Consider the following 288,358-nt stretch of genomic DNA (forward strand, 5'->3'; position numbering starts at 1 on the left):
ACCCTCCTCCCCCATTCCGCTTCATGTTTCAATACTTTTGAGGAAAAAGGAGGGGGCTCCTCAAGTCAGTTAGTTGTTTTTTGTCAGAGTCACAAACATGCATGCTTCTGACCAGCAAAAGGACCTCAGACAACAGACAGTAACAGTTTCATAAGGATGATCTTTCTTTACCGTTGTCTGGATTGGAGGCTGAATGACCCATTTTAGGTCTAGACAGCTGGTAGCATGTATTTGGTTCTCCATATGTACTGCATAAGCCTAGCTCTCAGGACAGAGGCTACCTGCAACTAAGCAACTAATCTGAAGTTTACTGGGCACATTTCTGTGGCTGTACCTAGAGAATAGCACCAAGCACCAAGCCGCACCCTAAGCTTCTGAGCAAGCCAATACAAAGTGTTTCTCTGTAGTGACAGGACAGGGAACACACCACAGAGGTTCTGTTAATGCCAGGGAGATCATACTGCCAATCTTGTCACATTCTCCCTAGCAAGCTCAGTTCTTGCCCTTAGGACAGAGTTCTCAAGGAATGGGTTTGCCTCTTCCTTTTGTTCTTGCTCTCCATGGGAGAGGACAGAAATGCCATTTTTCTGCATACTGGCATGTACTGGTAAAGTACAGACTGAGCCTGTTTCTGAGCTCTGAGCTGGCTGCTAAGGTGAAGGAGCAGTAGAATTTTGGCTCAGGTTAGCAGTTTAGTCCCATAACATATCCCTGAGAAAGATGGTATGCAAGAGCTAATTATTTTTGTACGCTGCTGCCTGAGTTACTTGAGTCTGCCAGGTGCCAACTGCCTCTGGAAAACTCCCAGTTCTATGGGGACTGAAAGGTTCAGCTTGTTCCTGACTCTTTTATGGAGTCAGACCCTAGGAAATTGCAAACTTTTAGCACAAAGTCTCCTTATCTGCTGCGGGGAGAGTGAATCCTGCCCTTGAGAAACAAGAATTAGAACGAAGGACTTCAAATTTTCAGCGACAAGTGATTCTGTAAGAACATGATGCATGTTGCCCTAAAAAACTATCCCAGAGGTGAATCAATGCCACCGTACCTTGCACCATTTCCTTACATTGCTGTTTGTCTGCTTTCCTGCATGAGTCACTTGGGTTGTGATTCCTGGTTTACATGCTTCTAAAATCTTGTGCAATGTTGTCATGACAGTTGAGCAGTGGTTAGATGTGGTTAGCTTTATGTGTTTTCTGCATTAGGTTTACATAAAATATCTGTAGTATGGATAAACAAATGACTTGAACTCCAGGATGACTGGTCTAACAGAGTAGGTTTGTAAAAGGTGGTGGCATGAGGAAAGGTAGGTTGAACCCTGGCTTTGGTGTGGTAGCCAGTCATTTATTAGTTTTTAATTGGCCTTTTTTCACTTCACTCTCTGACTTGTCTACCAGTGAATGATAAAGAAAGAGACGACACTGTCATTGTACACATGAACTGATGTGGTTTTACTGCATTTGACCACACACTTATAAGAAATATGCTGGTACAGAGTAGACACAGGTCTTCTCTCTGCTGCCACTCCTTTCATAAAAGAATTATCTTTACATCAACAGCTTTCCATCCTTTTCTTGGTAATGTTGCAGTCCTGCCTTTTGCTCTTGGTCCAAATGCAGAGACTAAAAACACTCAGTTGATGCAAACGGTGGGTTGATACAACACACAGAATGGGGTGTAGATGTGCTTCACACAACAGAGAGCAGAATTGAAGGGGAAAATGTTGCTTGGAGGCAAGACGCCTCTTTAATTGACTATGGCAAGGGAAATCAAATACCATATCTGCTTTTTCCTGGAGTATATCAAGACTGATCATAACTAACATCGTTCATGTTAAGCAAATACTTGTCATGATTTAAACTTCTGTTTGCATACAACTCTGAGTAGTGCATCTTAAGTCATACATATTCATATAGAATGAAGAATGCATAATGTTTGCATAAAAAGATAAGCTGTATGACTGTATGTGAAGACAACAAGTACAATTCTCACAGCACTGTCATTGGTTAATTTTAAAATATCCAAGCATCATTTTAAAAAAACAGTAAGCTGAACTTTACACTACGAAAAAATTGTATAACTGAGCCAATGCTGACTTGTTTTCCTCAATACTAATCGATTTTAAAGTTTCCCTTTTTTCTCTAACACTTTTTGCTAATTAGTTGTTATTTTGACCTCCAGTAACATGATCAGACTTCTTCTGCCTCTGGGCAATTGAGTTATGCTCTGATCTTGAGTTCTAAGGGAAATGTTCAATTTTATTTTCTTCCACAGTTGAATAAACAGTACCATGTATACTATCTCTTGTGTTAGAATAGTCTTGTCTTCACATAAGACTCAAATAATGGCATTAGTCATTCATTTCCTTGTACACATACACCCTATTGCGTGTTGACAGGTTTATAAGGATGCAGTGGCAGCCGTGGGTGCTGGGAAGCTCCTAGATGACAGCCTTTGAATCCTTGCAGTCCTGAGCAATGGTGCCTGAGTTAGTCTGTTTATTGTCTGCTTTCTCTCCCAGATGCTTGACTTGTCTGAAAGATTAATACATTAACAAGAGTGGTAAGGTCCAGGGTTGCACATCTTTAAGACATGTTTATTACCAGATGGCACATGAGATTCAGAGGTCACTGTGGAAGGTAACATTTTAAAGTGAAACTACAATATTTATGTTCAAATACTATGCTGATGAGATCATATGGAAAAATGTTTCTGATTAAATTAGTTTATAAATAGCCACAATATATCTATTGAAAATTCCAAATGCCACTTTTAGTCTTCTTTCTTTTATTCTATTACTTCTTAATTTATTTAGTAACACATGACTACCTTCTTACATAAACAGGTAGCAACTGGCAAAAAAGTCCATACTGTACAGACAATCTCACTTTCTTAAATAATTGAAAAGCCAGTGTGAAACCTGGTTCTATTGTCTACTACTTAAAGCTAATATTCCTCATTTTTTTAAGACCTGAAAGTAATTTTAACTTTTAAATTCTCTGGGCTAAAGCTCATCTTGCAGCCATAAGGACTTACTTGCAGATAGCTACCCCTATTTACAGGCAATATGATGTGATAAAACACATTTGACAAAAATCATGTTATGCTGATTACTCAAAATCCTTACAATGAAAAGAAAATCCTTTTCTTTCAGATTTCCATAGGAGGATGGACTGTCTCACAGCTCATTAGTAAACATCAGTAACGCTAAACCTGAAATCTTGTTTATCCTCTCAAATTGTCATAAACTACATAAATTCCAGAGGACATAGTTCTGAACAGGTTTAAAAGGTCAGCTAAGCTCTTAATTAGCATTCTTTATCTACCATGCCACACAGGCATTAAAATGCAGAGAATTAAATGGTACTTACTTTTCATGCGATCCATTTTCAACTTTCATAGCCCCTTCCACTGGATCCAGTCCTTGTTCTGAAAACTGTTTCAAGGCACTTAACGCTGCCTAAAATAAAAATGAGTTGTCAAAACCCCCACTGACACAACTGTATTAACGCCAAGTGAAGGTGTGTGTTTTGATATCCTGTATTTAAATAATTTCCTGTATATTGAAGCCAGTTAGGTTACAGAGCTAGTGGGGTGGGTACTTAATATAAATCTGTGTTCATGCATGACTTTGAGGATATCTTCTTTTTCCTGGGTATATGAGTAACTCACATTTGTGTTAATGCAAGCTTCATCACCTGCATAAAGTATAAGATATGCTTTTAGGATTCTTGCCTCTCTGGCCTGTCAAGACTCTCCAGCTTCTGCATGTGCTTTCCTAGGGCTCACGCTTTCCAGAGCTCCTATGGACAAACTCTTGTCTTCTAGATGGTTGCAGAAGGTGTGAGCAATGGGAAGAGGGTCAGCAGGAAACTACTGGCACTCCAAGACTGGATCTCGAATGCAGCAGACTGATGTCTTATGCATAGGTAGTGAAGTGTGCTAAACAGAATAAGCTAACATGGGATGATTATGGAGTATCAGCAATAGAAGAATGATCAATTTTCAGCTGACATTTTTCTTCAAAAGTGCATTCCTTATTGATCAGATTCTCTCTCATCTTTGTGAGTCCTGCTTTAGGACTCAAAATAGTTCTTCTCTCACTCCCAACCACTTTGACAAAAGAAAAAAAAATCTTTTTTTTTGTAATTAATTTAGCAAAAGTTGAGTATGAAAGTCTCAGACACCATGTGTCTGACTTTGAAAACACACCCAGCACAATAAAACAGTTAAGGTCAGTTCTATCTTGAAGGTGAAATGTCAAGCAGAACTGAAAAGAGGATTTTTCTCTTTAATCATTCTCACCTAGATGCATTCAGTATTAACCTGGGGGAAAAGAGGTAACTTTTCACTGACACTGTTACCTCAAGGAACATCTCATATACTGGAACAGACTGCAGGCCCTATGGCACTGGTCTTGACACAGAGGCAACAGCTGCTGTTTAGAAAATTGGAAGTTGCTTTCTTCTTCATTGTTGGGACAGAAAGAATGCATGTCTCTATCTTCACTTCCCTTACCTCTTGGAGAGCAGGGAATCTGTCCAGAACAGGAGCTGCCATTGTAACGAAGTACAAGATTTGCTTTTATACTAATTCTTTGTCTGGCTTCTTTCAACAGCTCCTTCCCTTGAAAGGTGTGTTTATACAACTTAAATATTATTAGACAATGTGTATTTTGGTGAGATGAATAACTGCAAAAATTGCTAGGCTGCCCTGAAATAAAAGACCAATTGTCCTAGATTTCTTTATAGTAATAACTAGCTGCTAAGACTGCAAAAGGTATTCTCACTGTTAACGTGTGAAGGTGGAATCATTCTAGTTCTTGAAGTTATTTTTTTTTTCTCTATCAAGCAAATCAAAAGCTAAACCTTTTATAAAGTGTCTTGGTAAACATCAGATTATCAGTGTTACTTGCCCATCTACTCTATCTTTACCATGTGTTTTGGGCTCCCTGTATTTGACAGCTAACCTGCTCCATACTTGCTTGTTTTTCCCATCTGTTGACATAATTTTCCCCTTCATCTTAAAATCTCTGCTGCCCACATCTTTCTTTTTATTCTTTTATTATGTTATGGATAAGGACTGAGTCTCAAATTCACCTCAATAACAGCTTCTCCTATCTTTCACTTTTATCACCTGTTCAGTACCCTAGTGAATGAATCCTCCCTTTCCTCATTTCTTCTGGTTTTCTTGGCATTTTGATATTTTGCATTTTTTATGAGACAGGTCTTTCTCTACCACCTCATATTGTCTCTTGTAGCTTTAGACATGCATTCTCAGCTCTCTTATAAGCTCTAACCACCCTCTCCCTTTCCATCCTTGATCTTGACTGCACAGCAAAATCACTGTTTGTTAAAACCAAATAATTTCTCCCAGTGGCAACAAGCATTTTCATCCACTCTCAACTTCTCTGTTTGTTCCAGTAACCTGGCACATTTCTTCATCCCAACTTCTCTCTTCTCTGTTTCTCCCTGGGGTCCTTTTCATCACAATGCCAGTGCTACTTATGTGAGGAAGGGGAGTGATTTGGGCTCCTATGCTTCCTTGCACAGGACTGCTTCTCTATTGTACTTTGGTTGGTTATGGGTTGGCAACCATGAGAGCAACACAATTCAATGGATAGGGACTGGCACACAAGAATCTTCTGTCTTCTTATGTGTATTTTTCCTGGTGCACATTAGCAAAACAATCAGGATCTCTTTTCTTGTTATGTATGGTAATCCAAAACCCATTACCAGGTAGCACTGCAAGGAAGCTGAGACATGTGCTTCTCCCACATAGTTTAACTACAATCTCATCTGTTTTTTAACACACCTTGTTTACTTTTTTCTATCCATTCTTAGCTTCCGGGTGTGATGTGTGAATTGTAAACTTGTTGTGGGAGAACTATTTGTTCAGGTTATTTGTTTGTACAGTGGCTTGGACAAAAAGGCCGTGATCATAGTTCGTAGGAAATAGAGCCAAGAAATATTTAATTCAATATTAGATCACAGGTTGATCATATGATATACAGAACAGCCTGATCTTGACCAGTGGTCACTGAAAATCCCACATTATCAAGAGATTAATTAGACCAACCCAAACTTCCTAATTCCCTTATAGAATTGCTCTGAATATGAGTTCACCTGTTATTTAGTCCTATTTTACTCATAGAACTGGCTATCACAAGGCATACCACATAAATTACAGAGAAGTTTTCAGTGTTGCTTTCCAGGAAAACTGCTTTGGAACTCCCTGGAGGACTATTAGCCACTATCCCAATAGAAACAGAGGGCATATCTTTTCTTCTAACAGGACGGGAAGTACCACTGTATAAAATAACAAACTCTGCCTATGGAACAATTAGAGGAAACATATAAAACAAAGGTATGATTCAAGGTGTTTAATAATAAGCATGTTTAATACCAACACAACATCCAAATCCTAAGCTTGTAACATGGCACAGTCTCGTTTCTCCATGTCACCCTTTTTTAAGCCATGCCCTTCCCAAACAAAAATGTGATACAAAAATAAGATCTCAGATGTATTGCATTTCTGAAATCACAGATCAGTGGAGTGAAGCTGCGGGAAAGCAGTCCTGTACCTGTATCCTTACTCTCTCAAACAGAGGTGTCAGGGTGTTTGTGTGAGCACTGTTGTAAAGTCAACCCTCTACAACATCCCTCACTGCCAGGTTTCTCACCTTTGATGCTCTGGAAGCTGATGGGATCTTCAAAAGCTTATGCTTCTCGCTACCAAGTCCCACTCCCCACATCTTCTGCTTCAGTCTCACATCTTTCCCAAGCCACTCCAGTGCACCCGTTTTTCCCCTCCCTACTATCCATCCCATAGCTCTGACTCCTTTTACAGCAGAGATGGTCACCTTTACTTCTTCATTTCAACTTCTCCCCCTATCCAGGCCCCTACATTTTTTTTTTCTGTTCTCCCACCCAGGACCCCCAGCTGCTCCCAGATCTAAACTTCCCTTCCCAAAGTCCTCCCAACTTCCTACATCCCACAGTCCCTCTTTATCTTCCAGTTTCCTAATGTGTTCCAGATCTATATGAAATCTAATTTCTTTTTCATGGAGCCATGTCTTTCTCTCCGTAAGATATCTGTGGGGGAAGCCTAAGTACTTATATCCCAACTTTTTCAACAACATTTGACTTCTGGGAAAGTTTCTTTCCTTTTTAAAATGTTCATTTGTGAGATGTAACTGAAGCAAAGTAGAAAAATGGTAGACAGAGCCTTGCACTGTTTTAAAAACTCCCCCTTTTCTTTCTCAATAGCCTGCTTATGTCTGGAAGGACCAGCAAAGCTGAGAGAAGCTGGTAAATTAGCGATACTTTGGACTTTATTAGGTGTCCTGAATGTTTCTCCTCTCCCCGTTGTGCCCCTAGACAGACATGAAGATGCTGGATACAGGAAGGAAGCTGGTAGCTGGGAGGCTGTGACCTGAATAGTCAGCAGAGTGTCACAGAGCCCAAGTAATCTGCAGTGAAGAAGAGTTACAAGCAGACATCGGGCTAATTTAATCCATGATTCAATTCTATTAGTCCCAACAGATTTACACCACTTGGCTTAAATATAACTTGAGAATGGAAGATAACTTAGGTTAAATGAAAAGGAAAGAATGGAACATTTGACAGTGAATCTGGTGAACAATTTCCTCTTTTAAAGGCTCAACACTTCCTTCCGTTGATATTTTTCTTACAATAGAGCATCTGCACAGATACAGAGAAATTTTTCTCTCCCCCAGAAGATTTTACAACTGTTTTGTGAGTGAAGCCCCATAGGTTACAGAACAGATGTCCTTACACATTTCTTGTATCAGTTGTTTTCTGTGTAGCTACAGCAGTGCCAAAAATACGATGCCAACAGGATGCACCTCACTGCTAGCTGTTTGTCTTGGCTGCCATTTCCATTATTAGTACATGTGTGTGTCAGGATGGGGATGGATGTTTCCAGTCATTTTTTTAGCTTTCCTTAAGTCAATTGGCAATTAGTAAATAGCATTGAAACTTGTGAATATTCTTCCTGTTTCTCACTCTGGGGATTAAGCGTCTTGCAATGACAATCTAGTAACATTAGATCATTCTTTTAGCAAGAACAGCATACAGGCACTACACTAGTCCATGTGCATTTAAGACCACATCCTCATGATAAAATGTTCGCATGTTTATTTTAGCACAGTATGTGGTTTGTGATTTTCCTCTTAAATCTATATTACGTTTCACATTATTCCATGAAGCTGAAAATCGTAAAAGTTTGTTGTTCTCTATGGCCCTTCCAGTTGACTTTACCAAGGAGGTCTGAGACAATCTTAATAAACACACTGCTTGATACTGTTAGTTTATTGGTGATACGTTTCCTAACACTGGTTTTCTAAGTACATAAAAAAGCATATTCAGCTTGACCTTAATCTGTGTTTTCTGAAGATGTACAACTATGTGCAGAAATAGTTCCTCTGCAAAACTGAATTAAGTCAGGGTCCAGAGTAGGTCATGAAGGAGAAGATTTTACTGTCTGTAGTAGCTGGGTCTTAGTTCAAGGTTGAGTTTGCAAAGTCAAGCAGCTCATTTTGGCCACATGCCATATACATGACCAAGTCTCAGTCTGTGCCTGAGAAAATGCTCGTATGTGAGGTTACAATGATAGACAGGTATAACTCTAGTCCTCAATAGCCAGCATTACAGTAAAGTTAATGCATGAACAAAACTGTTAACAAGTTAGCAATTGATACTCATTTGTTTTCTAAGCCAAGAGAAAAATGAACTCTTAATAAGGGAGGTTCTTCCCCTTTCCCTGACACTTGAGGCCTCAAAGACCAGTGTCATCTGTGCAATAACATTGCAGCAATGCAGTCTGCATCAGTAATAAGATGCACTTCATGATTTTTTAATATGTGGACTTAAATTTCACATATAAAGGCTACTGAAAAATCCCCAACAATGTCACAGCTGTAGAGGTGAGACTGAGGACTTAACTGTCTCAAAGCTGAGCAACTATTTAAACTTCTATGTCTTCAAAATTACCGTTCTTGGTGATTGTTTTTGCTTTCTTTTAATGAAGAATTTTTTGACCCAGCTTCCACCTGGCTTTCTTTCACTTGTCCACACCCAAAACTGCATGCGTACAGAAATACATAAAGGGAAGAGATATACAATTGTATAGACTTACATATATAAACACACACAAAGTAGCTCAAAGTTGACTCCTTACCATGTCCATTTAATTCTCTTGGAATTACCAGGTTGGATACGTACAAGTTAAACAAAACCCCACAGCTTCTATTGCAAAATAATGCACTGTATTGCAAGCAATAACTTTTGCTAGTTTTCACCACTTTCCTCACAATGTGCCATTCTCCCCAGTTGATTAGATTTTATGTGAACCAATGTTAACATCTATTTAAAAATAAAATTCAGAAAGGCTTTTCACACTGTACAATGTAAACCTTAATTAAATGACTTTAAGCCCTTTCCTCACACGGTTTATGATACGCTTGAAAAACACAGGGTTATAATCTGATTAATTTATGTAGTTTACATGGAAATAGCATTAATAGATTAATCTCTGCACAAAGGCATAGTCACCTGGTAGGGACTACAATTAAGGCTCCTGATTGCACCTGTCAAGAGAAGAGCTTGGAGGATAGAAGGACTCCACTATCTTCAAACAAAGAATGATGATTCACAGATGCAGTTTAGAACATGTCCCACGTAGTAGTTAATGCTACCCTCAGGCAACTCATGCAGCCAGAATTTAAATGACACACAATCCATGTACAGCCTGACCTTGCCAGCTTTCTAGGGGTAATCTTACAGTAAGGATTAACTGTTCTTGAACAATTTTTCCAATATATTAAGCAGAGCTTCTATCAACAACAGCATGCATGTTACCTTCTTCCACCTAGCTTTAGCAGACCTGTGTCCTCATTCCTGCATGCCTCTCAATAATCTAAGTGAATGGAGTGAAAGACACTATTCAACATAGAATTTTATTTCTGTAGGTTTTCATCTTCAACAATCTACTTAAGAGACTGTTTGATTAACAGTCGAAAGAGTCAAGTAGGCATAGCTTATTTTCACATGTGAACCAACACACTAGAATCTGACTGCCGTTCTTAGTATTACACAACAATTCTGCAATCCCAGTGATGTGGGGACTGAGGTGAGGTAGTATCTGCAAGCTTTTGGAAGTGTAGAGTCTAGGCAGATGGGTATTTGACTCCAGTGAAATGTTTGTGAAGCAGAGTTAAAGCCTTTCGCCCTCCTCTCTTTGGAGACACTGTAATTATGTTGTTTCAGTGGATCAGATGGGGTTTTAAGCAACCCTGGTCTATGGGGGGTTAGAACTAGATGTTCTTTAAGGTCCTTTTCAACCCAAACCATTCTATGACTGGCAGATTGTTCCTCAAAGCTCAAGACAGATTTGCATGATCAGATGGGGTGAGCCAGTTCTATTGCTTTAATGGTGATACAAGAATTTTTAGTCGTAAAGAGAGAAAACCATGCTGAAAAGCACCTAATTTTCAAAATAATTAAAAGGTATGGTTTTGTATGAAGAGTATTTCATAAATAATACTGGTTGTCAAACTGAATGAACTTAACGCTAATGCAAGAGATGGAGAGGTTAGTCTAGTTGCCACGTTTAGGTTCAGTTCTTATTTGTGGGTGGAATAAGAGGCGGAAGCATTGATAAAAGACTTGCACGGGGCTCTGACTGTACAGGACTGTTCTTAAACCTGTTACCTCCTCAGAATCCTCTCACTTCATGTATTCTCGACTCTGAGGAGCAACATTTTCAAGTGCTACCAAAATGCTGACTTTTGCCTCCATGACTATCTATGCTGTAAACCAGTAAATTGACACTTCTTCATCAACATCTCAAAAAAGCTTTCAGGTTCGGTGCCAATACCTATTGAGGTGTGTCTGCATCCTTTAATGGTGATGTGAGGTGTGGAAGTTTGGCTCCAGTATCAGCAGACAGCATTTAAGCTTAAATTAATCTTGCTTCTAATTTTACATCCTCAGACAAAAGCTGCTTAAACACTGACTTTCAGAAGGAGGTAGACATCTACATAGTATAGGTTCTTCCAATAAATAGAGATTTCCAAATGAGGTAATTTAGACAGCCAATTATTGCATGGGTTTAAGTCACACAAGAGGTTTAAGTCACACAATTGCGACAACACTCAAGCATGGTTGAGAAGCTGCAGCCAAACATTATAGGAGAATTTAAGAAACATGGCTTTAGACCTAAAACTGAAAACAGCAGAATGTATATCCTCAGGCAAAATCCTACACCAGCATGGAAGAAAGGCCGTGAATCACTGTCTCTTTCATCACTGATGGCTGGAAAATATCCTTGTCAGCTGTGTTCTCAGAACAATATAGGTTTTTTAATTATTTATTTATACGCATTTCTACACATCACTGCCATAGATTTGCAAGTCCATTGTCATTAACCATATTGCAGAAGACTTTGACCTCTGGAATTTTAATAAAAGGATTGAGGTTCTTGGCTATGTAAGAGTTCATGTTGACTTTAAAAATGCTGCAATAGACAATCCTCTCCATCTGTCTGACCTCCACAGTTCCATTCTGTTTTTAAAATCACTACTACAGCCATCACTTTATAGCTAGCAGTACATAAATGAGTTGAAGACCATATCATTCCCCACCAGGGAATGGGCTCTGACCAATATTAGCAGTGTAGATGTAGCCAGAACTCTTTTAACAAAACGCATGAGCCCTAGACTGAGTTGTATTTAAATAAGATACAAGCATTTTTTCTTCTTTCTTAGATAACTGCTCATGTAGAGTGGTTCAAAAAATTGTTATGAATTCTCAAAGATCCACACCAAATTAGTATACAACAAAGTTCAAACTATCAAGCACTACTCAATGCTTACTTCAACATGACTACGCTTCCACTTAGTGAACTGAACTTTTAAAACACGCTTACAAGTTTGGGGGCTTTTTTTTGCAAATACCTTTTTCTCCATGAGGCAAAATGGCACTAAAGACCAGAGGTTGTTTTATTATTCCTGCTTTTAAAGAGAAGGAAACTGAAGTGAAGAAGAGAGTGCATAAGCACATAAAGGGCTAGCCCAAGGTCAAGCAATAAAAGTAAGAATCAGTTTTACTAGCCTGTATGCATTTTATCATAGCCCAAGATAGAGTCTAAAACAAAAAAAGCTAAGCACTTTCTGTGACACAGTGGGGAAAAAGACTCCCTTTTAGGAAAAGAGGACAAGTATTTTTCTCCCCCAATGTTTTACAAAAATGCTTTTCTTTTTTTCTTTACAGCTCGACATGTTTCTGTTTCTAACGACCATACACTTTGCTTTAGACATGGGACTAATTTGTGAAATATCAGATTCCTTGGTTTTAGCAATTTTAAAATGAATGTTTGTTCTCTCATACCAAGACCATTAGCTTAGATTTTAAGTGCGTATCAGTCTAAACATGACTAGAAAGACAAAAAAAGTAAGATTACCCCTAATGTAAACGACTGCCCATTGGCTTCTTCAAGGAGCACATTATATAGCTGGAACAATGGGGAAGCTTTAGGCTGTAGATTCCTTCATTACAGCATCTGTAATGAAGCCCATGTACTAAATTGTATTGCATCTCTGCTCCTGTGTAACTCTACTCCTGTGGCCTGTATATCGGCATTCAGAGGAGGATACTTCCACCCCCAGAGCCCTAAAACCAATCCCCCCTCTTCATCTACCAAGTCTCATTTTACAAGCATGCATGTACATCCAACAAAGTTCCAAATCTAGATTGACAGCTAAAAGTGTTATATTTAGCATATATGGTATGTAATTAGTAATTTGAGTGTTTCCAAAAGGCAAAAGTTTTGATTCTGATCTCAGGGTATTTTTACACTGCATTAACTGGTATTTTTCTCCTAATTGAAGTTGATTTAAGTGAGATCAGAGTCAGGCCCAAGAGCTACAGGCTGAACTTCTCATCTGAAGTAGTTCGTAATGTAATTTTGCCCTTGCTAGCTGTTGATGGCTTGTCCTCATCCTATTTTAACCTACAACCATCAGCTCCTTTAATGGAAGTGTCTATAAAGATCTTCTCTAAAATATGCTTTTCCAGCACACTTAATGTCTTTTAATGTCTTTCCAATTAAATCCAGATGTGAAAAGCTTAAGGAACAGTTCTCAGGACTGAAAAAGATGACATAAATCTTGCAGCTGACAGAGATCCCACTGAGCTCAGTTGGGGAAACTCACAGAGGACTTCTTGTGGGCCAGAAAAGCTGCTGGGTATAAAGACAGATGTGTATACTCCTATTAAAAAAATTTAAATAAAAACTGACTCCTACAATGAGGTATCCACAGCTATCAGGGACATTACTAACTCAATCCCTCAATGTGCTGAGCACATCCTCTGTGGTACAGATTTCCCTCATCTTTTCGGGAAGTTTATCAGAGTTGAAGGGGGTCACATCTGTTCAGGAAAGAGCCCTTCACCTTTCAGAATTGCATCTTTTAAACCAGTGCAGGGGCTGATTCTGGAAAACACTGTCTGTCTTGGTCTCATACTGCTATCAACAGGCAGATAATGTACTCAGTAAAGCGAGGCACTGAATTTCTGCCCTCTCTCCTTTGCCTCCTCTGTAATCAGGTTAGCAGATTCAATTGTGGTTTCATTACAGAAAAGTCCCCAAATGTGCTATTAATTATAAATTCTTACCAATCTGATGGGAAACTGGGCATTCCTAGTGGCTGACTACCACTGCTGGGCAAGCACTGTTTGTGCAGCTGTCAATTCGGGGCTTATTTTGCTGTAATCACTTGTATATTCTCAGGATTTTTTTATTTTTTATTTTAACAACAGGAGATCATCTTATTTTGCCCCTCCCATACTGTAAATGTGGGCTCAGCTCAAGCCACGTCTTTCAGAGGGACAGAAAATAACCTACGCATAGCTTGTATTAAAGAAAGTATCTAAAGTGCCCCATGCACACAGCTTTAATACTTTCCTACCCTCCTGCTACTTACTCAATTATTTTCAAACTGGTAAATTTTCCAGACAGATCAATTACTTTAAAAAGCTAAATCCTTATGAGACACCAGAAAGAAAAAAAAGGGAACATGTTCCAAGACAGAAGAAAACCTCATTTCTAACTGAAGATTAAGTTGAGTCCATGTTCATCAGTGACAGGGACTTCAGTAGAGACAGTCTGGATAGTATTACTTAATTGCATTGCATTTTTCTAATTCCCAGAGAAAGGTTTTAGCACAGTTTGGTGTCGTGTCTGTATGGAAACTTGAAACTAGGTACCTGAATTAAAGGGCAATCTTACATACTCCAGTACAATAAGTGATCAAATAGGGGATCTGGACAATAGTGCAGTTGTAACACTGAAAGTGGTAGGCTCTTAAACACACACACAAGAGCTCCTGAAGATAAAATTCCTCCAGTTCTCAATTTGCTTTATTTTCCACAATGGCTAGCACTTTTCAAATTATTACTCCTGCAGGGCTGAAGGCTGCATCTGACTCCCACCAAAATCAGTGCTTCATGACCATCACTCAGGAGACACGAGGAATGCCCTTCCCTTGGAATGAGCCGCTGCCTCCACGAGGATCCCACTCTTGGCTAGCTCAGGGAATGAGCTCAAATCTCCTGTGCTTTGCTGCCAGGGACCACCAGGCCAGTTCTGATTTATAGCTTTTTCTTTGCAGTTTTATGATACAAGAATGTTCACTTGTAATTACAACAGCATTTTGTTGGCTCGCTGCCTTCACTTGGGTATTCACAACACCATATCCTTCATTCCAGCCTTTTTATGTCAAGGCCCAAAATTTGAGAAGAAAAGTACATCAGAAGTATTATGGAGATACTGCAGATCTTGCTACTCCTCAAAGAGGGGACGTGTTCATATTTGCTGGGGGGACATGTGACCAGCTGGGTAGGGCGCTGAACTAGGAATCAGGAAGAGAGCTAATCAAAATTCTTTCTCAGAACACTAAATCAGGAAACAAACCTTTTTATGAGAATATGTCAGTTTTGAGGAAAGGTTTTCTAGGTCTAGGATAGGTTCTCCAGTCAAAATATCACAGACTGGGCTTGACTATGTTTGGCGTGGCACATTCGTGTACTTGTTGGTTTTTCAGTATGAAAAAAAATTCAAGAGGTTAGACCCTAGTTCATTTCAAAGTGAATAAAAATACTTGAACATGATGGGGATTTGTGGGATAAAAAATCTGTTTCATTCATAAGACAGTGACTCTGCCACTAATCTGCTATGTGACCTTGGAGAACCATTTAGCTCATCATTTTCCAGGCATATATTTAGGTCATATGATATCAGGCAGTACATTTCCATCACTTCTGGTGTAAATTTGATTTTCTAACTTTTGGTCGAAGCGTATACTTCTTTGGAGGAAATCCCAGGTATTTTAGATACCATTTAACAGTTAACTGCCAAAAAAATTCCAAGTCTTTTAAACACAGAATAGTTCTGTGCTAGCTTAATTTATAGAGCCATATATGTCCCATTTAAAGTGGCTGTGATTAAGAAGAAACAATAAGCTTAGATTTTTCTACTAAATGAGAAAAGTTTAAAGCCGATAAAGTATCTAGGATTTTAGCTGGGAGATTAAATAAAGGGCACATTTGTTCCTGGTCACTGAATTTTCAACCTGGGTCTGTTGCTCCTGCTGTTAATCTTCTATACATTCTTTATTAGCTTATAGCATTCAGCAACCCCAGCTCTGAGTGTATGGAATTAGAGGTGAACTGCAAGAAAACATTATTTTTTGGGGAGAGCTAGTGTATGCCAACTGCCACATATTTTGACAGGATGTGGCAGCCAAAGAAGTTGATTTTTAAGAGGACTTCTTCCACAGACCTATTATAATTTTAGATTGGATGTATAAATTCCAACTTAGAGTTGGGATCTGAGGATACTGACAATATCTGAGAAACCTGGAAGATGCTGCTGAATCTGGTGGATAAAATGCAAGCTGTACTTTGTCTAGTCCCTTAGTACAGGAAAGACATCGAGCCTTATGCTTGGACTCAGCTTCTTATCTCAGGTATGAGAATACCTTCCAAGTGCCCCAAAGTTTGCCTTTATTATGCAACAAGAAGAAAAAAAGTCCTGGTTTTCTAGCAACAAATGGAAGCTATACTACCTCTGTCCCCCCATTCCTTTCCATGTTTATATGCATATTGTTAATAAAATATATTTTTCAAATAGAGTATTTTAACCTGCCTTTCTGTAATACAGGAGCAGTATCATGACCTCATTGTTTCTCCTTTTACCTCAAAATCCTGTAAGAGTATTTTGGTATTTCCTAAAGGTATCACCTAAAGGTGAAATAAAAACTAATCTGCGTTCAGTGACTCATCACTCTAGTGATTGAGTTAAACGACAGCATTGCAGAAAACTCTTGTAAAGCATATTTTCCCCCTGCCTAGTCCAGTGCTGCTATTTCACATACAATTTCAACAATTTCTTTAGCAAATGCATCTTGAGGTGAAGGATTAGCCTTCACCTAAAATCAGTACCAGCTGCCTTCCCGTTAATTGGTAGATACACTTTTTATTGGATGATTTTATATTTTACACTGCTTGCAGCTCCCCTTTTCAATGGAAAGGCCAAATCTACCCCCAGATTCAGCCTCTACTGCCATTTGCTTGTTGATTTAAGTAGGAACTGGCTGTGCGCACCTGGATTTGCTCTACAGCCATTAACTCCCACTTCTGGCTGCTACTGCAACACAGGTAGAAAGATAAAAAGAGTACTAACAATGTGGGATGGATCAGGCACTTTCAGTCATCTCCATGAATGGTGTCATACAGGCTTCTGTGGTAAGAACACTGAGTAGTATGTAGCTCAAAAAGTGCTTCAAGAGAGACATTAACAAGCAGGAACCAGATTTCCTTAAGAACTCTGACTTCTTAAATTCAGGAACCTCTCCAACTGGCAGCTCAGCAACGCAGATGAGACACTCCTTGACTCTGATTAACTGAGCTCTGTAACTATGGACCTGCTTTTCCTCCATTTACAGTTACAGTCAAAAATATAGATATATGTCCAACAGCTTTACTGAACAGCTGGCTTTTAGTCTGGAAGATCTGCTCACAGCTATTTTATCATTTCATCCTAGCCTCTAATATTAAAATCCATTAACCACAGCTGTCAAAAAGAGCTTATTCAAAATCTTGCTAGTGACAAAACAACCTGTCAGGGTTAGACTCAATAAAGAATTCAGGTGCTTACAAATTAGGCACTGTAAAATAGAAAATAGCATATCCCTGGAATAAAATCAAAAAGGTCTAAAGTTAAGCATTCAGTTTCTTTATTCCATGTTAAGAGAAGAGCCAGGTTTCTCTGAAGAACAACCCAAGAAAGCTACATGCTGAGTATGCATCTACCTGTAGGCAATGAGGTACTCCAAGCCCAGAGATGAACTCCTGCTCCACTTGAGTTCAGCTGCAAAGCCAGGATCGCACGCAGAGGACATGGCAGCTTGGTCAGCTAGTGTCTACAGATGCACAGACCTCTCCCCAAGACAGCTGGCTCTTACAGCTCTTTGACAGGCCTGAGCAGAGCTCCCTGTTTTCACTGAGAAGGTGAACACTGGTAAAGTGGATGGAGGTGAGATTTCCCTTTTTGTCAGTGGCACAGATGTGGGAACACTTGCCCAGCACACAAATGATACAAATTTTACATTTCTTAGCTTAAGGTCAACAAATCACACATCCTACATCCCAGGTGATGGTCTAACCTTCAGGTCAGTGACAGGGAAGATTCAGATACTGCAGAAGAAATAACATTCATGGGTGAAAGAAGAGTCCAAGGAAGAACCTGACTGCATAGGCTAATGATCACAACAGATACTGAGCTATCCCAAGGATCACCCCTATGCTCCCTAGATAATTTCTGTTGTTTATCTAATCGATACTTTAACGTTAAATTCAAAACCACAGAATCATAGAATAGTTAGGGTTGGAAAGGACCTTAAGATCACCTACTTCCAACCCCCTGCTGTGGGCAGGGACACTTCACACTAAACCATGTCATCCAAAAGTGACATAAAATGTCACTTTTATGATGAAGTGATGAAAGCAGGATCTGCAATCCAGTACTCTGCTTTTTGGTGGCTACTTCAGCTGGTAGGATGCAGTAATACTCCTCATGATTTCTCTATGTAATCCTGAGTATATTGAGTATATTAAGTTTTTGTTACACAGTGGCTCTGGTTATCTGGAAAGGTAGATAAATAGCTGTATTTGTATTTAGACAGTCTCCTGTGACAGGACATTACAAATACCTTAAGGCTGTGGAAGGAACAGAGTCTGACTTCGTGTTTCCTGAGTAGGTCTATGTTACTGTGTAAAACACAGAAACCAGTAGCAACTGCTCCAACCACAGCTAAGAATAAATAATTCAGGATGCTGTTATAGCTAATATTTTTCCATATGAGGCACGGTAATCAATATACATTTCTACCTTAATAAAAGATTTTATTAAGATAAATAATAATAATCCTTAACTACTCAAGCTCTCTTTATGCAAATGATTCCAATAAGCCTGATCATGTATGCAAACCCTATGTGAGAGTTTCCAGGATCATGCTACAAACAATTTTACTGTGCCATTATAGAGTAAATTTAAGTTTCCTAGAATCAGCACACTCAGAAATACTTAAATGGCAGTAGAGACTAAAAGATTATGCCCAGTCTGTTATCTCTAAGAATTTAATACTTTTAGCTGTCACATAAACAATACAATCATAGCATAAAGGAAATACTAGCTTTTTAAGGCTGCTACAAGAAGCAGAGAAAATACATTCATAACCATGAGTATTATACAGTAATATGCTTCAAGTACAAATAAGACCATGCTTGAGATAACTGTCATGCTATCAAGTTACAATAAAGAAAAGGAGAGGAGATCAGGCTTATTCTTTCCTTCACAATGAAATCAGTATAAACAAATCATATAATGTTTGGACAGCAAACTCCTGAAACAAAGAAACCTAGAAAATCTCTTAAAACCACCCACAGACTCCACATGCTGGTCTGTGATTATACAACTGGAGAAGATCATCCAAACTGCGATGTAAACCAACGTCAGTCTGCAAATGATAGTACTACAATGGTTCTAACAAAAAATAAAGCAAGTCCCTGGAACAGCCATCAGTAAAGGAATACTTTCATGTTCATCTAACCATTTTCCCCATAAATGAGAAATACTTTTTTAAAAACCTTAGAAAAAGAAGACAATCCCCATAGTGAGGATAGTAACTCTCTTGTGTGTCTTTACTAAACTGCAACACACATCCAGCTAAACAAAAATGACCCTGGCACCAACAAAAAAAGAGGCTTTCTAAGTCACCCCAGTGCCTATTGCATTTTAACATGCTCCTCTATGAAACCCATTTTGTCCTCGTTCTTTTATACATGGGAATATTCACTCTCATTTTTGGCAAGATAGCTGCCAAACAGCATATCCCTTTCTCCTGCGGACTACACTCAAAAAGCGAACATCAAATGCTGAAAACTTTTCAGTTCTTTCAGGAAAATGCAGTGTTTCTGTAGACCACATATCTACCTCAGAACTGAAGTTTTCCTCCTTGCCTGGCAGCCAAAAGCAAATTATTCTAAATCTCAACTCCCCCCCCAAACAAACAAATAAAGTGCCTGTCTAGAAGAGGTGTGAAAGAGCATGGTCAGTTCTCTGTCTTACAGATATCACCTTGATAGAATAAAGCTCTGTGTACTTCTTAGGTGAGGCTTCATGAGACACAAGACACATATATTATGGATGCTAAAGCAGTGGACTAACCCAGTTGCCCTGAAGGTGGAGTCTATGATCTACCAATTTTTGGCCTGTTTCTACTCAATTTATGATCCTAAATGGCTGAAAAATACTTTACTCAAATAAGAAGTTAGCATGCTCCCTATTGCCAATGCTGTGAAAAGCAATGGTGTTTCTTTCTTTCTAGCTATAAAGGAATTTGATCATTTGAACATGTATTTAGTGAGAAACTCACTTCATTAAAATCAACCACCCCTGCAAATTGGTTAATAATTTATATTTCCCTAACATTACTCTCATTTGCGTATTTAAGCCACAATTGACTGAACTGTAACTTGTTATCAACAATGGGTATTAATCATAGAAAAGAAAACAAAAGAAGCACTAGTGAACTGACAAAGCTGGTTAGTTTGCTCCAGTAAGAGTGCAACAATTAACAATACAGTGAATGAATATCAATCATTTGAATGCAGTAAAAAACCCTCTATATATAAGCAAAAGAAATGAAGAATGGTAGCTGACAAAAACTCAACAATCTTGGAGAAAACATCTAATCACTATTACACTTAACAGACTGTGTGAAAGAACACTTTATTAAGAAGATGGCCCAATAAAATTGTACTAAAATGAGTAAACTGTAATTCCTAACAAAATATCTTCTTCGGTATTCACACAAAGTTTGTTCCCTCATTAGCCATATATACTTCTTATATTTCTATATTGCCAAAATTTGATCTTTTCTAGGTCTTATTTATAGTACTGTGCCTGGCTAAAGCTGTGCTGCCAACATCAGTTTTACCAGCAGCTGAGCACTGAGTTAATAATGCAGTTTTCATGAACAGTACTTTTCAGGAAACATAAGAAAAAAGGTTTCTAGCTGCTTTTTGTGATCACTGGCTCTCGTGTTTTAACTCTTTCCATGGTTTCATGAAAGCTGGTCATATATGAAGAGCTGAAATAACGTCATTTTGCCTAATATTTTGATATTATTTTAAACATGCAATTTCAACTTATGTTTATAGCTGAATATAAATTATTATGAATTCTAAAAGAAAAACTGAAAATTAAAAAAAATTAAAAAAGAATTTAAAATTGCATGTTCAAAATGTAATTCCCACTCATCACTGGGGTAGGGTATGGGCAGGAAGGAGTTTTTAATAAATGGCTCAGAATTGTGCTCTGGTATTTTTGTATTGCAGTTACAAGTTCACAATATACATATACACTACATATTCTGATAAACAGCATGCTTACTTTGCTAATAATTTCTAAAAAGAGCAAACCCCTCCTTATAACAGCTGAGGTGGCCCAGATGTCACAAAAGCAGAATGCCTTTGCTATGCCAGGGAGGGGCAATCCTTCCCTTTGTGCAGGCACATGGATGTCTGATCCAGCACCAGCCCTTCACAAGCACACCGTGCCCAATGAGGTTTGGCAATGGGAGAGGGCAGGAGCACGTGCAGAACTGGTTCAATGAACAAAAGATGGAATTAATTTATTTGTTGTTGTACAGATTGCAAAGGAGTTTCAGACATCAGCTCCAGCCCCATGCCTCAGTCTCCTTGTAGCACCACAGTTCAGCTGCCCAGTTTCTCTGATTTGCCAACAGGATCAAGCACTAGCCTTGAGAAATTGACTCCATAAAGAATATGATGTGTACATGCCAACTAACAACTTACCAAGTAGTCAGAGTTGATTGTTTCTGTTGAACAGCAAAGTTTGGCAGGCAGAAGAGCTGCTGGCACTGTTTGGCTTGTGGGAAGATAACATTTTTTATTGTTGTCTCTGCAACAGCTCTTAATACACTGTTAGACTGTTAGAGTAAAAAGAGCAAGCTATAAAAAGCACTGATTTCTCCTAGAAAATAATGAAGCTTCTTCCTTATAAAGCGCTGTGGAAGGTCCCACCTGGTGGTGCTAGAAACTCCAGCCCTCTACTTTCCCAGCGAAGTGACAGCACAGAGCTCCTCAGTTCCTCACAACATTATTACTCTCTGTCCTTCATTCACGTTTCTCACCAGCTCCCCTCAGCAGTGAAAAATCAGTCATCACATCCATTTCATTGTTGCGTTGTTTCAGTCTGAGGTTGCATTGGCTATCTCTGGGCACCAAAGAGCTAAGCATGAGGTCTAACTGAAATGGAAGAAACAGGTTTTTGCCTCTAATATCCCATAACAGAAAAAAAAAAGGGTAAGCAAAGGGTGAGGTGATGTTTGAGATCAGACAGAAACTGATCTATGATCCTCATCGTGCAAATGAAGGACTCAGTCATGCAGTTTTCTCTTTGGAGAATGCTACCAGGCAGAAGTAACTTGACAGCTGTGCTCTCATAATAGCCAGTTTGGATTCCTGTAGTCTTTTCGGTCCTGTGCATTGTTTTATTACTTTGTATTTAGATGGCGAAAACTCCATGACCTGCGCTACACATCATTAAATCTACTAAATCTACCAACACACCTGTATCTACTAAATCTGCCAACAGAGAAGCTTACTCAGCCAGTGGAATTATTTGATGTGATCACTCACTACAAGGTGGGTTGAAAGCACAAACTTCTCTCAAGCCCACCACTGCAGAAACAACTGTAGCATTTTACTGATGTGGGCAGGACCCAAGTGAGTAAAGGCAATTTGCAGCTCACTTGAAAAATAAGTTATTTTTGAACAAAGTTCCTTTGTTCAGTTTTAACACATTTCTTGACTTGTATTACCCACTTCTTCCTTTCCCATTCCCAAGGAAGTTTCCATTAATCATCCCTCTAATGGAAACACTTGTGTCTGATCACTGAGGAGTGGACACAGGCATAGACTTGGGCATGCACTGAATAAGAAGCCCAAGGGAAGCTTAGCTGAAACGTTTGGGAAAGCAAGGATGCCTTTTTAAAATAAACTTTGTAGAGGTCAGCAGGACAGCAAGGGGTCAGCACCAGGCAGCCATTGGGTGGATGGCACAGGAGAAAGACAACAACACTTGTCATTAATTATATCTGTTGGAATGCTACACATTTCCCCCCCCAAGTGGTAGTACTCCAGACATCCAAGCACAATCTCTCCCACGTCCTACTCGACCCCAGGCAGGGCACATGCCAAGAAGCTTTCATACACGAGAAGCCAAGAAGTAGCTCATACGAGTGGAGGTTAAAGAATTTAAATTGTCCCTCCACTTGAAACATTTTCTCGCTAGCTTAAAGCCATCATGTCACAATTGTCTCTTCTACCAGAGAAATACATATTCTCTTTGAGCTAAATATGGCTAGATTTCTGCGCCCAGCCTCAAGCTAACAGAACTCTGTCTTTGGAGTGGAATAACTACTGGGAACTGGGCTGAATGGAACAAGAACTCCACTCCTAAAACTAGTCCTGCATGATTCTAATACCACATACCACTTTACCTGGGTCTAGACGTATCCTTCTCCTATAAATATTTATTTTCAAAATGCCTGCAAATGTCAGACGGCATCACTACAGAGAATGCTCTTGTATAACTTTGAACTATTCATATTTATAAAGGTAATTGTTCCATAACCAGTAGTATCCTTTACTTCAGTAAAATCCCCAAGAAATTGTTAATTGGAGAAGAAATGGCAGGCTAGTAATTCATGGATGGATTCATTCTCACTTAACCCTGAACTTGCCAAGGACATAATCAAAATTAATTGTCTGTTGTGAGCAGCCAGGAGACAGGTATCTTTGGAGCATAATTTATCCTATCCTAAATAAATAGGGGAGAGAAATAAACTTCTGAAAATGCTTCTTTTTTGTGCTTTCATTATAGAGCACCCCATAAAACTAGCCCAATCTAAAAGTGTTGTAGGTGTCTGAAAGGTACGAAAAATGTTTTAGTGACTACATAGTTTATGAGGAAACTTTGGATATTAGAATTCCAACATAGTAGTTACAATGCATAGTAGTTGTAAATCATGGAACAATATTAACTGGCCATGATGTGAAAATTCCTGCCCATTTCTGCAAAGTTACCTGAGATGTCTTAAAATCAGCTTCTGGCATTCTTTAGTGTATATGGAACAAAACAGCAGAATCAGCTGGGCAGGGGTTTCATAGTGGAGGAGAGTGGGGTGTCCCCTGTACGCTGCAGAACCTTGTCTTGCACTAATGGCACTAGACAAAACTTAGCAAAATTGATTTGGATATACTAAGCCTTGTTAATGGGTTCTAATTGTTAAGTGGGAAAGAAAAGAAAAGCCTAGGCTGGGGTCACTGAAGTACACTTCACGACTCTGTGGTTTAAGGAGAAATTCCTCTATGATGCAGGGGAACCCCCTACCCTAAATCCACCTCTTTTAGATTGCAGTAGAAAATAATATATCTTTTTGTGGAAAAGAAGGAGATCTGTAGAAAGACAGAATTCCACCAGTAGATAAAACAACAGACCGTGCCTGTGTTTTCATTTTTATGTTTCATCCAACAGGTAATATTCAAACTGAGCGTTACTGTCTGCCAGTTAGAGATCCAAGATGGGCTTTGAACTTAGAGCTTCAGAGCACAAGTTAAATCACCAAATTTTTTTGAGAGCTTTTATTTAACTTCTCTTTAGTTTTCAAGCTTTCATACAGTCATAAAACATGGGCAAAAATATGCTCACTCTACAAACAGAAAAATACTGTGGAAGGAACATATGCTGTGGTAAGACACAGTATCCACAGGAAAGTATTAATCATTTTATCACTGAAAAAAGGGAAAGCTACCCAATGCTGAAAAAGTAGTAGCAGTGTAAAAGTAACTTGTTAGGTGGATAAAGAACTCCAGAGTCACCCCATGATGTTTGTCACTCAGAGGTCTGTTCTTCAATTCCAGCCTTGAACAAGAGAGCTATGAATGGAGACCAAGTTACACATAAGAATTTTAAAAGCAACCCTTCCTGCCTTCCCCTCAGAAAACAACAGCAAACAAGAACAGTAATGGGCCTGGCTGTGTTGATTTAAACCATTTGCAAAATCGCAGTTCTCAGTTGTGCTTGTATTAACCAGAGACCGGATGCTAGGCTTCCTCTCTTATTTTGAGAAATTCATCATAGCTAGAAATTGCTTCTACAGGAGGTGGAGAGAAAGGCTTAAAACACAAGAATCCATTATTCAAAACTGCAAACAAAAGTGAAAGGAAGACCTCACCATATCATCAGATTCAGAAAGAACCACCCCAAATTCATTTTTCAGCTTTCATCTGAGACCTCATTATGAAAGCAAGTTGGTACCATCCCTGGGTACAATTTTTTCAGTTTAGCTGCTCTCCCTCTCTGGTAATGTGCATTGATTTTCCTGCTCTGTGCTGCTTGGACCAGCAATGAATGTTACAGGTTAGTGAGACTTCTGTTCCATAATTATAAACCACATATATTAATCAATTCATAAGCCAGAAGGGAATCTGATTTGGTCTAGTCTGTCCTCCCTTATGTCCTATTATAATAGTGCTGTCCTTGTGTGTTGACCAAAGAAATCCTATCCTGCTCCACAAAGTGTTAGAGACATTTAGGAGTCACTTTCCAAGAATAAACATTTTTCTGCTTAGAACTTTGTCGTCTGAATTTGCGTCCCTTCAAAATTTTGCTATTGGTTCTTATTATATCCTGCTCAGATAAAGAGTCCCTTAGGCAACAATAATTGCTATTTTGTAAGTATTTTGACAGACTCAAGTCAGCTCCCAGTTTTTTTCCTTTAGACATTACACCAAATGAACTTTCAAGTCTCCCAACAGAAGGGATTTTTCCCCACTTCCTCCAGAAAATACTTCTTTTGTGGCTGTTTTCTGAACTTACCTCAGTGTTTCCATATCCCTTTAAAAATGCTGTCATCAGGACTAGATGAATTCTTCCAGCATCAGCTTGACCAATGCCATATACAAGGATACGCCTTGTAACTCATAAATACTGTTACCCGTGATATTCGTGGTCAAGTAGTCTTATGGGAACTCTTATGTAGATGCTCATCTTATATGACCCCTGATCAGTTACTTACTTTTTGGCTAAAATTCTTTGTTCCATCAGTATGTTTTTGATCCCTTGCTCCTTGATGAATAATCGTGCAGTTAGCTGTGCCAGGATGTACTTTGTTGAATCAGCTGGGCTTACTATATTGTATTCTAGAATTTACCACCATGGAACACTCTGCTGGCCTTTATGCTACCAGCAAACATTACTAAGAGATGACTTTATGCTTACTTCCAGAACTTTGATGAACATACTGCATATAACCCAAGGCTGAAAACCGAAATTGTGTTTTATATATACAAATAAAGTGTTTATTTCTGTATAGTGTAGAGGAAGAGCAATAGAGTTTATCATATACTGGAACAGATTTCTCAGGATAACTCAGGAAATGCTGAATATATAATAAAAATAAAAGAGCAGGTCACATTTTTTGCCCTAGTCTGCAGTTTCCTGTAAACCAATGATAGGCTTGAAATGGAAATATATATATATGTGTGTGTGTGTGTGTGCCAAGAAGACACTGCAGGTCAAGCTATCTGATTTCTGTGCAGATTAGGTACATGAACCCTCATTTTTGAGTCTAGTACATGGCATGCTCAAAATCGATGGCCACCTCACACTTTGCAGATTAGGCTTAAGGATACATATGAGATCAAAGCCTTGAACTGTGTGTATTAACAGAGTTAATAAAGAAGAAACAAAAAAGAGATACCTAACTTTTGTTATGATGTGAGAATAAAGTTGAATATTGCCAGCAATATAAACTATCAAACATGAAGTCTGGAGCTTTCAGTACTATGCACCTTCTTAATGCAGAATACCCTATTCTGCTAAACTTGAAATGTTTGAAGGCATCCAAAGAGATCTTGCTTACTTGCACTGGGTTGGCTCTGGGTGTCAGCTAAGCCCCCATCCAGCTCCTCGCTCATTCTCTCCCCCGCCCCCAGCAAGATGGGGGAGAGAACTGGAATGGCAAAAATGAGAAAACTCACGGGTTGATAAAGCCATTTTAATAAGTGAAGAAAAAAGAGGTAAACCCAATTGATACAAAGGTGCTCACCACTTCCCACCAGCACATCAATGCTCAGTCACTTTGCAAGTGATGGCTACCTTGGAAAAACTCTTACCCCTCCCTCCCCCCCTTCTCCCCCCTGCCTTATTGCTGAACATGTTATACGGCATGGAATATCTCCTTGGCCAGTTAGGGTCAGCTGCCTCAGCTGTGTCCCCTCCCAACCTCCTGCCCACCCCAGCCTGTTTGCACTGGGGTAGAGTGAGAAACAGAGAACACCTTGATCCTGTGCTTGCACTATTCATCAGCAGCTTAAAGAGTGGTGTGTTATCAACACTGGTTTTGTCACAAATCTAAATTGCAGCATCATACAGACTGCTATGACGTAAATTAGTCCATCCCAGCCAGATCCAGTATACTACTGGGCAACAATGGAGTGGTACTGAATTCAGTGGGTACTGAATCCAGATTATGAAAGCAGGTGGTCAGAATACTAACATCAGCTCTGTTCTAACCTAAAACTGGGTGTTTACCTCATTTGGCTATACAATATATAGAATTTTAAACAGCTGTATATCCTGAAGTCAACAGCCTGAGACCGTAGATTGTTATAACTGAGCTATGAATGCCCACCTCCCCTAAACAATACTGTGTTTCTTTCAAGAATATAAAATAAATCTGTATAAGAAATGGTAGGACTCTTTCCACGCAAGACAAACAAAGGCTTTCTTAAAACATGAGCTATGCTTCACTGAACTTGTACTGCTTTTTAAAAAAAATAGGTTTTTATATTAAACCAATTTGTCTTTATTGCTTTTCAGTATTAAACTTCATGGTCTGCTTGCTTCAGTATTTGAAAATCAATTATTTCAAAGTATTAATGTTATGAAGAGTTAGTTGGACAGATTACCCTAAAAAAGACTATTCTAAACATTCAAACTGCTTGAAATCATTTAGTGTGGCCTTACTTAGATGTAAAAACAATGACTGTCTTTACATCTTACTCTTTTATTAGCTTACTAGCTCATTTTAATTCTCAAAACTCATGTACTTAAATACTACTCACTGTAGAGGAGCAGCCTGCACTGTCTCAGTGACAGGATATTAAATACCCTGCACTCTGTTTCCATTTAGTGTAGAAAGAATCTAGGTCTGTTGCATCCAGAAATGGAATTAAGTTATCAGAGAATATTGATTTCAACCTTGAGAAATGCTGTGGCTTTGATGAAAACTTTAATTGTGAAATAGAGTTAAAATAAAACTGAGGTAGGATGTCACCTATTAATTCCAAACGGAGTATTAACAACACAAGACAAAAATGAGTTCTGAAAATTCAGGTTTCTGCATCATCCTTATTCAACTGTGATGTTATTACTGGCCAAAACCACTTGGGTTTGTTCCCATAGCTTAGCTAAAAGTTTATTTGTTGATATATGATCCCATAAAAACCATTCCCTGAGTCGGGATGGGAAAACATCTTAGACATCCAGCCCTTCCTCTGGAAAGGCTTTCTAAAAGCTCCACTGCTTTGGTCAGACTTTTGTGTCTGGGCTCATAATCTGGAAAGAGCAAAGCCATGAATCCCCCAAAGTTATTATTTTATATAAAGTGACCTGTTCTTAGGCTGTTATTCCAGCCAGGGAGGCCGGCAAGAGAGATCAGGGTTATACCTACCTACAGAATAATAGGCTCTTACCACTGAGCTCCTGGAAGCTGAAATACTGTGGATTTTCTATGTATCTTATAAATATCCAGTTTAAGAAGAAAAAAGGCTCGGGTAATCCATGAATTTAAGTGATACTGGGATCCCATTACAAGCAGAAACCTTTGGACCTTTCTAAGTTTTACATTCCATTGAATTTCTTGCTGAGTTCATCATGCTAAACAGTGGGATTTGAAGTTTGGAAGAGGAAGATTCGGACACACGGAATTCCTTAAGATGTGAACATCATGCAAGAGAACAGCCGTGGCCCACAGACTTTCTGTGCTCTTCAGGGCCAGACCCAGCATATTTCATTCACCTCAGTGATGACTCCCTGGGTGTGCATCAGAGCAGTTCCCGAGGTACAGCAGGTACCCTTTGCCTGCTCCAGCCTTCTTGCTGCAATGCCTCCTGCAACCCATGCACTTGGATTATGTCTGGGGAAAAGTCAAGCTGGAGAGAAGTCAGCAAGGAGGCCTTCTGGGCACCTGCTTCTTGTCCCTGCGTGAGGCTGGGAGATAGCCAGAGTACGTACCAGCCTCAGGGGCTTGGAAGCTCAGAAGTGATTTTTGAAATAGTGAGCCCAAATATTTTTGGTAGTAGTTATATCAAATGAATCAGAAAACTGGAACAAGTAGGTGATAAGGCATCTTATTAAACTGACAATAAGACTGAAAACTACATTATTCGGAATTTTGTTCTTTTCTAGACCTGAGAAACAGGATATCCTGAATCCAAGGTTTTCACACATGAAAAAAACACCAAGTCACATTACAGGTATTCAGGCAAAGGAGCTCTGTCTTATGACAAGTCATATTCAATTCTCATTATTACTTGTCAATCTCAAAATGAGTGTCCATCCTCAGTGAGGAATTTTAAATTCCTTGGTAAGTTTGAAGGAAGAGCACAGGATGGATTTGAAAAGTCGTATTGTGTTCTTCCTTTTAATATTAAATATGTTTTCTTTTCTGGTTGTCTGGGGGGGGGGGGGTCCCTGAGGAAAGAAGCACCACGTCTTTACGTTCTCTTGAAATATTTTTTCTCACTAGTTCTGATGAAACTTCACTACTTCTGATGAAGAAGGAAGTGGAGATGCCAATGTTTGCTGCTGATTCAGAGGCACATACCAAGAGTTGTAAAAGCGGCTGCCTAAAAGGGATTATGTGTTCCTTGAGCTGTTATACACTTAAGGAGATATGAATAAATTTACAAATTCCAAAATGATTAAAAAGATAGAAATATTCCCACAGAAAGAAAAAAAAAAAAAAAGAACCAAAAAGAACGTTGGTGAAATGGAACCTATTCATGCCAAATATTGCCAACACATTTTATATGAATAGGATGTCAGATGTCCTGGAGTTATTTATACAACTAGTCTACAAACAAGAACTGGCAGTACTAGAAAAAAAAAAAAGGGTTTTATCTGCTTATTTTTCAGTTCCAGAACACTTACAAACCTGTATCAAAGAATAATCCACAGACTGTTGTGTTCAGTAGATTACACAACAAAGAATCAGAAGACTGGTTTGTTCTGCTATAATTTAAGCCTGATTAAGTCATGGTAGGGACTGTACAGACCATACATGATGTGCAGTCGTCTTTGACCTCATCCTCTAGATCCTAGTTCAAAGAGTGGAAAACATCTGAAATGAGACTAACTTTTCATAGCTTTCTTAGTCAAATATGGGCTACAGCATAGGCATGATGGTCACTTTTCATGACAGCTAGTTTCATTGTCACTATTCTCAATCATTTATTTGAAATACATATAACAGCTTCGTATCACTATTAATTTTTTATGTGTAAATTATTATCTCTCTCTTCCTTCTAAAGGTTCAGACAGAAGGAAAAGTTAGACACTTCTCTAGTCCTTGGTATTTATCAGAGGATTTTTTAATCAACAAAGAATCACAGTGGCTGAAAATCTGAATGTAACAATTCGGGAATTACTGAACTACTGAAGTACAGTGCAGTTCAGTTTCAGTATAACCCTAAGCTTTATTGCATTTTTCTCTTTAGAAGCAAATCTGCCTTAGGCAACCTATTTTTGACAGACTAGAGTACATCCTCCATAAGCCTAAATTCATATGATAAGCTCTTATTCATAAATCCAATTTTATCTTTATTTTGGAGGGAAAAACTAAAGATAAGATCACTTTCTACACTTGCCCTTAGCTGCTTCAGAAGAAGGAATGCAAGCTGACAAAGCTTCTTTATTTCTACTTATTATTCTAATTACTTATCCACAGTTTGGATCATGATTGCTTCTATTTATAATGGGAGCCTACACATAGCACTATTTCTGCATGACTGCTTGTCAAACAAACACCTCAAACAATGATAAACAGCTCCCTTTCATAGTCAGAAATTCAGAATTTTTCAGAGGAAACAAGCGAAACATATTTTTAAGATAGAGGGTGGCTGACCTGCAAATTGGAGATGTATACCTCAAATTTATTAATAGAGACAGCTTGAAGTAAAGCAAAGTCCTAAAATAAAGATTAGGGCTCACAGTGCATAAAGTAAACTTTCAGTAATAAAGCATATTTACACATGTGAAATATTTAAAGCTCTTAACATGTTATGCAGTATGCAGCTATACTTTGTAGGCATACTTTAAATGTACTTCAAATGATCCTGTTCTAACTAAAAGGCTACCCACGATTAGCATTAAATGAATGGGGTTTTTAACAAGGGAGAAAAACAAAAGCTCTGCCTCTGATATGAAGGGTCATAAGAAAGAACAAGCATGAAATACCAGCTTTCATTTACAAACAAACCAACATTTTAAGTCTGGTTCTAAAGTCTTTACACATGGTACATTTAGGGAAACAAAACCGGCTCATCGTTGTATGATAGGAAATAACACAGTTAAGTTGAAGTGACAGTCAAGTTTCCATCTGAAAATCAGGGCGGCTAATGGGAAGCATGGACACAAACTGTTTTTAGCCTCTGTGTAAGAACCTGACTTGCCAGTGATGTGCCCTACAGCTCTGACTTGCAGGCGGCTCTGCGTGACAAACTTCCTCCACGCGCTACAGAGCAAAGTAGCACTAAGGAATTACTTGAGAGGAAGTTTGTCAAGCTATACAAATTTGGGCAGAAAGAAAGGGGCAAACAATTTTAAGAGAGTAGTACTTGATTTCCTTCCAAGGAGCTAACACAATGCGGTCCACTTGTCAAGATCCTGCTGTGGCGAGGTGTTGAGAGCACCCTAGTTCAATGGGCTGCGGTCAGCGTGGGATGCTGAGCAAATTTCAAGTTGCACCCTGAATCGTGCAAGCATTCAATATGCTCACAACAGTTCTAGCAATCATCCTGAAGGTTTGCACATAACCCACGGCCACACAAAAAGAAGGTTAGAGCATATGGCAAGATTTCTAAGTGCTCTGAAAGACATCAGAGAACTTTACATGCAGCAACAAAATATTACATGTCCAAATGCTTCAAAGCTGTTTGCAAGTATCACTATCATGCTGTAGGACTGATCCTGCTGTCACTCTCCTTTCATTTCAGCAACCCCCTGCTGAGAATCTGAGATTATATTGGCTCCACAACTCTTCATGCAATGACATTTACTGAAGAATACCAGCAGAGACAACACGGAACTGTTATTCGAAGATGCTGATGTAAGCGTAACTCCTTCAGATGCTAACAAAGGTATACGTATACAATTACAATATTTTGCAGGTTCAGATCTGTTCTGTCGTCTACACAGTGTGTCTGCTCTAGCCTAACAGTTTCAGTAAGGTGAGCATGCTTCCAAACAGGTGATCTGATACCTGAGAAATTCCCCTCTTGTCCCCAGCTCCTTCCTTCACCATTCATCTTGTGTGAACAACCAGCCTGGAATACGCTAGCTAATCCTAGAAGCTCCTTTTAGGACTAACTTATTGCCAGTTTTGGGCAGACAGCTGCTTTATCTTACCCTGTACTCAGGGCTCAGATTTTCACCCACTTTGACTGACACCAAGAAGCAAATTGCATTACCCTGTTAACCTTTGAGATTGTCACAAGGATCCACAGTGTGGCATGTTGGCAGTATGGTTTAACTCACACCATCTGCTTCAAAAGTGAATGTCCTTTACACTTTAGATAAAAGAAAAGCCTTTGCTAAACCTATACTACAGCAGTGGTTATTCAGGTATTCTTTTTTTTTGTGCCAAAATCTGCTTAAGCAGTTCTTCTCCCCTCTTCTCCACTCCCCCATCATCATTACAGCCCTTGTGAATGCTCCATTGATTATGCTGCTGCAATTGTCTATCAGGACATACCAGTGACTGGCCTACAATTAATTTGCCAGGAAAAATGAAGTTATATTTAATGCTGGTCAGTTTTCATATCTATCTCATTCATCCCACAGGCCTGAAGAGATGTACCAAGAGAAGGGGTGGCATGACAGATGTACACGCTAGTGTCACCACTAACAGATGATCTGTGCAACCATGCCAAATGAACTACACTAGAAACATGATTCACTGGGAAAGTCAATTCAGTTATACAGGCTGACTCACAACAGGAACCACAGGTTCATTGTGGAATAGTGCAATTATGCTGTTCTCTAGAGAATACCTACACTAGTTTGCCAGGACAGCTAGGCTGATCTAACGCTCTGCCACTTCTAAAATTAGCTGTCCAATCTATCCCCTCCCATGCCAGGAACATGCTCCTGCCTCCAGTCTTCCACCACCATGTGCATCTGCTGATGCCCAAGGAGAGCCATAAATCTATTCCCATGTTTTCACAGGGTTCATTTCTCTGAACCGGGTCCCTGGAGGGGCAGGTGATGGTGCAAAGGAGCCAGCTACCACGAAGTTGGGAATAACGTGGCAGGAAAGGGATGAGACCACCTCTTTTGGCAGCAGGTAGCAATTAAGTTGATTTAGTTTTAGTGTCAAACTACATAATGACCGACAACATACAAAGAAGTACTTACTACCTGTCCGTCAGTCAATCCTCGAGTGAGCATAAAAGGGTAAGAAGGTTCATTTTCCTGACTTAATGTGGTGGCATGTGTTAGAACTGGGCAAAGAAAGTAGATTAAGTTCTGCTGAGCTGAGAGTTTTGGGAGGAGAAGGGGCATGGCTCATTAGCTCTACTAGTCATAGGGGAGGGGAAGGTGGCTTTTCACATAGGGGCTTAGGTAAACACGAGAATTTTACAGGAAAGTGCTTGAGGAAGTCAAGCTTGAGAGGAAACAGACTGAAGTTTGCATCTTAGCTGTCTCTTTAATTAACAATGGGGATACATTCTGTGGAAATTACACATACGGTATTAATTCTGTTTAGTCTCTATCCTGTGTAGTTTGTAAACTTTTATAGCCTTTTATCAATTCTTTGGTAAAAGGTTTCTGAAATGCAGTTTCTCTCAGTTGATGGTTCAACAATACAGAGACTTTGGTAGTAATACCAGCTACAGAGGAAGAAGGGCTGATTCAGCATCCCTCCTAGCCTGAGATTTTCCACTTCTTATAAAAGCCTACGACAGATGAAAGAAGCAGGGCTGTAGAGATAAATGAAGTCTGGTAATAAAATAGTGTGGTGCTTAGAAACATGCTCGCTACTCTGAATACCTGGGTCTAGTGGAAGGTGTCCCTGCCCATGGCAGGAGGTTGGAACTAGATGATCTTTAAGGTCCCTTCCAACACAAACCATTTTACCATTCTATGATGATTCTACCATTGTATGAATATAGACACAGGAAAAACAACAGCAACGAATTAGAGTAATTTGAGGGGAAAAAAATATTTTATCCCCTCAGATTATTTCTCTCTCTCACCTTGCCTGCATCACAGCCTCATCTGTGGGTATGCTCTGCTCTTCCTGCTAAGGATGCAGCACTGTTCAGGCAACAGCATAAAATTCCCATTGAGAGAGGATACAGATATCTAACTCTATAGGTGGTCATCTGGGAGACGAAAGACCTGGCTTTCATTTTCTACTCTTAAGTTTGTTGTCTATTTTAATCTAAAATTTAATTTTCTAAACATATTAACACTTTTAGGTAATTTTAAGATACAACCATAATCTGTATTTGAAATTAAGCTACCATTAATATGATAGGGGCCTGATTGTTTATAGGCTGAGGTACAGACCTATAGGTCTTGCATCATGTTCCAATCAGAACACTGTATGCTTTATTAGCAACTTTTTTAAAGTAGTTAACTCTTTGACTTGCTATAACTCTGAAGTCCTGTTTGAAGTCAAAAGATGAAGTGAATTTAGTCCAGTCTTTGATGATTCCACAGAATGTGTCAGGAACTTTGGCCACTACATAGACAGTGCTACCTCCATGGACATACAGCAACAAGCTTGAAGGGCATAATCTGAAAGGTCATTAGGAGACTGAGCAGACCTCAGTGTGGCAGGGGGAGCAATTTGTTTAGCTTTTGTAGCCTGCACGTATGTTTAGGAATACAGTGAGCACCCCAGTTATCAGCTTACAGCACTGCTCAAAGTGGACTTGAAGCTTCGTGCTTCTTCACTGGTGACAAGTTTTCTCCCAAACAAGATCTGCCAAGCCAGTTTTCTTTTTAATTTTTCTAATAAAAGATTTGGGGCTAAACTACTGCCATTATAAATGAGATGAAACCATGACTTCTCTGTTGTGGAATCCAGCCCTTCAAAGTTTAGGCGGTAATTCCAGGTTGTTTCCTTCCCAGTATTGCTTATTCACCTGTTACCAGCACCACCACAATGTTTTCATTCAACAGAGAAAAATTTGCTTGATTCCTACCTCTCAACAAACAGAAATTAACTAGCTTGCTTGCAACCATGCATGAAGACATTAGAACCAGCTGCTGTATATCTACAGCAGGACTCAAGATTAAAGCAGTGTACAGTGCCAAGTAAATTGGCCTATCCAGCAGTTTTCTCTGGAAAGAATACTGAACAGAACTGTAATATACCTCTTCTAATTTTCTTGCGTCAGCACTAAAGGTAGATAGTATTAGATATTTGCTTCACATCATTTACAAGGGAAAAAAAGCTTTCATGGGAAAGTGCAGCAAGGAGCTGAAGTGGTAAAAGACTGGTGAAATGCAGGTTGTGAGAAGGAATCTGGGGCAGAAATACTGAAGAGCATTAAACTCCTTCCTTTAGCATTCACTTTCTCCAAGACTACACTGCACTCTAATGCTCATGGTTAAAAAGAATAGCCTGCACAAAACGGTTCAGAACAGGCTCCTGCTTCACTTGCATGACCTTACCCCAGGAGAGAGCTGGCATGGGGTACAAAAGCCCCCATGTCCCACCAAGGTCCTCACCCACCACCCTGAGGCTGGTTTCCTCCAGCAGTCAGTCCCTGCTCCAGTACTGCCAGCAGAGATTACTAATTATGGCAGTGTGGGTCTGTAGCACTGACACCTGCCTCCCCAGACCTAAACGTGCAGCTTCCTTCACAGGGGCCTCCTAGAGACATCACATTTGAAGAGCTGTCATTCACAGATGCCCTGGGCCAGATTCTTGTAGGTGACCTGCAAGTGAAATATTTCCCCTTACTAATCCCCAGTAGCCATCAAGGGCTCTCTTTAACAATGTGAGATGTCACTATGTCAAACAAAAATGGTACTAATTTCTGCTTCTGAGCTGAAAGTTAAATTCTGATTCCTAATAATTATTTATATCAAAGAAGAAGACTGAATCAGTGACCTGTCCTCTGCCTTTAGTTTTCTTAGAGCCCTCTGTTCTTTGAGACAACAATAGCCATGGGAATCACAGCTCTCTAAGGCCTGGCAGCTCCACAGCCTGGCAAATGTGCTGTCTCACTTTGCCTGCAGTTATGCTCTAGTGAACAAAGAGCAGCAAGAAAGCTGAGCACTGAACAGCCAAAGGAACCAGGGACCAAAGGACATTCCATCTCCTGGCTTTGGAGGAGTGATAATGGGACAGGTAAAATCTATCTGCAAAACATGGTCTGGAGATGGCATCATCAGTAGGGACTTCTTAGCCAATACTGAAGTAGAAACCCAAATCAAAACATGAGCTTGGAGGTGTGTTACCATTCATAGTCCAGCTGATATGTCAAACCATATACTTGCTCCTTCTGCCAATAAAATTATAAGGATTTAGATACTTGGAATTACATATGAGAGAGAAATCTTAATGAATTCAATATGGCACTTTTATGTTGCTTATTTTATATGACTACTCAAACACATATATTTAAAAAACATAAATGTATTCCTTCTGTGGGGAGACAAAAATATGGCTATTGGCTCTCTCGAAAAAACAGCTTATGTAGCAATTTTTAGCTAAAGTAGGTTTAAAAATGAACTATGCACAAAGAAAAAATACATCTTTTTCTAAAGAAAGACTTTCAAAGAACCTTATGAAGATTAGCAATGCATTGAAGCCAAATATTTCACAGAAAGAACTTGGAAACAAAATACTGGTATTCTTTCTTGGATTACTCTCAAACAGAGGCTTCTGACTATAATAGTATGCAGTACTTGTGTGATATGGACAATTGCCTTGGGACTGAGAAATCAGTTCTGCAAAGCACTAAAAATGTTGAAGATCAGCACTTTGCAGGATACTGCCAATATTCTTTCTGGGACCAGTTACTTGCTGAGACACCCAAACTGATTTAGTGTTAGTGATGCATTTCAAATGCTAAACATGCCCTGCAGATCTGAATACTACTTTAGTAAATGATTTTTCCTTCAAGCATTGACAGATAAATCCCTTTAAGTCTCTTCTGCAACAGGCCAGTGTTTATAAGCATACAAAAATTCTTCAAGAAAAACTGTGGATTAACTTTAAAGTGGAAGGTATATGCACCATGCACAAGTGAGTTTTACTGGAGACAGTTAAATCTACTGACAGCAAATGAATGAATGAATTAATCTCATAGAGAAAATATTTAGGAAAAAATAACAAGGTAGATATTGGTGGCTTAAGAAGATCTAATGGTGAATAAAGAACCTATTTCATAAAGCATGTATGAAATAGGTGCATGTATGTCATTTTACAATGTCTTAGATTGTTTAATTATTCAGAACAACTTAAGCACCAGTGTTTCCTATTCAGCTGCAATAAGTCTGAAGCAAGCTAATACTTGAAGATTTGTTCCAAATGAGCAACTAGATTCCAAAAACTTTATGGTGAAGATTTAGGAGAGGATTAGCATGAATAGCTGTGTCAGTGCTGGCTGACTTTCAAACACCTGCCCATGGCTTGATTTTTCAGAAAATATTTGCTCAGTTCTGAAAAATCAGTTTCTCTGATGACTTTTAAAAAACCGAATCATCTACAATCACAGGACATTTGAAAATCTATTTTCCTCCTAATGCTTTTGGATAACTACACTTTTTACAGTTCTAACCATCAATAGTGAAACAGAAAAGAGATTCTAAAAGTGAATCTTGTCACCAAATAAACCATTGGTATGCCACTTAAATAGCTTCACTCTTGGCATGCTAAATTTTCATGCTCCGATAAGATTTTGGCATGATCCTTTAATTATTCTTGCAAAGAACACAAATAACTGAATCATGAAGCACTCTGTTATCTTGGTGTCGCTCCCAATCAAAGGCAATATGATTATATGAAAACATCACTATTGCTATTACAATGTAAATAAGGCAGTAAAACCCTAATAAAGAGATAAAAAGTAAATCACCACAGTGTATTAACTCTGCAAAAAGTAAATGCTCAGCTTTGTCATCCCCCTAAAATAGAGAATAACAAAATCTGCTTTAAAATGCCTATATAAAGGCTGAAGAAGTAAGCCACTTTCCTTATGGAGTTTCTCAAACTCTTCTGCAGCACAACTGTCTCTGTGTTTGTTGGGGGAAAAGGGGTCCAAAAGCTTCATGAATTATTCAAGAAATCTAGAATCATTACAAACGATGTCCCACAACACTTCAGCCCTGGCTCCAACCCTCTGGTTAGCACACAGCCTAAAGGAAAGCATAGTCAAAGGCCCTGTAGTTGGTGCCACTGGTGATTATTTTCTTTGCACAGATCCCGTAAATGCCAGTGTAGGTGCAAAAGAACAGTCTTCTTCATGCTCCTTCTCTTTTGCCATGCCTTCTATTTCCATTCTGATCTCTCTGGACACATGGATTAGGGAGAAAAGTCAAGTGCTCCAGGCCATAAACTGTTTTGTTCGTGTTCATAAAAGGGATGCACACAAGGAAAATCCTGGGTTATAAGCGGAAGTCACCACCTATCTGATGCTTTGATACCATTGTATAAATTCTGAACAGGGACTATGGTACAAAACCAGATATAAATACTCTGAGTCCTCAAAGCCAGTTCTGGGCAGCTCCTTTTTCAGGTACAAACTTATCCAAATTACATGACTGAGATAACTATCTGCTGCCAATACAGCCACATCCTGAGGAAAGGAACTGAGAACTGAGGTAAGCTCTATTTCACAGAACTTCAAGCACCTGATTAGACATAATCCTTAAAACTGTAAAACCAAAGACTGAAAAACACGTAGGCACTGGCAACCCCAGTGATTGCCTATGCAACCCTAGTATGGTCCTTTACGTATGTGCAACATAGTACAATCTTTAAATACATGCTCATTCTATTCCTGTCTAATGCCACTCACAAAATGGGCATTTTCAAAAGACCATCTCTTTTCCAAACCTGTCCCATCGTAAATCCAATGTTTCATGACAAAGAAAGTGGCGAATTATAAGGATGCCCTGGAAAGCAGCAGAGCCCACTAAGCAGAGCACTGGACCAGCACCTATACTTCCAGTTTTGCTGCTGGCATGGTGGCTGATTTTTAGGAAAATGCTGATCATCCTTATCCCTCATTTCCCTATTTGTAACATAAACACAGCGGTATCAGCTTTCTTGGTAAAGTATTTGAGATAGATATACCAGTAAAAAGAGATAATAAGCAGTTTTGAGAGACAGGAGTTACACACCTCATACAACACTCCCTTGTCGGTGGAAAGACTGAAAAAAACTCCACACCTTTCAGCTTAAACAAATCTAAACATTCCTAATCCTTGGATCACACCTGGAACTATTTATTACCAAGATCTGATCCTGTGATGGGATTAGTTCAGCCTCAGTGTTACAGTAACTCCAGTGTGGTTTCACTCCTGTAACAGGGAATAAAAATACATACTTCTGGAGTTATGTTTCATATTAGATGGTGAACATATTTGTAGGAGCCCTCATTTACCCATTCAGATTCAGAGGATCCCATTACAGAGTTTTGTATGGTTATTTTCTACTTATTCATTGGGTCAGGCTTTCCCCAGGGTACACTTCTAATTCATAGTCTTCTACATTATTATTACCCTTTTGACCTAACTGATTAACCAAAGTTTTAGGCCCTGAGGGCTGTTTCTATTAAGAGGAGAAAATTATAAAGTCGAGCATCTTGTAGGCATATCTAGTTAAAAAAACACCTCCAAAGTCACCTGCCCTCAACTTCATTCCTGTTTCCTTGAATGCAAGAGATTCACACAACAGCAAAATATCTCTGCCATCCCTCTTGGAGTCTTTTCAGCCAGAACTCAATCCTTTGTGGGACTGTTCCAGTGCTCATCTAATTCTTTTAATTTCACTTTCTTTTCTTCCTGTGGGTCTTTTGCAATACTTTTCCTCCTGCTTCGTCCACTTTTCTTTCATTTGCTTTTGTTCTTCTCTTCCAGGTATATCCAACTTCCATAAAGATTAATATCCAGTCATACCCTTCTTCCACCTAGTTCAAGTGCCTGAGTATCCCCACATATGTTTTTGTTTCAGGAGGTAAAATGTGTCTGGGATTAGGTTGGAGGCTGCTGGTGTTTGAACAGCTACTAGCATAAGCATATAAATGGATGTAGCAAGGATGCAGCATTCCCCAAGTTCCATGTTATTTCACCTGAAGATGGGTGATTGCCTATTTTTGCAATGCTATGGAGAGCCTTCTGATTCACCTATATATCCCATCTGGCTGGCTCCACAATCTGCAGCCAAACCCGCACTTCTGCTGTTTGTGCCAGTGGTACGTATATGTGAAGGAAGCAGCCATGTCTTTCCCCAGCCTTGTCTCCCTTGCTGCTTGCAGGATAAACAGCTGCAATAGCTCAAAGGAAAGCATCAAGAACGAGAAGCCAGGAGTGTCGGAAAGTCAGAACGATGCTTTCTGCATTGGTGTCAGCACACCTGGCTTGAAGTATTCATCAAAACAGCCTCATCCATGGCAATCTCCCTGAGCTTTGTGGAAGCAGAAATGCTTGTATAGTTGACACCAGTAGCTGCCAGCTCTAATCTGAGAATTTGGGTAAGAATGGAATGGAAAAGCTGTGAATTTTTAAATTACATCAGTTACATAGAGTAGCATAAAGGGTCTCAATGCTTTCTAGCTGCCATATTTAAATAGCTATCCAAATGAATTAGAGAACACAACAGGAAATATGCTCATGATGAACTCTACCTTGATCCTGCACTGACACAAGGGAGTTTTGGTATTTCATAGCCTTAGCAGCTGGAACCCTTAAAAATTTTAAGAATGTAGGAACCTCCAAAGGACTGTTGTGAAAGAAAAGCCAAATTTATGGTGACTTGCCCAATGCTAAGGGTGGCATCTCTGGAACAGCACCCTTTTGCCCATATCCCCATCTCCTAGCCCATCTGATTACAGTGCTTTCCTCACAATGGGAGTCCAACTATTACCTTCAAAGGTGAAAACCCTGTGTAAAAAGTAAGCTGTAAAAATAGCTAGAGAAGCACACCAGAGAATGCCCTGCTATTATTTCTTCTTGCAGATACACATTTACAAATAAATTTCCAGCATCAGTTCTTGTGGCAATACATGCAGCATTCTCTAAACTACTGCAGCAGTTGTGCTATACCTATAACCCCAATCTATAACACAAATATTAAAGCAGAAAAAAGGTGCATAAAATCTATATTACCACATTAATCTCAAAAGGACACTTGGCTAATATAAAATTCAGCATCATCTTCACTGATGGTTCAGGGAAATAAAGTTGTAATAAATCGCTGCAAGGCAAAGTACTAATGATGGAATGAGGCTATGCAATTAAGATGTAACTTTTTAAATCGCCTTTGAGGTTAAACGTAGAAGAATTATGAGTAAAAGGGCAATTAAGTGCCAGACTTTTCAATCTAAGGTCTCCTCATCAAAGATTCAGTTACTTAAATTGTTTTTCACTATTTCAGAGGAAGAGCTGGGTGTAACAATATTTCATCCCCCACAAGAGGAAGTAAAGAATACTCTTTCAAACAAAAGCATTACCAGGCTATCAAAATCTTTACAAAGAAAAATAAACTAATCAAGATTGATCTACTAGGGCTCTCAAGTTCCCGAATTCCTAAGTGTTAACATTGGGTTATAAAAGGGAAAAGAAGTGTAAAATGTAGCCATTATCATCTTCATAGCACAACCTTAAGTAATATATATCTTAATGAAACATGAGCTGCACAAACAGTGTACCTGATATTTCTATAATCTGCAACTTTTTATATAATTTTACATGCTGTGTTTAAAAATAATTTCCTACTGAAATCTTTTGAGATTTATTTTTGAGAAGTATGGAGTCACTTATGCTTTGATCCTGCAGATCTTAAATGACTTCAGTGTATGTAATGTCTCTATTGATTAAAGCTATCCAAATCTAAGTGCATTCAAGATTGTGCAGCCAATTCAAGTTTACCTCAAGGGATACATGAAAAATCTAATACCTACTGACTGAAAAATTAAACCAGCTGCAAACAACAGTTGTGCATAAAACTTACAAAAAGACGCTTTGCATAGTATTTAAAATAGCAATCTTTTTTCTACATTTCCTTCTCTTTCCAAGTGACAATGTGCTAGTGCATTGGTATAAATTAGACAATTTTGTATTGTCTTATCATATTCCATCCAAGGTTTCCAAGGCATGTTAAGATGAAGCAATTGGTTAACCAGACTCATTTTGTGAGGTTTCATGTCTACATTTCTAGCAGAAAAGAGTGGGGGGAAAGGAATATAAGATGCTTCTCACCCAAGATCAGTAACATTTCTGTTACTGTGCTGTAGATTTCACTACTATATCTGCATGACATAAACAAATAAAGACCACATGCAATTTTCCCTTGGGCAGACTGAAAAGGGGAGAAAAGAAAGAAAAGAAAGAAGCATAACTGACGGATGCTAGTCACATCACTTTCTGCATGTCTGGAAAGCCCTCAGAAGGCATATGTATTCCAAAATAACTAAAGAAATTCAAAATTCACACCAGTTTGTTGCAAGAGCTCACAGTTTTTATTTTGAACTAGGAATGTGCTATTTTGCTCTAGCTTAAAATAGCCATGCACAACCCTCCTTCAGGAAAACACCACACTGAAAAATGTTCCCTTAAGACGCACAAGACAAAACTGATTTTCTTACTGATTGAAGTTAAACCAAAGTATCACTAATTAAAAACTTACTTCCAGAGCAGGTAAAAGAAGAGTTCAGGAAGACAGGAGAAAAAGAACTATATTAAACGTGGTGCTTTTTACCTTGTGCAAAATGGGCATCTTTATCTTCAATTGCACCGTTAACCTTGTAGCAACTGTTGCTACTGTACTGTCCAAGTTTCACTGTGCATCAATTTAAACAAGAAATGTCATTTATTGCTATCACTTTCATTAGAGTAGAAAAACAGATCTCTGAGTTTCAAAAGAGAGCTGTTTACAATGGCCTTTCCAGCTTAACGTTTCTGAGATACATAGGCAGCTTTCCTGACACAAGAAAAAAAGTGTAAATTACTCGAGTATTCAGCATCATAAAACACAGCCACTGATATAAAAGCTGAAAATGTGCATACCAGCTTTTTATTGTGTGTTTACAACCCAATTCAAGTTTATGAAAAAAGTTTCATTAAAAGTTGAATTATTGCGTATCGGGCACGCTGGCATTACATTGACACTAAAGTAAAACACGGAGTTAACTGCATTGCTGCTTGCTGGATGCAATTGAGCTTCCCTACATACATCTGTAATTTTTAAAAATTCCTCCTGCTTCTACAACAACCCTCTGCTAATTTTCTTCAATTTTCTGCTCCACTAACTTAAAAGTCATTTCCTTAAGAAAACAGATGACAGACAACCTGAGTGACTGATTATATTGTGCCATCACTTTGTTTTTTCTCTGAGGCCTTGGTTTAAGAGGATGGATGTTAGTGTAAATGACAGAAAGGGGAGCTTCGCATAGGATTTCACTTCTGTTCAAAGACAAGCTAATGCAACCTCGCTGAGGTGCAATCAACTTGACAAATGGATGCTGTGCAGCCCTGTGCCTCCCACTGAAACCCGAGAGTCTGATTTACACAATATTCCCCCTGTAAACGGAGGGAAGCCCAAATTCCAATCAGACTTAACGCTGCTCGGCTGTATAATGGGTTGATCTGATAATTCCTCCCATATAATGAAATCTGATAATAGTGGGAAAAAATACATCAGAGAGAATGGAATACATTAATGAACTTGTAAAAATACACTTAAGTCTTAACAGATTTAATAAACAGAGGAGGGATGGCTCAAACCGGGAGTCTTCCTATGTGGTCAGCAGTTCTCAGGTTTAACAATGAAGCTGACTGAAAATACAGTTTCTATTTACAATTGACTACATTCACCACACCTTTTTTCAGATGGCCAGGAAAAGAAAAAAAAAAGGCATTTAAATATCAAAGTAAGCTTTGTCATATGTTTACATGTCTTGCCTTGTTCTGTTTCCCCTTCAAACTAAACTAATTCTATGATACAAGCTGTTTTCTCAGGGAAATGTGAGTCAGATAGAAATGTTTTCCTACCCGAGAAACAGCGTTTCATTTACTAACTGGAAAAAATAGGAAACATTTGCTTCTAGACTTTTATGATATTTTTTGAATTGAAAAACAATCAATTCAATTTAAAAACGCTTTTCACACAAGTTCAACAGCTGGCACAAAACTTAACTGAATGTTTACACTGGAAAAATGTCACAAAAATGTCTATTAAAATCAGTATTTTTTTGTGTATCATAATAAACTACTCTGACTGTCACTGCTCTCTACAAATAAACATTTTGCCTTAGCACCTACAATTGCAACCAGAAGCTGTTCTCACACATATACAAGTTGACTAGTGCAGGATTTTTAGGGTTTTATTTACTTTGCTGTTGTCACAAATAAAAGAAAAAAAGAAAAAAACTTATGCAAACATTTCATGCTGAAGTGAATGGATTTCAACAGCTGCTGATTTGGTGACATCGAGAACCCCAGTGGAGATGTCCTGCTGAATTAACGTCTTGGAAATGTTAAAAAGAAACTTCAAACAGCCCTTGTTTAGCAGGCGGTCGAGGCTCGCTCTCGGTGGGGATCATGTGAAGACTAGCAGAGCAGTCACTCAGTCATGAATCAGACTTGTCAATAGTTGCCTATTTTCCCAACAGGTGTCTCAATCACATGCCATCATCCTTCCCCCCATAGACCTCTGTTTAAAAGAAATCACTATTGTACAGGGCACTGTTTTTTCTTATATAAGACATGTATTGCTTTCTTAACCAGCTCCCTCCTACAGTCCCTGCTGAACTTTATACTTGGTATAAACACGTCTCTCTTGCCTATGTGAGCTAGCAGGGAAAGTACGAGAACTGCAACACAGGAGCAAGGAAGCATTTAATCCTTTGTTATTGCTGCAGATAAGCACAGCAAACACCAAACCATCATCTGCTGTTTTGTCAGATAATTATGAAATGCTATTATATCAAGGTACCCTTTGTGAGTCACTATGCAGTAATCACTTGGTACTCAGACAGAAAAAAGCATCACTAACATAAAAGACCTTACTGTAAATAAAAATGTAGGGAAATGTTTCATATTAACTAAATAAAAAATAAAAGGTTTAAATTCAAAGCACAGGAAACCATTTTCCAAAAGATTTTTTCTTATACCTATTTTTCAATCATCAGTTTTTACAGCATTTTTTGTAATTAAATTATTTTTTCTAAGTTTTGGTATCCTCATTTCTTTTATATGACTCATACATACATCTAACTATAAAAGTAAATTAAGTCCTATGGGTCACAGGTGTCAGAATCCTGAAGAATTACAGGTATTCACAGAAAATTTTAAATTACATAGTTTTTACCTTAGAAAGAAGTGTTTATCTCTACTCTTACAGCTCCATTCTTTGAGCCACAGCAGTATTAAACAGCACAACAAAAAAGATTAGGGATTTTTTTGCCTTGCCTTTTGTGTCAAAAAGCAACAAACCAGTAAATATTCTACAACACTTACTAAGGCTTGTACAATTAGAACCTGCTTCGTATCAGCGAACGACTCTGGGCTTACTGTTGTTACCTTTGTTTTCCAATTTCATCTACTATAGATACACAAAATACTGATGATCTGAAGTAATCTTTAGTATTTTCAGGCCAGACTCTTCCTGCATCAGCGGAAGAAGTACGTTTGTAAAATAATGTAGGCAGGTTAGTAGCAGCGTACTTAACTTTTATAGTAACAGCTCCTGTAGAAACTACAGCTTCTGCCTGACTCACAAATTAAACATAAAAGGAAATTTACCAAAAAATATGTCAGCTTTATGCAGTGTTTTGAGATCATAGCCCCCCTTGTATCGGGCTTTATAACAAAGTTCTCTAAAGAAGGCAAACTCTTCAAATGTAGCATACAACTTAGTAATTTTCAAATACCTTTGAAATTCATGTCAAATGAAGTTAAGACGGCAAAACTGGTGCAGTTTGATCATTCCAGCTGTATGTCAAAATTCTTCCACATTGTTGGATAACATGAAAGTGCAGCACCAGTTCCTGTCACCCTCAATTTAAAAACTTTTGATATACTACCTCTGAGCATGGAGTTGTTTAAATACTATCTCTAACATCAGCAAACTGCATGTACCACCTGCACTGTGACTTGAATTACTGAAACACAACACTACACAATTAAAGAGATCATCTCAGATTTCCACAGAAAAAACATTGTACCGAAGAAATTTATAACAAAAGAAAATATTTTAAATATATTTCAAATGTAAAATATAATTTGATTGTGTTTGTGATGTATACACAGATAGTTAATTTATACAGGATACACCATAATGACAAGTTGTTTTAAGTATGCTGATGGATGAATATAATCTGGACCAGATCTTGAAAGTGCCTTGTAACTGAGTGACCTTACCTACACGCAATCCCTGTGAATTAATTTTTGCAACTTGGCATATAGATTTTTGTAATTTCTGTAAGCAACATATAATATACACGTTACTTCTTATGTGCACTGACAGTATGTCAGTACTACTTCTTTCACTCTGAGATAATTTCTAAGGATTTTGTTCCTACTCATAGCCTTAATTTATCCAACATTGTATAAGACTTTTGACATAAGATTCAATTAATCAATTAGCTTCAACAGAACTGCTCAGATGTATGCTGAGATGTTCTCAGAGGTACATCCTGTGCATCTGTACACAGAAAAGTTATACCTTTTGAGATTTACTTTCTCTGCAATTTTTGACATTATATAAGGATATTATGCACAGAATATGCCAGGTGATTATTTAGAGAATACAAATTCATCCTCAGCAAATTCAGAACCTTTAATGACATTTACCTATTGACTGATTGAGTTTGAACAGGAGCCCAGCCCTATACAGACCACATTCATCAAAAGCTTCGTAATCATACTAGCATATTAACATCTTGAACTTTACTCCCAGCACTCAAGGAATGCAACTCATGGAATAATGAAATTTAGGAGAAATTATACCTTTTCTTAAATGTAAAGACTTGCTTTTGACACAGAAAATGCACTTTTGCTGCACTCTCTGCTTTATCCCCAGCAAAGAGCAAGAACTGCAAAAAAAAACCCAGCTATTTTGGAGCAAACCACTCATGTTGACATGTAATATTGTAAAAATTGAACTTTCAGCAGGTAATCTGCAATGATGCAAGTTCCACTTCATGGACATACATAGTCAGAATCATATTAAGAAAGAGGAAAGTGTTTTTACCTGCGGAGATAACTCTGATATTCTAAAACTTGAGCATGCTTAGCTATAAACTCCAAAGATTAAAAGATATCTTAACAAATCAGATGGTTCTCAAAAAGAGTTAGAAGAGTAAGGTACGCAAAATCTTCTATGTATTTCAAGACTAAAGAAGCTTAAATTATTCTGCTTATGGGAGAAGGTGTGGGCAACCTAAGTGGACCTGCAGTACCTACAGTAAGAGAGATCTGTAGGGAGATGTCTCAAAAGTAACAAAGACAAAACCAAGATCTTTCAAAAGGTAAAGGAAGGTCAGACAAGAAGCGCACACAACTTCTCTCAGACTCAGTGATATTCAGCTTTTTTTTTTTCTTCTGCCAGTCAAGGAATTTAAAGGAAACTTCAGCTGCAAACTCTGTAACACTGCCTTTACCAAATTTCCTCAGCCAACACACTACATCAATGTACTCGCAGTATCCATTCTGAGACCGAAAAAGACTTTCTGACTTCTTTGTATAACAGAAACCAATCCACATCACCTGGTTATACCATTGGAAAAGAAAAGAGGGAAAAAGGGAGCTCAAAAACCAAAGTATCTATTCTACTATAAACTATGCAATATAGCTGGAAACTGCAATTTTCATGCAGTTTTACATTAAAAATTAAATGTAGGAATATCAGTTCTTAGTTTGACTGTATTCAGAGAAGCCCTGTTTTACTGTTATGCACTTAGAGAAGATCCCAGACAAAATGAAGATGTGATACTAAAACCAGGGAATGTTGCTGTATTTTGTATTTCACCTCAGATCAACCTTCATTCACATCGGTTGAACTTGCATTTCTGACTGTCTGTACATTTGTACGTATTGATCATTAGGTGATCTAAAGGAACAACTCATATGCAGACCTACATTAAGTATGAAAATGTTTACAGGATCAGGACATTTGGTCAGAATTTCTTAATGGAAGTGGTTTGGAAACTCATCTGATATCATAAATTGAACAAGTAAAGTTCTGGCAAAAAATAAAGCATGCATCTGTTTAAAAGCTGTGCATGTTTTTTTGTTTCTGAATACCATAGTCTAAGGTATCTAAATCATAAGTCCTGACTTAGAGGATATATTTAAAATGTAGCCTTTATTTTTTCTCATGAGGCTTGAATTTGTATTTTAGACTTTGGACCATAGTCCATATTAATTTTGAAGCTTCATGATTAACCTTCAATAAAGCTGTTCAGGTATCTTGTTACACAGCAGTGTCTTATGCTGCTGATGGAACACAACTTGCCTAAATATCTCATCAAGTGATTACCTCTGAAACAACTTCTGGTGGGCTGTTACATCAGACTGTTTCATACCTTCTTATACTTTCTTTCATTAAAAAAATCTTTCAAGCAAATAATATATCCTTTTATTTTTCAATCCAACACTTTAAAATGCTACACTTACTTAATCTTCAGTACCTTTTAATCACTTAGCCTTTTTGTCTAAAGATGGTACATTGAAAACAGTCAGTTTACCCCTTATCACTTTTGTCACTGTTTAGTCACGACTAGAAACAAGATGTTCCTTAAGATATTTCATAGTTTCATCAAATTCTATTCTTCCTCGTTTTTTGCAACTGGTTTTAGTACTGTTCTCTTCATTCCACTGCTTATTTTGTCACATTTCCCAAGTTTTACTGTAACTCAGTGCCTGTTATATCGCTGTAAGTTCTAGAGGTTATTTAGATATGATCTTGACTTGTTATCCTACAAGGCCTATCTTTTACATAGAAAATAATCTTCTGCAGTTAACACTTAGCTCACTACTCTTCCTTTCAGTGACACTCATTGACAGAAAGTAGAATGGTGACAATTTTATCTGGCCATTTGCTTAACGCAGTTATTTTGGGGTTTGACAGGTAAATGAAACCCTGCTCTTTTCTCATGACTTGCCAACACTGTTGAGATAGAAAGGTGTATGTCTAAACATATTAAAACACATGTTCGCAAGGCAGATGCAGAATGACCTATAAAGTGTATTAAAGCAGTCATTTCTCCAGCTGAAGAACTAAGACAATTGCATTTAAAAGGAGTGTGTTGAGGGGAAAGTGTGAGGACTCATTGTTACACTGCTCAACTGACTCTTCAAGAAGCTCCTTTGCTGCAAAAAATGAGTTCCCCTTAATAATAAAAGTTACTTTCACAAAACAACTCCAGCCATATTAAAGCTGTCAGCTTTCGCTTTTATTTTTCATATTTCATTAGGTCTCTGTTATAACATTGTTTAAAGAGCAAAATTGAGAGTTCAAATTGTGCATTTCTTTAAAATCCCAAATACTGTTCTCTGCTGAATGTTGGTATCACTTTGACCTGAAGAGTAATACAAAGCCATCAGAAATAGGAAGGATGCAGCCAAAATTTCTATTTTCCAGTACATTTTACATACTTCTTTTACTCCAACTAAAAGTCACAGCAAAACAGTCTTTAAGAATAGAAGATGAATTTTAACACTTTCCATCTACATTTGCCCCAGGTATTACCTTTTGTAAATGCAAAATGATTAACTGAAAAATATTACTTTCCTTTTTAAATTAAAATATATGTTGCCCCAAATACAATCTCTTTACACTCTACTAAACACAGACAGGGATGGCTAGAGGCTACAGATCTTTAGGTTCTCCACTGATGCATAAACTAAACAAAAAAGACAACCTAACTTGTTTCAGAAAGCTTTATTAGAATAGGAATCTTTGAAGACAAACACAAAAGATTCTAATATGTTTAGATTTTATAATGTAAACAACTAATTTAATGCATCACTAGCAACAGACAATAGTCGCCATCTTGCAACACGGATGCAAGTAAGAAACTGATGTAATCTGTGAGATATTTCAAAATAATTAATTTGAGAATGAAAAAAGGACTTTTATTGTGTAAACTTTCACTGTTTGCATTTTTTAAAAGGATCAGAAAATTGCAGCAGTTGAACCTTTGCTAAATGAAGGTAACAAGTAATCTTTTGAACTGGCCTCTAAATTAAGAAGATGTAATTGCCTGAGAATGGGTATTTGATCAAAAGGGATTTAAGTGTTACTTATCAGGGGAGTTCCAGAAATCTCCACAAGATCCAGTTTATTTAAATGAGGGCCAAAAAACTTTAAACTTCTTGCAAATTTTCTCAAAGTACTTTGACATGTGCAAATCTATTCGCCAGCACGTCAGACTACTTCTGTGCTGATATTTTTGTTTATAAGGGCAACTGGGGTTTAAACCATTTTCTGGTCAAGCCAGTGTTTGATGTCTCCTTTTAATTTCCTTAATTCCCTCCCAAACCCGTATCTTCTTGCTTAGCTATTTCACAGCTTAGAAAGTTATAGCAAACATTCCTTTCCTATTTTTTGCTTTTGTACTACTTTCCTCACATGCATGGACAGATGCATGATGACAAAAGAAGGTCTACACACTGATCCCTGTTTATTTTTTATTTAATTTGAAAGGATGTTCCTGTTTTCTGGCATACTCAAAAACCAAGCCCCTGGTCCTGCAGTATTAGCTGCATTGATGAACTGCGGCACCCTGGGAAGCCTCACTCACAAGAACAAAGCTTCATGCACACCCAGCTGTCCCCTAAATGACTGACAGTGGATTATTGTACCACTTCACATAAATGACAACCGGTACTGAATCAAATATGACAACATAAAAATTTTCTCAATTCGTAATTCCCTAGAGCCTGCTGTGCTAGAAAAAATGACCCCAACTATTCAAAACAGCATTAAAATATGAAATATTTAGGGAGTAGTCGGAAATAGGTCTGACTTGCTGAACAGCCTGACGGCTTGAAGCAATGACTAAACAGGCGTTCTGTGATCTCACAAACCAGCTAAAATCTTTACGTTACTGGGATGAGAGCCCTGTAGCCAGTATCAGCAAAAGGTGTGCTTTTTATGTAAATAGCTTAGGCCTGATGGGTACAGGAACTGCTCAGAGCCCCACTGCTATCAGCACATAGAGAATTGAGTCTTCAGCACTTACTGTATCAAGCTGCCAGTAGAAGAGATTTAGCAACAGCAGAGATATAAACAAATTCCAAGGTGTCCTTTATGAATTCCTACCATATATCCAAGTTTCAATAATCCTGAAGCAAATGCAAAGCTTTTTTATAGACAGCTGAAGAGCTGAATGCTGAGGAAGAGAAGCTCTCATTTTGTCTGCAGGTTATGCTTAGAAGAATTATGAGATCAAGGAAGAAGACTTTCTGGGGACTGCTGGGGAACACAGTGACTCCAGCAGAACATGTCTTATTACCTTAAACTGCTGTTGTAGCCTGATCTAGCAGTCCCTCCTTGGGGTCCATGTGGCAATCTCCAACCATGAGGAGCACATGGTTTGCAGGTTTAATCAATGCCGCCACCACCTGGATATGTACTGGTGGCAGGGATGGGGTGGGCTGTAGAGCAAGGTAAGCATATTCTTCCTGAAAATAGATATGCACTGGAAAAAGCAGCTTTGTGTTGGGTAAATTCACTTCCAGAGTTGGGACAGGTATTCTGCAATTTAACTGTAAATAACTTCAGAAACTTACAAGTTATTTGTTAGTTTGGTTAGCTTTGGCCATTTGTAGTGAAAACAAAAGGGCAAGATTCACTTGACAGTCAATACCGAACTGTGGAAAATCATAGCTCATGGCTCTTTGACTCCCAGGAGGAATCAAATCCTTCTTTTCACCTTTCAGAACAGCCCCCTAACTGACATCTTGTGGGGTATTACAAAACAAGAATTCCCCCAAACCCTTCTGCTCACACAGCTCTACTGAGCACACTTGTTTTAGTGCACCAAAGAAGATGACTGCTCTGTGCTTTTCACTTTGTGTTCCTGTGGCCACCCAGCTGTGCTGCTCTGCAGCATGAGGAGGGCTCCTACAGAGGATTCATGCTCCTGCAAAGAGATGTAGAATAAAATTGACATCTTCTGCATCTTGTGTGAGCACACAAGCTGCTGAGCTTGTAGGTAAAGTAATGCATCATTTTTCCCACCAGCTTTGTGAATCTCAGCTATTTTCCTACTTTCACTACAAATGCCCAAGTACAAAATTAATTATTTTTTTTGGCTAGACACACTTTTTTCTTTATTTTGGGTTAATCTGAATTGTTTTTTTTTGAGGGGATGCAGAATGAGAGAGAAGATTTTGGACTGTAAAATCAATTATTTGTACAGCCGTAAGGATCTGTGGAAAACTAGGTCTCACAGTCTCCCTAATGATGGGAAAGAGAAAGAATGAATATGAAGAAATACTTATAAAATTTAAAGTTTAACTTAAGAGTTCACTGTTTTGGTTTTGCTTGATACCTCCATTTTAGTGTTTATTATCTCAAGTCCCAGATCCTTGAGACAGTGAATTACTTGGAAGCAGTCTTACATTCAGCATATGTGAAGGATCTTACTGGAATTAAGCATTAGTACTGGGACACAGACCATCTGTAAGGGCTTTGAAATGAAGGACACAAGTACATAAGGAGCTTCTGGGGATGCAAAAACTCCCATCAAGTGAGGATATTGCACATTAAATGCCTTGAAGAGAAGGCTGGCTGGTGACTCCTTTCTGTCTCAAACAGTGGGATGTTCTGACATGATGATCTGAGAAACTCAGCGAGACTACAAAAAACTATATATGAAATGAGTTTGACAGACAAGAGAGGGACTCAGATTCTACGTTAAATGAGTAATAGGAAGGAATATAAGCACTTCTTTTCACTGGAGATGTCTGACACTTTTCCATCAAGGTACCAATAGCCATCATGTAAAAAAAGGAAAGTGAAGGAATTTCCATGGTCAAGCTATGACAAGTCTTCATCTCTTTCTTGATGGGGTATTTAAAAAAACATCCAATGAAGAAAGCAGGATGTTGTTGCACCATGAATATCTAGGAACTGAGTTTAATCTTAGTGCTTCTAAACACAGCTCCACAACTTCCTCACGTTCAGCAGAGATCTAAAGCTTCAATACTGATCCATATTACAGGTAGCATAGCTTAGAGAGCAATTTTAGAACTGAACTTTAAATCCGTCAGTAACTTGCCACAATCTGCACTGAGTGTGCATGCATGACTACTTTGACACTCTTCCCATTACTTGACAAAACTATTCCTATGTTCCTCCAGTAATGCTACTTCTGCCCAGAATGGACACAAGTTTGCCTACAACAGACTGAGAAACGTGCTTCAGCACCAGAAACATCACCCAAACGACATACAGATGAGTGCATAAGTTATGTAGACACAACAGATGACTGGAGTTTGCTGTGGGAACGGTGCGGTCCATGTTTATAGAAGACTTCAGAGTAGCCCAGTAACCAGAGGGCTGGTTATGTTGTGTAGGACCTATCTCAAAAAGAAGGCAAAGTTGTTGAAACTATGAGGAAAATTGTACCAATTTGATAAAAATAAAGTGGTGACAGAAAGGAGCACTGTTTTGTTATACCACTGTATTTCATGGGACATAAGCTTGGTTATTCCCCTGTAATTACTCATAAAATTACTAATTACTTATTATTAATTACCTATAAAACCCAACTTCCTTCATTTTCCTTTAAGGCTATTGTCGGGATATTTATTATGAGATCCTGGCTTCTTGCTATGAATCCTTGAAATGAAGGGGTGTAGGATGTACTATGTAGATTCAAGGGAGTTGCATGACAATTATGCAAACAAAAAAACTATGAAACTTCGCTTGTACTAGGTAAATGCATAATGCCAGCTATGTGATATTATTTCAAGAGAAATGGAAAAATTAGGCGGCAAACACAATTTTGGCAAATGCACATTTCTTCAGATGCAACATGTGCAGATCATTATTTTGTCTTGCAGAGTGGTTAAGGCAATATATTTTGCAATGGCAATTATATCATTAGTGTGTTAAACGACTTCACTAAATGACAAGTGATTAAACACACATCAACAAACAGACACAGCATTACTTTGATTAGTGTGTGGAAAACGCCACAGAATAACTCTGGCAAGTACAGGGTAGGCGACAAAGTTGAGTCATGTACACTGTAACTTTCTTTGCCTAAATTGGAGGTGCCTACAGAAAAGGCAGCTGGGTTTTGACTAAGTGCTAGTTTTCAATCATAAGGTTTGAAAGGTTTTACCAGTCCTAGAAATTAAAATGAACATAGCTATTAAAATGAAATATGTCCTCTCAGGGTTAAGATGAAAAATCCAGATTCTTGATAATCCCAACTGCAACATAAACTACTAGGAGGCTCTCCTTCCACTTTGATTTTGGCTCCATCTCTGTCACCAACTTTTGTCTAGTAGGTGTATGCCTATCCAATTTTAACTGTTGAGTACAAAAACCCACCTCTGTTGTCTTCCCTCTGTTTATTCCTGTCAGGGAAAAAAGATGGTAGATTTCTTGATACTGCAAGAAGGCTCAGTCTCCTGCTGCAGTGTGACAAGGAAGAAACCGACACTTTCAGCTTCTCCAAACTTCTCCAATATCTTTCCCTTTTAAGCTTCTCCCCTAACACCAGCAAGAAGATTCAAGATTTTTATATTTCCCCATTGGCCAGCTGAGCCTAAAGTAACAGCAAAACAAACCAACCCAGAAACAGATTTTCAGACTAAGGATAGCAAAGAGCTGGCCTGTAGTCTGTAGAAGGTCGGCTCGCTGCATGTTGTTACTGCCTTTCTTTTCACTTCCACACGCTATGCTGCACTGAAAGCCTGCTAATGCAAGCAACTAAGGGTGCAGTTCAAAACATCTAAACTTCTCCAGCTCAGGGCTGATATGATCCTGCTCTTCCTCCCTCCTTATGTGTGCATTCCTGTTATTTTCTTATGCCAGGTCATGCTACTGTACAGTGAACAGGTTTAAGAGTACCAAACAAGACAAAACTTTCTACAAAAAAATAAGTTTTCTGTACGGTTAATTTTTGCCTCATCTTCTTCAAGGGACATTTTACAAGGTGGGTAACCTGATCTAACAGCTTGCTGCTGTGGAAGGGGGTGGCTCCCCCTCCTTTTCTCTTGGCTGGGCAGTCCCGATGTCTCCCTTGTTTCAGCTCTGGTACTCCTGTAAGCCACAGTAGATCAGTTCAATTCACTTAACTGAATAAAAACTTGAGTTAGTTTCTGCCAGCTCAGTGGTTTAGGAAGCAGCCAGGATTGGAGATGAACGCGGTGAGAAGGAACGACCAAGACAGAGTCTCCCACTATGGAGTTAATCCTGCGACATGGTCCTGGGCAGCCTGCTCTAGGTAGCCACGCTTGGGCACAGGGGTCGGACCAGATAACCTTCAGAGGTCCCTTCCCACCTCAACCATTCTGTGATTCTGTGAATCTCACCACTCTTGTGAAACCTCACCAGTAGTTGTCACCACCAGAAGAGAAAACAGTCCCCAAAAAATACATGGTCTTTCTTTGTCATCATTTACATGTCAAGCAAGGTGAGACACCCTGAGACTGCAACAGCAGCATTTCATACCCTGCTCACACTACTGTGTAAACAAACATACATACACAGAGCCATGGAACATCATATTTGGCATCTTCAGCAAGTAGTCACGTTGGGAAGCTGCTCAGGAAGCCCTGAATGAGAGCACCGAAGAGGTCTGGCAGGAGATAGCCGGGCCTTGGTTTACATTCTGTTCCCATTCGGCAGTTAATTAATAACTCACTTTTTGAAAATGAAAGATTATGCACCCTGAACCAAATGTTTGATCTCAGGCTCATCAAGGAAAGCTTCAGCTGCCTGGGAAAAGCAAATGTCCTGCTACACACATCTAGACTGAGATAATGCAAAACAGAAGATGAAGAATACAGAGAGAATGTACCAACATTCCACACACAGTCATGGGGAGCACAGCAGACGAAGAAAAAGTTCCAAATAGCAGACAACAACTTGGTGATTCTAACGAAAACCTGGTGGGATGACTCCTGACTGAAACTTCCCCGACACAATAAGAGAAGAGTGAAACATGGTGCTATATATCGAAAGCATGAATGTGGTCTTCTGGAGCGCCAGGCACTCAGCTGTGGCCATGCCTGACTCACTCTGAAGATTATGTCAAGGAGAAGGCAGCAGTCAGCCGCATCACACCGGCATGAGAAGGAGATGCTTTTACAAGGTCAGGTAGGAGTCCTGATGCTGAAATGGCTGTGATGGAATTGCCAGGCTTTGGGGAAAATACAAAAAGATTTTCACTGAGTCAAACTAAAGTTTTCTCATTTTATTAAAGAAGGCGCCCCAAAGAAATGAGAACTGCATTTATAGTAAATTAGGTGGAAATAAGCTGCAAAATGAAGCACATCATAACACCAGCCAAAAAAAGTAATGCATGTATCTTAAAAAAAAATATCCTAAAATTTTCTTATTTTTTGGTTATGTCCAGGACAAAACCACCCCATAAAGTAAATCTGAACGTCTAGAAAACAGGAATTTCACCTTAGAACAAAAATGATTTTAAGCAGGAATTAGTGTCATGGCCACTAAATAATCTTTCTTTTATAATGTGGAAAGGTAACTTAACAAAAAACCTAATCCCATTAATCTTTTTCAGTTACAGCACTGGACAAAACTCTCATCCTCTGCATACTCACTGACTACAGCATTAGGTTTTTTGGCTTTTGCTTTTCTTACAGATAAGACAGTGGTGCCGGCTGGCATAAATCCCTAGACTATAATTCTCAGACCATAACAAACCCAGAGATGTGAAACTTCGTATGTATTATGTATTTGCTGTTACAGGTAAAGTTCTTCTTAAACCTTAAGTTTCAATGCTTCAGACACCTTCCCCTGAGCCTGCCACCCATCTCTGAGGTCTTTTATCCCTAGAGAACTACTTCCACCTTTGCTGTATTCAAGTGCATTGGGAGTTGTTCACCTCTGGGCATTACCACAATCCGTTCGCCCTGCCCAGAAATGCCTGTTTGCAGGCCTACATTGATGGTTTGCCTCATACCACATTTCTGTTTGCTTGTCACTGCTGTTTGTCAAGCTTTCTGTCAGCAATTTCTGAAACTGGTGAGCATGGCATCTTCCCTTTCAGCACATCTCCTCCCTGTTGGACTCTCTTATCAAGTTTCTCTGTCTCATCAGTAGCTCTCTACTTCTACAATTTCTGCCCCTGCTTATTCCCTTTCCAGCTATTTTTATACTTGAAAATAAAAGTGATAATAGTGGTAGATTATACATAGCATCACACAATTGTTATCTGCCCTAGAAAATAAAAGTATTTTATTTTAGGCATTATAAAGTGTAGGAGAATTCTAAAAACATGGTCTAACATACTACACAAACAGAATGGATTGGATTAGATAGCATGAACTAAAAATACAAGCAGAAAAGGTTTGCTTTTAAAGAAGTTGTCACTTTAACAGCACATCACATTGGGACTATAGGGTGAAGTAACAGCAGAAGTCAGTAATAAGCAAATGAACAATACTGCCAACTCCAAAAACTGCACATATATTAAAACCTCCAAAGTCACCAAAAATATTAATAAGACTTTAAGAAAATTCACTGTTCTTTGATCTCTCTCCTGAAATTTAAGGAACTGGTCACTCCCCAATGAACATCAAGCTCAAAAAAAATTCAGGTTTACAAATTCAGTTGTACAGGCTGAGTATTCCATGGCAAGCATTCAAAAAAATCTCAAAATGGGCCCAAATAGGAAAGGAAATCATGCAGGAAAAAAGTATTCTAAAAACCATTACATTTCTACCAAAGATGGTGGCACAGCTAAACACAAAACCCAACAAAAATGTGGCAGGCTAGACTGCAGCGGTACTTCAGGGATGTTTCCCTTTTTTACTGTTTGCCAAAGGAAAATGAAAGAGCAGCAACTGCTTCCATAATACTGCTTCATGATCAAATGAGATATGCCTTGTCAATCAGTCATTTGAAATACACACTAATTAGTGTACAAGTATGAAATGTTTATTTTAATCTGAAAGAGCTCAAATGAAATATATGGGGAAAAAATGTAAACTCATTAAAATCACAAGTTAAATGAATCTAAGGAATGAAAACTTCCTACAGAGTATAGGAAAAGAGCAAGTGACTTGAAAAACTGCTGTGTCAAGTCCTGGAATATTTGAAAAAGCAAGATAATGTACGTATGTAGGATTGTACCCATCTGGTATCTGCTGGAAGCAAATCCACCACTGGATGTGAGTAGAGAGATATATTACAGAAGACAAATCCAATGCAGAAGGCAGACTGTAGTGCTGGAGATGCCATTGGGAAGCTGGTTTTCTTTTTCTTTTTTTTTTTAATTTCTCTTTGTTTTTTTGATCAAGGTATGTGGTCAGCTGTGGTTCTGCTGCTGCAATATAGGGACAAATCTAGTATACAGCTCCCACCACTTTCCCACGAACTATTCCAGAGTCTCATTTAGACAGTTTTGCTTTTAAGAAACATAGAAATTCTAAAATCTACATTTTAGAATGAACACGAGAAAAATTATATCCATGAGCATAGAGGTGGACAGATCCTGACGTCAAACTATGTCAGGCCTCATAGGCATCAACCTGCCTCTATTGAAACCACAGGCTTTCAGGTGACTAGTCCTAATTACCATACAATGCAAAAGAGATGATTTAAAAGTAATAGACTACTTAAGATAAAGAAAAGTTTCTGGAATTCAAGTTTTATAGGATACAGCTATCTTGCACTTACTGCATTTGCAACTTTAAAATGTGGTTAATTCAGCTTAACAAAGGTACAGCAGTTCTGTCTCCTATTTTTGTAAGAATAATAACGGTATCAAGTTAACCTGCTTTGAGGAAAATGGGAGAAAACCAAGCAAAATCATACCAATTACACAGGAACAAGAAACAAAAGTTGGTTGCTCTGGGTTTTTTTTAGTTAGCCCATTAAGCCTGTAATTTTGTCAGTAATTAACGTCAGTGGCTGACAGACACTTGATGAGCTTTCTGTTTGTTTGCTAATTATTTGTTATTCTCTATTTATTCAGGTGAAGGCAAATAATGCTTCAATTCAGTCCTGCCACCCTGCTTATCAAACACAACCAGTCAATAGCATCCCTTTTCTCAGATACTGGAACTTTTTTGATACTTAGGAAGGGGACAAGCAGAAATTTGTGAATCCTGTCCAGTATGTGGATCTCTTTTGTGACCCAGTGGTTGGCAGTTGGCTTTGTTTTGCTCTCAGCTCAGACGAAATCTTTGCACAAGTGATGTGGGTTCAATAATGCAACCACACCATCATGCAACGACAAAACATTTTTCTTTGCTTTTGAAGAACACTGTTGAAAACTACATAACTAAAACCAACAAACCAACAATGAACATTTTTTAAACTTCAAGTTGAAGCAAGATTAGGAAATTGTAGCTACATTATGTTTCAAGCAAACCTATTTATGCACCTCCTATGATAAAATCTTTATCTATGTGATTTTATGGGGGTTTCTTTTCCTCCCAGAAGAATGTCCTGTTTGGAGCACTGAATGGGTATGCTTGGGATCAAACTAATGCTGCATGTAATCTAGAATTTCCTCATTTCTAGGTGCTTGACTTTAGACAAGTTAAGACTTAAGACATTTAGATGTCTTAAATATATAATTATTCAGATGGCTTAAATGTGCTTTTTGCTTACAAAGTCTTTTTTCTGTTTACATATCATACTCTAGCCTAAATAAATGCTAAGACAAAGGCCAAGCTGGCTGGTAGCCCAGAATGTAGTTGTTATCAAATTGACAGGGACCACCTTAAATTCATTGAAATGTCTAAATATTGTATTTGAGTTATAATTAAATTTTAAAAGACAATCTTTACCGAAAGAAAAACAGAGTGACTTTAGAACAGCATAAACAAGTTGCTGTATGAAATCAGAACTGAACGTCGAAGTATGGTCTGACTTACCACAGCTCTCCGTTATTATAAAACACCAAACACTCGAACACTTAAGGACAGGAAGTATCCTCATGTTACCATGTAAATAACCAATGGGCTTAGTTTATATTAACAACTAACTTATAAACTTCCAATAAAATAAAAAAAAAAACAACCCACCAATCAAAAATAGGGCTAAAAGTGTCTGAAACTTTTCCCCAAAAGTAACTAATTCTGATAATTATTAAGAATTATTCCTCTTTCCCTCTTTCCTTAGAGAATTTGTCACAGAGCCTAATAAAATGTATGGTAAATGTGAACACAGTACAATTTAAAGATGGCCTGCAAAGGCAGATAAAACTGGTACTGTTTCTAATCTACTGAAGATCTAAAAGGTACGAGGTTTGGTTTCATCTACTTTTTTCCTTTTTGCTGTTAAAACTTTTGGAGTAACCAAGTGTTGCCCTGCTTTTATACTTGAGTGTTGGAGGACAAGAATATTAAAATGGAAGCCCCCCTAAGTTTCCATCTGAAGGAGCAGGGCACTGAGTGATTAACATTGAGGGTTTTTTTCTTCCTGGCTTTTTGCCAGAAGCTTGAATTAAATATTTTAAGAACAGCCAAACAAAATAGGAGTTTTACGGTCTGATTAAAAATTCCTTTCCCCTCTCAAATGCCAGTTTCTTGTGACAGATGATGGCAGGAGATGATGGCTTCATCTCCCTGCTTTTCCATCTACCCCTAATCTATTACAAATAGGATAGACAAGACCTGACACATGCATAAAATCAAACACAACCTTTGCAGAAACCTTACATCTGACTTCAAACTAAAGCAAGCTCTTCAGGCTGCCTAACATGTCTTAAAAATACATAAAAGGCAATATAGTTTTGTCCCCTTTTTGGATCACTCTTTAGGATTTCAATCAGGATTTTACCATGGCAAGATAGGCAAATCCCAGTGACAAGAACATGCCATATGAAAAGCACAAGATGCGTTGAAATTTAAAATCTACTAATGCTGATATTCTGGCCTTACTGGACATTAATAAAATTACAAGAGTGTGGGGTGAAGGTATTATACCTGGTCATGGCTGGCTTCAATGGAGCTTCCGATACCTTGGAAAGTCATCTGCACAGGAGACAGTGTCAAACAGGTCATACACTCTTTGCCATTTTGTCTATCACTGTAGTGTACCTATAACAGAATAACATACGTAATCTGCTAAACACCAGGTTTGTACAAGGGAATCATGCTAAAATACTGTCCCTTTTCAACAAGTTTGTAAGAAGAATTCCAAACATTTACATTGAATTCATCTTCAGTATAAAACAAGAAGTGTGTAAAATAATCCTGAACTGGGGCCAAAATTTGTCTGTTTGGTTTGTCTGTTGGATAGTTTTTCTAGTGTTGTATTCTTCAGTTCCTGAGACCTGTGAGACTGAATCCAAGATGTTGTATCTATATAAGGACCTAGTTTCAGGTTTTCTTTTCCAGCCTAGATATAATTTTTAACAGCATTGTGCAGCTTAGTTATGAAACATACATGTAAATCATTATACTTCCAAAAACTTAGCAATAATAATTTAAATTTTTCAACAGTAATCCCATTTCTACTAAAATCCACTAACTCTTTTGACATGGCTAATGTACATTTGAATTTGATTTTTAATTAAATCCAAATGACAGATAAAATGGAGAAGAACTCACATTCTTCTTGAGATGTCAAGGCTATCCTTTTCCAAGAGTAACTCACTCCCTACTAATGTCAAGATGTGCATACTGAACCTGAATCTTGCATGAAATACAGAGGAAGATAGTGCTTCTATTTGAATTATTCTCCTTGTCTTCAGGCTCCCTTCCAATAGTTCCCAAACCCCCTAAAGAAAGCATGGATTTTAATATATTGAGACAAAATGAAATTAAATGTTGCCAGTGCTTCGTTATTAAGAACAGGTTGCCACTCATGCTGAATTGTTGAAATATTACAGTTCTGTGTGTAGCTCCTGGCTTCTAGACAGGCAGATCAAGCACTTTGTTCTACAGGAGAGGTGGAATTTAGTTTATGGTGGTAATTTACATTGGCTATGTGACCCCTGTCAGAAATGGAAAGAGAGATCAGCTCTGCTGGAGACAGACCTTTTATGTTAGTATCTATTTACAGCTGTACAGCTCTCAGGCAAAAGTTACATGATAAAGCCTCATCTTGACATTTAGGCTACAAAATTATACTTTATTATTTCTGAAGACAACTAGGAACAATATTAAAGTTATTCCCGTGGAAATGATTTAGTGACATAAGTATATATGATACCTAATTGTACACTGTGTGAATGAAATCCCCTATGCCTAGCTCTTCTCTGCCACAGGTGCAAATTGGGAATAATTCAGCTGAAGCAAAATCAGTGCAAAACTGGCTGAGAGGAAAACCAAGTTGATGCTATAGAATTATTTTACCGACAACACATCAAAACAGTTTTACTGTGGCCAAAAGTAAGGTACAGAATGCAAAATTCTTGTACTGTGTATAAAAATATTAATTTCACTCAGCCCTTCCTAAAGTTTTCTGGATTATCCCTGCCTCTCTTCTCTCTCAACCCCCACAATATGTGCCTACTAAATTGCTTGTGGCTTTCTGCCAGAAAAGCCATACTACTTACTTAGAAACCACAAGAGGCCCCTTCGCATATACAATGGTTTAATTTTGATTAATCAAAAGAGGTATGAAGGTGTGAAATCTGGCTTGCAAATATAAACTGAAGTTCTTTAAATGTCAGGGACTACTGTTATGACAAGGACTTAAGAAGCTTCCACAACTGTGGTATCTGGTTGCAAGCTCCGTATTCTGCTGAGTATGTGTTGCGGGGATGCAATGTGGAGAAATGGGGCAAAAAAACCTCAAGAGGATGATTCTGTACTGCAAATATGACATAGCAAAATGCACAAAATCTGGTGACAGAGAAAAGTACATGTCTTAGATCACATATGGAGAAACGGAAAAATAGCACTTTCTGAGCTGTATAGCATGCCTGTAGGCTTATTTGTAATGAGAATAATATAAATAACATTACACTTCACAAATGTCCACTGGAATAAAGCAAAGATAACAAGCTGAAAGAACAGGAGATATCCAGAGGAAAAATTATAATTAGTATTATGTGACATTATTATCTGCAATAGCAGATTTGATCCATAACCCCTGTAGAGTCCCACATTGAAATTGCAATACATTCAGAATTTTGGTTTCTTTCTAGGCTTAACTTTCCTGGAGGAATTTCACGATGCATTTTTGGCTTCATCTGAATGTATCAAGGCCATTACTTTGTAATTTCTCAGACAACAGTTCTCTAATTATCTCTTGCCCTGTTGAAGCTCTTCAGTTGAACCAACCCGAACACTTTCTATGTTAATAATATGAAAAGTAATATAAAAACCAAAAGACTGCACTTTGAATGGGGGACAGAATATAACTGTGTCCTTCCATCAAACCTCTCTAGTCTACAGATTTGTGCAGTCACAGAAACATTCAGATTTCTTCTACAATTGGCATGGTATGCGCAATTTCCCAGTAATCACATTTTGTTATTTATCAATCTAGCTGCTACATTCTCAAGCACTCTATTTTATTTCTTTCTTCTTCAAATCTGATCTATGCTTGTGTTTTTTTGCCAACCAAGAGTGTGAAGTATTTACCTATTTGAGCAGAATGCCCAAAATAGGCACTCCAACAGTGGTACTGGTTGAATAGTTATCTAATAGTCTAAATAGGAGCAGATGCTTCTAGGTTTTTGGACAGCAGTATTGCATTTTATATGTCCTAGCTATTACAACTAAGTATGGGAGGAACCTGAATGTCTCTAAATCTGTTTGAAGAATATTGTACCATCCAAGGCAGGAAACAAATCAAGTGAATACTTGATTCAGTATTTGCTATCAAGGAGAGGTGACTGAAGGCTGGCCAAATTACTCACAGATTAGCTTAGTGCATTTTAATGATTAAACAGCAATGAAAATTCACTCACTAAAATTCAGAATGTTTTATTTGGATAACATATAAGCAGAGATCACCTTATAGAACAGCATTAGGAGCCTGGTTAGAAAATAAAGGCCAGCATACAGATGTCTGTACTAAGGGCTGTGCAAGTTTCTGTGTCAAATGCAAGACTCCAGCCTCAGACTATTATGAGTGATTGACACATAATTCTCCTCCAAGGTATGTCCACACAGCACAAAGCAGCACCACAATAACAAGATCCTGGCAATAAGTCTACATGAGCCTGCTCATTTATTGGAAAAAGCACACAGCACTGCTAGCTTTTCTCCTGGGTAACTACATACGTGGCGTATCTGAGATAAATCATGTATAACCAGCTCAGAAATCCCAAACACAGCGCTCCATGGGTACAGCACAAAACCTCTGTGTTTAAAATGCAAAGTGCATCCTGGGCATCAAAGCAATGACATATGTTCTAGGATTCATTTTTTCCACAAGCACATGCCATGCATTTACTCATAAATGTATGCTGTCATGTTTGATATCCACATGAGATGCAACTGTATATCTTTTTCACAGATTGTTTCAGTCAGGAACAAGCTGCATGGCATGAGTATGTATAGAGGGGTAGTACAAACTGGTGTATGTATATAGAAATGTATGTGAAGGTCTGAAACCATTTGACAACTATGTTGAAATTTGGCCCTTGTTTGTAATACTTTAAATTACTGAAGAGATGCAAATATTTTGACGGACATTTATAGCTTCCCATAAAGGAAGATATAAGATGAATGTTTACAATGTTACAACTGAATGTGGAATGGCATAGCCAAAATTCTCAACCTTTTATGTTGTTTTATAAAGGAAAAACTAAATTACACTGCATAAAACTGCGCAAGAGAATACATTTAAGGTTACTTCTATCCTAAACCTTCTCTAAAAGCAGGAAATTTCACATTTTGTATTTCTGTAAAGGCACCTCTTGAATCTACCTTTGCTATGATACCTTCCTATGTGCAAGCATCCTGATAGAAACTGTAAAAATACTGCAGGATTTGTCTTGAAATAAGCTACTAGAATCCACTGGATCAATACGCAATTTCAGATAATGGCCATTGTTAATCTGCCTAAGTTACTGTGTAAATAGAACAGGATAGTCTGCTGGTCTTCAGCTGGCACTTCTGGATTTGGACATCTGTCCTTGCAGGAACAAGGGCTATGATTTACTGATTCACAGCTGAGGAAGGTGAGAGACCTGTTATATACAGTAGTTAAGCTTAACTATAATACACCGAACTACTGTTAGAAACAAGCTAACTGTTCATTAACAAGAGACCAAGAGGAGCAAAAGTAAAGACTGCTATTTTCACACACTGCTGCTTAGGTTTTCACAGTTTGAAACACAACTTCTGTCTGGCCAAACACTTTCTTTCTTGACCATTTAATAACTTAAAAGAAATAATATGCACTACGAAAAGAAAGAATTTATCTGTGACACTGGAGTTCATGTTTCCAAACCAAAAACTACTCTGAATCAACGCACCAGCAGGAGTCTTAGAATGCTAGACAGAAATAAACTAGGTAATAAAATGCCATTATGTTCAGCAATGCACAAATCTTCTGGATTGACAAGCCTGAACTATTTTGTTAGAACAAAGGATGGTATTCCTTTAAATCTGCCCCTTAAAGGGAAAGCCCCCAATTTAGTCCAAAATTTACAGAATAATTTCCAAGACTCTATATGGGTTGCTCTGGATTTACAGGGACAAGCAAAGCAGAATGGGCTCAAAAATCACAAGAGTCTCAAGAATAATTTTTCTTTCTTTAGCTTCCCAGTGAAATTCTTGTTTTTCTATACTGGTCATTTATCTTTCCCTTTCTGTTGCTCTTCTACTTATAGTTATGTCATCTGCTATAAAGAAACTGAAACAATTCTGTTTGTTTGAGCTCAAACTGTTTCATGCATATTTACTGGCAAAGGAACACTCCTGGTGTGAAAATAAATGAAATATACTTTCATTCATAAAATAATTAAATAAATTAAATATACTTTACTATAATAAATTAAATATACTTGCTCACTTCAACCACCTTCTCAATGCCAATTACAGGAGCTATCACAGTATAGTATTTTATTGTATTATCCACAGACTTTTCCTAGCAAATAACATATCGGTCTCCTCAGGCGTGGAGTAGCAAATATCAGTTTGCATTCTTACTACCTGCTTTACAATTCCAGTACAGTTAAAAGGAAAAAAAATTAAATTGGGGAAAAAATCCTGTTGCATGAACAAAGACTTTTATGAGAAGTTAAAGCATAGATAAAAAACAAGACCAGGATGAAAAAAAAAATTGTCCCAGATGAAAAAATAAAACGTACAATAAAAAAAAATATTAAAAAATCAGAAAAGAAGTGTTGAATCAAACTGTTTCCTGCAATGCTGGAGTTCCTTGATGTAGTGCGATTACTAAATATAGTATTTTACTAATCTCAGCAGGGAGCTGGCTAACTGCATGCCCGTCAGATGTTTTTAACGGTCACCCCCTGTGGAACAAATCTAAGGAGTGCATGAAAAACACCCACATTTAAAAAAGCCCCCTTGCTAGATCATTAAGGAAAGATAAAGGCCTGTACATTCGGATGTGATATATAACACAATCATTGTGTCAAGAAAACATATGTTTGATTAGCGCGCCTCAGGTTCATTAATCGCTGTGTCTGCTTCACAGCAGTGGGCAAAGTTTGCACCGCAGCTACTGCACAGAAGGATAAAGACACTCGGTAGCTTAAAGACCGACAGTTCAGCAGTAAATCTTGAGCTGTTCCAACATGCTCCTCTCTTACAGAGTTTGAATAGCAGCTGTATCATAGTCTTAAATCTTCATTAAAATATGGTCCTAGGGTTTAGACTAAGAAATAAAACATTACTGTACCATAAATAGCTAACAGCAAGCAGACTAAAGGCATTGTCACAGGTTACTGCAATAGTATTTTATGTTCCTCACTTTAGTAACGCAGATAGCTGACATCTACAAAAAAATGTGAAACACAAATAAGAGTGAAAAAAACCTTACTTGATACAGTTCCAAAAAAGAATATATAAAATGTCTGCTAAATGCAAGACTAGTTTATTGTCTAAGCCAAAGAAGCTTATACATCTGGAATTTTCTCATGCTGTTTAGATACTCCCTGAATTTGGAGCTCCTGTTCCAGTGATGCACGAGATCTGGAAAATTTGGCCACATATGATGCTCAGTCGAGCAAGGGAGACTCAGCTCCATCCTGCCTCTGGATGTGACATTTAGTTCTAATTAAGAGAAAATTAGACAACATCACGGTGTGCAGCACAATCAGTACAGTAAGGTGCTTACTGTTTACCTTCCCTGTGTCAGTCTTAACCTAGGTATGTATTTATAAAGACAGTGCTCCTGTGGAGCACAAGCACAGTGAGCATCTGAGTAACCGTATTTTCAATGGCTGGCATTAAAGTGTGAAAAGGGACCTGTTTGTCTGACAGAGAAGCTAAAATCCAGAGATAAAATCAGGACATGGCTTTCTATTAAAACCACACTTACATTGAAAAGTAATGTAAGTGTAAAAATCACACATTGCTACCTATTCATTTCCTATATTCTAATAACTAAGATATGTATTTTTTTGTAGACATCGTAGACAGTGGTTGAACCACAGTGAGTTAAACCACTGAATACAATCTTCCACCCCCCCAAAAAAAGAGTAAGAAAAACATGATTAAAAACACATATTCAGAAATTAAAACTGTGCAAAGCACTACAAAATAATGTAAGCTATAGCTGACATGGTTTTTGCAGAAACAACTTGTTTGCCTCTGATCCATTCACCCATAATTATTCAGGTAAATACTGTACTTTCAAGGAGAAGAGTTGAAAATAATTTTATAATTCACAGTCAAAGCAAATATGAAAAACTGGCAAATGTGGGATCTTCTGTTGTCATATGGGATAAAAAAATGAAGGGAGGTGAAAAAGCTTGTGTCCTGCTAATAACATACACAGCGGATGAGCATGGTACGGAGCACTTGTGTTGGAGCCCCTGTCTTGGGTATCATCCTGAAAAACTGACTGACATGAGAGAGGAACTTGGTTAGTTTGGAGGGAGAAAATTATCTGGGGTTAAAATAACTTTCTAGCAAAAGCATGAATGGAAATATGTTCTCATGAACACTCTTTAATTACGAAGGTTGTGAAGCATTGTCTATTCTCCATTTACAAACTGTACATGAAAGCCCCAGATGCTGCATTACTGAAGAGGGAAGAAGATCACTATGAAATTGTGAGTACAAAACCAGCTGCTCAAGTTTGCTGAAGTCTGATGCTGGTACAGACACTGGATTTGTGCACTAACCTAGGTACAGGGCAGTACGCAGAAAAGAACCACCCTTCTTTAAGTAGAACAAGAAACAACCATTTCACTTCTGTCAATTATCCTGCTTCATTGTGCTCCCAATTCTGAACAAGGCTGAAAGAAACCACTGCCAAAAAACCCTTTCCTGAAAGCCTCAGCTTAACTCACAGAGGGGGCATAAACTGTTACTTGTCTCTTTTCTCCTTCTTCACCTTTTCTTCTTGCCTCTCTTGTCAATGGTTTCTGCTTGAGAGTTGAACTCCCTTATAATTAAAATGAAAACCCAGTCTGCTATGAATTCACCACCTCACCTTCACATTTTTGCCAGCTGAAACTTCCAGTCTTTCAAAGTTTTGGCTGTATTCCAAGCCAAGGTCTGTAGCTAAGTTATCAAGTCACATTAGGATTTACTTAGAAAGATTTTGGCAGGGAACACAGCCTGGTGCATTTAGTTCTGGCTCTGGTATCTTCAGAGACCCTGATAGCTTTTATATTTTCTCACACATAAACCCCCTAAATTCTAAAATTGGTTATGAAAATATAATCCACATTTTTTCCATGGACCAAGTTAAGCACAGGGATATGTAGGAGGATTTCAAATTGCTATTTGCAAGATGAGAAGAGAAAAGCTAAAATGTTACCGAGGTGACATCCACACCTCACCTGGGGATGCAGGCACTGCCATTAGCCAGCTATTCTCCATTTATCCTTCTTTCCTTTTAGAAACTGAAACAAAAAAGAAGCACCTGGCTGTTTATGGAGGTAAGAACAACGAAACTTCAGCAGCATTTGAATAAGGGGCTTTCTTCCTTGTAAGAGGGAGAGAGGTAACGATGGCCAGAAGAGAAGAAAGCTAGTTCAGACAGATTTCTGGCCAGAAGCCAGGTAGTTGGAGACCTCATGTTAGAAAATTTACTGTCCCTCGTAGCTAGATTTGCATTTGTTTTCCTAATTCTGCATACTGGTGAACTAATTCAGAAACATTCTTCCTACAGCAAATATTACCTCTTGCAGCACGCTCTTGTGAATGAATATGCTAGGTTTCCAAAGTTGCACACCTTTCCTTACAGCAACTAGTAGGAGGATGATTCTTATGGTTATTTTTATGCAGAACTACTACTGCTATTTTGACTTCCTTTGAAATCAAAAATAAGATAATGTGGACTAGATGGTCTATAGTCCAAAGAAACATTTCTGAAGTAAACGGAAACTAATAAAACCATTCCTTGTAGGTCTGCCCCGGGTCACTGCCATCAACTGTGGTACTGTCTACCTTCCCTCCGAAGTTAGCTGATTAAAAAAAACCCTATAAACCAGAATGCAATGAAGTCCAGGTGCTTTGATTTTTGCATGAAGCTCTGTCTTTCACGAACAATTCTTCCTATCAGTTTGTTCTGGTTTATCTCTCCCTCTATTTCACATTCCCAGCATGTTTTCTTACTTCTGAGTAGTCAGGTATGAATTAGGGCTGGAGACCCTGAAGCCCTTTCCTACATAACATAGCCATTCGATGTCAAGTTGATTTTCAGTGTAGCAGCACACCTGCAAGTTTCTGAGACTGAGGCAAGGACTCTCTATTAACAGATAGTAACCTGATGTTGTGCAAATCAGAGATACCAGTAAAATTATCAATAAAATCCTGACTAATATGCTACCTTTCCTTAGAAGAAACTACATTCCCTATTAATACAGCAAAAATTGTAGTTTTATTCCATTGTCGTCTGGAATAAATGGGGGAGTTTTGTAGCAAATAACCTGGTAAAAGGGTGTAGATTTTCCTCACAGCACAACAACTATGTTCATGCGCAAATTCACATGGATAAAAAGAGCTCTCCTATTTCCCGACTTATGCCCAGTGGCACAAAACTGTAAAGATGCCAGCAAAGTATAAAAGGCTGTAGTAGTTTTGACTGGGATGGAGCTCATTTTCTTCACAGGAGCTTGTATAGTGCTACATTTGTGAGAGTATGCTCTGCTACAAAACACAGTGGATAACACTAATGCTTCCCTTACTGTTGAACAGTTCTTACACAGAGTTCTTATGCCTCTGCTCCTCTCACTACTCCACCAGCATAGTAGTGCACAAGGATTTGAGAGGGGACACAGCCGGGACAGCTGACCACAAATGACCAAGGGAATATTCCACATGTTATGACTTTAGGGTCAGCATAAAAGCTGGGGAAGAAGGAGGAAGGGGAAGGTTTGGAGTCACAGCATTTGCCTTCCCAGGTAACCCCTGCACATGACGAAGCCCTGTTTTCAGGAAATGGCTGGATACCTGCCTGCCAATGGGAAGCTGTGAATTAATTCCTTGTTCTGCTTTGCTTTACCTATTAAACTGTCTTTATCTCAGCCCACAAGTTTTCATACTTTTACCCTTCCAATTCTCTCCCCCATCCCACAGAGGTGAGCGAGTGAGCAGCTGCGTGGAGCTGAGATGCCCACCAGGGTTAACCTGTAAGAGTCCCTTCTAGCACCCAGTGTAGGGCATGATGGGTTTGAGGTAGCAACAGATTTGATCAGAGAATGGCAGATCAAATTTATAGCTGGTTAGCTACTGTTTGGCAAGCTCCTGTGCTTGCCATGGGGCTTGCTTGCTTCACTGTAGAGTCTACTGCTTGTTAGCGGCTGCTTTTTTGCTTCTGCCGTTTCCTGTTCTCCTTATCATCCTATTCTGCCTGGGAATGTACTGATAACAGCAATGGGCTGACAAATGGCCAGGGCATTGCTGCTGTTCCTGAGGTGCTGTACTGGACAGGCTAGAACTCAAGTCCTGGGGACTGTGACTGGATAAGCGCATGCTAGAGCAGGCACATCCAGAAGTGTACGAGACCATGGAGTAGTCCATGCCAGAGCAGGTACTCCCCTGAAGGAACTATTGGCAAGGTGAGATAAGGTCATGCTGGAGCAGGTACGCTCCTAAAGGATGGTGGTCTTCTGTGGACAAGGCCACACAGGAGCAGAAGGGCCTTTGGGCCTGTGGATAAGCCCATGCTGGAGAAGGCGAGGAGTTCATTGCAATGTTAAACACAATGGCCTTATACAAAGGGACAACAGAGGAAGATTGTAATGGATATGCTTTTAAACTGTAACCCAAGATTTGAGTTGTATGCTATAAAGTACTATAGCAGGTACCAGCTGAACCAGCAGAGGACAAGCCTCACAAAAAGCCATGAAAGTGCAGCAGTGGTCCAACTGATCTGACTTTGGTGTCCAATGACACCATAAAACACACCACTTCTCTTGTCCTGAGTATTTACCCAAACAGATAAACATGGACTAAATGGAGTGAATAGACATTTTGTGGACTTTTTAAAGGGATGGCCCATAGACTAAGGGAATGCTATCTGTGTATAAAGCAAAGGATGGGAAGCGGGGGGGGGGGGGGGGGTAGGGATGTTGGGGGGGGGGAGGGAAGTGATGCTTAATGAGGATCTATTGCACAGTATGGGATCAGAGCATATCGTAAATGGTATGGAATAAGGTTTGGTTTTGGCTAGGATGGAGCTAATTTTCTTCACAGAAGCTTGTATAGTGCTAAGTTTTGGATTTGTGCTGAAAACAGTGTTAACAACACAGGGATGTGTTCGTTGCTGCTGAGCAGTGCTAGCACAGAGCCAAGGCTTTTTCTGCTCCTCACGCCACCACAGCAGCAAGCAGGTGGGGGGTGCACAAGGAGCTGGCGGGGGGCATCCCAGAGACAGCTGACACAACTGACCCAAGGGATATCCCACACCTATGACATTCTGTTTGACAATTAAAGCTGGGGAAGGAAGGAGAAAGGAAGGACATTCGATGTGATGGCATTTGTGTTCCCAAACCGTTACACATGATGGAGCCCTGCTTTCCTGGAGATGGCTGAACACCTGCCTGCCCACAGAAGCAGTGAATGAGTCCCTTCTTTTGCTTTGCTTGTACACAAAGCTTTTGTCTTGCTCTCAACTCACAAGTTTTCTCACTCATGCCCTTCTGATTCTTTCTCTCATCTCACCAGGGGGGGAATGAGTGAGCAGCTGTGTGGGGCTTAAGCTGCCCACTGGGGTTAACCCACAACAAAAGTCTATAGTAATTTGCACATCAGGCAATAGTTTGCTAATTGGTGAAAGTGCAAGAAAAAGTAACCAGCGCGACAGAAACTGAGATAATGAGGACTTTGTACACCATTTCTAAAAGTGTTTATACTCCCTGTGGGTAAGGGACCAACATTGCTGTTGAGATTATTGTACTGGTCATTGAGCATGGCATAGTACAAACACACAGTAAGATAATACCCTTCTGCAAAAGGCCAGATTTCAATACTTCCAGTGATGATAGAGCACAGCATCATCCCACACATCATTTTATAGACCAATCTGACCATTGAGCAGGTGCAGTGCTAGTAAACTTCACTAAGACTCAAAGCACTGGGAAAGGAACCAAAAGCCCTATTCCACTGCTTGTTTTGCAGAAGCAGGTATTGATAATACATGGCAGCACAGTCACTCCCGAGCTACTTCAAGGGGTTTCATGAGTAGTTATTTTTAAATACAAATGTCACTAATTCCCACTGCCCTTTGAGTGCTCACATGAAGGCAAATCAGCTGACTACAGCTGCCCCTGGGCCCGACCACATACTACTATTTTAGAACAATTTCACTAATATTTGCAGTTTGGTTAATCCTGCTGGGAAAGAAGTCTCCAATGACTTGAGGGGGGAGCTAGTTGCACAGTTATATACTTAGAATTATAGGGGGGCTAACCCCAAACGTGGATGAAGTAGTAATTTGCTTTAAAAGCCTTATTTCAAAAGTATTCCCTAACATTATTCCACAAACACGATCATGTTTTTAATACCCTAATTTTTTCCTGATTTCTGGAGATAAGATCTTCTTCAAAGAAGCATTTATATAAAATCAGTTCGCTGACATAGCATTCAAATCCATTTTACATTAATGATGCCAGGAAATCTGCTGTTGTAATTTCAAAAGCTCTCTTTAATTATTGATCGTTTTTTCTAATTTGAATGAGTGATGAGACTTGCACTCCACAGAACTAGCCCATTTGCTGGCATTCCAGTCCCAAGCTGACAGTGGCCACAAACCTTTTTGCAGCTGACAAGTTCAAGGACAGAACAGTATGACCTGGGTTTATATTCTAGTTTTTAGCACTTGCTACGCTTTCTCTCACTGGCTTTTCCTGAAGACTTGCTAAAACATACCTTTTGGTTCATTCATCTGCAAGGAACTTTGAAAATATACTCTGACAACACCATAATTACAACTATATTCATTGTAACAGATTCAGTACATAGATCCCCAAAACCACAGTAAAAATTTACATTTATTTTTCCTTAAAAGCAATTTGAGGAAATCTGAGGAAAATCACATTAGTAATTCATGACTCAAAAGAGATGGTTTGAGTTTTGTTCAATTTACCATAGCTCACCTCAACTTCACCACTAAATAAAGCATAGAAACATAGAATGCAGAATGGTTGAGGTTGGAAGGGACCTTAAAGCTCATCCAGTTCCAACCCCCCTGCCATGGGCAGGGACACTTTCCACAAGACCAGGTTGCTCAAAGCCCGATCCAATATTGTCTTGAATACTTCCAGGGATCCTGCAACCACAGCTTCTCTGATCACTTGAATACAATCACCACAAAATGATTAAACTTCTAAGTAAAACTTTTGTAGTGTAGAAAGACTTAAGGTGAATGACCTAATGTTGGCTCACATTACACAAGGCAGTGAGCCACCAAAGGCTGAAAGAAGCAGAGAGAAGTTGCTGCTTTCTCTCCTCAAAGAGTAATGGAAATGGAAACAACAAAAACAAAATAGAAGAATGTCTGTTATAAAAATGAGACAGAACATTTGGGATGGGAAGGCAATCTATAGCCCATCAGACACTCAGAGACAGGAAATACCCACTGATTTTCTGGGAAACCATGGAAGCTTCATTTTAATGTGTTGCTTCAAAGCCCTTCATTGAAGCTTCTACCTCCTTCAAGGCATTCTTGTTAGTCTGTCTTCATTTCTTCCCATTGGCCTCCTCACCAGGGAGATTCTGCAATACTGAGCATTTCTCAGAATGCTTTCACCTTACTCCTACTCACCGGAACAGAAAATATCTCTTAAGTCCCTTTACTATAGCTATTTGAATCTGGAGTCTACGTGAAATGCTTGGGGTTTTTTCCTGCTTATTTTTCTCCCTAACCAGCAATTTGTACCAATGAATTCTTGCTATTTTCAAAGCCAATTCAGAGATCTATGTTCTTCAAGAGCTCAAGAGACTGGTAAACGTTCTGCTGTAAGCCTTCTTATCTATCATGGGTTTTTTCTGTGCAGTGCTCTTTGTTACCCGAATCCACAACCGGTGTGTCAATCTGTTGCCTTCAGACATGCAACAACTTGTACAAATAAACAATCTGGCCTTAGTTTTCCAGTCCTAAGTTATACTGAAGGTCAATAAAAAAAAAAAAAAGAAATATCCTGGTGTGCTGGCAAAGACCAATGAAACTTAAGTTGAACAAAATTCCGCTTGCTGTGGGAAGAGAAAAAGAGACTGAAAAGGGATAAGATGTTGCGCTTACTAAGGTAAAAAACAGCTTCTGAGGTAAGAGAGACATAGCTAACATCAAGACTGCCAGGGAGCTCTTTCAAATTAAGTATGCATATTTTGCTGCATTATATAATGAGCAAGAGCTAATGAAAGGCAAGCTGCTTCCATCTAGTGAAGTCCAATGAATTTTAATTTAATGAAGCAAGCAACATTTCTTAATCATGACCTGCTTTGTAAAAGAACTTTTGAATTGAAATTGTTATTTTGGTCAACATCAATGAGTCAACACACTTGGCACAAAATGTTAATGAAGGAAGATAAAGACAAATGCACCAAATTTCAAGATACGAAAGTTGCAATGTGATGATAGTAATTTATATCCTGATTATTTCCTTCAGGCTTAACCCTTAATCTCTTGCTCATTCCTTTTGTATTAAAAATTCCCCATAAACTCAAATCTGATTTTCATGAATGCATCTAGGTTTGCTTCAGAAAGAGTTTCAGGCCGAAATTCTTCACCATTAAGAAGACTACAAACTATTAAACTGTGATGAACACCGTCAACAGGTTCTAACAGTGAATTTAATATTGGTCAGAAAAAGAGAACCCTGGGTAAAACCAGGGTTGGGATTCACAAACTTATTCAAATTCAGGCAGATCAGATGCAAAGCTCACCCACCATCCTTTACTTGGGAAGCCAGATGCCAGTTCTGTGGTACTGCACTTGTTAGTAACCACAGCTAACTGAGAGACCACAAAATGGTCACAGCATGGCCCAAGCTACAACCAATGGTTGCTTCACATACCATGCTGAGTCTGAAGAAGCCAGATTTGCCCGATTGATTGTTCTGTGACTACATCCTTCAATGAAAGCAGAGAGCAGACACCGAGGAAAGTACCATTATCAATCACACTAGAACAACTGACAGCACATGAGGACGTGTCTGCATCAGGCAACACAGCACAGGGCAGAAGTCTCAAAGGTACGACTGACTTCACAGTGTGAGGCAACAGCACAAACTTGCAAAACACTATGTAGGGTGCCCAGGCTTACAAGTGAACTGAAAGTTAGGTATCTAATTTGCACAGATGTTTATGAAAATTCAAGGCAGCATCTACCTTTTCAGATGATTTTGCAGCTTTAAATGACTTGCCATTAGCATCCACAGTCCCTGTGTCAATTTTGAAAATGGCATTTCAGTGCTCCTTAAAATTTAACCTGCTCCAGGAAATTTGCAATTACATTCAAATCAGACCAAAACTATACATTTTTCCTTAAAATTCACTGAGGGTTGGATTTCCCTGAAATTTTCCTCACATGTGTATCTCAGTAGTGAGATTCAAGCACTCCTAGACTTCATCAAAGCAAAATGAGGACTTGTTTTGTTTAAAGCCATGGTAGGGAAACACTTGAGCTCAGTGTCAACCCTAACACAACTGTGGAAATTTAGTTTAGACCCACCTCTGGTGACAATTCAAAACCACACACTGAAATGTATGTGCCACAAGTAAACCTGCCTCTAGAGCATCCAGCAGGATTTCTCCTGTGCATGTGGCCTCTCAGAAACATGCCTTCGGTACTGGCTGGGGGAATTAAAAGCATTTAGAAATGCCCAACAATAAAACATTCAAATCTATCAATGTATAAAGTGGAACATTCAAGCCTCTAAACAAATGCTAAGGAGGTGGGAGGGGGTGTAAGATATAAACTGTGTAACCATTGCAATCAAAGGAATGCATCATGTAGAAACTATATACTGTGTGAGGTTTTACTATATAGCCACTACAGAGAAAATGTTAAGAATCTTAAATCCTGCCAATGCAGCAAGCCAAGTATGTCTGCCAGCCACACATCAGGCCTGACTGTGGGCACGCAATTGTGGCTTTTTAAATTTTACAGCCTTTCCTTCATGGAAACTCCTAGGGGAATTTCCTACTGGACTACCTGCAACTTGGGTTTTGCCTCAGTAAAAACTGGAAGCTCAAGTTATTCATGCGTAAACAGCTTCTCTAAATGTTTCCATTTAAACAAACTCCCTTAATAATTCACTGCACTTCAACAGTCAGCAAAAATAACTGTAACTTTCCTAATCTAGTTACAAAACAATGGCCAAAATACCACATAGTCCCTTAAAAACAACATCTTTACTAAAGCTGAATTTTCCTTTAAACAATCTCTGGGCAAAGTCTGCAAAACAATTAACTGGTAGATCGTATTCATAGAAGCAAGCACTAAAATGCTTTATTCAGAGTTTGTAAAGGCCTGCTTGAAGTATTTGTGTTTAATTATCACAGGTAATTTGAAGCCCGAGCCTTGAAAGTATCCAAGCTAAACACCTGTTTTTCAGTGACACTGAGCTGGCTGCTTATTGATTACAAATATACTTAGACTACTAAGCCATAAAACATAAAAATGTAATTTTTTTTAGTACTTTTCCATACATTGGTCCCAGTAACTGTTAATACTAGGGGCTTACAATAGAACATGGCTGAGATCATATACAAACACTTTAGAAGAATTTAAACATCCACATTTTAAAGACGTGTCCCCTGAGGCTAAAGAAGTCAAAAACCCCCATTCAAATAAGCAAGTAACAGTTTTTACATTTACAAATGAAACATCATATGAGTATTTATTGATTTTTTTAAAAATTCAAAAATACATTGTAACAGAACAGAATGCATATGTTCTTCAATGAAAGACAGAACTATGGTTATCATCCGGACCAGAATACAAATACATGCTAACAATTTAAAAATCATTTTGGGTCATTCAGGAAACATGAAACAAGCTAGCTGTTTGCAAATGCAGTAGTTTTCTACTTTGTAAATATGCCTGAGAAAGTTAACCTGCAAAGAAATTGGCTTTTAAACTCTTAAACACAAAGAGCTTTCTAGGCTGAAATGGTGAAGAGACCTGTGATATGCACCTGACAGGCCACCGAGCCATTTCCCACAGAGATTCTGTTCACTGTTCCACCTCAGCTCAGCCACCCAGCAGCGGCAGAGTTTCATATCAATACCAGGCTTACTCAAGCAAGGTGTTAAAAACCATGCAAAAATGGTGTAAAACCATCAGTTACATACACAGCAGACAGATGTTAATAATTGAGATTCTCTACCAAACTCCTTGGTTTGTATCAGGGCCAAGTAAAAAGTAGTAGTCTAGTTTACGGATGAAACAGATTATATTTTTTGGCTCAAGGTAAGACCTTTTATAAACAATTTCTACAGAAGCATCTAGAATCAAAGCATGAGAAAAAAACAGGACAAACACAACTAATCATTTTACAGTAACCACATACTGTAGGCAAGTAGGAATCAAAACAGTAACATAAATTGTGCATTGGTTCTATGAAAATAAAGTGTTACTAGAAGACACAAGCAATCTGACAAGATGTGAAAGCGAGCAGTGAAAACTTCACGGATTGAATTTCTTTTGATCAGAATTCATCTGTTTCTACTGCAGGCAGGTAACAAATGGAACTCAGGAAAACTGAATTCCTATTAGCAGCTTAACTCTACTACAGTGAGGCTTAGGCTTTTACCGTTTCTTGTATTAAAAGACATTCAAACTAATAAATCAAAAATGGTACTTTAAAAATGAAGACCAAAAGAAAGCTGAATGTACATTTTAGACAGAAACAGCATTAGATCAAATCCACAACTAGTGATATCTGATGTATGCAAATGTAACTGAACTATGCTGCTTATGCCAACAGAACATCTGACGCTGCATCTTGAATTCTAGCAGCCTCTTTTAAACCACTTCCAACAGCTGCATACTTTGTAAATTACATGGGCTTTGATGAAAACAAATCATTGTCAGGCATGCAAAATTCTAACAGAAACCTCCCATTTCCAGAATTTGGTTACATGATTAAATTACATATGCTAGAACATGTGAAACCAACTTTTCAAATGAAACAAATTCACAACTCTGAAAAACAAAAACTAAACCACCCATATAAAAAACCTAAGACAGGAAAAATAGTATTTGTACGTAGCTCATTCTATCCTCTGGTGGTGCAATACAGCAAAAAGAGCTACTGTCCTTATAGTGTGTAATTTTGCATGTAATGGTGATTGGGAAGAGGCTTCCTTTTCACATCTTCCACACTGCAGAAATGACTGGATGTACTATAGAGGCTGCCACACCTATTCTATGAAATGCATGGTATTTGCCATTGATGGATACAGGCTATCAGCGCTGAAGGACTCATGCACTGACCCAGTGTGGTTCATCTTACATTCTCTAGTACTGACTGTGATGTCAAAAACATTCTGCATTGCTCTGACATCAGTTCTGCTCCTAGGCTGCACCTTCGGATGAAAACATTGTTCTACAGGATACAAGCGAGGGGTGCAGGGTGGGAGGCAGAGTTACGGCTTTAACGACCTGGCCCAGAAGGCGAAGTTAAGGTGGTGTGTCACTACCTTCTGGCTCAGAGTCGAAGAGAGAAACTAATGCCAGAAGTATGCAAAGCTTCTAATACCAAGAAGTGAAGACTTTTAAAGAAGTGCAAGTAAAAAGCACAATTTAAGCCCGTAATTATTCAAGGAGAATAAACAAAGGAAAGAAAGATGGTCTGCAGTAAGGTGAATGGAAGGAAGGAACAAACAAGAGAAAGAGGGACATGTATATTGGTGCAGGGGTTGTATCTCCTGGACCCAGCAACTGCCTTGGACACCATCTAATTTTACAAGATAAGTTACATGCATGCCCACATTCAAGAGGGCAAGAGTGAAACCTTGATGGCAATGCTATGATTCTGGCTGAAGACCTTCATTTTCCCCCTCCCATACCTGAAAGCCTTGAATCCTTGCCAAATACTCCAGCTGTTTTGAAGGCTGCACTGCAGAACATGGGGAGGCAGGAGATATTCCTTTTAGACCTATGGCTTCGGCAGTTGGGGATGTTCCATTCATGAGAAGTTCCCTGGCAATCGTAGCTGTGCTATTTGTTGTAGGAGATATGCTGAAGAAAGAGCTAGAAGTCTGGCTCATTTCTTTGGATGACAAATAGCTTACAGTAGTACCAGGGGCTGATTTGTTGCGGCTTGCTTCCATCTCTTGATAAACATCAGGAGAGAGATGGAGTATTCCCTTTGGTGCTGAAAACAAAGACAAAGACCATTCTCATTACTCCAGAATGGGTTTGGCATGAAGACAATTTCATTAACATATTTTGCAGTTGAAAACAAAGTAAGCATTTAGAAGCAGTATCTTTTTTTTTCCACAGTATCTGCAAATGAAATTGCATGATTTATTTAGAAACAAAGCAGATTTGAAGTACCCATCTTCCTACTCTTCCTCCGCTCTTTTTAAGGGTTTACAATCCTGGATTTTAAAACAGTGGCTAGCACAGAATACACAACATGAACAAATAAGTTTTGGAGGTCTGAAAACCATGAGGAACAGCTGCTACTTCAAAATACTAGCACAATCATTATTTCACTACGATCTTCTACCTCCTATCTTATGCGATAATTTAGACTGTTATTTTACAAATAATTTAAACTAGCCTATGTCAGCACTGTTGCCACCAGAAGTAGCTCTTTTCTCTCCTGCCTACAGCTGCTGTTTGTACTCTCCAGCTGCTCTATTGCTTGTGCCAGGACCAGCACCTGTAGGACCATGCAGTGATACTCATGAGAATGAGCTGCTGGATGCAAAGGAAGGACAGCTTCTGGCAGTAGCAGCACTGCTTCAAGTGCTGGTTTAAAGTGTTTGCCAGCAGCCTGTGCTTAAATAACCTTAAATTGCCATGCAGCCACATCATTATGGTGCTAGTCACTCTAATGTCTTCAATTAAGAAGAAATTATTTATTTATGTATTTATTTAGCTGCATGTATGGCATCCTATGGTTTGCAAATAGCTATGTGCCTTGGATGACATTTATATTGAACAAAAAAGCATGCATCATCATTAATATCAATAGGAGTTAGGGTAAACATTAAAAAGATCTACATTCATTTATGTGAATTACTTTTAAATGTTTCAGTGACGTGTAAATTAGGGATAATTTGTCCACATTTCAAAATATCGACTATATTTTTAGAAAGCATCTCAACCGTAAAACTGCTTGGAAATAGGAGCACATACTTGGATCAGTTTCGCAGATATTCTTCTGCATGGAAAGGTGCAGGATTAAGTCTCAAATTTGCTAGTTTTCATATACAGTGAAGCATCTGTTGAAAACATGAGTCCCTAGTTTGCTGATATAAGAGGAAAACTGTTCCTATTATTAATAAATAGAAAAATTAAATGTGCAGTTTCATATTAATAGCATAATTTAATCTTCCAGCATATATCTGAAAATAAGATGGGTGTACCTGAGCCATATGGCATTTCATTTTAGGGATGATAAACCTATTTGTTAACTGATTTAGTAATCCCAAGAGAAATCAAAGTGTTCAATGCTTAATTCATCTGCAGTACACATTAAATTAATCTCAGAATGTAGAAAGAATTCGAAGAGGATAAGAACATTAATTTCCAGTTACCTAGAAAAGATTCTTCTACTCCTAGTAGTGAAAGTAGTATTTTTAAACAAAACGACTAACACAAGGAGAAGACTCAAAAAATATTACTAGTAATTAATATCCTCATTTTCTAGTACATGGTGAAAATCGAACTTTCTCATTGCTGACTCAGGAAACTGCTTACAGGTGAATCTTTTAATTGAATTACTTACACATTTGGCTTTTAAATTAATACTGCTTTCAGGAAGCTGGAGTATCACCTTGTACCGTTCACAAAGACCTACCTGTTATTCACTTGATTGCTATCCCTAACTACCTTTGTGGGGCTGGGGAGCTTGGCTGGACCCCAAACTCTACAAATGTTTTACCCAGTCTTAACAACTGGCTCCAAAGCTAGTGGACCCTGTGCTGAACTCTAGAGCTAAGCACAAGTTCAAGACTAGTGGGGAAGAGAGAGGACAGGGTCCCTAAATTTTGTTTTCTCTGTTTGGGACAATTTAGATTATAACCTCATAGATAACAACTATGTAAACATGCAGCACTATTTAATAGCACATAGTCACTGTACTATAGTGATTTTTATACCCTTTTTCTAAGGCTATAACATCCAATGCCTATCACTGCTCATATTTTTAAACAGTCTTATACAAGACATAACATGAATGAAAATTAAAATAGATAACACAGACACTGATAGTTGATGTTAGGATACAACATCAAACAGCAACAATAATATTGAGTGGCAGGTGTTCATTACCTTCTAAGACCGGCCCCCTGTAAATCTGATTTCCCAAAAACATTTGAGAAATAGAAATAAAGACTGAATAAAAGACAAAGCAGCATATTTGTTTAGAAACAATGTTTTTCATATAAATAATCCATTTTAGAAAAGCACAGTACAATGTTAGCTTAAAAAAAAAGTTTTAAAAAAGTTTAAAATCAAGTCCAGTGCTGCAGATGTCTGTTCCATTGATGTAATATTATTTAAAACAAACACTTCACATGCTTTCTCAGCCATTTCACTGTTTTTACATGATCCACCCAAATATCTAACTGCAGTCTGGAACAATGGTTTGGAATACTTCCAGATTACTAACCTTTCTAAATGTTAGAATAATTAATATGCAGCATATGATGAATAAAACTATATCGAACAGAGTATGGCAAATGCTCCTAAAGTACTGACTTTACTCTAATGGTGATGTTAAATTAATAATAGTACTTTTAAACTTATGCAACACCTTTCTGCTAAAGACTTCAAAGTGCTTTATAAGCAATAATTAATTTAAATCATACATTGGCTCTGAGAGACAGATATTATATTACCATCATTGATTATCTCTGGAAACAAAGTAATGTAATATTCTAGACATTACATTAATATAGTTGCAAGCTATTAACTTTTTATATTCAGGGCCTATGCTTCATGCAGCTTCTTTCCTACAGACTAGTTTTAAAAAGACAATAAAACCTGGACTCTGAAAACTTCTATAAAGCATATATTAATTGTAATTCATTATCTATTTGCAATATATTATTGAGGATTATTTTAATACCATTCCGCACTATCGTTTGCTTACTTCAACTCTGTTAAATTGTAAAGTGTATGTATGCAACAGTTTAATTACGGTAGTAAAGTTGTATCACAAGACAAGGCGTATGACATCAACAGAGAAGTTAAGTCTAAGAATAAAAGAACTCTTCAGAAATTATCTGAATTAGTCTTTAAACAAGCAGTTTAATAAAAAATACAGGAGGAAGAAATGCTGTCCTCTAACACCTTTATGCACTGCAGGAGAACCTCTCTAGGTAAATATTTTCATATTTTCATTAGTCTTTCAGCTGAAAGCACTTTGGATTTTTGTGTCCACTAAATATTGATGCCATGCTAAGTTCACCATACTCTAAGGGTTATCAGGGTTATCATCACAATTATTAGTCATTACCATTTAAACCAACAACTTTGCATCTTCTGCTAATATAAATGGAAATGGAAATTATTTTAATGTTTCATGAATGCACCTCTAATGTACGGGTACATTAAAATAATTTCCATATATATTATTTAAACCTGTGGGCAAACGTGCTATGAAAATATGCAGGCTAGTAATGCAATGTAATCACTAACATTTGAAAACCATGTCTTAGTCATCCTTGGTGGTAATTGTTAGCAGTCTCTCACAATCTTCTGAAGTCTCTGAAAACTCCACACCAAATGGCTCTCTTACCTATACATACATTTCTTGGTCTTCCATTGTCTACTTTTGCTGCCATGTACTGGACAACTGCCAAACAGTTTAGACTCCAAGGCAAATGTACAATTAAGGTATAAAATGGTCTGTCTTTCACAAGCCTTCCCCTTCCATGCTCTGATTACACTTATTTTCACAGCAGCAGTAGCAGAGGCAATCTCCAAACAATCTGTTGGAGCGGTGTTATTTTTATCCCTAACCCTTTCTCTGGATGGTCCCCTTGGCTGGGAAGACAAGGGGACCTTCCTACAAAAGGGTTCCCCACTGTCTGGACCTTTACTCCTTTTGGAGTTCATGGAAAACAAAATTAACCACAAGAGGGACTTTCTGCATAGGGAATAGGGTGAGCAATGTGAATGACCACCAATATCATCAAATGAGCCTTAATGCAGTAAGACTCTGCAAAAAATGGAATTTGTTGATACAGGGGCAGTGACAAGTTCCCCCACAGCAGTGGGCTACTAAGTTAGGAAAAGTTCAGAGCGATGAGAGCGTTGCCTGCACACTCTCAGAGTCCACACTGGTACCACTGCTGTCCCATTTTCAATTTTCTATTTCTGCCAGGAAGATTACGAAAAAATGAAAAGCTGAAATTCCACTTTTACAATTCAACTCCAAAAGAAGACCTACAGCATGAGGCTTGTACTGTCAATTCGCATATACATATCAGTGCTAATTTTTTCTCTTTTCTACTTGATCAACACTGTAGGGATACTCTTCCTCTGCCTTCACTTACTGACTTCTTGGGGCTCAAGGTCACTCATTGACTTTTCATGTTTATGGACACTCAGTATAACTGATTTAAAACCACAATTTAATTCTTCCTTAGAGAACTACATTTTTCTCCCTAGGCTTTCACCTGTCCTACAGAAAAGCTATACTTGGTGTGCACAAGCAGTGTAAGCTGGTGTATGACTTCCCCCAACATCCCTAAAGAGCATACGCTCTTCCCTGCACTACAACCAGTGAGGCACCAGCCAGGAGGAGTGTTTTCATGTCTTGTGTAATGATGCACAGCAAACCATGATATAATTCTGTATATGACATGCTCATAAATGAACACCCGGATATTTGAAGCAATCCATCACTGGATGAGGAAAAGATTGTTCATAAAAAGATAATAAGCATTTTTGGAACTGAATAAAATAACCAGTAATCATCAAGAAGCTTTCTTTCAGATTATGCTGCCTGTATTCATATTGAATAAGGTCTTTTTATATTGTGCTGCTTAACATACATGGCACAATCTTCCAGTAAGGTGTTAAGCAGGAAATGTTAGACCCAGATCTAATCCTGACTTCACTATTATGTAAATTAAAATAGACAAAACCTTAAAAGGAACAAAGGGCTTTCACGTGCAATGATTCCTCCATAGAACTGGCAGGTTCTCAACATGCCCTAGAATATGGTCCATTAAAAATCCACTGAGAGAAAGAAAAGAGAATTTACAAAGCCAATTAACTATTTCAATAGCAAGACTGGAAAATGTAAATGTCAACATAAAAAGAAATTACAGTTTTAAAATCCACTCCCTATAAAAACCTATTTATATACTAGAATATTTTCAAATTTTGTTTTATTACCTCAGTAGGAACTCAGAAAATGTCAAACAACTGAATAGGCAAATAATATGGCCATTATGTTCACAGTCTACAAGCAATCTTGGCTTGAAATACTAAGATGCAATCATTACCTACTTAACACAGCTATCTGCTGTATTTCTAAGTCACCAGCTACTGCAATATTCAGACATGAAAAAATGTTTTCTCATTACGCAATGTCCTTAAATCAAAAGATCTCGTCTACATGACCTTAAACAAACAGATGTTATGTAAAGCCACTCACTAAAATACTGGGTTTTTTTTAACCTCAAAATAACCATGACACTGAAGTAAATGCTATTTAGTTCTTTGCGAAGTCAGTTCTGATATCTTTAATTTCACTGGAATATTTTCTATACAGCCAAAAAGGAAACTGCAGTATTACAGGAGACAAATTGTATTCATTTCCATAACATTTGATGCTTAACTCCTGTGAGGCAAATCCTTTGAAATCTCCCACAGCTTTACTCCTGCTTGGGAACATAAGATTCTTTGTAAAAATAAGACTTACTGTTTTCAGTGGGGAATTTTTAGAGGAGAATCTATGAAATAATCCTACAGAGAGACAAAACACCTACACCATTATTTGACATGGTAACTTCTGCATCATAAGTTTCCAAAAAAACATCAGTGTACCAAATAACCTAAAATTAAGACAAAGCAGGTTCTGAAAAGAACTGATCTAAATGCAGAAGAAAAGGCAGAATTGTTATCAGTAAAGAGCAAATTTAGAGCAGGAGCAAATCAAGCTAGTGAACTGGCAGAGCAAGGTTCTTGTAAAAGCTGCAAGAATGTGATTTTGAGAGAGTAAAGCAATTAGGAAGTGCCTAAGTGCAACTGGAGGTGACCTGTGCAGGCAAGACTTTTCATTAGCAGATTAAAAGGGGAATGAGAACCGTGATGATGAAAACAAAGGCACAACCCACAGGTAGAATAGATGAAAGAATGAGCAAGTCTACTAGACAATGATGGAAAGGTTGCTGCGCTTAAGAAGGTCAAGGGGGACATCAACAAGCACAGCATAGGTATGAGTGAAGATGAAATCACAGGAAGCAAAAGCAGTGGAAGTCATAGGGATAAGGAGATTGACATAACAGAAAGGGGATGGAGGAGAGAATGGAGAACTAAGTCTTGATTATGGCAGCAATAAAGCCTCAGATCCAGAGATTCAGTTCTTCAAGGACATTATTATCCTAGACTATGGGTGATGAAGATGGTGGGTTCCAGGCTGGGGGACAGTAGGAAAAGGAGAAATTACTTCAGAAAAGTGACAGTATTTAGAGAAGCACAGTGTTGAGGTTAAATGTGTGATACTGGTCTGTTTGCCTCACTAAGGACAGAAATCCAAATGCTGATAATTTATAGAATTACATTATCAAATCTGAATTTACACATTAATATAAAAAAATGAGCTCTGTTTTGGTATTTCACATGCAGGTTTTTTCAAAGGAACACACCAGCAACCCTGAACAAATGTAATTCATATAGGAATTTGGGGGAACTAGAAAAAGCAAAAGAATAATTTCTCTAAAATTATCTCTACCCATAGAGCTGGCTATCTACTGTGATGGTGGCTGTTTCCTCTTTATATATTCTAGATACATCAAGAGCTTAATGGCTAAGCAGTCTCCTAGAAGGCTGTCTTAGGTTCCTCCTCAGCCTGATGGCATCCAAACCACAAGCCTTACAGCCCAAGTGTATTTTTCCTGCATACACACAATCCATACCACTAAAGAATCAAGCAAGAAATTGCTTGTAGAATATAATACTTATATATTTTTATATATATAATATATATAATATACATTTTTATACATATATAAAATATCCCAGCCAGGGAACAACAGAATACATATCTGCACCTTCACTTACAAATGCTTTAATCAACAGATAGACTACAAAGTCATGATTCCTTTAGATCATTCCTTCTATGTGCATTTCTTGCATTTTGACAGCATGTGACTTCCTATTTTCTGTCTGCAAATCATAATGATATTAGATACATATCTCCAAAAGGCAGCTGCTGTTACCCAGATTACTCCACCCCATAAGTACTCTCCTTCTAGTGAAGAAGGAAACTAAATCTGTCTCCCAACTTTCTGGACACATACTTAAAATACTAGGTACTTTAGGAATATGCATTGTCCTTTAAACTCACCAAAGAAAGTATCACATCCGAAGATGTGAAGCTTGCAGTACTTTAAGCACCCAACTCTGCATCTCAATAGGGGAAATGTGGGCAAAGGAGAAGGACCAATTGCAGCTGTGATCTTACACATGTGAATTGTGCCCAAATCCCACTCAGACACAAACATGCTAATTTGGATCTTGCCACTAATTCTCAAAACAACAAATAATAAAGAAAAATGACCACACTCCCTTGTTTTATTAAGATGAGGTGTTTTTTAGTATTACATGGTTTAGAAGGTTTTAGGTTCTTTTAACTATTTCAAAATATATATGCAAGAGTTATTTCATTGGTATTATTCTGGATAAATTATTACTTCATTCTGATTGCTAGATGAAATAGAAAAATAATACATTTAGTTATTGATAATGCCAAATACAGCACAGATTTCCTAGCTTCAGTAACTCAGGGAAGAAAAAAAATTGGACAAATCTCCTCTGTTTCTAAATTTATTTTTCCTATGTCTTCAAGTGAGAAAGAAATTCTAGTTATCTCATATTCTCGTTAGGAGATGGGATGAATCCAGAGAGGCAAGGTGCTACCAACTGCTATAAGAAGGTTATACAGAATGTAGACAAGAAGCTCAGCTGATGGAACCCTGAACACACAGTCATGGTATAATGTTCACCTGATAGTATGTTTGCTAAAAAAAACCCCAACCCACCAATCAAACCAAAAATACCCCAAACCAAACAGTTTGAAAACTACTGTTCTGTGGCCTTCTGTGGCTTCATCAAGTAAGTAGTGTTGTCAAACCCTGTTATTGTGGTTTCTATTCAGAGTGATGTATAAATCTAACTCCTAGTAATAGTATATTATAACTGACAAAGTTTAGTAAGTTTGGAAGCCATTCAAAAGTGAAATCCAAAGAAACAGCAGTACTTAATCAGAAAAAATGTATACAATCCACTGCAAACCACCTTTGAAAAATGCCCCAAAGAATTCGATATTACTGCAAAACATAACACACAAATGCCAATTAAAAATGTCTGAAATGCAAACAAAAGGCTTTATTCCCAAACTGCAGACTTCAGTTACCGTTCTTGGAAACACAGGAGTATCAAATTATCTACTGTAAGTCTTCACCAAATTCCCCAGTTGAAAATAAACATGCAGACAACTATTAAAAAAAGTCTTTTTAAAACTAGTGAGGGCCAGAACTAGAAAGTTCACATACATTTTTCTTCCTCCGGAGGATGTATTAGTATGCAAAAATTCATAAATACACTCTTTATTTTGGGTTTATTTTCTCTTATCAACTCACATCTCCCAATATCTAAGTAAGAAGTTGAATGTAACCATACAGTTAAGGCTTATAACAACACTGCATATCTCCTTTTTCTCTTTTTTTTTTTTAATTTCTTAATCTATTATTTAAGTAGATTTTAAACAAATATTAAAATAAACGTTATTTATAGAAAAAAGTTTAGATTTCCTCATCACAGATTTAAGAAACTCTTCTGAGTACCTGTTTGTTTTTTTCTTCCTGCCTTTTTTTTTTTTTTTTTACTGTGAACAATTGCATAAGATCAAATGTCTCTGTTCCTTAGGAGATCATCTGCTCCTGCTGCTCATTTACCATCTGAAATCATAATCATCTGCTGGTGACAATCTAATCATCTTCACAGTAACTAATTGTGATGTCACAAACAAATGATTATGATTTCAGGTGGTGAACAAACAGCAGGAGCAGATGTAATCTGAAGAACAAAGACTGTAAAGTCATGCATGAATCTCTAGTAATAAAATGTTAGGGAAGAAAAACAAAGAGCCTGTCCTTTACAGAGAGGTAGGACCGCTCTGACTGTATTTTATTTTATTCTTATTAGTTTTTCAACTTTGTGACTACCCAAATTGCAGGAAACAGATAAAAGAAAACTATACTAGGGAAATTTAAGGGTGGGGAGTATATAAAACCAGTTAGGGTCATTTTTTCCTTCTAAGAATTCTAATATATAAAACCACTGTTACTTTTTCCTTTTATTTTTATGTATTTTTGTTTCTCATAGCTCATCTACAGCTTCTCCTAGAAGACATACTGTATGTTTGTCTTGTCCCATCCAGAAATATAAAACCAAAGTAAGTTCCCAACAAAATGCACTTTGCATTAGGATTGTTTATTTGTTTCCTGTTTGTTTTTTTTTTGTTGATAACTCCCTAAATTAAACCCAGACTGATAAATGAGCATTCTGTTCACAGTAAACATCTCCTGTATGGGCTGCAAATGCTTGTGGTCTGCACACAGTGTCTCCATGTCTTCTCCAGAAGCATCAGGGAGAAAACCCCCCACTCAATGTTATTGCTATTTCACATGTGAAAAAAGTCTAAGATATCCCAAACCAAGAAATAAATAGCTTCTTGCTTCATCTTTAAGATTGTGAAATGAAGAGGAAAGGTAAAGAAGTAAACCTGTCAGAAGGAGCTTTGCCAGTGAGTAGGAGGAACAGAAGTGAAGTTTGCTGCTAAAGTATCTTCAAAAGTAACACAATAGAGGTGAGCAAGAGGAGTTGATTTTCAAGGATATTTAATAGGGAATACTAAAAATGCATCGACTGTAGGGTATTTCTCAGCAAAACCGAACCACATGAGGCTACAAGGAAATCTGTTCTACTGTACTAAAATATGATTGTTATGATTTTTGTTTTACTGTATTAAAGTATACAACTTCACTTTACTATTCCAGTTTTATTTCACACAGTTTCAGATGGAAACTGTATTATGCACACAAAGAAAGAGTATCTGCCTGCAAAGGGAAACTCTAATAGAGTGCCAATTGATACAGCAGATTCACACTTCTATCAGAAAGGCCATTTTAGTTTAGAAATACCTAGAGAGGTTTCAATGAGAAACTAAAAAGGAAGACCTATTAGCAATTTATTCAGGAAGAAATGATACCACATTCAGAGAAGAAAAATGTTTTTCTAGGTCTTCCATGAATCATGGATGAAATTGCAAGGTGAAGAAAGACTGGTCTGGTCTTTACATAACTGTTACATATTCATCCTCCTCTTATGACTTTATCACAGAAAAATCACAGTTAAGCTGTAAGTTTTAAAGAAAATACCCTAAAAGAAAAAGGCTCTTTAGAGGTGAAGAGTTAAAAAAATCAGTAAAAAAATATATGCCTGTTGGTAACATTTTGGATTCAAACCCTCCCTGTTTTGCAAAAAGATAGCACAGTCCCTATGAAATTAAAAATGATACCCTTTTATCAGCTGTTTATTATTAATGCTGCCTCTAGATTGGAACCCTCAAAAAGGAGTTAGGGGATTAAGCACAGTGGTGTCTGAACAGGACTATGAGAAATAAATGCTGTGTCTATCAATATGATAGCCACATCTTCTTTGATTTCCAATTTACCTGGAGATCAGAAGAATGTAAATGAAAGCATCTAGAAATATCTTTCATGCATTAGAAAAGCACCCCAGAATGAAAACCTGTTTCTGTATCATCGCCTGTGGTGGCTGCAAAAAACATCTGTGAGCAGGTCAATCTGTGAAAAACAAGTTCTTTGGTCAGCACAGGTTTAAGATTATTTTTGTGTTGATCTTGTCTCCTGTTGAGTGAGTTTGCCTTTGTGTTTTCCTTCTGGATTTGGAGTCACATGTATAACTGCCAAAGTTTTCTTGCCAGATGAAGCCTGGGAAAAGGATTGTTTTTTCTTGTTGGTGTAGTAGATTGTTGTGATGTCATCTATAAATATATCTGCTACAGGACACTGCAGTGATAGGAGAGAAAAGCTAGATGCCTTATTCTGCTGTTCCAAACTCCCGTATGTTAATGTTTAAAAATGTCAGCATTTGAAGATGTTTCAGAGGCCATATCCTTAGAGATTTTGACAACACAAACAGAAATCACTTAGAATGGGATTGATGGGGATTGACGGTAGGGCTGGAAGGAAGCAATTAATAAGAAGGTCTTAGAACCCGTAGAAACCTTCTTTTCAGGGAAGCACAATGACATGTGCTGAATCCATGAGTAATTGAATACTAGCAAACTTTTCTGTAAGTTGAAGCAGAAATTATTTCCCAGATCTGACTGGAAATTCTGCATGTATACTGGAACAATACTGAATCCCCTTAAAATCTGTTCTTAGGACCATGTCCTTCAGACATATATAGACAAAAAATGGAAGGCAGCTTATGTGTGTGTCCATCTCTAGTACAATCCGTAGTTAAGGGAGATGATGTTTAGGGCTCTCTAAGAAGTCCAAAACTAAACACAGTTCAAGAGAAGAATTCAGTGCTCATGGAAAAGTGAAGGAAGTACTATTGAAACATTATCTTTACCACCCTAACCAGCAAAACCATAGCTATAAGGTCACAAAGGTTTGTCCTATTCATTACCTGTTGCAATAAAACTGAATTTGGTCTTCACCAACAAGGTCACTTGGTCCTTTGTGTCTTCAGACATGGCTCAAGGAAGAAAGGAATTACCAGTAGCAGAACCTGATCAGCGTCAGGGATGTCTTGAGAAATTTTCATCCCATACAAGTCTATTGGACCAAATGGGATATATCTTAGTGTGCTGAGACAACGAGCTTATGTCATTGCAAGGCCACTCTATTATCTTCCAAAATGTCATGGAGATCAAGAGAGGTCTCCAACGCCTGGAGAAAGGCATCATCATCAAAAAAAAGGCAGGCTGGTCAGCCCCACTTTGTCCCTGGGAAAATCATGCAGTAATTCCTCTTAAAGCCATTGGTGGGCACACAAACAGAAAAAAAAAAAAAAAAGCCATTGGGAACAATGGGCATGAATTTATCCAGGATAAAAAATAGCCTAAACAGCCTGATAACCTTTGTGATAAGATGACTGGATTTATGAACGGAGGACAGTGGATGTTATTTACCTTGGCTTTAGCAATGTTTTTGACATTGTGCCTCCCTCAGCACCCTTGTATCCAAGCAATGATGTTAGAATCTAGATAGATGAATTACTAGATGATGAAAATCTGTTTGGATGATCAGGCTTAGAGGACAGTGATATGCTGTGAGGGACCCAACAGCAGCCTTCCAATACCAAAAAGAGGTTGCCGAACAGATGGAGCCAGGCACATTACTAAGGTATGTAGAAGAAGAACAGGAGATGACAGTCATAAACAAACAGAAGACGTTATGATTTGGATAAAAGGAAAACAAATCAAAGTGAAGATAATTAAGCACTGGAACAGGCTGCCGAGAGAAGCAATGGAATCTCTGTCCTTGGAGAACTGGAAAAAAAAAGACATAAGCAACCCTGTCTGAACTCTGTACTGACCCTGCTTTGAGTGGGCAGTTTAGATGACCTCCAAAAACTCCTTACAACCTGAAGGATTTTATGATTCAATGACTAAATAAAAATCTCCTTGTTCCTGCACTCATTCATACCTACACTCACAGGGAGGACACTCAGGACTTAATTCACCTAATTGCAATAAAAGCCCTAAAATATTTACAAAAAGCATTTCAATTGTCTCTAATAATCCAATTCCTACACAGACAAAGAAAACTAAGTATAAATATAAATTTAGAAAGCAATACTTACTGTTACTTGTTGGCTCAGGAAACCCAACATTCTGGCCGTTCCAACTCTTGTTTTCTCCAAGCTGAAACAGGTAGAAAAAAGACAAATAAGTAAAGAGCAAACTACTCCTTATACAGAACATTCATGTTTATAAATTAGTTGAAAGATCCTAAAAAGGATGACTTGGAATTGCCACATCTGCTCACAAAATTTTGTTAAGACATCTTAATTTTTGTCTAAAAGAGGTTCTTTGAGAAATGTACCCTTCATGAATAAACATTAACAACTATTGCCTAACACTGAAATATAAATGTTTCCCCAAGGATTAGGCTCAACTCAATGTTACCAAATCAGACTTAAAATCAAATGTTTTATGCAGCTCTCAAGTGAAAACATAGACATACAAGAGAGAAATTATATTCTAAAATGAGAAGATCCTAATATCTGTCTATGAAAGAATGCATAAACACTACAAAGTATTTTGGGTATAATTTTAAAATATTTACTTGCTAGGAATACTTTTAGTTACTGAAGTGGACGCAAAAAAAAAAAAAAGATTACAATTTTCCATTTGATTTTAATACACAGACTTTTTTGAGGAAGCTAATTGCCTTCAAATTAATTACATTATGTTTAACACCGGGAATTACTCTGACACAGAAAGGGAGCAATTAACACAGATGTTAAAAATGGAGCCATTCCTGAAGTCTCCACAGTAATTAAGATGGCAGTGTTCTAGAGTTGTGTCAATGCGGACAAAACCATCCAAGCTTTCTCATGAAATAGGAGCTATTGACAGTCAGCTCTATGAATGCGAAGCGAATGACCCTTTTCAGATTTCACTGGGGTTACCCCTTGTCCTACCCTTATATGACCCTGTAAAAAGTCCCTGTCCCTACAAGCTTTCTTGTAGGCCCCCTTTAGGTACTGCGAGGCTGCTCTATGGACATGGAGACTCCTGGAGACTTCTCCATGCTGAACAAGCCCAACTCTATCAGCCTGTCTTCGTAGGAGAGGTGCTTCAGTCCTCTGAAGGACTGAAAGGTCCTATGAAGCACCTTTGTGGTCCTTCTCTGGAGTCTCTGGACTCACTCCAACAGGTCCGTGCCTTTCTTATCTTGAGGACACCAGAACTGCACACAGCACTCCAGTATAGGGGGAGAATCACCTCCCTCGACCTGCTGGTCACACTCCTTTTGATGCAGCACAGGATACGGTTGGCTTTCTGGGCTGCAAGCACACACTGATGGCTCATGTTGAGCTTCCCACTGACCAACACCTCCAAGTTCTTCTCCTCTGGACTGCTCTAAATCCATTCTCTGCCCGGCCTGTATTTGTGTTTCTGGTTCCCCACACTCACATGCAGGACCTTGCACTTGGCCTTGTTGAACATCATGAAGTTCACCCACCTCTCATGGGTGTCAAAGTCCCTCTGGATGGCATTCCTTCCCTCCAGCATGTCAACCGAACCTCACAGCTTAGTGTCATTATCAAGATTGCTGAGGATGCACTGAATCGTACTGTCCATGTCACTAACAAAGATGTCAAATGTTCCAGTACCAACCCCTGATGAACGCCACTTGTCACTGGTCTCCACTTGGACATTGAGACACTAACTGCAACTTTGAGTGCAGCCATCCAGCCAACTCCTTATCCACTGAGTGGTCCATCTGCCAAATCCATGTCTCCAGTTTAGAGACAATGATGTCATGCAAGACAGTGTCAAATGCTTTGGCAAGCCCAGGTAAATGATGTCAGTCACTCTCCTCTTATCCACCAACACTGTAACCCCATTGTAGAAGGCCACTAAATTTGTCAGGCACAATTTACCATTAGTGAAGACATGTGGGCTTCACCAGTCACTCCTTTTTCCCATATGCCTTATCATAATTTCCAGGAGGATCTGCTCCACAATATTCCCAGGCACAGAGATGAGACTGACTGGCCTGTAGTTCCCCATATCTTCCTTTTTTATTTCTTAAAAAATGATGTTATATTTCCCCTTTTCTGGTCGGAAAAGAGACTAGGCTGCTATGACTTCCCAAATATGATGGACAGTGGCTTGGCCATTTGAACTGCCAGTTCCCTCAGGACCTGCAGATGCGTTTCATCAGGTCCCATGGGCTTGTGCACCTTCAGGTTTCTTCAATGGACTAGAACCTGATCTTCACCTACTGCAGGCAGTTCTTCATTCTCCCTGTCCCATCTTTGCCTTCTGCAACTTAGGCAGTGTGGCTGGAGCACTCGCCAGTGAAGACTGAAGCAAAAAAGTTGTTGAGTAACTTGGCCTTCTCCATGCCTCTGGTAATCACATCTGCTTCCTTCTGGAGGGGCCCCACATTTTCCCTAATCTTCCTTTTATCACCGATATACCTGTAGCAGATTTCCTTGTTGCCCTTGATCTCCCTGGCCAGATTTAATTCTTTAGCTTTCCTAACTTGATCTCTGGCTGCTTGGACAATTTCTCTTCATTTTTTCCAGGCTACTTGTGCTTGCTTCCACTCTCTGTAGGCCTCCTTTTTATGCTGGAGTTTGTCCAGGAGCTCCTTGCTCATCTGTGCAGGCCTCTGGCATTTCTGCCTGACTTTCACTTTGTCTGGATGCATCACTCCTGAGCTTGTAGGAGGTATTCCTTGAATATTAAGCATCTTTCTTGAGCCCCTCTTTCTTCCTGATCTTTATTTCATAGTACTCTACCAAAGAGATCCCTGAAGAGGCCAAAGTCTGCTCTCCTGAAGTTCAGGGTAGTGAGCTTACTGTGAGCCCTCCTCACTGCCCTGAGGATCTTGAACTCCACATGGTCACTACAGCCAAGGCTGCCCTTGAGCTTCACAATCCCCACCAGTTCTTCCTTGTTGGTGAAAACAAGGTCCAGCATGGCACCTCTTCTTTTTGGCTTCTCCATTACTTGGAGAAGGAAGTTATCATCAATGCATTCCAAGAACCTCCTGGATAGCTTACACCTTGCTGTGTATCCAACAGATATCAGGGTGGTTGAAGTAACCCACGAGGACCAGGGCTTGTGAACATGAGGCTTCCCTTACCTGTATATAGAGTGCCTTATCTGCTCAGTTTTCCTTGTCAGGTGGACTGTAGCCGACCCCCACTGTAATGTCACTTGCCCCTGCCCTCCCTTTAATCCTGACCCTTGGTTGGCCCCTCGTCCATCCCCAGGCAGAGCTCTGTGCACTCCAGCTGGTCACTAATATAGAGGGGGCATCCCCTCCTCATCTCCCCAGCCTGTCCTTCCTGAAGAGCCTGTATTATTCCATTCCAACACTCCAGTCAAGGTGACCAACCAGTCTCTGTGATGCCAACAGGATCACAGGCCTGAAGGTGTATGCACACCTCTATCTCCTCTTGTTTATCCCCATGCTATGTTTGTTTCCATAGAGGCGTTTAAGTTGGCACCCCAGTGAGGCTGACTTACTGGATGGAGTTAGTGGAATTCTTTTGTTCTTCTCTTTAGATGCTCTCCTCCTGACCTGCAATCCCTCTCCAGGCTATGGGCAACTCTTCTGGTACTGGCATAAAACTGGTAGGAGCTGGATGGATTGAGGTTTCACTCCCCTGGCAACTTCAGTTTAAAGCTCTCTTCACCACCTTGGCAAGCCTATGACCAAAGATGCTTTTCCCTTTCTCTAACAGATGAACTCCATCAGCCCACAATAGACCACATTTCTCAAAGTGAGTCCAATGGTCCAAGTAGCTGAACCCCTGCCTGTGGTACCCGTCCTGTAACCATATATTGATTTGCCAGATCGAACTGGCCCTTTGAAACTCCCTCCTTTTGACTGGGAGGATTGATGGAAAAACTACCTACGCTCCAGAGTCCCTTAAATATAATTGTATTTACCACTGTCTGTTACAACAGCATGTTTTTGTCATGAATCCATATTGTGCATCCATAACATGATAGGAAAATTAGCACAAGTATGCTGCTACAATAGGAGAAGAACATTTTCAGCTCTCCTTATTCATCTTTTAGTGTTTATTAACTTGAGTGTGGTGGGGAATTTAAGAAGAATTCACTTAGTTATCCTTAGTGTTGCTGTCTCAAATGAATGCAATCTATTTTGGTCTTCCTCTGCCTAAGAGAATTAAAGTGACAAGAAGAAATTAAAAGATAGAAGCATGAAAAAGTAAAGACATCACAACTCTCAATTTTCACACATAGAACTGAAGTCCTGATAGCTGCAAAAAGTCTCTTAGGGCACTATCAAACTTCTCTCCGCAGGGCTTCACACAACCATTACAGATTTCTTCCAGCCATCTGATTACCCCAGAAAAGAGCAGAGCTTTTACATTTTACATTATCTGGATTACCAATCTACCTGTGCTGCCATTAGCACCGTGCATGGCTGTTGTAAAACTCTTAAGTCTTCCTTAAAACAATTAATACAGTCCCATTTTACGCACTGAGGTTAGGGAAAAAACTCTGACTTTGGTTCTGCTTTTCTTGAAGGGAGAAGGAAGGGGGTGAAAGAATATGGGGGGCGCAGGGGATAGAGAAGTTGCCTTTTTCAAAAGCATCAAAAATAACACAAGTGAAAATTGTCCATTTAGATGCCAACCTGATACGTCAGCTAATCTATGTTTGGCCCCATTTTGGAGTCAAAGAGAGAAACAAGTATCTTTTAATGGTACATCTTTATTGTGCAACATATATGGAAGGAATTTTGCAGTGCTCAAATTAGTAGACATCTAAGGCTATTTTCTCTCTTCTCCAGCACAGTATCTGCAAATATGTTTAGTCTATTATATACAGAAGATAAAGCCAGATGTTCTAGATATTTTATGTCCTTAACCCCAGCAAAGCTATAAAAATTTGTTCTATGATCTTGAATACCACCACTACATAAAATTTGAGTAGTTCACATTTTTTGGATACTGCATCATGTTTGCTCATAGTGTTCAGAGTAACAGCAGGCCATTGTATGCTTTCCTATCAATTCTAAGATATCTATGTCTGCAAGCATGTAATTAAACCTTTTTTTTTTAAGATAATGCACTTGTAGGCAATAGTTTAATAAATGCAGGGAAACAAAGCAGCTACTCTATTTTTTTAAAATAATCACAAGTTTCCACTGCATAGAGCTCTCCAAAGCAACTAGGTTGTGGGCTGAAATTTTTCAGGCTTTATCTCTGAAAATTAGTGAGTAAAAATAGTTCAACCACTCTGAAACCCAGGAATGAAAACCTGTGTTTCTCTCTTTTGATTTGTTTTTTAAAAAGCTCTTTGGCCAAATTGGCATTGAAGAAAAACTGATAGAAAGTATCTTCTAGAGCAGAAAAGTCTCAGCATTCTGGTGAAAATGAATTATCATTTGACTCTGTCATAAGCCTTTTTTAAAACAGCTATGAATGTAGTATCTTCTTGCTAGGAACAACATCTAGCTTCCAAGTACCTCGGCTTAGAGTATGGCACACTTGTTGAAGACTAAGTATAGTTAAGAACAGTGAAGAGCATAGTGACAGTGAGTATGACTAGCATACATCGAGCAGCTCCTCTTAAAGAAGAGAGAAACAGGAAATGCAACACTAAGACAAACATTGACTACCATGGCTGCTTCACGTAGGAAAATTACTAACATCATTCCTCTCAATGCTCTCTGGATGTCCAAAATAGATTAAAAGCAAGATGCACATTCATCCTGATTGGTAAGTAGAAATAGGCACACGTCACATGTACGCTTTTGCATACAGACTATCCTATGGAACTACATTTCTGTTTGTAATTACTCTTAGAATAGTACACTACTAAGTGTAGCTATAGAGTTGTAGCTAAACAAAGGTTGATCTCTGACAAGCAATCTCCTAAAAGAGAGGGTGCACATGGTCAAGCTTCTATTCTTACTAAGTGTCTAGCTGAGACAGCTAAAACTCGAGACAAGGGTAAAATGGGGGCATTGCAACAACTGATCCTTACCTTCTCTGACTGGTCTTGAAGAGGAGTAGAGGCTTTGTAACCCAGCTGTAGCAACATTGCTTCTGCTGCATTTCTTTTAGCTATTTTCTTGTTTGGGCCTGTTCCAGTAGTAATATCATTGCCTACTTTCACCTTAAAAAGAAAACATTGATCATAATCACAACAAATGTAAGACTTCTTAATATCAGATGTAATAATCTTGCTGATCTACCAACAACTGTCAGCCTCTTTTGATGAAAATGCAATTTTGAAAAGTAAGAACAGTGCAAAAGGGGACTACAATACTGCTTCACACAGAGGAGGTGGATGAGATTTTTCTGAAGGTCCCCAAACTCATACCTCAAAGAGTTACATTTTTCTGTCTCTCAATGTACACACAGTTGTCTCTCTCTTCCACCAGCCTCTGTCAACCCCATTCTCCCTGCTGAACAACTCCCCCACTCTTTCTTAATGCAGGAAGGAAGCACTGTAGGATCTGTGCTTCCCCTTTCTTGTAGAAGCACTGCCTTCCTGTAGAAGCTCCCCCGCATCATTGGGACAGTGTCCAGAACAACGGAGAGGAAAACAATGACCTGGAGATTTAAATTAGAGTGGTTTCTAAAGAAAGATGAGTACCATGCTCATATTCCTCCCACTTTGTTGCATGCACTGCAAGGAACATGGGGGCTGGGTCTGCTTTCTTCAGCACTTACACCTGACAAGCTTTTATCAAAATTGTCTTTGGAAAGAAGTCTCCTCATTGGACCTGTGGCCTGTACTGCACAAAAGGGTTTTGACAAACAGGATACCTTTCATAAACCTGGGAGAAATTAAAATCTCAAAATAAAGGCAAATTATAGACAATGGATATCCACAAAGAGTGAAACTCTAGCTTATTCATAGAATCATGGAATGGTTTGGGTTGGAAGGGACCTTAAACATCATCCAGTTATAATCCCCTGACATGGGCAGGGACACCTTCCACTAGACCAGGTTGCTCCAAGCCCTATCCAACCTGGCCTTGAACACTGCCAGGGATGGGGCAACCACAGCTTCTCAAGGCAACCTGTGCCAGGGCCTCACCACCCTCACAGTAAAAAACTTCTCCCTAATATGTAATTCCTTGGCTTTTAATTTCTTGAAGCTGCATGAGTCTGTTTTGTGATATTAGTGCTGTCATTGCTATTCACTTATGCAATATTTATATTTCACTCTTCTTTTCATTAAGCCATTTTATTTGCCAATTTTTTTCTTAAGATAGTGTATTACCTCAAGGTATGTTAAAAAAAGGAAACCAAAATAAAATAAGAATAATAAAATAGCCAAGGTAATTTGAATGAAAGAAACCTCAGAGGTTAAAGACCTAAAACAGTCTGGAAGGAGCTTTAAAAATATTGTAAAAGTAGTCATGCACTTGTTAAATAAATAATAGCAATAAATTTAGGAATTGATGTTTTATAGTAACTATTTACTTTCCTAAAATTGCCATTTATGTATTTTCCTCACAGTTTTCAGTTTTCTTTACTCAAATACTTATTAATTCTAAACACAGAGGATGTAAATAAATAATAGTGATCACAAATATCCCTTCTAAATACATATAGAATTATACAAAAAAGCTTTGTCTACCTAAACTAGAAACATTAATAATCTCAAAATATATACCTTATCTTCGGTGCAGTTCCACAATCGCAATTACAAAATAGCCTTATAAGTTTATATGCAATAAAATTGAGGGACTTTAATGGGACAGGACAAAATGATAATTTATAACATAGCTCACAATAAATCAATACACTGCTATTTCTCAGACCTGTAAAACTGGTTTAGCTATTATTAAAACCTCTATCAAGGATTAAAGGCCTAACTACAAAGAGAAAGAGCTTTCTGAAATTAACTTTGGGAACAGAACACCAACTAATGTCATCAGAGGTTTTCTTGTGTTTATCTAGTAGTCAGGACAAGTAATTGGATCCATTTCATCACATCTAAACTTGCTCTTTGTGTGACAGATAAAAATGAACATATTATCTCTGGATATTTTACTTCCACATTCAATTAAATTAAATGAAAACATTGTTTAAGTAGTTTATACAAAGGCTTTTTATCCTGATAAGGTTCTTTGCATGCCATAATGAATTCACTGAGACTTCCTGAAGGTGGGAGAAACAGCAGTATGATTTGAGTGTGAAAATATTACAAAAGGGGAAAAAAAGGAGCTAAAGTGTTTAAAAGTATTCATAACAAAGCAACTGTTGTATGGAATTTCTTTGACTTTCCTAAGTCTTCTTAGATAGGGGAGACTTCTGCATGTTCACTGCTTTTAAGATCCCTTTTTTATTCAAACCAAGGATTTTGCCACTATTGAGACTCCTCCAACGGAAAAAAAATCTCAGCCCATCTTTCTAATACTGGACTGTGTTGCACAGTCATCTTTTGATGCCTCAAGCAACCATCTCTAACTGTGCACGCTCCCATGGGAGTGTAAGCATGGAAAAAGGGACTGTCTATGATAGAATTACTCTTTTTTCAAGTACTTTCAGGTAGCGTAAAAAGTTGGAAATCCAAGTTTATATTCATAAATCAGTTTCTGCAACAAAAGGATCCCAATATCTTCTTTTGCTTCAGAGACAAACATATAATCAAGAAAGACCACTGAGATCCAAGGAAATTAAGATTGCTAGCCTATCTTGACAAACATGAAGGAGGGACTCAAAAGATTTAAGTAAAAATATAATTAATTTCCTGGGAAAGGAGATGCAGGAACATCATAAATTCTGCTTGTGATCACAAGTGACATTTTGGTGTGGTTTGTAGGCAACAACTTAAAATATGTTGAGGTATGCTGTTCTGAATTGTTCTGGCACAAAACTACCCATGAGTGAAAACACAAGAGTAAAGAATTCTTTCCTCTTCCTAATCTTTCTCAACCTGCTCTTGTGCTATCTAACAAAATATCAAGGCTATATCAAATCTTTGTGCATATTCTTCATTTAAAAATTAAAGAAGCATCTACTGTTTCTGTATTAGGTCCAGAGCCTTTAACTGGACGGGCTAAACCACTTGATGTAAGGCTGGAACAAAGCCACAAAGAAACTGAAAATCTGAAAAGATCTATAACACTATTTTTAAAACTGTAATGCTTGGCAATAGGGAGATATTCATATCCATATTTCAGAATACTTGACTGTACTGCAATCCTCTGATTAGCAAAACCCCAATTTTTTCAAAAATACAAGTAAAAGTAAATAAATTCTGAACCATCAGAGATAAAGACAAGTGATAAGACCATCAGGTGTAATAAAAATAAGGAGTATAAAAAATGCAAAACCACTACAACAAAAGCATCTAAAAGGCACATAACCTAATTGCCATTTGTTTCAGAAAAAGTTTAAACAGGCTTTCTGATACTGTATTTCTTGCATAACTGACCATAAAGCAAAGAAAGAGCTAAACACAGAGGGATCCATTTCATGTTATGCCACCATTTTGGTTGAGTTTGAACATAACATAGCAAGAGCATTATCTGTAATGTGATGGCAGATGATACCTGCATAACAAACTCTCGACGGCGAGGCATTCCTCTCTCTGACAAAAGAACATACTCTGGCTCCTTCTCCTTTTTGGCCTGCTGGATCTGAGCCAGACGACTGATGGGATTCATTCCTTGACCATATTCTGGTCCTGTCTAAAACAGATTTAAAAGAAAGAACTGTTATTTCAGCATATATCCATACAACTATTATGCTGCTGCAATAAGTCATTTATGAGGGTTACCTCTTCTTTAATACTGCCTTGGAGAAAATAAGAATTAAACTTCCCATCATCTGATCTGTTCTCAGACAGAAGGTAAGAATCCTCAAGCACAAAACTGTTGCAAAAATTATACCTCTATTGTCTGCCACTGTTGCAGGCAGCGTGGATAATTAGTATCTGTAAGCTAATACCCTCATGTACCTATGGAGGTCCTATGGGGACGGATGAAAATTAGTGGGTTCATCAGTCAATTGCATCTTATTGCGTTATTTCTACGACCTTTCCCCTTAACACCTTAAAATAGGTTGCTGCATTGCTAGAGTATGCCATATGCTGAGGTGGGATTTACAAGGGGACTTAAACAGATTTGCCATTTAACAAGGAAGCTGCCTCTCTCAGCCTTCCTGCCTTCTTTCTCAGCACTCTTGCCTTCCATTCTACAATGCAACTAAAGGTGTAGAAGGTTTGCTCTGTTTGTGTTATAGCAATTCACCCTCACAAAACTGTTATGTAGTGAAGCTAGAGAGGAGTAACTCCAATGGTTAGAAATGTTGCATAGTGTGAGCCACCCACAAAGTATTTCAAATGCTTTACAGATGAATCCTTACAATAACATGTCAAAATGTATGCGTGTTGGAGGATTTAAACTGATGGAGGGAAAACAAAAGGACTGAGAGACTGATCTGTCCAAGATTTCAGAGAGGTGAAAAACTGCAGTCCTTACAAAACATTTAGTTTTGAAGTCCTTTAAATATGTTATTAATCACATAGCAAATGCTCTCTGAATGCAAATAGCTATGAAAATATTTGTTTGTAGCTCTTACAAAGAAGTAATTAAGATCCAAAACATTATCTGAAGTCATATTTAACTAATTTATATATTATAACACAAAGAATGAACTTGCAAATGTAAAGGCATTTGAATGTAGAATTGGTTTTATGTTACTAAGTTACTTCCTCTTCATGAAGCCATTTGCAGGATAACATCAGCATTCATGCTTGTTTGAGCTTCTCAAATAAGAACAAACAAGTGGTCCAGACCCTAAAGAGATGATCAGCAACTGAAGGCAAAAACCAGAGAGGGATATTACATTAAGAAAGCTGTGCAGCAAATCCTACATAGTGTAACTGCTGAAATTGTTAAGAGAAGATGTAGGTGAAAGAACTGAGACAATGTCATGCACAAGGGTAGCTGTGTGGGCAAGAAGCCAGGCAGAGACAAAATGCAGAGCAGGCTAAATAAAGTGCAGGCAATAAGATATAGCCTCATAAATATATATACAAATAAAAATAAGTTAGTGTTGTCATTTTTTTTAATGCTCAAAACTTATGCAGGTTAATTTAAAAGGAAATGGACATAGTGAAAGGATTTCAGAAGTTTAGCTATTCAAAAAATAAAAACCACCTACATATCCAGGTTATTCTGACTATTAACATCTCTTTTAACGTGGCAAACTTCAGATGATTCAAAGTAAAATTGTAACGGTAAATGGTACTTGGTAATGTGAGGTATTTTTTACATTATTATATCCTTAGCATCTTTCTTGAGAAAATCTTTCCAAAATGAGACTGCCAGAGCCAACAGCCTTTTCAGATCGTGCAGCTGCATTAATGCTGATGGTTTTCCATTGAATAATTTTTTATGTTAACTTTTTCCTGGACGTGTTTGAGAATTAGATCCTCAGAATTAGAGTAGGAGACAGGTATTTAATTAACCAAGCTTGTTTTGACAAATCACTCATTCTGTTTCAAAGGCAAAAAGGAAGATGATGAAGGAAGTCTTTGTGTTGGTTTTCCCAACCCATTTTTGTACTCTCCAAAGCATTTGCTTATTTTAAATGGCTTTTATGTTGGCTGCTCCTACACTCCTCTGCACTCTGTGTATCAAGTATACACATTTCCAATGGTCATACGTCTAGTAAAGTAAGTATTTATTTACTTCTTTTTACAGTCTATCTATGTAACATTCGATGAGGACTGAGTTCAAGCCATACTGGTGTAATACTGTCCATATGTCCATATTATGCAAGCCATGGATATAATTCAGAAAAATTGAAGATTTTTATTTTTTTTTTAACTACCAAGAGGCGAATACAGAAAAAGATAAAATTTGGGTCCTGAAACTATATTCTCAAGTACAGATTTTGGACATGAAGGTTTCCTGGGTTTTCCTGCAATTCTAGTCTCAAGGTTCCTGATCTGCACAGTATGGGGCAAAAGTGATTCTAAAACCAGAGAGAAAGTGAGTATCTCTCCACTGCTATTTACATTGACCTAAAATGAGTATTAAAGTCTACTAATGTGCCCTGACGTATACCAAACTGGCTAACCAACATGCCAGACAATAGAAATTCATGTGCAGAGAGTTTAACTACTTCCTCACAAAATGGTGCTTCCTAAATTAAATGAAATGGAGCAGATTTCAGCCATTTCTAAAGCCTTGTCTTCTACATTGAGAAAATGACAAGTTAATCTAATTAGCTGTTCAGTGCTGAAACCAGGTAGCGATGATTCACAAATACATGGACACTGTGTGGCTGCTTTCGTTAGATCATTTGGAAGACTTATTACTCCAGATGACCCTTTGGTTTTGTATGAATTTTAGGATGAGTAGAGAAATCACGGCTAGTCACCGCAGACTGACTGAATTGTAGAAGTAGCAGTAAATTACTGGCACCAAAAATAAAAGCACCACTTATAAGGCTTGAGCTCTCAAAAATCAAGAGCCTCTAAAGGAAGCCTCATGAGTGCAGCAGGAAGCATATTAATAGCCTCTGAGACAGGGTATGTTTTAATAGAGAGATGGTGCAAAGTCTGCAGGTTCTCCATGGGCTGGTCTCCCATTTTCAGCATTTTCTATCTGTATTTAAGTGCTAGAGAGCATTTTCAAACACACACTAACCTTAACACAGACACCTGAAACAAAAAAAGTGTTGTCCTTTGGCACTTGGCAAGTGGCACAGCAGGCTGAGGTGCCAAAATACTCCTTCAAAACTTTCAAAAATTAAATTGAAGCTGAAGCCACAAAACTCACAAATCCAGCTCCATAAGGGGAGGAAGCTGGACTGTGCACTGTTTCTCTGTATATCTAGTATTTAATGTATCTTTCTCCCTCTTTAAACTGGGGATGGGGAAAAGACCAGGAAGAGAACCACCACATATGCTTAGTGGCGTCTCCCAAAGGAGATGATGCTAAAACTTCACATGGCTGTACAGAGCTGCTTGAAGGGTTTGATCCTCCACTAGACTTGGACCAAACCCCTGAAGACTTCAGTGATGTGAGCTCAGTTCTTAAGCTGAGCACTTTACAAGCTATATTATGTGTGAGAATTTCACAGCATTCTCAGAATTTAAAAAAAGCACAGGCATATTGGCACAGGCAAACAACAATATTGACAGAAAACGAGAAACAAACCCTTATTGATTTTAAATCTGAGTAACTGTTACCGTCTGAGCAAACATTCTTAATTCTGTCAAAGATGGACACATACCTTCAATATTGTTTTTGGACGCTTTTTAAAGTAAAGTTTTGGCTTTTCAATCACAGGAAGCGGAGGAAGTTTCTTAAGTTCTTGTAGGACAGCTATTGCAGCACGTTTCTTTGAGAGTTTCTTACTGTTGCCTTCTCCTTCTGCAGTGAATTCTCCTACTGTAACTCGTGTAACAAAACTCTTCATATGAGGAGGTCCACTTTCTTTAATCACCTTTAAGTGAAAGTAACATTGACTCAAATCACTCTACAAGAGTATAACTTGGTGTTTGTATCTCCACAATGTACTTACTACTAATGCAGTTTTCCTACTAATTGAAGGCATTAGATGAATTTCTGTAAAATGTGGACAAATATTAATTACAGTATCACACTTGAGGACAGAAAATTAATGCTAATTAGATAAAGCAAATCTAACGATCATGTTCAATGTTTCCCAGAAAGTACAGCACACTTATGTTTTCAACAAGATTTATACAATAACACAATACACAACAGTAAGGCATATTTAGACCAAGGCTGCTGTTTTTTACCTTGCAATGTGTTTCGTATACTAAAGAAATTCAATTCATGAAGATCCACTGCACTTTGGCTATTTCTTTACATAAAACATGTTCAATACCAGATTTATATGGTATCTTGTATGGTAATCACTTCAACCCATTCATCATTTTTTTCTATTATCATTGAAACTTAGGATGCTCATGCACAGTCCGAAACTTCAGTATGAAAGGTGTGTATTTTTATGCTGTCCTGGCTGCCAGAGAACACAACTCAGAGCAATATCCTATACATTTGAAAGCCTGCCACATTCTCACCTCCATGACTCTCAGCTGTCCCTCCCAACAGTACCAAAAGGAAACATCAAAAGAGCCACCAAAACTCACACAAAAGCCATCAGTCCTGGAAAGACTCATTTACTCATTCCCTTCCAAACACCTCAGAATGACACTGAATAAAAACATTTGACGTAATTCTCCAACATTAAAAGTTACAATAATCTGGAAAAAAAAAAAAGTTCTGAATGTACCTTCCTTTAGCTCTTTTTCTGTTTTCATTTTTACATACACACACAATCTCCTTTTAGAAGGCTGTACTGTTAGGATGCATTCACCAACAAATCACAGCACTGCAAGTGGTAAGGTAGCCATCTCTTAATGTATGCACCCTATACTGGTCTGGACAATGTCTATCAGGAATTAGAGACCTCACTTGGGAAAAGGTTCAGTTATTTTGTTTGATAGGCGGAAGCTGCTACCTAATTTAATCTTTGTTACATGTAATGTGCATAAGGAGACATTAGAGCATCTGACAGGCGTCTCTTTGTATCATCTTCAAAATCAATACAAATACATATGTTTCCAGTAGGCAGAATTACATCAAACTATTTGTTGAAGTGTAATGCTTGAGTGCAAGGGAATTGAGGTAAACGTGCTACGGCCTTCTTGGTGTAATAACTACATTTTTAACAGGCTGAAACCTTCAACCTTAATATTATTACAACATGTTTTGTATTAAAGTTCTTTTTATCAAGGTCATGTCCCTTGCATTATTTAGTTTTGCTATTACACTGTAATGAGGTCTCCTTAGGCTTGTATTTCTTTTTTAAGCTCTCTTTTGTGGCAACTTCACCCAGCATATACAATTACCACAGCATTTATCACTAAAAAGACACAAAATGAAAATTAACAGACAACTTTTGTCTGCATTTTCCCAGAATAAGACAACATCTGTGCCAGCATGGGATTTTGCTGTTGCAGTCCAGCAGTGTTCCCACACTTAAGATTTCAGGTAATAATTTCAGAAATGTTTTCAAGGTTGCCTCACTTGAAAGGTGCCCACTAATGTTCACCATGTGAGAAGGTAGCAGTGCTTTTGAGATCCAAGCTGAGCCTCAGGAAGCTGCGCTGCCTGCATCAGAGCTGGGACAAGCCCAGCACCAGGATTTCCTGCTCTCAGGAACAGTTGGGCTTCATATCAGTGCTGAACATCCTCATCACACTGCAGTGTTTCCCTCTCTGTTTTAAAGGCATATCTAAATCCATCCCTGGACATTGCCCTCCAGATATTACAACATGTTGGCTAGAAAACATGGCTAAATTAACCTTACTAAGGTCCTTAATCTTTTTGTGGTCTTACTAATACCGTTATATATGTGTTTCTACTTACATGCAATGTAACGTATTAATAAAACATATAAGAATGTCTACAATGATCAGATTAAAAAGGACAAAATAATGTGTTTAAAAAATACAATTGCTGAGTTCCTAAAATATAACTTTCATATAAATTTTCTCATATTTGTATAAACGCACACAAGTATATATGTATATGAAGAGGAATGTTAATACAAAACCTGATCATATTTTCATATACGTGAAAATGTATTTCTCAATATAAAACTAATGTATTCCGGTGTGTTTTTCATCTTTTAAACTTTTTAGTATGTGACACAAGGTAAATAATTGCCTGGAAAACATTCAAAACTGTTTCTTTGTTAGTGTGTAAATGAAAAAATGTCTGTGTTGTCAGCAGAATGAACCCCATAGGATTTAGATGGGATCTGGATCAAGCGAACCATCCAAATTTGGTAATTTAGCAAAAATAATATTTACCTAACAGCATTTTTGGTTAGCCCCAGGTTTTAGATCTTTTTACTCCACATGATTTCAAACAGTTGTTCTGTAAGCCCTGGGACAGAAAACACTGAAAAGAAACTCAGCCTTTGCTGTCCAAGAACACTATATGCATTAGTACATTAAACTATTTCCTCAGTTGAAAGATACGACCCGTGGACCAAATCATGGCTAATTTAAAGCTGAGAATTTGATTAAAGGTGACAGTTCAATACACTTTTCTTTTTGTATTCCACAGATTTAAAGAATAACTCTAGCAAGAGAAAACACATGGGGCCAAAACACATCTAAGGTCAAGTTACATCAAAAGTGAATTTGGCTCAATTTAATGAATCATGCTGACAAATGAAAAACAGCAGTACAACTACAACGAAAGAGCAATGCTGGTTCCACTATTAATGAAACTCCAGGTAGGAAATTCAAAAGATTATGACAAGATTAAATGGACATAAAAAAGAACCAATAATGGAGTAGTCAAAAAGCAGGTCAACAAAAACATGTCACCTATATCCAGTGATTATTAAGAAGTTTCAAAATACCAATATATTAATATATTTCCATATGCTGTGCAGGCATACCAGATTTCCCCACTTAAAAAAGAAAAAATAAACCTGCATGTTTTATTAAAACTAGAGTAAGGAATGGTGACTGACCGTCATGCAAAACCTGAACAAGAGCTATTCAGTATGTTCATCATCCAATCTAAAAACCTTAATCCCCAGGAGAGAAGGAGCTTGATGGGTGTGAGACTGCCTGCTGAGAACTTGCTTAGTCTCCCAGCATCAGCAAATTGGTCAGTTCCTGTTTCAAAATACAGAATCTCTGCCTCACTGTGATAAGACTGGGACACAAGGAACTGCAACTCTTTTTCTCCCAGAACATTGGAAGCGGATGGAGGAGCAGAAAATCTACCTGTTCAGGCACTCCATCCCCTCACTACTGATACTGAGAATAAAAAAAAAAATTAAGAGTAAAATTACTGTATTTGCTATTCTAAAGAAAGAGCACTCTAATCCAAAGTCATTCTCTCTTTGTTTACTGAAAGTAAAATGACAACCTAAACCAATCCAACATGTTCTAATAATTGAAGCCGTTGACTTCAGTGATATCTTTTGAGCTCTCCCAACTCCTTACTCACAAATCAGAAATAAAAACCATGTATGTTGCAAAAGAACTGAAAAAAAAGCAAGGTTTTAGCCTACTGCCAAGGACAGAATAAGAAGCAAAATGACCATTTTTCAGCTATTCTAACAACTCCTACAGAAATCAGTTTTGTACTCCTCAAAAATTGTTCACTGAGAGTCACAGAATCATAGAATGATTTGGGTTAGAAGTGACCTTCAAAGGTCACCTAGTCCAACCCTCCTGCCATGATCAGGGACGTCTTCAATTAGATCAGTTGCTCAGAACCATATCCAGCCTGGTCTTGAATGTCTCCACAAATGCCTTAGAAGAATGATGAAAGGTTAGCTAAGGATGCAGCAGTGATAAGTATGCGGTAAAGCTTGTTCTTTGTCAAAATTGAATGCTTTTATTTTAGTTAATAATTTAATAGATAAAAATCCCTTAAAACTCATCCTAAAGTTCTTAGTCAATTAAAACTAGACATATTACATGAAACAGGGTAGACAGAAGAAACCCACAAGGTTCTGCATGCTCTTGCTATTTTCCACTTCTTGTGCAGTTCTGAGGATATGTTTACATAGAACTTTACATATGTTTATGGTCACTGCTTCGTTGCATAACATTTGCTGAAGCTTTGTCAGATGAAGAAAAGGCAGATCATTTTATAGCTATCACACAAACACACACACACACACACACAAAATGTCAGAGAAATATCAGAGAACGCTTTGATGCTTGCCTGGAATAACACAAGACCATTTGTAAATAAAACCTTATCAGAAACATCAGATCCTGGGGATTACCCACAACTGCTTAGCATTTTTATTGAAATATAAGCCACTACCAAGTTCAACCAAAACTATTAAGAATGTCACCTGTATTAGATATAAGGGCAGGAAATAACACAAAACCTGTCAGAAGAACAAGAAACTGCCTTTTATCAATTTTGGTAACATTTTTTTGGCAAGTGACACATCAGACTTTTATACCAAGTTATCTCTGCTTTCATTGTCTATTTGCCAAATGCTCTCCCTCAAATAAGCTGGAAAAAAAAGGAATAAAATTAAGACAACATCCGAAGCACTATCCCTCTCTACTTTCTAATCTCCAAGGTATTCTCTGACCCATGCTCATATACCTCCTTGCAATTTAGTGTAATTATTTGTATGGAACTATTCAAAATACTTTCTAAATGCTCAAGAAAGAAAATGATGTGTGAAAACCGAAACAGTACTTATGAGCTTCCTTTTTGAAACACAGGCATGTGTTTCCATTATGCCTGATCTTATAGAAGCGTTATGTTCTTTATGTGTAGTTGCAAATTGAGATCAACACCCCCAGACACCCCAGTTTTATCCTCCAGATTTTACATTCTCTTAACTTTCTAATTACTCTATATCACATAGACCATACATATGAAGCATATAGCATTTGTTATACTAAGGAATTCCTTAGTCAAAACCAATGTTCCTTGTCTCTCTTACCTTCCGAGGGATTTCTCAGATCTCTAAGGTCTAAATATCTCATTTGACATTAGCCAATACTCAGTTTAAATGTAAAACAAACCCCAGAAATACAAAACCTTAAAGTGCCACTTACATCTGCATTTTCTGCATTACAGAGAAAAACAAAAAGGGGAAAAAAACCGAGCTTGAAGTGTGGTGGCTCCTACAACAACAACGTTGGATTTTTACAACCAGTTTGTGTAAGAACTCTCTCAACAGAAAAAATCTTCCCGCTGCCATTCTCCCGTAGTTAGTTCATTGATAGAATTGGAGCTATTCCAAATATACTTTATTACTTAAGGTAAACAAAGGCGTCAGAAGCAGGTTCTTGGATAAAATCATGTTAAATGAGAAAAAAAATAATCATGAAGTCATAAGAAATAGATAAGGAGTCAAACAGACAAAAAGATACTCATGGCTTTCTGAAACCAGTACATCGGATGAAAAATGTCTCAGTGGGAACTTTCAAAGCGTATGAATGCCAACAGTTAAAACTAAGATTTTGGCTGACTGTTTTGAAGATTATTTCCAATCAGACTGAGTGTGGCTACTGATGTGGCTACTGATTCTAATCCCACAGCAGATCCTTGAACTGTCTTTCTGCCATGCACCCATTTGCAATCAAATATCAGGTCTCTCATATCCTGAGAGAACATCTAATTTAATAGTAAAAACTCAGTGTCTTAGACTTTGATACACTAACATCTTTTTTATTTATAGTTTGCATTAATTCAAATGTAATATTCATAATGTATTGTTAACTGCGTTGAGTTGTAGAGGCACTTTTTTAATTCTTTCTCAGCAAACACACAAGTAAGTAACACATACCTCAAAACTGACGGGTATATTGCGCTTCAAAGCAATTTCAAACACTACACTGATTTCAGACTTGTTTGCATCTTTATCTTCTTCAGATTCTTTTCCTGTTTCTCCATTCTGCAAATGAAGAATACATTATCATACTACAATTCTTAGAAGATGGAAAAATACAGTATGCTTCTTTCCTGATTTCTCAGACTTTTGAGACCTCCTGTCATGCTGTATATCAGCCTTTTGTACATCCATCTCAGCACCCCATTATCAGACACTCACTAACTGTGAAGCCATATATAATGCACTTATGCTTCATAATAAACACATACACATTAACTGATAAATTAATGATAGGTGGCAAAATACCTTCTATGGGTTTTAGTGTTATTAATGACATGGATAATAACCATGTGACACACACTTCTTCTGTCAAACATGAGGATCAAACAGACTCTCTGTGGATAACCCTTTCAAGCAAGGAAGAAGTACAGAGGACTGTATTCCTCCAGAAGAAATTCAGTGAATCACCCTCGTGCTTTGACTAGGTCACCAGGTTACAGGTGTCCTCAGCAGGTCCAGCTGGTTAATGGCCCCTCTATCAACTTCCCTGTGGGAGTTACGACCAGTGTGAAAAGGTAGTGACAGAGAACAGCTTGCTCAACACAGAACATTATTTATTTATCCATAGGAACATAACAAACAGAGAGGCTAAGGAATAAAACAACAAAAGGCACACGCAAACATTACCCTGCCTATAATTCAGCTTTACACTTTAGGTAAGTCTTATTTTTCTCAGAGAAACACTAGCATGGGCATCAGTGAAAGAATTACTGCCTTCTACAACCACTGCCTTTAGGTGTTTGCTCCCCAGGCCACATCTTCCTTAGCTCTCAAAGGTTTCACTTTCAGCTACTTTGAGACTGCAAAGCTCTGAATGTCTCAAACTGAGATCTTTCAACACCCATGTAACCTTGGCCAGGTTCCTAATTTTTTATTAGTGGAGGTAAACATCAAAGAAACTTGCCCTAAATTAGGTGGATTCCTGCAGAGTTCCCATCTTACATAACAAAGTCTGATCTAAATCTTCAGCCGCCAACATAGCTGCACAATGCAGATACCAAAGTTATAAAATAACATTTAAAAGCATTGGGTTCTTCACATTAACAATGGAATTTATCAACCTTTCATCTACCATTAATTAACTCTTTATATATTAATCTGTAAAATAATGCAGATCCAAAAATCCAGCAGTCAGCTACAGCATGCAGACTGGGAGAACTTTTTCTCTCACTAAATGACTGCAAAATCCTGAGTCTGAAAGAGCAATTTCAACCCATAACATTAATCTGGAGCTATATACAAAACTAAAACCCCAGGACACACCTCCTGAAAAAATAGGGTACAGAGCAAAGCAATAACAAGGGTAGTTAGAATTAAATTATGTAGGACCTCTACTCATTTCATATAATGAAAAGCAAAGTACCACTTAAATCAAGAATGCAGGTCATTATCGACAGGACAGGCAAAGCATTGATTAGGTTCACTGAAGAAAGATGATCTAAACAGAGTTAAAGGGACAATACTTAAAAGTAAAAATATTTGGGGGGGGATATAAAGAGTATCAAATGTAAAGAGTGGGCTACTATTAGTCTGGAAGAACCTAAGTGAGAATCTTACCCAGTATAAGCTTGTATTTTATAATGGACACTGATAAACTGAAAATCTGATAAAAAAAGCTACAAGGATGAACTACTGCTAAAAAAACCCAACTTTACCCTGAGACAGTGTGGAAACAATCTCTTCTGTAAAAAAGCTTCAAAATTGCTCAAGCAAAATTTGTAAATGTATATGGGGGAGAGATTTTTGATGTCTGCTTGTTACATTTAGCAAAGACAAGAAAATACCAAATAGATAGAAAATGAGGCTAAGTGAATTTAGAAGAAATACTTTGCAAATTATCTTTGAAATGGGGAATACTCAATCACTGGTGTAATTTACATAAAATAGTACAAATCCCACTGGACTGTCACCAAGACTGTAACTCAAGAATGTTTAGGCTTTCTAGCTATATTCATGCTTAACCGGATATGTAGAGTCTAATGTAGAAGTTACAGTTTAAAATTTCATGATTAATACAAACACATCAGTCCATAAAACCCCATACTGTCCCTTCTGCCCTTAAATTTATACCATCTTTGAATATTTTTCCACCAAACTCAGTGAGAGAGTTTAAACATGGGTGAAGAATAGGCAGAACCATAGATTTTAAGTTTTAGACGTTAGTACTGAGCAATAATCTTTCAAGCCACAGTCATGTGACTTCCCCAAGGAAGACAAAATACGTTCAGGAGCGTCTCAAGCATTCTGGATTTAAATTTGATCCTCATTCCACAACTGACATTTTAATTGTAAGGCCTTTCTTAGCCTTACATCTACAAAACAATAGAGGTGCTTTGGCAGACACACAATACCTCTTTTATGAAAGCAGGTTCATATTCACCTGTAATCCTGCCCTGTTTGCTGATTGCTTCTTGCTTCTGCTCACCTTATGCTCTTCTGCATGTTTGCGCAATGAAGTATTCAGATGGCAAGACTCCTCTTTAGTGGTTTAATATGGATAAAAGATTTTAGCCTTAACTAAGTTTTTTTATTTTAAAAAGGAGGGAAAATGGCATATCAAAATCAAAGAATACATAGAAGGCTGTATCTTAAACAAACATAGTTATGAAGGCTAAAAGGTAAACTCATATATTTACTGTGTTATATTCCGTGGATCCCATTCCAGTGAAATTTACTGACTTACTAATGGGATGCAGGTCTAGATTGTACCAGGTCTGTTCTTGATGTACTCTCTGCTGTCCCTGGAAGCACAGTGGCAGTGACTGAAGAAGAAATAAACTAAATCTAATCACGTAATTGAGGCCAGCCAGACTCTAATGTGCACTGGCCCTTATCTGTACATGCTGTTTGAGGAACGGTGAATCAATAATCTCCCATGGCTGACCAAGCAGGTCAATTCTGCTTAAGGAAGCAGGGTGTTACTGAGCTTGCTCATGTCCCATGGCAAAGGCCTATCCCACCACCATGTAGCAGCCCTGAGCAAACTTCACATGACCAGAAGCAGGGAGGAGGCTGAACCTTGGCACCATGAAACACTTAAGCTCTACTTTAACCAATCTCCAGTTCTCTGAAGAGCTATGCTCAACTCCACATGTTGCAGCAATTTGTACTCCACCATGACCTAGGCATAGAGATGCCTCCAGCCTTCTCCAGTCACCTACACCTCTAACCCATGAAGTAACAGTGCAGTTTTTTCGTTATTAGCTCCCTCTACTCTCAGCATAACCAAGCCACTGAGGAGTTGACAGTCTCCTACTTACACACAGCTGCTACTGAGATCCTACCGTATCCCAAGTGATCTTCAACTGCTGTACCAGAAACTCACAGTGCTCCCACAGGTTTTACAAGTACAACGTGAATGTCTCAGCTAATCTACAGTATTGTCTCCTGACAACTCTACCTTATTTTTCTCATAGCTAACTGTGGATTTGAATCAGTTTACATACACAAGTTATGGTGCTGAAGAGAAGAATGAAGTTACTTCATGAGCTCACAAGACAGGCAACACTACAGCAGGCTATAAGAGTTTAGGAGACTCAATTTTCCATGACTACATTTTCTAAAAGCTTGCACTTCTTAACAGACACTGATGTAAATAGACACTAAACAGAACCAATTAGGCAAGAATGTTAATTAGAGATTTGATTACCTTTTCTAGGTAAATTGCATAAGTACATGGGCTGTGAAAATCGAGTATATAAAGGAGGTCCTTATTGATGTTACATATTTACTTCTGTCTACTACTTAACATCCTAAGCACTCAGTGGTTTCATTTACATTCTGATTAATGGATATCTTGAACTCAAAGATTATTTTGATAAAATATATTATTAATCATACAATTTTTTAAAACTAAGCATATGCTGAGCTAAAAATTTGTTTCAATAACATGAAATTCCCAGCCAGGCTTGTGCTATGGCTTCATTATCAACCAATACGTTTGACTAGAAACCAAAAGAGAAATGAAGGGAATTAACAGTGAGAAAGGAAACAGGGATTCCTCCTAAGACTTTACATATTCTTTTTTAATAGTTTTCCTGTTTTAAAATAAAATCAATATTAATTCTAGTAAATGATTTTGAAGAGAATTTCCTGATCCTAAAAAATAATGCAGCAAAACAAAGGAGTGAGGCAGAAACAACGAGGATTTTTTTCATTATAGAAAATTATTTCCATTCTTATAACACAGCTCAAAACTCTACACTCTCACTACTCACACAAGACACTGAAGGCACCATTAGTAATGTTTTGTGTGGTGCACAGGAGTTCAACAGGCGTCATCAGAAAAAGTGTACAAAATAAGAAGATTGTCTCCTTATGCATTCATTTTGACTGAGAAATTTTATTATATTTGTCCTTTCAATTTGCAAAGATTATTTTGATAATAATTTTGTGATACATATTTTTTAAAGTATGATGCAACATTTTCATTAAGTGGCAATATACACCCCTTAAAACACAGCAGTGAGAAAGCCAGCTATTTAGAAAGGTACTAAATGGCTAAAGCCTAAAACTATCAGACGGATGACCAGTAGCTGCCAGTAAGCTCCGTCAAGTTCTTTGGTACATTGGTTACAAGTAATTTCAACTGTAAAGATCATATTCACAGCACAACATGTATTTAAGATTACTAATTAATTCTCCATGAAGCCATTGATTAAATGGACATTTTCGTCACTTCTGGTATGATCTCAAAAATTTTATTTCAGTTTTATTTTATTCTTTACTTAACCACTGCTGACAATCCCAGCTTTAAAATCCCTACTTATGTTTGTTATTTAAGTCTAGCTCCATTTTAGATGTGCTGTTATGAAGAAAAAAACAGTAACAATTTGTCAGTATCATTTTTCTCATTACATAGGCTAGTAAGAAAAAAAAAATCAAAAATTAAACATTGAGAAAATGGCAATTAAATTGTTTGACTTGGTGTCTTAATGTGAAGATTCTGACACAAACCTGAGGTAATTTTTCTGGAATAGGCTCATTCTGGAGAGCTTGAAGGGCCTTCATTGCAGCATTATGCCTAGCAGCTTGACGAGTCTTTCCTTCACCAAAAAACTCACTGTTGCCAACAGTTAACTGGACATAGAAAATTTTAGGCACTGGGCAGTGATACCTAGAAAGAAGTCATTAAAAGAAAACAATACAAGTTATGAATTTTAACCATCAACCTTGTGTAACGTAGAGCAGTGGTTAGGAATAAAATGTTATCTTTTCTCACAGAGTAAGACCTAACACTCAAATATATGGACTGTTCCTCAGCAGGGCTATCAGTAACTCTGACAACATCTCCTACATGATAACCAGCTCTTCACCCACATTTGCAGGGCTCTGCAATGAGCTCTACTATACTTCAGCCGAGCTGCCCAGCTCTGCTCTCTTCTTGGTTTGAGTCTTGAGAAGATTAAACCTTAGGAGAACTGAAAGTTCCAGTGTAAGCCACGCCTGGGAGACAATTCCTGTCCCACAGGAAAGGCACGGAGAAAGAAGCACTGCAAGGTCTCTCATTTGAAACCTGTTGGCATATCTCACCTCACCCACATTGTTTTTCTTTTTTCTTTTTTTTTTTTTTTCAGTCCTATAGAAAGATTTCCAAATATAATGGCAAGGTTTGATTTTCTGAGTACGTCTGAAAGGCACCGAAAGATAAAGCAAAAAACCCCATTTTTCTATGAACCAGCACAGACAGTATTTCTTGAAGGAAACAGTATCATCAACAGTATCATTGTATCATCAGTTCCACATCTCTATTTTCAATAATAATAATAGCTAACCCAACCCATACTCACTGCCCTGAAACCTGTCTCTCACTAGCAGCAAATGAAGAAGGCGATGTAATGCCATTCTTGGGTTTGGAAGGTCCTGTCACAGCACTCTGACAACTACAAACATAAAAACTTGTCTACATAAGCAATAGCTACAGAAAAGAAGTATTCCACCACCAGCCCCAGACTCATTAAAAGCAATTCAGAACAATTAGTTCTAATCACTGTTAAAATTATAATCTTTTAAGAGAACATTTCCAAAAAAGTTCTCTAATTATATTCTACATAGATGAGGGAATCTTCTTCATCCTTTTTGCTCTGTAGTCTAGTCTGCCTGTGCTCCTTCCTCAAACAAAGGCTTTTCTTACACACTGGAGATTTAGTCCTTGGAAAAATATATGCCTATCAGAAATGGTATTTCATTTCTGACAAATAACTTATATATATTTTATGGCATTGTAAAAAAGCCCAGGATTCCAGAAGCATGAGCAAAAGCTAGGTCCATCACAACAAAACTAGAATCATTTGAAGACAGAACAAAGTATTACATTTTTCTCCTTCCTCTTAAAGGATCCTTATTAAAGCTTCCTCCCTCTATTTTCATCTGTTGACACAGACGGTGATTTTTTCATATGAAAACTTTCTGACTTTTCATTAATAATCGTAACTGATTTACTTCAATTACCAGACAAAAAGGTATTAGCAGCACACTCCAAACCCAGATAAGCACTCCAGTCTCAGTGTCCCTGAACTTTGTCCCTAATTCTAAAAATACAATTATTTGGAAAGGGCAAAAGCATAATACTAGCTCCAAGAAGCCTCTGGCTATAGGGCCTTGGAGGGGTGAGCTAAGTTGCCTTTACGACAGGCTGAAAGTGGGTATTTGCTTTCCTGTTTACAGTTTTAACACAGTTACATGGAATTATTAAGACCTGGAAATGCATTTGCTTATGTCACATTTTCATAGAATTATGGAATAACTCAGGTTGGAAAGGCTCGTGGAGGTTCTCTGGTCCAACACAGCACTCAAAGCAGGGTCAGCCTCTGAGGTTACATTTGTCTTGCCCTTCATGAAAACAGATGTGAAATTTGCTTTCTTCCAGTCCTCAGAAACCTCCCTAATGACAGCAGTCTTTCAAAGATAATCAGAAGTGGCATCACTATGACATCATTCAGCTCCCTCAGTACTCATGGATACATCCCATCAGGCCTCATGGACCTGTTCAATTTGTTGAAATGTTCCCCAACCCAATCCTCCTCCATCAAGAGCAAGTCCTACCTGCTCCAGACTTTCCCATGATCTCAGGGACATGGGACTCCTGAAGGCCAGTCTTATCAGTAAAGACTAAGATGAAGGCACTTCGAGTACCACTAACTTTTCCATGATCAGGTTCCCTATCCCACTTAACAGTGGTCCCTAGTCTTCCTTCTGCTGCTGTAGAAGACCATCGTGTTGCCCTTAATATCCCTTTTGAGGCTCAACTTCTGATGGACTTCAGTTTTCCTAATCCCATTACTGCACACTTGTACAGTGTCTCTACATTCACTGTCAGTCACCTCACCTGGGTCACAAACGTTGTTTGAGTTTAGACAGAAATTCCTTGTTCATCCATGCAAGCTTCCTGCTGCCTTTACTTGACTACCTGCATGCTGGGATGGACACTTAAACCACTCTTGACCTTGGAGGAGGTAAACCTTGACAAGTTTCCCTGGACTCCTCTCTTCAGGAGCATATCCCCTGAGATTCGTCCAAGCAGGTCTCTGAAGAGACCTAAGTCTACTATCCTGAGGTTCAGTTTGTGATCTGTGATGTTTGCCTTGTTCTCTCTTCTCAATATTCTGCCACTATCTCATGGTCACTGCACTCACTCCAGCCTTCATGTCTCTGACCAGTTCTTTGAAAGTGTGAGCTCCAGCAGCAGTGCCCATGCTGATTCCTCAACCACCTATCTCAGAATGTCGTCATTGGTGCACTACAGAAACCTCCTGGATTGCTCATGCCCTGCTGTGAGGCTGTTTCCTCCTGTCATATCACTTGTTATTTGGGAGAACAGCTCCTCACTCCATCCTCCTTCCAGGTAGCTGTAAAGACCAATAAGGTCCCCCCTGAGCCTTCTCTTCTCCAGATAAACAACCCCAGATCTCTCAGCCGTTCCCTGTAAGACTTATTCTCCAGACCTTTCACCAGCTTCTTTGTTCTTCTCTAGACCTGCTCCAGCACCTCAATGTCTCTCTTGCAGTGAGGGGCCCAGAACTGAACACAGTATTCGAGGTGCAGCCTCACAAATGCCGAATACAGGGGGATGATCACCTCCTTGATCCTGCTGGTTATGCTATTTCTGACATAGGCCAAGATGCCATTGGCCTTCTTGTTCACCTGGCCACAAGCTGGCTCATGTTCAGCAGCCATCAGTCAGCACCCTGAAAGGGAGATTGACCCTCTCTGAAACAAAAGCTCAGCACAACTTTTGATCAGGACTAGCTGACAGAGCTGGTTGGCTGCTGCTGCAGCTTTCTAGAAGCCACAGCCTCCTGCAGTTATCCTTTCCCTGCACCAACAGGCACCTTCAAGTTCCTCAAAGAGTTCCCAGGAACCCTCCCACTATCCCAAGAGTTCTCAGATCTACAGCTACAGCTTGAAACTGCTGTTAGCTGCACCTTAGCACAGGATAAGCTCTGTCACACAAAAGCAGTAGGCACCTTGATAGCACATCACACCTCATTACTTCACAATCCTCTTTAAATAAAAAGTAGTACTGCTTTTAGCAACTACCTAGGCTTAGGGAAAATACAATATCCATCAGAAGTTCTTGTTTCTTATTGCGTTATTAGACCTACCTTTCTCTCCATTACAGGCAAAGGAGGAAAGCACATGAACCTTAATTCACTTCATAAACTCAGATCCTACAACAGGCCCTCACTTTTTGCCTCCCCCCTCTCCACCTTTTGTTTTAAAGAGTGTTTAGGGAGCTATTTATGTGATAATATGGAAAAATGATATTCAGCCTGTGGCTCTTGAGCCTCATGCAGCTCTTTGGCCCTGGCAGAATGATTAGGCTTTTACATGGTTTTGATTAAACTTTTCTTGCTCTGCTTGGCCTCAAGCAGATTTAGAAGAGCACTGATGATACAAACATTGCCAGGAAAGTGCAAAGGAGCACCTGAAATGCTCAGAAAATTAACTAAATCTGTGAGGATACTGGCTTTTCTACAACATGGAGCATGTCAAATAGAACATCCTCCTCGTCTCAAGGATGAAACCAGTCAGTATTAACAAAATCCTTAAAAGTGATAATAATATTACAGTCTGAAAGTACAGTGTGATGATTAAACTGAGTTTTAATACAGAATGATTCTGCATCCTTAAGACGGACGCTCATGTAAGGAACAACTCCATGCAAATTTAAGATTATCTATCTGCCACTGATCATTAACAAACCTTCCCAATTTACTAAAAAGGACTGAAAACATTAACAATCTTGGAAAGGTTTATACAGAATTTGCTGTTATGCAATAACATATTAGCACATTTTCCATCACAAGAACTCCTACACATCAGTCCTATGCTCCTTTACCCCTCTGACACTGTTCAGCCACAGAACTGAAACAGTCAGAATTTCCAACAGCAACACTTCGCAGACTCTTTAGGTTTCTGAAAGTTTTTAACCTACCTACATTTAAAGAATACACATCTCTCTGCATTCTACATGGCAGCTACACAGGCTAAGACTTTCCTTTGGATAAAATTCCTATGTAAAAAGTATTCTCAGGTGATACTGGCACACACTTTGGACAGACACAACCAAATGACAGACTACAAGACCAGAAGACAATGAAAGGACGTATGAAACAGTAGATTAAATTGGAATGAAAAAAAAAATGGTAAAGGATAATACTGTAACAACCAGTTACATATAACCTATTAAAACAAGATAATTTCTATCTGGCTCTTCTGGACATTTGAGATTCTTAAGAAGACCCCTCAGAAAAGAGGTCTGGAAAACAGGTCCTCTTCATTCCCTCTGAGTTTCATAGCATCAGAAATCAACTTTTTAGCTAATGTTGTTGGTATCACTTTAGAATAGTCAACCTGAAAAAGGATATTTGCTCTATGACTGTGACCTGGAATGCCAAGTTTCAGCAATGAGCAAATATTTACAACTAGTTATAAACCACTAAAAATAGGGGTGCATAACAGAAATGCTGACAGACCTTAACTAAGTTGGTGTGAGTGGGCGCCACTATAATTAAATAAATCACTAAAGTCTGTTGACAATTAGAAACCTCATTTTGGTTTGCCACAGAGACAAACAAAAATTCTGTTCATTATAACTTTACTGGAATATGATGTCATAACATGTAAGCATACTGAAACAATCTGCTGCTTTTCTAGCCAAAATATTAATTGCATACTAAGGAGCCCTTGGGGCCTCTTCCTTTTTGGCCATCAAATCCACACACACAAAGACAAATAAAGTATTAGTACATACGTTGTGTTCATATTGCATTTCCTGCATTTCTCTGGATTCCTCAATGGCAAAAATGTTTTTGATAAATATTGTTACTATATCCTTAGAAGGGGGCAAAAAAAAAAAAAACCACAAGTGCAAGCTGCAGCTCATGGGAACCAGGAGATTTATTTAGATTTAGCCTCCTTTTCACTGTTAAAAACTCCAGCGAGACTTCATCTAAATTCTAATGGCCAATGTATTCTCCACCTATGTAAAAAAATAACCAAATAAACCCAATTACTTCCCCACTACACAAGTGTTATAGGAAGCATTACCCCATTCCCATTTCTTAATGCAAAGTGAAGAGGCATAGGGACCATTCTGGCTAAGGTGAAGGCTGCTAAAACACAACATGGAATGGGAAAGTCATTCTTCAGATGCCAGCTCTGTGCTGAAAGGGTCATTTTCTGTGCTTTTTACCCCTGGCTCCTTTTCCATACCAACTGAATAAAGCTGGCAGCCCTGCTGAGACTGCTTAACCAGGAGAATGCTGTGAGCTTCACAAGTGGAGGCATAAAGAGCCACAGACTGCACAGGGGAGTATGAAATGGCATTTGCTGTGAACAACTTTTTCTCCTTAACATTTGGAATTCCTCTAGGGGAGCAAGTTGCTTAGTGCAGCTGTTCCCTCGCCATGTTCGGTTTTTCTAAGCAGTCCATTAGCCACGTGCATTTCTTACAGATGTGAGTTCTGTTTTGAAGAAGGAAACATCCAGTTCAGCCACTTTTGTCTTCATACAGTCCACCTCCTGGTTCTTTCAGCAGGTCCACAACAACACCTGGGAACAAAGAGGCTCTCTTTTCCAAGTACTCCTTTTGAGAACCACAGTCCATTATCCCTGAATCAGTCTGGCTGTCCTCTTCTAGATTACCCTCACACCCTCCAAAAGCATTCTTAATGTAAAGACAGCAAGACAAGGAACTATGCAGCTTTTTTGCCACAGACATCTGTTATTAGATGGAAAGATAATCTGAAATTTCTGTTCAGCTGATTTATTTAAATAGCCTATGACTGTTTTCACCTTTCTAATATTGACCTCTCCTCAAGGCAAGATTTAAAAAAATGAAAAATCACCTATACTTGTCCCAGATCATCCTTCATTAGAAAGATGGTTTAAAACTACAATCTGACTCTTTAGAAGTTTAAAATTAATTATTTCTGAATTATTCAATATTTTTTCTCTATGTAATATTTGCTATGATCAGTTTATGAAACCAGTTTTGACCTGGTTGTAGAAAACGACTAAGCAATGGAATATTTAATTGACCATGTAAGAACTGTAAAGAATAACCATGTGATGGAAACGTATTGACAGAGAGAGATTCAAAAGCATCTGTATTTTTTTTTAAATAATGAAAAAACATAACAAAGATGCTTCCTATTTTAAGACACATAAACCCCAAGCCCTTTCTATTTCAAATGTAAGAATGCAAGCAAATCCTGCATTAAACACTCAACATCCACGATTTGCAGGCAACTGCATAATGCAGTCTTCTTTATCCATTAAGGTCTATTAGAAAACAGTGCTTCTGCTGGGAATATGATCTAGACACTGAGTTGATACTTTGGAATCTCCTAATACTCAGGTTGGTTATATTTTTGTTTTTGTGTCAATACTATCCTTTAACTTATGTAGCTCACTTACTTTTTATATTTACCTTCTAAGGTGAGCTTTCCCATTCCCTCTCAGCCTTCTTTTTTGCAAGCAAACAAGTCAAGTTAGCTTAGAAGTCTTTTGTACAAAAGGCTACCCACTATCCTGATAATCCTTCATAGCCCTTCCCTATGCTTGCTCCTGTTCTTAAATATGAGAGTCAAGAATGGTAGAAAATATGCTGTCTGAAAGGCTAACAGTGTTCTGTGTATTAGCAATATCTACAGAACTTTACTAAAAGTATCTTACTCAACCCATCTTAAAAATCACATTTGCCTCTCCTCTGGTTCAATCATATCAACTGTTCTTCATTTATCTTGCAAATAATTAATAGTATTAGATAAAAATCCAGTTCTGTGATTTCCAACTGAATTAACTCTCAGGTGACAACTGAGCTACTGCTACTAGTACCTACAGTCTTAATCTTACATTTTATACTGGAAAGTCTAGTCTCACCCCGTTTCTAATGTCAGTCCTCATGATCATCCAACTCTTCCTGGCATATCTTGATCTTCCTGTGTAGCAACTGAGCCTTCAACAGCACATGAACTTTTTCCTACTTTTTGTGCAAACACCTTTAACAAAAAAATTAAAAAGTTTGATTCTAAAACTGAAAGATCTATATTTAATACATCTTCCTTCAAGTTTGACTTTCAATACTGATTATTTGTCTTCTCCTTTTCCACCTTGCATTTCTTATATAAATCCTTCCATTTCGTTCACTTTAATGAAAACAGTATCCTTATCTAATGCTATAAAATGCTGAACCGAATCTCACAAATATAACACTTGCTTTACTCTCTTTACCTAAAAAATAAATTAACATATAACACGCAAAGTTAACACACGAGCCAGACATAATCTACCTTTAGAATACAGTAACTTTGTAGTGAGTTTTATCCTTTTTTACTTGCATGTCTTTATTTATAATTTCTTTTAAACTTATGCTGAGTTGGGAGTATTTCATGAAGTTAATAATGATTCCCCTTTTTTTCTTCTTTTCCTAGGCTAGAGACTATGCAGTTCCTTCAAGCAGTATGACTATCTTAATCAAAAAAACTGACTCATGATTTCAGGATCACAATACTTAAGCATTCCTGAGTAAAAAAACAAAAGGGAGGGGGATTCAGTTTAACATAACATTATCTAATGTGGACTCTTTCCAGGCGAATTTGTGATGACAAGATGATAACATTGCCACATCACTCTATCTCTGAATTCCAAGTTGCTCAGTACAGACATTTGACTGTAATAAGTATTTCAATATTTACTCTCTACACGCACCACTACTTTGTTTACCATTTGCAGCAAATATGTACCTCAACAAGTAAAAACACTTGCTCCTCAAAATTAGGAAAAAAAAAAAAAAGAACAGAAAACTACAGACATTTTAAGGTAAGTATTTTAAGTCATGGATTAATCTAACAAGTAATACAGCAAACATATTGCAGCACTAGCTAGAGAGAGACGTTTCCATGCACAGCAGGTTCAGATCTCTCCTTCCACTTTTTTTGCTCTCTCTCCCTCAGTGTAAAGCCTTAAAGTTTAGAAGTTAACACTTTTCAAAGTGCCAGAAGGGTCTCAAAACCAGCCCAAATACCTTTAAAAAAAAAAAAAACAAACCCAAAGAAGTATTAATGCAAGAGAATATGAGGAAAAGAAGGAAAGGTTAAGAAGAATAAAAGGGAAAACAAAAAAACCCTAGGGAAAAAAAGATCATGAGATGAACTTTCCAAAGTACCCTACACTGCAGACTAAAAGAAAAAACAAATGAAAAACAACAATCAAAATCAAGAAGAGAGCACAGAACGTTATGTGCCTCTGAAGAAGTATTTTTATCTGTCAACTGAATAACTAAGTAACGAAAATGGTCAGCACAACTTCAACTTATTCCTGACTGAAAAAATAGCATGAATAATACAAGAACATAACAAGAATACTGCCTCCAGAGTTTAAGGCATTGGATAATGTCAAGATAGCATGAATAATATAAGAACATAACAAGAATACTGCCTCCAGAGTTTAAGGCATTGGATAATGTCAAGTGGACAATGTTGTAATGAAGATAGTGGATGGCAGGGAGAAAAAGATAAATACAAGGAAAAAGAAAATGTTCTTTTCTATGCCATAAAAACAAGTATAATAAGAATAAAAGGGAAAACATAATGAAGCTATGATGTACACTGTATACTTAGAGGTTAAAGCAGACATTCAGAAGACAAACATCTCAAACTCTTATCTACTTCAGCTCATAAAATTTCCCATGAACTGTATTACTCACTAATCTATACAAGCATGCAGAGTGATTACTAAGAATGCTGTCCAAATACCCATTACAGTAAAAGAACATAAACAGTGTTGCATATCTGACTACAATGTCATGTTCTTTCTACATAAGAAACTCATGTAAAAAACAAAAATCATGTCACTTGTCACCTAGAGACCAAGCAAATGAAAGAATGAAGTACCTCATTTAATTTTATCATATACTGGTAATATAATGCTAATAAAAATGTTAGTAACAAAATCATCTCAGGCCAAGGACTTCATAAGAATTAATTAACCTAAAATTCCACAGAGGAAGAAGGCCCATGAAAGCTCACAGTGTGATTCTTACCATTCTAATTAACTTAAATTCAAATAACTAGTGTATATTGGGCTATATTCTGTTCCCACTTGGAGGAATGTAAACACAGGCATTTCATTGCATTATCCAGAGTAAAAATATTAACTTGTAATTTTAAACTTGGCAATTAAACAATTAAAAGTAAGAACAAACTCTAAAACCACATTTAATTCCAGCTTAAAGAGCCATCTCTCAGCAGCTCAGTGCAGTTAACTGAGGATGCACTCTCCTACATTGCTAGTTATCATCTCTGCATCCTATGAAAAGCTACTATCACGGCCAGCTACAGCTTCTGTCCAGAAAACTTCCCAGCTGTGTCATCAGACTTGCAAAGAAATAAAATGTGAGACAGAGAGAGCTTGGTCAATTGGAAAGAGATTCTGTGTTGCCCTACACCGATCCTATCAGGGACGCTGAAAATAACATGGATGGTCTTATGAAGGAAGTTTTATGTACACCTGTGAAGGGAAGGCAAGGGAAAGGAGCTGTTAATCCATCACAGTGAAGTTTGGAAGGGGCAAAAAGATCAGGAACTAAAAAGATGAGTGGAGAAGTCTTTCATGCTTTAATTCCTTTCTATTTAAGAGCATAAAAAGAGCAGACTTCCTAGGGAAACTTGTTCATGAGTAGCAGATACAATACTCTTTCAATATTCAAACTTTAATGGACATAATGGATTTACACCAATGTAAATACTGTAAGACACCTAAATATAAATAAATTGCTAATTAAAACATAAAAGTGATGCAATGAGGGTGCAGTAGTAGCAGTCATCAATGCACAGTGACTCACCTTGGTCTGCTGAGTACAATTAGGTACTGAATATTAATGGAGGAAAAAAGTTAAATCATGTTGGATCGATACATTACAATATAAGTTGCAGACTTGGTAGAAAATGTATACAGGATAGAGTATAACTGTATTCTAGAAAGCAGGGACTCCAAAAAAGACATGGAGGACAAAGACAGCAAGGACTGTTAGAATAGAATCATAGAATCATTTAGGTTGGAAAACACCTTTAAGATCCATCAAGTTCAGCTCCTTCAGTACCCCCTGGGTGGATCCCACCTGGCTCTATAGACTTGTGTATGTCTAAGTGGTGTAGCAGGTCACTGACCATTTCCCCTTGGATGATAGGGCCTTCATTCTGCTCCCAGTCCCTGTCTTCCAGCTCAGGGGGCTGGGCACAGTGAGAAAAAAAAGTCTTACTATTCAGACAGAGGCAAAGAAGGCATTAAGTACCTCAGTTTTTTTTTCATCCATTGTCACTGTTTCGCCCCACATCCAATAAAGGGTGAGATTCTCCTTAGTCCTCGTTTTGTTGCTAATGTATTTACAGAAACATTTTAAATTCTATTTTATGGCAGGAGCCAGACTAAGTTCTAGTTGGGCTTTTGCCCTTCTAATTTTCTCCCTGCATAACCCCATGACATCCTTGTAGCCCTCCTGAGTTGCCCGCCCTTTCTTCCAAAGGTCAGAAATTCTAATCTTTTCCTGAGTTCAGTCAGAGCTCTCTGTTCCACCAGGCCAGTCTTCTTTCCCATCAGCATGTCTTTTGGCACATGGGGATGGCCTGCTCTGGTGCCTTTAAGATTTCCTTCTTGAAGTATGGCCAGCTTTCCTTTGCTCTTTAGGACTGCCTTCCAGTGTCAACCAGGCTCCTAAACATGCCACAGTCTGCTCTCCAGAAGTCCAAAGTAGCAGTTCTGCAGAACCCCCTGCCTGCCTTTACTTCTCCAAGAATCAAAACCTCTCTCGTTCATAATCTCTACGCTCAAGATGGCCTCCAACCATCACATCACACACAAGTCCTTCTCTGTTCATGAACAATAGGTCCAGCGGGGCACCCTCCCTAGCTGGCTTACTCACCAGCTGTGTCAGGAAGTTATCTTCCACACGCTCCAGGAACCTCCAAGACTGTTTCCTCTCTGCTGTATTGTATTTCCAGCAGACATCTGGTAAGCTGAAGTCCCCCATGAGAACAAGGGCTAGCAATTATGAGACTTCTCCCAGCTGCTTATAGAGTATTTTGTCTGCCTCTTCATCCTGGTTGGATGATCTATACAGGCTACTACTATCTGCCTTGTGGGCCTTCCTGCTGAGTCTTACCCATAAACACTCAAACCCTATAGTCACCAGCATTAAGCTCCAGACTGTCAAAACATACAGGTCTACCCCACTGCCTCTCCCTCCTTCCCTATCCCTTCTGAAGAGTTTAATCTCCTTCTGTTGTGTATCCAAAATGGTTATTATGATTTCTGACTTGGTAAACAAGGTCAGTACAGAGATTACCTTTACTGAATGGAACTAAGGTTCAGCTGCTGATGTCCACCTCCTTAAGAATTCCTGTTTCTGTTTCACTGACACTAATGTCAGACTTGAATCTAAATCAGTGAGGTGATTAGCCTCCATTTTCCCCCTCTCTTGTCCAAAAGCTAAGAGAGTTTTGGTTTAGATTTTTTGCAGAGATGATTTCCCTTTTGATCACAATACTGGGGGATTCAGCCCCATATCAGTGAAACAAATCATCCAAACAAATCACGGTGCCAAAGTATCTAATGCTGTGAATGCAGCTATCCTTAGTGTGGCAATAACCAACTTAAACAGGCATTCCTCTAAGATATCCTAAAAAGGTAAGCAGATCTTCAAACAATCCTGGTAATTAGCATTTCAGAAGAGATGTTAAGTTCAGAAGCAGCCACCAAAATCATGACTGTAGACAAGACCTGAAGAGAACTGTAACACAGTGGTTGCTGGTGAGAAATTCTGCATTCAGACTCCATGTAGGTTGTCATAAAAGAATCCTGAAAACCTTTCTTGAAAAAACGCAATACTTCCTCAAACCTGTGGTAAAGCTTCTAGTTCAAAAGAGACAAAGACCTTGGACTAGGAGAGAGTACAATTCCAATCAGATCTTGCTCAGTTATAATCTGTTAAAAATTAGCCACTAAGCTTCTTTCTGCTTGCTTGCTTCAGGAAACTCACAAGAGCCTCTCAGACTAATGTTTGAGCTCTAACAGCAGTTCACCTGTGCAAGTACCAAAAAGAGCAGGCAAAGAAAGAGAATGTATTTACTGGTAACCACTGCTCAGGTTCTGGAAGAACATATTCACTGGTAACCAATGTTCAGGCTCTGGACAGAGCAGAAAGACCGTACCAAGAAAGGGAGGCCACCCAGGCTTGCTCCCACTGAACACACTATGTCACGTGTCTCTTGACTGAAATACCCACAGCTCAGCAGAAGTACAGGAAAGAAATAGAAGTGAATAAAAAGCTAACTGTGGAAAGAAAGAAACACACCCAAAATGTTCCTGCTTCTAGAGGAGCATTCTGAATCAGTGCTTACATTTATACACACCAGCAATGCCAGTCTTCTGCCCAATCCTGAAGGTTAAGGTGCCTTAAAAAAAACAGACCTAGAGAAAGGACACCCAGTGAGCTGCAAAGCCAAGAGACTGAAGATATTCACAAAGTGCTGGGGCAGGCTGTTGGCTCTGAAAATCTTTCAATCAAAATGTTTACAGGAACTCTCCCAAGTTGATGAACAGTACTGAAAGACAGACATTAAGAAACCAAAGACGAAGAGGATCTATATTTCACTTCTTCACATTTTCAGCCTAAGCGAGAACAAGACAAGTCATGGTTGAAACTTGGAGAGATCTGGAGCCAGATGTACCTTCTCCAGAGCAAAGAAAGATCTGAGAAAGTTGACGATCAAAAGAAAAGAACCCTGTCCACTGAAAGAAGCTTCAGGAAAAACAATCCAAATGTGAGTGAAGGACCACAAAAGGACAGGGCAGTTCTCTTAGAGTAAGAAAGCAATTAATTTGGGGAGGTCACTATATCCTGAAGGAAAATGAAGACAAATATTAAGAGAAGATTAAAGTATTAGGGCTTAGGAGCTCCTGTATAAATAGGGTCAAGAGCTCATTGACAAAATTATTTAATCTTAGAATCATAGAATCATAGAATGGTTAGGGTTGGAAAGGACCTTAAGATCATCTATTTCCAACCCCCCCTGTCATGGGCAGGGACACCTCGCTCTAAACCATATCACCCAAGGCCTCGTCCAACCTGGCCTTGAACACTGCCAGGGATGGAGCATTCACAATCTTAAGTGAAAACGGTTTAGAACACTGCAACAGCGTAAAACCCCATGCCTTGCATATCACATTTTAGGCAAGAAAAGCGTTAAGCATCTAAGACGCTCTTCAGCTAAGGCTGAGATTTTAATGATACCAGGTAAGTGCACTGACTTGGAGAACGAAGAAACACTGTACTGCGAATACTACTCAGAAAGTTTGCTCTTTGTTCTGTCAGCTTGATTTTTAGTCTACATGGCATTATTTTAACAGCTGTCAATGTAATATTGTAAATACATAACTTGAGTATGTATTTTATTGATACCTCATAGGTTAAATGCACCCATTAATGTAGTGAATAGGTTTGTCAGAAGGATTACAAGCAACTTGTGCCAGGACACATCACGTAACACCATCTTGTGAGCACTGCTGAAATATCCCATAATAGGGTGAGGGGACTGCAGAAAAAGCGCTTTGGGACAGCATTTAAGGAGCCTATAGGTTCCACAGCAGAATCTGGGGTTTCTGATCCCAGATACTCCATGTATTTTTATGATTTAAAACACTGGAAATTAAACATTAGCTGTCAAAAATTTTATTGCAGGAATAAATATCCTCTGTTGTTTAAGGAATTTTTATACTGTTTTTAAGCCAACCATACTAATCACCATTGTCTAAACTGATAGCTACTGGCAATGGCAAAGCTCATCACCTGCAAGCTCCCTTGCCACTGTTCTTTTGGGAAAACTATTGTAAGACAAACAGATGTTTCTGCTGTTTTAAACCAACAGGAAATGGACTGACTTTCTCCCTTTTCCTTTCCTAGAAACAAATACTAGCAAAGAAAAACCTAGCACAGCTGTACTCAACACTTTCCTTATAACAATATGTCTGTGTGGGAGGCAGGCAACGAGTGGGAACAAGCAGGCCAGGGGAAGAGAAATGCAGCATGCAGAAGACAAACACAAAGAATTCATTTGAAAGTCTGTGAGTGGATGATTACACTGGCAGGCTGATACACTAGCTGGGTAGTAGCAGTGTGATGTACAAGAGTTTAAGCTACAATCTGAATCCTGCCTCAACTGATAATGTACAAAACTGAATCAACTATCAGCTAACGATCTCAGTCCCTTCCAAGTAAATACATATTCAAATAATCTGAAAGCTTCATTGTATGAACAGACTGCAGGTTTGGTGGCCGAGTTGCAGCCTTATCTTTAGGGAAATATCTTTAGGTCAAGGCTAAGAAATTAAATAATATGTTGAAACGCAGAATTCTCACTATCTTTCTGCGGATAAACCAAACACTTCAATTTTCACTGCTCATAAATTGGCACCTTTTACTCGCACTAGATTTACATAAAAAGCAGATAATGTCATTGAAGTTACTGCATTTCAGCCTCAATCATAAGGAAAGAAAACCTGACAGATGAAAGCAAACTTTGTAGCAAACCCAGTTTTAATTTATTTTTGCTGGATTTAAGTCATTTTAAAGTAATGAAAAGCTTCAGAACAGGAAAAGGCAACTTTTGAAAGTGCTTCTGCTGTGAGACATGAATTAATGCTGCCATCTAATGGTCTAAACCAGACCTTTCCAGCTGAACAATCAAATTGCTAATCTGAATGATCACTTGCATTATTCTTAGAACTTCTTTCCTTAGATTTTAACTATCTGAGATCTGTACCTGTTGTTCAGAATGAAATTACAGTGTATTTAGGGAGATACAACCTATGCTAACCAAACTCTTAATTTCTATTTCCAAGTAGTTTTTAAAAACCCCTTCTTCCAAAAGCGTTTTTAGCCATTTGTCCAAAAGGCTGTGAGGAGGGCAAGGAACGCAGAAAGGAGTTTTCTCAAAATCAGTCAGTAAACATCCTTACCATCACACCTCTTAATCCATAAAATTCAAATTTTAAGGACAAAATTTTGCAACAATTGACTGGAAATGCAGGCAAAGCATCTGTGACTCTTCCTGGCCTTTTTTAGAGGAGGGATGTTGTACCCTGTGGCTGAAGTCTGACGCTGACAACTGCAGCAAGGTAAAAATCCTGGTGCCATCCCACACCACTCCTAACCAAGCGGGTTCTTCTCTTATGACTAACTCAGCTAAACACAGCAGGCTTCCGAACTGGGGGTTCACTCAACCTGGAGAGCAAGGGCACTGGTGTCCACAGCCTAACAGCTTTTTTGAGCAAAACACTATTTTGTTCAACCAAAAGCATTTCCATATTGCATGCCTGCCTCTCCTTAGTACTATTATTACCCAGATATGCCCCTAAAGAGTTTGTTGTTCTGAAGCTTTCCACTCCCTCCTCCCTGGGAAGAGATTTTTATCTTTTTCCAGTCCTTCCACTGCAGTAGTAAGATGACTCCCACTATAGCATTCATCACATTATTACAAATCAACATCCTTAGGATTATTTCTCGAGTATGACTCAGCTCAAGATCAGATGCCTGAAGGTATTTAGTTAAAGTACAGAAGCTAAGTTGCTGTTATAGTGAAGCTTTGGAGAGTTCCATACAAACAGTAGACATCCTTGTTTGTGGCATGACAAAGAGCATTCTAGACATGCAACTGCTCTGCTAGACCTTCTACTGGTTAGAATGGGAAACTGGGTTTCTTGTGACCAGGCAGAGACTATTTGAGAGGCATCTGAGCTTAGATCCAAATCCAAACAGCACTGTGATGAACAGCACCTATCTGCCCAACCATAAGCCCACAGTACCAGTTGAGATGTAGTCATGTACCTAGGACATCTGCATTATGTGACACGGGACTGATTAATGAAAAGCAGAAGTTTCCCATGGATAGTCGGAGTCCTGGTGGATTACATGAAATGGTATGATGGCTTAACGCTACTTTTAGAGATTCCCTCAATTGTCTAAATTTAGCTACATGGGCCATTTGAAATGCTCTAGGGTATCTTGCCTGGCCTTTGGCTGCCACTCTAGCAAAGGTGTCCTCTAGGTCTGTTGCCATATTGATGTCTCAAACACCCCACAATGTCTCAAGCGGCACTAGAGGCCCATATTTAGGCAACTTAAGTGTCCTCACATCTGCCACAGTACATATACTTGGGAAAAAAAATCTGCTTTGTACACAGCTGCACATAAAATCCTCCTCTGTTGCAGAAAGCCTCAGCAGAACGCCTCAAATAACTGGAATTCTGCAAAAGACAACAGGCTAATCATGTGCCTAAAGTCATGAAAGGACTTCATGGAGTAATCTGGACTTTACCTTGTCCAGGCTACTGGGTGATCTAATCAATACTAGATCAAAGTCTTTCACATCCAACAACACTTTCCATTATGCACTGGACTACTTGTGTCTCAGATGAATAAGGCTCTCCATGCAGAGAGAAGTCTCCTCCTAGAAGGTAAGCAGGGTGCTCAGGCAGTGCAGAAGGACTTCTAAAGGCCAGGAGAATTTCAGACTTCATTCTCTTTCTGTAAATAAGATAACTGGGTTGTATAATTGTAGGTGTATTTCTGGAGACAGACTCAACAGATTTTACATTGTCTCCCTCAGTGCAACCCACTTGCTTCAAAATCTGGCTTCTAGCAGCTGTTCTTCTGGCTAGATTTTCCTTCCTTCCCCATGGGACTATGTAATTTCTGTGAAACAAATGAAGCTGGGTGAGGATTTAGATTGCATTGCTAAGCACTCATGTTAAATAACCCTAGCCTCAAATTTGTTCCCTTTGATACGTATAATTAATCTTTAACTCAGCATTCACAGAAGAAACAAAGTTCTCATTTTATTCTGTTCTTTCACCATAAAAATCTCTTATTAATCTGATGTAACAAGTTCAGTAATTTATACCATAAACACACAGTCTATTCCCTTTTTGATCATTAGTGTGGGCAACATATTGATCCACTATGAAGACAGCAGTTGCAGATGTAGCTGGCCAAAGACCAGTCCTCAAACTTCCTTTTACTATACCTCATTTTTAAAGTGGTGAGTCAGTATTCAGGGCACTGGTCCACAGGGCTTGATATACATAATTTCAGGAGCAACTAAGCCTAATCAAACAGTTCCATGCATCAACTCAGTACCCAGAAGGGGAGCTGCCCGCCCAGCAGGTGGGAACTACATGTCCACAAACGGTGCCACCCTGTGCTCCTTGGCCAGGCAGCTTGGATGGCTCCAGCAGAGGCAAGGATGTGCTGTTCTCTATTTCTCCAAGTTTGACCTTGCAAACAGCGCTGTAAATAAGCTAACATAAAAAAAAATATGTGCTTAGAATGACAGGGCTATGAAGAAAAAGAAAAGGAGGAATGGTCTGTGCACTCTCACCCACGCGCTAAGGGTAAAGGTGACAGTCTTAGTCTGCAGTTATTCAATATACATGCAGGCACAAGCAGTCACATACATGAAAGGCTGAGTGCAGCAGAAGCTGCCAAAGTGCACAGAAGCTGTAGTTTATCCCAGGGACCCCACCACTTTGCGTGACATTGCTTAAAGAACTATCACACTATCCAAATTCCTCAAAACCAAGCAAGAAACTGCTTTAATTACTTTATGTCTGTTGTTTAGCTTGTCATTGTTTTGCATTTTCTTTGTTCTTGTACTTCACAAGTGGTTTTAATTTTGAAAGTCCTTTTTTTTTTTTTAATTTTAGTGAAAGTTTTTCAAGCTTTCTCGATTGCAGTGAGACACAATCTGAGGAATTTTGTACCATAAGCAAATAGCTTCTGAATTCTCGAAGAAACAAAGGGTTGAATTTTGTGATGTCTTTAACACTATTTTCCATACTAAAACACCAAAAGCTGCTGTTTAGTTTCTATCAGTTTTATTCATTGGCTTAAAACACTTACTTTAGGTAAATCTACAATATATAATTTCTGTTCTGTCACCTACAGACATCCTATAATTGACAATACTGTAGGACAATTTAACTTCAGGAATGACTCTCTTCAATTTTAATTGAAGAAAAAAATAGCTTAAAATAAAACAAACGAGCATTCAATGGTGACAAGGCAAGCTGGATGACCCTGTAGTCAGACTCAACATCTTATTTTATTAATTGCTCTAATTTGAACAACCATGAACAAGCCAACTGCATACTCAGGGATGTGAGGGAATACAGGTTCTAGCACTGGCTGCAAGATGAGTAGTATGCACATTTCATCCTCAGCTCTGCCAATATTTCTCAAACCTGAGCTGCTGTTTCCAGCCTTGGCCTCTTCTGAGTAGAGTGCCAGTTCTACTGAACTGTGCCAAATGCTGTGCTGACAAACACGAAACCTAATCAGCTAGTAAACAGACCCTGAAAGCATCAGCACCTCCTTTCCCACAGTTGGTTTGTAAAGCTCTTAGATAAAAGAAGCCATGCAAAATGCAATGTTAACCATTTTTAGCTTTTCTGTAATGTATATTGTTTGAACTGAAAGGTCCTTACGTGCCTTTGTTGCAAAATTGCTCAAAACTCCAACTTGTGAGGCTTTAAATTGGTATAAACCAGTATAAGACTGGTAAATTTTGAGTGGCAAAACAGAGGGTTTTTTCCTTTATTATAATCTCTGTTAGTAATACAGCAATTCTGACTGGCAGATGAGCAGGCTCCAGTGTCCCACGCTGCAGCTAGCCTGAACCTGAGTGGGCTGCGCTGTGCTGCAGGGCCCATGCCCAGCATGGTGCATAGGATGAGACTGCTTCACAAATCACTCAGCCACAGGACAGACTTGCTGCAAGAGGGGGGCCTCCAGGCAGCTCCCCCTCAGTACCACCTGCATGGCCTTGACTTTATCTAACAGTACAGCAAGTTCTCATGTGAACACCGTTCCTGGTTTGCCTATAGAAATTACAGGGTTGTCTCCTTGTAAGAAAATCCTGTAAGAGTGCAAATGATCAAGAAGGGGAGAATCCCTGCTGAGGCCAAGGTCTGCATCGGACATTCTATGTGTGTCTCAGTCTTGTTCAATGCTACACCACTCAGGGCTCTCAGTATCTGAAGGGGTGGAAGATTATCTTTGCTGTTCTCTTCTTATAATGGCAGCTTATACATACAACTTATACTGTATACTCCTTATACATCTTCTTAATGACGCCTTACAGAGTCTAAGTGTCTTTCTTACTGGGATCATAGTGGACCAGCACCTCCAAATGAAAAACAAGGAAATGAACAATTATGTTCAGCACAAGAGTAGTCCCAAAACCCCAAAACAGTATTACATGGCATCGTTGCTCTGTTTCATTTTTACTGTGGTATATATGTGTAAGCTGGTATATGGACAGGGGCTTCTGTATGTGTTTATACAGGTAGACATGCATATCTAATTTTTTTCCTACTTTTTTTTATCAATTTACTAGCTACTGTATTTTAGTCACCCTGCATGGTGCAACTACACTCAAACAAGCACAATGAAGCAGGCAAGTTCAGATTCAGGCCTTCTGCCCCACCCCACTTTTTTTCTATCTGTACTAAACTGTACAAATAGTGAAGACAAAGATGCTTCAAAAGTTCAGAACACGCTGAAGAACAGAATATTTGACTAGCCAGTTAAAAAACTGCTCCACCCACTAAGAGTTTCAAATTTTTTAATCTTTAAGAATTTGATACTTTAAAAACGTAATTTTAAATACCATCTTCTCAACAATTACTCAACTTACTACAGTAATTACTACATTGAGGAAGGGCTCCGAATATAGATTTCTAACCTGTGAAATAAAGGATTTTTCCTCACTAAACACTGGGGATTAAAGAACCGAGAGAGCTGGACAATCAAAATGGTTGAAAAATAGAAATCTGAGAATGGTTTCAAGTTAATATTCAAAATGCAGCCCCCTTAATTTTGTATCAAATTTCTAAGAAAAGAGCACTTCATTTTTAATGATACAGATTCTAATCACATGTCACTACAGCAAAGAAAAGCAAAACCTCTCTCTAAAGTTAACGTTCTGCGTCCTCTTTGCCACAGCTGTAGACTGTAACTCCAGCATGCACATCAAAAAACAGGAACAATTGTTTTACATGTCTTTATTCCTTGTGACATGCTTAGGGCACCTCTCTTCTTTTAGAAGGGATTATGCATGTTTCAAAGTAACACTGCAGAGACTCTTCCTCATAGAAATTTTAGTTTCATTTTACTCTGAATTAACTTAGGAACTTCACAAAGATTTACAGCAGATTTATAAGCAATGAATAAAAACAATGAAATAATAGGAAAAGTACAAACCTCTGATTGTACATGCCCCGGAAATTGTAATTTGCTCTATAGTTGGGAATTGGCTTTGGATCTAATGGCCTGTAGATGGCAGGCTCTCCTCTTTTCATAGCCAGACCATTCAGCTCCACTGTTGGAGTTATACTGCCTGCAAAAAACCCCAAAGAATACATGTAAGGCACTTAAACCACAAATATTGCAAGAGAAACAAGCAAAACTGGGATGAGCAGCAAAGAGAGAGCTGCGTGATATTCTTCTGCTCTTAAATTGAAAAAGAAGCAACTACCATGACATTTCAGCTTCTCTAAAAGATTGGAATGTAGATGCTAACCTAAGCACAAGCAATAAAAAAGAACATTTAAGCATTTATCTCAGTGCATTCTCTATGCAATTTCAGTAGATTAACCTTCATATATGAATGAGAAAGTCAGTGTTATAATCAAGATGGTTATTCATCTTTCCAAAGTGCTTATAATATGACACTTCCTTAAACTATAAAAAGAATAATGTCTCTTCCCACTGAATACCATTAAATAAAACCACAAAGAGAGCAATGAGGCACTGAAACAAACAAACAGCAACAGGCATTACTGCAGTCATTTGGTAATCTTACAGGTTAGAAAAAATGTTTTATTTGCAAGACTTGAAAATTTAAGACTATAATTAAAAGCTAATGAGCTAACAGTAATGACCTAACAAACTGAAAAACAATACTGGAAATCAGTGTCACTACAGCCATCTACTGGTCACAGAATACAAAAATAGCTTGGGAGTTCTATCCTGGGCATTAGCCATTAAGGATTATTTCGAAGTGGTGTGATAGCACTCTCTTGCTCCTTTAGAGATCAATACATGGCTTCTCCAGGCCCAGGACAATGTTTTTGCCCTGTGTCCTTCAAAATGACTGTGACTTTAAAAAGCTCAGACCTCTATAAAAAGGAATCCTGGGTTTGATTCTTGACATTGCAGAGTATTACACAAGCTTCTAGATTTTTTTGGCTTTGAGCATATTTTTAAAGGGAAAAGCTGATAACAAAAGAAGTAGGCTTTAAGAGAACTCATTTAGAAGTCCTATCACTTTACACTATTTTGTCCTGTATGTCAGTCATCTACAATCACTTTGTAAATAGTGTAAATAACATATTCACATACAGTTCTACTATTATTTACATTAAAAATTCTCCTGTCCAAATTCCCTAGAAGTTCTTCATTACACTATCATACCTGTAAGACAGCTATGTTGATTCTCATCCTCCAACTCATCTTATATCTTATTAAATGTATTTACTGGTAGTATAATATTCCAACACTTCAACAATATTTAACACAGAGAGGAAAATGACATACCTGGATTATTGTTAACATTATTTTTGGGTGGTCTAGGTGTTGGTTTGGGAAGGGTAGTTTCATTCAATGCTTTGCTAGCAGCAGCATGTTGGGCCTTTTTAATACTGCTTCCTTCAGCTTCCCATGTCTGTTCTCCGAGAGTCAGCTGCACTGTGAACATCTTCAAAGACAAAGAACAGGTAAACACTGGCAAGATTATCACTATGGACTAGACCAATCTGTATAAAAGCTTTAAAGGCTGAAGAGAAACTGTGCTCTCTTTTCATCAAGTTCAATTCCCAGAAAACTCAACTGATTCTGAGAGAGATCAGCGAGTCCTTAGCAGTGGGCAACACTAAGCCTTTCAAACGACAAAGCAAAATAGCATAATGTTAATGTCAATCATGAAAGAACAGAATAACATTTAAACCAAGTAATAATAACATAAAACATACGATCTAATCCTGAAAGACTATATATAGGTCAGTTAAGACCATGATTCTACACACATTTGAATGTATTTAGTCACTCTACTAGTAGGAAAATGTAAACAATGCTACTAAAAAAAGTAATTTTTTAATAATTCTGAATGGATATAAATGACTGATCCTCTTCAAGGCAGCAGAGAATGTGGCGCAAACACCTGTATCCAGTGAAATCATTTTTCACACAATCTGGTTTCTGAAAACAGTTTTAGGGCAGAGTCACAACCCAAATATGTTTGAAAATATGAAGTAAGAAAGAAAAGAAGTATTATCTTTCTGAATAAAACTGCAGTTCTTTAATGTGGACTCTGTAGCAAAGAAAGGAACTGTAAAACTTCAGAGTTCAGAAATGGACTAACTAATAAAAAAAAACATATTTCAAATCTGGAATAAAGGATTATTTCAAGCAGTATCTATGCTGTGCAAATCATGAAGATAAAACTCAATGCATATTTAAAACATTAGATAGACTCTTATCTTCTGTGTGATACATCCATGTTCTGTTCAACTTGAGCATATAAGAGGAGAAAGGATAAGAACTCAGTCTTTATTATATCAATTCCGTACACATAAAGCAGGATTTAAAAGACAGATACATATGGTAAACTAAGATATACCTACCTCAGAGAACATGCTAACTTACTTGAGGCAACATAAAGAAATCTACATGTTAGTGTGAGGAGTATATAAAATAAAATTTTTATTTTGATAGGTGTTTATTCTGTAATTTTTAAAGTTATTTAAACTTGCTGGATCCAGGACCGAGTATCTAGAGATGGGCAACCTTTAAGTTTGCCTTTACATATATTTTCATTTAGCATGTACTTGCAAACAAGCATTTGCACACAAGTATGTGTCTACCTCCCAACTCAACCCTATACATGTACACACCATGCATATGAACTGAATGCTATAAGTATATACTTGTGTCTTAATTACAGGCTTGAGCTTTGGCCTACTGTAATTTTCAGAAGCACAGTGCCAGTCCCCCCATCACAGTTCCTATTGCCATGTCCTTTTTTTCCACAACAGTCATGACATTTCCTCACAGACAAGGAGGAAGAAAGAGTATCTTAATTTTGTCCTCTGTCAAATGCTATCCACCCCCCTCCCCCAAAAGCTAAGCTGGGTATTAGAGCTAAATACCTGTAATCACATAAATTATCTATCAACATACATCCTTATGACTAAAAGAATTGAAATCTGATTTCTGGATGTGGAGTTTATATCTTTTTTATTTTGCAAGAAAGTATCAGTCTAGTATTTTTATAAGAGGCGAATAATATTGAATTCAAATAAAAATATGATTAATAATGGCTACTTACCTACCTATAACTCTCCTCTTAATCCTTAGAGCAATAAGCAGAAAATCAATACAATAAAGGACTTGCTCCATTGACTTCTATGGCCAGAGCTCCAACCTTCTCAACTTAGCACATCTGATAAAATCCTACAAACCCTCCCCACACACAGTAACAAGTGGGAATTCAATTAAAGGAATAGAACTGCCTAAGCCAAGATCTGGAGTAGTCAATGAAGTACTCAAGTTCTACAAGACTGGAACTGACAATTCTGCTATGAGTTAAGAAGTATTTCCCACCAATTTTTTGAGGAAGTTTGTATTCCTTACTTCCTCCCTAATTTACCTGATGGCAAAAGAGTGGAAATGCATAGGCCACAGAGCTTACTCTCATTTATGCTAACAAACACTTCTAGATTTTTCTCATGATGAAGAATCCACCTGGAGGGCAAACTCCTAGAAACTTTAACTGCACTGACAGGAAGCATCACTTATATCTCCACTGTTTCTAGTTTCCCATTTCACCCCAAGTGTCAGAACTTACTTTCCAGAGATAACTAGAAAAAAAGGATACAAAAATTTACTAGCATTTGTGGTCACAATGCAGAGAGCTGTCTCACAGAGCATGCCTCTGGAAATAATGAAAACCACTAGTGAAGAACAGAGTATGTGTAGGAGGAAAGCAATATGAGATGTTCTTTCAATGGCAAACAGCCACAGCAGCATTACATGCTTCAGATCATGCTTTCTAGGATAAACCCAGCTCTGTTTCACATATTCTATCAGGTATATCAACCTATTACTAGCAAGACATTATACTAAACTGCTAACACAGTCATAATAACGTCTATGTCTCTGCTTTTCGTATGTCAAAGGTACACAAGTCCGCATAATCTTATCAATATCACCCTTGTTCTTCCACCCCCTCGCCTCCTTTGTTTTTTGCATTTGCTGCACAGGTCAGAATCAGACTTAATACTGTTCTGAGCCTACAGAGCTTATGTTTGGGATTTTTTTTATTTCCTATCCTGCTAAAATGTGAAGTATAACATGAATGTAACGTAACTCAAATCTCTTTACTGCTGAAGGAGTATGAACAGCCAAAACAACACCTTTTGGTACCCTGAAAGTACTTATTTCACAGTAATGGATAAAAGGTAAAAAAATAAATATACAACACAACAGCGAAAAGCACAACAGATTTAACATGCCACAACCTAAAACCAACCACCCAGTGTCTCCTGTAGTGCCAAATGCCTTCAGGAAACTGAAGAGCACTTTAATTTCCATTTGCAATGAGGAATCCTAAAAGCTATCTGACTCTCATTAGCCCTGCACCTGCTGACTTTTCTACCAGTATAAAGTATACGTGAACGAGGTCAAACGAGGTCAGTGATTCACATCAACTCTGCACTAGCTGACAATATAACATGCAACGGAGAAACCAGGGGCACTGGCAGAGGGGCAGCCCACACCTAGCTGAAACTGTTGTGACTGAAATAGGCAGTGTGACCCCACTGCCTTACACAGCTCTGCCACTCTAGAAATATTGAGTTCCAAGCAGCTATTAATTACACCATAGTTTCTCTTTCTGAGTTTTTCAGGCTTTTTTCTGCTCCTCCAGATTGCTCTTAACTAGTGGGGAAATTCAAAATTATGCCTGAAAATTATTATAATGAGACTATAACCCCTGTATTCCACATCACCTGAAAGCATCCTAATTTGTACTTCTAAAACAAAGTTGGATATGCGAACTGGTATGAGAACTGCCCAAAGCTGTTCACTAGAAACTTTAATGCTATAATCATATCAGGAGCCTTAATATCACCAGAAATGTTAAAGTTGCACAGAGTTTAACAGAAAGAATAGTAATAATGTCTGTGCACTATAATGCTAGATCCAATGATACAGCATCAATACAATCAACTTTATGGCTACAGAATCATAAAAAATAAGCACTTAAATGACACAAAACTAGCTTTGTTGTCATCTGCACTACTATGAAACAAACCCTGAGGTAGTTATCAGAGGCACACCAACTGGGGAGAAAGATTCAGGCAGCTTAAAAAGCAAATGCTCCACAATGATTAAGAAAGGGTAGTCCTACCCTGGAAAGACCTTCACAAGGCTTTTTACAGAGACCAACAAATACAAAATCAAAGGTGGAAGTGAAAGTCACGTTTAAAATGATGTACAGAGCTTCCACAGAAATACAGACATACTTTCTGAAATCAGTAAATGACAAAAAGAAACCAAATAAATAACAATAAGAAACCCCTCAGACAAGCAGCATGGCTGTGTTTGACAAGCACAGTTTTCCAGACCATGACATTATCTATTCAGCATTTAAGGTATGTCTCATCACCTGGAACTGTGACCTTACCTTGGAATGAGCAGGCCCTCTTTCATTCAGAAGCTTATACTGGGGTTGAATCCTATTGAAACGGGCTAACTCATTTACCAGACACATTGGAGTTTTCTCTTTGGGGTTTGCCATGTTATCTTGGAGAGGAGCTGCAAATAAAGAGTCTGTAAAGTTTTTGTGGAGAAATGTGTTCTTCACAACTTTGTAAAGCTTTGCAGAAGCAGCATCAGGCTTAGAAAAGAAAATACTTTGGCTAAAAAATAATTTTGCACATATGCTAAATACAATGTTTAAATGATATTTACATACTAATCATATGAGAATATATATTTTACAATAACCATTTTGATTACATGCCATTTAAAAAAATACTAAAAATACAACTATTTCTTTCCAAAATGTCTCTATAAATCATGACAGTGTAGGAGGACATAAACATATGCTACATTTTCCACATCACCAAAGTTTACTGTCAGGAGCACACTGGTTCCAGGAACTGGCTACTCTTTACGAATGGTTTCTTGACACTTTGAAGCAGGAGTAAGAGTTGCAAGATAAATATAGCAGATGAAACCCTGTGGTGCCCACCCACTTCTCCCTGCTTCTTCCGGGTGTTCAGACTTTTCTCACAATAATGAAGTCACTCTCAGAGCACTCCCAAAAAACACCTGTTCTCCCCCTTTAAGGATTTTGTTCTGCTTTTCTTAAATGACTTACTTCATGTGTACTGCCTTACTATTTTTTAACTTTCTGTTGCTTTTCAACTGATCCCTAACACACAGTGTCTTTTGCTTAGTTTTTTAGGATAACATTTCTGCATTTTATACCCAGTTCAGCATAGGAACTACAGCATTTATTAGGCTACAAAAGAAACACTGAATACTGCCAAGCAGCCTGAAGACATTCTGTTCTAGGGAAGAGAAATACACTTGGAGACCTTCCTGCACCACTAAAACTTCTGTATAAAAGATACACTCAGAATTTGATAAAATAGACATGTCCTTTTTTTCTGAGCTTTTATGTCATTGGTCAACTCTTCACAGCAAGTCTGAGCTCAGTTACATGAATTTAACTTAATAAACAATCTATTTAGCCAAACATTTTTCTATAGGATTTTTTTCTTTAGTCATCTTTAAGACCTAATTTATTTATTTATTTTTCAAATCAACAAGTCATCAAAAAAATTCATTTGAACACCAAAGAAAATACACCTGAACCAACTTACCTGGTGAGTTGCTAGAAGGAGCAGGATCCACAAGGCCAGCAGTAGGACTGCTACAGCTGGCAGCTGATTCTGAAATGGATCCATTCATTGAGGACGGCAGACCCAGTGTATTTGTAGTGGCAACTGGCAGGGGTAGCACCATAGGAGACATGGTGGGCCCAGACAGGTTTGCTGTAGTCTGCATCTTAACTTGTGCCATTGCCTATCACTGCAATAAACAAATTATTATAAGCGGGGCACTTTGAATTTTGATTGTCAAATAATGGTAGTGATATTAGCAACACTTCTTTTTTGCACCTAGATCTGAGTCACAAAACTAACCACAGAAGTAAATGCCTCTGCAAACATTGTTTCCAAACTGAAGCGCTGAGAAAGAGAGCTCACAGCCCAAGAACATCACTAGAGCAGAAGCCACACGCCCTGACTATTCTGTTGCTCAGCTATGGACAGACCCTGCCTGAAATACAGGAGGAAGAACTATTATTCTAGAATAAAAATCCATGTAATTATTTTGTTGATGAGATTAGCACCTGCCAGTTTCTTCAAGAAAGAATGTCATTACAACAAACTTCCATAGCCATCTTTTGCCATAGTTTTTCCAGTATATTGCACACAAAATACCAAATGAAGCAAAAAGAGAAAATCCCTGGGGTTTTCTGCCTGTTACCACACTACAAAAGGGGGGGGGGGGAGAAGAGCGAAAACAAACACCAAACAAAATACCAAAGCAGCATGTTCTAAAAAATAACTGCGTCTTCAGTCAACAGGTGGAGCACTTCAATACTTGCATAAACTACTAGCACAGGCACCGTGATTTCCTGAACTAGCCTTTAACCCACTGCCTAAAGCATTTACCAGGAGCACGCCAGGTACTAATTACCTCCCTCCCTCTACCCAAAATGAGCCTCTTCATTACTAATACCTGTTCTCTGGCTAAGTCTACACTCGTAAACAAATCAGGGCACGGCTCCTTCACACTATTCACTGAGAGTATGCTCGCCGGCAAAACTTTGGCTGCTGACAAAAAACTCTTGAAAAAACCACATGGGAGCAGTTCAGAGGCCAGGAGGCATCCCAGTCAATCAACATAAATAAGAGAGGAGGCAGACATTCTCAGTCCTCCAGGGAAAGTCTTGAACTTCTCCTTTTGGCACCAGCAGCAAACGGGATGATACATTCTATGCAGCAGCATGGGCACAGACTTTACTTTTTAGGGCTCATGCCCATGATATGATCTGTACGGAGTGGATAGAGAGACAACCCCCAAAACAGCCAACAAGCAGCCTGGGGACCTGGGACTTTCTCAGCAGCAGCTCTGCTCCCTCTGACAAAAGCAGAAGATGACAGGAACCCAGGTCTCCTCCATCACAAGCAGACCCTCACCACTAAGCTGTTTGCTACTTCTGTTGAGGAATTCTCTCTTCCTAAGCAAAAATCCCATCCTATCCCATCTACGATCTTACTGAAATTAGTAGAACTATATAAAAAATTTCTGATTACATCATTATTTTTGCCCCTCCCCCCCCCGATCTGTTAAACATCCAAGTATCTCTACTCAGAGGGCCACTATTGTTGGATTAAGATCCTAAATCATTCAATACACCATAAAGTGCAACAGCTGCACTATTATAATGAAAATAATAAATCCTATTACTATTGACTGTGCTTTGGAGAAGAAGTTCATACTGGAATGCCAGTTTTATTACTGAGGAAAGACAGGCTGATTTGAATCTCTGGAAAGGCAAAAGTAAAAAACTGAAAATGAAGCTAAGATGCACTCACTTGGCCTTCTCATAAATACCTTAAGTAAAATGCTAATAGTGACAAAAAAATATAAAAAACATATGCAGCCAACTGAGATATATTCATATGTTCAAAAATGATGTCAGAATCAGGCCGTATTTATTAAAATGAAACAAGCATAATATGAAATATCATCACAGTAATTAAAGTTTAAGAAACTCCTTATAATTTGTAGTGTTTTAGCTTTATAAACATGACTATGAGAAAGCCATTACTCACATAGTACTCTCATAGTAATATAGGAGATATACTGAAGACTTATTCTTGGGCCCTACCAGCTGTGAATTACCCTTTCATCTTCCAGTACTTTATATGTTTATTCTTCTTTTCAAGTAAGCAGAACTTACTAATGACAAAATAATGTGGTTTATGGTATTGCTGTTCTAAAGGCAGAAATTGTAGGTTTGATCCTTTGCTAATAAGGATAAAAAAAACCATGGTTTGATAACATTAGGGAAGTGTGAAAACAAGTAAGATAAAGTTGAGGAGAAAAAAAAAAACCACACTCTGTCCTACAATAAAATGCATAGGAAATTAAATTATGAAATCAGAATAAAATCATAACATATAGGTGCTTGGGTTTTCTTATATACCTCGAGCTGCAGAACTCCTATGAGAAATGACGAGTATTTTGTAAACTAATCTGTATAAACAAGTGTCCAGGACGTAAATGTAATTGTAGGGACTAACTCCTTAAGTACATGACATATGGTGATAATAAATTTGTAATCAGTTCTAAAAATCCACTAGCAGAGGCCACACAGAGAACACAGTTGATACAATGCTGTCATGTCATTGTCACACTACCAACCAATTAGTCTTTGATGTCATGACAAAAAGGGGACAAAACCTGCATGTTCCATCTTTTCTTTACATTTCTTACATATATACCAGTGCTGTACTATTCTATAAACAGCAAAGTAAACATTTTGAGACAATCCAGCCAGCAGTACAGACTCGTTTGTTACTACACAACAAATTGTATGACCTGGGGGAGAGAGATTTCACTAAGCTGGTCAGAGAGGAAATGCAGTTATACAATCAAAATGTTGTTAAATCTTCTATGTGGATGTTTTTGAAAAATCTGGCATATACAAAAGGAGGAGTCTATTTATATATTATGAATAGAGTTAGAGAAGCCCCCACATCTCATTTCAGGTGGCTAACCCAACTTTCATCTAGGAAACCACTCCACCCATGTGTCTCCAGAGGAGTTGCCCTCGATACTAGGCAATGCTCTCAGACGCTTGGCTCTCAATAGGAAAGCAGGACTGCGCAGCTGTGACTGCCAGTGTTGTCTTTATTGAGCCACCAGCTGCCATGCTAACACACCACAGCAATGGTATTTCTTGCAGTCCTAATCACATATATCTCTACCCACTCAAAATCTGCATGTCACAGTGCTGACATTTTTGTAAAGTTATATTCTAGACCTTATGGTGCCTTCTGCAGCATAACACCACAGTGTTTTTAATGCTCTAACCTGCACAGCTGCATTAGAAACGCTTTGTGGGCATTTAAAGGGATGTAAATATACTATATTTGCATTTTACTTCCCTTCCACTTTGAAAGCACTTTGCACACAGGCAGCTACACAGGTTCCATTACCAGTTGGTATTAACTTTCTTGTTAAACTATATATAAACTGTCAATTTTACTCTCACACTAAAAATACCCAAACCAAAACAAACTCACAATAAAAGAACAAAACAAACAAAAAAAAAAAGAAACAACACTTCACATTTTAAAGCTAAAATATTGCTGTCAGACATTCCATTCATTTTTCTTCTAAGTTTGGAAACACAACATTGTGGTGGGCTGATCCTGGCTGGACACCAGGTGCCCACCAAAGCCACTCTATCACTCCCCTCCTCAGCTGGACAGGGGAGAGAAAATATAACTAGAAGGTCAAGATAAGGAGAGAGAGAGAGAGAGAACACTAACTACTGTCAAAGGCGAAAAAAAGAGTAGAGTTCAGGAAATTATCTTAAATTATTACCAATCAAATCAGAGTAGGATAATGAGAAATAAAGCAAACCTCAAAAACACCTTCCCCTCACCTCTCCCTTCTTCCTTGGATCAGTTTCACTTCAAATTCCTCTACCCGCTCCCCCATAGCAGTGCAGGAGATGGGGAATGTGGGTTGTGGTCAGTTCATCACACGTTGCCTCTGCTGCTCCTCCCTCCTCAGAGGAGTACTCCTCACACTCTTCCCCTGCTCCAGACTGGGCCCCCTTCCAAGGGGTTCAGTCCTTCAGGAGCAGACTGCTCCAATGCGGGTTCACAAGTCCTGCAGCAAACCTGCTCCAGGGTGGGCTCCTCTCTCCATGGGGCCACAGGTCCTGCCAGGAGCCTGCTCCAGTGCGGGCTTCCCACAGGGTCCCAACCTCCTTCAGACATCCCCTGCTCCAGCGTGGGGACCTCAATGGGCTGCAGAGGCACAGCCTATCTCACCACATACTGCAGGGGAACCTCTGTTCCAGTGCCTGGCGCACCTCCTGCCCTCCTGCCCTGACCTTGGTGTCTGCAGAGCTGTTTTGCTAACAGATTCTCACTCTCCTCTCCAGCTACAATTGCTCCTGCGCAGTAATTTTCCCCCTTCTTACTTAGCTATGTTACCCTAGAGGCACTACCATCATCACTGATGAACTTGGCCTTGTCCAGCAATGTGTCCATCTCGAAGCCACTGGCACTGGCTCCATCTGACATGGGGGAAGCTTCTGGTGTCTTTTCACATAAGTCCCTCCAGTAGCTCCCCCCTACCAAAACTTTGCCTTGGAAAATCAATATGAGCATTAATTTAGTTATATTCACGGATGCAGAATATTTTTAATTGTGAATATACTTGTGTCATGCTAAAAAACACCACACAACATAAAAAATTACTTGCATTTTTTTCTGATGATTATAATTCCCTGTATTTATGGAACATGAATCAATTTATATCTTTAGATATGAAATAAATGTTCAGGTGAAAATGATACTTAGAATATGTCACAGAAATTGAGTAAATAAAGACAGATAAGTGGATAAGACAGCACAGAAAGTGGAAAACATAAACAATGACTTCAAGTTAAACACTTTCACAACATGGAAAAATGAAAAAGCAGTACTTGACTTGAAACACAAGTTGTTACATGAAAAACCAATAGTTGGAGAAACTAATGATCTGAACAGCTGAACCAGAAGACTGGACTTCATCTGCACAGAAAGTGAAAATGCACATATGCAGTAGGGTGTTACCACACCTTCACACTGCTCTGCCATACAACCCAATGTACCAGTTCTAATCTGTGTACAAGTTATGTTGCAAGTCACACATGGTACATACTCGTGAAGTGCTTTATAAAGGTTAACAACTGAGGGCCAGTCACTGCTGAGCTTGTCTCTCACATATCCAATACTTTCACTTACACATTTGAATGTTATTTTTCATAACAGTGTCACGTTAATGATCCCAGATCCCTTTCTGAAGAACTGCTACACAGCAAGTTCTAGCCTGTGGTCTGCTTGTGAATCTCTTCTGCAGCTAATGAGGTTTGTTCTGGTCTTCCTTGAATTCCGTTACACACACACACACACAAAAACGGCGAAAAGAAGAAGATAATTTCAATTTTTCAAGATCACACTGAATTCTAGGTAAGAAATGTTTGCAGCCTCCTCTAAGCCCACCTTATAACCTTTACAAATTTAATAAGTGCACTGTTTCATCCACATAATTAATGCAAATATGGACAGGCATAGGAACAGCAAGCATTACAACTGAAGGCAGTGTTTAAGTGAGCAGCATCTCAAGAGTTTTTCCATATCAATCCCTGCTTTGAATAGCAGCTTTTAATGGGATTCTTCTGTAAAAGTTCCAAGTCACAGAACACTAATAGTTAACAGCTTCCTAACTAAGGAGGGTTTGCTTTTAATTTTAGACTTAATATTAACATTGAATTCCCAATTCTCCTCCTGTTCTCTTGATATTCCTTCACTCATTCAGTTACACAAAAGCATACAAAACTGCCAAAAGGTAAAATTTATTTCTTGTGTGCCACTTCTCACCTTCACAGTAAATATTTGTACATGTACATGTATGTGCATTAATACAAAGAGCACTACAAAAGTCCTAAGCTTTATATAATTTCTTTTCACTGGGTTATATCTAGCAGCTTATTTGGGAATGACAGAAAACACACAGCTTTGCATTACTTTCAGAACAGCCATTAATTCAATCTTTTTTATTCTATAAAATCAAATAACAAGATAGCCACACAGTAGCAGTTTAGCAAGAGCACTACTTAAAGTAACAGTCAGCAGACGGGTATCTAGAATTATTAATAAAATTTATCTTATTTCATACATTTTAAATAGGAAAAACTGACAAAGTATGCATGAAATCACCTAGGGTCTATATATATATATATGTCTATTTATATATTTATATTCTATATTAATGTTGGTCCTCACTGTTTGTCCCTCCCCGCTTACTCCTCCATCAATTTGTTGCTTTTTGCCTTAGTATGGATGCTTTGCCAATAGCCAAACTGATCTAATGGCTTGCTGCCAATGTCCTCCCTCCCCTACAGCAAAAAAGCTAATACCTTCTGTCCATTTAGCTCACTGAACTAGCTCACGAGCAGCTCAGGAGGAAGATCAGAGGAGCACCTGTGTCTGTAGAGGGAGAGCCATAAACTCCTGACCTGGAGTGGGTGCAAGGAATTAGCCCTTTCAGCTCCCCCTAATCAGCTTAGCTTCGCTGTCAAATCACAGACACCAAGTTAAAGCTCCTTACACTGTTCCACACAAAACCCATGATCTTATTCCCAATGATTTCACCCTCAGAAACCTGTGGCCTGTATTTTATTTATTTTTTTTTTTTTTACAGTACATTACATTAGAGAATCTTGATTTCAGTGAAAACTGGACATAGCTACTGGCTAATTAACAACTAGATAATCCATGACAGCAAGTAAACTTACGCCTTAAAAGCATTTTACTTTCCTGAAGGGGAGGGTAGGGAGAGAGAGGAATCGCTAACTTTTATTTTGCTTATTTTGATAAATAAATTTACAACCAAAGACAAAAATGCACACAAGAAGGATGGTGAATTGACACAGAATACTGTGGACTAATACTCAAAATCCAAGGAACTGCAAGCTTTTCTGTAAAGTTCCCCTACCTGCCCAGTGATAAAGCCCAGTCCCTGAGGACTAACTAAATACTTCCTTACAAGCAGCTTCCTCTGCTCTTGGACTGGAGAGGAACAGCATTGCAGATAAACCCGTGAGAAGCCAAGGCAGGGCCAGGAAGTTGCAGTGAATGCCAGGTCAGAATATCAAATCCCATCACTCTTACAGAAAACACACAAGTTGTTTTTGTAAAGATATTATCATCCACAGAAGGACTATCCTTTGCAAACTCCTACATAGGGTCAGTAAGAAGCCTTCTGAGGAGAGGCAGGAAGGCATTCTTGAAAAAGAAAATAAAAATCAAGTAGGAAATTGAACAGATTAAAAATCTGCACTCATAATACTTTTCAGCTACTTCTTCGAACAGCAGTCAGCTCAACTTCCCTTTCAAATTACTGAGCAAGCACATTAAAACAATCAGAACAAAAAGGACTTAGGACTCAGAAGACTGAGGTACAAACTGCTTCATTTTACAGACTTCTTTTGATACTACACTGGTTTCCTGATTTCCAATACCATGCTTATCCAAGATGCTGCATGAAGCATGAGTCCCTAAATCAATGACCAAATTACCACTGTCTGAGAATACAAATTATTTACATCTGTCACCAATTCAATCCTTATCAAACAACTCTCTTTACAATAGCTTTGTGTAATTTTGAAAAGAAAGGAAAATTTCCAAACAAAACCAAACAAAACAAATAAGGTAACTAATTACAGAACTAAAGACTAAAACCTAAGATTTCCTCAATCACCAAAATGGCCAAAGGTAAGAATATTTGTTGCCATTTAATTATGATGTGATAGCAAGGGGGCTAGAAAAGGCTTACTCTGCAATCAAGATAGAATCATAGAATAGTTAGGGTTGGAAAGGACCTTAAGATCATCTAGTTCCAAACACTCTGCCATGGGCAGGGACACCTCACACTAAACCATGCCAACTAGCCTTGAGCACCAACAGGGATGGAGCATTCACAGCTTCCCTGGGCAACCCATTCCAGTGCCTCACCACCCTTAATAGTAAAGAATTTCCTCCTTATATCCAATCTAAACTTCCCCTGTTTAAGTTTTAACCTGTTACCCCTTGTTCTGTCACTATAGTCACTAATGAACAGTCCCTCCCCAGCATCCCTATAGGCCCCCTTCAGATACTGGAAGGCTGCTATGAGGTCTCCATGCAGCCTTCTCCAGGCTGAACAGCCCCAACTTTCTCAACCTGTCTTCATACGGAAGGTGCTACAGTTCCCTGATCATCCTCGTTGCCCTCCTCTGGACTTGTTCCAACAGTTCCATGTCCTTTTTATGTTTAAGATAGGATTTATACAACTTGAAATACACAATATATGTTACACGGGAAATATAATAAGCAAGCATTTTGGATGTAGTAGATTGCTTAAGCCACTACAGCAAAAGACAAGTAACTAGTATGAAAAATATGAGCTCTACAATGCCATTACATGTACAGTGTACCTCACATGAGAACACTTACCCATTCCATATGGCACTGCTGTACAGTGAGATATGAGGATTCAGGTAAGGGTTAGATATACATAAGTTATGTATGTTTATGTTGCTTGTTTCCAAATATAAGCAAAGTGTCTAAACTCCCACTGGAGTCAAAGAAAATGCAGTTATGGAACTCAGTAGTCTACTCATGGCTTCCAGTGCCATTTAAGATATCCTAAGATATTACATCTGGATACCTGCATATTCCATCAGCTGCAGCTTTAACAAGCTGAGAGAGGACTTCTGAAGACCCATGCCACATCTGACACCGCATGTGGCAGATGGTTCAGACAAGCCCCAACATGAAAAGGCAATGAAAAGGCAATAATGCATGTATTTAAACAAATGTGTTACACCACTAGTCAACACAGCCAGCAGACTCAGGGAGTTATTCAAGGTGATCAACAAGTAGGCTTCTAATTTTGGATTAGCTAAACCACACAGCTGAATGGCAACTGAAGACTAGACAGGTTAACTTAGTGTCACAAACTGCACTAGATGCCAAAATACAGGCAAATGAAGCCTACCCAAAGTCTACTGCCAAACCTGCCCTCAACAAATAAGCAATCGTGGACCTTACTAAAACTAACAGACAAAATTACAAAAGCAAATTAATTCCCTTGCAGAGAGGTTTCCCATGTAATATATTTGCCTAAGACAGGCCTTTTGTAAGGAATGATGGAAAATGCAGGGGTTAGGGCACTGACTGTAACTCTGCACATTTGTATGTGCAAAAGCCTAAAATTTGCTCACTCTCCCCTGTCTTCCCTCCCACTCCCAGAGGGATGGGAAGAAGAATCAAAAGAATGCAAATCCCACAGGTTGAGATAAGAAAAGTCCAGTAACTAAGGTATAACACAAAACCATGACTACTACCACCAATAATAATAATAATGATAAGGGCAATAACAAGGGGAGAGAATATAAAACTAAAACAGACGAGGATAAGAAAACAATATGCACAAGTGATGCACGATCCAACTGCTCACCAACCCAGCGCAACCTGAGCAGTGATCTGGCCTTCCGGCTAACTCCCCCCAGTTTCTATACTGGCTATGATGTGCTGTGGTATGGAATACCTGGTTGGTTAGTTTGGGTCAGGTGTTCTGTCTCTGCTTCCTCCTGGCTTCTTGCGCCCCTCCTCACTGGCAGAACATGACACTGAAAAGTCCTTGATCCCGGTAAGCACTACTGAGCAACAACTAAAAACATCGGTGTTATCAGCATTATTCTCAGACTGAAGTCAAAGTACAGCATTGCACCAACTACTAAGGAGAAAAATAGCTGTTACAGTTGAACCCAGGACAGAAGAGAAACTTACCAGAAAGTGGAGCATACTGACAGGCAGGAATGCAACTCTTCCCTTGCTTTCCTGGCAACAAACCTGACATGAAAAAGCTGAGAAAGGAGCAACCCAGGCCACGTAGTATCTTACCACGTACAGCAAAACTCAATGACCCCAGCCTGTATACATGGCTTATTTTCTCTTCCAAGAATGAAACTATAGTCAGGTCCTGTGTGTACCAGACAGCCTCTTGAAGTCTCAAGTGGAGACTTCACAGGAAGACATGAGACAGAGCTCCTAAGTAGAAAAACTTTATTAATATATATCTTAAACCATAATGGAAAGAAAGATTGCTGTTCGCTGTTGAAATGACCAAGGAGATCAATCAGATTATCAACTCAAAGATTTAAATGCCAGAAGAAAACTAAAAGATAAGGAAAGACAATCTGTTACATTAGAAACTGAGCCAATCAAGTATCTCAACGCTTTTCAACCAATTTACAACCCAAAGTCCAAGGGGGAAAACTTAGGCTGTTTCATATAAATGTTTGCTACCTTACAATAATAAACTCATCAGAAAGTTTGTCCCAGTTTGCTGCTGCTATGCAGAAAATAAAGATGATGATTAAAAACCCATAGAAATTTCCAGCAGCCAACAGGAGCTAACCCAATTCTCATGCTGCCATAAGTTTTATGCCCAGAAAATTCTCCAAACCAGCCAGCCAGAACACTGGTTCAGGAACAGCATCAGTTTGGCCCACCCAGGATACCCTGAATTATCACAGAGAAGAAACTGTGAAACTCCTCCATGAAACAGCAAGGTGATCATCAGAGCTTTCTTTGTGGAAGGCCTTCCACATCCAAAACCCATCATGGTTTGAGGTATATACAAAAGAGATAGCTTATATATGCCTACACAGTCTTACAGATGACAGACACATCACACTCCCCAACACTAGAGTAATGTTCTTCTTTGTATTCATCTACTGCAGCTGGGTGTAACCACTAATCCAAAAGACAAAAGCTGGCTGTCCAGTATTGTAACTCTTTAGATCTCCTCCTTCCCATTACTGTAACCTATGACTTCTGGAAAACTGAAAACTTGTATCTCCCCAGACATTCTGTGATACAGTCACATCTGTAACATTTCTGTAAAACTGACCTCACCTGGTTCCACAACCCTTGGAGAAGGGAGAGGAGGACAATCCAAAGAAACTCAAGGCAACACTGACACAAATTGAACTGAATTTCCAGCTCAAAATTTACCCCCACAAAACATATCAGAAAGGTTCAAGAAGATAACTAATTAATTGAGTGGCTCCAGAAGTTGTGAACAAGGAAGCTGAGATTAGAAATATATGGAATGAATTATTGAAAATACTTTATTTTACTTTCTGGAATACATAATTCAAGCACAACTATTTAAATCTTTCACCGAGACACAAAATATTATACCAAAATGGTTACTGCTTGACATCATATAGAGAGGTCATCATACCATCTTACTGCTGGTGATGGGCAGGTAAACCACAGTCCCCTTAGGTTAAACAAAAATGAGCAACTAAGATTTTTCACGAAGAAAAATAGCTGAAAAGAAGGGAAGCCTAAGCCACTAGTTTAACAATCAATCATAAGCTTAAAACTGTACAAGAGGATTAAGTAAGCAAATGAAAAAAAGGTGACTCAGACTTGATACACTGCCACTAAAGACTCATCTGCATCAAAGCTGTAATTGGTTTCTTACTTGTGGTACTGGAGTCTAACCAGAGCTTCCTCCCAGAGCCCAGTTCCTTATCTAATTAGTGTTTTTAAATTTCTCTCCTATATGTTTCCAAAAGCTGTATTTTTTCCATTCTTTGCTAGCAACTGGTAGTTATATTCCTAAGATCTTAAATAAGATTTGACTGATTTTAAATTACAAGATACTGTATTGTAAAGCCTCCCTCCAACTTTTACTTTGTTCTGAAGCAGGCAAAAATTACTTCTTAATTAAGTTTATTCCCTAACTAGAAATTACATATCATTAATGGAATTCAGAAAATTATCTCAGTTTTCCTTAACTGCCTGTGACAAAATACTTCTCCCATCATGTCAAGTAACAAAGATTGGTGAAGTAGCACAAACAGGCCTTTCTCTTTGCTCCTGCTACCAGCCCTCCTCATACCATAATCACCCCCTATTACTAACAGTCACAAGATCTTCAGAAAGGTGCTTTCAGTGGACAAAGTGGGTGTTGTGCTCTATTGTTAGAAGTAGATAAAATTCTGTTTGAGTGCCTTTTTTTATTCTTTAAGAGTGTACTTAAAGAAAAACAGTATTTCACAGCTAGAGTGATGACTGTCTGCCCTGTAGTCTCTCTCATACAGCTTCCAAGAAGCTGCAGCTCCCAGACCCAGTCAGGGTCAAATTGCCATTCCTCTTCATGAGTTACTCCTAGAGTTTCCCCTTCTTTAGCTCTCCCACATATGTGATTTTTGGATGTGATGTTTGGATATTGTGATGCTTGGATATAAGACAATTTTGACATACAGCTTATGAGACTAGCTCCCTGCTCACTGGTGGACAGAACAGGGCATAAGATACCTTGTCATATCAGGAGTTCTGCAATTAGTTCAGAGGCTCCTCCCTACTTTAAGTGCAGCTCTCCTCAGTCAAAGATAAAAGGTAAAATAATTACTAAGTACTGGATTAAGCATACCAAGTTCTCTGAGAGAATAAAAGCACAAAATCTTAAGTTTTCAACTGGAGAAAATTAAAAGAAAATTAGTTTAGAGATGCTGTGTATTGGGATAAGGCCATAAACTGTTGCCAAATTGATGTCACAAGCCTGGTTTGACAGCAACGAAAACAAAGAGGCCAAAAATTAAGGAAATGGAAGAGCATATGTACCCAGTAGTGACCTGAGACCACTAATGCTGGATTCCAACAGACAGGATAGGAAGAGGCATGCACCTGGAAGAGTTAAGGGAAAGCCAGAGCTAACTGGTCCAGCCACATGCAGCAGTAACCAGTGCAGTTTTGTCAAGCATCCTGAGAATGAAAACAATCATCTACAACTCAGCAGAATACTCAAGGACAATTGCTTCAATTGCCTACTGAGTTCTTGCAGAAAACCCATGCTCTGGACAGAAATTATGAAGTTGTGCAATGAAACATAGCCATATGAATGATTTATCTTTGGAAGAAACTACAGATTATAGAAGATTTTGACAATCCAGGAAGAGTTAAAAAACATAAGTGCCATGCTTACAGATCCTTTCACAGTTGGCAAAGGCAGAAAACACTGAAGAAAAACTGTTGGATGTATTATCAGTGCTAAATGTTACCTAAGCATTAGAAACTTGCCACACACACTGAACACACGTTCTGCTGAAGCACAGAGACTATGCTCTTCAGGCAGGATGACAAAAGGTTAATTTCTGGAATTGAACCAGTAAGAAGGATACTAAACTAATAACAACAGAAAGGGAGAGTCCTTGTAAAAAAGATTTGGTTCAAACTGAGAACAATGTGGGGGCACAGAACCAGCATGACAAAAGCAAACTTCTTCCTCCAACTCCTTATGTACTAGTGGTTAGCAGTACCAAGCAGGATATATCATAAGATAACAAACAAGAGGTCTTCAGCCATATAGGTGATGATTCAGAATAACCTGTTTTCCCAGACCAAAGGAAGTTATAAGCATAGCTACTACACGAGAAAAATGTAAACAAACTGTGAACTGAAATTTGGAATTCTTTCAAGTATTTTTATAAAGAGTCAGAAATAAAAGACAACTCTGGCTAAAAGTGCAACCTGATTCAGTGGCAGCATGAAATGACTCAAAATAAAAGGAAACCACACCCAGAAATGAGTGAAACTGAAGTTTGCATATATGAGGAATGACAATGCTGCCTGCACCAGCATAGGCTCACAACTACCTGGAGACAGAATGGATAGGTGGATGATGCTCTGAACTGCTTTTAAAAGAATGTCTTTCTGACCACTTACTATATCTTCAAGACTCCAGGGCCATTATCTTCAGCAGGGTACAGTTAGCTTTTGTGACTCTGAAGCCATTCTAAACCAGAGTGAAAAAACAAACTTGCTTTGGAACTTGCAGAGAGCTAATGCTTCTGTTCACTACTGAGCCAAAAACCCCATTCCTTACCTTCAAAACCAAAATCAAATAAATAAAAAGTAGTTCAAAAGGAAAAAAGGACCTTGCTTTCTAGGATCTCCAACAGAACACGTGGTATTTGGCTACATATATATGCCTAACACAGTCTTGCCTCCTGCAATAAAGGCATCTAGGCTGTGATGATACACAGCAGAATCTTAGGTTAGAAATGCAGACCCCGGAGCTGTGGAGCAGAGATCTGCAATCCAGCACAACAGCAAAGAGACCTACATTTGAAAAGCAGAGTAGACCCTGGAACTGGCTCAGCTAACTATTCACCTGCAGTGCTCTATCCTGCCCTATCCTGGGGATATATTAGGTATATTAGTTTGATAGTAACTGTGTCCCTTGCTCCTGTCAACTATGAAGTGCCTGAGCAAAGGTAAACAGCACCAGGCAGTATTTACAATGACAGCAAATAAAACTGCTTCTTTTTTGGTGCTAGACGTCAAAATTCCTAGAGAGCACAGAGTTAGCTAGTAACCTTAGAGGGCTTAAAAGCCTTAAAAAGGACCAAAATCCTACCTGTGACCCAAAAAAAAGAAAAAAAAGAAACCCAAATCCAAAATGGGCAAGTTGCTGCTTACTTTGTTTTTACAATACTTGAAGTATGGTATTAAACTGTAGTATTAAAGACCCGTATCACCAGCTACAGCAGCAGTTTGCTCTCATGCCTACCTGTAACGACGGGGGATGTTACAAAGCATCAAGGGGCTCTGACTGCAGTGGGATTTGAAGACAACCAGAAAAAAAGAGAGTCAAAATTTTAGGTATAGCTTAATGGTCACATGAAAAAGGGCCTCCAAAGCCACCTCCTGTGGAGAATTGCCACTGACAGTAATTTGTGGAACAGCCAGTTTCAGAGGAGCCTTGTAACATAACAGCTGAAGGGTTATATTAACTCTTCTCCTGGGACCTGGCAAATACCTCAGGTTGCCTGCAAATTCATACCCATAATGTTCTCATGAATGACAACTCCATCAAGTCCATGGAAATGGGATCCAGTGCTGACATCTTCAATGACTTTTCACTTGTTTCAGACTCTAAGTGATAAAAAACTGGCCAGCTGAAGAGGCATGAAGAAAAGGTGATATGGGTCATTCTCCCTTTTTGAAGAGGTTAAACCCCATATCTAACTCTGTGTACGCAGCTAAGAGAACATTGAGAAATGTCTCTGAGAAACCAGGGAAGCTTTACCTGCCTCTTGATCCAGGACAAGCTTCTCATCCCCTTTCATGAAGGGCAGAAAGCCTTAGTTGCTGTGCAGAAGCTGAGAGGAACCTATTTCATACAAGACGAGTTAGTGTGTTTCACTGAATTACAAGAGGGCCAGTCAGAAGTTTTCCATAAAATCCCTCTGAAGTAATTTATTAAGATTCCCAGGCCTTAAAGGAAAAAAAAGAATGTCTCTTGAGTATACAATCTTAAACAAAATATCCACTGGCAATGTCCACTTGAAGGCCATTGCCACCACAGATGGAATACAGTTCCAAGCAGGTGGGTTTAAGTACTATCAGATACACAAGACCAGAACAAAAAGCCGTGAAGACATTTTCCACAGTCTGGAAAGGAAAAAGCCCTGCAACTTAGTATCTAGGACTCAAAAAGGACCAGAATTGTGAAGGGGGGAGGGGGAATTAAGACAAACAAAAAATTAATACAGCTTCCTAACAAACAATTTTAGATTATTTCTTGTTCTTACAGTGTTTAACAAAGCCTAAACACATACAGACATTATTTCATTTCTTTGTTTGTATCACTGCAACTGGATATGCTACAAATTGACCCAACATTGCTCTGTACCAGTTCTGCACTCTCACCTTGGGAACAGTGTATCTCGATTTCCTCCCTTCAGTGTATCAGTGTATGGACCTGTGATCTGGCTGACATGGAAGATCTCTATCACTTATAGCCAGTTACTGATCCAGACATCAATCTGCACATTTAGTATAGTGAAATTTCCTTATATTTGTACAACACCTTTTTTTTTTTTTAACTGGTGTTATTGCATGAGAAACTGGAAACTACAAATACATAACAGCTGCCAAAAATAAGACACTAAAAACAGCAACAGCAATAAAAATTGGGTTCCTCATCTCTTAAAGAACTTTTCTTGTTCCAACAGATGACCATTTCCATTGCAAGAAACTTCCCCAGAAAATCTTGTCTCCTGAACTCAAAAGCCATTTCCTTCAGCCTGGAGACAAACAGTCTCCTCAAAGCTGTCAAGCAATGAAACTGGAAGCATGACCACTGCCTGTTACACCATCCTTTGGAAGTTTTCAGGAAAAGATGAGACTGTAAACACACCCTTTGAGGGTGTGGTACTACGGTAAACACATCAGCAAGCTGTCTTTTCTCAGAAACTAAAGATAGCAAGTTAACCCACACTCACCATAATACTTGACCACTGGCTATCACTGGGACATCCTCAAACACCAACAGCAATCTGTGCTCAAACACCCAGTTAGTCTAAAAAAGAACCTCTCCCACCTTTTTTATTAAAATAGGTTATGGGGATATAGAAATATATTGGAGTCACAAAATGAAATAATTTACTATACAAAAGTGTTATTTACCAGGAGAAAAACACAAACAAAACAAAACAAAAAAAAAACCACACACAAAAAAAACAACCCAACACCATAGTTTGCTTTTATTTGGTTAAGTATCAATGCATTTGTAACATACAGAAATGCAGTTGAATAAAGCAAAAGAAAAGATGCAGTATGACACAGGTAAGCACACTGTGACCCTGGAATACAGGTTTTACTACTGGAAACCTTCAGAATACTACCAGGAAAAAAAAAAAAAGGAAAACCAAAACACAAGACAGTTGCCTTTGAAATGAAGTACGAACAAACTTTAGCAGCTACAGATATGCATGTGACTTTAGCATCACACTACCACAGATGGTTTTTCAAAATTCATTTCTAGATTAGAAAAAAAATTGCCTGTCACAACTCTTAAAGTGTTTCCAGAACAACACCTGACAAGAAATCTCACAAATTTTTACTCTCAGATTTTTACTGAACTCTTGATCTTTTAATGCAAACACGCTTTGGATAATGCTGATCACGACTTCGCGCTGACAATGAGCAGACCGCCAAAACACAGAGCCCTTGACTTTTAATATATATGTATATATTAACTATGTTATACACAGGTTCCATTTCCTCTCTTTGCAGTTTGTCACTTGCTTGCACCAACTTCATTTCCCCCTTGCACCATACATCCTCTCCTCAATGAACAAAACTGCCAGCCCCATTCCCTGACTTGCCTTCACACGACCCCAGCCTTCTGCCTTACACAGCCCTCAACCAAATGGAAACTCCTGCCTTATTCTTCTGACCTGCTGGTTTCAGAGACCATGTATATGCTACCTGTCAGCAAAGATCAAGCAGACAGACGAGTGCTGGGTGAGGTGAGAGACCCAGGCCGAGCCTCTGGCAGCTCAGACCCATACATGTGGGTATTTATAAGCATTAACATGGTGAAATCAGCAACAAGAACAGCCAAGAAGCATGAAGGCAGAAAGAGGTAGCAGGGATTCCTGGTTTCCCATGTGGATTTTGACACCAGTATCCACAGCAGCTTTAAGGGAGCCATTCTTTTCCTTTGTTTCTCTTTTTGGAAGAGAGAAAAAATCAAGATCTGTCATAAGAAATGCAGGCTATGCATGGCCCAAAGATCAGAAATGCAAAATAATTGATTCTGGCAAAAGACAGGCCTAACTCCTATCTCATAGATCCTGCTGTTGCTGGTAAGAAATCAGTGTAAGCAGGGGAAGGAAAAGTGAAGCTTTGGTGGCTTATTAACAGGAGTTACATTGTTACAGTATCCTGAAAGGATGCAGTTAGGTCCTTTCCCACCACATTAGTGTGACCCATGTGAGGAAGCAGATACCTGACTCTCCAATGGGAGAAGATCTGTGAACGTGTATATGTGTATTTATGAAGTATACACCAAGTAAAATGGCACTAAAACCCGCACAATTTGTAAGGCCTGTTCTCCAATGCTATGATACTACAAGATGCATTTTAGGCTGAGGGACTGCATAATGGATGCATTTTTCAGACTTTTTGAAGACTGACAAGTCAACAGCCACATATTTCAAACAGGTCAAAACAAACTGTCTAGATAGAGCATGACAGGTGCACCTTTTCCTAATGGTTGGAGAAGTAGTCCGGAAATCAGAGGATCTGCTTCACTACAGCCTGTTGCCTAACCTTCCCAAGGTCATTTTTCATGACACTTTACAAATAAAACACATATTATTTGATTCACTTCCCACATTCACACCAGTGTAAACCAGAACTATGGTGGTGTTATGTTTATAAACCTGTGTAGGAAAATCAAGCCTGAGATTTGCTCCCAAGGAAGAGGCTAATCAAGTGCTTATTTAAACTTGGTCAAGTCACTAAAACATCTCCAATCAGGTTTATCTGCAAGCAAAATTAGAACGTTCCTTTACAATCTACTTTCATAGTTCAGGGCATAAGACTATTCAAAATCATTCTTCTTTTGACATTAATTCTTGGGGGACAAGGTAGTTTAAGCTGGCAATCTAAGATTTTGGCTTCCAGACTATAGCCTAAACTGAACCCAAGCTGGATGATTTATGCTAAAGCTGAGCAACATTGGTGAAAAGTCCTCTGTAAAGCAAAGCAAAGCTGAATTGTCCCTTCCCCTCAAAAACTATGAACAAGCAGGCAGTCTCAATCCTGTTCCTAGCTGTCAGCAATAGGAATCTTAGCAAAGACAGGCAAGAACAGAAATATTTCTCTCCAGGAGTCTTTCTAGGGCAAAGCTAAAGGTTCAGCTGCTGGAAATCAGAACTGGAAATCTTGCAATGCTGCTGGCTTTCTAGAAAAGAGATTGCATTCAGAAATCTGTCAGCCTAGCATTGTTCGCACAGACAGTGATGACTGTACAGGCTATACAGAGCCTCCTTGTATTTAATAAACTACTTAACTGCATTAATATTACTACCCTGGTGTAGACTGCTAACCTGGAATTACCGCACAGCTCAGGAAGACCTTACTCCCGAGCAGCCTGATGCCACCAGTAGCATAAGCGAGATAGAGCAACATACGCTCGCTTACAGAAGCGCAATGCAACTACACCTAGTTACACCAAAGCAAGTAACTTATATATGCCTTGCAACGTCGTGGTTATGCATGCATGTTCCTCCGTAGTGTTCAATACAGTACTTCACACAAAGAGAGGGATAACAACAGCGACACTTCTACTTTTTTTGTACAACAAACTTTTTTTTTAGTACCGTGGTATTTGCACGGGGAGCATTCCAAGCACGGCCTGAGGAGCTTATGTCTTGGAACAGCTTACTGGCCGTAAGGCAACACCAGGCAGATGCACTGTGGGGAGGTTTTCTGCTTGGGTATCACTGGCTTGGCGGGTGTGACCCCAAGCGAAAGGCAAACAGCTCGCCTCGAGCAACCCTCCCTTTCCCAGGAGGGCACGGCTGGGACTTCCAGGCCTGGCTGTGATAGAGATGAACTTTCTTCCACCCGAGACTTGAACACTGGCAAAACGCTGCCTAACGGCCTGGGCTACTCCGTTTACCAGCAGTATCTCCCTGGGGCCCACCTCAAAGACATCCCCCAAGCCCTGGTGCCGCTGCACTGCCCAGCGCTCCGTAGAGGAGCCGCCGACATCCATTTTGGGAGTGGGAGCTCCTAGCCCCGCTGGCAAAGTTTCGGGCCCTGTCCGAAGTTGGGGGCAGCGCAGGATATGCGAGGCGAGGGTGACCCACACGGCACCGACAAGCACCACGGCCGGGCTGCGGGATCCGCGCCGCCGCCCCTCGCCCCGCCGCCGGCAGCTGCCACCCAGCGCCCCCGAGGCCGTGCACCTCAACGCGCCGCCGGGCCCAGGAAGACACGCCGGGCGGCGGAGCAAGTTCAGGTCGCACCCAACTACTTCCCGAGGTCTGAGGCAGGGCAGGCCCGGCGAGGACCCGCCGAGCCCATCCCAGCACCAACGCACGGCCCGGCCGCGGCCCGGCCTTGGACCAGCGGGCGCCGCCAGCAGACGGGTCTCGGGTGTGGGGAGCTGCGGAGGGGGCTCCTCCGAGGCCCCTGGCGGTGCTGGGCGGCCCACCTGTGCTCCCGCCCGGCTCCTCCGCCCCTCGGCGGGGAACTGGGGGCGCCGGGCGGATGGCGGGGTTGGCGCCTCCTCCGCCGCCGTCCCCAGCCGGAGCAGAGCCGACCGGCAGCGCCGTGGCGCAGAAGCGCTTGCCGGGCCCCGGGGAGTTGCGGGCCGCCGAGGGACCTGCTAAGCCCTAGCCCCGAACCCGCTGCGCCGGCTGAAGGAGGGGATGACGAGACGGGGGCTCGGACATGATGGCTGAGGCAGCCCCCTCCCCTGCGGCGCAGTTCCCCACATCCAGCGGCCTCCCCCCCACCCCCCGGCGGCGGGTGGCAGGTCCGCCCCGCGGGCCCGGTTACCTGCTTCCCGGGGACACTTTGGAGACGCCTCCAACATCGGCAAACACTAAAGAGAACTGACCCCGCCGCCGCGGCGGCCGCCGCCGGCCCCAACCACTCCGCGCCCCCCCTCGGCCTCCCGCCGCCACCGCCCCGCCTCGCCTCAGCAGCGCCTCCCGCCGCCCCTCGGCGGCCTCCTCCCGCCTCGCCGCCGCCACCCCCAGCGCGCCCCTCCGCCCGCGGAGGGCTCCCGGTGCTGCACCCCGGACTCGCTCCCCCCCGCTCCCGCTGCTCGAATGGCCCCGTCCGCGTCCCTTCCCCGGCCTGGAGAGGCGGCGCGCAGCGCCCCCAGCGGCGGCGCGGGGCACTGCTCCCAGCAGCGCCGGCCGCTCCCCGGGATCCCCCTTTCCCTTCGCTTTGCCGACGGCTAACCGCTCCGGCGCAGCCCCGCTCTCTTGAGCCGGGTCCTACGGCACGAGCGACACTGGGGTCATCTCGCGTTGCGAATTGTCTTGCCATGGTCGTACCTCCGTGTTGGTCACGTTTCCTGACCCCTGCTGGCTGCTCCCGAAAGCGCTGCCTGAGCTGGAGGCAGGGGATTCCTGCTCTTCCAAAGAGATTAAGCTCCAAGGAACGGAATAGCGAGGCTTAGTGCGAAGAAGGAGAAAATAATGGCTTGCAGGAACCGAGTGAGAGGCGGGTAAACAGAACGCAGCACGGCAGGAGCTTTCCTCCTGGGCGGAATTACGGCAAATGGTGTTGCTGAAGGGAAGGGTAGCCGGTGCGGCTGCTGGGCACTGCCCTCCCCGGGGGGAGCCCGCATAAAAGGGGCCCTGCTCCCCTCCCGTACCTGCTCCAGTCCCCAGCAGCAGTGACACTGGGGCCCCGGCTGGCCCCTCAAGTCCACACCCTGCCACCGCCCAACAGGATCAAGCCCTGTCTCACTTGGTGCACGTTTTTTGATAGCCCCCTGTCCGTGCCCTTCCAACCAACAGGTGTCCTGTGGTTCCACCAGCAGTTACCTCGTTGCCCATCTTTCAGGTTTTTGTACGTCCTCTACAGAAGGAACAACTAGAGAGAAAAAATAAAAGAAAGCAAAAATAATAAAATAAAAAAAGCAGTCGGCAATCAGATTTGCAGCTGTGCAAAATTGAGGTTAAAGGCTAAACCGTTCCTTGAAGTCCTCTTTTACATCAGAAATCAATAGAAGAGAGAATAAGAGGAAGGGAATTCCAAGACATTAATCTTTAGCATTAAAAAGGTAACATTAAAATTCTTTATCTCAAAATAATCAAAAGTTTATTGTTCATTTAAGAAAAAAGGCTTCTGAGTTTAATCCATAATCTACCTGATTTACTTTCTAAGAACCTGCTTTCTTGACTGGCTCAGGTAATTATTTGTCAAGTAAAACAAACCAGGAATTTTTAAATCCATGACAAAGCCTGGTAGAAGCATCAGAACTTGAAGCAATGGATTTCCTGCCCGTTTTGCAAGACTGCAGTAACAAAACTCCTCAGGCTTATAAACAAAACTAGATTTGGGAGATGTCTGTATCTTTATCCTAGGCAACTGGATTTTAATGATAGGTATGGAGTTAGAACATTGGACATAGCGAATGTAATTTAAAAAAACCCAGATACGTAAGTCAGGATCAGAATGAAACCGGCGCTCTCATTTTCTCCGGTTTCTCTCTTTTTTTATTTGAATCTTGACTTGAAACCAAATGGTGGATCAGCACGAAAACTGACCAAAAAAACAAAAAGATGCAGCCTTACAGGGTTTCCAAGCAGATGGTATGGACACACTCCCAAGTAACACATAGCACAGGTGAATTTTGGCAGTAAGCATATATATTGCAGACAATAATTTATATGCCAAGTAAGCGCAATGACACTTGGTGGCAGAACTGTATTACGAGTGTCTAAGTGATAGCAAGGTTTTATTCAACCCAACAGATTACTAATATGAGATTTAAAACTTATTTAATCATAGTTTTAGAGCTCAGCATTTGCTGAGACATTTTTATACATACCCTGTGTTCAGCTGTGGTAGCTTTTCATACTCCCCTTCTCATTCCTCCACTGTTTTTCTGTTTCTGAGATTCCTCATCTCCCATTTCATTTAAGAGCCGAGCACAGTACACAGCATAATGTCTTCTGTAGTCTTCTGATACAAGTTAGCAATAGATAATCATGCAAGTACCTGTCATAAGGCTACTACAAGCTTTTGCGTAAGTAAAGGTTCGTTCAGATGCTGAATCATAACGCTGTCTATAAAAATTTTGTTTTTTACTTTACTTACTGTTAGTCATTTCAAGAACAACCTGTACATACCACATACACCTAGTATCTGTGTATCCAGTGGAAAAATGCATTAGTTGAATGTAAGCATCAGGTTACAAGGGAAGTTTTCTGAACTTCCTGCAATAGACAGAATTCCAACAAACTTCTAGTCTCCAGTCTGTGCTATTAATTTCAATAGCTACCTTTTTTATAATACTGCTATTATTAGAGATTAAAAACTTAGTTTTAAAACATATCTTGAAATACATGTATTAACTCAGAAGAGACTCATACCTTAATATACATTCTGTACTGCAAACGACATACAGCTGAAAGAAAACTGAGTACTTGTTATTCAAATGTTTTGAATAACAAAGTGCAAAATTAATTGAAAACTTAACATATATATATTTTAAATACACTGGTAACTTCTGGATCTAATTTTTTTCAGGTATAAAACAAAGGATCAAATATTAGTGTTTTGGTTTTTAGTAAGTTTCCTGTATGACTGGAGATTTACATATATGAACAATTAAGTTGCATTACTAGCCACTCTTCAGATTTACTGTACCTTCATGGGTTTTTTTCCCTGCTATTGAGATATGGGATGAAGCCTACTCAGTACCTCCAGTAAGAGCAGCTTCACAGAACTTAAAAGCCTCTCGATTTTTGTAAATGAGATGCATAGTTTGTATATACTCATCCACTCCATTAGTACATAATGGGAGTGTCATGACTTGCCCAACAATCTAGTTTCAGTAGGTGAGTTCTTAATAGGAGTGATTAATTCAGTATGCAGTTTGAAAACAAGAGGAAGGAAAAAAAAGCCACACTAATGCTTAAATGCCTGTGCAAATGCCTAACTGGGGGAAAGGACACAGAGGAATTCCATTTGTGTACACGAGAGCAGGACACTTGAAGACACTTGGCCTTGTCATTTTTAACCTTAGATTCAGGCAAACCAAACTGGCACTTTCAAGCTGACTTGAAAAAAATCAAAATATTTTAATTTTTACTGATAAATTTTATTATTAGAATTGTAATTAAAAAGAAGTCACCGACAAATCAGTTTCCATCTCTCCATACACACTGGTACAACAAAACAAACAAAAATCACCCCAGAAAATGCAATGTATTTAACAAGGAGATTGGCAGAACCACAGAAGCAGCAGACTGCTTTTAAATCAACATATTAGAAACAGAAAAAGTTGAAAGGACCTCTGAAGGTCACCTGCTCCACCACCCTCCCTCAACACCCCCCAAAGAAGAACCGGCTGTAAAGCTGGATCTGACTTCAGAGTTCACAAGTTGCTCAGTTTACTTTTGAAAACCTCCACAAAGACTGGGATTTTACAACTTCTTCCAGCAACCTGTCCCAGGGTTTTATAAAGCTTCCTTTTAGCTGTACTTTTAGAATGCATATTAAAGGACTTAGTATATATTTTGATACTAAAGTTGAAAGAGTAATTAAGCTAATACAGAGTGCTGATAATATACCAATAGGAAGTAGACAATGCACTGCACTACTTGTATTAGTCATTCAACTGAGCGAATGCCTCTAATAGCTTAATACCAGAAGAACGGGTCACTTAATTTTTTAAATATTATTTTTCCAATAACTAAAAGCTATTAAAAAAACAATAGCCAGGAGTTTGGGATTACATTTGATTAACAGGCAGCATTATTAACAAACCTAAGTTTTACTGGACTTCTGCTCTCCCCAGTTACAGGTGCAGAACTGTGACTATGAAGGTAGATTTTTGTCCACGATGCATGTCATACTAGTGACAAAAACAATTTATCACCTTATATAGCACACTGAATGAGACACATGAACAAACCAACATACAATGAACTTACAACTCAATACTATATAGTTTTCTCAGGTAATGGAAGCCATTTATTCTTTATGCTCCAGTGAAGACACATGAGCATTAACAACTCAGGTAACACATTATCTTTCATGATTCATGCCTAAAATGCATGTTCCCTAAATCAGATGAATCACACAATCACTTTAAGAATCTAAATGAAGTGAACTAGAACTTGCACTTGTCAGCATATATTCAACTTTTCCCATCACTTCAAATTACTGTTGGTGTAAGGACATTGTGCAACTTCTAGGCCCTCATCTCCTTTAGCAATTATAATTTTTTAGAGCACACCAAAGTGAGTCCAGCCAAACAATGTGCTGATTTTGCAACTACCAGCTTACATCTAAATTTCTTACCATCAAGGTATCAAAGCCATTTTTTCATTTGTTGGCCCACTGACCCAAATTCAGATCGCTTTGCAGATAGAATTGTATTTCTCTGTAATTATTTGTTCTCGCACATCAGTGCTGGAAATAGTAAAGCCTTGCCTAAATGTAATTAACTTATTCTTTGAATAATGCTAGTGAAATTTAAAAATTATACTGGTAAATCATTTTACAGTAAATGTTAGGAGCTGCATTACGCATTCAGAAAACTTCACATTATTCATTATCCCAGTTCACTTATCCAAAACTGCACAAAAGCTAGCCCTAAGTCTCTAGTTTTAATTTGTACATTTAATTTGTTTGGTGTTACAACAACATGATTGGTCTTGTGTCAGCCATTTCCATAATTTTCTATTTAATTTTCAACACAAGGAACTAAGAACTTTCTGTACAGTTATCCTGGCTTCTTACAACTACAGAAAATGCAATTATGCACATTTGTGCCTATATAGTTAGTATGTCTAGTAACTGTATAAACTTGTGTGTTATGCAGTTAGTTAGCACACACAAGTTCATCATCTGTGTAGAATGCAGGAAGCTTTTCTTATTTCCTATTTGTTTCCAGATTTAGAAAACTAGGTTTGGATTACTACCATACAACACAGATAATGGAATTTTTGAAGAAAACCCAGCTAATTCAGGTCAATCAGGGCTTCAAATCTCATGACTACAGGTAATGAGGATAAATGTAACTGCAGTCTGATGAATTAGTGAGAATCAATGCCAGAACTAGCAACCTGAAGACCACAGCTTATTAGTTTTCCATTGCAAAGTGCAGTCAGACATTTAGGAATGGCCCACTTCTGCATCACTGCGCTCTGCTCGGGAGATAAGTATAGGAAAGTCAAAGTGTAAATACAGGCCAAAGCAACAATAGACGATATAAGATTACATTCCTGTTTGCAACTCTGGGTTGTTTTTTGGCTTTTGAATGTTTGTTTGTTAGGGATTTGCTTTACTGATAGCATTCTGACTACATAACAAGGCTTTCAAACAAGTGCAGACATGATGCTGTTTTCATTGACAGCATTGTATGAGCATTACGCCCATCCTGAAGTGCTTTTGATTCTCATTAGTGCTTCTCACTGCAGGCACAGATTACAGCACCACACCTCAAAAAAAACCCAGTAACTGCATCAGTCTGTCTGTACGTCAGTTTCAAGAGTAGGTACACCTATTAAGCACAGTTGTGCTAGTGAGAGATTGTACCTAATCATACCTACCAACAACTTTACCAGTGGCAGACTGTAGTGGACTGTGACAAAGAAAAGACGGATCAGGCCTTTTAAATCTTAAAGTAAGTTAAGGTCAGTGTTGGGACATAAAAATTAAATATTTCACTCACTGCCAAACATGTTCTTCTACCGGCATCAAATTTACCAGAAACAGTTAAGCAGATGTAAAAGGACAACTGATTTGCAGAGAACTGAATCAGCAGAAAGGTACTTTCCGTTCTGCATAGTTTGTTTGCTTTTCCACCCAGCTATGTTAACTTACACTACTCCAAAACATGTTGTCTCCTTCAGTAACAAGCTTATATTCCTTAGCTACCACACTAAGGTAGTTAAGGCAAACTAAGTCTAACCCTCCTTAAAATGCTCCTTTTATCACAGGACTTTTATTGCAATGGAAAATTTCTGCCACAAGTTGAAAATGACGTGTATTTCTGCTGTTTTGCAGAAGGTAAAATAATGACTTAAGGCAATTGGGCAAGAATATAAAATTATACAGGAAGTTAAACCTATATTAAATTAGTAAGTTTTTAAATTATTAAGTTCTTGTTCCAAGAGAAATCTTGGACCTCTATGAAGTCAAACAGCAAGCAGAAAAGAAAGGAATTCTCCATGCACAGCATTATGTATACAGAACAGACACACTCTTCATAGAGAAAATGGGTTTCCATCCCACACCCAGCCAAAAAAAAAAGCTTCAGAAGTTACTAGTATTGTAAACACGAATCAGTAAAACACATACAGGGCTTACCATAGTCAATAGGAACAACACTAAAGCATTGCCTACACGTGCTCGGAAGTATAGAAGCTCATGAATGGAACTGCTAAAAGCAAGGGCAACCAGCAGCATTGTTGCTCCTGTGATGTTCGCTTCCAGAGGATTACCAATGCCTCCAATTTGCCATTAACACTATCTCTTGCTAGTATATATCAGGTTCAGTCTGTTTGCCCAAATTTTTAAGTCATGGATCTCAGAGCAACTAAATGTGTGCTATTTCTAGGGACAGCAGCAACACACAGCTTCAAAGGTGAAGTGCTACTGAGCAAACACTAGGTATTACATCAGTTGAAATCACAGAATTTACACATTTTACACCTACATCAAAAGCAATTTAACTATTCCACTTCACCTACAAAGTAGCCATTTCTAAGTGAGTTTACTCTGCAAGAAGTTTGCTGTATATTATACACGTTACAGCAACTAGCACTGTAACTTTCACAGGACAAGAGTGGATTAACAGTATAACAATGTACTCTGAAAGAGACACAGGTCATATTTATGTCAGATAAAGTTCGTTAAAGCTGTTTGGCTTCTGATCGTTTCACAGTCCTGTCAAAATTGAGTCCCCAACCCTTAGTAAAGTTTTTGGGGGAGCCGCTAGTAAAATTATAAATGACTGTCACTAATGAAGCATAAATATTGTCATGTAAATAATCTGACAAAACCAGCTGCAGTAAATTCAAGCAGCAGGACTTCTTTCTGGAGACCAAATCCTGCAATATTACTTAGTAAATATAAAAAAGAATGAATTAAATGCTTTGCCTTGTGACAAACTCCTGAACCATCTACTCAGAATAAAGCCAGGCGCATTAATAGCTTTCCATGCATCCCAAGGCAGCCATCTAGCCACAAAACAGCATGGAATTGGCTTATGCAGAGATTACCACAAATTTTCCAATTAGATCTTTGGTTTACTCCAAAGAGACTCCCGAGACATTAAACATGAGGTGCAGGGATGCTCCAGACATAACAAAACTTGTCTTGCAGATGAAATGACAATCCCTATCATTACCCAAATGGTAAGCCTTTATAACATTCACCTTCAAAAAGTGTTGCACAGAAATGAGCTTCAAAAAAAAAAACCCAATATTACAAAGTAGTTGATGAGAAAATACAGAAGCAGATGACATTTAGATAACTTTAAGAGAAGTTCTGAGTTTTTATGGAAAAGAATCACAAGCTTTTCTATTCAGCATTTCCTCATAGTACCTCACATACTAGGAAGATGTGAGTAACGTCCAGATATGATTTAGTCTATTCCTACAGACTAAAACAAGGAAGGAAGCTAACAGAAGTAACTTTCAGAACTACGAACACATGTAACAAGGTACCATACCAGGTCTATTTTTCACCTGCAAGACTGCAGAACCTCATCAGACATGGCACGGTCTACTTTGCTGAGAGTTTACCAGGGTTTCTGAAAAATTATTGCAAAGCAAAAAGAAACCTACTACCTCAGTTCATGGAGAGAGGCTATCTGTTCTCCAAGTTGTAAAGTTTGATCAGACCAGCAGTTTTTATTAGTACAGCTTATCCCAACAAACTCTGATAATGGCTTTTATACAGGACCTTGATCGTTCTGTTAGATCATGACCATAGTTGTATTGCATTTGCCTTCTTCCACTTTTAAAGACCTTCATAAGAAGAATTACAGCTTGGTGCAAGTACTGATGTCCTCCTAAAAAAAGAACTGCCACACATACAAAAAACCCCAAAGCCACTCCACACAACCAGCTACATCTTCAGAAATCTATCAAAATTAACCTTCAAGAACTGGTTGTTCCCCCTTTCATTTCTCTCTCCCACCCCACTTTGTGAGCATTTTTATCTCCGTACAGCATGCTTATTGTGCTAGTCAACACAATCTGCAGGAGCATTTGGAAGATCATTCCCAATGCAGGATTGTCTGGACTCCTACTTGTTTAAGGAAGTCGAAGTCTTCTGTTACTCCAGCGTGATGTTTAAGACCGAAGTTACTCCCTGGGGCATATGATAACGCACAGATATGCAAAAGGTTTAAAAAGTTATAGTCCAAAACTCAGTATAATATAAAACACATTAGTGCAAGGTGATGCCCAAATTTATTTTCCCTCCTGTAAACTCAAATCCTGATGTGAATCAAGACTTCAGACTCAATATACTCCAAATCATCTGGAGATTGGATGCTTTATCAGTCTTTGTAAATTGCTTACTTAGTGTCGTATACTTCCTATACTTCTATCTTCAGAATACTAATCTTCAACAAATAGTTTAGACCCAATTAAAGATGTGGGTTTGGGGTTTTTTTGTGCATGCAAAGATAGCTACCAATGTTTTCTATAGATTTATGGACACTTTAGAGAATAAGAAAAACAGTCAATTGGCTGCTTGCTATTTAAACAAAACAAAAAAACCCCAACAAAACAAAAAACCAAAACAAACAAACAAAAAAACCCACAATGCCCAAAAATCCTAGGCACAGACAATCAAGGCAAAAGATCAGTCAAAGGCTTTGTAAGAACAGACAGAAGAATCCCCTGCCAACAGATGGGCATAAGCAGTCCAGACCCCCAGGTCAGGCTTCTTACAGCATGTAACTCAACTTCTGCATAAAACAAGACTTCTAGTGCTTTATATTATGCAGAAAAGTCTAAAGATACAAAACAGGTTTCCAGCCATCACCTCCTAAACTCCAGCTGCACAATCCTTCCCATTTCGTGCACTAGCTCTGAAACAATTATGCAGCAAACTGATTCAATATGCTAATTGAGATTTTCACTTCTTCATCTCAAGTCAGTTCCCTACTGGTCTAACATGGTGAATCATCACAGTGCAGGCTGGGACAACCAAGCTAGAAGGCAAGGTAAGAATGTGAATCATAAGACTGGAAAGGAAGGAGGAGGAGTACAAATTCCTCCTTTTCAGTGGCAGCACACTAAGAAAAGACACTGAATAGCAGGAACCCTGCTTGACTTTATATGTCAAGATAAAATGCCATGGAGAACTGCATTAGCACCATCCATATAATATCGTAGTCCTGGGAAGAGAAAGGGCACAGAATGTTCATCTGAACAGATTTAATCCTGACCTACTTGGCAAAAAGCACTCCAAAGAGATCCAGAAGAATAGGTCCCCAACTGCTGAAGACAAGACAGAAGGTTTATGGTCCTATATTGGAAATTTTAAATATCAAAAGCCAGACCAGCACGAGGGAAGCAAATGTGGCCATTGTTACAGAATTCCAGATTGTAACATCTTCCTTAGAGGGTACCATTATGGTTTCCAGTTCTTCGCTAGATTCCTATTCCAGAAAAGCAGAGTCTCTCGTAAGCAGCTCTTTCGCCAGCAGAAGTCTGAAGGAAAATGACACTTCAAAAGACAAAGTTACTTGCAGAGAATAGGCATATAAACTGAAGGGGTTAAATACAAACTAACCTACTATCACACACACCTTAAAAGCTACCATGGAGTATCATACTAAAAAGACTGTGCACAGGGGCTTATAAATCTGATCTCTACACTGATATCAATCACTGCATGATCAACTGATTTTGCATTTAGTGTTTTTCAAATACAAAATAATTCAGTAAATGAAACCCACAGACGTTTCTAAAGAAGCCACTATATGACAGCAACTACTTTGGAACTGCAAAGTTACTGAAAATGCTCTTGCTTTGTAATTAAAAACAAAACAAAACAAAACCAAAAAAACCCAAATAAACCAACTTCAATTTTAAGTATCCCCAGAGAGAACGAACTTAAATTGAATCAACTGTTCAAAACCCCTCGAACACTACTTACAAAAGTACTTAAAATCTGGCGGGGAAAAAACAGGGCAACTGAACAGAATATTCTGTGCTGCTATTATCAGTAAACTGAAATAAAAGCAGCCACTAAGTATTTTCAAATTTGTGTTTCTGAAATATATTTTTAATATAGGAAAAGAGGGCTCACTCTTCCAACTTTATTAAGGTATTTTAAAGCTTAATTTAAATTTGGGAAGTTTAGAAAGTTCGTAGAAGTTCTGGAAACTATAGACCAACAAGTACCTGGCACGCAAACCAAATTTCAAGTCCCCCTTCCCACCCTGCTCTGTAGCTGCAGTTGAAGACTGAGTCTCACTAAGGCAGCTTATTTCCCCTTAGCCAGTTCAACATTCAACTCTTCACATACCACTGATTAGGAGAGCAACTCCAAAATGGGCTGTGTAATTTGGATTAAAAGTAACTCAAATGCAAGGTCGTTCAAACCTATTAGTTTTTAGAATGATCAGTATTTGTGAGTGTGCAAGCACAACATACTGCTTTACCAGAGGAGGCAAAAACTATACTGCTTCTCTCCACAAAGCTAGAATTATACAGCTGCACTACTGCAAAGCTTTTAATATCAACAGGACATCTTCTAAGAAACATGGGTGTCACAGTGGTTTCCCCCTCCACCCCCTGCTTTTAAATGTCCTTCATTCCAATAAATATTTACATATACAAAAAATCCTCACCAAGAGCAAGATAGGAAAGTCTTACTGTCAGTTGTACTTAAACCTTTACTGACAGGCGTGTGTTTAATCTCTTCTCTAAAACTTAATTACTGACATGGGAATTTTATGGTCTCCTCAGACCGCACCTTTAAAACCTGAGATGTGAACTAGATTTCATCAGCATTTCAAATAAAGTAATAATAGTAAAACATCCAGAACAGCATTCATATCATAAATGAATTAAAAAAAAACAACTTAGTTTTCAACAAAAATAGGGCTTGTTGAAAAAAGTGCCTTTTTACAAATCAGAAGCCATCATCTCTGGAATAAAACACTGCACAAAACTGAAAGCAATTATTGATATGAGGCAGCAGAAGTTTTCATTTAACAGTCCTGACATATGCTAATTATGTAATAGAAACTTTATTCCCACCACTGCAAGCAAACAAGAATCCTGCTTCTGAAACTCCCCATTCAATATTTGAAGCGTTCATCAAATAGCAAAGAACCATGATAAGGAACCAGCTGATCATACATGAGACATAGAAGCACTACCATGTTTTTTGTTTGTTTTAAGAGACTATTTCCTTCAGCTGTTACAACATACCCTCGGGAGAAAAGAGAAAACGCCTACTATTATCATAATTCTTCCCTTGACAGCCAGCATAGCATTTCTGAACTACTGACAGCTTTGTCACAAGAGTAACTGAATGTAAGGAACACTGCTTCTGCCCTCCACCATGAAATGGTCCACACGTATTTCCATTCAAGGGTTGCAAACTATTTTAAAACAAGAATTTATTGTGTTATAGTATAAAGACACTAAACACAAAACAAAGTGTTTAACAACATGAACATTGACATAAAATAAAAGCAAGATCATTTCAAGCTAATTCTGTAACCATTTCATGTGAGAAATTCCAAGTGAAAGAAAGTTACATACACAGGGTCACCCTACAGAAAGGATGGCACCACCTTCATCTAATTCAAGCCCTATTTCAGGACATCATAGCATCGTCAGTATAGTTGCATTATTTAGAGGGCTTGAGTGGTACACAGGCTTTGTCTTGGCCCTCTGTATATAGGTGAACTTACCCACAGATCTACAAGAGAACCAATGGAGACATTTGGACTGTAAACTAAAAGACCTGAGGTACATTCTCTTCTAAGCTACCTTGTATTTTTTATTTTTTATTTAAGTACATTATAGGGGAGATTAAAGAGCAGCACAAATTTGATTAACTTCACTGTAGTCCATGTGATAGCATAGGTCAATAAAATAATGCTTTGCACTACAATACTCATCTTCAACAAAATACATACAATATAAGGCTTCTCTAGAAACCATGTATTGTAGTATGGCAAGCCACCATATGAAAAGATACATGAATCCAAGATGTACTTGAACCGTGTCTTCAGAGACATTACCTTGTATCACGATAAGGTCTCTTTCCTGTGGACTCTTTGATAGGATCCATTATGTGAACCATTCATACATGAATTTCTCAAAGATGCATCAATCATTCAATTAATACAGAGCAGCTAATATGAATATACAGATTAACTATCAGATTGCTGCTCTTTCATACAAAACCATTTCCAAGAATAACCAGTTTGATCAACTCACAACAATAAAATTTTGCTAAAGAGTCAGGTGCAGTACTATTTCATTTGCTTTAAATTATTATTTTTGGCTCTTAAAAGAAATTGAATTCTATGTCTTAAAGGCTCATTGTGAAAATATATACACACATCAAATTTATATCGAAAGCTAGATTTCACCATTGAGTTTTAAAGGCCAAGAGATATTTTCAGTACAGTAGAAAAAATAGCAGTTCCTGAAGTATACTGTAGCCTCACTTCACTGCCAATAATTCAGTTGCTGTACAAAATACTTCTCTGAAGCAAATCCCTCTGAACTCTATCCACCCTGAGTTAAGCATCTATACTTTGTTTTAAATATTAGGTAACAGAGAAGTATGTACAAGGCTATAAAACTTGTCAGTTATCACAGAGCAGTAGGAAAAAAAAAAGAATTAGTATTTTCAGCCAATTTTCTGTTTGCTATTGTGGTTATTCAGTCTGGGGTGGGTTTAGGTTTCACAGGGGGGGTCTTTTGGCTTTTATTTGTACACATTCATGCATTAATCGCTTGAATTTAGGTTTTTTTGAGTGCAATAATAAGGCAACAGTAAAAAAAAGTTATAGAAATTTTGCATATGTGTAAAGGTATTAAGTTTATAAAAGTGCTTCCTAAAAAGACAACTAATGGCAGTATCAAAATATTACAGAGTGGTGAGAACAACTATCATTTCAATAAATGTTGCTCCATAGAAAAATGTCTGATTTTAGGCTTTTTCCCCTCTTTTGGTGAAGTAAAAGCCTGGAAAAAAAAATTGGTATGGATGCATGGGACAAGCAAGATAAGAAAATATACTTTAGTCTAAACTTAAATAAGAAGGTCCACACTTTTTTGCCAAAACATTAAGCCTCTGTCAAAAATGTATTTTTCTTTTTATAGTACAGGATTAAAAGACAAGATGATGCTTACAAGATAAAGAAATAATTTACATGAAAATATCTTCTGACAAAGCTTTTCAATCAAAATATTTTTTGTAACATTCAAACATGACATACAACACAAAGGAAACAGTGAATGCAAACAAAAAATGTTATATGGATTGCTTTCAAACACATAAATAAATGAAATATTGGTGTAGGCAGTAGGGCTCATGCTGATGGCTAGCAGGAAATAACAGTGTGCAATCTATTTGGAAAAAGCTCTAAAGTACAAATTACAAGCCCAATTATGGACTGCAGCAAGTTCAGTTATATCACTGCCATCCTCTCCTATCTCCAAAATAAATTCTTGTTTAAATCACTCATACCCTAAATTACTCATACCTTTGCTTCAGAGATATGAATAACTATATACAAAAAGTAGTTTTATTTCACCATAGGGATAACATTGTACCTCTCTGCCAATGTCACTTGAAAAGCCTTCCATGTCAAAACAATTTGACAGCAGATAACAATTTAATAAATATGCAATGATCTTATTACAGTCCTTCAGCTAAGCATGGTAACTCATGCTGCTAGTTTTGTAATCACAGTGCATAGAATCCAAATACCAAAGAATGGGGTAGCTTTAAAGGTAATGGTCGATTCCTTGCTCATAATCCAAATATATCTGAAACTTCCATAAACTGTCATGCATCAATCTTTTTTGTGGCAGGAGCAAAACCTTTCCCTGGTACAATGGCCATTGCCGGCAATGGATGCACCAAAACCGCCAAGGAGCTCAGTGTTATTGCACAATATATGAAGACCTGGAATTCTTCCAAAAGCTTAAAATAAAAATAATGGAATTATTCTGACATTTCTGGACACCTGCATTAATACTGTATGACTAATAAAAGCATGTCAGTTGCATGGACTGAACCAGCGATCAACATGCGCCCAGAATGCACACAAGTAAAAATGCAGTCAAAGGAAGTAGTCTTCATTGCCTATAGGTCACTTCCAGTCAAAGGTTAAAGTTCAAAGACTGAATGATCAAAGTGCTCATTTTCTCAGTAGGACTATCTTCTGCTACGAGGATCACAAAATGGTGGCATCAACATGTGTCATCTTTAAAAATAAAAGAAGAGCATTTATGGAAAACATATAAACATTCTAAATCCAAATCAGCAAGGTGCTGTAGGCAGAAACAATCCCAGCATTGACAGTAACTTGCAGTGGAAATACACTGAATGAATAATTCTGTGTTTCTGTTCAGCAACAACTCAGGTAAAAAGACAATATTAAACATGAAACTTCCAAAAATACACATACACTCCCCGGCTCATTAGCACTGGCAAGTATTCCATTAAAAGGACAGAAGGACAGTTATTTTCATGCTCTATATTTGGAACGCCACTCATCAGGAAAACGAAAAACCAAGTAAACTTAACATTTTGCACCCCTGAAGTACAGCAGGTCCACTCCAATTATCACACTGAGAAATTTTTATAAAGAATATGTAGTGATAAGAGCTGGCAGAATGTGTTCCTTCTGATGCATTCAATATATATATATACATATATTTATTTCTCAAGAATGAAAACAAACTTCAGCTGACAGAATTATGCAAAAATAATATGTTTCTACTGTAATCCTAAAATCTTAAACCTGAAAATAATTTTCATTACTAAATTTTTGATACTGTAAACGCACAGGACATTACAAAAAAGTGTAATTGATGGCAATCTTTCCTGCAGTGTGATCAACAGTAAAGTATTCCCCTTCCACACATCAACCTACAGTATATTTGCATCTGTCAACAGTAAATATTATGCTTGTTAACAGAAAGCAAACTATCTATTTTTAATGCACTCGTAACCTCACACACCTAGAAAATATAACTTCATAAGCAGTATTTTTACCATTTACAGATTTAGTATGCATAAAATAACAGTCAATAATTCTACATTTGCACTGAAAAATATTATGTCATTAATAATACTGCACATTAAAAAACCTCTTCATTTTGACAGTAGGGTACTATAAATGTAAAATAGACTGGACAGTATGCAAAAGAGATAGAAGGGGTATTTCAACTGTGTACTAAAAATTTAGGCCAAATACCAGAGAAAACACTTTCTACTAAAAAATCAAAACAAACCCAAAAGCAGTAAGGAGGTGCTGTTTGAAAACAAACACCATTAATCATGGCAGTGAGGTGAAGTTCCGGACGACTGGAAAAAGGGAAATATAAGCCCCATTTTAAGAAGTGGAAAATGGATGATCCAGGGAATTACAGACCAGCCAGTCTCACCTCTGTATCTGGCCAAATCTTGGAGCAGGTTCTCCTGGAAGGCATGCTAAGGCACACGAAAAACAACAAGGTGCTTGGTGACAGCCAGCATGGCTTCACTAAGGGGAAATCCTGCCTGACCAATTTGGTGGCCTTCTATGATGGGGCTATGGAATTGATGGACAGGAGCAGAGCACTTGATGTCATCTACCTGGACTTGGGCAAAGCGTTCAACACTGTCCCACATGACATCCTTGTCTCTAAATTGGAGAGACAAATTTGATGGATGGCCCACTCGATGGATAAAGAACTGGCTGGATGGCCACACACAAAGAGTTGTGGTCAATGGCTCAATGTCCAGCTGGAGACCAGTAATGGGTGGTGTCCCTCAGGGATCGGTGTTGGGACCGGTCTTGTTCAACATCTTTATCGCTGACTTGGACAATGGGATTGAGTGCACCCTCAGCAAGTTTGCCGATGACACCAAGCTGTGTGGTTCAGTTGATACACTGGAGGGAAGGAATGCCATCCAGAGGGACCTTGACACACTTCTGAGGTGAGCTGATGCCAACCACATGAAGTTTAACCATGCCAAGTGCAAGGTCCTACACCTGGGTTGGAGCAATCCCAGGCACAGCTACAGGTTGGGAAGAGAAGAGATTCAGAGCAGCCCTGTGGAGAAGGACTTGGGGGTGTTGGTCAGTGAGAAAATGAACATGAGCTGGCAGTGTGTGCTTGCAGCCCAGAAAGCCAACTGTACCCTGGGCTGCATCAAAAGGAGCGTGACCAGCAGGTTGAAGGAGGTGATCCTGCCCCTCTACTCTGCTCACGTGAGACCTCACTTGGGAGTACTGTGTGCAGTTCTGATGTCCTCAACATAAAAAGGACATAGAACTGTTGGAACAAGTCCAGAGGAGGGCCACGAGGATGATCAGGGGACTGAAGCACCTCCCGTGTGAAGACAGGCTGAGAAAGTTGGGGTTGTTCAGCCTGCAGAAGAGAAGGCTGCGTGGAGACCTCACAGCAGCCTTCCAGTATCTGACGGGGATCTATAAGGATGGTGGTGATGGACTCTTCATTAGGGACTGTAGTGATAGGACATGGGGTAATGGGTTAAAACTTAAACAGGGGAAGTTTAGATTCAATATAAGGAGGAAATTCTTTACTGTAAGGGTGCTGAGGCACTAGAATGGGATGCCCAAAGAAGTTGTGAATGCTCCATCCCTGGCAGTGTTCAAGGACAGGTTGGATAGGGCCTTGGGTGACATGGTTTAATGTGAGGTGTCCCTGCCCATGGCAGGGGGGTTGGAACTAGATGATCTTAAGGTCCTTTCCAACCCTCACTATTCGATGATTCTGTGACCACTGCCCTGTTCTCACAAAAATCTACTTCCTGATACCAAAGCCAGGCAACAGTTTCATGAAAACAATTTCAGTCTGGTTGCCTAAGTAAACTGCATCTGGAAGTTCTTCCTTTGTCTTTAAGACAACGTGATCAACTCTGAGCTTGAAATTTCACAAATACAATGTACACTAGAAGCAGGTGTTGGGTAGGGCAATCAATCTAGAAATGTATTTAGTTATCAAATATCAAGAGTCTAGAAACAAGAACATCAGTTTGTAGCAAACAAGGCTCCACAACTCTGCTTATGAAGTTAAATTGCTTTGTTGGGGCAGGAATGAAATGAGAGATTACAAACTGTAATAAGCTAAATACTCAGAGACACATGTTTACACATCAGAATGTATCTCAAACTGCCATTTTGTCTGTGTTCATATTGGTTCCCTTTACATTAACTCCCAACCATGCATTACTTACTAAAAAAAAAAACAAAAAAACAGGAAAAAAAAAAAAAAAACAGAAGAACTCCTTCAAATGCATATACTAAAAGTGACAAGTCTTCCTCCTTCCTCTTCAAAACACAGGGTTTCAGTTTCACACTAAAGCTAAGCCAGTCTAATGGCTAGCTGACAACAGAAGGGGTAGAACCACTCTGCACCTCCCTTCTCATGTTTTTCTATTAGCAGTGGCATTTATTTCCCCCAGTGGTTTACCCTTGGGTACCTGGTTTTCTTTCTCAGTTTGGATTGGTTTTTCTCCCCTGATTTACCCAGCCCAAAGTGGCTGAATCACAAGATTAGATACGTGACCCTTCAGTTGAAGGAGAAGCAGAAAATTAAGATGACACAATCACCCTTTCCAAGAGCTTGTAAATTTTTTCAGGTGTACATAATGCTGAAGACAGTTCTTTACCAGAGAGAGGTGGTTAAAATTGGCAGGCAAGCTGTACTTCCCATTTTAGTGTAACCCACCATTTCTTCAAAGCCACTGACAAAATATTGACAGTTTAAAGACCATGCCTTGGCAGTCTTGTTTTATGAAGAGAAACACAAGTACTTGCAACAGAGAAAGAGCTAGTGATACACAAAACTTGAAGGAAAAACCCTCTAGCATTCAAGAATTTTTTTCTCCAATGGATATCAGGTATGTTTTAATTTCTAATGAAGAATTTAATGGTAGGGGGAAAATGCCCCATTAACTTTTAATCATGACCTCCTTTGCAATTAGTACTTCAAAAGGAAGTTAAACAACAAATGAAAATACTACGAAGCAAGCTAGGACAAGTTATTTAAATGAACTGACTTTTTCTTGCCTCAGGTTGGTTACTAGGGTGTTCTGAATCAGGGGGGAGGTAGGCTTTCTGACTTCCAGAAACAGCCACTGTAGTTACTTTGAAGTAATTAAATGACATATTCTATGGACTATAAGCAGCCTAATGGCTTTGAGCCACAATAATATAGCAACTTTCAGAGTCAGATAACCCACATTTCTTTTATGTACTTATTTGGAGTTTTACTTTTTTAACTCAAACTGTTATGAATAAGAAATCATAGTAGGATCTGCAGACTGTTCTCCTTTGATAGCCTTCAATCCTGAATCAAAACAAGTCTAGTACAAAATAAAAACATAGTTTAATCACAAAGCGAATAAATGAAACTTTGTTTCTCTTTTAAAGTAACTAGTAAGTGAAAATAAAACTAGTTAATAAAAATTCTTCCAAAACTGCCAATGAAGAGGAAGCAAAATTAGAAATTCCACAAGAGTGGAAAAAAAACCCCAAACAAATCAGGAAAGAGAAAGTGACTACTGAATAATGTGGTAAAGATGAAAAATGAAACCTTGTGGGCAACAGCATTGTTACTCTTGGAGTCAATTTTAAAAACAATATAATGTACAATCACATGGTATATAGTCCTGACTTTCTTAAATACCTCTTCATCCCATGACATACACACTCCTCTAACTGTAATTGAAGTCACCTTGTTTTAGAGATACTATTAAGAGTATTATGAGAAACTGAGTTTCATTCTCTTATATTACCATGTATCAAAACCCCAAGGGTCACAGCAAGCACTATGAAACTCTCAAGTTTTTCATATTAAGGCATCCATAGGCTTTTAAGAATCTAAGGGTGAAGGCTTTGGTGTTTTCATCTGCATTCATTAAGTCCCACTGTCTCAAAATACCTGGTCTCATTTCAGACAGGGGACAAAAAGTGTCCTGAAGTGGGAAGGCAGCGAAAAAATAAGAGGACGCCTTACGACAGAGCCTTCAGTGAAAGGTAGTGATGGGATCAACACCTCCTGCACCATCCTAGCATACAGCATTACCTGCCCTAACACATCCCTTTCCAAATACGTGGGCTCCTGATAACCTCATTTGCACAGTATTTCCCTATGGAAAGCAAAGAAAGGTTTGTCCAAGCAGCACAGCCCATCTCTATCCCCTCCTCCTTTCTTTCCTCATCAATGAAGTGTTTAAGACAAGCACATACAACTAACCCCAGCTCTGGGAAGAGGACAAGAAATTTTGGGACAGAAGGAGGAGTATAAAAACAAAGAACACATGGAAAAAGGAGAAACAAAACAAACAAACAAACAAAAAACCAACACCAAACCAAACACCAAAAAACCCCACAAACCAAACCAACACAATGTAGCACTGCTGACATTATAACACTATACATAGCAATTTTAATATTGTTTTATCATGTACATGTAGAATCTTATTACTATATTATTGACTATTAGCTCCTAAGAGCCTCTTTAAGTCAGCCAACTGTCCCACACTAGAACTTCGATTAGCAGTGAAAATTATTAAATCACATAGCTTTTTAAAAACATACAAGCACCATTCAGCTGCCATAAAAGCTCTTAAAGCATTAACAACAAACAAAAAAAAAACAAAACCAACCTGGCTTGAGAACTAAACCTAGTTTTCTTATGTACCTTCCTTAACACAAAACTTAAGACTTGTAATGGACTAAACACAGTTTACAAGAGCTTTCTTTCAAAACCAATCCTAAAATTTAAAACCTATACATCTGTGCTGTTAAATTTCCATTAGAAATTAACTGAAATGTAATAAAAAAAAAATCGTAGCAGATTATCTTAGAAACAGGATTTTAATAACTTTTGAGATTTAAAAGGAGAGTTTAAGGCTCTGAATGCATTATCCTACTTCCCTATATTTTAATTGCCTTCAGCCTGAAAAAAACAAAAAGTAAACAAAATTCCTGGTCATAGTTAAATACTTACCATGATACCACCACTTCGTTTTCTTTGGATTCTTGTTACACGTTCTTACATAAAATGAGTTATCTGGAGGTCGCCTCTGCAACAGAAAAAAAGACCTACAAATAATCAGACAATCCTCATATTGTAACGCATGAGCTATTTAATAAGCTTACAAAAGGCTACCGTGTGAATGCAGTGAAAATGAGGTAACAGGCAGAGCTAGACCTTAATCAAGAAAAACCTCCTACAGATCCAGGTAATAATTCTTACTGAAGATACTTCAAGCAAAAAATTAATGAAAAAGACAAACAGCTTGGAGGTAGAGAGGGAGAGAAATAAATTTTAAGAAAGCAAAAAAAACCCAACCCGAAAGAAACAGCTATGATTCAAAAAAAACAACCACCCAACCAAAAAAAATCCAAATTAAATTCCTTTTGCAGTTCGGAATCTAATTCTGATATATTAGATCCAATTTACATTCATACACCTCAGCTTGGAGTGGGTGAAAAAATTAACATAAACAAATTCTGTATCTCATCCACACTTCATATTCTTCAGTTTTCTTTACAAGTATCTTAATTATCCATAACCAGAGTCTTAGGATACAATACAAAGCCATTTGGAGGGTGTTTTTCTATCACACATAACTAGGACTGATCAGCATGTGACATAAATAGGCATATTTGGATAGCACAGACACACAAGCTCTGACCACATCTAACTTCCATACACGCTCCACTGAAAAAGAAGTAGTCAAGAGTAAAAGGGTAGACATTTTACAAAAATGGCGTAAGGTATTAGTGCCACTCATCCATGATCAAAAATGCAGCTTAGCACCATTTACTTCCCTGAAACGAAAATAACAATGATCACTGAAATAGTACAGCTGTAAAGCCATGCAAACATCTGCACTAGAGACCTTTCAATAGTTATTTCACACTGCCTTTAGAGACGGAATCATTTTACAAAGAATTGTCCTAAAACATGACTGAACTTCACAATTAGTACACTTAGAACAGTTCCATTCACTCTTTTTTGCAATAATGATAGATGCACAGGTTACCATGAAAACAGTGACAATGCACTCACTGCCCTATTCTGCAGTTCTAGCTCTGTATTCTTTCGGTAGTAGAAATGTATATATAGTAGTTTAGTCTATTTTAGAATTTTGAAATTAAAATTTCACTTTGCAATGCAGAATTCTATTAAGTTTTACTTATTCTGCTCCAACAGTGCCAAAAGTGCTCATACCTTTTCTTTGCAGCTGGAAAGCATGCTAATAATGCTAAGACAAACAGATTGCACTGAGAGAGCTGGAGACCAGTCTTCTGTTAGAATGGATAAACAGATATGACCATTGCTATAAACATGAGGATGAACAGGAATATTGTCTCCAGTAAACATGACCTAAAAAAAAAAAAGAACAAACAACTGTAATTTACTATCCAGATTTATATAAGACTGTTACTTTTGGGAAAACAGTAATATGTTGTTTAAGAAGTGGATCTGCCATTTTCACTTACACTAAATAATACACTTCACCATGTTAGGTTCATTCAGTTTTGGAAGCTAATAAATGAAATATAAAATAAGACAATGGGAGCCTAAATAGCTAGTGAAAACTGTGTTAAACGAATGGTTCAGTGTAGGTTGCTTTTTCTCTATGGATATTCATACAGCACAGAAAAATGCAAAGGTAACAGTATAAAGACATCAAACTAAACTATTTGTATTTTACAGCTTTGGTCTTTCACGTCCTAAGGAATACAGCTGCCTAGCCAAAACACTGGATGATTTCATAAGCCACAACATTATACACCGGGAACCAAAATGAGGCTCACAAAGGAATATTTCTATAACCCTGAGCACAACAGAAATTGGGTTCTGGACAACTCACCCAATGTTCCAACTTAAATAATAAAACACATCGATCCTATTAGCTATCAAATAAAAGACTTGTACAACCAAAGTACGTTACCTTATAGGGAATACATTTAGATCATTATTTAAAATAAAATTTATTTTTATTAGACATGGATAAATATGAAAGAACAGCATTTAGAACCTTAACTCTGCCCTATTAAAAGATAACATTACACAGTCAAAATAAAAAGTTAGAAAAGCAATACTGTCAACCACTGCTCTTATGCCAAATTCCTGCCAAATGTATAGCTGGCCTGGGGCCAAGGGAAATGGATTAAAAATTTTGTAGCTGCATTTATCCTCCCAAGCTCCTTACCCAACATAACCACTATCATGTTTTATGCAACAACATAATAAATCTCTACCACTCATATACATAATACCCAAGAGCCTCTTAAGTGTTTCCTAAGTTATACATATATATGTATGTGTACAAATACGTATATGTGTACACAACACACCCACTCACCACTGACAAGTACGCAGCAACATCATCATGCAGGAAACTGAAATCAGAGAGTTTAACACCTATCTGCCAAACGGCAGATGGATTTCTAAGGCAGCAGAAAAACTGGATGCAAAATGATCTTCCGTAAGTCTTTAAACTGGTATTTCTTAAGCACTGAAGAGCTTACTTTCATAAACCAGTAATATATTTCATAAACCAGTAATATATTTCGCTTTAACTAATGTCTTCCTTTTATAGGAAAACCAGAACTAGGATTTTAGGCAAGTAAAATTATGCACACTATGACAAGACAATACACATTTAAAAGCAGAAAACAACCAGGTGATTTAAGCAGCAGAAGTGTAAACTATCAATTCACAGTAAGCAGATTTGCAGGAAAAGAATTATGTATCATATAGAATGAACTTACTGCACAGCAGCATTTTTATAAAATTGTCTACAACGAACAAGTATCAGGAACTTAAATTCCTAACTTTTCCGTGCTAAAAGTCATTGTATATGTACAGATCTAATTTGTTGCTTTACAGTAAATTGTACAGAGCCTAATGCACAGATCAGGTAATGAGTACTATCAGTACCTACTTGAAATCAAACGAAAGTGGCTACAGTGTTGTGGATTACCAATAAGCAGCTCACTGCAAACCCCACCAAGTGCAGAAGCACAGATGAACAGTTTGTTCTTTAAAACCTAAGACTGAAATGTCAGCATTCTAGTTTTTAATCACAGTTCCTAAAAATATGTAATGTTTATGGCTTAAGTGTCTCTCACAGCTCTGTGCTTCAATTTCAACACCAACGAGAAAAGTGTCAGAGATCATTCTTGGAACTTTGAGCTGAAACAGATAAGCCAAGAACTACAGTGTTCTTGCTTTTCTTTCTCCTGTTTCAGAACAGCAGGGCTGATAGCTGAACACCACTCTTACCAGCTATGTTTTGTAACACTTCCTCCAGATAATGGAGGGATGGAAGTACAAAGCTCATTCTGCAGCCTAGTAGTATTGCTGTCACCTCAGTTCTTTACATTGCTGCGAAAGCAACACAGTATCTCCCAGCTCAATTCTAACCACTAGATTTGCAGGCCTCTGGTAGACATGTCACCATGTATCTACGAGAATCCCTACAAGCATTTCTCCAGATGTATTAACACGCCAGGAGAGAACATGCAAGAGGCTTAAATACAAACTAGAAAAAAAAAAAATAGAAGCTAGAGCAAAAAAAAGGGGATGAAAAAAGCAGTTTGTTGTTTACTCTGCTCCTGTACCACAGTTCAACAAGATCTTCCTACTTTACCCTGTGTTGCTCTTTTGTAATATATGAATATCAATCTCAAGCCTTCAATTTGCACTGCTCTTTCACCTCCTATGAAACCAGGTAAACTGTCACAACACTATACTTCACTGCCGTCTCATTTTTAAAAGAAAAAGCAACTGCACAATGTGTTTAATACAAACTAACTAAATCTCATATTAGGATAGGTGGATAATATTTATACCCAGCACGTGTCAGGCAGATACAACCTAGAGGTAGTGTTAAGCAAGAAGGAAGAAAGCAGTTTACCTGAGGCGAATCAAAAGGATACCGACTACTGAACTTAAAAAGAAGCTGAAATTTCTCCCCTTCATATAGTGTTCCTGGAGCACCTTCCATGTCAACAATCCATCTAATGAATGGGAAAAAATATTGTTAGTATTGTGGACTGACAAACTACAATTTTCTTCCTGGAGCACAGGACAAATCTAATCGATTACCAATCACAGCAAAATATCCATTAGTATCATAACAATCACAAAAGTGGGTAACATTACAAGCCTACACTTGAAGGAAACAAGCTTTGTATTTTACATACAGGCATTTAATATACTGCTGTAAATTATACAAGTAATTATGATTTGAACTCAACACCAAACCATCAGTTCCCAATATAATGACTGTTAATGTGAAACAACAAAGCTGAAACAATAGTTTACTGTTTCAGTTTACTCCTACACAAAAACAGGGCTGAAGGAAACAAACTAGTATGTGTTCTTTTTCATGTTGTTTTACTTTTCTGTCAAGGAAATCATCCATATGGTTTATTTGAATAAAATCTGTATTCAAGGGGGAAGGGCAATTCTACTCTTACATTTGTGAAAAACTCAGAAATTTAGTGGCATATAACCTAACAGGTAAAACAGCCAAAACCAGAAAAGTCAGTATAGAAAGGAAAAGTATAGAGTGGAAAAGGTCACAGAAAATTAAAAACAAAAGAAAAAGGATAATTTGCAACTATAATAAAGACAATACCTCAACATATCACAGTATTCATTTTCCTCTGATTTTTTCCTTCCATGATAACAGGTAAGTTGATTATAGGTGGAGCTGCTGGGGGGGTTACTGGTTTTGGGTCGTATTTATGGGCCGTTTTTAATCCAGTCAAAAATAGATGCATATTGTTCAACACATACAGCAACACCCTGCTATCTAGCTTCTGTCATTTCTTACTTCTACTGCTGATCACTTACTACCATCCTTTGCAGCATCACTTCGCTGTTTCTGACTTTCACCCTTGATTAAGTTTTATACATTTGAGCAACATGAAAAAGTGAAGATTCAGCAAGAGACTCACATAACATTAAACATCAGTCTCAAGTGGGGCAGCTGAGATTTTCAGAATAGCAACATGTTCAGAAAAGCTGACATCTCATCCAGCTGGAAGTCCTGGGGATCCTATTCCCAACCTCTCCATCTCTCCTGTCATATACACTCTCCCCCTGTGTATTTAAGCCATGCACATGTTTTATCTTCTATTATTCTTTTGTTTGCTTTTTGGTTGTGTATTGTTTCTGGCGGGTTTTTTGTTTTGTTTTGTTTTGTTTTTTTTTAAGAGAAATTGCTTCTCTACTGAACTGTCACACTCTTCAGCAGAAATGCATCTTCAACAGCAGCATGGTAATAGCTGTAGTGGTGTTTCACTAATTTTGTGATTTCGCCTATCTGCACTGCAGACCAGTTATCTCTTCTTATACCTTCTGCTTTTGCATTTATACACACGGTAGACCAACACTCTTCAGTTTTATTGTTCCCTGTGATCTAGAACCTCAACTTCCAAGTTTTTAAAATAGTTTCATTTACTAAGTAGAAGATAACTCTGCCTGGACTTTTCTCCTTTTATGGTCAAGGAATCAGCAGAACCCATCTTTCCTGTGTGCTTTACGGGTTAGCCATCTCATATTTCTAATCCTCATGTATTTGAAATAGATGATTGCTTAACATTTCAAATGACCCAGTTACACCATGGGAACCAGTTATTTTATTCAACACCTTTCAAACCCAACCGGCATTGCTACACAAATCTTTACTGCACCAGTTCAAACTGCAACTTGATTAATTAACTCAGAACATGCCACCTGGCAGTAAAAACCCTTGAAGAGAAAAAAATACAATGTTACTGAGACAGGAAGCCTCTTAAACAGTGACAATTCCAAGATCTAGCATGACAGTAAATAGGGAGTTTTTACTTTCAAGATATAAAAGTTGTACATAATGTCTCTGGGAACAAACACCCAGACTTTTTTCCCTTTTCCATTCATCTGCTGTAAACTTTCTATTTAAGTGTAATCTTAAATGTTTAAATGAGTAAAAAACACTTGTAATATGAAACTTAGTCCCTTCTTGTTTTAGTCACATTCATCTGCATGAAGTATCACAAAAAATCAGCAGCAGGTAAAAAGTGACAGTGTTTAACTCAGTACACAGAAAGCTCAGAAAAGCCTCATGTAATATGGCCTGAGTGCCACCTCCAAAAAAGCAGATGTGAAGCACCATCAGAAGTCAGCTCTATGTTAAAAGTCAATCCATCAGTCAATAGTACAGAACATGCAGCCTGCCATTCATACTCACATTGACATCTGCTAAGGACTTTTTAAACATTTCTCTAAAATTAACCTAAGAAAATTAGTTAAAAGAAAGATCAACACAGTGTAAATCTTTAGAATTGCAGTCAATTAAAGCAAAAAAAAAAAAAAAAAATTAATACCAGGAACATCCCCTGTCCATTTCAATGGATAGAACACAGAATATTCAACAATGTTAATTCTCTGTTCTGCTAATTACAGAAAAAAATACAGCAGGGAGCAAAGTGCTAACAAATGTTCTTGGATAACTTTGCTCTGTAAGAAGTTTCCTCCATTTGCTTTAGAGAAAAAAAGTAAGGGAAATTAACAGCTACAAAATGTACTTAACAAAAATAACATAGACTAAACCATCTATTCCATTATTTCAATAAATCTAGAGGGGTTTCAGCAGTCTGTAGTTATGAAAGATTGTTAAATTATTTTATTCTAAAATACGCAGAAGCTTCTACCAATTGACAATTTGTTAGACACTAAACGCCTAATAAAAAATTAATGAATTCAATATTAAGTTCCTGAGAGTGCCCAGCACATCACTGCAACATATTCGTTAATCAGAACCATGTCTTTCAGTCTAGTCCCTAGACTAAACATAAAATTCGGAATGTTACTTGAAATAAGTGGTGGAAGTGCAAAGAACTTCTCATTACATATGCTTTTCAGCTTGATAGCAAAAATAAAATAGTGTATATACTTACTGTGTAATTGAATTTTGTACACTCTTTTCATTTAAAGTCATTCCTGGAGGTGGATCATTTTGCAATGCCAATAGTTCTTTTTGTAATCGTTTCTATAAGGAAATTGTATAAATATTTGAAATATTAAATAAAGTTCTACAACAAACATTCACACTAAAGTACATTGCATCAATTACTGAAAGGCAAAAGCAGTCCTATTTGAAAACTTAAATACAAAGTGAAATTGAAACATGAGAAAGAAGGAAGACTCCTTGTCCCAGAAATTAAACTGAAAAGTCACAAACCTTAAACTTACTGTTTTGGTAAAATGCAGCAGCACTCACATTTGCAACACTGCTAAGTGAAGAACTGTGTTGTGTTATGAAATACACAGAGGTATCCAGAATTTGTCATAATACAAAGATGTCAATCAGAGCTCTACACCTGGCAGCAAACATTTCCTATTCCCCTGACAGCATCAGATTTACAATTAATTCTCCAAGATTTTAACAGCACAAGACTTCCTCCTCTAAGTATTTAAGACACTTCTACCTGGCATCTGTGCAAGCCTTTGCCTTGTCCCAAGTCATTCCAGAGGACAGAACACAAAACTAAAAGAAGACTACGTGACTTGAAGAACACAAACTATATTACAACTTTATAGTAACTGCATCTTAGAACACAGAGAGTGACAGTATTTAGAAATACAAAGAGCTCAGATAATTCCTACCTATTTTGGCATGGATAAATCGGTAACGGCAACCAGCTGCTTCTCTCACAACTACTAGAACTGGTTCTTACAACCTTTGGAGCAAGGGAAATACAACCTCTGTGAAGTACTGCTTTTGGCACTGCTTTCAGTGTGTTTTTTCTACATATAAATAGTTATGCAATATATTTTGTCATTTCCAAGCCACACGACAGAAAGTTCAAGGCTTTTTCATTTCTTATTCTCCTTTTTCCTGCCAACAATTTTAAGATTTACCGCCTACCAGTCCACTTCCATGATCTTATTATTCAAAATGACCTTACACTCAAGAGGAGTAATAATACATGGTTTGGGAGTTTAATATCTAATGTTGACTCAACATACAATTTTTTAAAATCAGCTTTATCATGCACTTGTAGCTGCTTCTTACTGATCTTCCAAACAACTTTTCTGGTGCCTAGTAGAACTGAAAAAAAAAAAAATGCACAGGGGAAAATAAAGCATTCACTTGTCAACACAGAAGTGATTCAGGATCTCGTATCTTTGACATAGAACTACTGAATTTATTCAGACACACAACTCCTAAAGAAACTCCTAAAGAAAATGCCCTTATACATTCAGTTTACAGTTTGAAATAACCTTCTATCACTATCAAGCAGCCCTGAAAACTTGTTTTGGGCTTCCATTTTTCAAATCCTTACCCTGACCCCAGACAGACACTTTAAGTCTTTTATTTTTAAGAAATTACATAAACACACACTCCAAATGTGGGATTTCACCCCAGAATTGCAGGTAATCAGGACAGAAGACCAACAACTGCTATTAGAGATGACACAAACCTTTTCTTTTTTGTTCTCTTCAGCCATAGTGACCATCTTGGATAACTTCCCTTGAAATTAAAGGTCAAAAGTATAATTTTATAATAAATTCTTAGGTTTCTCCTGTCCCCATAATGACAGGAACTCAAGAAGGTTCTACAGTTCAAGGTGGCAAATGCTATAAGCATTATAAAAGATTTATAAATCTTAATAAAAGATTTCGTAAGTATTATTCTAGCCACCTCAGACAGAAGCAAGTCAAAGTCTTCACACAAAGATAACTACTTCTACCGGACCAAATGATACACATTTAAGATGTCATATTTGGGAATACAAGTTCTTATTTGGGCTTTCTCCAACTGGAATAATAAAATATACTATTCATTTTACAACATTCTACTATTCCATTAACCATGCCATACAAGTTTATCGCACCTTATCTAACAACATCGCTGGGTATCTTCAATAGCCTTTCACCAGACATTTTCAAGATTTTTTCTATCAAGCATCGGCTTAATTACTTCTGTACAGATTAACAAAGAGCTGCCTGCAGACCTCTTCCAGAAAATGCTCTAGAGTACTCCACAGCAATTGCAACAAATTGCAAAGTGCATCAGAGCCTATTAACAAGAATTAATTGCAATACTGAAAAATTGTTTTAAGAGAGGGGTTAATGTTTAGAAAAAAACTCTCTGGTCAATGCTTTCCAGTGCCTGACTATTCTCAAGATATAAAATGTTTCTTTTATATCCTACTGGACTATCTCATGTTCCAGTTTGTGTCTGTTACCCCCTGTCTTCCCTCTGTGGCTCCATTTTCCCCAACATCCTCCCATGAGGCTGTTGCAGACATCAGCAAAGTCTTCCCTCTGCCCTCTCTTCTGAAAGCTGAAGAAATCCAGTCAGCTTCTCCTTGTACATCATGTAGTACAGCCCTGTACCATCTTAGTGGGCATCTGTTGGACTCACTACTGCACATTAATATCTTTCTTGTACCAGGGTTTCCTAAAGACAGTACTCCAGATGTTGTCTCAAGTGCCAGCGAGAGGGGAAGAACCACTTTCCTTGAGCTGCTGGCTACATACATGCCTGCACACACAGACTAGGAAAATCTGGAAGATACTCTGCAAAGATATCAGAAGGAGACTGTTGGGGTTTCTTTTAACCTCTCCCCCTTACCATGATTTAAAATAATCTGTCCCATATTGTGTCTCATTAATACACAGAACTGGATTATCAGGAGTCAAACATAGTTTAAATTAAAAAAAAAAAAAAATTAAAACAAATTGCTCTTAAATGAAGCCCTTGCAGACCAAATTCATAGAGTTTAATTAGAAAATCGAACTCCTAGTTACCACAGCAATTCAGAAAACATCTCAAATTTAAATTCTACAACTTGAAGTGAATTCCAGTGTTTAACAATATTTGTACTAGCTAACCAAAGGGGGTACAAAGAACATTAGCTCTCTCAGAGTAATACTAAGTCTAAAGACAACTGTACCACCATGCACAAATCCAGAAGCATGCACTCCTGGCTTCAAGATAAGTCATTTATGTACTTCTCAAGAAGCATGACTCTGATATATCAAGCCCACGCACGTTATGTACAAAAGGCACGCTGCAACTGTAAATTTCTGAAATTAAGCATTTGAAAAGGAACAGTTTCATATGGTGAAAAGCCTGCCTTGTATTTGACAGCCATGAATAAAGAAGACTTTCTCCAGCACAAAGCACTTGAGAATTAGCAGCAACTTACATAGCAGGACAAAGTATAATGGACTAATGTTTTTCAGAAGATTTTAACTATCTTATTTGTAGACGCCTATAAACTTCGGAAGATACCTCAGGGAAGTCACCTCTCCATCTTCCCAACACAAGCATGGATCAGTAATTCTTAAAATATCTTGGCCATTAAAAGCCTTTAACATTTTCCACATCACTATCTCTTGCTGTTATAACTGGAAGAATTTTCTTCACAGTAAGAGATCTAGGCGAGTTATATACATTATAGAATCATAGAATCATAGAATAGTTAGGGTTGGAAAGGACCTTAAGATCATCAAGTTCCTCTCTTATTCTTCATAGACAGAGAATTCTTATACTTATTTCAACTTATTTTTAGCCTTCCCCAGTATCTACTCAACTAAACACATAATTCTTTCAAGCCAATGCAGACTGCCCTCAAAATACCCTCTGGTAAGTCCACTCAGCTTGACAGAAACAAACACCCTCTCTCAAGCAGACACACAGTCGAAACTAGAGTAATTTTACTACAACCAAACTACAACTGTGATAACTTGAGATGTGGTCTCTGTGACTAATAAAACAAACCAAAGAGATACAAAGAATGGTTTATACCACATTTTTCTTCTGGACTTATTCAAATGTCACACTAACACAAATAAAAGATACTTGCCCAGTCAGAATACAGCTCCTGTTTCTCTTTCACAATAGTTACCACACAGTAAGAGGAGTAGATCACATCAGTTCAGTGTGATTCTTCTTCCAAAATCTATTTTGGCTACTTTTTATCTAGAAACTCACAACTTAATTGTCTATTATTCCATATAGGTATCAGAAACTATTTGGTCCAGTGATTTGCAGAAGCCAACCTGTCACATGACAGTAGCAGAATAAAAATAGCATTTATCACCTGGAAACTCCTTCAAAATAATGTTAAAAAATAGCCCTCAGATTCAGATGCTTAAACACAACAGAAAAAAAAAAAAATAAAACCAACCCACACAGAAAAATCCTAGTGACTGACACAACATCCAACGTCTAAAAGATACTGAATCTGTCACAGAATGATGTGGCTTGGAAAGGACCTTGGACATTATCTAGCTCCAACCCCCCTGCCATGGGCAAGGACACCTTCCACTAGACCAGGCTACTCAAAGCCCATGCAACCTGGCCTTGAAAGCTGCCAGGGATGCTTCCTTAAGTATCAAGAGAATTAAATACCTTAATGTTTCCTTAAGTACCCAAAGTACAGTACCTCCTCATGTAACTTATACATCCACATTCAGGTTATACTAAAAAATATTCAGCAAACATTCAGAAGTAGAACTTTATTTATTCTTAAAAGCGTATATAATTAGGAAAAAAAAAATCAAATTGTTTAGTATCTTCCTAAATGACCCAATTTAAATTCATTCCCATAAGTTCCTACTATCTCTCCCAATTCCGGGCATCAAAGGAAGCTGCTCTTATTTATTAGTTCTTCTTAAGTGTACACCTACAGACTCTTTACTTACTCCTCATATTCCTGGTGAGCTCTTCATCCAGCTCAACTACCTTTGCCTTCAGTGACTCCTCCTGCAACATCTTCCTCTTCCTTTTTTTTACTTGTGGTAAGATTTCAGTACTGGGTTCACTTAAAGAAATTTCAGCCTTCCTTCATCTCCTTGAGCTCCTCAGTTTATTTCACTTTCTTTAGATTACAGAAGTTTATTTAAGTACCCTATTTCCAGAACCAATTTGTTTAGTCTTTTGCTCAGTTTAAATCAAACCAGCAGGACCAATGTAATTCAGTTTTTAAGATAAGATGATTTAAAAGATAACTATTTAATCAGTTCATCTTGATTTTCTGATGGGGGGGGGGGGGAGGGGCAGGGAGCTATGTAGAACCAGTCAGCTACACCAGCTAGGAAAATCTACATTATTAGCCACAGTGGCATTTGTCTCCTATTTCCACTAAGGTACCTGATGACTAGTGTCACAATACATTTTCAAGAACAAGCTATCAAAAGGCACTCCCAAGACCTTTGTTCACATTTCAGCCAGACAATGAAAGACTACTATAAATTCATAAACCTAGTATAGAAAAAAAGGCAAAAAAAGTGGTTTTGACTCAAGTGATCTTTTTTCAAACACACATTACTATTTATCTATAGCACTGTTATGATTAGTACTATCCTGCAAATGTTCCCTTCATTTCTATCTTCCTAGTACAATGCATATTTTGCAGCAGTACTGTTCCAGCTGTCAGTGCTTTCCTCCTCCCCTGCCATACTTCTATTTTTGGTGCAATTTCCAGATTCATACCCTGCAACAGTAGTTCATGTCACTTTGTTTTCTTGCTCAGGCTGCTATTACTATTTATATATATTTAAGCTCTGTCCTTTTTATTTGGCATGATTTGTTGTTCATTTAACTGCGTCATGTATTTTTTGCTTTTCTATTCTCAGCCTCACCCCTTTCTTCCTCTTTCTAGTGATTTATAAAAACTTTTCTTAATGCTTTTCATAGAGTCATAGAATAGTTATGGTTGGAAAGTACCTTAAGATCATCAAGTTCCAATCCCACTGCCATGGGCAGGGACACCTCACATTAAACCATGTCACCCAAGGCTCTGTCCAGCCTGGCCTTGAAAACTGCCAGGGATGGAGCATTCACAGCTTCCTTAAGCAACCCATTCCAGTGCCTCACCATGCTTACAGTAAAGAACTTCTTCCTAAAACTATCAAATCTAAACTTTCCCTGTTTAAGTTTTAACCCGTTACCCCATGTCCTATCACTACAGTCCCTAATGAACAGTCCATCCCCAGCATCCCTATAGCCCCCTTCAGATACTGGAAGGCTGCTATGAGGTCTCCATGCAGCCTTCTCCAGGCTGAACAGCCCCATCTTTCTCAGCCTATCTTCATACGGGAGGTGCTCCAGTCCCCTGATCATCCTCATGGCCCTCCTCTGGACTTGTTCCAACAGTTCCATGTCCTTTTTATGTTGAGGACACCAGAACTGCACACAGTACTCCAAGTGAGGTCAATGAAATCTGGTAATTTAAAACAGTGAACAATGGGTAGATTTCACTCTTACATGCTTGTCCCTTCCTTTCATACTGAGCTTCAGCAGTCAGTCTTCTGTTCTGTACAAAGTCTTCAAGTCACAAAATAGCTCCTCCTGTAGCCATACTGCCTTTTACTATTATTCCTATATTTTTTTTTCCATATTGAGAGAGCTTGCCACTGTAAGTTTGCATTTTCTTCTGGAAACTTTTATCTCTTGAACACTATTTATAATCAGGAGTCCTTCTTTATTTACATATCTCCAGCCCATGTTGCAACATGGATATCTAAAGTCAACACCATTATTGGTTTTGCTTTTTTTCTTACCACAAATCAAGAATACCTTTCTTTTCATTACATACTCAAGTTGCTTTCAGCCTCTTAGTCAGCCTCTTTAAACCAATATATAAGCTAGTGCAGCTACTCACTCCCAGAACAGCCTCGAAACAGATGTTTTCTATACACTGATATGCTCTTGGGAGCTGTTCTTTTCACATCACAAGACCATTTTCCAACATTTCTGCTAACCCATCATAAGATTTTATACAGAAACTCCCTTCCTGCTTGTCCACTTTCTATTTAAAGAGACTGCAAAAGAAAACACAGACTGCAATCATGGAGTTATTTATGTAAAGGGGGATAAATGAAGGATGCACAGGCAATCTTAATTTGAAACATCAATTCACTATCTAGACAGAAACAGAACACCAGAGTAGGAAGATCAGAAACTCAAGACTGGATAGCACCACAATCCTTCAACTAAAGAAATAACCAGCTGCAAAAGGCAATGAGTAGTAACATAACCAGTAGTTTACAGAAGTATTTTCAAAAAGGTTGAAGTCTCTGAAACCAAGATTACTTGATTTAGCTGCCTCTACAGGAAACGATTACTCAAGGATGAAATCAAAGAACACAGCTTAACACTGATGCAAACATCCGTTCCAAAAGAGAGTTTATGCCAGTAGTTGAGACATGACTGACATACGAATGGCCTGTATTCTGTTGCTTATTCTGTCAAACTGTATTTGTGCGACCCCTTCAGTTATCCTCCACAGATTTCCTAAACTGTCCAGCTGTAAGACTTCTCCAAGCATATGCAGCAAAAACCAAAAACATTAACTGGTGCCAAAGGAGTAAAATTCCTGCTGCTCCCCAGACAGCTCACAACAACCTCTAACATTTCAATCTTGACAGCCAACACTCAATGTCCGTCATGGTTCCAGTTAAATGTATCTCTGAAGCCAATAGCTTCTAGCACCTTTACTAAGCAAAAATACATACTTCTTCTCCAAACTGACACACATCTCACTTGGACACCTGTGGAACTGGTGTGGTAACGAGTTCTCAAATGCCGTTGCTGAATTCTCACTTGTGTTGATTCCTGGTGAATCCATAAAGAAAGCAGGGCAGAAGCATACAAAAACATGCAATATGTGAAAAGGGGAAGAGGGTAGTAATTTAGGACAGGAGGAGGTTTGAAAGTCGGCAACATAAGTATTTCAGAATGCATCTTCTATAATCAGATAGTTGAGCTGCTGTGCACCACTGAGTTACATGTTATACATCACATAAATGCTTTCTAACAAATACAAAATTATTTCACTGGTCTCTTTGTCCCTGTCAAGTACCTCAAAAGGCAATAAGCTATATTCCTAAATTGCCCATATTCATATATGGCAATATTACCATCACATTCTCCAAAACCAGGGATCATTTTCCAATTCTACCAAAACCAAGTATCGTACCCATGGACAGACAGATAGATAGACTTTAACCACAATCCCCCACAGTGCAATGGTGCAGGTCAAAGATATTTTCCTCCCCTGCAATGAAAACTTATCAGGCCCTTGTAGGCAATTTTTACATGCCTTTCTTAATGCCTTTAAAAAGAAGTATCACAATATCAGGTGTCTATTTCCAGTTCTAAGCCCACTGCCAAGCTCTTACATCAGCTTTGCCACTCCCTCGGAAAACTAGAGCCTGCAGAGTTAAAGTTTAACAAAGTTATATGCAAACAAAAATGTCTACAGTGGAAAAGCAAGGCACCCTTAGTTATAAGAGTCACTACCAAGTATGGATTATGTACATATAGCTGAGGACAACTAAGACAGTCAGTGAATACTGTTTCAATTAATACGCTATGCTTCATAACTGCAGTGGGCAAAGCATGCATACACTGTTACACTGGCTCTGTTGATAAGCAGTACAATATCAACACCATAAACCAATCAAGTCTGACCATGTGCCCATACTCCTGACTTACCATCACCTCAGAGCTGAAACTATGAACTTTATGAAGGTAAATTATATAAAGAAAATAAAATTGAGGAAAGATCAATGAGTATATTCAACTGTCATATCTTTGCAATTCTTGAATATTCCACTTTCTGTAGTTTCAAGAAATTTTGCACAAAATGTGCAGTGTTTTAAATGACTAATACCTTAAATGTGTAAAATAAACGATACACCATCTTTGTCAAATATTTTACCTATGATGAATAAACTTTTATATAGACTTGAAAGTCTTATGTTAGAGACTTTTCCTTTTAGAAAGAAAGAAAGGAAGAAACACTGAGCTGATTAAACCACCAGGAGATTCAATACAAGGCAGGATATATTAAGAGCAGTGGTATGCGTCTGTCAGTTTTGCAATTTTTTTCTAAGAGTAGAGCAGAAACCTACCAGTAGAGCAAAACATCAAAAATGGGCAAACAGCTCCGAAAACGGCCAACAGCTTCCCTTCATTTCTGTTGGAGGAAATGCTCCACCACCACACCTTCTTTTACAACTAAAACAAGCTGTAATGGGTGATTAAGCTGGAATGCAGTGGCCTTTTCACCTGGAGTGGCAGGGACTTTCACTAGCACTGCTCAGTTAGGTAATATCAGAGGATACAAGAAAGATGGAACAGCAACTTCACAGACTAGAAAGCATGGGTGTCCAAAACATCTGCGCGTGAATCCTGTTAGAATCCTTCTATTTCCATAGACTTTAATTCCCTTCTCTTTGTTGCTGTGATGTAAGAAAGGAGCAGCCTTCCAAGGCCAAGCCTTCTTAGACACTGTAAAGTCAAATCTTAACCTGGTTTGGAGATCAAAGAGGAAGAAAAACTAACTCATATATAGTTAAAAGTTAAAAATTAATCCCACAGGAGCTCCACTCTTCTATTTTATGCTGGTAAAACAGCTGCACCCCAGGGACACCTAACAGTATTTCTTCTGTAATTACCAATGATTCCCTTCCACACCCAAAGATATAAATGTAGCCAACAAACTCTGTTAGCACAAAAAACACTGTCAGTACTAGGAAGTAGTCATGGCAAATAATTTACATTTCACTTATGAGCTACGGGCTGTCACCTCCTTGCCCATTCAAGTCCCAGAATATTTCACAAAAAACATCTTTTCTGTTTTGAAGAAGTTTTTGCATTCAAGAGACAAATGGGAACCTTGTACCAGAACAAGAGGAGCTTTTAACAGGATGTAACACTACTGTTGTTACAACACCACCATGTTGATTCATAAGCAAAGCTGCTGCTAGTCTGCTAGTAAAACCTACTAGCCTGAGAGAGTAAGACCACCACCAACTCTGTTTTCAGTATTTTGGTTCTTCCATTCACACATTTCTACTGGAAAGTATCTCAAATCCAAAATATAAAGTTCTAAACACTGAGTAATAATCCAGTTTTTCAAACACAACTCCTCTACAGAAAAGTTTTAAGCAGTTTGAGTATTGCTGAAACTTACTGCATGCTACTCTCTAACCTTGCCTTTAAATACCAAAAAGCTCTCAAAATGAAAAGAAACAAGATTAAAAATGGTGACATTTTAAGAAAAAAGCTACTCAAGAAAATATGAAGAAGAGATGAAAGTTCCAACAAATTAAAAAATCATTTGTTTCCTAATGAATCGGGTCACTCAAGAAAGCCCCTGCAGAGCGTATCCTACAACTCAGGAGAAATAATCTGGCCCAAGCTCCCAAGCAATGCACATACTTGATTATCATAATCCTGTGTGAATTTTTCCTAATCAAAGTTCTTCTGGTAACTTTTAATCAAGGCCCAGAGGAGGAAAAAAAGATAATTGTCTGGATGTGCCCAATTAAAGCTTCAGCAGGACACACAACAACACAGCTTCACAAAATACTCTGTCAAAAAAAAAAATAATACCAGGATTTTAAGAACTGTTTTTCAGTTTTATCTATTTTTGGCTGAATATCAGGTTTTCAATCTGTACTGAGAAAGCAGAAGCAGATTAGTCTCCTCCTCCTCCTCATTCCTAATAAAACATGTTAACATCTGGCAACCCAGTTCTGTTATTTTCACAGACCAATCCGTACTTCAACTTATGAATGACAGGTATTTTGTACATTTCGCTCTTTATAAAAGAGCCAAAAGGCAACACATTAATCTTTTAACTAGCTACTTACAAGTAAGTTTCTACCACTAATCTTTTTTTCTTCTGAGCATTTTAAAATTTCATTAGGTTAGGCACTGGAGGGGAAGGATTGTTGATTTCTTGCTTCACTATCAGAATACTACCTTTACATGCTCCAAACTATTCTACGATATTTGACTGGAGGCAACACAGTCCTCTTCTAAACAGAGTAATATGCCTAACTCACTAAGAGGTAAGATCCACTTGAAATCAGAACTACAGTATAATTAAAGATAAATCAAGAACCATAAACACACACAAAACACTCCACTTTCAGAAAAGCTTTTTTCCAGATAATCCATTTTTTTTAGCATGAACTTGACATTTTAAAGCAAATTTAAGTGAAATCCACTAACTAAAAAAAAAAGGATAAAAAAATGAAAAAAAATAAGACTGACAAGCTAGTCATCTGCTTTATAAATGGAGTCTTCAAATGTACAAACACCAAGCACAAACCTCACACATCACTAAGAAATCAAACACAAATTATTGTATTTTTAAAGGACAAGAGTCTGGCATTATTTTAACTGCTTCAACTAAAGAAATGAATTTAAGACAATAGCAAGGGCTGGCACAATGAGGGCAGCCATATATTTACCTGGGAATTTCTCATCCTTTTAGAAGTCATTCGAAAGACTGATAACCAAGATAAAATGCTACATTCTGACAAAAAGCCTGTAGGAAAGAAAAGGGGCAAAATGCTGGAAGATGCAAACTATAATAAGATTTAAATCATCATCAAATCTGTATCCCTAAATATGACAGGGAGAGAATTCCTAACTTACGAAAATTCAACCCATTCAGCTTCCTTGTTCCTTCTCACTAGTCGCCACCAATTTCTAATCAAAAAAGAAATACATGAATCTATGTGAACAAGAAACATCAAATTCTATTAAGCATTTTATTCCAGCGGACTTTTAGAGACAATATTTGCTATACTCTAGTAAACATCTATTGACATACATACAGGATTGTCTTCCTGGGGCTGATCCAAGCAGTATTTCTAATTAAGCTGAATACAAAAAGATGAACAACTTTGTATTTGTAATCACCCAAGGAGAAACAATTATTTTTTAATACTGTGTATGAAAGGATGAATAGCTAGTAGCATCAATCAGAGCATTAATTATAAAAAAAAGAAGCTGCCTTACAATTCCTGCTCTACCACCATTAACTTCTGCCCTTTAACACATTAATACTGCTCCCAGGAAGGCAAATGATGGGGTTCTCTCCCTTCTTTCCCTGCCATCCTGGACTGATATCTGTTTTTCATTCCTGTGATTAAGGTGACCTCAGAGGAAAAACAAAAACAAATTAAAAATACTGCAAAGGCTGGCAGAGTCCAGAATACCTTCTGAAAGCCCTCAACTATCAAAAAGCAGGCAGAAGACACATTATCTGACCTTCATTCTATCACAAAAGGTTGCTTACTGGCTCTTTTTACTTCACCTACCTATTTTATTTCCTTTTGTTTTTTTTTTTTAATAAACGAAGCTATGCAGGATTCAATGAATGGGTAATATTAGCTGTTCTTCCCTTCAAAAGATAAAAACTCTTCAAAACAATGCAAGATGCACAAAACTTCTGGCTCCAAGTACTGAGCAGGAGACTTTTGCTGTCCTCTTCCCCTCTGTCCTAGTGGAAACTTCAGACTGCAAGCTGCTCGAAAGCTTGTCTCTTGGTTGTAAAAAAAGGCTACATAAGAGACACGGTGATAATACTGAACACATTTGTATTTGTTGACCACAGCTATAACTATGGCTAAGCTCAACAGAAGTTGCACATTCTCTCTTTCATTTTAATAGGTGTAATTTAACCACACAATCTGTGGGAGTATTCACCAGGTAAATTATACCTGTATAATTTACAGTGAAGATCCTTTAGTCTGAAAGCCTTACCTCAGTGGAATTTGAGCAAACAATTAAAGAAAGTGCTTGATCACCAAGTTTCACACATTGTTTGAGCTAAGCTGCTTTAGCTTATTAATTACAAACACACACAATTTTCCAAGGGAGCAGCTTAACAAGACAACATTCCCTGGCTTTTGCAAATCTATTGTTTTGTCTTCTCCCCTTCTCAGAGCTCGAATAGCTAGACCTAAGAGCAAATACAAGTACATCACTAAACTGTGAGTAAACAATCAGATGGAATAACTATTCTTTACAATAAATAAACATACTTTTATTTTCTTGATTTAAACCATAGATGTATATGTGTGCTTGAAAGCATTCATGGTTTTCTATATTTTAGCTATATAGTTGGTCTATTTGGAAGAAAGGTTGGTGATAACACTCAGGGACACTGGTTTCAGTAAATTTGCCTATCACTTCTTTCTTTTTCAGAAGTGAATTCTTCCATTCCACCTCAAAAACTGTGCAGATGCTGCACAGCAAAGTGTTTCCCAAAATTCTATTTATGTAAGCAGATTTAAAAAAAAAAAAAAGCAAGAGAGACTTCTTAGGGCCTAAAGGCATACCTTATATTTCTCTTTACTGACTTAAAGACTTTTCAATTTTAAATTTCACCTGATATTCAACTGATTTAAAGTTTATTAAAAAAAAAAAAAAAAAAAAACAAACAACCCCAAGACTGAACTAACTCATCTTGGTTAAATACTCATATATTTTGCATTTATCTTCTTTTACTCTAGCTTGGCTATAGGCCAAAGCTAATATACAACATATCAGTATAGACTGATAACTGAAGGTTACATAAAGGACTAACAAATTCTTAGTGGACAAAAGAAATGTGTTTTACTCTCCACCCATTCTGGTCTCAATTACGGTACTTGCATTTTCAGTTTAAAAAATTACTGAAATTTTTATCTTCAACACTACTTTACCAATGGCACCACTACATACTTCAAGATGTTACTAATTACCAATAACTTCATTGTGTCCATATGCCAGAATTTATTATATAGTTACAGTAACCACTAATTTTCTTTTTATTTCTCAAATATTTTGTTTGAACAACACAAATAGCATCCCATACTGTGACATTTCACAGTACAGAACATGTACATTATCACTGAAGTTTCAGCTGACTGAAAGCTTTCCTTGCTTAAGGCTGGGTTTGTTTTGGGGTTTTTTTTGGAAAATATATTAAAAATAGTTTAGAACTATTTCCCGGACAAAGCTGCCAAATTAAATAAAGAAAAAACTTATTCCCAAATTATTAAATAAAAAAGCTGACAGTATTGAAGATAAAGCAGTAAGTAATTGCTATAAGAACAGCTGGAAACACAGAACTTCCACTAAGACTAGAAGAACACGTAAAAATAGACCCAAGAGCAGATAAAGAATAGAACCAAGTAAGTTTACCCAAAAGCATATGTAATTTTTCTTGACATGTCAGTGGCCTGAACGCATTTTCCCCATCCTCTACCCCACTGGGTGAAACTTGTGGGAACCTTTTCCATTGCTACTGACTTGTGTTTTGTGATAAAAGGTCCTGGTGATCTCGAACTGTAACATGAATTCTGCACTGTCACCTAGCACAATTATTTTATGAAATGCCTGTTTAGACATTTATTTAAAAAGAAATTATTGCTGGAACAGGACTTCTCAAGTAGCACTTGATTTTTATGTGTGCGTGTATTTTGATGGCAGCCCACCCACAGGCAGTTTCAAGGGCAAAGAAAAATAAAATCCTGATTACACAAATGGATGGTGAAAGCTGACATTCTACACTCTTGACTAAAGCTGGTTGTGTTATTAACTACAGTAGCTCTATTTATTCAGATTTAAATATCTACATGTATAACTCTCATGTGCCTAATTTTAAAGGCATAGGGTTATTCTGGGTAATAAAATACAAACCTAAACCTGTTCCCATGGATGTATTTATGAAAGCTGTTTAAAGATGTCAAATCATAATTTACAGTTTAAAGTTATCTGGTATTAAAACTGAAAGGAGGGGAAATGTGAAACAATCGTAATTAAGATGTCAGCATTAAAGATAAAGTCAGTCTTCCAAGTTTAAGATGCAAATAGCTGACATTCTGTGGGTTGAGGGAAAGGCCTTAATTATCTAACACTCTGTACAGCAATGATGTATTTTCTGTGCATTTTCAACGGAACTTCCTTGGTGCTACTTTCTACCCACACTTCTATTCTTAATACAGGCTGTTTCTCCAGCTGTTCTGAGAGCAACTGTTTATTGCTTATTATTTCCTCAGCATTTGCTGCATTTTCCATGTTATCCGTAGCTTTACAAATTCACATTACTAAAGATGTTATACCAAATTTTCTAAAGCGAATCCATTCTATTCACTTGTTGTACACTACTTAAAACTTTTCAGAATATTTGGGTTTGGGGTTTTACTTCTGTTTTCAGGGGGGCTTGTGTGGGTTTGGTTTTTTGTTGTTGTTTTGTTGGGGGTTTTTTTCTTTCTGTGGGTTTGTTTTGTTTTTGTTTTTGTTTTTTTTTTTTTCCATGAAGAAGTTGCACACACTTCTGTTTTTCTGGGAAAAACCTTGAAATAAATGCTTTTCCTTCAAGGTTTGTTGGGGGGTTTTAATCTTTTTCCTTGAAAACAAGCATCATTGAAAGTTATGCAAACCAGGTTTAAACCAATCCAGCAGTGGCAATTAGCCACCTCTTTGGACAACACTGGGGTCAGAAAACAAAACACAAGATCGCATCACCATTGGCTTCTACTATTCTGGAAGAAAAGCATTACAGAAAACTACCATTAAGGAATGTCCACACAAAGATCACAATAAATTTAAATGATACACATAAAGGCTCAAAGTCACAAATTTTACAAATCACTATGCATCCATCAACTGAACAGAAGGAGCCCTTCAGGGCTGGCAAAAAGAGGTGATTTGTTATAGTTACAAAACCTTCTTTGTAGGCTAACTTAGAACATGCTGAACAGGTAACTCAAGGTTTAAGTTCATCAGAGAAATTTTGGTGGATCTGTGAAAATAAGATGTAACTAACCCAGGACATCATACATGGCTGTATAAAATTACAGCAGTTTAAGAAGTAATTAGAACTTCTTTAATGTATCAATACATAATTCTTATCAGAAACAGAAATAACGTGGCCATAAACTGCAGTGATAGACTACTGGTATAGTTAGAGACTGCAATGGATAGAACATTTCAATTAAACACTGGGTATTTAAAAACACTCTACAGAATCAGAAAAAAGGACATCTTTTTCTGGCAGACAAGTTACATATTAAATGTTAGTACTGATAATAATAAATTATATGATCCTGAACTGAAAAACACTTAAAATGGTACAAGAAACAACATTTTCTTTATAAATGCTTTTCATGAAGATTTAATTGTTAATTAATAGAATTCAGAGCCTGGAAACCTTGCTCACCTGCAAAGGTGTCTGCTGCTGAGAAGCTGACTGATTTTACAGTTCAATACTAAATTTTTCATTTACACTTCCTGTCTATTAAAAACATAATAATTAAAAAACAAACAAAAAACCAAACAACCAACAAACACCTGACAATTCCTTTTCCAACTTGCTAAACAACATTACTAAATCAGTAGTTTCCTAACCTTAGGAAAAAGTCACCAGAATATTCTACAACTAGCAACATACAGACAAAAAATCTCTAAGTTTTCTTGAATGTCTCATCAAAAGACAACAGAACACTAGTAATAAAAACTGAAAGCAAGTTTCTAAACTGAAATCAATTACAACATCAGACCTACCATGACTGTTTTCAGGAAGTGAGTACTACCCTCTTTCTTTTAGGCAACATTTGACATTCATATATCCCAAACAGCCTCATTTAATTTGTAATCAACATTTCTCCTTTACGGAGGGAGCAACAGGAACAAGGGTGAAGCAAGCTCCAGAAGGTCATTTACTAGGCCAGAGACAGCAAGACAGCACAGGTTTACAAAGTCCCATAGAGTGCCTGCTTCAAGTTTCACAACTACTATCTCCCTGTAGTTCTCACAGTTTTGTAAAATATACTACTTAATAAATCATTCCCTCTATTTTGAAGTTATGCTTGTTAAAGGCTGAACATTAGAAGAGCGTTACAAAAACATATTTGCCAGACAGAGCTGACCAAAGGAAGGCAGATCAGACTATCCGTCTAAGAAACAGCTAAATGAAGAACATTCTGTACAGTATATTCAAGTACTTGATCTTTCATTTCAGTAACTCAGGAAGATACACCATGGGGTTTTCTTATGCTTCTAAACTTCATGAGCAGAATTTTCACCCCATTAAGTTCAATGCTCTGACACCTTTTTTAGCTATGCTAAATCCAAGCTACCAGGACAAACTAATTTCATTCATTTTGTACACTCCTTCTAGTCTGTTCTATTAGTAGTGATAAAAAATGTGTTATACCGAACCAAAACTAAAACAAGAGAAACGAAGCAGCAGTTTGCGAAAGGAAACAGGAATGCTAGATCATCCAGATCTAGAAGCAAAATGGAAAACTGTAAGAAACTCAAGAAAAGCAGTGCAGTTACAGGTGAAATCAGTAAAGATCAGGCCACTGCCATAAGACCCAGCTATCTTTTCTCCTGCCCAGTCATAATAAATCACCACCCACTCAGAGCAGCACACAGAGAAAGTGATCCATTCTTGCAGAGCAATTTCCTCAGCTACTATTTAAGAACTCCTTCAGCAAAGGCATGAATAAATAATACAGCTGGAAATACCTGTCAAGCAGCAAGATGTTTCATGCTACTGTACCTACAGCAACTCTATCCAACCAAGTTAAAAACAGGCATTATTTGTCCGCAGGTCTGACACCACACTACAGTCTCGTTTTACGGAAAAAAGGAGGAACCCACAGGCAACATGGACACACGCTCTGGAACGAGACATTGCTGTCCCCAGCCCCGCTGTGCCCGAGGATTACAGCTCCGTAACCCCAGAAACGCCTGTGAAGATGGAACTGCTGGTCACATCCTTCGACACCGTCCTCACGGTCGCAGCGGGCGGGTGTCCCTGACCTCCACTCCCCCACTCCCGCTACGCTGCGGCCAGGGAAGCGGCCAAGCCGCCACCTCCCTGGGTGGCCAGAGCAGCTGAGCCCCCCGCAAACCCTGCCTAGGGGGATAGGGATCCCTTCACTTTCCCCTCGCCTCCCCAAGCAGCGGTAACATCGCTGCCAGACCTCTCCTCGAGGTACTTCGACCTCCGCCGCCCTCCCGACTCCTCGCCCGCCCTCACTTGCGGCTCCCTCCTCAGCCCCCACCAGCCGCGGCCCGGCCTCGCCCCTCACATCCTGCCCCAGGGGTCTCACTTCCATCCCAGCGCCGGACTGGCCCTCCGCGGTCCCGCCGAGCGGCCGCCGGCCGCCCTGTGCCCGTTGCCGCTCCAGGGCCGCCGCGCAACCGAGCCCCCTCAGCCGCTGCCCCAGCAGTTGCTCAACCCGCACCGGTCTCTGGAGCGCACCACCACACACACGCCCAGAGGAACAGCTCCTCCCTCCTCCCGGCTCCGGACTCCCACCGCCGCCGCCAGGTCCCCGCACGCCGGGGCTGCCCCGGCTGCACCGCAGTCCCGGCTGCACCGCAAGCTCCTCACCTGCATGGACGCCATGATGGATCCTCCCCTCTGCGCCGCCAGACCGGACCCACGGAGACGCAGCGCCGCGCGACCGTCCCCTCCCCGGTCACGTGCCCTTGCCGCCGGCCCGAGAGGCTGCGCATGCGCAGGGACAGGGCTGTGGGGACAGCGGTGCGCGGGCGGGTGCTCCCTCTGAGGGGCCGCAGCTATGGGCCTATGGGAGGTGCCTCGTTACGCCCATCGAGGGGCTTTTGCTGTCCGCAGGATGCACGCCCGGCGGCGAGAAGGGAGTCCTATGTCTCCGCGGTGGAGGGGGCATTGGCGCCGGCCATCAGCGCCGCCGCTGGGAGGGAGAGGGTTTACCCCCCGACCGATCTTTCTCTTTGTAAAGGTTTTTAGCTGGGCAGTCCAGACTGTTTAGAGAACGTTGGTGATGGCGGCTGTGGCCGTCTGTAGGTTTCTCTGGGCTGTGGGAGAAGGCCTGCCTGCGGCTCGCGCTGAGGGACAGTTCTCGTGAGGGGAGACGTGTCTCTGTGGCAGTCTGCCACAGGTCAGCAGATGGACTGATTTTTCTACACTGGTGGTCCGGGGACCAAATTAGCATGGGTGTATTTCAGAGAGAAGTTTTTTGGATTCCACGTTTTCCTTTCTTGGTCTGGAATGTCTACTGTCTTTTGTACCACATGATTGTGGTAACTGTGTAGGTGAAAGTAAACAAGCACCAGTCACTAGAAGCGACCTGCATGCAATCAATAAGTTAAGCAACTTGTGGAAACACTTTGTCATAAAGCAGTTGTTCCAGGTATAGTATTGCAAACCTAAGGGATCCTCAAACACAATTTTTTTTCCAAAGATAAACCTATAAAAATCATAATCTAGTGGATATATAATATCAGGGGGGGTAATAAAGATACTGATTTTATAGGTCATTATAATTTCCATCTACTCCCTACTTTGGCTCACATTCAAAAAGCAACATCGGAGTACCATTCTCTGCTCCTTCATACCCACACTTCATGATGATAAAGAATCCCCTTGTGTTCCCTCTGCTCCATTGGCAGCACCTGATTTTTCCCTCAGAGATGGCCTAATTTGTACACATCCAATGAACTTATCAGACATTTGGTTTCAGTTTGTATTTACTTTTGAAATCTGATTTTTTAATTTTAGACCTCAAGACGGCCTGTGCATCTGAAAGCCTGCCTACTTTCTTTAACCTTACTATTTGGCATGACAAGATACTGCTTCAACCTACAGCTTTACCTTCCGGTGTATTTTTATGTATCCTCAACTTTGAAAACTGCTAACTGGAGGAAAACATGAACCCAGCACAACAAAGCATCAGTTTTCAATTTGTATCCAGTGTCATCAGTATTGCTGATGTCAAAGTGAGCACACCAACTTCTGGGGCTTGTTTAAAGGGGTGAACAAAAGGCGGCAGCAGCACCTTTGCCCTGTGAGGCAACTGCCAAAGGAAGAAAGCCTCTTGGCTTTATGGGAAATTGCTGGTGACAGAATTGAGTGTGTGTTGATTTCTGAGTGGGAAAGGAGACTAGCATGCCCCAAGTAAGGACAGAAAAATGATTGCCACGTAAACCAAATCCTATACTTTTTGTTCTCTAAATTCAGCTTCAATTCTCAGTCACAAAATATGAGCTACTGGTGCTGTGCAACCTGGCACTACTCTACCAACTCCATTTAAATAACATTTAAGTCAGAAAGCTCTGTGTGTTTTCAAGTCAGTATTTACGCATGATATCATTTTGCAAAACTATTTAGGTTGCAGATTTATTACATTAAGTAAACAGTTAGATTAGACCTAGTAGTTTTTTTCCCCCTGCAGTTCTTTGAAGTAACTTAGGCATTAAATGGAATGTCGCTATTTCTGTTTTACTAGATGTTGCTGTTTTGCATGAACCAAATATATGTTTATCCTAAAATAAGTTTCTTAATGCCATATGCCACAAAGATAACAGGAACATCAAGTTTAAGCAATGGACATGTGTTCAGTTGTAAACTTGGACATATTGACTATCCGTGTTGATGTAATCACAGTGAGATAAACCTAATTTCAATCCAGTATATTCAGTTTCTTAACCATGTTCCAGAAAACCCTTGTTGAAGGTCAGAAGATATGAAAAGGCATAAGCTTATAAATGCCAGGACACTTTGTAGGCTGCAAGCTGGTTTTGCATGGAAAGATCAGCTTTGTAGTCTTAAGTGAACTGCAATTGGTATAAATATGACTTATACTCTATAATAAGGGAAAAAATATCTCTGGACAAAAAACCACATTAACAGAAAATCATAGCATTTAACTGTCCTTACGTTCAAGAAGACTTTTTTCCTATCACACAGAGGTTTGCAGTGTTAAAAACAAGGCACCATATTCTGAACTAAAATATTGTTTACTTAGATATAGCTTCAGGTGTGCTGCAAATTCCATTCCTGAAGATAGTGAGCATGAAAAGCAAGGGGCAGCTTGCCCTGCACACAAATAGAGTACAAATTAATTACTACCCACCCTGTCTTAACTGGGTATGTAAGAAACTAAAGCATTACTTTGTAGCTGAAACTCCTGACCAGAATCCCATCCCTAAATTCACCTTGAGTCGAGTGTATTCTTACAGGACTACCAGTGGTGTATTTTATCACTGTTGTCACATCTTTGTTTTTTAAAGTGTTGCACAATTGCCTAATATGTATGTGCAACATTTTTCGCTCTTCGTCATCATGGGAATAGGTGCAGCTGGAGAATTTTCCCTGTGTTTTATTGTTTTGTTGATTATTTTTGTTTTTCCCTTTTCTCATTTCCTGGTAACCTGGCTTTCAGACAATGCTTTTTAGTAAGTGTTTTTGTGTGGTGCATAATGCTCTAGGGATTCAATCTCCCAAGCACAGTAAGAAAACAAACACTGTTAGCAGACTCCCAGAGAGAATTTATGTGAATGTCAGTATGTTCTTACTTAAATACAGTTCCATTCTTGATTTTGCGGTAGCTCATAATATTATTTGTTCTCACTTTCCCAGTAATCTCAGCAATGAAGGGCCCAAAATCCAAAAGTGGGTAGATTTCACAAGGAATCAGTTATATTGTAATGTGCTGTTTATTTCGGTGTTGACGTTTACCTATGCAAAATGTAGAAAAACACTTGCAGTTAATCCTTCCAAATCTGTTGCAGGTGGAGGGGTAGCCAATGCATTAGCTGTTTGGTTTTTAAAAAAGAAAGCTTTAGTCTTTGGCTAATGCAGCCTGATCCTGCATCAGTCAATCTAAATTTTGTCAGATACTTCAAGGGTCAGAGCCCTAGGTCCCAAATACTCCAAACTTCAGGGGTAAGAGGAATTTCTTCTGTTATTTTCATCATTTTGGAAGCTATCTTGCAGTGATCTGATCAAATACATGACTATGACTTACATATCAAAACCATATAAAGCAGATAATGAAAATTGTACCTCCTAGAAAAATTGTTTCTATAAATATTCATGAATTTGATCTAAAAATCCCCTTTTCTTCAGAGTTTGCATTACCTTGCGTTTACAAGAAATACGCAACTACTGTTCAAACTACATTTATTAGGTAATTGATCTATCTGGGCAGTTTCACAAAGGTCAAGTATGTTTCTTGATTAGGGTCTCTATAATTTTATATTCCATCCCCTGTGTTATCCATAATGTTTCCAAACATTACCAGGCATTTTTTCTCTCCATTCTCCCTATTTTTAACTCCTGTATATCATTTTTCTACATACTCAACTATCACTGCCTGCTTCTTTACAATTTCTGCCACTGTAATAACTCAGGGGATTGATTTATTTTGTTTGTGTCCACTAGTTTTTAGCTTTCCATTTTGGCTCCTTCTAAGGAGGAATTCAACTGTACGTTCACATTCACCTCCCCATATTACTCGAGTGGCATAGCAACGGTTAACCTGCAGTGCCAGGAGACAGCCTCTCACAAGTGAGTGTGGAGGACTCCCTGCTTCTCACAGGAATTGTCAACTGCTTCTTCTACTCTTGCCTGCCAGTGAAGGAGTCTAAAAAGTCTGTGGAACGGAGACCTAATGGCAAACACAAATGTGATGCACCTGCATCTAAAGGTGTAGAATCAAACCAAGACAAGGTTTTACCAAGAATATCAAAGAAATAAATTGCATACATATCTAAAAATGAAAAACATACCCCAAATTTGCAAAATACCTTTGAGCTGTTGAGATTTTATTGTTTTATTCCTCAGTGATAATGTAGGTTTTTCATCAATGACATACTCCATTTTCATCTTGGTTGAAAATAGTAACAGGCAGATTACCACTTCCATCCCAGGACTTTCAAAGGCACAAAAGGAGGCTAAGGAAAAGAGGAGTTTCACCTTATTCCTGATCCACTGGATGTGCAGTGCCTGCACAAAGAGGGTAATACTGGTTTTGGATGTCATATGCTTCCATTTCTTCTCTTGTCTAGGATTTGACAGTTTTGCAGCCACTGTGTGATGTGTGAATTTCAGCTTATCCACAGAAGACTAAACTACAAAAATAATTTTCCATCAGATCAGAAAAAGAGTCTGTCTTAGTATGTGGTCCCATAGTTGTTATAATTTCTGCAGAGGAAGAAGGAGGGCATGTGGCTAGGGGAAGGAGTGGAAATGCCTGTTTTAGTAATATGCCATAATTACCAATTTGTAGTAATTGTCAAGCCATGTTTTTTGGCACCAGTAGTTCGCTAACTCATTTAAATGCTCTAAAGATAAATATCTATAAAGATAAAATCTGTAAAAAATTAAAATAATGAGGATTGTGTAGGACCTATATTCATTTAAATAGATGGATGCATTAAAAAGTGCTAAGTTATGTAATTATTAAAAGTTCTTCCACATTAAAAACATCCTTTTCTGGAGCCCGTGTGAGGAAGTTGATTAGTCTCCATCAAATAACAAAGGGTTCAGATGCTGTTCAGTGATAATACCTGTAAGATTCAAATACAATTATCATTTAGTAGTTTCATTTTAACACTAAAGACTTTGCACTGCAGGCTTCCCAGGTAAGCCCAAGAGTACTATGAATACCTAGTTGATTTTGTTACAGGAATATGCAGAAGTGACTCTTTGTAACCAGTGAAGACAATACTGATAAGGAATTTTCAAAATTAATTTGCTTTTTGGTCTTGCTAGTCTAGAAGCAAGATAAAATTGCTGGAGGTTTATTGGGTACCCTACTCTGTGCTATTACAAACTCTTTGAGTGCTGAGGAGCAAATCCTCAAATGCACGCATCAAACTGCACACTGCCATCATCAGACCCAGCACTCTACTTACAGAGCTAGCAGAATTGCATTTTGCAGGCCTGTACACCAAGATGACACTGGGCCAGCCTGTCTATTTGTGTTTGTTTATTTAATGTCCCTTGGGAAAGACAGGACTTCCTATGGGATATGGCCATGTGAGAAAGGGAAAGGGAGCTGTGTTAAGAAAAACACTATAGATGAGCACTTACTTGACTATTTCAGCTGAACATTTTCAGACAGCTCCCTTAAGTCACAGCTGTTTGTTACAAGTCAGATTATTTTTCCTTATTGAAAGGCTCTATGACAAATCTGAAAGCAGCTTAAATCTTAATGCAATATTGATATATCATTTACATGTTTTGTTTTCAGCAAACTCCAAGTAAGTCAGAGTCAAATGGAGTGTTACTTCTGGAAAACATTACCTGTTAATTTAGTATGGTAATGTGGGAAGTTTTTTCCTGCATGAAAAAAGAAATCCTTTGTGCCAAATGCAGTTAGATCTTTTTCAGGTTTCGTAAGACCAACCAAAACTGAGAACTATTTATGTGAGAGTAAAGAAACCTGTATAACAAGTATCCCATTGTTTTACTAGACAGAGAAACAAGAATTTATAGCAACCTAAGGCATGAATTATGTATCACTTACGGCTTATGTAGTGGTGATTTTGGAGATAAAGGTTTTCCATTATTAAGTGCAAATAGGATACCAGTGGCATTTCTTTTCATGTGGACAGAAGCCTTTGCTATGAATTCTCACCTGAAAGGGCAGTTTTAAATCTGAATTAACATGAAAGGAATTAGCAGTGTTTTGTTTTAACTTCCAAGTGACTTGGGGTTGAGGAAAGAAGTTGGCAACATGTAAAGAATAGCACTACTTCATGTCTGTATTCCCTCCCAAACTCATCTCACAAAACTATCCTGAAAACCAGTGACTTTGGCACTGTACAGTAAGATTTCAATTTACCAAAAACCTCTCAAGTTGTTACTTTCACCAATCTAAATTGCAGTAGGTATTTCAGGGGAAGACTTTAACTTAATTTTCCAACTCTACCCTCAACTAGTGAGGCTACAAAACATTCCACGTTTAACCTCTCGAAAACTGCCCAAATATGTAAATTCAGCAGGGTAAAAGGTTTAAGAACTCCATTTGTTAAAGTACAGTCATGATCTTGCATCTCTGATTCTCCTCCCTTGGAGCATGGGAGGAAAATCCTGTATTCTGTAAACATAAAGCAGTAACGTGGCAATGACAGAAGTATGTTTTTCTTCTCTCCTTTATCTCTGTGACCTTTCTCCCATAGAAGAAAGACTGCACCACAACCTATGTTTTAGATGTAACGTATGCAAAGCTTTATTTCATGACATGCAAGTTAAAACTTGCAGTGATAAAAGCTCAGTTCTTTCCCCTGTGCTGCCCTTGTGATGACACTCAAGCTTCATGGGTGGCTGATAATAATCACAAAATCTACTGTGTGCTCTTTACTTGTTCCTTGAGTCATTGTGCAACACATCAAGTTCACAGCATTGGGAACTTCCCGTAAAACTGCCATCTAATAAGCTACATTTAAAAAGAAATCCAACTCCAGTCCAGTTTGTCAAAAACTCTTTCACAGTTGAACTTTTTCCATGGGAAAAACTACCTAAGGCCCCTTCCTGCTAATTGCAATTCTTCGGTCTGTCTTTAAAGACGCAATATAATGTTTAATTTCCAAATCTACTCAACCTTCAAACATTGAGTTCCTGCTATTTTTCTTTTATTCAGTTACTGAAGTTTACACCACAGCCTCCACCCTTAGCTTTTGCCCAGGAAAACTGCTATTTCTCACTAGTACCTACACGTTAGCACTGTGCTTTTATCGACTTTGCAGAGAGCTGTTATTCTCTTATAGTCCGACATTTGAGACTTAACGAAATAAATAAAACTAGGGACACAATACATGGACTGCAAAGTTACCTTTTCTGCCCCATTAATTTCCTTGTCCACTTTATCACATAAACCAAGGCAGGTGTTTCAGGCAGGTGTTGGGAAGTCCCTTTCGATGGGAAGAGGAAAAACAAGAAAGGGTGAAAAGAAAACCTGACAGCCACTGCTGCAACCTGTACCTGTGAAATATGATGCACAGCGATAAAACGCAAATAGAAGCAACTGATTTTCCACACTTACTACTGTTAAGAAATGCCTTTTAGATGTCGTGTTCAACACAGGTGTTGAATGTAACGGCACAGTGAATGTGGACGGTGAATCCTCCTTCCTTCAGCCTCAAAACCAAAAAGGAATTCCATCTCTTGTGGAACAGAGTTCTGATCCTTCCAGATGCACAGACTACTTCATTGCTGGAGACCCGTTGGAGACTTCTTCAGCAGCTTAGACATAGTCAAATGATGAAAAAACATGATCCACCAGGACCTCTGTCACTGCTTGCAGTTACTGAAGAATCTGGAAGTTTTTACAGCTAGACGTCTGTCATTGCTTGCAGTTACTGAAGAATCTGGAAGTTTTTACAGCTAAATCAGTGGTTCAGTTTAAAATTTGAACTATCAGATACAGGCCTTGCTTACTAAATAAAGAGGAGTATTATGGGACACCTGAAGTCTTCAAAATGCCCTCTTCAAGGTTGTTCAGGAATACCATCCTCTTTTAGTACTTGGTAGTTTCTGAGAATTGTGCATAGTTGTAATTCTGAGGAGCACAAAGATAGCTGAACACTTCACACCGATGAAACTCTTTAGAACTATGGACACTGCAAACCTTTAATTTTATGCATGCAGTTTCACAACCTAGTATCCAAACGCATATTAGCAATTTGCTCACCACATAGCCATGAAAATCATGATTCTGCATGTGAATATGCTCCGAAAAGCCATAAATCAACAGAAACACAGGTTTAAAAATTTTCAATATTGAAATTTATTTCAAACTCAGGGGTTAAGCGTGGTAAATTTCCAATGGTCTGATAATGGCACACCCATGTCGCTATTGCGGAAATTGCACTAATTCCCTCTGCCCCCCTCCCCCTTAGAAATCTGGTTAGTTTTAACATCCGGTGGTTTTGCAAATAGTGTGGCTCTAGGACACTACTGCATTTCCTGAGTGTTCAAAGCTACTGTATTATACATTAAGCTGAAGGAAAAACAATGAAGTTATTATTCAGAACTAAACCAGCTATTTTACCTTGCTGCTGAAGTACGGAATCATAAAATGCAATGTATTTTAACAGGAGACAGTTTGGGAATGCCTGGCGGGGGGGGGGGGGAAGGAAAACCCAACTTTTTATAAAAAGCCATTTTTTTACTTCAACTTTAAACTAAATAGTTTTACACTTCAAGTCATTAACATCCAAACTATTAAAAACGGCCAAAGAACTTACAACTTGCTCAGATTGAAATGTAGTTGGGACTAAAATATCCATGTCGGTATTCTTTGACCTTTTAGGGTATTCCTAGTGGCTCTAACAAAAGCAGCACAACTGTCTCTGGTTTGTGTTTATCTTTTTAGTGCTCTTGAAAATGAGTTACTAAGAGCACTGACCAGAGTGCTTAAACATAGGATTTCAGACTATTGCCTTGCAACACACTTCAGCTTATTGTGCAAAACCCAATGTAGTCATAAACATCCCCACATTTAACACAATAAATTGTGCCAAGTATGTGATGTGAATGTCAGCTAATCCATCAACACATTGACAAATGTCAGCTTGTCTATTCAAGCATTGCTCGAGCCCAGGGTAAAATTTCATTTGTCACAACTGAACTCCTCCACAGGCAGACTGCATAGTCTATGTTAAGTTACTGGGTTTTGTCCAGAAAAATCTCTTCACAGCTGTATTTACATTGGCAAACAGGTTTAGAGGAGAGTTTCAGCCCTCTAAATTCACCATTAGTTAGTAACATCAGTAGAGGTCCCACCATCTGTTAGTGGGATTTTTCCATGAAAGACCACAACCACTTCTTGATCAAAACAAAGCTGAAGCAGTGGCAGCTGATGGAAATACTTAACCATGTTTTTCTAGCATAATTTTTATGATGCATTAGATTTATTGTCATTTACAGATGATTTTGGCAGAAGAGTTCTTCAGGCTGCAGCTGAACAAAAAGCAACTTCTTGTCTCAAGTTTAATCTTTTTTGTTTGTTTGTTTCTTTACGGAAATTTGTTTTGAACAAAGAGCTGATAGTCTAGGCAACTACCAGCAGGAACTACCAAGAGGTGATGTGTTCCACTCTAGTATTATGTCAGTGGCTTGCCAATCCTTTTCCCCTAAAATATTTGTAAAAACATTGGAAATACCTATGAAATTTATAAAACAGCTCCTTAAACATCTGCTTAATGCCCTTTCCCTCAACTATAAAAGACCTCCACATTTCAGGGTCTTTTTCTGTGGATACAAGAGAGAGATCGAGGAAGAGATAAAAGATAGGATAACTATCTTTTCACTCATTATGTTACAAAATTTAAATGACCACTACTCTAAAGATTAAATACAGACTTTACATAACCAATCACAACAATGGAAATAAACCATAACTGAAACCATATAAAATCCTTATCAGTTCAAGTGACAGTACATTAGTAATAGCCTTATAGGTTATACAGAAGATAATATACAGATTCTAAGTTATTTTTCCCCTCAAAAGCCACTGTCAGTATGATCACAGTCTTACTGTACAGACAAGTGACTTGAATATTTGTAAATGCTAATAGGGAAAATTAAAGTTATAAAAGAAAAATGTATCAAGTACACCTTTAGACATGTCTATACTATGATTTAAATTAAAAGCCCTAAGCATTACCCTATACACTCCACTTTCAGCCTAAATGGAGTATCAGTGTTAGTATACAAACCTCAGAGGGCACTGCTAATCTAATTAGTGTAACTATGCTAAAGCTATCTTACAAAGGAGATTAAGTTCAGATGTTTAGAAACCTTAACAATAACAGAAAGTTAGAAACCCTAAGCAGCTACTCATATTTAACTATAATTACCTTTTAAACAGCATTTGACTAAACTCCAGTATTTTCTATGGTCACTTACTAAAAGAAAGTTCTACCACACCTAAAGGATAAGGCATAGCCATCTACTAATTGGCATATTTGTTTATTTATCTCAGTTTGTGAAAAGTTCCTTATTTGTGTAAGCAGCAAAACAAATTTCAACTGAATGATTGCTATATGCAAAAGGACTGAAGGCAACTGCCTCTGCAGTGAACTTTACAGTTCTCAACAGCACACACGCAACATGCTATCTGAAAAAGTTACTAACTGAACTACATGTATTAAATACTGAAAAAAGTTTTACATTTTTTATTATAATTTATTTTATTTAACAATCTAAGAAGTTTGCAGCCATCAGAAGTTCCAGTGCAATTTCAGGTGCAATTGGGAATTCAGGAATCTCCGTAGAGCTGTTAGTATAGCGGACCTTGTAGGTGAAATACATGCACACTTTGGATAGGACATGGGATGGGATCTCTCTAAAATTCACCTCATTTGTTTCATTTTCTGCAAACTGTCCTGTAGAAAAAACCAAACCAAAACAAAACACCAAACCAAAAGTCAGACTCTCAGTTCACTGCAAGATGAAATGCTTTACCATGCGAATATAACACATTCTAAACAGACTTGTGTTAGTCCCATATTCCTAGATATTCAGCATAAAGCAGGATGTGCTGCATTTACAACCCTCAAGAATATTAAGATCCCCTGCATTACAAAATGTTTATTTTGGCTGCAGTCTATTAACAATATTGTGAACAACTACACCAGAAATTTAGGTTTAATTCTGATGCTTGCTTGGTAGGTGCTCTTGTTCAGTTCCAAAGGTCACAGTAACAGTATTACAATTGAAATTTCTAGCTGTCGTAGCCAAGAAAGAATAAATTTATATGTTCTGTATCTGCATATGCATACTTATCAGTAATACCTTCTGTGATCCCAGTAACTTTGAATTTTCCAGTTTCAGGCAGATTTGACAGAGGGTTGAAACCTCAAAGATACATTAACTTGATAAGCTGTGAAAGCAGGCAGCAGGAAGGATAGGTAGGGGATGACAGTACAGAAGAGAGAAAGCACCCGTGTCAACTTCTCCCTCTTTTCTCCTCCACCCTTTTGGTCTTCATGGATTACTTTGGACACTTAAACCAGAGGCAGTCTTATATATGCAGTAACATGAGGTCCTTCCCTGCTGCAAATTCATCTCCCCTCCTAAGCTAGCCTTTGTCATTAAAAACGGGAACTCTTTGCCAAAGGATCTCATGACCATATTGTGGCCTAAACCCCAGCAAATGGCTAAGCACCACACAACCACTTTCTCACTTCCCCCTGCAGTAGACAAGTGAAGAGGAAAGGAAGAGCAAAAGCAAGAAAAGTCATGGGTCAAGATAAAGAGTTGTTTAATAAGCAAAACACAAGTGGAAGAAAAGAAAAAAACAACTCCTGCAAAGGTGATCACTCACTACCTCCCATGGGCAAACTGATGCCCAGTGAGTTCCCAAGCAAAAGATGGCTAAATAGCTAACCTCCTTAACCCACTCCTCTCCCTATTTACTTCATGGCATTGTATGGCATGCAATATCCCTTTTGTTAGTTTGTGTCACCTAACTGGTGGTGTTCCCTTCCAACCCCTTGCACAATACCCCCACCTATTTATGGGGGGGGTAGGGGGGTGGGGAATAGTGGGAAACAGATAAGGCCTTGACACTGTGCAAACCCTTCAATAGCTAAAAACTTTGGTGTGTTATCAGCATTGTTTTGGTCACAAATCTAGACCACAGGATCATATGACCTGCGATGAAGAAAATTAACTCTGTACCAGCCAGACCTAGTACAGAATACTAAAGGCTCCACCATGGAGATGGCAATGAAGAGCTACCAATTCCTCTTTGCTTTGAACTTGACAGCTACACATCTCATGTAATGCCCTGAACTTCTCACACCATGGGAAACTAGTACTAATGATCCTGTAAGGTCCCTAACTCTCCAAAAGCAGACAGTCTAATTATATGGCTGGTAGTATGATACCCCACACAGGTGAAATGTTCCACTGGAAATAGGAACTAGGCAGGATCTGGAAAAGTTACCACTTATTCCAACTTTCACCCACTGCGTGATATAAATTCAAACCTGTCCAAAAGTGAGAACAGAGAACATGAAGGTACTATATCTTTTGTACTTACCTGGTCCACTCAACATAGCTTTTATTGTTCCCGATGTTAATGCATGCTCTCTTTTTACAATGAACTCATGGCCGTCAGAGGATATTAACTTCACATACATAGCATCTGGGCCCTCACACCCACCATACGTTTTCTCTTCTCCATCTATAATGGAAAACAGATTAACAGTTTCAGAACACAATGAGTGATTCACATCACTAAGTATGCAAGCTGCAGTCTTCTCTATGATTACAAACCAAAGAACCCAATATAATCAGAAATAAGACAGAAGCATTTTGCCTATTTGAAAATGGCTTCTCTGAATCACTCAGCTGTTTTAAAAAAAGAATTTATGCAAAAGTAGGAACTTCTTTTGTTAACGTCTCTTCTCTCTCATTTCTCCATCACCAAATTCTGACATGATTTCCAAAACCTAAGTATGGATGAAATTTTCCTTTAGACATTATCAGATGAATTGAACATACTACTGCTTCCCTCCATAAGGCTACTGCCATAATTATCATGGTTACTAAAATGTATGATAAATATGGCTTTTCTTACTAAAAGTTACCTGAATACACATAAAAAACAAACCAAACAAAACAGAAAAAACCAACCCAAAAACCCAAAAAAAACCCACCACCAAAACCAACCAAAAAAAACCAAAACAACCAACCAACCAACCAAAAAAAAAACCAACCAAACAAAAAACAAGTGGCTTTTGAAGTACAGGTAAGAGTAAAAGCAGTGAGTATTTCTGTACTGAAGAAATGACATGAAGTAAGGTTCACCCTCCCCCACTGCCCAGCCAAACCAAGCACCATGCAGTGTTAGTGCACATCTGTGTCGTGACTTTTGCTGGAAAGAGGGAAAGTACAAAAGCAGTAAACCCAAGGGAATTTGGAAACTCTCCTCACAGCAGTTTTGACTGTGCTTTTTTCCATTTCCCTTCTCCCTTCTGTCTCACTACATACCTACCCTCTGTTTCTGTAGAAGCCCTTATGCCCCTTCCCTTTTTGCTCCTTTATTTATTCTCTCCTAACAGTACTCTCTTTAAAAGCTGAAAAAACAACATGTCTGTTGCCACCACTGCACTGCTCACTTTGTGCAGGATGAACAGTTCCTCCATCTTGCACCTGTCTTGTCTACGCAGCAGGCAGGAACCACTGACAGCTTTGGGCCTGTAGAGTGTTCAGCACTACAGGACACCATCACACTAGGGAGACTTGACTCTGTATCTGGCCTTTGCATATTCCTGTAAACACTTCAGGAATAAAGACTGCAGTAAGGTTGAAATATTTGTGGAAAAAATGCGTGTAAAACCCCACCCCACCTAAATATACAATTCTATCAAATTCAGACTGAAAAGTTAATGCCTCCTTTCAAACACTGTGTTTTCTAAGGGACTAATATAGCAACTATTGCTAGAATACCATTAAAAGTACTTGAACTTGACACTGCACAGTATTTGATTTTCAAAACAGTGTTATCTTGACAAAAAGTTAAAAGTGAAAGTCCTGGAAGTTCTTCCAGCTTGGGAAAGTATAAAAGAAGAGATCTGTACCCTTCTAGAAAAATGATACACTGCCAGTATTTCATGACTGCATGTAGAAGTACGGGAGATGAAACAGGTATAGACTACAGCGTTGACATTTGCTTGTCAGAGTTGTTTTTCCTTCTGACAAAACAAGGAATAGGAATTAATTATGTCAAAGCACCTCACATTATATCTAGTGTTACAGCAAATACAGAATTCTCCCAATCAATAAAGCTGCTTTGTGAATTTGAAGTAAAAATTGAATTATCGTGCAGCTATTGCTGGTTTTAATAAAGTATTGCCAGTGCCAAACATGCTAAAGTACATTCAGCAAAAGTATAGATAAATCTATAATCTTTCCAATCATGTTTCATTAAGTGGTCATTTGTAGAGGCAGACACAACAGTTTTGGAGATTTAGTCAGATCACACACAATGTAACTTATCAGAAATCAGTCCTTATTATGATCTCTTTGCCAGAATTCAACAGGCTGACCTTAACTAACAAACAAAAAAATTTAAAACAGCACACAGTGAAATTTTTTTGTCTACTATGTAAAAGCTTAGTGCTACAAAAGCCTAAAGGCATCCTGTTTTAGCATGTAAATTTTCAGCACTATGCATGTTAAACAAGTGAAATCTATTGTTAGGTAGATGCATTCTGCACAGGTCTTTCAGCAAATGAACAGTCACTTCAGAAAATATTCCTAAAAACATCTGTAGGAAGTTCCATTAACCCTTGAGGCTACAAGAAAACCAGTGACAAGATCAATATTTAAAGTCTTACAATCCACCTCCTCTGCTGAACCTCCGAGATGATGAACTTACCCATTCTCTTCTTACTAATTTTTTTTCTTTTCAACTGCAGCTTTTGCAATAGGAGTGTCTGAAAAAACACAATAAACACAATTGGTAACATCTTCAGTCAGTAATACAATTGCGTAAGTCATCTTTAGTTATTAGCCTGAATGCTACCATAAACACTCTGCAGAAAAGAATCTCGATACACAGCATGCAATGTTGATGAACATTATGTTTTGAAAGCATTATGCTCTGAAACTTATTTTTGCTGTCGAGAGATCCCTACCATAATCCAGAAGCTGGAGAAAGGGGCCAACGGGAAAAGTATGGAGTTCATCAAAGGGAAACGCAAATGCCTGTACCTTGGGACGAACTACCCCAGGCAGTACTGTCTGGGGGCAAATCAGCTTTGCAGAAAGAGACCTGGGGGTGCTGGTGGACACCAAGTCAAACATGAACCAGGAATGTGCCTTTGCAACAGAGGTAGCCAAGAGCTGCCTGGGCTATATCAGGAGGCATGTTGCTGAGGATGGTGATCCTGCCAGGAGGCATGGGCTGAGGATGGTGATCCTGCCCCTCTACTCAGCACTGGTAGGACACATCTAGAGTGCTGGTCTCAGCTCTGGGCTCCGCAGCACATGCCAGGCTGAACTGAATCCTGCAAAAAGCCACAAAGATGACCAAGGGGTGGGAACACCTGTCATACAAGGAGAGACTGAGAGAACTGCAGTTGTTTAGGCTGGAGAAGAGAAGGGTGAGGGATGACTCTAATCAGTGTGCACTAAATACCTGGCCTCCAACTTATCCTTTCCAGGAGATTGACAGCTCCCGATACAGCCACCAATGTCACCTAGATAGTCTACTTCAGACACTGTATGTAGGTATTTACATGGTAAGTTAACCACTGGCTTCTGTAGGTTACAAATATTGACATCCAGCTTGCTCCAAATTTTGCCAGGTAAATGAATCCAAAGAGAAAAATAGAAGCACTTGTTTACAGAACAAATCTGGCATGCTCAGTTACAACATTTCTTTCTTTACTTTGAACTGCATCTCTGCTGTGGAAAAGAAAACTTGGGAAGAGAAATTCCACTCACCCAACTGCTGTCCTAAAATTCCTGTCACATTAACAGCTACTCTCTAAACATTAACACGGTACAAATCAATACTACTGTTCACTAGTACATTACCACTGTTCTGTGCCACTCGTTCAGGAAAACAACACCAGTGATTCTGGGTGGTTTCACAGCTGATACCCAGAGCTGACTGCAGCAAAAAGACTGGCAGGAATTCCAACAAATCATGTTCTTTGAAAAGCAACAAGTGACAGCAGAGGCACGAACTGTGACTACCTACTAGAAAAGGACCCCAGGTGTGAAAACCAGAATATAGACCACCACTCACATCTCTTTCCTCCAATGTTTCTGGTAAAAGCTTAGCAAAATATGAAAGTAAGTTGAGGAGAAAGCTGCAAGATTTGGAGGGAGCATTACAGAGATCTCTGCATCTCTTCAGAAGATGCAGCTCTTTGCGCTGCCGACAGCTTCACTTCTCACCATCACTTTGGTGCCAATTCGTTCCATATCCTTTTTCTCAAATTATTTATACATTTCCAAAACTATAAACTATATTTCTACAAATCTTCAATAGTCTGAATGTTTCCTCAAGCTTTCAGAGGCTGACTTATTATGTACACCTAATCAAACTACACATGCATAACCAACTGGTCTTAGTTGTCTCTGGAGAACTCAGCAGAAATCATCCTCCACTTACATCGTGGTCTTTGAAAATTATCCTTATTTCACAGAAATAGCTTAAACTATTTTCCTTCCCCACTGGTATCAGGAACATCTTCCCCTGTACTCTTGCAGATCAAAAGTTCCTGAATATACAATTCAGGACACATTTCAAGAATGACCTTTGAGAGTTAACTTGCATCCCCTGTCATCGAGACACCTTAGTATTGAGTGTTAAGTGCCTTTGCCATTTTCAGTAATTCCAGGAATTCATCCAAGGAAATTACATATAGGTGCTGGAGCAGATGCAGCACAAAACTGATGCAATCTTTCACCCTATTTCAACAGGTTTTTGTAAATAGATATCAATCATCTTATTGGAGAGTATCTGTTGCTGAGGAACTGAAGGGATACCTGACATGACTACTTTTCTTTGCAGGAGAGGATCACTTTGCTACCTCTTTCTCAAGCCACAAAATCCTTCCCTACATTCCAAAAGAGTAGTGAAAATAATAGCAACAATATAACAAACTAACAAACAAAACCCCTGAAAACCTCAAACAAACAAAAAACCCCCACAAAAACAAAACCACAGAAGTGATACCATTTGGAGGTACTGATGATGATAAAATGTGCCTTGATTTCCAGTAAGAATAATGCTGCTAGATATCAGAATAAATACAGGCTAGTTAGTGGGAATGCAAATATATTAACACCTTGCAAGGTAAATGCATAACTTGAGAAGACTAAAACATTAAAGCTGAGGAACTGAAAAAAAATGTCTACACCAGAATATTAGAGTTGTCCCAAAAAGCTGCAATGAGCATTTTAATAAAATCAAATGAAATGTGCTATTATATGATTAGAGAGGGGGAAAAACCCCAAGCCAAACCAAACCAAAACCCAATAGTTTTAACACTTAAAGAAAAAAAAATTATCAGGCTCAGTGGTCTGAATTCAACTGTATTAAAAAGGAAGATGGGATAGAAGTGCAGTAAGTGTTGCAGATTTAGGACATGCTGGACTAAACCAATACCTAAAAAATGAATCAATCTTTTCCTTGAAAAAAGGAAACCCAATCAAGATGCAATCTGGAATCTGTAAATCATGAATAGATGAGAAGGTAATCTTAAAATGAGATAGCAACTTAGTACCAAAATACAGGATGATGTTGCAAACATGGAACAACTAGGCCAGAAAAGAGCTACTAATTCCTAAAAAAACTCTTTTTTTTTGTCTGTTTTAAACCATGCTGCCAGAAAAGAGTAGGCAGATTTAGACAATACAGAAATGGAAAGCACTGCAGAACATATAAGCCACCAGTCTTGAAAATGACAAACTAGGAGCCACATGAAAATATATCATATTAAATGCAAGATTCCTGCACATAGGGACTGATACAAGTTTATTTCATGTAGTGAGGGCTTGTTATTTTGCAAGTATAGTCATTCTGTGGTCAATTATAAGCCGATGTAGTGGGGGGAGGAGGGGGTGTGGGGAAAGGAGGCAAATGCACATATAGGATTTCTTTGCAATAAAGATGGGGAAATACTAACATTGTTGCACATGAGCAACAACTTGTCTGGAATACAACGCACAATTCTGAACTCCTGTTTTCAAGGAAGCCAAGTTCTAATTACAAGAACTACAGAAATAACCAAAGAGCCTTGTATAAAAGAAAAAAAATTGTTGTATAAAAAAAAAAAAAATTAGTCTCACTTTACTTAGTTTAACAAAATAAAACTAGAATGAAGATAGACATAAGAATTTATTAAAAGGATAAAGAGGGAAAAGTATTCTGTTATTCCTCAGTTTAAGTCCAATAAAAGAACATACACTAAAAAAATGAATAAAATTCATACTGCTTTTCCAGAATCCAAGTTTGATTCCAAATATAGAACAAAACTAACATTCTATCTCCAAAAGTAAAAGATGCAGAAAGCCTACCTGCTTTTAAGAACAAGGCATAATACATTCCATTATATGATGCATTCGACATGTAAGCAAGGGATACACTTTGTTTTCTCTCAGTTTCTATTCTGGTATGATAGAGTCAATGCAACAAAAGAGAAGGAAAGAAAAACAAAAACCTGGAAAACATGAAAAACCTAAAAAAATAGCCCCAAACCAATAAAAAAAAATCCAAACCAGTAATTCCAAACCAATAATAACCTCTTAGAATCTACTGGTTCTTCTTCTGGATCAAGAAGTGTTGTGTCGTGACACTTTAAAAGATACTGCAGTTCAAAATTATTGTTCTATGAAAAGCATCTTCTTCCCAAAAGCTACATTCAAGTCATTTGAGACAGTATTAACATGATCTTGTGCAAGCCACAGCTTATTTTTAGTCAACTATCTTACTGGTTCCAAAGTTTACAGAAAAATAAGTGGGATAGCAGAAGTAATACACCAAAACACTGGCACAGAAAATACGCAAGATTTATTTATTTCTTTGATAGAATCTTGAGTTGGTATTTAATAGGAGATAGAATTCTCAGTCACACTCAAGTTATTGTGTGTATAGTAAAAATAGTGTGGAGGGAAAGTTGCTGCAGAAAAATATATATTTTTTTAATTGACAATTGCATGTCCTTAAGTGCTAAACAGTAGGTTAGAAACAGAAAGGTCAAGTGACCTAGTATACTCTCTTACCAGAAATTCTTTCTTACAGTGTATTTCAAGTGCACTATTTCTTGAAAAGCATGTCACTATTTCCTTCTGCATAATGAAAACAATAGAAATTATATTTTTTCCAAGACAACATGAAGAAACAGACTTGGTGAGAATTCTGGTAACTGCCTGTATTTTAATTACTTTTCCACATTCTGTAGCTGCCTGTCTGACTTCACCAAGACTACACCAAAAGGGAAGAGAACAATACAAGTTTTCTGAACACTCAAGCATTTGCCTTTTTCTACTATGTTTTGCTGATCTGACTATTTCAGACTCCTGCAAAGAACTACTAATTTTCATTGAAGCACATTCATAAACCATTTCCTCTTCAAGAAGCTTATGTGGCATTAGCAATTAGGTAGCTCAACTACCTGCGATTGTTAAGAGGAAGATTACATAAAAAGGATATGCCATGTTTTAATAAGTGAGGGAGAATAAGAGACAACTAGAACCAGTGTATCTGGCACAGAAACTTTCCAACCAGTCTAAAAAGGAAGCTCTTGCTGTAGAAAACAAAGTTCTCATTAGATATTAAGGACTGAAAATTTCACAAGTTGCTAGAATATTTACACCTATGAGGTAGAATTTAGCAAAGTATTATAGAACATGGTAATTAACCCACACAAGGCATGTGTTCTTGTTAGCCTACTTCAACATCTTATTCTCCTCATTTACAACTCTAAGAAGAAATACTATGGTATGGTGAGTTTAGTTTTATCTCTTTTCTACTTCTCTTGAGCACTGAATGCAAGACAAAAACCAAAGCATGTCCATGACCTTCCCATCTCACTCCCAAAGCTGTGTGCTCACCCCCAAAGCTTCCCAGAATTATAATTTCCTTGTACATCCTGTATGTATGTTGATGAGCCTGGAACAGACATACACTTACGTTATGAAGGGCATACACTAATTTAACTTGCAACACATGCAACCACTGCACAGATTCCTGAACGCCACTGCTTTATTCTGCTTAGCAGAAGCAAATTAAATCTATGCAAACATTTCAAGCACTCAAATTCTTTGATCCCACAGAAAACTCTTAAAAACTCAGATTCTGGTTGAAAGAAATGCAAATGGCTTCCAATTCATTAGCTGGGCAGTGCACACACAGCCTCTGTCTGCTTCAGCTAGCGACATTTCTGTATCCTACACTGTTATTTTTTCAAAAATATGGGCAAATAACATAAATGTCTTCACAATTCCTAGATCAGTTTAGAAGCCAAATGTGACATTTTCTGGGTGTCATTTGTATATCTGTAAGAGTTCATCAGCAAACAAGCACTGCTGTGTGTTAAAAAGAGAAGCCTCCTACTCTTCAAACCTAAATTCTAGTCCCATTCTTGATCCTGTATACTAACTTGTTTAAAAATACTGCTCTCCAGTTCAGTACTCATTGTTCACCACACATAAAAAAAATATTAATGTAAATGAGGATTGTAGCGTACTTAGAAAACACATGAAAGAAAACCTGTACAGTGTGATTTACACATCAGCTGATTCATTACTCCATGATCACGGGCACTAAAATTCAAACATTCAGGAGCACAGTGAAGTGTGGCCAGACAGTATACTATGGGTGAGTGCTAGTTAAGATAAACAGGAGGTAGGGTAGGATACCACATAGGGAGTATGAAAGATCTCATGTAAGATGTTCTTCTGCCCATGGAAACTTTTCAGTAACCCCCAATAAAATTTGAGGGGAAAAAGAAAAGGCAGCGGGGTGTTACTGTTTTCCTTCCAACATACAATAAAAACCCTGTACTGTACAGCTCTGGCCATTAGGGATAAAAACAGCTGCTAGCAGATTGCAAAATGTCATAGGCATTCATCAAAGACTACTGTTATGCAAGCCACACCATGTTGAAGATAATTTAAGTTCTGAACTTTTCTAGGGGCAAGAGAACTTGTCAAAATACATCAGAATTACTTTATTTCCATCTGACAAAACTCACACTTCTATGACAAAACTTAGGGGTGTCTTATAACATACACTGAGAATTGCAAAAACACAGTCAAACATCTGAAGCTAAGTACACTTTTAAAAGGTATTAATTTCTCCCCAAAGCATAAGGGTTAGGGAAACATGAACACAAACGTAGTGGAAAAAGAAATATGAGGTTGGGAGATAGAAGAAACCTCAGAAAATCCACTAGATCTCCTCATGGTACCAATATTAAGTCTTCACATTGAGACTACATGAAACTACGCAAATCTGTTAATCCCCTACTCTCGTATTAAAAAAAAAACAAAAACACCAGAAATCCCAAATTACTTTGACACAAGAAAAAAAAAATGGTGAAGTGCTGAAAGTTTCTAGAGAATATCTCAAAGCTCCCAATGTTAATGGGAAATGCCCATTATTGACAAAACTTAAGCACATTAAAAGGCTGACCTCAAGGTGTATGGTGTATACTACGTGTGCAAAGATGATAGCAGATGTATCATAAAAAAAAGTAATTAACACTTACTCCCCTTGTAAGTTCACTCTTCAGTTAATAAATGTTATTTCTCTCCCAACAATATTTTTTTGGCCACTATACACATATATGTATAGCAAAACCAGGAAACTGGAGCACATCAGGGATTATGCAGAAATGTGTGTACAAACACACATCTTATCTCAAAGGTCCCTCACCTGCCTATCTACGTTTTTCTGGCTTTCTTCCAAAGTGAACTTTTGCAAGTTATCTTTAGCAAGCCCAAGTAAACCAGTGGCCTGTGACTATCAAAACTTCCCTACTAAGCTTAGCTCATAAGCTACAGTACTAAATACACATCTTTAAGCTCCTGCACACAAACTGAGATTAAACTGGACATCAAAGTTAACCACTAGTATCACCATCACCTTTTCATCCGAATGTCTTAAGCCATCAGTAACTTACCAATGCTTAGGTTCCTTTACATTAAAGCAGAATCTTTTTCTGATGAACACATGGCACTAAGAACCTTATTTTTCTTACTACATGTAAGTGTATCACCCTTTTCTGTCAACCTTGCTTTGCTTACATTCGTCGACCATTACAGCTAAAGCACTTTAACCGGCACTTCTCACCTTGGTATAACAACCTCTGCGGGTGCATCCTAAATGCTTTTGGCCTTAGCTTTTTCCCACTCTCTAGGGCCTGGCGTGAGAAGAGGGTGGGCGTCATTTGTGGCGGAAAAAGTTTAAGAGCGATGCTTAATTAAAACATGGTTCCGGAAAGCCCCTATCCCGGCGGCGCCTGGATTTAAAGGAGGCCGCTTCGTTCCGTAGAGAAACGCGCCCTTCACCACCGCCCCGGCGGGGATCCCCAGCCTGGCACCGCGGCCCTGCACGCACCCCCGGCCGCCCCAAGCCTCACGTTCCGCGGCCCGGCTTCCGCTCGCCTCTGGCAGCAGGGTGATCGCGGCGCAGTGGGCAAGGCCCACTGCACTTCCAGGGGCAGGTCCCGGGGCTCCCCGTCCGCCTCAGCCCCCGAACAGCGGCGAGGCCCCCACAGCCACTCACCCGTCAACGCCGCTCCCTCCGCCCCGCTCGCCGGGCCCCGCCGTACCGGGCCACTTGCCTCACAAGAGCTTCCGGCCAGGTCGCAGGTCACTTCCGTCTCGGGGCGAGCGCCCCCCGGCGCCTTGCCCTTGGAAGGCGTGCTGCGCCAGACTCCCGGCATGCCGTACGGCGGGAACGGTGCATGCTGGGGCGCGTAGTTCCGGGGGAAAGAGGTTCCGGTTCGCCATGTGAGGAGTGGAAGGGGGAGGTGCTGAGACGGTGCTGCAGGGACGGCGGCTCCGGGTTCGGGGTTAGTGGCAGCCGTGGTCCGCGAGGGCGGGCACAGTCTGTTACTCACCGGACGCGGGTCCTAACACGAGGGCGTACGGTCTCAGCTCGCCCCGCTCTGCTGTCCCCACTAATGCAGTGCCAGTGACACCCTTGGGTCCCGTTAGTCCCAGCCCACCCCTCGGGGCTGTTGTGCTGTACCGCTAGGCGGAGGTGGCCGCCGGCAGCCTGGCGGGGGCGCGGTGGAGTCGGCCAGACAGCTCCTGCTGGCGGAACCAAAGCGCGGGCTTGCGGGGCGGTGAGGGGCTGCTGCTGGTGCACCGCTAGGCGTGCTGCTCTCCTGTACCCGGCTGCAGCGGGACGCGGCCCGACACGATGCTGCTGCTGCGGGCTGCGGGCTGTCGGCGTGCCGTCGCCCCGGCTTCCGCTGTTGCCGCAGCCGTCTGGCTGAGGGGCGCTGCTCACCACGGGCTCCCTGCCGCTCTCCGCCACCGGGCGGCCCTGCCCACCTCCACCGGGACCCAGCAGGTTGTGTATCAGGTGGTGGTACGGGGACGCGGCCTCGCTTCCTTCCCGGGAGGAGCTTCCCGGGGGCAGGGCGGCAGTCGTGGGATCGCGGTTTTTTCCGTCCGGAAAATGGGGAGCTTAGGTCCCCTTAAGGGCTATTTGAGATCAGACGGAGGCCTGGCAGGCATGGGCCCTGCCAGTGTCCCGGGCAGAGCCGTATGTGAAATTATGGCAAGCAGAGTGTTCGTCAATGGGGTTGCAAGTATTAAATGCTTTCTTGGGATATCTACATGGAGCATTACGAAAGCAGTCAAGAAATATATTAGTTCGACTTTGTGGTGCGATTTGTAGTATAACGTAACTTTAATTCCTAATTTAAGATACTTGGAGTAGGTTCAAGGCTAGGAGAAACCTAGTGTGCTATATACATACATATGTATTATAAAGTCCATATTGGTGCTAATGTTGTTTGGCCATGGACTGCTTTCATCTTTCAGGTTACATCTCTTCAAGGACTGGCTGTTCGCAGCCTCAGCACATCCACCCCTCATGATCACCCAGAACACGGAAGATTAGTTTATAAAGGAAATATGGCAAAGGCAGTGTTAGGTATGTGACTTGAAATTATTTGTATTGCCTTTTTTTTTCCTAAATTATTATTTAATTATTTAACAGTGTTTGATAACTTTAAAATCAAACACTGTAAAAGTGAGTGTTCTCTTTTCCAACCCTGTTAAAACCTGGATCCTCTGTACAGCAAAAATTGTGGCGGTGGTGCTTGGTTTCTGCTTCTACGCTTGGGTGCGCAGGGTGTTCTGTAGGTCCTGTGCACCTCTGTAACTCTGCAGCTTCTTTCTGTTTCCTTTGCAGCTTTTCGAGTGTGTCACCCAGCCCAGTAGCAAACAAAGACTAGCTGTAACTGCTGTTTGCATTGTGTATGTTTTCAAATGTTACTGAAGAATTTCTGAAGTAGACAGATACTGTGATGAAATGCACTACCTGTGATGAGACTTTGTTGATCTTTCTTTGACCAGTTAATGTTAGAAAGCCTTAGTGAAAAGTAACCTGGTGGATGTTTTCTGATATGTATTTTTGAAATGTATCTTAAGTAACGAAGTATGCCTTAACACACTTAATAACCAGAGTGTTTTAGACTACTGGTTCTCATGGTGGCTTAAGGACCATAGGTTATCCACAATACTGGTTCCTGCCATTTCTCTGCATGCAAGATGACTGTGGAGTACCTGTTAATATTGACTAACATGGAGTTTCCAAGTTGTGCATGGTGGGAGACCAGGCAAGCTTCTTTGTAATGCACACTGTCAACATTGGTTACTGGTGAGAAATTCCCAGTCATGTTTGTGATGTTTACCATTATGTCTGTCCACAACTGGATCAAGTTTCTTTTGAAATCAGTTTCCTTTTTGTGAAGTAGACCACTAATAGGTATGCATAATATGTGCTAGTAGCTGAGTTCATCACAGAAATGGAGCCAGTTACCAGCTTTGATAAACCTAGCATGAGCATAAAAATGAACCAGAATAGTGGCAAGAAGACAGGATTGAACTTCCAGTGGCTTCTTTGTGAGCTTAAAAAAAAAGGGACCTGGATTTTCAGTAACTGCAGTGGTTCAAGTAATGCAATCAGTACCCGATAGCAGAACATATGTATTTATAGAGAAAAGTTACTCATAAGTATTAACTTTTGTTTTATTTTGTTTTATGTAGGTGTGAAGTTTTTCTCTTACTCCACCAGCATATTCAACCTGTTCATGATGCCCTACCTCATGTTCAAAACTGGTATTGGATTTGAAAGTCTGTTTATCCAAGCTGCTTTTTATGGGATGGTCGGGTTTTTTACATTTGTAACTCCAGTTACGTTGCATGTCCTTACAAAAGGCTACGTGATTCGACTGTATTATAAAGATGAAATGGACACATACACAGCCATTACATACAATGCAATCTTGGCAGAAAAAGCAACTGTTTTCCATCAGAAAGATGTAAAGATTCCAGACATCACCAAGATGTTTACAACATTTTATGCTAAAACAAAATCAATGCTTGTTAATCCTGCACTTTTCCCAGATCCTCAGGATTTTAACCGTCTCATGGGCTATGACAAATCCTTTTATTTTAACTTAGAGGAAGAAAATGAAGCCAATGAAAAGAAGTAATTCAAAGATAATGAATGTCACTATCATTGTTCACGGTGCCATGCTATAAATGGGAAAGAATGTAAAATTCTCTTACACTTTTTTAAGTGTCAGATAGCTAGAGTTTCCCCAATGCATTTTTTGAATGTATAAAAAACCCCAAAATATTTTTTAAACTTAAAAATAATGTGAGGGTTTCTTCAGAGTTAACAACACAAAACATAGTAAAAGAAAAGAAAAAAATACAACATTAGATCTGTCTTGTGCTTCTTTGTTCTTGGCTTGTTTTTATTGTTAACTATCCAAGAGAACTGTGAAACACATGGGCTGTGCAGCAGTCTCACCATCTCCATTGCAAAGAGAACAGTTCCTTTAAGAAGAATCAGCAGTGCTCATTACCTGTCAAGTGCATAGTTAAGCTTTTAAGCTTTAAAGATTAATTATCCTTAATCCAAAAAGATCAGGCTGTTTCATCAATGCTGCTGGTGGTATAAAGGGGTGGAAATGAATTTCACTTTGCTTTGCGAGAGCATTGGTAGCCAGGAGGAGTCCTCAGAAAGCAGACAGATACTGTTGCTGGTTCCTGCTGCAGCTTCCGTCTACAGGTCTGCAGGCCTCTGGAGAAGATAGAGAGAATGGCTGCGTTGTCATAATCTCTAGCTACTCACAACTTCTCAATGGTTTCTTGATCTAGAGCCCCATTCTGAGCAGCCCTGACCCCAGAGGTCGAGAGCTAGAAGCCTTTCTCTTGCTGGGGGGGGAAAGCGCCTTAGCATAAGATTTGCTCTGTGCATGTGTCATCATAAACAGGTGCTGTATCTGAACTGACTTCAAGAAAATAGTAGCAGCTGGTTGTTAAAATGGATTCTGTGAACATGTAAGGTGCAGAAGCAGAAGGGAATCTGCTGTAGAGTGGTGTTTATAACTTGTGCCTTTAAAAACATATCTCTTGATTTAAGCACTGCAAAGAAAGCCACCTTTAGCTCCAGTAAAGGATTGTCTTTTTTGTGTGACTAGACTTGTTAGTTTTGCAGTCTGAGTATGCAGAAATTGGATTTAACTATTTTTAGTCCAAGGAGAAGTTTGTCACATAAACTGACAGGTACCTTTTTTTCAAATAATGAAGGGCATAATATTTTGAGGCTTAAATATGACTGAATTAAGCAAAAAACAGAAAAATTCGAATTAATCCTTTTGTATTAGAAGTGCCCTTTGTAATAACTAAATCTTGATACTAATTAAGTAATCCTGATACTGCAAATAAAAAGAAAATAATTATTGCTACCCTGCCAGATGTTTCCTAAGTTCTAGCTGAAAAAAAAGTATTTAAAAGTCTAAATGTCTTCCAAGACTATTACTGCAGGGTCCCATCATAGGATGACACTATAGATCATATTAAGCCATTAGTGTTATTAAATGTAATTTTCCTGACTGTTGAAACTGCTCTCAGTGTATTTGCTGAGTAATTAAAAAGCAAATCATCCCATCCAGATATTTTTGAGGCAGTTCCTTTGGTCTGGAACAGCTATAATTTTAAAAGTCTGCTCTAGCTCCATTAAGCCAGTATCACTCCTTAGGTAACAATAATATATAACAAAAAGTTCTGTAAATCATATTGAAGACATGAGGCCACTTCTGACCACTTAGTCGTACTACTTGTCCTTATTGAAATAATGGTTTACACCTAATTACAAATAATCTTTCCATGTCTGATGTGTTTACTCTCCTTTTTGTGCTTGCGGGTAAAGTTAACTTCATCTTTTTACTGCCAAGTACAGAAAGAAGAGGACATAAGAGTTAGCAAGAGAAGGACCCAAAATTGTAGTATTCAAACAACCATAGTTTGTTCTTCATGTTAGAAACAAAATAAAGGAATGGAATGTAACTCAAAAAGACTTCCAGATGCATTTCTGTTTTACTTTGGGTTCTGAACAGTTTGTCTTAATGCAGATATTTCACAGTGCATGGAGCGTATTTCCAAATGGGAAACTGCAGTGCTCGGTATCCTTCTAAGCCAGGAAATATGCATAAACCAAAACATGCTCTCTTGGTACTAACAAATTCTGCAAGAGAAGTGGCTGTAGTGTGTTTCACTAAATACATAGCTGTCAAGTAATTCCCAAAGCTTGGTTATGTTACCTCCACATCCTTCACAATCTCACTAATTTTGTGAACTATTGTATTCCTTTTTTTTTTTCCCGCAATTTATGTCCTCGGTGAAAAATAGTTCTAACTGCAGAAGTATTACTGCCTGCTAACATTGTCATCCCTGGAAAATGCTGTTGTTTCTTTGGGTGTAGGTAACTAGTGTACAACGTGGAAGAAACAATTAATTTATAAGACCTAGAGAATGTGCTCAATGCTTGGAGATTCTGAAGGAAATACTGATGTAGAAGCCCTGTCTTCTAAAATATCTGGTTTACAAGCTATCTTATTTGCAAAGCTACACCTGCTATGAAGGCTGCCAGCTCCTGCAGCCTTTCCAGTACCATCTTACCCTGGTACCAGTTCCACTTAATCTGCTGTGAAGGACAGGAATGTATAAAATGACTCAAGCTTCTTTCCTAGACATATGTTTCCTATCCCTTTCCAGCCTTAAAAGCGTCTACAAAAGGTTATAGATGACTTCTTTCCTAGGGAAACAGACAGGATACTTGTGAATTTTAATTTTCAGCCTTTGAATATGGGCTGTTTTCTTGCCAGTGTCCCTCTCAATTTTTCTCAAGTTTTTGACTTTGTCCACAATATTATTCATTAATCTCTCTCAGTTCTTAATTAGGAAGTACAATGCTTCTTGCCATTCTTTAACATTTTTTAAATTAAATTATCCCACAACCCTCAGCCTTTCCTTGCAAATGTAAAAATTTCTGATGAGAAAATTACCCCTTTTGATACTTCAAAGAGAAATCTTCAAAGCTCTGAGGTACTTCACACTCTTAACCCCACTCTCTAGAATTAAAAGGTAACTGATGTCACTGGAGCTTGCTTTATTACAAGCCAAAATCATTGCACTTGCAAAGATGAAGAAAATCTGTAGATATTTGCATGGTACTGTGAGGGCCTAACTTAGGTGCTGGAAACTTCCTGAAATTCTGTTTGTGCTGTAAAAATTAAGAGCACACGTGAATTATTACAGTTGCTCAGTATAACTCAATAGGTGGAAACTTGGTAAGCTGCTGCAATTTGGTTGCTTTGGAGTTCTGTGGTCATACCATGGATTTATTCATGCTCTCATGTACAACATGACCTGTGGCAGCCCCCCTGAGAAATGGGACAAGTGTGCTAGCTAGCGGTTGGATCCACTATAACAGATTATCCCACAGCTATACAGACCTCAGCAAGCAGCTATTTTAAGCAGGGAAGAACAGAGAACAAGAACAAATGGCTGCAAAACATGTCCAGCTGTCTCCATTTCTGGAATGCCAGGGTGGACAGTATTGCTGTGGTGTGCTTTCTGACAGCCTCAGGTAGGATACAACCCTTTCATCTCCCTTCCCCCTCTGCTTTCTCTTCTTTATGACAGCTTTAATGGCTTAATGTGTACTTTAGGATATAACTATAAGCTTTAATACTAAATGTGTCTTGGAAAGAATAAACTGTAAGCCTACTGGCAACAGGCAGAAATATTTCCAACGTAATTGTTTCTGCAGGATACCACCTGGTGTGTATTTGCTTCACTTTAATAGTCTCCAGTGGTTTAATGTGATATATTCAAATCAAACCACTAAGCCAAAGTGCAAACAGCATTTAAAAATATATTCAGAATAATGCACATCACATTTTCTTTCCACAGCTATTTGGTTTTGTACTCAAATGCTACCAGCTCACCACTGGCTATGTGCTGGTGCACTGCTCTTGGGCTGGATTTTCCTGGCACTCTCAAGCACTTCATCAGCTGTGTGTAGAGGAGCTGACTCCTCTGCTGCTTTCCAGTACTCCTGGACATGACTTTCTACTTCCACTATAAACATTGTCAAAGATGGGATGAGAGGACTTGATAAGAGAGATTTATCCATGAACTGCTACAGTTTTCTGTTCTTCATGTTGATTGCTGTGCATGTTTCTGTTTTGTGAATACATGCTTTATGCCTTACCTATAACCCCTTTATACTGGAGTGTCTTCAGCAGCAACCCTAAACCCAGAATCAGAAATAATAAACATGCCTGCCTTCAGCTGCACAAAAATCTACTTCAAAAATTGTTGCAAGTGGTCCTGCAAGGAAAATTGAATTATTATTGCCTCTTTATTGAAAAAATGTGTCTAACATCTTAAAGGAGTTTTCCATTAACAAGAGGTTTTGGTACATGCCAAGACCTAGGGCATAATTTTTAATTCTGTCTAACACTTTGAAATGGAGTACTTTCTTCTGCTGTACTGGTATCCTGTTATTTATTTTTCTGTGATGGGATATTATGATAATGTATATTATAAATCTGTCCAAAGGGAGATTTCTGTGACTTATAAGTGCTTATCTGGTCAAAGTACTCATCTGCAGCCAGCAGCCCAATTACAAAGTGATTATTTTGAAAAACAATCACAAGTTAAGCACTTTTTAGATATCTTGAGAAAGAAGATAAAAATATCATTAATTAGTTGAAGGATTTTAACTGCAATTTGGTGGAGGCTTGGAGTTAAAATTTCGCTCTCAGGATGTCGGTTGTAAGCACAACGAAAAGTCACAGGTATAAAGTCCTAAATTCTCTAGGCTTGGATTTGTTTCATGTACTGTTAATGGAATATAAGTTGGTCCCTACTACCTACAGTTGCAAAGGATTTAAAAATAAATGAAAATGAAGTAAATTGTCACAAAACTCTAGTGAAGTAACATTACTGTGCAGCTCTTTCCACTTCTGTTTCTCTTGTTTTCATCTTCCTTCTGTATCAGGATATGTAACAAAAAGATTATAGTAAAGAAAGGTTATTTAGTAAAAGTAAAATATATAGACCTTTATATCCTTCTTCACCAGTGATCTTCATAATGACCTGAAAGGGACAGAGGACACTCCTCACAGCTCTAGTCCAATAGTTTGGGCTTCAGTGAGCATACTTCTATGAATGGCAATCCATACAGGCATCAAAAGCCACAGCATCTAAAATTGAATTTGTTGAAAAGATTTTAAAATTATTGAGGTTCTTTTGATTTAAGGACAATTTGACCAGACACAATGGTCAAGGTTGTAGACTTTATAATCATGGTCAGAAGTAAAATTTTAGCCCTGATACCAGTAGCACTTATTGTTCCTAGTTTCCCATTAGCAAATCAGATTGTTTTAAAATGGAGCCTACTTAAATGTTTGGGGTTTTTTTAAAGCACTGCAATTGTCTTGACTTGTGCAATAAAGAACACCAGAGAATAGAGGTTCCCCTTTTGCCCAAGGAGGTTGTGAATGCTCCATCCCTGGCAGTGTTCAAGGCCAGGTTGGACGAGGCCTTGGGTGATACGGTTTAGAGCGAGGTGTCCCTGCCCATGGCAGGGGAGTTGGAATTTGATGATCTTAAGGTCCTTTCCAACCCTAACTATTCTATGATTCTATGTGTCTGTCTGGCTAGGCCACCAGGGGGGACTCATTCCTTGTCTATATCATTTACTGAATCAAGTATCTGAAAAAAAATCTCACCTGTTCTTGAGCCAGGTCTATAAAGTCACAGAGTTCAGCAGGGAGCTTGTCTTCATTCATGTTAAAAGAGCTTTTATATTAAATCTTGTAAATCTACAGCGCTCTTTCTAGTCTGCCTATGTACATCAGTCACCCAATGCACTGTGCAGCGAAGCAGGTACAAGTCTGGCTGAAGAGGGATGTGCTTTCAGCTGGATAATCATATGTATCAATAGGGTACAGCCAGTGCCGTCTCGTGCCCATCTCAAACTGACCTGTGACTTTTGCTGCACCTATTGGACTGCCAGAAAAGAGAGCCTGGCTTGGTTTCTAATTGATCAGACTCCACATCAGTAGCCATGGCTTTGTGGTTGAAAGGAGCCTTTTTTGACCATACATGCACAAGGTGGCTCTTCTTTAGTGGCTGCTTCATTGCTCCTTAGTGGCTGTTGCATCACTCCATTTCTTTTTTTCCCAGCTATTACATCCTACCCAATTTATTTCAATTTCACTACATATTTTACTGTTTTTAAGCAAAATTTGGCCATTTTGAAACAGAACTGTATTATTGCTATGATCACAAAGGGTCTCTATGTTTCATAGCATCCTATTAAACATCAGCAAAAATCTGTGTGTGATGTATGTGTTCTGGAGATCTGTCAGGAAAGTTGTGTAATTTTGAATTCCCACTTAAGAGATAAAGGTTAGGCATTTCTTTCAGTCTTGAACTCTGTGAGGGCAGTGGGACTCTTCTTGTGGTCTGTAGAAAGATTTGGAAATACTGAAGAGAATTCTCCTGCCATATTAAATTTCAAAATTTTTATCTTTGTGAATTATTGCATGTATTAGCTCATTAAAGTTGGTACTTTGAGGTACTTTTAATTGAATTCTCATCTTCCTTAACTAGTCTTGAACTCCTCCCATCTTCTGGGCGCATCAGTCATGTTTTTGTGAATGTCACTAGTCCTAAATTATCTTTTGCATTGCACATTCAGGCTTCTGAAAACTAATTTTTTAATCTTTTGCACTTTATAATATGTAAAATATTACCCTGATGTGCACAGAATTTATGAGAATAAAAACTTTTAGCACTGTGTTGGGGAGTGGGGAGAGTCATAACGATTAAGTTATATTTGTTGTAAGTAATTTTTCTTGAGTTTCTGGCTTAGCACAAAACCAAATACCAGTCTACTGTATATATTGCTTCTTTGTCATAAAAAAATACAGTTCTGATCTAAGAGGAGCCTGCAGACATACAAATCAAGACGGTAATGCCCAAGAAAATAATTCCTGTAAGTCATTCTGCCATATATTCAGTAAGTTTCTGTATTTTATTATATTCAGAAAAGTAATTGTTTTTCCTGTCAGATGGTGATTGTGCTCTCTTAAATATGGTATTAGACTTTTTGGGGTCTGTTTCTGTAGTTGAGACTAGCAGTATTACTGGGTTTGTGCAGTAAAAGCTGACCTAAGTTTGGGTCACAGAATTGGTATAGCAAATACAGAAAAAATATGTTATTCTATGTGTGTTGCACTACCAGACAGAGAGTGTATCTAATACCAAAAGTGCTTGAAGGGTTTTTAGTCTAGTGTTTCAAACTTGAGTGCCAAAATGTGCAACCTGGACTTTTTCAACATGCCAGGGTAAAATCCGGTTCCTAACCTAGCTTCAGTGGTGACAGGTAGATTCTATGTTCTTATAGAAACATCCAAGTTACAGTCTGACAGCTTTTGTTGTTCACTGTCTCATGTTTAGTGTCTGCCTGGATCCAAGCCTGTGCACTGCATTGTCACACAGTCAGGGCTTGAGCTTTGTGCTCATGGACAATTGTTCAGCACAGCTTCACCTGGAGACACTGTAGGCAACAGCATGGGATAAGGTCAAAGAGGGAGGCTGGGAGGCAGATGTGGGACTTACCAATTGTAATTTTATGGATTTCTAAGACTGCTTTCACTAAGAAGTATAACTGTGATAGACATAGCTTTGAAGATGAGTAGCTGACTGTACAGGACATCAGTGGTTCCACTCAGTAACAAGCGAGAAAGTTGCATTCAGCTCCTGCATTTACCTCCATTTGGAAATACATCATCTGGTTACACTCCTCCAGAGTGCTGGTGTGTTCTTGAAGCATGGTGAGCTTTGTAAGAAATTCATACTGAAAACCTGTGAGAGTTACTGAATACCATATGAATAAAAGAGTAGACTTAGTCTTCATGATGTGTGGATTTTTCTCTTCTTTAGTATGTACAGGGATCTCTGCGAGTGTTTGAAATTATGCTTTAACAAATGTTAACATCTGATGAGTCAACAAAACTTGCCCTTTATGTACTTCTGCTAATCATAATTTTACTTCTCCTCACTTCCCCTTTCCACGCAGTTTTCTCTTTCGTTTTTCACTCGTGCTTGAGCTGTGTTGTCTGAGGAAGATGTGACAACAAAACCAGAAATACATTCTCTTCACAAAATTTATTGTGATGATGACTTATAGTGCTGCAGTAGCATTAAGATTGCAAATAATCTGACAAAATGACCAAAGACAAGATTCCCTGAAGACATGTGACTGAGGATGACTGTGCTGACTTTTTGTTCCTCTTTTCCTCAAACAAAGTTTGCTCGCTAAATAGTGAGCAAAATAAGTAAGCATGTTTGGGCTATATTTTTTCATTTTATTCACCCCTGGAGTCGGTGAACTTCTTTGTACATCGTCAGATCTAGAAATGTCATACACTTTTTGTGGTAAGTAAAAACCAGCTTATTCTTTTCTTACTGGCATTTGCACAACAGTTACTGTAGTCTGAGGAAATACGATCTTTCATATTGTTTCTTTGATGAATGCAGAAAAATAAAAAGTTCAGCTGTTATATTTCTGTTATTAATTAGCCTATTATAAGAATTATACTGCATAGGCATAAATATTACCAGAATGCTTGTTGCAGCAACTATGAGAGAAGTTTACTCCCAAGTAAAGCAGGTATGTTTTGATTCAGGAAATATTAGCGGATAAGGGATTTAAACTTGTTTGCAAGTACTGAAATGTATAAGCTATCCACATTGATATAACTAATATACTGCAATGAAAAGCTTTATTGAAAAAAAGAGGGAATGTGATTGTCTGTCTGGATGGAGGATCGGTCACGTCTGGGGTAACAGAGTGTGTCCCCTCTTGCCGTGTCTGTGTTGTGGGCTGCTGGATCTATGTAGTTCACTGATTTTTTTTATTTTCTTGATTTTGTAACAACTTGGCACATCCATGGTGTCTGTGTCGAACAGGCCCAGTGTGCCTATGTGGACTCAGTGGCCAGAAGGTGGGCTTTTGTGGAAACGTTCTGCAAGGAAAGGCCCACGTCATTTGTAAATTTGTGCATTACTAGTGTGTATCACTGTAAAATAGCTATAGCAAGGGTAAAGTGGTCCCACGTAAGCTCACAACCTTTGACCATGGTGAGTTTTGTTTGATCATCTTCCTGTTGTTAATTTCCGGTGGGTAGTTCTATCCGAGATGAGAATCTGACTGCTGGTTATTGACAGCCAGACAGTTTCCCTTTGCAGGCCACTGCTTTAATCCTCAAAACACATGACAAAACCCTTCACTGTAAAGCACCCTGCCATCCCATTTGCTCTCTGGGTTAGGACAGGGAGAACGCTTCCCATCGCCAGACTCCACAGCAAGCAGGGCACTTCGTCAGCATGAGCACACTAAGGAGGGCAGAAGCAAACTGACTTGAGCAGACTTCTTTCCTAAAATAGTACAAATAAAAATGCTCTCTGGAAATCCTTCCAAAGGCTGTCACTGGATGATTTTTTTAAGAATTAAAATACCAGGTAATGGGCTGTAGATTTTATTAGATTCAGGTTGTATGATGCTTTATCACACTGCATTTGACACTGTGCATTGTACAATGCTAGGTGGGTCACCCAAAAAGCAAATCTACTCAAAGGCTCATTTACATTATCCTGGAAAATATGCTGGTGTGTTAAAAACATTTTTAGCTGTAGTCAGCAAGTTTATATAGATTCCATGGTTAGCATAAGTAGGGATATTTTCAGCAGAGGACCATGCTTGCTTATCACTAATAAAATGTTCCTGCAGCTTCAAAAGAGGAATAAAGGTACTTCTGCCTCTCAGTTTTTCATGCGAAGTATCAACAAAATAGCAACCAGATAATTGACTTCTCTTGCTACTCAAGAAATGTGCCTTGCAAGCATATAAAGAAAAATATATATTTCAACATACATATTTAATACTTACTATGAAAACTTATATTAGGCAATTTTATAGTATATACCTTATATTAAATACATTTCAAAATGTGTATGTGTTTATTCTGAGTGTGTATGTATGTATATTTTTGTTGTTTTCCTGAAAAAGCCTATTCACACTACCAATAAGAAACACTTTTTTTCTGTAGATTCTACAACACATGCTTTCATGTTTAATTTGACTCCTTGCAGCACCATGAACAAATCCACCTGGAATGCTGCTCTTACCTGGATTCCAAGTGAGTTCCTGAGTTCCTCTTGACTAGACAACTGTATTCTGCAAATGCAGAAAATTGAATGCAAGCAAAAAGTTGACGCACCGTCCTAAATGCCAAATGATTTAGGAGATCAGTTTCTGTGATTAAAACTGGAATAGATAAACTACAGTGATGGACAGAAATGATGATTTGTGGAAATAGGTGTATGTGATTTTTACTTGTTGGATCAGTTACCATAGCTCTACACGCTAACTGGCACTGTACATGCAAAAATGAGATGGTTTAGGTGCAAGTGCATTTGTCTGGAAGAAGCAGACAAGGTTTGTGAGCCCTCAAGCTATTTTGGGCTGAGGAAGATCCATGTCTTTTTTAGGAGAGAGAATATCATTAGGCTAGCCAAGTATGGCAGGACTTCTACTAAAACTATTCCTGTTCTAGAAGCTGGAAACAGTACTGGATTGTGTATGAAAACCCAGCTTCAACATTTAAATCCGGCTTTAAGAAGGCAGCCCGAGTTACTTATGAAATGGCTGTGTCATAAACTTCACCTTCTGAGTAAAATTCTGGAGCTGGACTAAGTTTGCTTCCCTGGATAGCTATCTTCGTGACGGCTACCAGCATTCAGCACAGCTTGTTTGCAACACCTGCTTAAAACTACAGAGTCCTCATCTAAGTATTTATTTGGTTACCTGTGGAGCTGAGTGAACTCTGTTATCTTTGCCAAAGAAATTTAAAGCAGGTTTTGAAATTGTTCACTCAAATGTTTCTTAAGACTGGTGGGTTTTGTTGAAAACCAGCGTTTTGTTTTACTGGAAATAACAGTATCAAGATATGTATTTTTGCCAGTTTTGGGGAAGTCTTAAAAAGTGCTCTATTTCAGAGAACACCAGTTTTTATCTGTCTGCATGTACGGTTTTCTTCCCCACCAGCTACCATTCTCTTACTTGCAATGTCTTAACTAGGAAGCGACATTGTCTTTTTGAAGATCGTCTTCAATGTCTGGTACGATGGTGCCAAAGCGTTACACTGGAAAGAAGTCATTTGCAGTGGAGCTGATGATGAATACTCAGTGTGTGGAATGCTGAAAGGAGGTGAGTGTGGAAAACAGACGGTGCCTTTCCCTTGCCTGGCAGGTTCTATCCGCAGCAGGGCCATATCCTCCCAGCCCTTTTCACCACTAAGCAGGTTTCTTAAAAGACCCATGCAGACAGATTTTTCTCTCCATAACCAAGACCTTGCTTGGCTGGCAGCAGACTTCAGAGCAGGCAGTTATCTGGCACCAGAATCCCACTGAAGAAGAGAATTTCCAAATTCTATGTTTTAATATCCTTGTACCGCCGTTTCCATCTCTATAAATTAGGATTACTAATAGCCTTCATCTCATTATCACACTTTTATTGTTAACATCTCTAAAATTACTTGGAAAGACTACACTTGACTGGACTGTGCAGAAAGCCAGGGTCATTACTAATATCCAGAACACAGTTTATTTAGATAAGTGCCTAGATGGGTTTTTAAAGAGATTCTCTACACCCATATATAATGCTTTCTTTTAGTAGTCAATCCTGTTCTACAGGCTAACCAACATTAGCATCACACAGGTTCAGATCCAGAGTATTCCGGCAGGATGCCAAGCTAAAGGACAAAAAGACCTGTAAGGAGGTCAAAATAGACAGCCCATGTTTTCCGTTCCTTAAAAATTAACATAATCTCTCTTTGGTTATCATTCAGCCGAACTACTAGTATAAGTATGGGAGTTATCACAGTGGGACGGGTCTGTAGGAGGTATTGCAGGAGCATTGTGGTTAATTTCTATTTTCTGATGTAGTTTAGACAAATATGCAGAGCTCTGGGAGAAGAAACAGGTGAGAGCTTTACCAGTGGAAGAGTAAATGGCATTGGCACTACTCCTAAGAGTTATGCCATATTGCTTTGAAGTTATTTAGGAAGTTTGATTGATGGCTTTATGATTAAGTAACCATTTGTATTATAACTATCTCTGTTTTACAGAAACACTTGCAACAGCGTTTGACATTAAAGGTGCAAGAACAAAGTTTCCAAAGGTACTTGTCAGCATTTTATATAAAGAAATAACGGTAGTAAAATCACATACTTCCATGCATGTATTTTCTGAAAAGAGGGGTTCACCCAAACTGTAGAAAGCAGCAAAAGGAAATGTCAGAAAACTTTCTCATGCTTGAATTGACGACTCCAGTCCTCACAGAAATCATCAGAACCATTCCAAGCAGCTACATAGACAAGAGTGGGAAGCATTATGCACTAATTTCCTTTTTCTTTTTTGTTTTAGGGCAATTATAGCATTATTTTACAAGGATTTTCTGATGATTCTGAGAAAAATATGATCATGTGCTTGAATTTCACCATGATAGTAAAACAAGATGCTTTCTGAATTCAAGAAATGTTTCAAATCACTGCAGAACATGGAGGTCGCTTCTGCAAGCAACTGGAACCTGAGCTGTGAAATAATAAGCACACTAATTTTCCTGAGGTAGAGTACCTCAAATACTGTCTGGAAAGCTACGTGATGGATAGGCTTATCCATATAGAGCACTGCTGTAATCACATGATTAGTCAATGTGCACAAAATATCTGGGAATCAGGCATCCTGATTAATCCCCAGAATAACCCTGACTGGATGTCAGGCTGAGCGTTTTGGTGCTGTGCCTGGAGTTATGAAAAAGCTGAGTCCTTTCAGACTGCTAAACTAATTCAAGACATTTTGAAGTGCAAGAATCAGAAGTTTACTTGTACTCAAAATAGAACAGTAATTGAATCTGGGAACTGTGTTGTGTGGGTTTTTTTCTCTTTAAACAATAAAATTTTGTGTACAATCGATTTTGAGAAATGTTTTTTTATTCTCCTCTTGCTTTCTGTTAGGTGTTTCCTAAGGTTCTCTGTTTGCACTGAGGTGAACCAGAAGAGTAGCAATTTGTACTAGCTGATGTGCCTAACATGCAAAGTGGAACATGTTTCCAGTTACACTGATACGATACGGCTGAATTTAGCCATCCAGAGCTTATAACTGCAACCCCATAGTGTGTTTTTAGCTCTTGCTCAAAGACCAAGGGGCAGAGGCTACACAAGCCTTTCAGAAGCAGGAGAATGATCGTTGCCCAACAGATTTGTCTATTCCTCAGCTACCAAAAGCATGCCTAAAGCTTTTGCTGTGGCTTACTGCCCCTTGAGCAGCCTGACATCCAGTATGCACCTTCCCTCTCTGCTGCACCTCCACACCTGAGACCTTTGGTGAGATTTTCACAAAGTACCAGATTTGGCCCACAGGAAGAGAGCTGGCATCCTTGGATGCCACTATGTGGTGAAAGACAGCTGACCAGAACGGTGTACCAATGCTTCCTGCCTTCAGACAGGTACCCTCCTTATGATGTTAGGATGTCATGTTCTCTTTCCAGCCTCAGTCCCCAGCCAGTGGTAACTTTGTGAGTTCAGACACTTTTCACTAATGAAGTTGCACATTGCACTGGCTGCTGGGTTGTGCTAGCAGGTTGCTTCCAAATGCCTGTAAAAATGAAAACCCAGAACAAGCTGACACTCTTTCAGGCTGCTAAATGCCAAGCACAAAAATTAGCAGAAGTTAAGCTTTTGACCTCACTTTACATGTAAAATTGTTTTTTTGAAATAGGGATTCAGAACACTCAAAAAAAACCCCATACCCAAGTGTGTAGATACATCATTTAAAACTTGGTGTCAGTATAGCTAGTTTTGCAATCTAAAGCAAAATCAAGAGTTAATAAAATATATAAAGTCAAACTGCATCATGTGTGGAGACAAGAAGCCACAGTTACATCCATGTGGTAATGGAAAAGTCTGTACTTGTGTTCAGTCCACAGACAGTTCCAGGCGCAGTTCATGATGGAGTATCACAGCAGCTGCTGCTTATATTTGAATCAAGTCACTAGAGTTGCAATCAGTTTCCTCTGAATCTAAAACATCAATCAAAAGCAGACGGAGAGCCTGATAACCAATACCTACTTTTCTTAATTCTGTTTTGCACATTTCAAATAGTCTTACTGGTCTAGGGAGCACGCTTTACTGTATGGTTTGTATCCCTGTGTACCCATTTCACAGTGTCCAGTAATCACCAGCTGAAGCCTCAAAACAATTTTTAGTGACAGTGTTCTGAGACTTTTGCTACCCTGAATTATTCAAGGTGTTAGAAGAAACGCTTTGTTTATTGAGCAGCAAATTCCACAGGTAGGAGAGATTAACAGCTCCTGGAAATCAAGGGCATTCGCGTACTGTTTTTCATAGGCACGCATTTTAATGCCTTGTGGATTTTACAGAAAATGTACAGTATATGTAAAGGTAGAAATAGAATTTCTATATCTAAATAGGGACATTTACGGATAAACATATGTATTCAGTAACTTGCATTGCAGACTTTTATAGTATAGGTCTTCAGCGGAAGGGTTATGATTACACATGCCAGCAGATAGGATTGCGAGGCAGAACACAGGAGTCACAACTTTATAAAGCAAAGACCTTTCAAAGGCCTCAGGATCTCTCTTGCACATGACTGAAGGTTTCTGCTTATTGCAGTGCGGGTGGCTGCTATGCCACATTCCCCCATGGACAAGAAGAGACAGAGTTTTGTGAGATGTAAGATCATGCAACCAGCTTACCCTGAAATTGCTGTGATGCTGTAGGGTGAAGGGCACAGCTGAGGGCACAGCTCTACTCTGCATGTCTTGTTCTTGGACACAGCAGTTACAAGGCTTTCTGCTGTTGTCTGGCACTGACAAAAGTTATCATTTAACATTTTACCTTTCCAGACTTTCCCAAGCCCATACTTGGGGCTCCACAGCAAAGAGGAGTCTATTAAGAATGAGGTGAATTACTTCAGACTCAGAAAGACTGATCTGAATGTTTCCATTTTCTTCAATTTATTTGGTCAGTAAACTTGGATCCATTTTTTACTTCTTCATTTCCTGGAGCTGTCCAGAGTTGGAATGGTGTGAATGCTGTGAAGTAAACCATTCACTAAGTGTTTCTTGCTTAAAATATTCACTGAGACTTACACATCCTGAGATAACTGCATTTTCCAGGCGTTCCAGTGGGCTGTGCAAAGCCCCCTCCCCTGCAAACTGCAGTAAATCAAGGAAGGCTTTGTGTGTAGCACACTTATCTGAAACTAATATTTAAAGCCTTCACAAGTATTTCTTCTTCTCTCCCTCATTACTGTTGTTTTTAAGCGGCTGTCAGGATTTGCTGCAGATGGGAAAATAGCTTTTCTTCACCCCCTCACCCTCTGTCGCCAAATATGTAATTATCAGAAGAAGCAGTTCCTGTAAAATGTGTTTTCCCATAAGAGCGCACACTTTTTGATATGTGTTATTACAGTTTCATGTGATAAAAACAGTAAAGCATGCATAGGTTCAAATGAAAGAAGTCCTGCTAATCACAATAACATATACATTTGCTGTCTGAATTTGTAACATCATTTACGATAGACACACAAAGGAAATTCCATGTAATTCAGGTATTATGAAAGTATATATTGTTTCCAGGGATGTACTGGAAGACATAACAATCCCTCAATCACCAGTTAGCTTAGCTAGTAAAAAGTGTGCGTACTCATACTGAACAAATAAACTACATGATGCCTGCAGCAAGAAGGAGTTGAACTTGACAATGCAGGAGATGTGTCTGGATCTGTGTTATAGGCATCAAAAGAGAAACATAGCAGCGTTAATCCCTTTTGCACAATTTTTTTTCTCCATGAAAAATGCTAGTAATTGCCTTTGAAGTGTCAGTGCACCACATTATGCTGAATGACTTCAGCTGCTTCCTTCTGCCCGCGCGTTCCTGCCAGCACAGGGAATGCAGGGGCAGCAGATGGAGATAGTGACATTTCTAACGGGAAGAGGTGGGGAGCGAGGGAAGGGAGGGCAGCTCATGTCTGCAGAGCTCAGGGCAGAGAGAGCAGGAGAAAGGAAAACTGGAAACTCTCCTTGCTGGTGTTAGAAATGACTGGACTTTGAAACTCCTAGAAAATAGTCACTTGTGCACACATACTTGTCACGGGGGCCTTGATGCATGGCTGCTATAGATTGACATGTCCGTAACCTCTTTTCTTCAAGGTACATTTTACTACTGGCAAGAAGAGACCTTATACATATACATATACATATACATTCACATACGCATAATCCTACATTTAATATGTATACACACATATATACACACACATATACACACATGTATGTATTTGGCCAGATAATATATAACAGCTTTCCAAAGCTTGTGAGTGAAAAAACCTGGGGCTTTTTAGAGAGGGACTTTAGCTTAAACAACTGCCTTAGCTACAGGTGGTGTGGTTTTGAATTTTAATGTCTTACTAACATAATTTCTTACTGACATATATTTTAACTTTGTAAATTATAATTTTATTTTAGTGTTTTGGTTATATAGAAAGCACATGGGATAAAGTATGGAGTAAAATGATAAATACAATTTCAGATTTGAAAATATGGAAGAGAATAAGGGAGAAAGTATAAGTGGGGTAAACAGTTACACCAAATATACAATCAAACACAAGATGTTTGAAATATTTATAGACAAAACATTGCATATTGGTGAGTCAGACACTAATATTAGGTTTACTTGAAAGAGGAGATTTTCTCCATTCTGTCAATACAACAAGGATGAGTAAGATACCGTAATTCTGTTAGAAAAGCTAAAATCACCATAAGATCAAGGTATTCAGGAATTACAGTTATAAGGATCTGGGTTTGTAATCTTGGATTGCAATGGTGCCTTCTGTAAAAAGCTTTTAATAAGAATTGTTGCTTCCCTGCTACATACTGTACAAATATTTATGAAATTAGTAAGATAATATTTTAAGGGTTCTTTGAAATGTGAATCATGGCCAGATTCAAAGCACCTACTAAGCATCTAGCCCCAAGAGAATGACCCAGAATCCCTTAATTCTGCAGTGAGATTTTTTGACACCTCCAAAGAGCAACCCATATATCCTATGCAATGAGGGGACTGGTTTGGGGCAGTGCAAGGTAGCAAAGGATGGCAGACAAACCACTTATTTTCCAGTGCAATTTCCACTGTAATTCTTATTTCAAAGCATTAGCAAGCTGAAAAGCATATAGTGTAACACAGTAAAGTATACACCAGAATCTAAGCACATGGATTTCACTGGAATACAAAGCTGAAAATAAGAGCTAGATGCCTAGCTGTGTTGGGTCTTGACCATATGTATTGTTTGGATATTTAAATTGATGTTACATGGATTTGACATCAAATTTAGTCTATTTTGCAACAGTGTCACACATTTCTGAGGGACAACACACTGACCATACCTCTGTGAAATATAAGATGCTAAGCAAATTAAACTATCTTATTTTCCACCACAATAAAGTATGCGGCTACGTTATCAAAAAGGTTGTAACACAAGAACATCAGTGCAATCTCTACACCAAATCACTGACTCTTTCAGTGATTGCTTTCTCTGTTTTTAGATTCTATCATCTGAAGTTTGAGAAACTAAGAAAAAAGCAATACACTTTGAGGCCTGTTGCCCTAATGTGCACTGCAGTCAGGTGGAAACTTTTCAGTCTGCCGTCTATTGGTGGGACTGGAGGGTTTTCCAGTTTCCCAGGGGTCATTCACAGGAATCACTGTAGACTTGTGGAGCTCAGGAACGTAGAATCATAGGATCATACAACATCAGTGCCACTCCTTGGTGGACTGGGGTGGTTACTGCCAGCCAATACTCAGCACCTTTTCTGTAGGGTTGAGAGCCTTCCCCACAGTATAGGTCTGGTCTTAGAAAGTAGTCTGATTTCCCTAAGCTCACCATGTTTGGTATCTCATTGTGCACACAGTAACATAGAGAGAATCTAGTAGTTGCATGGTAGCCTCAACTTTATCCACAATTTTTTTTCTACCAAGAAGAAATAAATATCAAAGGGTTAAAACCCCAAGCTGACTCTCATCTTGCAGGCTACTATATTTTCCATGTTCTTGATGTTATAACCCCTACTTGAAATAGTGAGTATTTCCATTTCCCTCCTTCCTTTAAAACTGTGAAACAATTTGCACACTTGGAGTTGAGGTGAAGGCCTCCGAATTGGGTGAGGTTTTTGCTCTGTTGTGTTTTAGTTGCTGCAGAACAGTAGGGGTTTTTCACACAACCCAAGAACCACTACTTAATAAATGCATGTATGCAAAGTAATGAAATTTATCATATCCTGCAGGGTACATTTTTTGAGTTGTCAAGAGAGCATTATTCCCTTCAGGAGATCTTGATGCATGTGAAAGCAAACTACACGATGTTGCCTGCATGCTTTATACTGGGTTTACTCCATTTCTGTTGGGAAAAAACCCTAAAGTAATATTTGTTGAAACAGTTAAGATAAATACTAAAATGTTCAAGAAAAGTGGAATATGCTCTGTTTAGGCTTTAAATTCTTAATAACTCTTACACAGCTGGTATCACGCCCAGTATAAAAGGAGGAGGTTGGATGCAAGTTAGTGCCTCACTTTGTGAAATCAACAACAGCTCTCTGGATTACAGTGCTAGGAGAGCTTATTCGTGCTGACAATTGACAGGCTATTATCTTGCTGAATAAAAAATTACCAATCAAATGTGAAGGGAAGCACTGTACTTGGAACTAAATTCTACACATCCTTACGTGTGACACAAACTTGCTTCAGTCAATGAAGCCATTTTTCAGGAGGATTTTTACGGTTTAGCCCTTAATAAGTGCATACGCGTAATGTGCGCTTGTCACTGTGCTCCTGAATGACTCATAAGACTAGAAACGTGGCAGAAAGCCTTTCACCTATAGACTATCAGCATGAAACTGCCACGCAACCAAAAGTGCCTGCTGCAAGAAATTTTATGCAAAACTCCCAAGCAGTGTTTTCTGCAGATCTCTCCATGTATTAACAAATTTCCTCTCCTCCCCTTACTACAAGACCTACTGCATAAAAATCTCCCACAGCATGGAGGGGTTTTGCTCATCATGTGACTCTGGGTCACTCAAATCCATGCACAGACTAAAGTTTTGAAGATGGTTTCATTAAAGGATTTGCCACTGGCTGAGTCAGCATCTTTCCACCCTCCCTATGAAATATAAATGAAAGCCAAACCTAAGTGAAGATGCTAAATCATGTAGTGGTCACTTGTGTTTCTTCTTCTGCAGCAGGAAGAGTCTTTCTCCATATGGTTGTATAAGTGAAACTGTCTGCAATGCCAGGGGTATACCCTGAGGAAAAAAATGAGAACCCTAAAACATCGTACAAAGCTTGGAATAGACAGAGCTGGAACATCTTTGTAACATTATGATTTCTGGGATGCTGATTCCTGGCCAGGACTTGCAATGGATTCACCATCAGGTGAAGTTTTCGGGGAGCTGTTGAGCTGGAGGCAAAATTCAGATTTAATCATACAGCACTGCAATTAAGAGAACTATTTTCTTGCTTAAAATGAGGTGTTAATTATCTTACTAATTAAAACCAGGATAACTGTGACTGACAACACACAAGAAGAGTTGTAAGAAAAGCTGTAGCAGTGATGCTGAGTCACTGAGGATACGTGCAGCAGAGGGTAGTCAAGGATCCCCTGTCCCCAGAAGGGGGTTTGCTCTGTAGGCTGATCCTAGCAAAATCTGCCCTTGATTGCTCAAGCACCTCCACAGCTTGGTGCCTTACCCTCTAGGAAACTAACTTGGCTGCAGTGGTGGGTCCTGCCACCAAGGTCAGCAACCTCCCATGCCGCATATCCCACTGCATGAAGGTTTAGAAGGACTGCTGGAGGTGCACCTGACCTGCTTCTGCAGCCACTGGCTCAAGTCTGGGCTCCTTACCACCTCTCTCCTTCTCCCCTGTTCCTTATTTGCACTGAAGGAGGAAGAGGAGGCTGCCTCTGTTGGTATGGAAATAGACAGTCATCTGGATCTAGCAACAACTGTGAGCACCTCTGCTCGTAATTCAGCATCAGACTGAAAATAAGGCTGGGAAATATTATTATTCAGTGGAAGGGAAGTGAAAAGCTTCTGTTGCCTTGGAGCTATTGTTTCTCTCTCTAGCAAGGCTGCTTTGAATATTAAAGAAACTAATAGTGTTTCAAATTAAAAACTGTGATTAACATGTACTGGCCTAGCGTGCTTAGCTGTGAGAAAGCACGAGATAATAGAAAATGATCCAAAGCCTGTCTTGCAAAAGTGAGCAATCTCATTAAGTTGTACACTGCCTGCTGCAATTGCAATGTGACTCCTGTGTTGGCTTTTGGCATAAAGCTACTGTTCTGGTGAAAGCAGAAACCATGTCTTCTTTAATTTTTAGTTAATAATTTGATTTTTAATTAAGAGTTTAACAGGAAGAACATTTTCTGTAATTTCTGTGTTGTGTTTTGTTGTTGTTGTTGCCTGGAACATTGCTGTGAATATATCCTGCAATGGCATGCCCATGAATATTATTTTTAGATGCAGCTTTGCCATTCTTTTTCACAGGTCTCATATTAATTTTAAATATTTTTTCCTTGCATCTGCTGTTACCACCCCCATTTCAGCCACATGCCTTTATTCATTCTTTCAAGACAAGCTCCAGCTATTCTATTTAAATATCTTCTTTAAATTGTATTTAAAACTGCTAAACTAAATTTATTCTGCATACAGCTTTTGCATACGATATGTATGACCAAAAATGATAGTTCTTTTCATCAGCAGATGCTAAAAGTATTTGTTCATCATAAAAAGCAGAAACAAAGATAATAGCCAATTAAAGAAATAATGTGTGTGTGATTTTATATAGGTGTGTACAAGAGCTTTAGCAGCAGATACAGCAAAAGGGCTGGAGCTTCTTTTTAGTAGTAGCTGATGCAGTTCAATCTCTTACACACCCTGATGCTGTCACTTCGCTGCAAATGTTCCTTTCCTGACCCCATTAGGGTCAGGATTGCAACTACCCTTACAACATTAATATTTTGGGTTTATTAGGGTGGAAGCCCTTTTTGTGCTAAAGACCCTCATTAGAGCCTTCCATTTCTGTTCTGTACAGATATGGATCGCATCTATAAAGATAAATGGTCACCTGAATATTTTCTGAACTTCACAAAAAGGCAACACACAAAAAATCCTCAAACACCTTTGAGCTGAGGAAAATTGGCACAAGTTAGTTCTCCTTGCAAGCTGTATCTTGTATTAAGAGGTGTTAAGCAGCCACAGCCACTTGCAACATTCAGAGTGCTGAAAAACCCCATGATAATATGAAGATGGTTCATTTGAGCATGCATGTTAGAGGTTCTCATAATTGGCTCCTGCAGCTGGTTTTACGGTCATGGTCTCTTCAAAACTGAAGAAAGCCCACCGTTTACTATTGTTTTACAACAACTAGACAAATTCCACATGGTGAAAGTTGATACAAACCCACTAACTTTATCTAGAGCCAGAAAGTCTTTGCAACAGCTATGGGAAGGCCATTTGATATGATGCAGTTTGGACAGGGTTTTTTTGAGTATTAAAAATAACTCTAACTTATGCTCCTGCAGAAAGCACTCCAGTAGCAGCCCTACAGCAATAAGACATTTAATTTCCTAGCTTTGAAATATGACACTTACCTGCTTGCTAGTAGGCTATGCAATTGCTAATTAGCAGGTATGGGACCTCAAGGATATTCCTATTAGAGTTGTAAAGTGTCTGTATGAGCCAGGCAACGAGAAGGAAACATTCCCTTATTTTTCACTGAAGTGATGGGAATAGCTTAATATTTATCAAAGAATCTGGAAAAGGAAGATCCATAAAAATCAGTGATTTTCCAGAAGTGATGTCTTCAGTCTTGGGATAATAACTTTCTGCTGCCACTGCCTTCAACTGTGACTGAGACTGATCCTTCAGATTTGTTGAAGAAGGAACTCTGTGCTACGAGGAGAATTTGGCTGCCAAGTGTGAGCCTGCTTTGAGATGTGGCAGGAGAACAGAGGGATGATGCTTCTGCTGGAGTTGAGGTATCCCCTGATGTGAAATTCTTCTGCTAGTTCTTCAGTCATACTGTCTCAAAAGGGGTTTCACTGGAAACATATACAGAGAGAGCTGCAGAGTGAGGAGACCACGATTTCATTTCCCAGGTGGCTGAACTAGGATGTCAATGATGTCAACCACATTTGCAGACCAGAAACTGTGCCTGGGAGAGCACCCTGACCACAACAGACCAGGCACACAAACTAAACTCTACCCCTGACTAGCTGGATAACAGTACGTGTAGTTGGGTCTCCTCAGAACAGCAGACTAACAGGTAACCCTATAGGACTGAGTATTTATTTAAATGTAGAGACTTCAGTACCTTGTAGTCCTCCTGGGCATCTGTATGTATTCCTTCTCTGAAGGAATTCCTGAACAGATCTCTTTTAACTGAGGTTTTTTATCTTCACAGGTCAGTGTTAAAACTGAATGCAATATTTATTCTAACATGTGTGCCAAGAAATAAAGAATTACAGACTTGTAGGTTGCATTTCAATTTTGGAGACTATTCAGCAAACAGGAAATCCTTTCTTTACAAAATGTAAAAGCAGCCTTTTCACTGGGTTCAGAAAAGACTGTACAGCAGTGTTAGTAACAAAAAGTTAAATGCTTAATGATGAAGGTGTTAATGCTAGCAAAATATAACGAAGAGAGAAGGTGCTTTATTAGACTTACCGGGTTAACACTTCATTTACAGAATATTGCCCTGTCTATTTAATAGCCAGAAGTAATAAGACTTTTGATTTCATCTCTTACTGAAGTGTTTTTCCTTTCTCTGGCTACTGCATGGAACAAAAGTTCAAGTCTAACCTAATGAAAGTGGTTCCACACAATAACATTCTGCCCTCACTTATGGATGAAAAGATTTGCTTAGGTTTATACACACTTGAAAAAAAGGAAAGAGTTTTGACTTGAATGAATTATTTCATGACTGATGAAAGTTTAAAGAAAAAAAGGAGAATGTAATGAAATCTACAGCCTTAATTCAGCTGGTGATAACCTGTAGAGTTTGTAATGAAATGAAGGATTATATTGTCTAAATTGAACAGCAAGAAATCCTTAGGGAAGGAAAAATCCTTTGGGGTATTTTGTAAGTAGACTTATAGGTCCCATGGCACATACCTCTGAAGGGTGTAAATTTGTTATGATTGGGGTTAAAATAGTGACCAGTTTGGGTAATGCTTACCCTACATGCAACATATCCAGATAGGGTTTAAACCTCCCCCCCACCTTTCCCTACTTCCTGGGCTCAACTTCACTCCGTTTCTCTACCTCCTCCCCCCGAGCAATGCTGAGGGACAGAGAATGTAAGTTGTGGTCAGTTCATCACACATTGCCTCTGCTGCTCCTTCCTCCTCAGGGGAGGACTCCACACACTCTTGCCCTGCTCCAGCCTGGGTCCCTTCCGTGAGATGCAGTCCTTCAGGAACAGACTAATTCAGAGTGGGTACCCCATGGGGTCACAAGTCCTGCAGCAATCCTGCTCCATGTTGGCTCCTCTCTCCATTGGGCTACAGGTCCTGCCAGGAGCCTGCTCCACTGTGGACTTCCCACAGGGTCACAACCTCCTTCAGGCATCCCCTGCTCCAGTGTGGGGTCCTCCCCAAGCTTCAGGTGGAATCTGCTCCACCATGGACCTCAATGGGCTGCAGGGGCACAGCCAGCCTCAGCATGGGCTGCACCACAGGCAGCAGGGGAACCCCTGCTCCAGTGCCTGGAGAACCACCTGCCCTCCTTCTGCACTGACCTTGGTGCCTGCAGGGCTGTTTCTCTCACATACTCTCACTTCTCTCTCCAGCTGCAATTGCTCCTGTGCAGCAGCTTTCTCACTGATAGGCTCAGCCTTGGCCTGCAGTGGGTCAATTTTAGAACTTGCTGGCATTGGCTCCACTGAACATGGGAGAAGCCTGTAGCTGCTTCTCATAGAAGCCACCCCTGTAGTCCCCATTGCTACAAAAAACCTTACCACACAAACCCAATGTATCAGCCAATACTAATCATTCAGCCAGATAATGTGTGACATTTTAAAAACAAAATAGTACAGGACTGGTATCTAACACATGGAGTTACGTGGACTTCCCACTTACTCTATCAGCCTCAGAATAATGATATAGTAGAAAGATGGAACAGGTTGCTTAAATAGCCACAAAAACAGCGTAATGGTGATGACTGGGGAGGAAATTTACGGTGGGACGTGAGACCACTAAAATCTCAGCTCCTGCTCCTCCTGGTAATCCACCGTACAGAGGTTTTAAGAATGCCTAGTGCTGAACCAACACCAGCAAAATGCTTTGAACACCTCAGTATGGTGTCTAGGAGATCAGGTGAGGATTTAACACTTATCACTTGGAAGACACTGTGTTACACTGAAGCACTTTTGAGGGAAAGGAATATGGGAAACTGTTGATAATGTGGGAGTGAAATTAATCATTGCTGAGGCTTGGATATGATCCAAGACCCAAGTCTTCTTTCTCCTTTCCTAGGAACTGCTGAATAAGCAAAAGCCATCATTCAACACATGTACTACAGAAAGAATCTATGTAGAGAATGCACGATGTCTGCTCTCAGCTTTGTTATGAAACAAATACAACAGAACCATCCTTCCTCTCTGAGAGTGCTTGTGCAATGTAATGTCATAGGCAATGTTTGATAGACAGATAGGAACAGCTTCACGCTTGCAGGCCCTTGTTCTCATAGGGCACTTCAACCATTCTGATATCTGTTGGAGGGATGGTACAGCCAGCACAAGCAATTCAGGAGGTTCCTTGATTGTGTGGAAGACAACTTCCTTCTGCAAGTAATAGAGGATCCCACAAGGAGAGGTGCCATGCTTGACCTTGTGCTCATCAACAGGGAAGGGCTCGTTGGAAATGTGGTGCTCCAGGGCAGCCTTCATTGCAGTGATCATGAGATGGTCGAGTTTGAGATCCTCAGGACAGTGAGAACAGCGTGCAGCAGCTCACTGCTCTGGACTTCAAGACAGCAGTCTTCAGCCTCTTCAGGAACCCGCTTAGCAAGGTTCCATGGGATATAGGCCTAGAGGGCAGGGGGGCCCAAGACCGTTGGTTGGTCTTCAAGGATCACCTGCTACAAGCTCAGGAGTGTTGCATCCCGACTAGAAGGAAGTGCAGCAGGAGGACCGGGAGACCTCCTTGGATGGATAAGGAGCTACTGAGGAAACTTCGAAGGAAAAAATAGGCTTATAAAAGGTGGAAGCAAGGACAGGCAGCCTGGGAAGAGTACAGGGATATTGTCCGGGAAGCTAGGGACCAGGTTATGAAAGCTAAGGCCCACTTAGAATTGAACTTGGCTAGGGATATTAAGGATAACAGGAAGCGGTTCTATAGGTACAATACAAATAAAAGACAGACAAGGGACAACGTGGGCCCTCTCCGGAAGCTATCGGGAGAACTGGCTACTCTGGATTTGGAGAAGGCTGAGGTTCTCAATGACTTCTTTGCCTCAGTCTTCACTGGCAAATGCTCTGACCACACCACCCAAGTCTTGGAAGGCAGGCACAGGGACTGTGAGAATGAAGACCTTGGGCCCACTGTAGGAGAGGATCTAGTTCGAGGCAATCTTAAAAATCTGAATGTGCACAAGTCCATGGGACCTGGTGAAGTCCATCTGCGGGTCCTGAAGGAGCTGGCAAATGAAGTCCATCATATTTGAAAAATCATGGCAGTAGGGTGAAGCTCCCAACAACTGGAAAAAGGGAAATATAACCCTTATTTTCAAGAAGGGGAAAATGGATGACCCAGGGAATTATAGACCAGTCAGTCTCACCTCTGTGCCTGGCAAAATCTTGGAGCAGATTCTCCTGGAAGGCATGCTAAGGCACATGAAAAACAAGGTGCTTGGTGACAGCCAGCATGGCTTCACTAAGGGGAAATCCTGCCTGACCGATTTGGTGGCCTTCTATGACAGGGCTACAGAACTGATGGACAGTGGTAGAGCAGTTGATGTCATCTACCTGGATTTGTGTAAAGCATTCGACACTGTCCCACATGACATCCTTGTCTCTAAATTGGAGAGACAGCAATTTCATAGATGGACCACTCAGTGGATAATGAACTGGCTGGATGTCTGCACTGCAAAGAGTTGTGGTCAATGGCTCCATGTCCAGCTGGAGACCAGTAACGAGTGGTGTCCCTCAGGGATCGTGTTGGGACCGGTTTTGTTCAATGTCTTTGTCAGTGACATGGACAGTGGGATTGAGTGCGCCCTCATCAAGTTTGCCGATGACACCAAGCTGTGTGGTTTGGTTGATACACTGGAGGGAAGGAATGCCATCCAGAGGGACCTTGACACGCTTGTGAGGTGGGCTGATGCCAACCTCATGAAGTTTAACCATGCCAAGTGCAAGGTCCTACACCTGGGTCGGAGCAATCCCAGACACAGCTATAAGTTGGGAAGAGAAGAGATTCAGAGCAGCCCTGCGGACAAGGACCTGGGGGTGTTGGTCAGTGAGAAAATGAACATGAGCTGGCAGTGTGCACTCGCAGCCCAGAAAGCCAACTGTACCCTGGGCTGCATCAAAAGGAGCGTGACCAGCAGGTCGAAGGAGGTGATCCTGCCCCTCTGCTCTCATGGGTCCTCACCTGGATTATTGTGTGCAGTTCTGGTGTCCTCAACATAAAAAGGACACGGAGCTGTTGGGACAAGTAAGGGTGGTGAGGAACTGGAATGGGTTGCCCAAGGAAGTTGTGAATGCTCCATCCCTGGCGGTGTTCAAGGCCAGGTTGGACAGAGCCTTGGATGACATGGTTTAGTGTGAGGTGTCCCTTCCCATGGCAGGGGGCTTGGAACTTGATCTTAAGGTCCTTTCCAACCCTAACTATTTTATGATTCTATGAATGTCACTAGAGACCCGTGGACAACTTAATAGAGACCATAATGCTAACTTTGTCTCAGCTTTATGAAATACTGGCCTACAACGTGGACCCAGCTGGTCCTTTGGGACCAATATGGGATACAGCATATTCTCAAACTGAAGAACTGGAAACTTCAGTCACCAAGTATAAAAAGGCTATTATTTGTCAAAAACAGATGACCATTGATATCAAACACGATACTGACAGGATTGTCAGAATTGCAACAAAAATAGAACAAACTGCTGGACATCATTGGTATTATGTTTTTATGAGATATGCACCATCTGCAAATGCATATCCCATTTTATGTTACATACTATGATCATTGTGTTGTTGTGCTGCTTTTTATTAATGTTTTTATGTCTATGTTTATCATGTACCTTGCTGTGTTGAAAGCATGCATCACCAGTTGTTCAGTGATTTGTGTTTAAGGGAGTGCCCAGATCTTCCCCCTGGCATCACCCCTGACAAGGCAAGAGGGCTAACAGTACCTCCACTCACCTAAATGGTTTTGCTAGGTGTTTGGTCTATGCCAAGTGTCAAGTGTGACTATTCATCAGTTCTGGTTTTGGCCCAACACACAGCTCATGCCACAGCCTGACGTGTGCTGAGTCACTGGGGCACAGCAAGAGCAATGCATGGGCAAGACACCATGGGAAGAAGAGATAAGGGTGACTCTGACACCGTTGTCACCTGCAGCCTGCTGTCCTTTGCAGATCCTGTCTCCTGCAGAGGAACCATCTGTTGGTTTCTTCAGAATCCACCATACTATGGAAATGTATAGACCAAGCTCTCAAGCTGGAAGGTAGACATATGCCAGCTTACCCAAAAAGCCTCTGGGGGGCTCCATCAGCAGCTCCTGTGGTCCTCAGTGTGGCACAGGGATTCCCACACTGCAAGGAGGGGGAAAGGCAAGCTGCTCATCATTGGTTGGTAGCTGCTTTGGTTGCAGGTGTGTGAGCTAGAGAGTTTGTGACCTGGAGAATCTGTGAGTTAATGAAGTGAAGAATTAGAGAATTAATGTGTTACACTAGTCTACACAGATGGCATTGAGCTCACATTTGATTTTTCTTTTAACTTAATCAGTTCCTGAAAGTAAAGTTTAATTTGCTGAGTATGTTATCCTGTAAGTTGAGATGTCCAAACAGACTGTGACATTTTCCTGTGTGGCAAAGGTAAAAAACTTGCAGAGAAAATCTTGCAGAGAAAGCTGGCATATTCCTTCCTTCAACTGATAAGTGTCTCTGATTACTAAAGATTATTGAGTTTTAGATGTGAGATCAATGCACTGTGCATAGCACGAGATATCTGTAAATCACTGAGGATTTAGATATTTCTTAATTAACAGTACTTTTAAAGAGAGAGAGTTCCATATAACAGTATTTTTAAAGAGAGAGAGTTCCATATAACAGTATTTTTAAAGAGAGAGAGTTCCATTCTGGCCTTCGAGGATGAGGAAAATCTGTGCCATGTCACCTAAGCCTTTCAGGTAAGAGTTATTTTCTTTGTCTGTCACTATTTGTGTAGGTGTTAGATCTGCCTCAAGACATGCCTTGATCCAGAAAGACAAGGGTGAAGTAAGGTTGTTTGCATTTGTGCTTGTGAGGGTTTACTTTAGCACAATTATTCAAGTTCAGATGTTTAAACACTTGCTCTTGTTTTAGCTTAAGAGAATTATTCTTATCCATGAAAGAGAAGAACCTAATCCAAAACTCGTTTTTTTCTGAGGACTTCTGCTGCTGTAAGGTTTTTCAGTAGGTTTATCCTCCCCTTCCCTACTATTGTCCTTATCTAGGGAATTTTCCTCTGCCAAGGAGACTACAAAGCTTAGAGCATGCCATGCATATCTTACATACTGTCCTGGGAGTCAGCTGCAGAGTCACCATTTCTGTCTGTTGTCCAGTCAATGAAAATAGATTCTCAGCCCTACAATTATGAATCGCAGCACAGATCCTGGCTGCCTCACTTGAGTTTGCTTGCTTTATATGAACAGAAAGGAAGATGAAAGTGGCTAGATTTTCAAAGAAAAAGGCTACACTACTAGCTAGTTACAGAGTCACATATATTAATTCAGAGCTGCTCAGGAGATTTCAGTGGGACTTCCTTTGCCTTCTAAAAAGAAGCTCTACAGCCCGTTGGTGTTTGGCAAGAAAGCAGGCTGACTGAAACTGTTCTGGAAAAGCTGCTTCCCAGCTCTCTTACAGAAAGTGTTCACTCATTGGTAGGAGTCACTGCTAGAACTGACTCCACCTCAGCATCTCAAGTACTGTTGGTCAGCGGCTCTGATGGGCATTTCTTGAAGCAAGACACAAATGTTTCCCTTCACCTGATGGGGCTGAGAAAACTGGCAATTACCAAAACATTAGATCTTGTTGTTTAAGCCTCCCGGCTTCTGTGTGTGAGGCCAACTGCTGCGCTCTGAGATTAAGAGTGGTTCACTTTGATATATTGGGATGTACAGGCATTCATATTCCACTGTCACTTCTTTTATTTGTGTCAGGACTATACACCAGCAATGGGTTAAAGTGTGGTGTGGGAGGAAACTCAGGGAACATAAATTGCAAAAGAGATTAGTAACCTTGTTACGCAAGACTGGAGGTTTAATTCGAAGGCATGTTTAGTCCAGCACTTCTTTCATGTCTGATAGTGGTATATTGCTCATAATAACATCACTGTTGTGGGTAAGGGAATGTGGAATTCACCTGCATTTCCCTCTTACATTTTATTGCCTGCTCCTCTAGAAGTTCAGTATTATTTGGGAAAGGGCCTGGTAGTAAGAATAGAGTGTATACTGAAAGGTTGGTCACTACATTCAGTTTCTTTGTGTGCAAGTAAACAGGAGATACAAGAAGCAGCAGTCTGTAGTTCAGTGAGAAAATGGCAATGTTAACAGCAAACAAGTAGATAATGAGGTAAAATCAATTCTGCAGGGAGGTGGCAAAAGAATAGCAACAAAACACGCTGTGGTGACATCTTTAAAGTCTGTCTGTTTGAGGCTTGACAGCCATTTGTGCTTTGCAATGCTACACTGGCACCGACTGCAGAAGCTGAGGCACATCTCTTTTGCTGACTCTGACATGAGGTGGTTATCACTGACAGAGCAAGCTGCTGAGGTCAGAAGTCCTGGAATGGCTCAGGGAGACTTGCCAGGTTTCATCTGTCAACGCCCTTGCTTTTCTATTGCATGGATCCACAATGCAGACCCATGGGAAGTGGCTAATGAAGGTCTTTAAGTTTCATTTAGCAGCCTGGCAAGGGAAAAGCAATACATGGATACAACAGTTCCCAGCTGCTTGACCAAAAAAAAAAAAAAAAAAAAAAAAGAAAAGAAAAGAATGAAATGAAAAAGAAAGAAATGAAAAGAAATGGGAAGTACTCTTTGTGGTCCCATTGAGGAGTAACAAAAAGTGTGGGGAGGATCATTTCTGGCATAGGGTGTATGTTGCTGCAAGCCATCTCTGCATGTCCTTCCCTGTGGGCTGAGGTGACCTCAGTGTGTTTGGAGCTATGGCTCTGGTTTGTCACAGCTTTAAGTGACATTTCTTTTAGGTTTTGGGTTTTGTCCTGTCGCTAGTGTCATAGGTAGTTTACTTAGTGGTTATCAGTGAGCAAGTGGGAAGTACTAAAGTGCAATTCATTATCCTCAGGAAGACAGGCTGATACTGAGGTATCTTCCCAGGGCTCAGGAGGAGTAGATTTAGTTCCCTTGCTCTGCACAGAGCTCCCGCAAGAAGAACTCCACCTGGACACACAGGCAGATGTGGTGGTCTTGGTAAGGAAAGCACTTGGGACTGAGTGTGGAGTGACCTTGGATACTCTTTCATTTGATTTCTGCTGTGTTCAAAAAAAGGATGTTGTAGTGTCTTGGTGGAGAAACAGAGTGCACCAACAAAACAGCAGACACCATCCTCAATCTGAACAAAGCAAGCTGCAACATTCTCATGTTGAGAGTGGTCATTTATGTAAAAATATGGCAAAAAGCAAGAATTAACTAAGTGTAAGTAGTGGTGATACAAGAATATTAAAGATACAAGAACTTTAATAACTCCTCAAAGCAGGCCAAAGTCTGCATAGGATTAAGTTGGACAGGAGTCCTCAGCCACCTATCAACTACATCCTGATCTAGTATACAGTGTTGATTTTTCAGCAATTAACTGCTAGAACATTTAACTGCCAGTAAAATTTTCTGATGACTGTCACACAGAGTAACTAAGTTGAATGAATAGTTCACAGCACTTGAGATTTGCTGTGAATTTAGCTGCTTCTTCAGCTCATGGGCTTTTTCCTAGTAACATGCAACTTTCTGTACATTATTTGTTATTCAATCCAAATCAAGCAGGGCCTTAACTTAGGAACAAACTACAGGCATGACAAACTACAGTGATTATCTGTGGCAGAATCTGATCCTACATTAATCTCTATGTTGTTTTCTCTCTCCAAGAGATAGAATGATAGATAGTCCAACAGAAGCATTGACTACTGAGTGTATGACTGCAAGTAGTCCATGTGTGTTGTGTTTTGGTACATGGTGTAGCTGGTAGATGCCTTGAGCTTTGGTAGTCAGAGAGAGGCTTAAATCTTCACTGGTGGTTTTTCATCTTCCCAAAAGGCAGGGAGCATGTTGTGGTGAGAAGGCAGATGGTAACATTTATGGTAGGTCAGAACACGTCCAACATGTTTTTTGGGGCTAAGGCCACTTTGCCCAAGTGTTATTCTTGAGTAAAATTCTAATAAGAGGTGTTAACTGGCTTCAGTTTCTGTCAAGTCAGTCTAGTTTCAGCTGTGAAATATTTCACAATGTTGCTGTCTGACAAATTACATTTCTTCTGTGCTGGGATGCTGCTGATATCTTCTGGGAGTTCTGTCTCTCCACTTTGTGGAAAAGAATACTTAAGTTGCTTAGGAGTGCAGGTTTCATTGATTTTTCTAAGAACGTTAATGGAAGGCATATGTCACAGGCTCTCAAGCAGAGTTCACTGGCTATCATGCCACACAAGATATTCCTCTGGGGCTTTTATATTGCTTCCTACCTAAGCACCTTGTTTGTTTGAGTTTTTTTTTTAGTATTTGTTTGTTAGATGGTTGGGTTTTGTTTGTTTTTTCTAAATAAGTGAGTTTGAATGGCTCTACAGGGATATGACAGCCTGGGGTAGGAAAAATACAAAAGTGCTGATGCAGAACTGTGCAGAGCTGTTATATCAAAAGGATATCTGCTTCTGGACTCTGGCGGGGCCAGCTAGTATTTGCTATGCTTCTCTATTGCTTCCAGACCTAGAGGGGCCCCAGAGAAAGTGGAAAGGGTTTGTGTGTCTTTACCCTCTTAATATAGACATACTCAAAGTGATATGTCTAATATCCATGGCACTGCAGTAGAGTGAACCCAAATCACCCTGCTTGCACCTTCAACATTTTCTGCCTAGGCAAGAGGAGAGAAAGCCACCAGTAGTGACAGTACATTCAGTTTCAAGTCCTGCATTGGTGCCCTAGGGTCAGAAATGGGATATGTGTTCTACTTGTGAAAAGACAGCACCTAGTAGAAAGCTGAGGTTTGTTTTATTTTTTTTATTTTAGGAATGTGAGTTGGATCTTGTGCTCAATCCCTTCTTCTCCATCCAGGCAGCTCCCCAGAGGTATTTGTCACGCCTCAGGGTAACAGAGCATCTTGTTTATCTGCTGCAATGAGCCCTGCTGAGTCTTCAGAGGAGTGGAATTACATTCTGGATGGCAATTTGGGCTGCAGCCATGTTACTGAGCATTGGCTAAAATTTCCTCTGGTTGTTGTCCTCACTTTAGCCCCCATCAGTGATAACAATGTTGGGAGCAGTAACATAGAAAAATCTGTGGAAGCTATTGGCATTTTATCCACCGTGTCACCTTGCTGTCTTCAGCTGGGCGACACTGTGCTGCAAATATTGTAAATATTAGCCTGTGCTCATGTTGCTCTGAACCAACCCTGTTGGTTCTCCTGGTAAAACCTGGGGCCATTTTTATTGAAAATGTGGGTGGGACAACAAACCCTTCCACTCCATCCAGCAGCAGCAGGCTGCCATGTCTTCAAACTGTAGTCTTAAAAATGAGATCAGATGCAGCATCTGGGTTCCTCAGGGTCTTCAGTGTGGCTTTGAGAGGTGAAGAGGAAGACCGCCATGTTATCAGGTTAATGTAGATACAACTTTGATGGCAGAGCTCTGAGCAAGGTAGCTCAGACTGAGGGTCACATTGGGTGAGGAACAGCTACAGAGAGCAACGGAGAGGTGCTGCCTACCTGCAGACAAGGATGTGGTGGATTTTAAGTCTTGCTTTAGTAATGCAAGTTTAAAATCTTTTATTTAGCCAGGTTTAGAAACAGGGAATTGGGTGCACTGTCCATAAGTGTAATAATGACCTTGCACGTCAGCTTTGTGCTGTTCCCGTGGTCTTCAGGAGATTACACAGCCTGATGTCCTGCCATTCATGCCATGTGTAATTTGTGTCATCAGGGGAATCATTTAGGCAGAAGAAGAAATTTTAATTAGGAAGCTAGAATTCCTTCAGGATAAAAATGTCTATACATTAGTGTCACACTGTCCCTTCTCAGCACTGCAGAAGGAGAGGACGGGGATTAAATATGTAGTGTGAAATAAGAGACATTATTCAGATAAACAAAAAATAAATGTCCAGTTGTTACGTTGAAGTCAATTCCTTTCTGGGAACTTGCAAATCCACACCTCTCACTCACACATGCATGACCTCCTCTCCAAGCCCATTGCCTCCAGTGAGTCCTCAGAAGTCCTGGGACTTGCAGGAATGAATCCTGGAAATGGCACTGCTGGGTCAGGATAGTTCCTTTCGGTCTCTAACCTACTGTATAACAACTGCTGTGGGCACTCACTAAACCTTGTCCATTGCACTGTGGCCCTGGATTTTTAAAGCTGGTGCTAAAAAAAGACACAAGGGTGGAACATGGAACATGATCCTGTATGCCATCCATTCTCTTGGAGGTTGCAAGAGGGACTCGGGGGAGCTAAAGTGTAAATAGAGTTTCTTTGCAGTGGTCACAGTTAATGTACTTGTATGATAAAAGTGGGGGTGAGAAAGGGGAAAGAAGTATGCAAAGCTGATTCTGATGGAAACCCTGTTACTTAGGCAATGTTATTCAAGAACAATTTATCTGTGAGAAAATATGACACTTGTAATGTGGCCAAGTCCTTTGCAAGCTGTAGAGGCAGCTGCGCAGGCTTGCCTGAGGCACTAAGCATGCCATCTGAGCAAGTTACAAGGAAATCTCTATTTAAATAAAAAGGAAAAAAACTGGTTCATGAATATCAGGCACTCTGTGTCCTGCCAGAATGTTCTTTTCATATCAAGAGTCTGATTCTTTAGAAGAAGTACTTTTTTGTCCTCTTTCAGACTGCTGACCAATTCAGTGGAGAGATAGTGCAGGAAGCAAAAAATCATACTCATCCATGAAGTATCTCTGAAATAGAGCTTTCTGGTTTGTCCTGTATTTCAAAGACTCATTCATGGGTAGATGGTGTGTGATTCAGACTCAAGCAGAATGAGATTCTTCTTGTCAAAGTGCAGACATCTGCAGTGTCTCCATCTAAGCGACCTGTCAAACCCACCCTACAATAATCAGTGGAAAGAAAAAAGTAGCTACGTTGGATGCTACTTCTAAAGTGTTTTGGATGTCAACGTAATATAAGGTGATTTGTGCCTACTTCTTTCCCTGAACTATTGAGACATTTTTAGAAGTCCATTGTAATGTTTGGGGAAATGGACCCCACATGAAAGTATGCATCTTTTTAAAAAGGTTGTCTGGATTGGCCATAAGGCACCCAAATCTTGTCTTCTCAGCTTTTTTCTTTACATTGTCTGAGACAGATTCTCAGTTTCCCCCTCAAATCCATCATTTTCATTAAAGCACCATCATCTTTTCTCAGACTTTTCTCTCATACTACCTGCAGGCTGCAGACAGCACAGTCTACAAACTACCCCTTGGCAGTACCCAGCAGTACAGCAACCTCCTAAACTACAGATGTCCTGTCCTATGTACCACAACGTGAGCTCTGCTCTGAAGTCTCAGCTTTCTGGGCATTGATAAATTGTGATGAGAGTGCAGGTGGTTGAGATTTTGGGATGAATATTTGCTGTTAGAACATGTCAGCTTACTGCACTAAAAAGGGCTGGTAGGAGTGTATTGGTTCCAAACAGATTTTCCCAGTACAGTTTTTGCTTTGTGATACTTTGAGACACAGAATGGGCTCGACTGACCTCTGGAATAACCTCAGTTATCGTCTAGGAATAACTTCAGTTTGTATCTTGGGAGTACTCTAGTTAGATTTGGAGGTTTAACTTTTCTCTCCCACACATGAAGTATCCACTACCAGCTACTCCAGTGAGTGTGGAAAAGGCAAATGTCTCTTTGAAAAAGAGAAGGCCTCAGGAAAGTTACTGACAAATTTAGAAGAACCTCATGCTTGTTAATACAAGAGAGATGAGCAGTGGAGTATTAACTTTGGCTTATATGAACCAATCACCTTTAAAATCCAGTTGCTTCAACAGAAAATTATGATGTGCTCCTGGCAGATTCAGCTCTAGGTGGAATAGTTTGCGCAGCAAAACCAGGTTGCTCAATTATTTCTCTGAAAGCCTTCATGAATGCAATAGAAATGACACTGGAAAAGTGAAGTAGAGACTCTGATATAATTTTAGACCTTTTTTCTTTTCCAAGGTGGGGATGTGTACTGTGTCTAACACAAACTAAGCCTTGCAGTGAGCTCCTGCTTAGCTGAAGGTGCACACAAGTGCTGGTGATGATTCCTGTTGCTAGAAACGTGCCCAACTTTAGATGACAGGGACAACTGAGTTTGTATTTAAAACACTGCCTCGCCCCAAACAATCCAAGTGTTGCTCATTCCTTTGGAATAGATGAGGTGAAATACCGTAACAGTGTGAGATTTAGAGTTGTTGGGGTATTATTTTGCAAGCATGCTAGTGACCCTACCGTGGATGGTAGGTAGTATTCAGTGCTATATTTAGGTATAAAGATTCCTGACAGGATCGATAACTCACCCATTGATCTTTTGCATTCATTGTCTTGCATCTGAAGGGTGTCTGAGAATTAGCTGGCAACTTACTTACTTAGATGGTGTCCTGTGAGACCACTGCTTCTTAAAACGTGAGGGAAGACATGTCGTATGGATTTTAAGTGAGTTACTTGTCACCCCTTGCCTGTGGCTGGTAGGACCCAGTGGCAGGGAAATGCATGCTACCTTTGTCACCATTGATTGCAGCCAGTGCTGTGCTAGGCACCTGCTGGTCTGTATAAATCCCCAGGGTTGACTTACACCGTTTTCTGCTTAAAGGCTTTTGACAAGATTACATATGTCTTTCTGAGAGCTTTGTTTGAAGGATGGGGTGGGAGAGCTGGGTGTGCAGGATAACAACATCAGCTGCCCTGAGAGAGTAAATAGTCCAGATAAAGGACAAAAGGCAGGTGGCAAATTAGGACACAAACTCCTGTCTGTGGGACCAGCAGCCATCTCCCAGTGTGGCCAACTGACACAGCTAATCATTGGGAACTTGTACCCCTCCTGTTGTCTCTCCTTGGCTGGCACCCACCCACAGTCTGCTGAACTTTTTCAGGGTATTCACACTGTTTCTCATGGTCCAGTCTCCAGCATACTCAATGCCATTAAGTATAGAAATGTCTGAACATGTGGACAAAAAGTCTGCAAAGAAGAGAGGTAAACATCAAAGCACCTAGGGATGCAGCAGGGGCTGCAGCCTCTTGCCACCAATAACACACAGGCTGATCCCAGCCTGGGGGCAGCAGCTGCTGCCAGTATCTCCAGAGCCAGCCTGCCTGAACCCAACTCTGAGTTTTATCTACCTCGCTGTACACTTAATCAAGGTAAGCAGCTTCCACCTTCGTAACCCTGTTCCAGTTCCCACAGTACAGTAATTTTCACCAGCTAAGGAATACAGTTGCGTTCTTCTGCACCAACTTCTAGTCACCAAGAAAACCCTTGTCTCCCCAGGCCCTGTCCTTCTGCAAACTCAAGAAAGCTATTTATTGAGAAAAACTAAATATGAAGCTAGGAAATATGTAAAAGGAAAAATAGCTGAACAGCTGCTAAACTCCAACTGTAGCATGTCTGTATTTCTTGCCCTGCCTTCTTTCCAAACAGCTTTGGAAACATGCCTGCTTCATGTAAGCTGGATTTGTATTTCAGGGAATGCATGTGCACTACTACTGTGCTATAAATAAACACCTGCTGTACCAGGTCTGCTGGATAAATTCATCTAGCTTCTCTGAGGCCTTTGACCTGTGCTTTCTGCCTTTGGATTTGCACTACCTGACTAGAACAGCATCTAAGCAGAGCATAGCTTAACTGTCCTGTGTCCCAGAGAGAACAAGACCGAGGACTTGCAATATTTTTGTTGTTTAAATAATGCTATAATCTGGTGCCACTTAAAATGTGAAGAGTTTTTGAGGGTTTTAAGACTAATATCACTTCAGGTTGTATCTGCAATTAATTTGAAACATGCTCGCACAAATGCAAGGTGTTTGCTTAAGCATGTCAGTGTCACTAAAGCTGATGTGACTTCTGCATGTAGACGGCCTAAAGCTCTGAGGAAAGGAATTTGAGAGACTAGAGCTGACAATGCTCCTCTGTCTTTTTCCTTCTCTTTCTAGTTTCAAGCTGCAGATTAGCACCATAAACACCTGATGTGTGGCATCCTGCACCTATGCTTAGCAAAGCCCCTCTGGTTATATTTTCCCAGCTTTTCACAGGAATCATAGAATCATAGAACAGTTAGGATTGGAAAGGACCTCAAGGTCATCTAGTTCCAACCCCCCTGCCATGGATCAAATGTTTGTTCTAGGGTTGATGGTGAAAAATCTCCTTCTAGGGTAGACCACTGCCAATGTTGGCAAAAACTTCCTGGTATTGTTGCAAGGACGAAGTCAGTTTTATTACTGCAAGAATTTTATTGTCAGGCTTTTAACTAAAATTTAAATGAAGTTTAAAGGGATGGCACAGGTAATGTTTGAAGATCTGTTGGAATTTTTTAAAGCATTTCTGTTGTCCAGATTGGATTCCATTTTGTGGTCCCTCATCTTTAACATCATTGTAATATTCAGGTACAATATTTATATTTGAAAGTAGAAACATTCACTTAGGCAGGTATTCTTGAATTGTCAGAAAAATATTCAAACTCATTTTGTGGACTGCCTTACAATATGGAGACTGGATGTGATAATCACAAGAACTTCCATCAGAAACTTAATTCTTGAGCTGTATGAAGCATGCTGCTCCAGATAAATTCCCTCTGAAGCCACAGCTTTGGGAAGAAATTGTACTGAAACCTAGCTGAACGTAAGGACAGATTCAGGGAAAATTTGTGCAGTCTGATTATATGGTGTGGCAAAGAGAATATTTACATTAAATTTAAGCTACGTATATTTGGATCTGATATTCATACAATCTTTAACTTCCTCGGTGACATTATGCAGCAATTATTTCTGTAATTCTACAGAGATGGAGAAGTTCAGATTCATTAATTTGAACTTCTCAAAACTGTGAGAGGTTTAGATGATGAATCTGAATCGTATACCTTAGACCCATTTCTGTCTTACGTAATTAATACCATGATTAATTACCAGGGAACACAGTGCCATAATCTCAGTGCAGGGGATGTACGAAGAGATCACGCAGAGGCAATTATTTTGAGTGCCTTTCCCTGGTAGTCAGGCTTTTGGTAACATTACTTACTGAGATATCCCAAATCTGCTCCTCTGCAGTGGTAGACTTTTCCTGAGCAAAGAGTAAAGGAGCTCTGACTACTTCCTCATCTTTACTTCTTCTAACTGTATTCAAGAGAAATAACATGAGATATTTAACTAAGGCAAAAGCTCTCTTTTGATTCTGCTATTGTACTAGAAGAAATAGTTTGAGAGGGGTTTTTTGGAGACCAGAATATTTCCCCCTTTTCCCAATCTCCCCAAAACAATCTGCCACCTCTGCTCTTGCAGTAGACAACGAACAGAGTTATGTGTCAGCCTTTTACTTTCCTCTCTGTCCTGATACATATTTGCATCCTGGGGTAAATATTTTCTGTGCCAACATCATTTTATTTTCAAATTCCAAAGTAAGCACTAGTGCTGTTGCAGAGACATTAAGGCTTCTTGGGTATTTTCTGAGCTATTCTGCCATTGATAAAAATTATCTAGTTCTTTTTTTTCTTTTTAAGAACAGAAATTCTGGATTATTACAGATAAATTTCTGAATCCTGAGCTATTTTCAGAAGTCGTTATTTCAAGCATATAGAGATGAAAGATCTCTGTACAGAGATCTTTCATCTCCATGTTATATTATGGGTCATGAATAAGATGATTTGCAATTTTATAGGAATGCTTTCTCTCTTCAACAATGGTTTTGGGTATGTTAATGCTTGGAGTGGCAGAAAAATCAAATTCATCACTGAAGTCAACATGTGCTTACAATGAACTTCGAAGAACAATGGGATTATTTTCTGGCTGTTGCATTCAGCACAGCAAAAATTACGAGGGTTAACAGCTTGTGCTACTCTCTGTGCATTAAGGCTTTCAGTTTTGAGAAGAAAATCAAATCTAGCTGTTCTGCAGACAAATAACCTTTCACAACTTTTACTTTTTAATCTGCAGTTGTATGTAGGGTGGAATATGAATGAAAAATAGGAGTTAATTTAGTTTCATGTTTGTATTTTGTGCAAAGGCAGAGTGGTGTCCATGCATTATAGATCTGTTAAATACCCAAGGGAAGTTGCATCACGTCAGGTTTGAGCCAGTTTAGATATTTAGCTGTACAATTCTCAAGATTTTCTCTCAAATTCTGTTTAAATAGCTTATTTAAAAATGTTCCCTCTGAGTATTTACAACACAAGAACCACCACGTAGTTTTGCTGCCTGACAACAGAACTGACTGAAATACAAATGAACCTGTCACCATTCAAGCTGAGCAAAATACAAAAAGGAAACAAGTGACACAAATGATGAAAACTAGCTTAGCTTTTCAAGAGGTTCCATTATCATAAATCTAAGTGTTGTTAATGCAGGCAGTTTATAGCACTTTTCATTCTCCCTCTTTCTGTACATATTTGATGTTTCTTATCTTTAAAACCTTATTTCAAGGTTCACCTTTTTGCATTGATGCAGCACCCTGCACAGCTGGGTCATGGGCCAGGTCTGAGGCTATTGCAAGTTGCAATGTTGTGTCTAACAATAATAATTACTTATACAATACATGGTGGGAAATGTGTTCTCCTGTGCCTTTTGTAAAATAAAAACACCAAACTCTTTTATCCTCAATCAGTTTATGATAGTATTTGTGAAAACCTTTCACAGGGAAGATAGCAATGAGGTAGTTTCACTGATGAATCCCTTCAAAGACAAGTGGGTTTTAAGTTAGGAAAGAAAAACAGAAACATGGCGCATATGAGCCCATTACAAAAAATGGGTATAAAAGCAGACTGAAAAAGGCATACGTCATTACTAAATAGCAACCCAAGGTGCATTGAAGAAAGCTGTCTTACTGATAAGGGTTATCAGATGAATCATAGAATCAATTGGCTTGGAAAAGACCTTTAAGATCATCAAGTCCAACCATTCCCTCATGACTGCCAAGTCCATCACTAAACCATGTTACTAAGGGCCTCATCGACATGGTTTTTGAACACTTCCAGGGAGAGTGATTCCACCTCTTCCCTGGGCAGCCTCTTCCAATGCATTTGACAACCCTTTCAGTGAAGAAATCTTTCCTAATGTCCAATCTAAACCTCCTCTGGTGCAGCTTGAGGTCATTACCTCTTGTCCTACTGCTTGTTACCTGGGAGAAGAGGCTGGCACCCACCTCACTACAACCTCCTTTCAGGTAGTTGTAGAGAGCAATAAGGCTCCCCCCTGAGCCTACTCCAAACTAACTAACCCCAGTTCCCTCAGCTGCTTCTCAGAAGATGTGCTCTAGGCCCCTTCACCAGCTTTGTCACTGAAGAACAGCTGAAGCTTTTACTCTTAGGCGACACTGAAGGACTCTTCAAAGTGGGGCTGCAGCCCCTCTCCAGATGGAGCTCTACTCTTTCTTTCCTAAACCTCACCTTTACTCTCACCTAGATTACTATAAGCATGCTACTCTGACTTCAGGCTATGCAAGGATTTAAAAGACATTTTGAAGGAAGTATTTAAACAAGCTAAAAGTAAATTCTAAAGGGATGAAATTCAGTGTGAGACATGGGCAAACATAGGTAGATATCTGCCTTTGATAACCTTTGCCTGCACTGATGACTTTAATACAGAAACACAGGAGAAGTCTTTTCAGTTGGATGAAAGAGCTGAAGGACCACCTACAGGAGATGACTGTAGATTGTGTTGGAAGGGTCCCTGGCAGACTGGGAAGAGGTCATGATTGTAGCTTTGGCTCCAGTCCTGGTTTAGGTGTTCATTGATCATCTTGTCACAGAGAGTACTTTTTTCCTAGTGGAATTTGCTGACAACATGGTTTTAGGACAGAGAGGATTCCTACAAGAAAAAGGGGATGACTGTCGTAACTAAGTAATAGAAATAGGATTAGATTTGACACTACAATATGCAAGCTTGTGTGTTTAGGGAAGAATAACAGCACTTTCTTGCAATATGACAGGAGTTCATGTGCCAAAGATTGCAGAGAAAAAAAAAAGTCACAAGCATCTATAGTAGTAATGGAGAAAGTCACTTAAGGTGATAAAATACATCATATGTTTCACTTCCAGCAGAGACTTCCCTAGGGACTATCTCCACAGGGATAAATTCCACTATATACACCCCTCTGCAATGCACTGGTGAAACCTCTCCTGCAGACTGGGTGTTGTGCTGGTCATGCATAAGCAAGTAATATGAACTCACATTCTAATACTTGAGGGAAACAATATTACCATGACATCAATGATGTTTTAGAACATACTAAAAATATGTTCCTTTGCCAAGCAAAATGAACTGCTTTCTAGGAATGCCTCAAGGGTACAAAGGCCAAGGAGCAAAGAACTACTGAAACTAAAGAGCAATCCTGTAATTGTGACAAGTGCATATATAGAACAAAAAGAAGTTCCTAACAGAGAAACAAGGATTTGAATATTCTAGTCATAGTAGGGCCAAAATTCTTACCCCTTCCTTCTCAATAGCAGTGCTTGAAAGAGGTGGACAAAGAGTTGGAATGATTAAAATGTGGAGTAAACTGCACAGAATAAAGATTTAGTCATGAAATATCAAACGGGATTTCATTATTGCAATAGCTGCCCTGCCAGTTCATGGCTGATCTTGCCACTGAAATACCAACTGGATGGGATATTTTAGAGCTTTCTAAGAAGGGTGTTGTTCCTCACACTATAATCCACTGGAATGTCAAGGCAATAATGTGGACAAGAATGATGCTTGTGCCAAAAACTCAGAGTGCAGCATTACATTAATGAGTGATGCAACGGGACACATGTTCATTGAATTGATGGAACTACACCCACTTAAACCAGCGGGAAACTTCTGTTAACTGTTAGGAGTGTAATGCCCAGGACATGAAGCATACTGGATGTGATTCTGCCCAGCAAAGGGCAATAGCAGAGATGCACAGCACACCTAGCCTCACATTAGTGTTATCTATACCACCTCACTGGAAACTAAGGTATGGGTTATTAGCCATGTTCGAGGTTTCAACAGGATGTAAGTTTTAAATCTAGCCAAACTGTGTTCTGTTCACTATGAAAACAAGCAGAAACGATCTCTTTGTCATGTCCAAGGCCAGACCCCTCCAGACATCCTGCGTTTCTTAAAATAACTCTTGTTGTACTCTCAATAAGGAAGTTTATCTTCTCTAGATCCTGTTACACATGGCACTGGCGTAACCCAAAGCATAAAGGTGTATTATCCTTTATTTCTGTGCATGCACCCGAGTGTGAGTGGGTGTGTATACTAGCCTTTTAGAGATTTTGTTTGATTTATGAAGTACTTACTCATAGTTAGTTACACAAATGATATATCAGTAGTTGAATTCAGCCAAATAAGAGGGTTTGAGAAGATGACGGAAGGTTAGGAAGGTCATACACTCACATGTCTTTTGGCTCAGTGAATCCACTGAATTCCCCATTTCTGGCCAACAAGTATACTAATCTACTTAGTAAAGACATGGCCTTCAGCTCCAGCCAGGAGCTATAAAGGAATAGTGGATACAAATACCTGTTTTAATATTGCTCAGTTTTCCTGGGGTCAGATGTAGGTTTATTGATGTGACTGAGCTATCACATGAATGCCATATGGTTGTATTTTGGAAGGAAAAGGAAAGTTATTATGGTGCAGAAATTGCTCTGTCTTGGAGTGTTTTGAGGTTTGACTGTCATGAGTTATGAACTGGGGCTTTTCTTACAAGTCCTCAATATATTTTTCCTACATTTTTATTCTGTTAGAAAAAGTTTAAGCAACCTTACCTTCATGAAGAAAGCCACCTGGGAGAAGCAGCAGAACTAATTTTAATTTTAGGTATTATTATGAACTTACATGAACTAACAGGTAAATAGATAATTTAACAGCTCAGGATCAATAATTATTATTCTGGTTAATTTAGATATTAAAATGAACTTGTACATGATAAATGGCATTATTACTTACTAGATCAAAGGCTTTGAGGAATATTCATTTGCATAGTCCACTGGAACAGATTTACTGAATGACTCTTGAAATCTTTTAAGAACTTTGTGTTAGAGTTTCAGCTCCTAAGACTCATATTAGGGAGCAATGTCTTATGGGAATACTGCAAGACAGTGTTTACAAGGTATCATGTGCTTTTTTTTTTTTACAGAGAAGTTGATCTAGAAGTGAAAAGCAAAATAAATTCAATTATAAGCTCTTAGAAATTACAACGTTTCTTTTAATGCTTGCTCTTATTTTCTTTTGTTTTTCTCTTAGAGTAAAAAAGTTTGAAAACTTGAGTAGAGTGAAAGAGGAGATTACATTTCGAATGTAATCTTTTTTTTCCAGGACCGAAGGGTAAAAAATTGCAGTGGGAAATATCATATTTACTAAAATTATAAGGTCTAAAGTATTTATTTGCCTCAGTTGTTAAATGTGATTACTGGACGGGTGACTGTATAAATACAGTTTACTCCATCTACCACTGTGTAATAACATTCAATCTGCTTCACAGTTCCTAGCTAAGAAGTCACTAATAACAGCATGCAGCTGCCTCAAATTTCACTATTTTCTAACAGCAAATTTAGCCCTCGGAGTTTTTCTGAGCAAACAGAAGGTATATCTGTTCTAAGGGAATCAAGAGCCTAATGCTAACACAGTTGAAAATGCTCTACATTTGAATGGCTGTCTTTGCCATTTGTGGTGACTTGGGGGGAATAACTTCTTTCACAGTGCTGTGATGCTGTGTGCCGGTCACTCGCTATAAGCTGCCACTCGCAGCTGTGCTGCCTGAGGACAGGAGAAGAATTCTCCTTGGTTTATACCTTATACATCACTTGCTTATTTAGCCTAAAGTGCCCTTCCTTCCCATCTGGGAAGCTACATATGTCTAAGGTCAGATAAGGGAATTCTGATCCTTATTAACGAAAGTTGTTTTAAAATAAACCCACCATGCGTGAAAAAGAGAGAATTAAGCAAGGCTATAGCATCTCAAAATCGTTATTCATCCTTTTTCCTTCTCACCCTAAAGGGAAAAAAATGTTTTGTAAATAGGGTTTTTCCTTCCTGGGACTTTATTGCTCACATTGTGAAGCCCAAATTAGGATTGCATTTTGCTGTATAGGTGAAAAGCTGTGTCTTCAAATGACGTAGGTTATGGAACAACTCAGCACTCTCCAGATTTAATTCTGACAGGCAGGAGCAGGTGGATGCCATGCAGCATAACCTTGGAAAGATGACCCCAGATGACTATTAATTTACATTTGATAGTTGTAAGATAAAGTAAGGGTTAATTAAGGAACATCTAGATGGGGCACAGCATGTTCAGGTGAAAGGTGGAGCAAGGAACGTGCTGCCCCAGAAATAGGCCAGTTGGTTTATGTTATTATTTTATTTTTTCCCAAGAACGACCATCAAGTGATTATGAAGCTCTACAGCAAAATGTGCTCTGTGATAACCTGAGCGCAATGCCTTTCACATGCCTGTGTGGTTGAGGCACTGGTTTCCCGTAACAGGCTGTGAGAGTATTGGTGGCTAGGGTGGTGTCATGTTGACAGAGCACAAAGCAGGCACATTTTGCAGTATTTTGTGTCATGAAACTTTGAAAATAATGCTTCTCACTGCAGCCAAGCTTGAAAAAACGGGCAGGACCCAAAACGCCTTTAATAATGCTTTGCTTCCAGTCCTTTTCTGCCATTTTTTTTAAATCTGCTAGGGATCATCTGTGTTTCCTAGTACCAGAGTAGAGAAGAATGAACATTCTTACTCTTAGTAAGAATCCTGTTGTTGCAGCTTGTCTCTTGAACATCGTACCTGTGCATTTATTTTGCTGTTAGCAGCAACAAGTCAAATGAGCTATTACATCATCAACCAAAGATCCTGTACTGGGAAAGGAAGAGTTTGCTTTGACCCCAACTATTTTTTTTGGCTGATGAATTATTAAGTTGGTAAGAACACAAGTAAGCTCTGACGCAGAACAGGCATTCCTGTTTGCAGTATTTTGTAGCTGTATGGTTTTATTTCATTCTATTAAGAATCCAAAATAACTGCACCTTCCCAGGAAGTGGGAAAGACTGTTCTCATCAGCCAGTGAGTTGGACAGCTCTTTTATTGAGAACAAGCCTCAGATCTGCTAGGCTGTGGTTTCCTCCTTTCTGATAAATATCCCCTTCCCTTCCTCATTTGTTCTTAGGCATTGCAGCCCTTCAGACTGCACCATCTGGGCTGCACACACTGATTCATGTTGTTGGAAGTAAGAGACTCTTGCTGTTATGGGCGGAACTACATTATATATAGCCCTTTTGATTATCTCTGAGTATGTCTCTCAGGTGACATCTTTGCTTCTCTGTTCTGTCTCTCTGGTGGAAGTTCACAATCAGTAAGACCAACTCACTGGTTGAACGGTCCAGTCTGTTCTTCTAGCTGCAGTATTGTAAGAGGCTTTGCACTTGAAAATCCTCTTTCCCTGGGAATTTTTGAAGGAACTGGGAGGGGCTCAACCCCACCTGAATCACAAAGGGAAGCTTATAGTCATAGTTTTTCTCATTTAAGCCTCTATCTTTCCACATAGGCCTCATTAAGAAAGCTAGACCTGTTACCTCCACCTCTGGGCCAGAAGCAGCACTCTGCTCTGAAGTGTTTCTTCCTTCCCCTTTCTCCTCCTGGGAGACCACTCATTGCCACTATAGTTACTCCCAGCCTGGCCACTGTTCATCTACATTGGTCACTCACACATCTCTTCAAAGTCCTTTGCAATAATTAATGAAACACAGAGAGGATGCGCAGGTGAGCACCATGTCCTGGGGTATGCTCATGTAAGATGCTCAGGCATCATCCCTCACCTCCCCAGCATAACACCAAAATGCTGATGGAGTGCAGGACAGGGGAGCACAGTGGCCTTTGTGCCCACTGCCCTCTGTGAGGATAAGGGGAATTTTCCTGATATGGGTTTCTTGGAATGGAACTCTTCCTTGTCTGTGTACCACATCTTACCCTTTGGCATGAAATCCATGCAAGCCTCAGGAGTGTAATATAAGCCTTTTCTAGACCTCTTGGAAGGAGGTATTGCACCTGGGCAGCAATTTCCATCTGTTCTAGCATCAGTATTGTACAAATGAGCATGTGCATGGTGTATTTTTAGCCAATATTGAAAAGTCTCAGAACTTTTGATACCATATGGAGTCAGTGGTTGCCTCCAGTTCTAGATAAATAAATCAGATTTTTTAATCTTTTAATTTTTTCTTATTTATTTCTTAGGTTTTTTTGTATGTTTTTGTTTGTATGCTTTTGTTTTGTTTTAAATGTCTTTAATCTTTAGATCCTTAATCCTTTATTAATAGGATTATTAAACTTGAGAAACAGCTGAACCAGAGAAATAAATCCAATGGTAAAACAGAATTTGACTTAAGACTATGAGAATGTAAGTCTGCGAAGTAATTTGCTTGCAGATGACTTAAACCACTACTGTCTTGGTATATGTCTGACTTGCAGTGGATGAACAGCAGTAAATCCAACAGAAAAGACAGAGGAAATATTAATATTTTGCTAGCAATATGTTTGTAGATGACTCCTAGCTGTATGAAAAAGTCAATGTATTTGCAGGAACAAGAAAAGATATTACCACTCTATCTTTTAACTTTAAAAAGAGTATTTTTAACTAACAGATGTTAAATTTGATGATGTATATTGGAAGTAATTTAAGTTTGCAATTAAATTAACAATGCTTTTCACTGTTGCAGAGTTACTCTCATAATTCCTAAAGTTGCAATAATTACTAAGAACTTCTTAAAACACACACAAGAAGATAATTGAGTAAGAAAATCTTTGAAATACAATAATTTAGGAAGAAATTGTTCTTAGTCTTCGTAAGCCAGACAAAGCATAGAAAGCCCCTCCTTTTTGATCTCAAGTCAAGAAAGAATATATGAAAAGGATTAAGATTAATATAAAATGAACACATTAATATCAACATAAATCTATTTGTATAAATAAAAATTATAAATGTATGGATATAGATTTTTTCCCACTGGAAGAAATCTGAGCATAACAAAAATACTTCAATAAGGATAAAAACTGTAGTACTCTTGAAATGCAGGGAAACCAAAAGCTTTAACTTAATAGAGGCTAAAATAACATAAATTATTGTCTTGGTCCTGGGAAAAAATAAATATTTTTACTTGAACAATACCTCCAAAGTGTGTAGGAAAGCAAGGGCTTAAATTCAGTGACAAGTGAATTAGGAAAAGCTTGGCATGATATTTGTTTGAAGAATATCAATAGTACAAGCTAGAAGTGGGCAAACAGTGCAATAACAGCAAGTGACTCCAGGGAGACGGGATGTTTATCTTTGGTGCAAAACGAAAAAGGAAAAAGAGATTTTGACACATAACAAAGGATAGCTTTTAAAAGCCTGCCTGGAAACCAAACTTTCTCTTTCATTTTCTCTGTAACTTTGTAACATGTGTGAAAGGACTGGTACCTTGCAAGGTTGAAAGTCCTGCTCCCTCTTGTGCTGCTGAGCCCAGGCAATTTGTTGGGCCCCTGCACATCCCTTAATATCAGATCACAGATGAAGGTAATTAAAGCAACACAGATTTACATGGTGGGAGAAAGTAATGAAGGCAGTAATACGTGTTACTACATCAGGCATGGGCTCCTGCAGAGCACCTTCTGAGAAGCCAGGGCGAGCTGGTGCCAGTGGTTATTGATTCAGGGATAGGATATCTCAAGGACAAGGCCTGTCACGTGGGAACTGCAATGGAATAGCAAAATGCTCTGCCCAGCCCTGACAGGCTTAGCTTAGAGAGGTCAGCATGCTTAAACAAGTTTTTTTTGCTACTTGTTTTTACTCTTTGTGGTGCTATCCCCTGTAGTTCTTCAATTGTGAGCAATACTAATTTTCCTTTATTTATACTGCAGATGTCATCTGTTACTCCAGCACTGATATCTCCTCCCATCCACACCTTCCACATGGCCTCATCTACAGACTCACCTGGCTCACAGGGAGAAACACAAGATTTGTGTGAAAAGCTACACAGAGGTGATTGCTGCATAAGAGACCTGTATTACTTGGATGTCCTTCTCCTTGAGGTAAGTTTCATCTGACTGGTTGAAGGCAGAATCAGTGAAAAACAGCCTTCACAATATTTCCTTATTGTGCATTTACCCTTTTTTAAAAATCCAGTTATTGTTATGACTGTTACCACCCAAGCCAAACTGCAAGGAGTGGTGCTTTGTGAATGAAACAGAAACATCACAGGAGTTTCTGCTAACAGATTGCCAGAGCCCCTTTCCAAGGATGCACTGAGGATCTGAATAGAAGATGCCCATAACCCTATGGCTACATGGGCTTTGTGATGACCTGCAGGTTGGCTTTGCCTGTCTTGGTAAATAAACTGTTTAGGTACTTGTCATCTTAATGTGTCCTTTTTCAGGAATTAAAAATGGACCTGATATAACCACCTGAAATACCTGGTCCTTTGTTAGAGAGATGGCTTTGCAGGGAAGGCAGGCAATTAATTTTACACATACTTTTAAGACCAGCAGCAGATCTTTTAGTAGCATTGCTACTTAGCTACAGGTAGAGAATGCTTCATGCACAAGACCTGAGCAATATGATTTATAGACTTGAGCGAGGCATGGAAAGAAGCCCCACTTCTGGTTGTCTGTCCTCCTTTCTTGGAACAGAGCTGCTGGTAATGACTGCAGCTGTAGGAGATGGTGGGAGAGCGCAGAGCTCTGCAAGTTTATCCCCCTTAGTTTTGCAGAGGGGCTAAAGTGTCATTAAGATGAGCTTTCAAATTGCAAGCTCACAGTTTTCCACAGTCTATGGCTGGTCTTCCTCCAAGAGATCAGCCAAAGGCAACTGCTAGAAATGACTCTTTTGTGGGTAGGATTAAATCTGTGAGACTGGAAACCATAACCACACCACTGGGCACATACTACCATCTTACAAGTCACAACAGCTTAGCCACTGCATTTGCAAGTCTAAATAACCACTCAGGTAGGTAAAAGGAACATGTGTTAAGCACAGATGCCAGCTGTGTTTTGATGCAACGAAGGCTCTGCTTCTCAGATTTTGCCCTCCTGCACTAAATATGCATTGGCCTCATTTGCCTGAAGCTACAGATATCTTGAAATGGAGCCTAGACCTGCAGACTTTTTTTAATGTGCTTCCTTCTCTCTTTTCTCTGTGATTTGCTTGGTTAATTTTCCTGACTTGGCTAGTCATGTGAAGGTAATTTTTTATAAATATATATTTCATAAAGCACAGATGCAAATATATGTGTGTGTATAAACAGCTATATACGTAAATAAATACATATGCCAGGGAGGTCTTACAACAGCCTTCCAGTATGTAAAGGGAGCCTACAGGAAAGATGGAGAGAGACTGTTTATCAGGAAAGGTAGTGATAGGACAAACGGTAATGATATTAAACTGAAAGAGGGTAGATTTAGGTTAACTGTTAGGAAGAAATTATTTACTGTGAGGGTGGTGAGGCACTGGAAGAGGTTGCTCAGAGAAGCTGTGTCTGCCGCATCCCTGGCATTGTTCAAGGCCAAGTCGGTTGGGGCTTCGTGCATCCAGGTCTAGTGGAAGGTGTCGCTGCCCATGGCATAAACATGGATGATGTTTCAGTTCTTTTCCAACCCAAACCATTCCATAATTCTGTGATTCTATATAACAAAAATTACTATAAGCTTGGGAGTCTTTACCCTTCCTTTTTTCCCTCCTCTTTGTCCAGTGCTGTTTGTGGGCTCTCTGCAACTGTTGCTTGTGTTTTCTTGGCTGTCATTAACTTAGTTGTCCATGCTGCCTCCAAATCCATGGCAGGATGTAAACGTGTCCAAATTTAAGTGCTTTGAATTAATCTCAGAATACTCTATACATGGATTTTAAGGTATTTTCTTTGACACATATACATATACACAAGCACGACACATATCCATAAATATATACCCTTTGAAGTAGACAATTTTGATCCTCTCACAGGATAGACTGAAACACTGCTACTGGCTTGAAAAAGGAGACATCATCTTCCAACACCTCATTACTCAGTTAAAAAACACCCCAAAATCCCACTAGAAACAAGCCTCAGGTTTTGACTTTGTTGTCACTCTGTACTTTCTCTGAAACCACTGTTAGATACATGTTTTTATTTTGCTTGATAGGACTAGTGTTATAACAAGTCCTGATTTATAATATAGCACAATTTTCCTTATCTGAAATTTAAATGCAATTAAAACCATTAAAAATGTTAGTACCTGGTCTAAGTTAGAAGTTACAGTAATGGATGTTAGCTAATGTCTGCTAAAGCATGACCAGCCTTCTCAGTGTGACTGCGTCCACCCCAAAGAAAAGTTTGTGCTCTTGGAAACAACAGTCTTTGAAATGAAAACTATGCAAGAAGCACAGGCCTGAACAAGGAGGGGAAAAGCAATGAGCTTAGAAATTGGCTTTAGAAGCTCTGTGCACTGGAAAGCTCTCAAAATGGTCCAGCTGAGTGCTTTCAAACATAAAAGCTGCAAAATTTACTTTTGGAAAAGGAATCTCTTAGGAAATACGCATGGATCTTGTCCTCACTGCTCTCTCCCCTTTGCTATTTTTGGCAAAAATTAGAAAAAAAAAAAGAACCCCCACAATTCTTTAAAATGTCAGTTTCAAAGTGTCAGGCATGAAGTTTTAAGCGGTACTCCCTAGAGTGTGCTAAGAATAGCTTTCAATGTCATGAAATTAGTAAAAAAATCTCCACTTCTCGTAATAAAGCTTTCATGCTTGCCTTTCAGATTTAGAAGCTGTCCCTCCATGTGTCTGGGATTTGCAGGCTAAAGCTTGATGGCTGCTGTTCCAGAGGACAAACAGAGTCTCTTTTGCAGAAAAACCCTACCAAGTGTGGTCCTGCCTGTCAGTCACCTGTGATTTCTTTTGTTGGCAACCCAAAGAGCTAAAAGCTGAGCAGCCTCAGCCCAGCAACTGTTCCCAAGCAAAGAACCCTGCAAAAGCTGCGTGATGGCAGGAGGTTTGTTGTGACTAATGCAAACTGATAATCCTTGCAAGGGGATGGCAGTGCCCGGGGGCCGCTCGCCTGCTGTTGTTCCAGCCTGGGTTAGGAGGAGCTGTTAATAT

The 288,358-nt window shown here is 39.0% G+C and overlaps 5 protein-coding genes and 2 long non-coding RNA genes across 13 annotated transcripts; 4 read left to right on the forward strand and 3 right to left on the reverse strand.

The window, feature by feature from the left end:
* Positions 1–1,424: 1,424 nt before the first annotated feature.
* STAU2 (staufen double-stranded RNA binding protein 2) lies at positions 1,425–145,217 on the reverse strand. 3 transcript variants are annotated; one of them, XM_061342981.1, is made up of 14 exons: positions 145,019–145,217; positions 143,812–143,942; positions 139,665–139,824; positions 138,330–138,465; positions 117,464–117,623; positions 112,403–112,510; positions 106,310–106,522; positions 102,613–102,750; positions 99,084–99,215; positions 93,176–93,236; positions 79,930–80,237; positions 61,291–61,404; positions 3,369–3,457; positions 1,425–2,531 (listed from the first exon to the last, which is right to left on the reverse strand). In XM_061342981.1, exons 1-14 carry the CDS (start codon positions 145,215–145,217, stop codon positions 2,438–2,440), a joined length of 2,043 nt encoding a protein of 680 aa, XP_061198965.1. In that variant the 3' UTR covers positions 1,425–2,437. The 3 variants fall into 3 exon arrangements, with proteins under 3 accessions (XP_061198965.1, XP_061198967.1, XP_061198968.1); XM_061342983.1 differs by lacking the exon at positions 61,291–61,404; XM_061342984.1 differs by lacking the exons at positions 1,425–2,531; positions 3,369–3,457 and adding an exon at positions 30,044–30,076.
* LOC133206757 (uncharacterized) lies at positions 89,074–90,230 on the forward strand. Its single transcript, XR_009723866.1, has 3 exons — positions 89,074–89,439; positions 89,660–89,729; positions 89,896–90,230. It is a non-coding gene; the product is annotated as an uncharacterized LOC133206757 (long non-coding RNA).
* On the reverse strand, positions 145,114–211,147 carry UBE2W (ubiquitin conjugating enzyme E2 W). Of its 4 annotated transcripts, none has more exons than XM_061342994.1 (6): positions 211,023–211,147; positions 192,762–192,853; positions 189,731–189,833; positions 187,033–187,188; positions 185,803–185,878; positions 145,114–145,226 (listed from the first exon to the last, which is right to left on the reverse strand). In XM_061342994.1, the coding sequence occupies exons 1-6, from the start codon at positions 211,035–211,037 to the stop codon at positions 145,204–145,206; spliced, it is 465 nt and encodes a 154-aa protein (XP_061198978.1). In that variant the 5' UTR covers positions 211,038–211,147; the 3' UTR covers positions 145,114–145,203. The 4 variants fall into 4 exon arrangements, 3 of the variants coding, with proteins under 3 accessions (XP_061198978.1, XP_061198979.1, XP_061198977.1); XR_009723865.1 differs by lacking the exon at positions 145,114–145,226 and adding an exon at positions 177,190–180,038 and having other exon boundaries at positions 185,803–185,897; XM_061342995.1 differs by lacking the exon at positions 145,114–145,226 and adding an exon at positions 177,190–180,038.
* A 3,863-nt stretch (positions 211,148–215,010) lies between these two features.
* LOC133206700 (uncharacterized) lies at positions 215,011–216,980 on the forward strand. The gene is made up of 2 exons (XR_009723842.1): positions 215,011–215,415; positions 216,085–216,980. It is a non-coding gene; the product is annotated as an uncharacterized LOC133206700 (long non-coding RNA).
* A 4,586-nt stretch (positions 216,981–221,566) lies between these two features.
* On the reverse strand, positions 221,567–225,853 carry ELOC (elongin C). Its single transcript, XM_061342888.1, has 3 exons — positions 225,796–225,853; positions 223,453–223,596; positions 221,567–221,791 (listed from the first exon to the last, which is right to left on the reverse strand). Exons 1-3 carry the CDS (start codon positions 225,797–225,799, stop codon positions 221,601–221,603), a joined length of 339 nt encoding a protein of 112 aa, XP_061198872.1. The 5' UTR covers positions 225,800–225,853; the 3' UTR covers positions 221,567–221,600.
* Positions 225,854–234,190: 8,337 nt separating this feature from the next.
* Positions 234,191–237,756, forward strand: TMEM70 (transmembrane protein 70). The gene is made up of 3 exons (XM_061342887.1): positions 234,191–234,459; positions 234,936–235,047; positions 236,166–237,756. The coding sequence occupies exons 1-3, from the start codon at positions 234,307–234,309 to the stop codon at positions 236,612–236,614; spliced, it is 714 nt and encodes a 237-aa protein (XP_061198871.1). The 5' UTR covers positions 234,191–234,306; the 3' UTR covers positions 236,615–237,756.
* Positions 237,757–244,076: 6,320 nt separating this feature from the next.
* On the forward strand, positions 244,077–249,526 carry LY96 (lymphocyte antigen 96). 2 transcript variants are annotated; one of them, XM_061342782.1, is made up of 5 exons: positions 244,086–244,928; positions 246,602–246,691; positions 247,633–247,761; positions 248,681–248,733; positions 248,979–249,526. In XM_061342782.1, the coding sequence occupies exons 1-5, from the start codon at positions 244,835–244,837 to the stop codon at positions 249,078–249,080; spliced, it is 468 nt and encodes a 155-aa protein (XP_061198766.1). In that variant the 5' UTR covers positions 244,086–244,834; the 3' UTR covers positions 249,081–249,526. The 2 variants fall into 2 exon arrangements, with proteins under 2 accessions (XP_061198765.1, XP_061198766.1); XM_061342781.1 differs by having other exon boundaries at positions 244,077–244,928; positions 247,633–249,526.
* Positions 249,527–288,358: the final 38,832 nt, after the last annotated feature.

The sequence above is a fragment of the Neopsephotus bourkii genome, unplaced genomic scaffold (genome assembly GCF_033783945.1).
Source record: "Neopsephotus bourkii isolate Nb327-2 ecotype Australia unplaced genomic scaffold, CSIRO-AGI_Nbou_v1 NB_1820, whole genome shotgun sequence".
Taxonomy (NCBI): domain Eukaryota; kingdom Metazoa; phylum Chordata; class Aves; order Psittaciformes; family Psittacidae; genus Neopsephotus; species Neopsephotus bourkii.

Coding starts and splice junctions, on each gene's coding strand:
- TMEM70 (XM_061342887.1), top strand. CDS start 234,307: ATGCTGCTGCTGCGGGCTGCGGGCTGTCGGCGTGCCGTCGCCCCGGCT. Junction 234,460..234,935: donor CCTCCACCGGGACCCAGCAG/GTTGTGTATCAG, acceptor TTCATCTTTCAG/GTTACATCTCTTCAAGGACT. Junction 235,048..236,165: donor TATGGCAAAGGCAGTGTTAG/GTATGTGACTTG, acceptor TGTTTTATGTAG/GTGTGAAGTTTTTCTCTTAC.
- LY96 (XM_061342781.1), top strand. CDS start 244,835: ATGTTTGGGCTATATTTTTTCATTTTATTCACCCCTGGAGTCGGTGAA. Junction 244,929..246,601: donor AATGTCATACACTTTTTGTG/GTAAGTAAAAAC, acceptor TTTTTTCTGTAG/ATTCTACAACACATGCTTTC. Junction 246,692..247,632: donor TGCTCTTACCTGGATTCCAA/GTGAGTTCCTGA, acceptor TGTCTTAACTAG/GAAGCGACATTGTCTTTTTG.
- UBE2W (XM_061342993.1), bottom strand. Junction 189,834..192,761: donor GTACAAAATTCAATTACACA/GTAAGTATATAC, acceptor CCCATTCATTAG/ATGGATTGTTGACATGGAAG. Junction 185,879..187,032: donor TTTCCAGCTGCAAAGAAAAG/GTATGAGCACTT, acceptor TTTCTGTTGCAG/AGGCGACCTCCAGATAACTC.
- STAU2 (XM_061342981.1), bottom strand. CDS start 145,217: ATGGCACAAGTTAAGATGCAGACTACAGCAAACCTGTCTGGGCCCACC. Junction 117,624..138,329: donor CGGGGCATGTACAATCAGAG/GTTTGTACTTTT, acceptor ACTTCTTTCTAG/GTATCACTGCCCAGTGCCTA. Junction 102,751..106,309: donor GTCCAAAAACAATATTGAAG/GTATGTGTCCAT, acceptor AATCTGTTTTAG/ACAGGACCAGAATATGGTCA.
- ELOC (XM_061342888.1), bottom strand. Junction 221,792..223,452: donor AGCTATGTTGAGTGGACCAG/GTAAGTACAAAA, acceptor TTTTTTCTACAG/GACAGTTTGCAGAAAATGAA.